The sequence below is a fragment of the Bufo gargarizans genome, chromosome 1, assembly GCF_014858855.1.
Source record: "Bufo gargarizans isolate SCDJY-AF-19 chromosome 1, ASM1485885v1, whole genome shotgun sequence".
NCBI lineage: Eukaryota > Metazoa > Chordata > Amphibia > Anura > Bufonidae > Bufo > Bufo gargarizans.
Window position 1 is genome coordinate 245365382 of NC_058080.1, and position 288358 is coordinate 245653739.

Below are 288358 nucleotides of genomic sequence, written 5' to 3' on the forward strand. Positions count from 1 at the left end.
CATCCTGATGCATCCTGAACGGATTGCTCTCCATTCAGAATGCATGGGGATATGCCTGATCAGTTCTTTTCCGGTATAGAGCCCCTGTGACGGAACTCTATGCCGGAAAAGAAAAACGCTAATGAGAAGAAAAAAAAAACGGATCCGTTTTGCCAGATGACACGGGAAAAACGGATCCGGTATTGCAATGCATTTTTCTGACTGATCAGGCATTTTTAAGACTGATCAAGATCCTGATCAGTCTGAAAAATGCCTGATCAGTCTGAAAAAATGACATCCGTTTGCATACAGTTTGCCTGATCAGGCAGTCAGTTCAGGCAACGGAACTGCCTGCCGGAATCAAACAACGCAAGTGTGAAAGTACCCTTAGGTATCGCCGCATCCGTAACAACTAGCTCTATAAAAATATCACATGACCTAACCCCTGAGGTGAACACCGTAAACAAAATAAAATAAAAACAGTGGAAAAAAAAACTTTTTGGTCACCTTACATCACAAAAAGGCATATGTTGAACAAAATTGTACCAATAAAACCATCACCTCATCCCACTAAAAATGAGACCCTACCTAAGACAATTAGTAAAAAATGGTATTGTGGTAAAGTGAAAAAAATAAAAAAAATAAACATATTACGTATTGCTGCATTTTTTTAAACGTGGCAAAAAAGCCTTTTGTCACCTTACATAAAAAAAATTGCAACACCAAGCGATCAAAAAGGAGTATGCCCCCAAAAATAGTACCAATCAAACCGTCCCCTTATCCCACAAAAAAATTAAAAAAGCTATGGCTCTCAGACTATGGAGACACTAAAACATCATTTTTTGGTTTGAAAAAAGCTTCTATTGTGTAAAACTTAAAGAAATTAGAAAAAGAATACATATTAGGTATTGCCAGGTCTGTAATGATCTGCTCTATAAAAATATCACATGACCTTACCACTCAGGTGAACGCTGTAAAAATAAATAAATAAGAAAAAACAGTGCCAAAATTAACAATTTTTTGGTCACCTTGTCCCATAAAGTATAATAATGAATGATCAAAAAATCATATGTACCATAAAATAGTACCAATAAAACTGGCACCTTTTTCCCTTGTTTCCAAAATGGGGTCACTTTTTGGGAGTTTCTACTGTAAGGGTGCATCAGGGGGGCTTCAAATGGGACATGGCATCTAAAAACCAGTTCAGCAAAATCTGCCTTCCAAAAACCATATGGCGTTCCTTTTCTGCTGCACCCTGCCGTGTACCCTTACATCAGTTTACGACCAAATGTGGGGCATTTCTGTAAACCGCAGAATCAGGGTAATAAATATTGAGTTCTGTTTGGCTGTTAACCCTTGATGTGTTAACGAAAGAAATGGATTAAAATGGAAAATCTGCTAAAAAAGTAAATTTCATCTCCATTTTCCTTTAATTCTTGTGGAACACCTAAAGGGTTAGCAAAGTTTCTAAAATAAGTTTTAAGTAACTTGAGGGGTGTAGTTTCTACAATGGGGTCTATTATGGGGGGGGGGGGGGGGTTCTACTATGTAAGCCCCACAAAGTGACTTCAGACCTGAATTGGTCCTTTTCTTAAAAATTTCAAGATTTGCTTCTAAACTTCTAAGCCTTCTAACGTCCTAAAAAAATAAATGACATTTACAAAATGATGCCAACATAAAGTAGACATATGGGGAATGTTAAGTAATAAATACTTTATGAGGTATCACTTTCTGTTTTAAAATTTAGAAAATTGTGAATTTTTAAAATTTTGGGGTAAATTTGGGATTTTTTCATAAATAGAGGTAACATATATTGACTCAAATGTATGACTATCATGAAGTACAATGTGTCACAAGAAAACAATCTCAGAATGGCTTGGCTAAGTAAAAGTGTTCCAAAGTTATTACCACATAAAGTGACACATGTCAGATTTGCAAAAGATGACCTGGGCAGAAGGGCGAAAACTGGCCCGGGAAAGAAGGGGTTAATATAAGGATATATTGTCTTATTTATAAATTTTAACACCAGTTTGAGGGTTTAGTCAGATTTGGTTGCTTGCATCCACAGTAGTGCACCTTTCTTATTAAAGAGGACCTTTCACCTGGAAAAACATGGTGAAATAAGTATCCCGACATATACAGCGGCGCCCAGGGATCTCACTGCACTTACTTACTTAATTATCCCTGGGCGCCGCTCCGTTCTCCCGTTATGTCCTCCGGTATGTTCGCTCAGTTATAGTAGGCGGAGACTGCCCTTGTTTTGCTGGGTATCTCCTCCTCCTAGGCTGTAGCGCTGGCCAATTGCAGTGCACAGCTCACAGCCTGGGAGTTTTGTTTCTCCCAGGCTGTGAGCTGTGCTCTGCGATTGGCCATATAGCGATTTAAATCCACACATTTTTATATTTGGATAGGATGTCTTTTTGTGGTACTTGTGGTTCGCTGCGGGCATCCTTCACAGTTTTTTTGCTGGGGATCGCCATTAGCAAGAGGCCATAAGTGCAGGATCTGCTCCCCTAGGTATAGATGCACAACTGCATATGGGGTTGAGCACTTCCTGCCTTTTAACACCACACCATTTTTGTACTTTGCATATAGATATGTTTGGAGGTATATAAACTCCAAGTTTAAATGTTCACAGTCTTCGGTAGGACTCACAGCCTCCTCCCTCCTCCCATTGCAAGCTTGAGGTAACTGCTCCTGTAATTCACCCACTCGCTCCTGGTATTGCCCATACGGCACAGGTAGGTTAGCATTAGGTCCCGAGCTACTTGAGATACCTTGGCGTGGTGCTCGGGCTCAGATATATCCTTAATATAAGTGTTACGGTAAGTGGGGAAAGGAAGAACACCAAATAAACTACAACAGTAACACAGACTAGGCCCCAAAGCTAGTGAAGAGGGGGATGGTAACCTCCTAGTTATTCCTGAGCCTCTCCCTGACTGCTGACAGTCTGAGAAAATCCTAATGGTGGAAGAATTCATACTCCGGAACCTAAGACCTGCTGAAACTGTTACAAACCCTAAATTAGGAAGTGGGGATGAGACTGCCAGGACCTTCCATCGTGAAGGGACCAGCATCTCTCTGAGACCTAGACACAACACACACACAAAGTAGAAACAGGAGGACTTAGCTTGAGATGAGTAAGAAGCAGGAGAACCTCTAACAACCAGCTTAGAACTTCAGAAGGAAATAACAACCACAAGGATTGCAGTGAGAGGCGGGCTTAAATATAGTTACTTATGTGCTGAAGTCTATCTGATCTTCTCAGACCTCTCACGGGGCAGGCAGTGACAATAAGGATATATTAGCTAAATTCTCAACTTTAACACCAGTTTGAGGGTTTAGTCAGATTTGGTTGTTTGAATTCACAGTAGTGCACCTTTCTTATTAATGTTTATTTCAACCAAAAAATTGGCTGACAGACGAACAATTGTATTTATGTGTCACGGGTGAAAATTAGGTGTTTTGCACCCCAAAAAATGGCTATAGGTCACCGACAGAATTAACAGACAGATTAACTATTGTATTTCCATGTTACGGATGAAAATAAGGGCTATCTCCCCACCAAAAATGGGTTTATGTCATTGACAGAAATAACTGACAGATTAGCTTTTGTATTTACATGTCACGGATGCAAATGAGCCGTATCTAGCCACCAAAAATGGGTTTATGTCACCGACAGAAATAACAGACAGATTAGCTTTTGTATTTTTGTGTCACGGGTGCAAATGAGGGGTCTTTTTCCCCCAAAAAAAGGGTTTACGTCACCGACAGAATTAAGAGAAAGATTAACTAGTGTATTTCTGTGTCACAGATGCAAATGAGGTGTATCTCGGCCCCAAAAATGGGTGTATGTCACTGACAGAATTACCAGACAGATTAACTATTGTATTTCTAGGTCTCAGATGCAAATGATGGGTATCACCCCAAAAATGGCTTTATGTCACCAACACAATTAACAAACTGATTAACTCTCCTATTACAGTAAGATGGATGCAAAGACGTTGTCATGAATCCCAAAAAATGGCTTTATGTCACGGACACAGTTAACAGACTGATTAACTCTCCTACTACAGTAAGTCAAATGCAAACGCAAAGTTTGAAACCCCTAAAAATGGCTTTATGTCACCAACACAGTTAGCAGACTGATTAAAGGGGTTATCCAATATCAAAAACAGCCCCCCCCTGGCCCCTCAGAGGGAATATACTTACCCCGCTCCCTGCGGTACTCCTGGTCCCTTCACTGCCGCTGCTGCTTCTCCCTGTACACGGATTAAAACATCCGGTGTCGGGGGGAGCAGTCAATGGCAGGTGGGGACGGGGACGAGCCTCTCTAGAGTCACCTGCGATGCTAGGGAGGCTCGTCCCTGTCCCCGCCTGCCCTTGGCTGCTCCCCCCGACACCGGATGTTTTCATCCGTGTACAGGAAGAATCAGCAGTGGTGGTTCAGAGACCAGGAGCGCTGCAGGGAGCTGGGAGCGGGGTAAGTATATTCCCTCTGAGGGGCCCGGCACATGGGGGTGCTGTTTATGATTTTGGTTAACCCCTTTCACTCTCCTATTACATTAAAACAGATGCAAAGGTGGTGTCACTGACACAATTAACAGACATTTAAGCGACTCATTAACTCTCCTATTACAGTAGGAAAGAAGGAAAGGCGATGTTAAGAACCCCAAAAAATGGCTTTATGTCACTTACACAAACAGACTGATTAACTCTTCTATTACAGTGAGATGGATGCATAGGCGGTGTTATGAACCCCAAAAAATCACTTTATGTCACCGACACAATTAACAGACTGATTAACTCTTATTAAAGTAAGTCGGATGCAAATGCAGAGTTTGGAACCCAAAGAAATGGCTTTATGTCACAGACACAATCAGGGGCGTTGATAGGGTCTCAAAAGATCTGGGGCCCAAGGCCCAATAAATATATGTCCCAGTTCTCTAAGTCCCCCCAAACACACACACACACACACATCACATTTTGCTGTACTTGCTATACAGCAGCACATACCTGTGACATCCAGTGCCTCCTGGTGACGTCTCCTCCGATGTAGATCTTCTCTGTTATCATCTTCTCCATTTAGTCCGGACAACTTCTTTCAGCTGTGCTCCTTAAAGTCCCCCCAATAGTAATTCCCTTCTAGAATACCCTCATTAGTAATACTGTCCCTTACAGTGCCCCCAATAGTAATAATGCTCCCCATTAGTAATACTGCCCCCCACAGTGCCCCCAACCGTGATAGAGCTCCCAAAGAGTGCCCCCATTAGTATTAATAATGCCCTCATAGAGCCCTCTGTAGACATAAGGTTGTTCCCCTAGTGGCAATAAAGCTCTTTACAGACCCCCAGTAGTAATAAAGCCCCCCATAGTGCTCTTAATAGAAATAAGGCACATCTATAAGTCACTCCTATAGAGCCTCAGCAGTAATAAGAACACCTAATGTCCCCTGGATTTATAATACCCCTACAGTGCCCCTAGTATTTATACTGCCCCCTACTGTTATAATGCTCACCCTGAAGTGCCTCCAGTATTTATAATGCCCCATGCAGTGCCCCCTTAAGTTATATTCCTCCCTCCACCATACAGTGTCATGTAAATAACATCACACCATCTTTCCTACCCCCTCCAATATACAGTCCCATGTAAATAACACCCCTATCTATCTGCGGCCCCCTCCAAAATACAGTTCCATGTAAATTTCATCACCTTCTCCCCAGCTGCCTTCAACATACAGTCCCAAGTAAATAATATCACCCCCTCCCCAGCTGCCTCCAACATGCAATCCCATGTAAACATCACTTCCTCAACATTGAGTGCATGTAAATAACATCATTCCTCCCCACCAGCAACCTTCAACATACAGTCCCATGTAAATAACATTGCCCCCCAACATTCACTCCCATGTAAATAACATTACTCCCTCCCACAGTCGCCATCAACATACAGTCCCATGTAAATAATATCACTGCCTCCTCAAGCCCCCTCCGACATATAGTCCCATGTAAATAACATAATCCTCTCTCACAGCCGCCTCCAACACACAGTTCCATGTAAATAACATCACTGCCTCCCCAAGCCCCCTCCGACATACAAGCTTTATTTAACCGCTACCCGACCGCCTAACGCAGGATTGTGTCCTGCGGGCGGCCGGGTTAATCCTCCTTGACACGCCGGCGCGTCATCTCGCGAGACGCAAGATTTCCTGTGAACGCGCACTCACAGGAGCACGCATTCATAGGATCCGAATGTAAACTAGTTGATCTACAGCCTGCCAGCAGCGATTATTCGCTGGCAGGCTGTAGATGCAATTTTTTTTAACCCTTGAGAGGTATATCAGACGCTGTTTTGTTAACAGCGTCTTATATACCTGCTACCTGGTCCTCTGGTGGTCCCTTTTGCTTGGATCGACCACCAGAGGACACAGGCAGCTCTGTAATAAGTAGCACCAAGCACCACACTACACTACACTACACCCTGTCACTTATTAACCCCTTATTAACCCCTGATCACCCCCCCTGTTATTGATCACCCCGCTGTGAGGCTCCATTCAGACGTCCGTATGTGTTTTGCGGATCCGTGGATCCACGGATCCGCGGATCTGCAAAACACGGACACCGCAGATCTGCAAAACACGGACACCAGCAATGTGCTTTCCGCATTTTGCGGATCCGCACATTGCCAGAACTATATAGAAAATGTCACGGAAGGTGTACAGAAAACTAGAAGACACAAAATGAAGATCCGACTGACTGGATCCAAAACTAAGGAACAAAAGGGAGAGCCCTGCAACAGACCTGGCTCTCTCCCTAACTGCTCAGCCTATGCGAAAATCTCAATGGTAGATGATCGCATATCCTCGTACCTCGACTGTACAACACCTGAACACCCTATAATAGTGAGGGGACACGACCACCGGCTCCCTACACTTGATACGGAGGGAGTCAGGGTCACCAGGGATCCAGCAAACAGGAAAACACAAATGAATGAACAAAACTTATCTGTAGAAGACTCAGTAGTAGCATCAGCATGCACACACTCCAGGAAGGAATATAAACCGCAAAGTGATGCAGTATGGGAAGGGATTTGAAGGGATGCAATCAGTGCAACTACATGACAGCTGAGAGAGGCTAACGAGATGAGAAAATGAAAGCAAAACAAAAGGAACCTCAAGGAGGAGGTTCTGAAGGATGTCTGTCAGAGCTTCTCAGATGTCTGGTGGTGACAAATAGGACATGTTCTTTAGGCTCTACAAATAATGCAGTGTTCGCCCGGTCAAGCCTGATTTTATGCGCACACTTGCATTCAGTCTGCCCCACTGCAGTGACAGAATTTTTTTTTTCTGATCACTGCAAAAAGACAGTAAAATCGCTGCGGCGCTATAAAGATCACTTTTGAGGGGTATGGCGAGTTCATAGAAGATTATATTTTTTTTGCACAAGTTAGCAGAATTTTTTATTTTTTATTTTTTTCTTACAAAGTCTCATATTCCACTAACTCGTGACAAAAAAGAAAATCTCACATAAACTCACCATACCCCTCACGGAATCCAAAAGCGTAAATTTTTTTTGACATTTATATTCCAGACTTCTTCTCATGCTTTAAGGCCCCTAAAATGCCAGGGCAGTATAAATACCCCAAAAGTGACCCCATTTTGGAAAGAAGATACCCCAAGGTATTCTGTGAGGGGCATGGTGAATGCCTAGAATTTTTATTTTTTTGGCACAAGTTAGCGGAAAATGTTTTTTCTTGTTGTTTTTCGTTTTTTTTCTCTTACAAAATAATTTTCCGCTAACTTGTGGCCAAAAAAAAATATTCTAGGAACTCACCATGCCCCTCACGAAATACCTTGGGGTGTCTTCTTTCCAAAATGGGGTCACATGTGTGGTATTTATACTGCCCTGGCATTTTAGGGGACCTAAAGCGCGAGAAGAAGTCTGGAATCCAAATGCCTAAAAATGCCCTCCTAAAAGGTACTAAGTGGAATTTGGGCCCCTTTGCGCACCTAAGCTGCAAAAAAGTGTCACACATGTGGTATCTCCGTACTCAGGAGAAGTAAGGCAATGTGTTTTGGGGTGTATTTTTACATATTACCCATACTGTGTGTGAGAAATATCTCTGCAAATGACAACTTTAAAAAAAAATATACAAAGTTGTCAATTTACAGAGATATTTCTCTCACCCAGCATAGGTATATGTAAAAATACACCCCAAAACACATTGCCCTACTTATCCTGAGTACGGCGATACCACATGTGTGACACTTTTTTGCAGCCTAGGTGGGTAAAGGGGTCGAAAGTCCAACGAGTACCTTTAGGCTTTACAGGGTTGCTCACAATTTAGTCCCGCCCAAAATGCCAGAACAGTAAACACACCCCACAAATTACCCTATTTCTGAAAGTAGACACCCCAAGGTATTCGCTGAGGGGCATGAAAGATTAAACTTTTTGTCACAAGTTAGCGGAAAAGGAGACTTTGTGAGAAAAAATAAAATAAAAAATTTCAGCTAACTTGTGCCAAAAAAAAAAACTTCTATGAACTCGCCATGCCCCTCACGGAATACCTTCGGGTGTCTTATTTCCAAAAAGCGCGAGAAGAAGTCTGGAATCCAAATGTCTAAAAATGCCCTCCTAAAAGATACTCATTGGAATTTGGGCCCCTTTGCGCACCTAGGCTGCAAAAAAGTGTCACACATGTGGTATCGCCGTACTCAGAAGAAGTAGGGCAATGTGTTTTGGGGTGTATTTTTACATATACCAATGCTGGGTGAGAGAAATATCTCTGTAAAATGACAACTTTGTATAAAAAAATGGGAAAAATTGTCTTTTACAGAGATATTTATCTCACCCAGCATGGGTATATGTAAAAATACACCCCAAAACACATTGCCCTACTTCTTCTGAAAAAAAAAAATAATAAAAAAAAAAATTTCCGCTAACTTGTGACAAAAAATAAAAACTTCCATGAACTCACTATGCCAATCAGCGAATACCTTAGGGTGTCTACTTTCCGAAATGGGGTCATTTGTGGTGTGTATCTACTGTCTGGGCATTGTAGAACCTCAGGAAACATGACAGGTGCTCAGAAAGTCAAAGTGCGTAAATTCAAATTTTTGCACCATAGTTTGTAAACGCTATAAGTTTTACAGAAACCAATAAATATACACTTATTGCATTTTATTTTTTTTTTAACAAATCTCTTTTTATTATTTCAGCATATCAAAGAGAAAGGTTTCACAATATGACAATCCATACCAGTTACAAGGCATTCGGTATCAGTATTACAAAATATGCAATATATGGAAAGGGCAGATCCCGACTATCTGACAACCTTAGAGTAATGTTGAACAAGGGGTACAACATAATGAGAGGGGAGGGGAAAGGAGACAGGGGGAGGGGGGGAAAAGGAAGGCGCTAGAAATTAAGCAAATAACCAACCCAAAAAGGTATTGGTATTTACAAGAGGTTAAAATGGCACTGATGGAAGGTATATAGAAGGCTAAATCATTTTACTGTTCCCAACAATGTGAAGTCTTGTTACCTCTGATGGGATGTATCAGACCCCAACTGGTTCAAAATCTCAGTATCCTTCTCCTCCACTGCTTTTTTCCAAGGCAACCAAACCTCCAGATACTTGTTTCTATTACCTCTAGCCCAACTCATCAATTCTTCCAACCTATGTAATTGGTGCATTCTATCATACCATAACTTAATATCAGGAGGGTTGGTGTCCTTCCATTTAGTGGGTATAAGTAATTTAGCTGTGGCAATCATATGTGTAGGGAGATTGTGCTTAGAAGGGCGTAGATCAGTAGTGGGGACCCACAGCAATACTAACTCAGGGGAGAGTGTTATAGAGGTGGCACAGATCCTATTAATAGAATTTTCAACCTCCTTCCAAAATTGTGTAATTAGGGGGCAAGACCACCAAATATGAACCATGGACCCGCAATCTGCATTACATCTCCAACACTTGTCACTAGGGGAGAGACCAATGGCGTACAAATAAGCTGGGGTTCTGTACCACCTTGTGACAGTTTTATAGGAGTTTTCTTGAAAGCGAGTGCATGTGGAGAAGCCATTGGCATGAGATAAAATATGGGAAGTTTCAGAATCCGTGAAACTTCTCCCTAAGTCTTTCTCCCATAGGCGAATGAAATATGGTTTAGTTCTGCTAGACAGTTTTAAAAGATTGTCATAAATGATGGACAAAGATCTCTTAAGAGGATTAGGTAATAAAGATAGGTTTTCCAACCATGTCGGGTCCGAGAGCAGAAAATCTGAATCCTTCTCCATTCTTTTACATGTATTTTTAAAATCCCAACTTTGAATTGGGGAAGGGAGCGTATTACCCAGCTTAGCGAATATGTTCTCTAACGGTAGCATGCGGTTAGATTCCCACACCTCCCCTATTTTAATACTTCCCAGTAAGTGCCACCAGCTCTTACTAGTTCCACCCATTTTACCGAAGACATATGGAAGGACATCTAGTGGGGTTAGTTTAGATAAATTGTTCCCTTTAGGGGGGGCCCAGGGAGAATTGCGATGACTTAAAATCATACTTTTAGTGAGCACACTCATCCTTGGACAAAGAGAGAGAGGGGCCTCTTGTGACCATAGGATAGCATTTCTGTGTATCCCAAGCAATGTTCTCTCAATATCAAGGAAGGGGTTGTTTATTTTATCATTAACCAGAAGCGCCCACCTAGCTAATTGGATGGCTCTGTGATACAGTGCCATATCCGGCAGTGATATACCTCCTCTATATCTCTTCTGGGAAAGGATGGAATAAGCTAGTCTGGGTCTCTTAGTGTTCCACAAAAAGGCAGAAAATAATCTTCTGATTTGGGCATAATAGGAAGCTGGTATATGTATCGGAAGGGCTTGAAACATATATAGAAATTGCGGAAGGACAAATGTGGAAAGGAGGTTCTTCCTTCCAAACCACGACATGTATGGTACTTTTAAAGAGGAAACAAAGGTCCTAATTTTAGCGAATAATGGGGTATAGTTAAGTTTAAAAAGTAGGTGTAAGTTGGCTGGGACATTTACTCCTAGGAACTTAATTGATGATGTGGGCCATTTGAACACAGAGGAGCGTTTAAGTGAGGATAGGGCGTTATTAGATATATTAATAGGTAGGGCCTCAGATTTAGTAAAATTTATCTTAAAATTGGACACTGCACTGTATTCATCAAACAAGGACATAATAGTAGGGAGAGCTTCTTCCGGGTTGGAGATAATCAGTAATAGGTCATCTGCGAATGCTGCAGACCTATGTTGAAATTGACCTAAAGATATGCCACGTATCTTGTCTGATTGTCTAAATTTAAGAAGGAGCATTTCTAGGCATAAAATAAATAGAGAGGGGGAGAGGGGGCAACCTTGTCTGGTCCCATTTTTAATGGGGAAGGCATCCGACAGGGTCCCATTAACCAGCACTTGTGCTGTAGGGCATGAGTAAAGTGAGAAAATAGCAGAGACAAAAATAGGCGGGAAACCAAATTTTTGCAAGGAGGCTCTCATGAAATCCCAGTTAACCCTGTCGAATGCCTTCTCCGCATCAGTACCCAATAATAACATGGGTGTTCTTGTGTACTGGGAATTGTGAATCAGGTGGATCAGTCTCCAAATATTATGTTTCCCCTCCCTCCCTGGGACAAACCCCACCTGTTCTGGGTCAATAAGTTTATTAAGAAGAGGGGAAATCCTGGATGCTAGCAATTTAGACCACCACTTCAAGTCGCAATTCAATAATGAGATAGGCCTATAGCTCCCACATTCCTCAGGGTCCTTCCCCTCTTTATGAAGGATAGTTATATGGGCCCTTAAGGCCTGAGGAGCCAGAGACGCACCCATTAACAGAGAGTTGCATAAGTTTGTAAAATGGGGGAGCAACCGATCCTTGAACTTCTTGTAGTAAATGATGGGGAGGCCATCAGGACCTGGGCTCTTCCCTATGGGGATAGAGCTAAGTACTCTATCCACCTCCTTTGCAGAAAAGGGTTCAAGGAGCGCCTGCTGTTCTTCTTCTGAAAGTGTGGGAACTCTAAGTGAGGACAAAAATTTTTCTATGAGGCTACTGTTTGGTCCTCCAGTGAGGTTCGTGTTTGGGTCAGAAAGGTTATAAAGATTGGAATAAAAAGTCTGGAAAGCTTTAGCTATGAGGGGAGTGGAAGAGACCTTTGAAGAGGAATCGCATCTAATCGATGAGATGAAGGTCTTATCCCTTCTCTTCTTGATTAGGCGGGCCATCATTTTATTCCCTTTATCTCCGTGTTCATAAATTTTGCTCTTTAAGCGTAGGAGGGACTTGGTCTCTTTAATATTGAGAAGGTCTTTAACTTTCCGTCTAAGGATCGTCAGAGCTTCTTTGTAAACTTCTAAGTTGGTCAATTTATGCAATTTTTCTTGCGTCTGTATCTGAGATAATAGGGATAATAGTTCCTTTGTCGATTTCCTTTTAACATATGAGCCTAATGCTATTAGTTCCCCCCTTATGTAGGCTTTATGGGCTTCCCACAATATTGTGGTGGAGATATCAGGAGTGGCGTTATATTTGAAGTAGTTCTCTAGTTTGACCCCTAAAGCATCAAGGTGGAGTTGAGATTCCAATAATGTGGTGTTTAGCCGCCACGACCGTATCTTATGTGGGAGGCACTGTAGGGACATAGTCATATGGGTAGGGGCATGGTCCGAGACCACTATATTCCCTATTTCAGAACTCTGAACACATTGAATGTAGGAGTCCGGCACGAAAAGATAATCTAACCTACTGTATGAGTTGTGGACGTGGGAGAAAAAAGTAAAATCTTTCTCTGTAGGATGCAAAGTCCTCCAGACATCAATCAGGTGCAACTCCGCTAGGGCAGTCATAAATTTCACTGCTTGCTTTCTATTGTAGTTGGAGGGTTTATTCGTGGGGGTGTCAAGCGAGATGTTAAAGTCTCCGCCCACTACCAGCATGCCTTCAGAGAAATCTTTGACTTTCTTAAAAGCTTTGATCAGCCATGGGATCTGGCGAGAATTGGGGGCATAGATGTTAACTATTGTGATCTTAAAATTGAAAATAGTACCTTGGATCATAAGTAGACGGCCTTCTGGGTCAGAGTAGGTTTTGACAGGGTGAAAAGGTATAGAAGAACTTATAGCTATGGAAACTCCTCTAGAGGCAGAAGAGTGAGAGGCATGGAACCATTGGGAGTATTTGGACTCTGGGAGATGGGGGATATGGTTATGACGGAAATGGGTTTCCTGCCACAAAACTATATCAGCCCTCTGTTTATAAAGCAAGTTGATGATCTGTCTTCTCTTTTGGGGAGCGTTAAGACCATTCACATTATGGGACCAAACTTTTAGGCTAGCCATTCTGCAACAATACCAATGACATTCTTAGCATTTTAAGCGCCACAAGGGTAAGAGTAACTAAGGTGAACCAATTTGTACAAAAAACATCAGCAATAAACCTAATGTAAGTGTGCCCAAGTAGTGTATTCTGAAGTTGAGGTGATAACGTTTCCTTGGGCCAAACCCCGCCATCCCCAGACAAAGTCCTCAGAGGACAGGGTCGCCCCGCAGAAACACCACACCCCGGCCGGAAGGGGGGGATAACCTCTGGCATCTAGACTGACTGCCTTACATCTGATTATCATTAAAGCACCTTAACTATAAACGGGTGGTGAAAACAAAAGACAAGTGTGGAGAAAAACTAAGGATCTGGAGGCATGCGAAAAGCCCTTATAAGTGACAAGACTATTGCAAATAATAAAACACTGGACATTGAGGGTGGAGTATGAAAACAAACTCAGATTCACTGACCACCTACATTGATGGAAAGTGTGTCTGAAGAAATCATATGCCTGGGAACATACCCCACCATCAGCGGTACTAGGTGAGTACAGAAAAAACCTGCTTACATAACCTTAAGACCTAAACATGGGTCTCTGAAACAGATATCATCATTATTATTAAAGGATCGCCAAATGACCCTTAGCGGTCAACAGAACTAAGTGACCATGGGTTTGAGGAGGATAAGCGAAAAAACGCCGCCCAAATCCTCATGTGACCCTCCTGTTCTTTGGAGATTTCGGCTTCTTCACCACCTGCCATGTAGGAATCTCCGGCAGGTCAGGAATACCCAGGTCTTCGGGTAAAGGCATCCAGGGTTGAACCTCCACAGGATCGATCTCCAGCTTTTCCCATGCATCCGCTAAGTCCTGCGGTGTTCTTATTATAATCTGTTGTCCCGCTTTAGAAGTGGCCAGGCCGAAAGGAAACAACCATCTCACTGGGAGCTTATGCGACCTAAGCGCTTCCGTAACAGGTTTAAGCGCTCTTCTTTTCGCCAACGTGCTGGAGGCCAAATCTTGATAAAACTGTATTCGGGCACCATTGTATAAAGTCTCCTTCGCTTCTCTTGCGGCCCGCAGTATAGCTGCAGTGTCCAAATAATTCAGCAGACCGCAAATTATATCTCTTGGGGGGCCAGTCTCCGGCGGCTTTGACCTCAGGGCCCTGTGGGCTCTCTCAATTATAATCTGAGAGGCTCTTTCCTCTCCCACTAGAGAAGTGAAAATGGCCGCAACCGCATTAGAGATCTCTCCAGGGAGAACAGTTTCAGGGACCCCCCTTATGCGGACATTCTTTCGCCTGCTTCTATTCTCCTGATCTTCTAACTGGAGAAGAGCAGAAGTAATGTAGGAGTTGTGGCCTTGAAGTACCTTCCGGACAGCTTCCCCGTGGGAAACGAACGTTGCCTGAGCCTCCTCTAATGCAAAGACGCGCCCCCCGATCTGTTTTACCTCAGTCTTAATGTCCGAGATGTCCTTATGCAGGGGTTGTAGCGCTTTATACAGTGTCTTCTTGAAGAAGGCTCTGGACAGCGGCAAATCCACATTCTCTGCCCCTTCCGACATGGCGCATGAGCTGTCTCCATCCGAGTCCTCGGTTTGCGCGGCAGCTCTGGCACCCTCCGGCGCCATCTTGGATCTGTGTGCCGGGGAGAAACTTCTCTTTTTAAGAAAACGATCCATCTCTGCTTGAGTGTGACTCGATTTCTGTATGCCTGAGGCAGAGTCGCTTCTGTCCTTGGTAGTTTTCACCATCTCAAAGTGCTTTGTCACCCGTTATGCTGTAAAGGCAGCGGCGTCAGTGAGGAGCTCTGAGACTAAGCGGCCATCTCAGCTCACGGCTAGCTCCGCCCCCCACTTATTGCATTTTTTTTAATCAAAGACATGTAGAACAATAAATTTAGAGAAAAATTTATACAGAAATGTAGTTTTAATTGAAAAGTTTTACAACAGAAAGTGAAAAATGTCGTTTTTTTGCTAAAATTTGGGTCAATTTTGATTAATATCAAAAAAGTTAAAATGTCAGTAGCAATGAAATACCACCAAATGAAAGCTCTTTTAGTGAGAAGAAAAGGAGGTAAAATTCATTTGGGTGGTAAGTTGTATAACCGAGCAATAAACCGTGAAAGTAGTGTAGTGCAGAATTGTAAAAAGTGGTCTGGTCATTAAGGGGGTTTAAGCTAGGGGAGCTGAGGTGGTTAAAATCCGAACACCGAACACGAACACAGACTTTCTTGCCAATATCCATGTTCACATTCCGGTCTGGGTTCGCTCATCCCTATTCACAAAACAAAATGGCTTCCAGGCTTCCTGAATTTTAAATCTAACTAGTTATTGTAAATCTAACTATGTCTTCCCTTCACTGAGAAACACACTCACTGACATTGAACTAGCTACATCTTGTGTTTTAAGATCTTTGTCTGCCAGACGTTTTATACTTTCTATGTTTAACCCCATAAAACACATTCAATTAGTGGTTGGGATTAGAGATGAGCGAATTTAATAAAAATTAGATTCGGCTGCTATGCCAAATTTTATTTAAAAAAACTCACTTTGTGACGAATTACTTATTACAAAAAAGTTTGCGTTCGGGACCCGAACTTGACCCGAACTTGACCCCGTACCCGAATCACATCGAAGTCAATAGGAAACAGAATTTTGAGCACTAAAATGGCTTTAAAAAAGACATGGACTCGGGGAGGTAGTGACGATAAATAACAATACAGGACTCTTAAGATGCCCTGTTATTGGAATGATTAATAAAAGATTGCAGAGAATGTCACTGCGGTATTTTGGATAAGGAAACATTAGACAGAAGAGGCCCTGCTGACGCTTTGTTGACTCTAGATAACTTTTGCCTGATCGCACGTCCCCGTGATGTCCATGATCCAACTGGATAACTTCCCTATCAACTTTCAATTATCTTTTATGCGCCTACCATGGTGATCACGGGTAACTTGGAATTAGGGTTCCATGCCGGAGAGGTGCGTGAGAATGGAATACCACATCCAAGGCTGAAATGTGATAGAGTGGAAATGTGGGACAAGTTATTAAAGCGAAAGTATCGAATGAAAGCAGGGGGTGCGCATCAATTAAAGATGAATTTTAGAAATTTAAGTCCCTGTCAACTATGCAGAGCAGGGGGTTTTCAACGCAAAAATGGGTTAATGTCACCCACCAATGGAACAGATGATTTTTAAAAATTTCGGTCCCTGTCAACTATGCAGAGCAGGGGTTTATTCACGGCAAAACTGGATTCATGTCACCCAGCAATTGAACAGACAATTTTACAAAAATTAGGTCCTTGTCACCTATGCAGAGCAGGGGTTTGTATACGGCAAAAATAGTAAAATGTCACCTGAGAAAGTAAGAGGCGATTTTTCGAAATTTAGGTCCCTGTCACCTATGCAGAGCAGGGGTTTATTCACGGCAAAAATGTTAAAATGTCACCCAGGTAAGTCAGGCCGGACGAGCAGCTCAGCGGTGGGGGAGGCCGTTCATGAAGAGGCGGCTGGCAGTGGAGGGACAGGCGAGGTAGGGGTTAAGTGGTTGAGGTAGGGAAAGCTGGGGCACGAGTTGCTAGGGGAGCGGGGGGTGTGGCCAGCAGACACGAGGGAGGGGGAGGCGGGAGCAGAAGCATTGCGGCCAGGGCAAGGAAACGGAGCGCTCAGGCTGTGCGATGGCGGCGCCGGTGATGTCTGTGGAGGAGATGTTGGAGTGTCTGAGGAGAGAGGCGGAGGTGCGGGGGCCTGGCTGGCTGCAGGAGCAGGTGGGTGCATGCAGAGTTTTTCCTGCTCCTGTGGTTACCCCTACTGAACGGGCGGCCCGGCCGCGGCGGGGTCATCCACCGGCGCGCCTAAGCCCTGAAAGCACCCCCCCGGGTCCGGCGCCGAGTAGGGAGCCCCTCTGCGGACCCTCTGCGGACCCTCCGCGGCGGAGAGTGGCCGCTCAGCCATCAGCGAGTCGCTCTCGCCGCGGGAGGAATCTCACTACACGGCGGGGCCCTGAGAGGAGTGGGACGCCCCTTTCCCCGCTCCCTGCGGCTGTCACGGTGGATGCGGGACCAGGAACGGTGGACCGGCCCAGTCCTTCCTACAGCGGGCGGTCCACTCGGCTTCTTGATGGGATCCGGGTGCCTCGGGCTGCATTGGATGGAGGGGAATACCAGTGCAGGCCCAGGGAAGATCAAGGCAGAGAGGAAGAGTGCCCCCCTGTCGTGGCGGATGCGCGTTTCCGGCCCGTGGGCCTTCCAGCGTGGTCCAGAGGGTCATGCAGGTGGTCCAGGAGGAGCAGCTGTCGACGTCCAGGAGCTACGCCGATGAAGTGTCCGTGCGACGGGAGTCAGGAACGGGGTGCCTGGTGAGATTGCATGGGGTCCCATTTTAGCGCAGGGCTGCCCGGTGGAGGGTGCTGGGGGTCGGGCGGCCATGGGCGAGTTAGGTAAGGGGTTGGGGCAGTTTTTGGGTGGACTGGCGGGATGGTTGTCTAGCTTGGGGTCGGTCGGGGGGTCGCTATTGCCGGTATGGGGAGTGTTGCTGGGGTCGGTGGCCGGGACGCCGGGAAGGGGGGGGCGGCTGGGTCGGTGTAGGTTAAGACTCAGGTGGGGGGGATGAGGAAGGGCAGAGGTTGGATGAGAGGGCGCGCGGCGAGGTGTACGTGTGCTTTGAGGGCCCCCTGGGGGCCCATTTGAAAAAGGAGGTGAGGGAGAGGATATGGAAGGGGGAGTATATGGAGATATTTTCGCTGCTCCCATTGGAAAGGTTTACCTTGGATAGGGGGAAGAAGGATGAGGGTAAGAAGGTGGAGGAGGAGGATAAGCGGCGGCATCAGTTGATCCCATGCACATTTGCTAATTGGCTGCAAGCGTTTGCCATATTAGCAAGTGTCATTGGGGAGAGGTCCCCGGAATGCTGTTCGGCCCTGTATTGCTATCAGGATGCCATAGGGAAATCGTATCGGGTCTACGGGGGGGGGGGGGGGTTTGCTGGCTCCGTTATGATGAGCAGTTCCGGCAGTGTAAGGCGGTGAGGCCTGATATCCGGTGGGACCATAAGGATATTGGGTTATGGCTGAGGGTGACGGCGCCGCCTAGGACTGGGCAGTCCTTTCTGGGGGAGCCCGGGGGGTCCTCTCCGGGGGCGTTGGCGGCTGCATCGGCAAAAGGGCTGTGTTTCCTCTTTAATGAGGGAAACTGCAGATTTGGGGCTAAGTGCATATTCAAGCACGAATGCATGGTGTGTGGGGGCTCCCATGGAGCTAGCCGTTGCTTTAAGGGGGGGAAGCAGCAGGGGGGGTAAGGGGGCTGGAAAAGGGAGTGACTCCGGTGCGGGTGGAAGAGATGCAGGAGTTTCTAGATAGGTATCCGGATCGGGAGGCGGCCAGGTTGTTGGGGGACGGGTTTAGGTTTGGGTTTCGCATTACTTCGGTGGTGGCGGCGGGGCCTATTGTCCATAAGAACCTTAGGTCTGCGCTTTAGCATGCCGGGGTAGTGGAGGAAAAATTGAGGAGGGAGGTGGAGTTGGGGCGGATGGCGGGCCCGTTCAGGGAGCCGCCGCTTCCGAATCTTAAAATGTCTCCTCTGGGGGTGGTGCCGAAGAAGGAGCCAAATGAGTTCCTCAATTAATTTTTCTTTTGTTGTTTGCAGGTTTGGCGGCGGCCTTGGTGTGGATCTTGGGTCACTCCTATGTGTTTTGGGGGGCGATCAGAGCGGATGTGCGGCCGTGTGGGCGCCAGTTGGGTTTTAGTTCGGAGTTAGCTACGGTCAGGTGGTTAGGGGTTAAAGGGATGTTGTGGGGGGGGAGTGTTGCGAGAGGTTCATCGCTTTGCGCGGTTGGATCGCCCTCCAGATGTGTTGGTGCTTCATGTGGGGGGCAACGATTTGGGGAGGCGGCCGTTTAGGGAGTTGATAAGGGATGTGAAGTTTGACCTGCTGAGGATTTGGGCGCTGTTTCCAGGTATGGTCACGGTTTGGTCGGACATTGTTCCGCGGAATGCTTGGAGGGGGGCAAGGTCGGTGGAGAGTCTTAACAAGGCCCGGATAAAGGTGAATAGGGCGGTGGGCCGTTTTATGGCAAAGAATGGGGCAGTGGTGGTGCGACATGAGGAGTTGGAGAAAGGTGTAGGTGCTTTTTGGAGAGCAGATGGAGTGCATCTGAATGTGGTGGGGACGGATTTGTGGTCTCTGGGGCTCCAGAGTGGTGTGGAGACAGCGTTACGGATGTGGAGGGACGCGCAGATTTGAGGATGTCAAGCTGCGCGTTCTTTGAGGCGGGGGAGATCCTTGAAGTGGAAGAATATGGTGGTACCTGAGGATGGGAGGGCCCCGCGGGAGGGGCTGGACTATCATTGAGGAGCAGGTATTAACAAACTATGCGTCCATCAGTTGCTGCCTCCGAGCTGGGTTCAACGGCTGGGGACAAGATGGAGACGCAGGTTTTATTGGTGTTTATGAGGTTATTGGGGCTTCTACGACCTCCCTCGTCATTGGTTAATTTATATGTTAATTATGTTATGTAGTTATTTAATAAACGGCTGCTGTGGCCGATTAAATCCGAGCAGTTGTGTCGTGTATTTATTTCTATGGGTTGGGGGGTGGGTTAGGTAAAGAATGTGGTGTGGGGACCGAATGTATTGCCAATGCCCTCTTCATGTAACAGACGATTTTGCACCCTGCTCTCTCTTTTGCTGTGTTGGTGCCTCTGTGCGACCACCGCCTCTTCCTCCATACTGCACACGTCACTCACATGACCTTGATTCCATGTGGGGTCTAGTACCTCATCATACTCCACATCATCTTCTACCCAAACTTTACCCCTGCAGACTGCAGAAAGCCGCAGCATTTGGCACCTATGTTTCGTCATCATCAGAGACGTGCTGCGGTGGTCTTCCCATGTCCTCATCCTGAAACATAAGTGGCTGGGCATCAGTGCACTCAATCTCTTCCACTTCTGGGGCAGGTCTATGTGGATGGCCCACGGAAACCCTGCCAGCCGAGTCATCAAAAAGCATAAGAGACTGCTACATGACTTGGGGCTCAGACTGCTTGCCTGATTTGCAAGTCAGTGAGTTGAAAAACAGATGGCCATGGGCTGTAGGTGCTAACTCTGATCTTTCAGCAAGCCTGTACTTGTTCTGGCCTCACCATTCGTAGAGCCGCATTCGTCCCTACCAAATAACGCTGAAGGTTCTGTCGACTACTCGTACCTGAGGAAGGTGTTTCACTTGTGCATGTAACTGGCACAGATCGACCACGTCTCCCTGCAACAGGAGTTCCACCAACACCAGCAGCACCACGACCAGGGCCACGTCCCTTGTTTGACGCTCTCCACATCCTTTGCGTTCACCCACCAAACTAACAGATGGTTTATGTCAGGCGACAATGTAACCGCCAATAGTCAACAATTAAGTTCACTGACAGTAAGGCTGTGCCAGTGTCATAAAGATAAAAAAGATTATTGAGGTCACACAATACAATTACTTCACGGTCACAAAAAATGTTAATTTGCCAACCAACAATTGGACTGTCAGAAATGCAGCAAAGGCCGCAAATGTAGTATCTAGCACAAAAAGGATGTTTTTTTTCAAACCACAATATAAGAGCAGTACTTAATAGTTTTATTGGACTGTCAGAAATGCAGCAAAGGCCGCAAATGTAGTATCTAGCACAAAATTTGTGTTTTTTTCAAACAAACATTTTACAGCAGTATTTAACGCTTGTATTGGACTGTCAGAAATGCAGCAAAGGCTGCAAATGTAGTATCTAGCACAAAAAGGGTGTTTTTTTCAAACAAAAATATAACAACAGTATTTAACGCTTGTATTGGACTGTCAGAAATGCAGCAAAGGCCGCAAATGTAGTATCTAGCACAAAAAGGATGTTTTTTTTCAAACCACAATATAAGAGCAGTACTTAATAGTTTTATTGGACTGTCAGAAATGCAGCAAAGGCCGCAAATGTAGTATCTAGCACAAAATTTGTGTTTTTTTCAAACAAACATTTTACAGCAGTATTTAACGCTTGTATTGGACTGTCAGAAATGCAGCAAAGGCTGCAAATGTAGTATCTAGCACAAAAAGGGTGTTTTTTTCAAACAAAAATATAACAACAGTATTTAACGCTTGTATTGGACTGTCAGAAATGCAGCAAAGGCCGCAAATGTAGTATCTAGCACAAAATTTGTGTTTTTTTCAAACAAACATTTTACAGCAGTATTTAACGCTTGTATTGGACTGTCAGAAATGCAGCAAAGGCTGCAAATGTAGTATCTAGCACAAAAAGGGTGTTTTTTTCAAACAAAAATATAACAACAGTATTTAACGCTTGTATTGGACTGTCAGAAATGCAGCAAAGGCCGCAAATGTAGTATCTAGCACAAAAAGGGTGTTTTTTTCAAACAAAAATATAACAGCAGTATTTAACTGTTGTATTGGACTGTCAGAAATGCAGTGCAGGCCGCAAAGGTACTTTATGGGGAAAAAAACATTATTTCTTCACCCACAGTGAAAGAGATGGATTTACTGATTCTATTTCAATATTAGATTTGCAATGTATGCCGCAAAGTTACTTTATGGAAAAAAATATATGATTTTTTCACCCACAATTAAACAGATGGATTTAACTGATTTTCTTTCCCTATCACAAATGCAGTGCAGGGCGCAAATGTACTTTTTAGTAAAAAAAATAATAATTTGTCCCCCCAGAATCTACCAGATGGATTTACTGAACTGATTACACTCACATATGCAGCACAGGGGTACTTTACAGAAAGAAATGTGAATATGTCACCCCCTGGGTCCCTGAACTCACAGACGGATTACCTATATTATTTTCCCTTCCCCTGGCACATATGCAGTTTAGGTGCACTTAAAAAAATGGTTATATGTTGCCCACTGAACTAAAAGAACAGGATTAAATTATTGTCCCTGGCACATATGCAGTGCTGGTGCACTGAACTTGCACAAAATGGCCGCTGACGCCCACCTAACTAATAGACGGATGAAACATATTTTTTTGTGTCTCTGGGCTCAGGGCAGGGTACAAAAATGTTGAATTGCACCCACAAAAAATACATTGCTGTAGATCGCAGAGTTAACAACAAGAAATAGCCGGACTGGGGGCGTAGCCTGGGGGGAGGCTACCATGACGGGGGGTTTGGTTCAGCGAGCCCCTGGGGGATTGGGGTTGGCTAGTTTAAGCTGGGGGGTGGATCTGGAGGGGATAAGTAGACAGGGCTGGAGGAGAACGGTGGCCATTTTGGGGACAAACTGAACTGACCTGACGCGTGCACCGAGATGGAGGTGGACGCTATGATCGCGGAGCTAAGGACGGCGGCGGCAAGTAGAGGACCGGGCTGGCTTCAGGAGCAGGTCCAGTAGCTGCTGAGAGGGGTGGCTGAGGCACCTGTTTCGCCTCAGCCTTCAGTGTCACGGCCTCGGCGGGCCCGGCCGCCGGAGCGCCTCAGTCCGCAGTTATCCTCCCCTCGGGCTCAGCGCCGCAGACGGAGCCCTGAGAAGGACCCTTCACGCCGGCAGGCCGCAGGTAAAGCATCTGCTTGTGGGCCACGGCGTGGGAGGAATCCGAACAGCAGGCGGAGCCCTCGAGCAGGCCTGGGAAGGTCTGTCCTGCAGTGTACCAGCGCCCCCCAGTGTTCAGGACCAGGTACGGCGGGCCCTGTCCAAGAGGCGATTGTGGATGAGGCCCCTCGGCTGGAGCAAGTGTCTGGGGACCACGGGGCGGCTGCGGACCAGAGCAGCCGGCTCTTGGCGAGGGTGCTGCAGGATCTTCCAGGCTCCGCCTTCTCCGGGGCGTCGAGTGAAGACCGTGGATGTCACGTCTCTGGTCCCGGCTGGGCCAGGGGACCGTCTGGGGATCGGCTGTCATCTGTCTCATCGCTGAGGGAGGAACGTCTGGAGCCAGGATCTTCGGCTGATGGGATCACAGCTCCCAGGCAGCCAGGTGAGGCGCTCTGGGGACCTTTAGTGCAGTCCATTGCTAGTTATTCTGGGGGGGCGGCAGGGGGGCCCCAAGGGGAGTTGGGTAGGGGGTTAGGGCAGTTGCTGGGGGGTTTGGCCGGGTTGCTGGCTGGGTGGGGGGCGGGAGGTTCGTCCCCGTTACCAGCCTGGGGCGTGGGGGGCAGTTTTGGGGGGTTGGGGGGGATAGGTCAGCCCGGGTTCAGTCCGCAAAGTGCCACGGCGTCAGTGCAGACGCAGGCGGGTGGTTCAGAGCAGGAGGATAGGGTGCGGCTGGATGATAAGGCGAGGGGGGAGGTATACGTCTGCTTTGAGGGGCCGTTGGGGGCCCATTTGAAGCAGGAGGTTAGGGAAAAAATTTGGCGAGGGGAGTATGTGGAGATTTTTTCCTTGCTCCCCTTGGAGAAATTTAACCTGGATAGGGCTAGGAAGGATGAGGGTAAAAAGGAGGAAGAGGAGAAGCGGCGGTACCGGTTGATACCGCGCACGTTCCCTAATTGGTTACAGGCTTTTGCGATATTCGCCAGCGTGGTAGGGGAAAAGGCGCCAGAGTGCTGCTCTGCGCTATTTTGCTATCTGGACTCCATCGGGGAAGCGTATCGGGTTTATGGGGGGCAGACGTGGCTGCGCTACGATGAGCAATTTAGGCAGCGTAAGGCAGTGCGCCCGAGTATTAGATGGGACCACAAAGATATAGCTTTGTGGTTGAAGGTGACAGCGCCGGTTCGGTCGACCCAGTCCTTTCGGGGGGAGTCGGGAGCTCAGTCGTTTCGGGGGGAGTCGGGAGCAGGAGGGCAGTCGGCCTTTGCAGCGGCGTCAGCTAAGGGACTGTGTTTCCTATTTAATGAAGGGGGGTGCAAGTTCGGGGCTAAGTGCAAGTTCAAGCACGAGTGCTCCAGCTGTGGGGGGTCCCATGGAGCCACGCGGTGCTTCAGAGGGGTTAGGCAGAGGGGAGGCGAGGGTACTAGCAAAGGGGGTGACGCCGGTTCGTCTGGAAAGGATGGAACCGTTCCTCGCTAGGTACCTGGACAAAAAGGCCGCGGAACTGTTGCGGGAGGGTTTCCTTTGGGGGTTTCGTATCCCTTTTGTTCCGGCGGGTCCGGTGTTGATTAAGAAAAATTTGCGGTCGGCTAGGGAGCACCCGGGAGTAGTGTCTGAGAAGCTGGAGAAGGAGGTGAGATTGGGTAGGATGGATGGGCCTTTTTCGGAGCCTCCGTTGGAGAATTTGCGCCTGTCGCCTCTGGGGGTGGTCCCGAAGAAGGAGGCGAATAAATTTCGCCTCATTCATCATTTATCCTTCCCTAAGGGATCGTCGGTCAACGATGGTATTGATCCAGCATTATGTTCGGTGGTATATACCTCGTTTGACGCGGCAGTGCAGTGGGTAAAACGGTTTGGAAGGGGGGCTTTGATGGCGAAGGCGGACATCGAGGCCGCGTTCAGGTTATTGCCGGTTCATCCGGATAGCCTACATTTGTTGGGGTGTTTTTGGGATGGGGGGTTCTTTGTTGATCGTTGTTTACCAATGGGTTGTTCGCTATCGTGTGCGTACTTTGAACAGTTTAGCTCGTTTTTAGAGTGGGCAGTTAAGGACTCGGCTGGATGTGAATCTATCATTCACTATTTAGACGAATTTCTGTGTATTGGCCCCGCGGGCTCAGGGGTGTGTTCGTTATTGCTGCATTCGCTGGAGGTGATGTTCGCTGCATTTGGTGTTCCCCTGGCGGTGGAAAAAACGGTGGGTCCCGCGACGGAGTTGAGCTTCCTGGGGATAGTGATCGATTCGGAGCGCATGGAGTGTAGACTGCCCCGGGACAAGCTTGAGGATTTGGAACGGGAGGTGGGGAGAGCGCAGCGACGGGCAAAACTTCAGCTGAGGGAGCTGCAGTCGCTCCTGGGTAAGCTCAATTTTGCTTGCCGTATAATGCCCATGGGGAGGATTTTTAGCAGGCGATTGGCGGCGGGGGTAACGTCACCTCTCCATTAAATAAGGTTGGGGAGGGAGTTGAGGGAGGATTTGGGGGTGTGGGCGTCTTTTCTGAGTCAGTATAATGGCCGGGATATGTTTATGGGGGATGTAGTGAAGGCATTTGACTTTGACCTTTTTTCCGACGCGGCTGGGGGGTGTGGCTATGGGGCGTATTGTTCGGGGCAGTGGTGTGCGGGGGCGTGGCCTGACGCTTGGGTGAGTAGAGGCTGCGTAAGGCTGAGTTCACACGAGCGTGACAGATTTGGTCCGGAGGCGTTCAGGGTGCGTTCAGTTAAACTCGCACCATTTTGCAAGCAAGTTCAGTCAGTTTTGGCTGCAATTGCGTTTAGTTGTTCAGTTTTTTCCGCGCGGGTGCAATGCGTTTTGATGCGTTTTTCACGCGCGTGATAAAAAACGGAAGGTTTACAAACAACATCTCCTAGCAACCATCAGTGAAAAACGCATTGCATCCGCACTTGCTTGCAGATGCAATGCGTTATTAACGCAGCCCCATTCACTTCTATGGGGCCAGGGCTGCGTGAAAAACGCAGAATATAGAACATGCTGCGATTTTAAAGCATTGCAGAAGTGATGCATGAAAAAAAATGCTCATGTGCACAGCCCCATTGAAATGAATGGGTCAGGATTCAGTGCAGGTGCAATGCGTTCACCTACTGCATTGCACCCGCGCGGAAATCTCGCCCGTGCGAACTCAGCCTAAGGCTGGTTTCACACGGGCGTTGCGGAAAAATGTGCGGGTGCGTTGCGGAAACACCCGCGATTTTTCCGCGCGAGTGCAAAACATTGTAATGCGTTTTGCACTCGCGTGAGAAAAATCGCGCATGTTTGGTACCCAAACCCGAACTTCTTCACAGAAGTTCGGGCTTGGGATTGATGTTCTGAAGATTGTATTATTTTCCCTTATAACATGGTTATAAGGGAAAATAATAGCATTCTGAATACAGAATGCTTAGTATAATAGCGCTGGAAGGGTTAAAAAAAATAAAAAAGTTAACTCACCTTATCCCCATGATCGTGTAGATCCCGGTCTGTTCTTTAGCTGTCGGCTGAATGACCTTTGGTGATGTCAGATCACATGCTCCAATCACATGGTCCATCACCATGGTGATGGAGCATGTGATCTGACATCACCACAGGTCCTTTAGCCACAGCTAAAGAACAGACCGACCGGGAACTAGGCGATCATGGGGATAAGGTGAGTTAACTTTTTTATTTTTTTTAACCCTCCCAGCACTATTATACTAAGCATTCTGTAGTCAGAATGCTATTATTTTCCCTTATAACCATGTTATAAGGGAAAATAATACAGTGAATAGACTGTCACCTAGAACCCATGCGTGGAAATCGCACCGCATCCGCACTTGCTTGCGGATGCTTGCGATTTTCACGCAACCCCATTCATTTCTATGGGGCCTGCGTTACGTGAAAAACGCAGAATATAGAACATGCTGCGATTTTCACGCAACGCATAAGTGATGCGTGAAAATCACCGCTCATGTGAACAGCCCCATAGAAATGAATGGGTCAGGATTCAGTGCGGGTGCAATGCGTTCAACTCACGCATTGCACCCGCGCGGAAATCTCGCCCGTGTGAAAGGGGCCTAAGGGATTTGGCGCTGCTGGAACTTTTCCCCATAGTGGCAGCGGTCCTACTGTGGAAGGAAAAAGTTAGGAACAAGAAGGTCCGTTTCCACTGTGATAACTTGGGAGTGGTGCAGGCAATTAACGGGTTGTCAGCCTCGTCACCTCGGGTGGTGCGGTTGTTACAGAGATTGGTTTTGGAGTGTTTGACCATTAATGCGTGGGTGGTGGCTGTGCATGTCCCGGGGGTTGACAACTGTATTGCTGATGCTCTTTCTCGTTTTCAGTGGGAGCGTTTTCGTCAGCTGGCTCCGGAAGCGGAGGAGGACGGGCTGGTTTGCCCGAGCTGCCTTTGGGAACTCCTGGAGAGAACGTAATAGGGCTTATCCAGTCTTCATTAGCTCCCGGTACGTGGGTGACATATCACAGGGCATGGCAGAGTTGGGAGGATTGGAAGGTTAGATTGGGGATGGGAGATGAGGAAGCGGAGATATCGTTGCTGTTATTTATAGGGCAGTGCAGGGAGGACGGGTGGTCGGTTTCAAAGCTGAATGGTTGTATGGCCGGGCTAGCTTTTGGTTTCAAGCTTCGGAAGTTGCCGGATGTCACTAAGTCCTTCCTGGTAGTGAGGGCACTCAAGGGTTGGCGGCGTTTGAGGTCGGTTGAGGACAGTCGTAGGCCGGTGTCGTTTTCCTTGCTCCTGCAGTTGGGGGAGCAACTGGAAATGGTTTGTGTTTCCTTATGGGAGTTGCGGTTGTTCAAGTTGGCTTTTGCGCTGGCGTTCTTTGGGGCTTTGAGGTTGGGGGAGCTGGTGAGTCCGTCGGTTAGTAGGGGAAGGGGGTTGCTGGGGGAGGATGTAGACCTTTATGAAGATAGGGTGGAGTTCGTCATTAGGAGATCGAAAACGGATGTGGAAGGCAGGGGTTGCAGGGTGGTTCTATTCGAGGTCTTGGGTTGTTTGATGTGTCCGGTTCGGTGTATGCGGGAGTATGGGGCGGTAGGGCGAGGATCAGTGTCCCCTCTTCTGGTGCACGCAGATGGGTCTTTCCTTTCGCGCTTTCAGTTTTCAGCGGTTTTTAGGAGGTGCCTGGGTCAGTTGGGCAGAGAGGTGGAGGGGTACTCGAGTCATTCGTTCAGAATTGGGGCAGCGACGGAGGCAGCTAGGTGGGGTTTGGGGCAGGAGGTGATTAAGCGCATAGGGAGGTGGGAATCGGTCCGGTTTCGTTCATATATCCGTCCAGAAAGATTGTAGCATGGAGGGCGTTAACTTTGAAGGCGGAATGTGTTTTTGCTATTGTTTTTCGTTTCTGTCGTTGCAGGTTCTGAGCCGGCTTTAGTGTGGATCTTAGGCCATTCATACGTTTTTTGGGGAGCCATCCGGGCAGCGGTTCGGCCGGATGGTCAACAGTTGGGGTTTGGACGGTCTACAGCTGTGGTAAGATGGTTGGGTCGGCGGGGGATGATGTGGGGAGGCGTAATGGCAGAGGTGCACAGGTTTGTGAAATTGGATAGGGCCCCAGATGTATTGGTCCTGCACGTGGGGGGCAATGATTTGGGGGCGCGGCCGTTGAGAGAGTTGGTAAAGGACATCAAGTTCGATCTCCTTAGGTTGTGGTCGCTGTTTCCGAGCCTTGTGACGGTGTGGTCGGACATAGTTCCCCGGAAGGTGTGGAGGGGTGCGCGTTCGGTAGAGGGAGTGAACAAGGCGAGAGTGAAGGTTAACCGGGCCATAGGCCGGTTCATGGCAAGGAATGGGGCAGTGGCTGTGAGGCATGTGGACCTGGAGCGGGGTGTTGGGGGGTTTTGGCGAGCAGATGGGGTACATTTAAACGTGGTAGGGTTGGATATGTGGTGCTTGGCCTTGCAGGAGGGGATTGAAACGGCGCTGCGTATGTGGAGGGACGCCCGGGGCTTAAGGAGTCAAGCCCGTGCGTTTGTGGCGGTGGGAGGTCCTTGAAGTTGGTGAGATTCTAAAGGATGAGGATGGGAGGGCTCCACGGTTGGGGCTGGACTCCCATAGTTGGTGGTCGGTTGTGGATAATTTTGGGGGCTGGGCCGTCAGGGGTGTCTCCGAGCTGGCGTTTTAACGGCTGGTGGCAAGGCGGCTCAACCCGGTAATAAACTTTGGCTGTTTGGGGCTTCCAGGTCCTCCCCCGTTGGGATTCAGGAATATGTTACAGGTTGGAATTAAATGGTTATTTATTATATGTATGTATGTAATAAAATGGCTGCTGTGGCCAATTTAATCCAAGCCAAGTGTCAGTATTTTATTTGGGTGAGGGCCGGGCCCGGGGTAAGGGCTGGGCCGGGGTGGGGTGGGAAGTGGCTTGGCATGGTAGCGGGTGAAAAGGGAGCGAGCGGGGTGTAATCAATACCCCCGTCAAGAAATAGCCGGACTGGGGGCGTAGCCTGGGGGGAGGCTACCATGACGGGGGGTTTGGTTCAGCGAGCCCCTGGGGGATTGGGGTTGGCTAGTTTAAGCTGGGGGGTGGATCTAGAGGGGATAAGTAGACAGGTCTGGAGGAGAACGGTGGCCATTTTGGGGACAAACTGAACTCCCGCCCGCCCTTCTTTTCTGTCCTTTTAGGTGGATCCGAGGCCGGGTATGGAATTGGAAGGAGCAGTGGGGGACGGCGGGGGTGGGGGGGGGTACAATTGTCACGGCGGCTGTGGCGGTGGGAGGTCCTTGAAGTTGGTGAGATTCTAAAGGATGAGGATGGGAGGGCTCCACGGTTGGGGCTGGACTCCCATAGTTGGTGGTCGGTTGTGGATAATTTTGGGGGCTGGGCCGTCAGGGGTGCCTCCGAGCTGGCGTTTTAACGGCTGGTGGCAAGGCGGCTCAACCCGGTAATAAACTTTGGCTGTTTGGGGCTTCCAGGACCTCCCCCATTGGGATTCAGGAATATGTTACAGGTTGGAATTAAATGGTTATTTATTATATGTATGTATGTAATAAAATGGCTGCTGTGGCCAATTTAATCCAAGCCAAGTGTCAGTATTTTATTTGGGTGAGGGCCGGGCCCGGGGTAAGGGCTGGGCCGGGGTGGGGTGGGAAGTGGCTTGGCATGGTAGCGGGTGAAAAGGGAGCGAGCGGGGTGTAACCAATACCCCCGTCAAGTTCTGATATCATATAATTTCCTATTCTCTCCCTCACAGCAACAGCATCCTATCCCTACCCTAGTAAGAGCAGAGTGACGTGTGACGCTACGTGACTCCAGCTTATATAGAGGCTGGGTCATATGCTGCACTGGCCAATCACAGCCATGCCATTAGTAGGCATGGCTGTGATGGCTTCTAAGGGCACACAAGTTAAACGCTTGTTGATTGACTGCCCTACAGCCTTTCAAAAAGCGCGATTAAATCGCTGAACACCAAACTCGAACCCAAACTTTTACAGAAATGTTCGTGTTCGGGGTAAAAAAATCCTAAAGTTCGGTATGAACCCGAACGTTACAGTTTGGGTACGCTAAACGCTACACTCTACCAAACCTATAGTCCCTCATGATTGACTGAGGCTGATTGCAAGGCATTATGGGCAAGCCTGCCGAGCTGGCGTGCCTCCTGTGATTGTGTGATCCTCGTTCTTCAACTTCCCTTCTGATCAGTAACATGTACCATCTGTAACATAGTGAAGGACATTTTGAGTGATTTGTTCAGGACAAATCCACAAAATGTTTAATCGCTAGAATTTGCTTTGAATTTGATTTCTGTAGAATAGAATCGATTATATCTAATCATTAAAGGGCTTCTGTCACCCCCATTGTGCAATTTCCATTAGCCAACATTAGCTACCGTATTTGCTAATGTCAGCTGAGTGCAATCATACATGTCCTACCTTTGTCTGTGGCTTATTTCTTGTAAAAATCATACTTTTATTATATGCAAACTTCTTCACTACCAGCAAATTGGGCGTGTACTTGCTGGTAGCCGCTGCATCTGCCGCTTCTAGACACGCCCCATCTCCTCCTGATAGACAGGGCCAGTGAGCGCTCTTCTCCTCCTGCTGGCCCCGTCTGCTGCTGAACTTCCGCGCCTGCGCCGTTACATTCCTCGATCAGCACAGACGTACTGAGTGAAGGACGCACGCTTGCCAGATCCTTCCTCAGTGTGCCGGCGCCGATTACGTCACACTACACCCAGAAGAGAAGACTGCCGGTATCAGCGATAATCGGCAGTCTTCTCTTCCGGGTGTAGTGTGACGTAATCGACGCAGACGCACTGAGGAAGGAGCTGGCAAGCGCGCCTCCTTCACTCAGGACGCCTGCGCCAATCGAGGAACATTACGGCACAGGCGCTGGAATTCAGCAGCAGACGGGGAGGAGTAGAGCACTCGCTGGCCTGTCTATCAAGAGGAGATGGGTGTGTCTAGAAGCGGCAGATGCGGCGGTAGTGAAGAAATTGCTGGTAGCGAAGAAATTTGCATATGATTAAAGTATGATTTTTACAAGAAATAAGCCACAGACTCAGCTGACATTAGCAAATAGCTAATGTTGGCTAATAAAAATTGCACAATGGGGATGACAGAAGCCCTTTAAGGAACAAATATAAATAATACTATGACCCTAATCCTATTTTCACACTCACTGCCAGATTTCTGTCACAAATTAGCCTTAAAAAACCCCAAAATTCCCTAAAAATAAGTTACTTAGTAATCATATTATTGGAATGATTTACAGGTAAGGGTGGGGTCATACATTTGCCTTGTATTTAACTGTGCTTATTTAGACCACTACATTACAAGAAGCTACAGTCCTACAGAAGCTACTGCATTCACAGAGTCGTAATGGATACAGCTGGGAAAGTAAGAAATACTGTGACATTCTGGGGCATACTGTATTAGCAAATGACTCTAGGGGTTAATAACAGTGTGAAAGGAGATTTTAGAAAGATAACTCATGGAGAAGTTTACACAGATAAAATCAATACAAACTGGGCAAGAGAATATGACATGCCGAAGCAGATAAAATGTCTATGACCATTTTATTGTTAGTTCAATAAGCCTTTTTATTACAGTGGTTAGGCTCAGGATAATCAATCAATGTCTGATCAGTGGGTTCTGACACCCCACAGCTCCATGACCTAATGTGAGAATAGATTTAGATTTTCCTGCTTGGGTTTGCAATCCTTTTTGTCCCATTTTGGAATCTGTAGCTTTTTATTTCAGCTCTTCTCTGTCAGCCATTCCCAGGTAATATATAATATCCATTTCTACTCCCCGTGATGCCAGATATAGACCTTCCTTCCAGATCTTCTAATCTGACCTCAGGTGGACAACTGTTACTCTAGAGCCATTGCAACTGGAGCTGTTGTATCTCCAGTTCACTCCTGTTGTTGTTGTCTCCCTTCGGGTATTGTTTGTAGTGTTTGTGTTGTTTGTCCTTTCCCTGTTGTTGCCCTAGGTGTCAGTGGTGAAGTGCTCCCACCGTCCTACTCACTACCTAGGGCTTATTTCAAGGTAAGCCAGGGATGAGGCACGTGATTGGCGTACGGGTTAGCAGCCCATCTAGGAACTTCAGGGTAGCCAGGTGCCAGTGCCAGGTGAGCTAAGGGTCACCACTCCTCCCTCTCTTTAGTGAAAGGTTACTCCTCTTCCCTCCGCTTTGCTCCACACGTCTGTTACCTCCCATCTCAGACGTGACACTAGGACTGGCCCACAGGGGATCAGGCGAATCCCCCGGTGGGCCCCTGAGAAAGGTGGGTCCCTAGTCCCCTCCCCCCTGCTCAAGTCGCACATGTCACAGTAGACTGACAAATAGATAGGCTGGCTGAGATGCAATACAGTACATTGTGTATGTCCATATAAAAAAATAAAACCTGGGTAGTATGGGCAGGTAGTATATGCATGTAGCTTTACAGTGGGCCCCCAGAATGAATTTTAGAGGTGGGCCCTGGGTACCCCAGTCCGACACTGCATGGTGTGGTGGATGGAGAAAATTACTGCACCACTGCACCTATTCAGCAGCCATACAGTAGCCAACTCTATCTGCAGGGGTGTCTTGTATTGGACACCACCTATCAGATACTTGATGGATTATTTTCAGGATTAAAGGAATTGATAACCCCATTAGTGATTTCTATTTAACCCCTTAGGGTCCCTTGCCATACAAGTACGTCACAACTGGATGTGACTTAAGGACCAGGGACGTACATGTACAGCAGGCTCCTGGCATGTACGGATCAGCGGCAAGGACCCGGCAGTCACTGATAGCCGGGTCCCTGCTGCGTACGCCGGCATTGGTGAAGACACCAATGCCGGCGTATTAACCCCTTTGTATGCCGCAGTCAAAGGTGACCGTGGCATGCAGGGGGTTTGAGAAGGGTACGGGTGCCCTCCGCATGGGTCACATGCTGCAAAGCAGCCAATCAACAAGCGTCATACTACTTGCCCCAAGAGGCCGTCACAGCCATGCCTACTATTGGCATGGCTGTGATTGGCCAGTGCAGCATGTGACCCAGCCTCTATTTAAGCTGGAGTCACATAGCGCCGCCCGTCACTCTGCTCTGCTCAGCATAGGGAGAGGTTGCAGCTGCGATGTTAGGGCAAGATTAGGCAGTGATTAACTCCTCCAAAAGACTTCATTCAGAGATCGATCTGCAGCTGTGGATGATTGAACTGCTGCTATTGAATTGCTCACTGTTTTTAGGCTGCCCAGAGCGTTTTTCAGTCACTTTTTTCTGGGGTGATCGGTGGACATTTTGTGTCTTGTGGTGCGCCAGCACAAGCTGCCACCAAGTGCATTTAACCCTCAATGGTGTGGTTGTTTTTTGGCTAAATCCTACATCAGGGTCAAGCTGTCACACCAAGTGCATTTAACCAGCAATAGTGTACGTTATTTTTTGGCCATATACTACATCAGGGGCAAGCTGAGCCTGTCACCAAGTGCATTTAACCCTCAATGGTGTGGTTGTTTTTTGGCTAAATCCTACATCAGGGTCAAGCTGTCACACCAAGTGCATTTAACCATCAATAGTCTGGTTATTTTTTGGCCATATACTACATCAGGGGCAAGCTGTCACAAGTGCATTTAACCCTCAATGGTGTGGTTGTTTTTTTGGCTAAATCCTACATCAGGGTCAAGCTGTCACACCAAGTGCATTTAACCATCAATAGTCTGGTTATTTTTTGGCCAAATACTACATCAGGGGCAAGCTGTCACCAAGTGCATTTAACCCTCAATTGTGTGGTTGTTTTTTTGGCTAAATCCTACATCAGGGTCAAGCTGTCACACCAAGTGCATTTAACCATCAATAGTCTGGTTATTTTTTGGCCATATACTACATCAGGGGCAAGCTGTCACCAAGTGCATTTAACCCTCAATGGTGTGGTTGTTTTTTGGCTAAATCCTACATCAGGGTCAAGCTGTCACACCAAGTGCATTTAACCATCAATAGTCTGGTTATTTTTTGGCCATATACTACATCAGGGGCAAGCTGATAACTTCACACACACGCTACTGTGCATTTCCAAGTCTAATTCTGTCCGTAAACCTATACTTGTCACCCAGCGCCTAAATACTAGGCCTCAAATTTATATCCAGCTAAATCTGTCGTTACTGCTGTGGCTGGTCAAGTTATTTAGTGTCCGTCAAAGCACAGTTTTTGTTCTGGGTTGAAATACAATTCCCAATTTAGCAATTTCCTAATTTAGTGGTTTCTGCTGTATCAGAGCTATTTTAAATCTATCCCTAAAAGGGTATATAAGATTCGAGGGGCACATAGGCTCATTTTTTAATAACTTCACACACACGCTACTGTGCATTTCCAAGTCTAATTCTGTCAGTAAACCTATACCTGTCACCCAGCGCCTAAATACTAGGCCTCAAATTTATATTGAGCTAAATCTGTCGTTACTGCTGTGGATGGTCAAGTTATTTAGTGTCCGTCAAAGCACAGTTTTTGTTCTGGGTTGAAATACAATTCCCAATTTAGCAATTTCCTAATTTAGTGGTTTCTGCTGTATCAGAGCTATTTTAAATCTATCCCAAAAAGGGTATATAAGATTCAAGGTGCACATAGGTAGAGAAAAGAGGTTCTGCGTCGGCGCGAAATCACTTAGTGGAAGCAGTCTTATAGATGTATTCTTCTTTTATTCAGAAACAACGCGTTTCGGGGATCAAAGGTTCCCCTTCATCAGGTTTCACAAACATAGGGTCATTCTGAATAACTTCACACACACGCTACTGTGCATTTCCAAGTCTAATTCTGTCAGTAAACCTATACCTGTCACCCAGCGCCTAAATACTAGGTGTCAAATTTCTATTCAGCTAAATCTGTCGTTACTGCTGTGGATGGTCAAGTTATTTAGTGTCCGTCAAAGCACAGTTTTTGTTCTGGGTTGAAATACAATTCCCAATTTATCAATTTCTTAATTTAGTGGTTTCTGCTGTATCAGAGCTATTTTAAATCTATCCCTAAAAGGGTATATAAGATTCAAGGTGCACATAGGGTCATTCTGAATAACTTCACACACACGCTACTGTGCATTTCCAAGTCTAATTCTGTCAGTAAACCTATACCTGTCACCCAGTGCCTAAATACTAGGCCTCAAATTTATATTCAGCTAAATCTGTCGTTACTGCTGTAGCTGGTCAAGTTATTTAGTGTCCGTCAAAGCACAGTTTTTGTTCTGGGTTGAAATACAATTCCCAATTTAGCAATTTCCTAATTTAGTGGTTTCTGCTGTATCAGAGCTATTTTAAATCTATCCCTAAAAGGGTATATAAGATTCAAGGTGCACATAGGGTCATTCTGAATAACTTCACACACACGCTACTGTGCATTTCCATGTCGAATTCTGTCAGTAAACCTATACCTGTCACCCAGCGCCTAAATACTAGGCCTCAAATTTATATTCAACTAAATCTGTCGTTACTGCTGTGCCTGTATTAGTGTAATACAGTACCTAAATAGATAGCCAGATAGTGTTAGGTATCTGTAAAAAAAAGGCCTGAATTTGAATACAATACATTGGGCCAAATAATATTTTTCTTATTGTGGTGAACGGTAACAATGAGGAAAACATCTAGTTAGGGACGCGGATGCGGACATGGTCGTGGTGGTGTTAGTGGACCCTCTGGTGCTGGGAGAGGACGTGGCCATTCTGCCACAGCCACACGTCCTAGTGTACCAACTACCTCAGGTCCCAGTAGCTGCCATAATTTACAGCGATATTTGGTGGGGCCCAATGCCGTTCTAAGGATGGTAAGGCCTGAGCAGGTACAGGCATTAGTCAATTAGGTGGCCGACAGTGGATCCAGCACGTTCACATTATCTCCCACCCAGTCTTCTGCAGAAAGCGCACAGATGGCGCCTGAAAACCAAGCCCATCAGTCTGTCACATCACCCCCATGCATACCAGGAAAACTGTCTGAGCCTCAAGTTATGCAGCAGTCTCTTATGCTGTTTGAAGACTCCGCTGGCAGGGTTTCCCAAGGGCATCCACCCAGCCCTTCCCCAACGGTGGAAGACATAGAATGCACTGACGCACAACCACTTATGTTTCCTGATGATGAGGACATGGGAATACCACCTCAGCATGTCTCTGATGATGACGAAACACAGGTGCCAACTGCTGCATCTTTCTGCAGTGTGCAGACTGAACAGGAGGTCAGGGATCAAGACTGGGTGGAAGATGATGCAGGGGACGATGAGGTCCTAGACCCCACATGGAATGAAGGTCATGCCACTGACTTTCACAGTTCGGAGGAAGAGGCAGTGGTGAGACCGAGCCAACAGCGTAGCAAAAGAGGGAGCAGTGGGCAAAAGCAGAACACCCGCCGCCAAGAGACTCCGCCTGCTACTGACCGCCGCCATCTGGGACCGAGCACCCCAAAGGCAGCTTCAAGGAGTTCCCTGGCATGGCACTTCTTCAAACAATGTGCTGACGACAAGACCCGAGTGGTTTGCACGCTGTGCCATCAGAGCCTGAAGCGAGGCATTAACGTTCTGAACCTTAGCACAACCTGCATGACCAGGCACCTGCATGCAAAGCATGAACTGCAGTGGAGTAAACACCTTAAAACCAAGGAAGTCACTCAGGCTCCCCCTGCTACCTCTTCTGCTGCTGCCGCCTCGGCCTCTTCTGCTGCTGCCGCCTCGGCCTCTTCCTCCGCCTCTGGAGGAACGTTGGCACCTGCCGCCCAGCAAACAGGGGATGTACCACCAACACCACCACCTCCGTCACCAAGCATCTCAACCATGTCACACGGCAGCGTTTAGCTCTCCATCTCACAAACATTTGAGAGAAAGCGTAAATTCCCACCTAGCCACCCTCGATCCCTGGCCCTGAATGCCAGCATTTCTAAACTACTGACCTATGAAATGCTGTCATTTAGGCTGGTGGACACAGACAGCTTCAAACAGCTCATGTCGCTTTCTGTCCCACAGTATGTTGTTCCTAGCCGGCACTACTTCTCCAAGAGAGCCGTGCCTTCCCTGCACAACCAAGTATCCGATAAAATCAAGTGTGCACTGCGCATAGCCATCTGTGGCAAGGTCCACCTAACCACAGATACGTGGACCAGTAAGCACGGCCAGGGACGCTATATTTCCCTAACTGCACACTGGGTAAATGTAGTGGCAGCTGGGCCCCAGGCGGAGAGCTGTTTGGCGCACGTCCTTCTGCCGCCAAGGATCGCAGGGCAACATTCTTTTCCTCCTGTTGCCACCTCCTCCTACTCAGCTTCCTCCTCCTCTTCTTCCACCTGCTCATCCAGTCAGCCACACACCTTCACCACCAACTTCAGCACAGCCCGGGGTAAACGTCAGCAGGCCATTCTGAAACTCATATGTTTGGGGGACAGGCCCCACACCGCACAGGAGTTGTGGCGGGGTATAGAACAACAGACCGACGAGTGGTTGCTGCTGGTGAGCCTCAAGCCCGGCCTGGTGGTGTGCGATAATGGGCGAAATCTCGTTGCAGCTCTGGGACTAGCCGGTTTGACGCACATCCCTTGCTTGGCGCATGTGCTGAATTTAGTGGTGCAGAAGTTCATTCACAACTACCCCGACATGTCAGAGCTGCTGCATAAAGTGCGGGCCGTCTGTTCGCGCTTCCGGCATTCACATCCTGCCGCTGCTCGCCTGTCTGCGCTACAGCGTAACTTAGGCCTTCCCGCTCACCGCCTCATATGCGACGTGCCCACCAGGTGGAACTCCACCTTGCACATGCTGGACAGACTGTGCGAGCAGCAGCAGGCCATAGTGGAGTTTCAGCTGCAGCACGCACGGGTCAGTCGCACTACGGAACAGCACCACTTCACCACCAATGACTGGGCCTCCATGCGAGACCTGTGTGCCCTGTTGCGCTGTTTCGAGTACTCCACCAACATGGCCAGTGGCGATGACGCCGTTATCAGCGTTACAATACCACTTCTATGTCTCCTTGAGAAAACACTTAGGGCGATGATGGAAGAGGAGGTGGCCCAGGAGGAGGAGGAGGAGGAGGAGGAGGAAGAGGGGTCATTTTTAGCACTTTCAGGCCAGTCTCTTCGAAGTGACTCAGAGGGAGGTTTTTTGCAACAGCAGAGGCCAGGTACAAATGTGGCCAGCCAGGACCCACTACTGGAGGACGAGGAGGACAAGGATGAGGAGGAGGTGGAGGAGGATGAGGATGAAGCATGGTCACAGCGGGGTGGCACCCAACGCAGCTCGGGTCCATCACTGGTGCGTGGCTGGGGGGAAAGGCAGGACGATGATGATACGCCTCCCACAGAGGACAGCTTGTCCTTACCTCTGGGCAGCCTGGCACACATGAGCGATTACATGCTGCAGTGCCAGCGCAACGACAGCAGAGTTGCCCACATTTTAACGTGTGCGGACTACTGGGTTGCCACCCTGTTGGATCCACGGTACAAAGATAATGTGCCCACCTTACTTCCTGCACTGGAGCGTGATAGGAAGATGCGTGAGTACAAGCGCATGTTGGTAGACGCGCTACTGAGAGCATTCCCAAATGTCACAGGGGAACAAGTGGAAGCCCAAGGCCAAGGCAGAGGAGGAGCAAGAGGTCGCCAAGGCAGCTGTGTCATGGCCAGCTCCTCTGAGGGCAGGGTTAGCATGGCAGAGATGTGGAAAAGTTTTGTCAACACGCCACAGCTAACTGCACCACCACCTGATACGCAACGTGTTAGCAGGAGGCAACATTTCACTAACATGGTGGAACAGTACGTGTGCACACCCCTCCACATACTGACTGATGGTTCGGCCCCATTCAACTTCTAGGTCTCTAAATTATCCACGTGGCCAGAGCTAGCCTTTTATGCCTTGGAGGTGCTGGCCTGCCCGGCAGCCAGCGTTTTGTCTGAACGTGTATTCAGCACGGCAGGGGGCGTCATTACAGACAAACGCAGCCGCCTGTCTACAGCCAATGTGGACAAGCTGATGTTCATAAAAATGAACCAGGCATGGATCCCACAGGACCTGTCCATCCCTTGTGCAGATTAGACATTAACTACCTCCCCTTAACCATATATTATTGTACTCCAGGGCACTTCCTCATTCAATCCTATTTTTATTTTCATTTTACCATTATATTGCGAGGCTACCCAAAGTTGAATGAACCTCTCCTCTGTCTGGGTGCCGGGGCCTAAATATATGCCAATGAACTGTTCCAATGTTGGGTGACGTGAAGCCTGATTCTCTGCTATGACATGCAGACTGAATCTCTGCTGACATGAAGCCAGATTCTCTGTTACGGGACCTCTCTCCTCTGCCTGGGTGCCTGGGCCTAAATATATGACAATGGAATGTTCCAATGTTGGGTGACGTGAAGCCTGATTCTCTTCTATGACATGCAGACTGATTCTCTGCTGACATGAAGCCAGATTCTCTGTTACGGGACCTCTCTCCTCTGCCTGGGTGCCTGGGCCTAAATATATGACAATGGACTGTTGCAGTGGTGGCTGACGTGAAGCCTGATTCTCTTCTATGACATGCAGACTGATTCTCTGCTCACATGAAGCCAGATTCTCTGTTACGGGACCTCTCTCCTCTGCCTGGGTGCCTGGGCCTAAATATATGACAATGGACTGTTGCAGTGGTGGCTGACGTGAAGCCTGATTCTCTTCTATGACATGCAGACTGATTCTCTGCTGACATGAAGCCAAATTCTCTGTTACGGGACCTCTCTCCTCTTCCTGGGTGCCTGGGCCTAAATATATGACAAGGGACTGTTACAGTGGTGGCTGACGTGAAGCCAGATTCTCTGCTATGGGACCTCTCTCCAATTGATATTGGTTAATTTGTATTTATTTTATTTTTATTTTTATTCATTTCCCTATCCACATTTGTTTGCAGGGGATTTACCTACATGTTGCTGCCTTTTGCAGCCTTCTATCTCTTTCCTGGGCTGTTTTACAGCCTTTTTAGTGCCGAAAAGTTCGGGTCCCCATTGACTTCAATGGGGTTCGGGTTCGGGACGAAGTTCGGATCAGGTTCGGATCCCGAACCCGAACATTTCCGGGTAGTTCGGCCGAACTTCTCAACCCGAACATCCAGGTGTCCGCTCAACTCTACTTACAAGCTAACAGCCAATACATTACAATACAGGTTGTACTGTAATGCATTGCAGAGGGGATCAGACCTCAAAAGTTGGAGTCCCATAGTGGGACAAAAATTAAAATAAAAAGTAAATAAAGTTTCAAGTAAAACAAAAATAAAAAAATCCCAAAATAAAATACATAAAATTGTGAAAAAAACAGACATATTTAATATTGCCGCATCCGTAATGACTGGTGCTATAAAAATATCACATGATCCACCCCCTCACCTGAACACCATAGAAAAAATTTAATAAGATTGCTCTCAGAAAATGAAGACACTAAAACATTATGTAAAACTGAAACAAACAACCCAAAAAAGTTGTTATATTTGGTATTGTTGTGTCTTTAACAGCCTGCTCTATAAAAATAGCACATGATCTAAACTGTCAGATGGACATTGTAAAAAAACTAAAATAAAAAAGGTGCTAAAACAGCTATTTTTTGTTACCTTGCCTCACAAAAAGTGTAATATAGAGCAACCCAAAATCACATGTACCCTAAAATAGTACCAACAAAACTGCCACATGAGGTCACTTTTTGGGAGTTTCTACTCTAGGGGTGCATCAGGGGGTCTTCAAATGTGACATGGCAACTTACAATTATCCCAGTGAAATCTGCCTTCCAAAAACCATATGGCGTTCCTTTCCTTCTGCATCCTGTTGTGCGCCCATACAGTAGTTTACCACCACATATAGGGTGTTTCTGTAAACTGCAGAATCAGGGTAATAAATATTGAGTTTTGTTTGGCTGTTAACCCTTGTTTTGTTAGTGGAAAAAAATGGATAAAAATCTGCCAAAAAAGTGAAATTCTAAGATGTTATCTACATTTTCCTTTATTTCTTGTGGAACACCTAAAGGGTAAACAAAGTTTGTAAAATCAGTTTTGAATACTATGAGGGGTGTAGTTTCTAAAATGGGGCCATTTATGGGTAGTTTTTATTATGTGAGCCCCACAAAGTGACTTCAGACCTGATCCTTAAAAATTGGGTTTTGGAAATTGTCTTAAAAATGTTAAGATTTGCGTCTAAACTTCTAAGCCTTCTAACGTCCCAAAAAAAGAAAATGTAATGTACAAAATGATCCAAACATTAAGTAAACATATGGGAAATCGAAAGTAATAACTATGAAATAGAAACAGACGGCACTCCTCTAAAGTAATAACTGTCATGAAGTACAATATGTGACAAGAAAACAATCTCAGAATGGTTTGGATAAGTAAAAGTGTTTTAAGGTTATCACCACATAAAGTGACACATGTCAGATTTGCAAAAATATGGCCTGGTCCTTAAGGTGAAAAATGGCAGGTTTCTGAAGGGGTTAATATACAGTATGTTATTATTTTTATTATTATAATAATAATAATAATTATTATTATTATATTTTACGGAGGTAGTGTAGGAGGTAGGAAGATCACTAGCTTCCTATTTCAGTGAGTGCTGTATGAGTCTTCTTTTAAAAGCACTGTCTCATCAGATTGCAGGCCATCAGTTGAATCAGTGAATAGAGAATGTGGATAGGAGTTGTCTTTCTGAGATAACCCCTTTCTGAGATAACTCCCCGCGCTGCTTCTCCTCGTGCGCGGATAAAAACATCCGGTGTCGGAGGGGCCGCCAATGTCGGGGGGGCGGGGGGTAAGCCATTGGCTGTCCCCCTGCCTCCGACACCGGATGTTTTAATCTGAGCACGGGGGGAAGCAGCGATGGCCTTGCGGGGACCAGGACCGGTGTGGGGAGCCAGGTAAGTAGAATCAGTGTGAGGGGCCCAGTCATATGGGGGGGCATTTCCAGGCTTGTATAACCCCTTTAAGTTGTTACCTTGATGAGGGGTCACCACTCACCAAGCAATCAGTCACTGATCAACTATTTGTAAGCAGTTTAGTTATTAATAAAGTGGAATTTGTAACTACTTTTTTGTGTGGAGCAGTCTCCTCAGATATATTTGCCAAAACATGCAGTTGTGCAACCTGAACAAGCAATGCAAACCTCAGATTTCAGATTGTAGATTCTAACCAATGGCTTAATGCAAATAGAGAAAAGTTTTCATGTAATAAAAAATGGAGGAGACATAGGGGAAAAAATGCTGCCTGAATCCTCAAGCTCACAACAATATTTTTTTGCAGTCTTTGTGACATTCGTATTGCATCCATTGACTTTAATAGGTTCGCGGACTGCATTTTGCAGGCAAGAATAGAACATGTTCTATCTTGTATTGGAATGATCATATGGATGAGGTCCACGGACCCACTTAAGTCAATAAGTCTAAAAAAAAGAAATGATGCAACACGGATGTCATGTGCATGAGGCCTTAAAGGGGTTGTCTCACTTTAGCAAATAGCATTTATCATGTAGACAAAGTTAATATAAGGCACTTACTAATATATTGTGATTGTCCATATTGCCTCCTTTGCTGGATTGAATCATTTTTTCCATCATATTATACACTGCTTGTTTCCAGGGGTTATGACCACCCTACAATCCAGTGCCAACATGACCACCATTGCTGAAATGCAGGGTGGTTGTAACCCCTGGATATGAGCAGTGTATAATGTGATGGACAATTAATCAAGCCAGCAAAGGAGACAATATGGACAATCCAAGTACATTAGTAAGTGCCTTGTATTAACTTTGTCTACATTATATATGCCATTTGCTAAAGTGACTTTACTCCTTTAAAGAAAAAAATCCAGCAATAATAAATAGGGCTTTTAAACAAGTGACTTTTTAATAAAAATTTTTACAATATACTTTCATGAGGGTAAAATTTCAACCAGTTACTTATTTTGCACTCTGAGCACATTCTGCAAACATTTATCATTAACAATATGTGCTAGCAACACAATGGCTAAGATGCCCCAGATTGACTTAGGCCTCTTCGGGCCCTCTCCACTGTGACTTACATTCATCTCTCCCCATAGTCCCTGTCACAAATATTGGTTGCCAGAGAGATGCTCCCTAGAGTGCCAGCCAAAGAAAATAGCCCTAAGAATATTTATCATAGATGTCCACATGATTTATGCCCATCGAATATTAGAAATATTTTGAACTTAATCACACAGTGAACTAGGAATCCCCTTTAATGAAGAAACATTCATAATTTTCCACAGACGTCATTAAGAATCCATCTTGCAAATAAACATGGAGAGGACATTTATCCTAGACTGGTGTTTTACGCAGGTCTATAATGTCCCCTGTGGTGGCAGAGGAGGTGCCCAATTTAGATGAGGCGCAGGTCTCCTCATTAGTGATGGGCGAACCCAGACCGCCACTTTCAAGCGATTAAGCTGTGGGCACTTGGAAAAACTATGTACTTTCCACCGTCACAGGGATATATAACAGTTATTCAGTTATTATGGCAGGCTGAAGGGGGGTGGGTGTTATGGTTAAAAAGTGAGGCAAGGGGGAGAGTGAGGTGCCATTTTGGGTATTGAAAGGGACAATCCCCTGCCCACCCTTCCCTTTTATGTTTTCAGTGCGTAGGAGGTTGGATTGTAGGAAAGTTTTTGTGTTGTTTTCGTCGCGGCAGCTGTGGCGGTGGGAGGTCCTCGGAGTTGCCTGGTTGCTGAGGAGGGGAGGGCTCCACTGTTGTGGCTGGACTCCCTTGGTTGGTGGCAGATTTGAGAGGTCCATCAGTTGGTGTCTCCGAGCTAGTGATCAACGGCTGGAGGCAAGATGGAGTTCCCTGCATGGGAATTTAGGTTAATTAACTATATAGGCTCCGAGGACCTTCCTTTGTCGGTTGTGTTATTTATATTTTTGTATGTTTGAATAAAACGGTTGCTGTGGCCGAAAAAATCCACTATAGTGTCTGAGTTTTATTTAAGAGTGGGTAGTGGAAGGTAACAATTGGTGTGGTAAGATGGCGGATTAGTAACCATTACCAACGTCATGTAGCAATGGCCTAAATCTCCAGGTTGCTATGCTGGAGTCCCTACTGCATAATTGCAAATTAATTTTTCTTTGTTTTCTGAGTTTTAATACATTAATGCATCTTTGTGTAAAGTCACACTATGGCCTCAGGAATCAATTTATCAATGCAACAGTGACAGGGAAAGGGATAGTAAAATGTACTGTACAATGCGATGTAATCACATCCACTTTAAAGCTGGCCATACACATTATCCCTTTTGTTGGTCAAATTAGGTGAGGGTGGCAGGTTCAGCTGACACACTAAAGTATGTGGGAGCATTCAATGATGTCGGGGGAGACAAGGATCGGGCGTATCAAATTTTTTCACCCTATTCATTTAAAGCTACTGCCAGAAGTGTCTGGTAGCACCATTCTCTGCTCTACCCAAAGAATACACATACACATTCAGATGGGCTGAAAAAATATGGGGAAACTGGGAGTGAGTTGGGAGAGATTGAATGTGTATGGGCAACTTAAATCACTGTTACACAATAGACTTCTAATAAGCCACGTCTTGCTGTCTTCCAGTTCTATGTGGCCGAATAACTGTAATATTTTGCAGGTTATTAAATGCAAAGCTGCAGTGTTGTGGGGGCCACGTCAGCCATTCAAGATTGAAGAGATTGAAGTCGCACCACCAAAGGCCCATGAAGTCCGCATAAAGGTAAACTACTGTTCGTTCACTGTGTGTAACCTTTTGAGCCAGTTTATAAAGGAGTAACACCCTCACCCATTCACAGCAGTGGGTACAGTAGTCTCAGCCAAACTCACTTTTCTGAATTCTATCTAATTAGGAGGCTGGTGGAAAATACCTGGTACAGTTTCTCCTGTTCTGATGTTGTATCGCTTGGTTATTGCATCATAAAGGCTTAAAACCATCTGCATACAAAAATCTCTTTGTGTTTGGCAATCAAAAGGGGTACAGGTGAATCCCCCACTGGGCACCTGAGCAACATGGGCCCCGAGTCCCCCATTCCCTGCACAAGTGACACATAGCACAGTAGAATGGCTGCAATACATACAGATAGGAAACATACAGCATTAAACCAGCCTATGTCCATATAAAAAACTGGGCTGATTATAAAAAAAACCAAAAAAAAAACCACTTAATTATTATAGAGACATCAGGTCTCTGAGTTGATTTCTGGACACAGTGGCAAGCCAGTCAGTATTGTCATTTCCTAGGGACCCCATAATCAATCATCTTGTAACGTCTTGCTGCTGTCTGCCATTGTGTGAGTAGGTATTCTGTATTTGAGCAGTGTGCTACTGGTATTTTTTTTATTGGTGGGCCCAAACAAGGATGGGCACCCGACATAACCGGACAAGTGTCGGGGCCCATAGCTCTTGCGGGGGCCCACAGCACAGCTGCCAGTCCAGAAGCAATTAGCACTTCCATCAATGCAGATGGAAGCCCTCATTGCTGGAACACTGTGAGCTAGGTCCTGTCACTCACCGCTCAGCTCCCCTCCTTCAGACCAGCCACGCTCTGAAAGGTGAAGCAGGAAGACTTCTTCCGGATCGTGCTGCCTGCATGTGTGGGCGGAGCCTGAAGACCAGTAATCTGCATACACTCCGCCCACACCGTGCTGCAGAGCGGTCTGTGCCTGCAGGGCAGAGAGGACTGTGAGTTTCAGGAGCGGGACAAGGTAAGTAGTTACTGTGTTTTTTTGCAGAGGGGTCATAGAGGACTTTATTACTATGGAGAGGGCACAGAGGACTTTATTACTAAGGAAGGGGCAAATAGGACTTTATTACTATGGAGGGGGTACAGAGGACTTTATTACTATGGAGGGGGCACAGAGATATGTATTACTATGGAGGGGGCACAGAGGGATTTTCTACTCTGGAGGGGCACAGAGGGCATTACTAATGTGAAGGGGGCACAATGGGCATTTCTACTATCGAGGGGGCACAGAGCCAGAGGGCATTACTACAATGAAGGGGGTACAATGGGTATTTCTACTGTGAAGTGGGCACAATGCGGATTTCTACTATGAAGGGGGCACAATGGGGATTATTACTATGAAGGGGGCACAATGGGACTTATTACTGTGAAAGGGACACAGAGAGGGCATAACTACTATGAGAGGGCACATTGTGGGCATAACTACTGTGAGGGGGCATACATCTGTACAAAAATACTGTGAAGGTTGTACAATGAAGGCAATATTATTGTGAGGGGGTACAATTTTTTTTTAAAGTATTGTGGGGAAGGGGGTGCCAGAGAAAGGACTCACCCCGGGCGGCAAACACCCTAGGCTTGCCACTGAAGCAGGGAACTTTTGCGATACAAAACACTACTCCTAAAGTCAAAGATATTGCAGCCTTCTCATTGGCCCACAAGCAAGAAGAAGTGAGGGATCATGGGTTTTGATGAAAAAAAAATCGAGTATATTTGTGATTACGAGGATATAGCACTATATTCTAGATATTTGCGAATTCTCGAAGTGCCAATATTCGCGATAAAAATTCACGATTAGAATATTCGCGATCAACACTAATGATAACCACTTGCTAACACAATGTTATACATTGGCTCCTTTACTTCGTTTCTACTGACATCCTCACCATTATCATGGGGAACCCACTCCATTCAGCTGCCTCCAAACTCCTATCTCTAACTTACTCTTTTGGCCTCTCACAATTGGTCCTCCACAGCCACCCATAAAGATAGACACTCACTTGATGTTATCTTTACCGACATGTGCTCTTTATCGGATCTTTAAAATTATCCTTCACTCCTCTCTGACCTCAATCTACTGACAGTACAATCTCACCTTTCTGACCTATTATCGCTTTAACCGCCCCACCAGACCATCACACCCTATCACACAAACTCAACACAACATCACTCTCCCTAGCACACAAACCAGACAAGCTTGTAGACAAGCTTGTAGAGCTGCAGAACGATGCTGGTAGTGAACACACTCCAAGCCAGACTTTATCACATATAAACAAGCAGGTCCCAATTTTAGGTCTGTACTAGTGCCGATCGAGCATGATCGGCCGAACACCAGTTCGGCTTGAGCATCTCGATGCTCGGCACATGGCGGTATTTGGCCATATACCACATGTGCTTCAGTGCAATGCTCGAATATCCTCCCTGCACGTTTGTTGGCTGCTACGCAGGTAAGTGCTGCCCTTCACTACAATGCTGTAGCCATGTTGGTTACTGGCATAACAGTGATTTGCTGGCCTGAACGCGTCATATCTAGAATATAGTGCTATATCTTCGTAATCGCAAATATACTAGATTTTTTTTAATCAGTACCCAATAATCCCTCACTGCCTCTTGCTTGTGGGCCAATGAGAAGGCTGCAATATCTTTGACTTTAGGAGTAGTGGTAATCGCGAATACTATATTGCAAATATTTATCGCAAATTTTCCGAATGCTGATTTTCGCAATCAGGAAAATAATGACTGGAGATCACAAATTCTCAAATATATGATGAATATTTGCCCAAATATTCGCGAAATATCGACGCCAAGGATTGCGGGCCCTAATTCCATCAGGGTTTCCTCCACCACCTACGTTAGTGGCTCCAACCTCCACTTCTCCTGCTTCGCCTCCTCCTCCACTTCAACCTCAGAATTATCCTCTTGCAGCATCAGTCAGCCATCAGTTGGTAGCTTGAAGCAGTGTAGCACTGCAGTGGGGAAGGGACAACAGGCCGTGCTTAAGCTGATCTGCTTAGGTAACTGGTTGTTCACCCTTCTCGAACCCCGCTACAAAGAGAACTTCTCATCTCTCATTCCTGTGGTGGAGAGCACAAGCAAAATGGTGCAATACCAGAAGGTCCTTGTTGAAAAATTGCTCCAAAAATTTCCAGCTGACAACGCTGAAGGCATAGTACGTGGTTCCTTGAGCAACCTAGAGGGGGAGACAAGGGGAACACACAGCAGTTCCAACAGAGCCTGCCTCCAAAGCCTGGGACAGTTTCATAACACCCCGCCAGCACCCTCACCCTGATGTGCAGCCTAGTGTCACACGGAGGGAAAATTTTTGGAAGATGGTGAAGGAGTACGTAGCAGACTGTGTCAGTGTCCTGAATGATCCCTCTTTGCCTTTCAACTACTGGGTGTCCAAGCTGGCCACATGGCATGAACTTACACCTTTGAGGTGCTGGCCTGCCCTGCCACCAGCGTTTTGTCAGAGCGGGTATTTAGTGCTGCTGGGGGCATAATAACTGTTAAGTGCATCTGCCTGTCAATTGAAAATGCTGACAGGTTGACATAATGGCAATTTAAATGTGTTTTTTTTATAATGTACTGAATACACTGTATTCCCATGCACCCCTTGCACCATAAAAAAGGTATATGCTTCAATCTTCCTTTTCTCATCCTCCTCCTCCATCATATCAACATGCTTCTTAGTCTTCCCTTGCTCCTAATGTTGTAGAGGGTCAGCTCACCTACAGGCTCTCACATATAATGTTTTAGAGGGTTATCTCACCAGCAGGCCCTCACCTACAATCTTTTAGAGGGCCAGCTCACCTGCAGGCCTTCGCATATAATGTTTTTAGAGGGTCAGCTCACCAGCAGGCTCTTACGTACAATCTTTTAGAGGGTCAGCTCACCTGCAGGCCCTCGTATATAATGTTTTAGAGGGTCAGCTCACCAGCAGGCCATCAACCATAATGTTTCATGGGGTCATCTCACCAACAGGCCCTCACCTACCTTTTTTTAGAGGTCAGCTCACCAGCAGGCCCTCGCATCTAATGTTTTACAGGTCAGCTCACCAGCAGGCCCTCACCTACAATCTTTTAGAGGGTCAGCTCACCAGCAGGCCCTCACCTACAATCTTTTAAAGGGGCAGCTCACCTGCAGGTCTTTGGATGTTATGTTTTACAGGGTCAGCTCACCAGCAGGCCCTCACCTACAATCTTTTAGAGGGTCAGCTCACCTGCAGGCCTTCGCATATAATGCTTTACAGGGTCAGCTCACCAGCAGGCCCTCACCTACAGTCTTTTAGAGGGCCAGCTCACATGCAGGCCCTCACACATAATGTTATAGAGGGTCAACTCACCACCAGGCCCTCAACCATAATGTTTTGCAGGGTCGGCTCACCAGCAGACCCTCAACTACAATCTTTTAGAGGGTAAGCTCACCTGCAGGCCCTTGCATATAATGTTTTACAGGGTCAGCTCACCAGTAGGCTGTCAGCCATAATGTTTTACAGGTTCAGCCCATCAGCAGGCCTTCATCTACAATATTTTAGAGGGTTAGATCACCTGCAGGCCCTCGCATATAATGTTTTAGAGGATCAGCTCACCAGCAGACCCTCAACCATAATTTTTTATAGGGTCAGCTCAGCAGCAGGCCCTCACCTAAATTTTTTGTGGGTCAGCTCACCTGCAGGCCCTCGCATATAATGTTTTACACGGTCAGCTCACCAGCAGGCTCCCAACCATAATGTTTTACAGGGTCAGCTTATCAGCAGGCACTCACCTTAAATCTTTTAGAGGGTCAGCTCACTAGCAGGCCCTTGCATATAATGTTTTAGAGGGTCAGCTCACCTGCAGGACCTTCCATATAATGTTTTACAGGGTCAGCTCACCAGCAGGCCCTCACCTACAAACTTTTAGAGGGTCAGCTCACCTGCAGGCCCTCGCATATAATGTCTTACAGGTTCAGCTCACCAGCAGGGCCTCACCTACATTCTTTTAGAGGGTCAGCTCACCAGCAGGCCCTCGCATATAATGTTTTTGAGGGTCAGCTCACCAGCAGGCCCTCAACCATAATGTTTTACAGGGTCAGCTCATCAGCAGGCCCTCACCCATAATTTTTTCAATGCTCAGATCAGCAGCAGGCACTCGCCCCTAATGTTTTAGAGAGTCAGCTCTGCAGCAGACCCTCACCCCTAATGTTTTAGAGGGTCACCAGCAGCCCATCAATCAACATTTTTCAAGGGTGTATGATACCCTCCTTTATGTGTACTAAAGGGTGTATTGGAGTGCCCGTTCCGTGTAAGTTTTGGAAGCCCTTTCACTTAGTTCATAGGCTTTATGAGTGTAGGAGTCCCACTACCTGAGCAATTGTACCACAATGTGAATGAGGCCCTCCTTTATGTGATATGTGGGCTGTATCTGAGTGCCGCTTCCTTGTAATTTTTGGCAACACTTGCACTTTATATACAAGTATATATACACAGGAAATAATGTTTCCTAACAATTTTTCCTCTAAAATCGATTTTTCTTCGGTTTTGTGCGTATTATTATCAGTCTGTAAAAGTGGCGTACGACTCCGACAACATAGTTCCCAGCAATGACCTGTGAGTCCAAGAAGCATCCAGACATCCTCCCCATGCTGTTTCCGAACCATTTTGGTGATGTTTCCATTCATTTTTGACCTTTTCTGATGAACCAGACACCCTCCCCTCTTCAGAGCAGGGGGTGCCTGGTTTAATGCTCGGGTGCTTGGTAGAGCACCTGAGCATCCCGAAGTGTTCGGCACGAGCACCTGAACACCAGAGGTATTTGATGCTTGATCACTACTTGTCTGTAAACGCCTCTTCAAAACAGAAATACATCATTACTCTAATTTCTTCTTTGTCACAAAACTCCAAACAATAATTTAATACTTTTTACTCCTTACTCCATCCTCTTTGCTTCATACTTTAAAGGGGTTGTCCGGGTTCAGAGCTGAACACGTACATACCCTTATTTTCACCCAGGCAACCCCCCTGAGGCTAGCATCAGATAGGGATTATTCCGATGACAGAAACCCTTTAACCTATCACTAACCATTGGTATCTTTCCTTCTTCTTTTAAACATGTCACAATCACAACCATACTTAAGAAGTTTTCCCTTGACCCCTCTTTATCTGGCTGTAGTAGTATCTTGCTACTCCATTCACATCAGAATTGTCACAAGGGTGTCAAGAACCACGCCTGACTCCGTTATACCCGGGGTCAGGAAGTCGCAGTGGTTGGCTGCGGGCTCTATGTAAGATAGGGCTGTTTCCTTATGGTAGCTTTCTGGGTTTGCTTTGCAACCCTTTTTGGCTCACTCAGGGATCCGTAGCTCCTTCTCATCAGCTGTTCCTTGTCCAGCACTCCCAACCTCCTTATATTCCCCTCTCACACTTCTCTGGTTGCCAGATATAGAGCTTCCTGCCTGGACTTCTATACTGACCCACTGGAGCTGTGTTGCTGCGTTCTCTGGTTGTTGGTCCAGAACGTTTCCCTCCGGATCCCTGTTGGACCTTTGTGGTCTGCTGTGGTCGCCCACCTGGGTCTATGTGTTTGTCTGTATTGTCTGTCCCTGGTGTTTCCCTCTTAGTGTCAGTGGTGCGGACTAGCGATCCCACCGGCCCGTTCACTATCTAGGGCTCATTTTAGGGAAAGCCAGGGTTTAGGCACGTGATCGCCGCACGGGTGAGGAACCCGTCTAGGGACATCAGGGCAGTCAGGTGCCAGCCGCAAGGTGAGTCTCCCTTGGGCAGGGCTTTCCCTTTTCCCTCCCTGTGCGTGACACCGGTCATTACATTATATCTGGCCCTTATTTTGTGTAGGTAAAAAAAATACCTACTTAGAATCCAGTATGGATCCAATTGCTGCTCTGTCCAAACAATTTCATGGCCTGTCTTTGAAGGTGGCAGGATTGAAGGAGTCGGTCCTCCAGCAACAGCAGCAATTAGAACTGACCGCAAGCCCAGCGGTTGCTACTGGTAACCAGGTTGTTGCGGAACACAAGGTCCCTCTCCCTGACAGATTTTCTGGGGGAAAGGACAAGTTTTTGACATTCCGTGAGGCCTGTAAATTATATTTTAAACTGCGCCCTTACTCCTCTGGTAATGAAGAACAGCGGGTGGGGGTTGTTATTTCCTTGCTGCAGGGGGACCTGCAGTCCTGGGCGTTCTCTTTACCCACTGATTTCCAGGCTCTTCGGTCAGTGGATGAGTTTTTCGGGGCCTTGGGTCTCTTATATGACGACCCTGACCGAGTCGCACTGGCTGAATCAAGATTACGGAGACTCCTACAAGGAGAGCGGCCGGTAGAGGAGTATTGCTCTGACTTACGTAGGTGGGCTAGGGATACCCAATGGAACGACCTTTCTGCTCTGGGTTATCCGAAAGGGCTAAGGATGCGCTTGCATTATATGAGACCCCCTTTTTCCTTGATGCGGTTATGTCCCTTTCTATCCAAATAGATAGACGCCTTAGGGACAGGTTGAAAAAACCGGAGCAATTGGTAACCCCTCCCAAGCAGCAGTTAGTCTGTACGGACTTAGACGAGCCTATGCAGCTAGGAGGAACCACTCGTCAGGTTCGTCCTCCTGAGGTTCGCCGTAGGCGTGGGTTTTTTTTTTTTGTGGGGAGAGGGGTCATTTCATTAATGTCTGTCCTTCTTTCCTCAGAAACAAAAGACCGTCGGAAAACTACTAACCCCAGGCTGTGTGGAGGATGTCAGGGGGGTATATGTTTCCTCCATACGTACATCGCAATTTGTGTTGCCAGCGGTTATTGTTTTTGGTGTTAAGACGGAGACTTTTTCTTTCTTTCTAGACAGTGGAGCAGAGGTAAATTTGATAGATGCCCATTTTGCCCGCACTATGGGTTTGTCTCTCTGTACGCTACAGAGACCTATTCCCATATTCGCTATTGATTCTGCTCCTCTGTCTCAGAGAAATCTCACCCACATTGTTCATAATTTACACCTTCGGGTAGGGGACCACCATAACGAGATGCTTTCATGTTATGTTCTGGAGGGGCTTCCCACTCCGGTAGTGCTGGGCCTTCCCTGGTTGGTAGCGCACAATCCAGTGGTGGATTTGCAGGCCAGGGAGATATCGGAGTGGAGTGAGCATTGCAGAGAAAATTGCTTAAATAGCAATTGCTTAGTCACCTCCATGAATACCCTACCTACATTTATTTCGGATTTTGAGGACGTTTTTTCCGAAAAGGGTTGTCAGAAGTTACCACCTCACCGTCCTTATGATTGCCCGGTTAACCTTATTCCCGGCGCAAAATTACCCAAGAACAGGTTATATAATCTTTCGGGTCCAGAGAGACAAGCCATGAAAGATTATATCTCCGAGAGCTTGGCTAAGGGACACATCAGACCCTCTTCTTCACCCGTGGCTGCAGGGTTTTTCTTTGTTAAAAAAAAAGATGGGAGTCTGCGTCCTTGCCTAGATTTTCGCGAATAAAATCGGATAACCGTCCGAGACCCATACCCTCTTCCTCTCATTCCTGACCTGTTTAACCAGATTGCGGGTGCTAGGTGGTTCTCCAAACTTGATCTTAGGGGGGCCTACAATCTGATTCGTATCAAGGAGGGGGATGAGTGGAAGACAGCGTTTAACACCCCTGAGGGGCATTATGAAAATCTAGTTATGCCTTTCGGTCTGACCAATGCTCCTGCCGTCTTTCAACATTTCGTTAATGACATTTTTAGTCATCTAATCGGCAGGTTTGTGGTAATATACCTAGATGATATTTTAATTTATTCGTCTGATCTGAGAACACATGAGGTGCATGTCAGACAAGTACTGCAGGTCCTACGGACGAATAAATTATATGCTAAAATTGAAAAATGTGTCTTCGCCGTTCAGGAGGTTATTTTTTTATCTGCTTTAGGTTTCCGTATGGATCCTAGGAAGGTCCAGGCAATTTTAGATTGGGATCTTCCTGAGAACCTCAAAGCACTGCAACGGTTCTTGGGCTTCGCGAATTTCTATAGGAAATTTATTAAAAATTATTCAGTTATTGTAAAACCCCTTACTGACATGACTAGGAAGGGGACTGATTTTTCTAAATGGTCTGACGCCGCTAAAGTTGCTTTTTCGTCTCTAAAAGAGAGGTTTACCTCGGCACCTGTACTAGTCCAACCTGATGTCTCTCAGCCTTTTATTGTTGAAGTCGATGCGTCAGAGGTGGGAGTGGGGGCGGTGCTGTCTCAGGGTCCGTCTCCTGGCAAATGGCGTCCTTGTGCTTTCTTTTCTAAAAAACTATCTGCAGCAGAAAAGAACTACAATATTGGCAATAGGGAACTATTAGCTATTAAACTAGCGTTTGAAGAATGGCGTCACTTTTTAGAGGGGGCAGTCCACCCCGTCACTGTGATTACGGACCACAAAAATCTTCTGTACCTCGAATCAGCTAAGCGTCTCACTCCTAGACAAGCTAGGTGGTCGCTATCTTTTTACCAGGTTTAACTTTGTTATTACCTATCGTCCTGGGGCAAAAAATACCAAGGCTGATGCACTATCTCGTTGTTTCCCTGGAGGGGGCAATGTGAGTGATCCGGTACCCATTCTTCAAAGAGGAGTGTTTGTTTCTGCGGTACACTCTGCTCTGGAGGGGAAGGTGTTAGAGGCCCAGGGAGACGCCCTGGTCTCTTGCCCCTCAGAGAAATTGTTTGTACCGTTGAACCTGCGTTTTGAATTATTAAAGGAACATCATAATTCGGCACTTGCTGGGCACCCGGGTAGTAAAGCAACCTTGGAGCTATTGTCTCGTCGTTTTTGGTGGCCAAGGTTGCGTCAGGATGTATTGTATTTTGTGTCTTCTTGTTCTACCTGTGCGCATACACGTCCAGCAGGGTCTCTATTACCACTCGTCATTCCCAATAGACCATGGACACATCTGTCAATGGATTTTATCACTGACTTACCTTTGTCTGCGGGTAAAACAGTTATTTTGGTAGTAGTAGACAGGTTTAGCAAAATGGTACACTTCATTGCGTTACCCGCACTACCTAATGCTAAGACTCTTGCTCAGGTATTTATCAGTGAAATCGTGAAGCTTCACGGAGTCCCTTCCAATGTTGTTTCGGATCGTGGTACCCAGTTTATTTCTAAATTTTGGAAAGCTTTTTGTTCCCGTTTGGGGGTACACTTGTCGTTTTCCTCAGCTTTCCATCCTCAGTCGAATGGACAGACTGACCGTACCAACCAAAACCTTGAGACATTGCTAAGATGTTTTGTGTCTGAAAACCAAGAGTTGTGGTCATCATATTTACCGTTAGCTGAGTTTGCCATAAATAATCGTCGTCAGGAATCCACTGGCAAGTCACCATTTCTTGGTGCATATGGTTTTCATCCCCAATTCTGTACTTTCAAAGAGGGGGGGGGTCTTCTGGGGTTCCCGAAGAGGAACGGTTTTCGTCATCTCTTTCATCGGTATGGCAGAAGGTGCAAGCTAACTTGAAAAATATGGGAGGTAAATACAAATGCATGGCTGATAAGAGACGGTCGCCAGGTCCGGACCTAGGAGTGAATGACTATGTGTGGTTGTCTACTAGGAATATTAAATTAAAGGTTCCCTCTTGGAAACTGGCTTCATTGGCCCTTACAAAATTGTAGCCATCATCAACCCCGTGGCTTTTCGCCTGGAGCTACCTCAGACTTTTAAAATCCATAACGTCTTTCATAAGTCGTTACTCAAAAAATATGTTCCACCTCTAGAACCGTCACCGCTGCCACCCCCTCCTGTTGTTGTGGATGGTAATCTAGAGTTTCAGATATCCAAAATTGTTAATTCTCGTCGGGTCCGCCGCTCTCTTCAATATCTGGTGCATTGGAGAGGTTATGGTCCCGAGGAAAGAATGTGGGTTCCTGCTTCTGAGGTAAATGCCGACAGGCTAGTTCGGGCTTTTCATGCCTCTCATCCTGAGAGACCTGGTCCTGAGTGTCCGGAGGCCCCTCGTAGAGAGGGGGGTACTGTCACGAGGGTGTCAAGAACCACGCCTGACTCCGTTATACCCGGGGTCAGGAAGTCGCAGCGGTTGGCTGCACGCTATATGTAAGATAGGGCTGTTTCCTTATGGTAGCTTTCTGGGTTTGCTTTGCAACCCTTTTTGGCTCACTCAGGGATCTGTAGCTCCTTCTCATCAGCTGTTCCTTGTCCAGCACTCCCAACCTCCTTATATTCCCCTCTCACACTTCTCTGGTTGCCAGATATAGAGCTTCCTGCCTGGACTTCTATACTGACCCACTGGAGCTGTGTTGCTGCGTTCTCTGGTTGTTGGTCCAGAACGTTTCCCTCCGGATCCCTGTTGGACCTTTGTGGTCTGCTGTGGTCACCCACCTGGGTCTATGTGTTTGTCTGTATTGTCTGTCCTCTCCCTGGTGTTTCCCTCTTAGTGTCAGTGGTGCGGACTAGCGATCCCACCGGTCCGTTCACTATCTAGGGCTCATTTTAGGGAAAGCCAGGGTTTAGGCACGTGATCGCCGCACGGGTGAGGAACCTGTCTAGGGATGTCAGGGCAGTCAGGTGCCAGCCGCAAGGTGAGTCAGGGGTCACCACCTTTCCCTCTCCCTTGGGCAGGGCTTTCCCTTTTCCCTTCCTGTGAGTGACGACGGTCATTACAAGAATATGTAGAACATATCCATCTTGAATGGTCCTCTCACCCCTCATCCTACTATTTGACCAGCTACAATCTGGCTTCCAGTCCCATAACTCCACTGAAACTTCCCTATGAAAACTCACCAATGACCTGCTGGCTGCCAAATCTAAATGTAATTACTCCTTCATGACCTGCCACCTATCTTTGTCACAGTTGACCACTACCTCCTGTTAAAACATCTTGCATCCCCTGTCATCAGAGACCTGGCCCTTTCCTGGATCTCCTTATACTTCATTAACCAAAAATTCACTTCCTCATGCCCTCTCTGTCAATGTCCAGCAAAGCTCTGTCCTGGGAGCCACTGTGCCACATGACTAACCTTCTCTAAAGGCATGGTCTAAGTGAACCCCTCTTTCTTCACACAAACCATGATGGTAGGGATAGACTTTCTGAGGGGAAAAACAGATTGCTATCTCTTCAGGAGTATTGGTAAACGAGGCAGCTGGTTCAGGCGGACCAGGGGATACCAAGTGCAAGGTACCAGAGGTACAGCTGTAGTCAGCAGGCTCTGGTTGTATCCAGGAGCGACAGTGCAGTGCCGAAGTATGAGTCAGAGACAAAGTCAAACAAGCAATGGGTCAGGGCAGGTGGCACAGCTACAGGTTAGGAAATCTGGGTCATTAACACGAGTCGAGACAGAGTAGGTAAGGATCAAACAGGTAGTGGAGTTTAGAAACACAAGCACGGGTCAGGTATACAGGAACACCAGCACAGACACCAGCAACCTTTGCAGGACACAAGAACCTTAGAAACCTAGGCACCTGGGAAGGGGGCTGGACCACTTATATATGTGCAGGAGGGCAAGAATTGGTCAGCACTGTCACATGGCTAAACCCATAAATCACAGGAAGTGACATGTGCCGACCCTTAAGGAAGTGCTACAGGGAACAGGCTGGAAAGCATGCTGTGCCCAGGGCTAGAAAGAAACTGTGGAGCAATTTCCTGGATGGATTATGCCTGCAAAGACCAAGCCCAGGACTGCGGTGGTGAATGGAGAAACACTTGTAGCTGATCACCGCCAAACACAGAGCCGGGAACATAGTAGGGGAACATTGGTGGTCAGCAACAACTGTTACATTACTTCTCCTGCCTAGATGTCAGTTCCCTGCTATCCAAACCCCAAGAGTGTTTATCCATTATAGATACGATAGGATAGACGGCTCTACTACTTGGGTAAATGCTAGGGGTGCAGGCTGCTTGAACTGACTCACCCAGTCAGGGGCATGTAATCATAGAAAGAAAAGGTAAGCAGGCACACTCTATTTGGGTTCTAATAAATATTTATTATGAATTAATAATCAGATGTTGGGTAATTAGTGTTTAGGTATATGTGGTTGTAGGAGTAGTATATGGGTATTATCACTCTATAGTGGGTACCCTAAAAACAAAGTAACATGAAAAGAATTTTTTCATACAATAATAAAGTTCAGATAAAAAGTCTAGAATAAAAAGGCTGCAATAAAAAACGGCTGCAATAAAAAGGTGCAATAAAAAACTGCAATAAAAAAGCTGGAATGAACGGTGAGTCTGTTAGGTCTTTCAAGTGCTATTTTCCTTATCACAGTGGCCGCTGTTCAAAGGATAAAACAAACTAAGTACAGTTGGTGGGGATATCTTGAATGCTGTGATATTCTTTTTGTGGAGATAGTTCATCAATAGGAAGTGATGCCGCTTAATCCAGGATAAATAATGCGCTGTATCAATATGTTTCTATGTAATTCACATGTATGTATGGTTGCGATACAAGCTGTAGGAGGAAGCGGAGCTCTGTGCCTGGGTGCGGCGTCCCGCACTGTCTCTGGCCACAGAGATCACTTACCCTTCCTAGCGCTGGTACTGTTTTCTTCTGCTCCTGGTCGGCACTTCCTGGGAGGCTGTGTGATCAGTAGCGTCCCTCGTGTTGCCTTGGATGCTGGGGGCGTGGTTTGCGCGTCTTGGTGAGTGACGTCAGCGGTCCCGCAGTAGCGATCCTGTTCAGGGCTTGTTCTTTCGTGGTCCTCCTACTCTGGTTCAGAGTCGCAATTAGTGCAATGATCCCCGGCTGCTTAAACGCGTTTCGGGACTTAGTCCCTTCATCAGTAAGTGGAGGATCATAGTCCATGTTGTGGTATTTATAGGGCGGCAGTGATTAACTCCTTTGTTGGCTAGTTCCCTAAATAAGGTTCATTTGTTCATTAATTGCTTTCATGCCCATCTTTTTCAGCGTATTTGGTTAAAGTTAGAGCGATGTAGTAAAATAGAGTGTGGGAGATGTTGATGTATATAGTCACATATATAAACATATATATATATATATAAGGGTGAAAATAAAATAAAATCATAATTAGGGGTGATTGATTGAGATCAATCACTCTTCCAATGTAGTAGTTAGTCTATTTACTAAGCGAATGAGAGATTTATTTTAATTTATAATGCATGGTCAGTCCTGTATATATGGTGGTCCTAATCTATCATACTGGTGAAACAATCAGTGATCTTGATGCTTCTTAGTTTTGGATACATATATGTTACTGGTCCATTAAGTAGAGGATCCTGCATATTTTTTTTTTATATGGTTTATCATCCCAACATGTACCCCAAGCAAAGGGGGACAATAAAATCTAGCGAAGTACAAAGTTTGTGTGCATGATTAATAGTTTTATGAGTTCTTTCTGTCTCATATGATCTTGAGATTTCCAAATATTTGTATTTATAGATATTGAACGTCATGGTGTTGCATATTAATTGAAGTGGACCCTGTGGAAATATAGTGGGAGGCATTCATTGCATCGCTGGTCCGTAATATGCTAGACCCAGAGATTGCTTGGATTTACCTCCCTGTATATTTCAAGGATAGAGGGAATGTATATTTCTAAGTGCGGTATCATGGAGTCCATGTTTCCTGATAGTTAAAATGAGCCCTGTGGGGATATAGTGGGAGGTATTCTTTGCATCGCTGGTCCGTATATTAGACCCAGAGATCACTTGGATTTACCTCCCTGTATATCACAACGGTAGGGTGGCGAGGAGAGGATATGTGTTTCTAAGTATAGCATCTTGGAGTGGGTCATGGTATTCCTCATAGTTGATACATAGTGAGGGCCACTCCAAGATGCTATACTTAGAAACACATATCCTCTCCTCGCCACCCTACCGTTGTGATATACAGGGAGGTAAATCCAAGTGATCTCTGGGTCTAATATACGGACCAGCGATGCAAAGAATACCTCCCACTATATCCCCACAGGGCTCATTTTAACTATCAGGAAACATGGACTCCATGATACCGCACTTAGAAATATACATTCCCTCTATCCTTGAAATATACAGGGAGGTAAATCCAAGCAATCTCTGGGTCTAGCATATTACGGACCAGCGATGCAATGAATGCCTCCCACTATATTTCCACAGGGTCCACTTCAATTAATATGCAACACCATGACGTTCAATATCTATAAATACAAATATTTGGAAATCTCAAGATCATATGAGACAGAAAGAACTCATAAAACTATTAATCATGCACACAAACTTTGTACTTCGCTAGATTTTATTGTCCCCCTTTGCTTGGGGTACATGTTGGGATGATAAACCATAAAAAAAAAAAATATGCAGGATCCTCTACTTAATGGACCAGTAACATATATGTATCCAAAACTAAGAAGCATCAAGATCACTGATTGTTTCACCAGTATGATAGATTAGGACCACCATATATACAGGACTGACCATGCATTATAAATTAAAATAAATCTCTCATTCACTTAGTAAATAGACTAACTACTACATTGGAAGAGTGATTGATCTCAATCAATCACCCCTAATTATGATTATGATTATTTTATTTTCACCCTTATATATATATATATGTTTATATATGTGACTATATACATCAACATCTCTCACACTCTATTTTACTACATCGCTCTAACTTTAACCAAATACGCTGAAAAAGATGGGCATGAAAGCAATTAATGAACAAATGAACCTTATTTAGGGAACTAGCCAACAAAGGAGTTAATCACTGCCGCCCTATAAATACCACAACATGGACTATGATCCTGTCATGGAACCATGAACCAGACGTACAACAGAGATGAGTGGAAATAAGAAGGCTTTATTGGAAATCAAGCCGTAGCAAAAGTCCAAACGGATGGCTAAACCGAAGCAGGGTCTTGCGTAGACAGAGGTCAGGAACCAGGAGGGTGGTCAGACGAAGCCAGGATCAGGAACCAACGGGGTAGTCAGACGAAGCCAGGATCAGGAACCAACGGGGTAGTCAGACGAAGCCAGGATCAGGAACCAGAAGCAGCAGCAGTCTTAGAAGCATGTGAACACAGGAGGACCAAGCAAGGAACTGAAGCCACAGACCTTCTATATACAGTACAGACCAAAAGTTTGGACACACCTTCTCATTCAAAGAGTTTTCTTTATTTTCATGACTAGGAAAATTGTAGATTCACACTGAAGGCATCAAAACTATGAATTAACACATGTGGAATTATATACATAACAAAAAAGTGTGAAACAACAGAAAATATGTCATATTCTAGGTTCTTCAAAGTAGCCACCTTTTGCTTTGATTACTGCTTTGCACACTCTTGGCATTCTCTTAATGAGCTTCAAGAGGTAGTCACCTGAAATGGTTTTCACTTCACAGGTGTGCCCTGTCAGGTTTAATAAGTGGGATTTCTTGCCTTATAAATGGGGTTGGGACCATCAGTTGCGTTGTGGAGAAGTCAGGTGGATACACAGCTGATAGTCCTACTGAATAGACTGTTAGAATTTGTATTATGGCAAGAAAAAAGCAGCTAAGTAAAGAAAAACGAGTGACCATCATTACTTTAAGAAATGAAGGTCAGTCAGTCCGAAAAATTGGGAAAACTTTGAAAGTGTCCCCAAGTGCAGTCACAAAAACCATCAAGCGCTACAAAGAAACTGGCTCACATGCGGACCGCCCCAGGAAAGGAAGACCAAGAGTCACCTCTGCTGCGGAGGATAAGTTCATCCGAGTCACCAGCCTCAGAAATCACAGGTTAACAGCAGCTCAGATTAGAGACCAGGTCAATGCCACACAGAGTTCTAGCAGCAGACACATCTCTAGAACAACTGTTAAGAGGAGACTGTGTGAATCAGGTCTTCATGGTAGAATATCTGCTAGGAAACCACTGCTAAGGACAGGCAACAAGCAGAAGAGACTTGTTTGGGCTAAAGAACACAAGGAAAGGACATTAGACCAGTGGAAATCTGTGCTTTGGTCTGATGAGTCCAAATTTAAGATCTTTGGTTCCAACCACCGTGTCTTTGTGCGATGCAGAAAAGGTGAACGGATGGACTCTACATGCCTGGTTCCCACCGTGAAGCATGGAGGAGGAGGTGTGATGGTGTGGGGGTGCTTTGCTGGTGACACTGTTGGGGATTTATTCAAAATTGAAGGCATACTGAACCAGCATGGCTACCACAGCATCTTGCAGCGGCATGCTATTCCATCCGGTTTGCGTTTTGTTGGACAATCATTTATTTTTCAACAAGACAATAACCCCAAACACACCTCCAGGCTGTGTAAGGGCTATTTGACCATGAAAGAGAGTGATGGGGTGCTGCGCCAGATGACCTGGCCTCCACAGTCACTGGACCTGAACCCAATCGAGATGGTTTGGGGTGAGCTGGACCGCAGAGTGAAGGCAAAAGGGCCAACAAGTGCTAAGCATCTCTGGGAACTCCTTCAAGACTGTTGGAAGACCATTTCAGGTGACTACCTCTTGAAGCTCATCAAGAGAATGCCAAGAGTGTGCAAAGCAGTAATCAAAGCAAAAGGTGGCTACTTTGAAGAACCTAGAATATAACATATTTTCAGTTGTTTCACACTTTTTTGTTATGTATATAATTCCACATGTGTTAATTCATAGTTTTGATGCCTTCAGTGTGAATCTACAATTTTCATAGTCATGAAAATGAAGAAAACTCTTTGAATGAGAAGGTGTGTCCAAACTTTTGGTCTGTACTGTATATGAGCTAGGCATCCAGCTCCTCCCAGTGGGAAGGAGAAGCCGCAGGGTGGGAGGCTACAAGAAACCCAGAAACCAAGATGGCCGCCAGCACATGTCAAACGAAGGTAAGACCATGACAGTACCTCCCCCTCAAGGGCCCCTCCTCCACGGAGTAAGGAACGGTTTCTGAGGGAAGCGTGCGTGGAAGGCTCGGAGCAAAGCAGGAGCATGGACATCTGCGGAGGGAACCCAGGAACGCTCCTCTGGACCATAACCATGCCAATGGACCAAAAACTGCAACCGACCGCGGACCAGGCGTGAGTCCAGGATATTGCTCCCCTTATATTCCTCACGATTGCCCACTTGGACCGGACGGGGCCGAGGAACCGAGGAAGTGAAACGATTACACACCAACGGCTTCAACAGGGAGACATGAAACACGTTGGAGATCCGCATGCCAGGAGGAAGCGCAAGGGCATAGGCTACCGGGTTTACCCTGCGAAGCACTCGGAAGGGACCAACAAAGCGAGGCGCCAGCTTGGGAGTGGGCACTCGAAGGTTGAGGTTGCGGGTGGACAACCATACACGGTCTCCGACCTGGTAGGAAGGAGCGGGCGCTCGTCTGCGATCAGCCTGGAGTCTCTGGCGCTGCGCAGAGACCTCAAGGGACCTCTGGATCTGTACCCAAGAAGCACGTAGGACGGAAAGGTGATCCTCCACAGCCGGAGTATCCTGGGGAGAGAATACCTCCGGTAACACGGCAGGTTGGAACCCATAATTGGCCATGAAGGGAGACGTCCCAGAGGAAGAGTTCACCGCCGTGTTCCTGGCAAACTCAGCCCAAGGCAGGAGGTCAACCCAATTGTCTTGGTGATCGGAGACATAGCAACGAAGGAATTGCTCCAAGGCCTGATTAGATCGTTCTGCGGCCCCATTGGACTGAGGGTGGTAGGCCGAGGAGAAAGAGAGATGAATCCCCAACTGGGAGCAAAAGGCGCGCCAGAACCTGGACACAAACTGACTCCCCCGATCCGACACAATCTCCTTGGGCAAACCGTGCAACCGGAAGACCTCCCTGGCGAAAATCGTGGCCAACTCTTGTGCAGAGGGTAACTTCTTGAGAGGAACACAGTGGCACATTTTGGAAAACCGGTCCACAATCATGAGAATGACCGTATGGCCTCGGGATGCAGGGAGGTCCACAATGAAATCTATCCCCAGGTGTGACCATGGGCGCTCCCCGGTGGCTATGGGTTGCAAAAGGCCCAACGGAAGGTGCCGAGGGGACTTACTCTGGGCACAAACGGAGCATGCCGCTACATATGCGGCGATGTCGGAACGTAGAGAAGGCCACCAGAACAGACGTGAAACAGCCCAGGACAGCTGGTTCTTTCCAGGATGCCCCGCGGCTTTACCTGGGATCGGTGAAATTCGCATTTCTCAAGCTTACCGAACAGCCTGTTCTCTCGTAACCGTTGCAACACTCGTCTGACATCCATAATGTGGGCCTCCATGGATTCAGAATATACCAAGATGTCATCCAAATAGACCACCACACACTGCTGCAACAGGTCACGGAAAACATCGTTGATGAATTCCTGGAAGACTGCGGGCGCATTGCACAACCCAAAGGGCATAACCAAGGATTCATAATGACCGGTCCTGGTGTTAAACGCGGTCTTCCACTCATCGCCCGCCTTGATCCTTACCAGGTTATATGCCGCCCTCAGGTCGAGTTTGGTAAAGACCGTGGCCCCTTTGATGCGATCGAACAGCTCGGAAATCAAGGGTATCGGGTAAGCGTTCTTGATCGTGATGCGATTGAGACCCCTGTAATCGATGCAAGGCCTCAACTCACTGCCCTTCTTTTTCACAAAGAAAAATCCAGCCCCTGCCGGGGACGAGGATTTGCGAATGTGTCCGCGTGAAAGCGCCTCCCTCACGTACTCCTCCATGGCCTCATTCTCCGCTACCGACAGTGGATAGACTTTGCCACGAGGAGGAACGGCACCGGATTGTAACTCTATGGCACAATCGTATGGGCGGTGCGGAGGTAGGGCAACCGCGCGCACCTTATCGAATACATCCCGGTACTCTTCGTATTCAGGAGGCAACAGCGAGTCCGAGGAAGTACACAGCAACTTGACAGGCCCATGGATGCAACTAACCCCACACTGCGGTGACCACGAGAGGATCTCGACCGATCTCCAATCGAAAGTCGGATTATGCTTCTGGAGCCAGGGGTACCCCAAGACCACCGAGTAGTGTGGAGACGAAATAACCTGGAGACAGACCGACTCTCTGTGAACGGCACCAATGGCTATCCCCACTGGAAGGGTCTCATGAGTCACGTGTGGCGGCAGAAGGGGTCTGCCGTCTATCGCCTCAAGAGCCAGTGGGGAACCTCGAGGCTGCAGAGGAATGGAATTGGCGGCAACGAACACTCTATCAATGAACAAACCACCAGCACCAGAGTCCACCAACGCCTGGGTCGTCACCGAGCCCCCGACCCAGGAGAGGACAACCGTGATCAGTGGTTTGTCAACACGGGAAACCGGGGACGAGGAGACTCCACCCAAGATCTGCCCCCGACAGGACCTCAGGTGCGAGCGTTCTCCCGGACGGTTCGGACATGCCAACCGAAAATGCCCACCGAGACCACAGTACATGCATCGGCCCTCGCGTCTCCGGAGTGCCCTCTCCCCCTCGGACAGGCGAGCAAACCCCCGCTGCATGGGTTCACCCCCAGACAAGTCATCCCCAGGAGGCGTGGGAGGAGAGGGAGGCACGGGTGGGACAGCAAACGTAGGCGCCAATCTGTTAGGAGACCTCCGCAGGCTCTCCTTAAAGGAAGGTCTCTCCCTGAGTCTGGTGTCAATCAAAATCAGGAAAGAAATAAGAGACTCGAGCTCCACTGGTAGGTCCTTAGCTGCAACCTCATCCTTCAAGGCATCCGAGAGACCATGAGAGAAAGCAGCGACCAGAGCCTCATTATTCCAGCCCACCTCTGCTGCCAGGGTACGAAAATCAATGGCGTATTCAGCTACGGATCGTGAACCCTGTCTGATGGACATAAGGAGCTTCGCAGCAGAGGCAGCACGAGCCGGCACATCGAATACCTTCCGAAGAGAAGCAACAAAACCGGAAAACTCGGCAACCACCGGATTGTTGTTCTCCCATAAAGGGCTGGCCCAGGCCAAGGCCTTGTCCGAGAGCAGCGAGATCAAGAAGCCCACCTTTGATCTCTCAGTAGGAAAGGCATGTGGCAGCAACTCGAAATAAATGCCCACCTGGTTAAGGAAACCTCGGCACTGAGTTGGCTCTCCCCCAAAGCGCTGTGGAAGGGGGGCAGAACCGGTCATACCCCGAGACACCGCAGGCGCAGCAACAGGTGTCGGGGTAGACTCTGGCGCAACAACCGGGGCGGCAGTAGGAGCGGGCCCAGGAGCGACAACCGACCCATCGGCAACGGAAGCGAAATGAGCCATGCGTTCAAGCAGGGTTTGCAACGCTACAGCGAACCGACCCAACAGGTGATCCTGCTGATCAAGTCTGGCAACCAGCGTAGGTAGCGAGGATGGCCCTGTACCGTCAGAATTCATGGCTTGGTCCTAATGTCATGGAACCATGAACCAGACGTACAACAGAGATGAGTGGAAATAAGAAGGCTTTATTGGAAATCAAGCCGTAGCAAAAGTCCAAACGGATAGCTAAACCGAAGCAGGGTCTTGCGTAGACAGAGGTCAGGAACCAGGAGGGTGGTCAGACGAAGCCAGGATCAGGAACCAACGGGGTAGTCAGACGAAGCCAGGATCAGGAACCAACGGGGTAGTCAGACGAAGCCAGGATCAGGAACCAGAAGCAGCAGCAGTCTTAGAAGCATGTGAACACAGGAGGACCAAGCAAGGAACTGAAGCCACAGACCTTCTATATATATGAGCTAGGCATCCAGCTCCTCCCAGTGGGAAGGAGAAGCCGCAGGGTGGGAGGCTACAAGAAACCCAGAAACCAAGATGGCCGCCAGCACATGTCAAACGAAGGTAAGACCATGACAGATCCTCCACTTACTGATGAAGGGACTAAGTCCCGAAACTAGGGATGAGCGAACTCGAACTGTATAGTTCGGGTTCGTACCGAATTTTGGGGTGTCCGTGACACGGACCCGAACCCGGACATTTTCGTAAAAGTCCGGGTTCGGGTTCGGTGTTCGTCGCTTTCTTGGCGCTTTTGTGACGCTTTCTTGGCGCTTTTTGAAAGGCTGCAAAGCAGCCAATCAACAAGCGTCATACTACTTGCCCCAAGAGGCCATCACAGCCATGCCTACTATTGGCATGGCTGTGATTGGCCAGAGCACCATGTGACCCAGCCTCTATTTAAGCTGGAGTCACATAGCGCCGCCCGTCACTCTGCTCTGATTAGCGTAGGGAGAGGTTGCGGCTGCGACAGTAGGGCGAGATTAGGCAGATTAACTCCTCCAAAGGACTTGATTAACTGATCGATCTGCAGCTGTGGATCATTGAGCTGCTGATCCTCAATTGCTCACTGTTTTTAGGCTGCACAGACCGTTTGTCAGTCACATTTTTCTGGGGTGATCGGCGGCCATTTTGTGTCTTGTGGTGCGCCAGCACAAGCTGCGACCAAGTGCATTTAACCCTCAATGGTGTGGTTGTTTTTTGGCTAAAGCCTACATCAGGGTGAAGCTGTCACACCAAGTGCATTTAACCAGCAATAGTCTGTTCATTTTTTGGCCATATACAAAATCAGGGGCAAGCTGCGCCTGTCACCAAGTGCATTTAACCCTCAATGGTGTGGTTGTTTTTTGGCTAAAGCCTACATCAGGGTGAAGCTGTCACACCAAGTGCATTTAACCAGCAATAGTCTGTTCATTTTTTGGCCATATACTAAATCAGGGGCAAGCTGCGCCTGTCACCAAGTGCATTTAACCCTCAATGGTGTGGTTGTTTTTTGGCTAAAGCCTACATCAGGGTGAAGCTGTCACACCAAGTGCATTTAACCAGCAATAGTCTGTTCATTTTTTGGCCATATACTAAATCAGGGGCAAGCTGCGCCTGTCACCAAGTGCATTTAACCCTCAATGGTGTGGTTGTTTTTTGGCTAAAGCCTACATCAGGGTGAAGCTGTCACACCAAGTGCATTTAACCAGCAATAGTCTGTTCATTTTTTGGCCATATACTAAATCAGGGGCAAGCTGCGCCTGTCACCAAGTGCATTTAACCCTCAATGGTGTGGTTGTTTTTTGGCTAAAGCCTACATCAGGGTGAAGCTGTCACACCAAGTGCATTTAACCAGCAATAGTCTGTTTATTTTTTGGCCATATCCCAGTCTAATTCTGTCACTAAATCCATACCGGTCACCCAGCGCCTAAATACTAGGCCTCAAATTTATATCCAGCTAAATCTGTCCCTAGTGCTGTAGCTGGGCGAGTTATTTAGTGTCCGTTCAAGCACATTTCTTGTTCTGGGTTGAAATACAATTCCCAATTTAGCAATTTCATAATTTAGTGGTTCCTGCTATATCAGAGCTATTTGAAATCTATCCCTAAAAGGGTATATAATATTCAAGGTGCACATTGGGTCATTCAGAATAACTTCACACACACCCGCTACTGTGTATTTCCAAGTCTAATTCTGGCACTAAACCCATACCTGTCACCCAGCGCCTAAATACTAGGCCTCAAATTTATATCCCGCTAAATCTGTCCTTAGTGCTGTAGCTGGGCGAGTTATTTAGTGTCCGTTCAAGCACATTTCTTGTTCTGGGTTGAAATACAATTCCCAATTTAGCAATTTCATAATTTAGTGGTTTCTGCTATATCAGAGCTATTTGAAATCTATCCCTAAAAGGTATATAATATTCAAGGTGCACATTGGGTCATTCAGAATAACTTCACACACACCCGCTACTGTGTATTTCCAAGTCTAATTCTGGCACTAAACCCATACCTGTCACCCAGCGCCTAAATACTAGGCCTCAAATTTATATCCTGCTAAATCTCTCGTTACCGCTGTCCTGTTGTAGCTGGGAAAGTTATTTAGTGTCCGTCAAAGCACATTTTTTGTTCTGGGTTGAAGTACAATTCCCAATTTAGCAATTTCATAATTTAGTGGTTCCTGCTATATCAGAGCTATTTGAAATCTATCCCAAAAAGGGTATATAATATTCAAGGTGCACATAGGGTCATTCAGAATAACTTCACACACACGCTTCTGTGCATTTCCAAGTCTAATTCTGTCACTAAATCCATACCGGTCACCCAGCGCCTAAATACTAGGCCTCAAATTTATATCCCGCTAAATCTCTCGTTACCGCTGTCCTGTTGTAGCTGGGAAAGTTATTTAGTGTCCGTCAAAGCACATTTTTTGTTCTGGGTTGAAGTACAATTCCCAATTTAGCAATTTCATAATTTAGTGGTTCCTGCTATATCAGAGCTATTTGAAATCTATCCCAAAAAGGGTATATAATATTCAAGGTGCACATAGGGTCATTCAGAATAACTTCACACACACGCTTCTGTGCATTTCCAAGTCTAATTCTGTCACTAAATCCATACCGGTCACCCAGCGCCTAAATACTAGGCCTCAAATTTATATCCCGCTAAATCTCTCGTTACCGCTGTCCTGTTGTAGCTGGGAAAGTTATTTAGTGTCCGTCAAAGCACATTTTTTGTTCTGGGTTGAAGTACAATTCCCAATTTAGCAATTTCATAATTTAGTGGTTTCTGCTATATCAGAGCTATTTGAAATCTATCCCTAAAAGGGTATATAATATTCAAGGTGCACATTGGGTCATTCAGAATAACTTCACACACACCCGCTACTGTGTATTTCCAAGTCTAATTCTGTCACTAAACCCATACCTGTCACCCAGCGCCTAAATACTAGGCCTCAAATTTATATCCCGCTAAATCTCTCGTTACCGCTGTCCTGTTGTAGCTGGGAAAGTTATTTAGTGTCCGTCAAAGCACATTTTTTGTTCTGGGTTGAAGTACAATTCCCAATTTAGCAATTTCATAATTTAGTGGTTTCTGCTATATCAGAGCTATTTGAAATCTATCCCTAAAAGGGTATATAATATTCAAGGTGCACATTGGGTCATTCAGAATAACTTCACACACACCCGCTACTGTGTATTTCCAAGTCTAATTCTGTCACTAAACCCATACCTGTCACCCAGCGCCTAAATACTAGGCCTCAAATTTATATCCCGCTAAATCTCTCGTTACCCACCGCTGTACTGTTGTTGCTGGGCAAGATATTTAGTGTCCGTCAAAGCACATTTTTTGTTCTGGGTTGAAGTACAATTCCCAATTTAGCAATTTCATAATTTAGTGGTTTCTGCTATATCAGAGCTATTTGAAATCTATCCCTAAAAGGGTAGATCATATTGAAGGTGCACATAGGGACATTCAGAATAACTTCACACACACCCGCTACTGTGTATTTCCAAGTCTAATTCTGTCACTAAACTCATACCTGTCACCCAGCGCCTAAATACTAGGCCTCAAATTTATATCCCGCTAAATCTCTCGTTACCGCTGTCCTGTTGTAGCTGGGAAAGTTATTTAGTGTCCGTCAAAGCACCTTTTTTGTTCTGGGTTGTAGTACAATTCCCAATTTAGCAATTTCATAATTTAGTGGTTTCTGCTATATCAGAGCTATTTGAAATCTATCCCTAAAAGGGTATATAATATTGAAGGTGCACATTGGGTCATTCAGAATAACTTCACACACACCCGCTACTGTGTATTTCCAAGTCTAATTCTGTCACTAAACCCATACCTGTCACCCAGCGCCTAAATACTAGGCCTCAAATTTATATCCCGCTAAATCTCTCGTTACCGCTGTCCTGTTGTAGCTGGGAAAGATATTTAGTGTCCGTCAAAGCACATTTTTTGTTCTGGGTTGAAGTACAATTCCCAATTTAGCAATTTCATAATTTAGTGGTTCCTGCTATATCAGAGCTATTTGAAATCTATCCCAAAAAGGGTATATAATATTCAAGGTGCACATAGGGTCATTCAGAATAACTTCACACACACGCTTCTGTGCATTTCCAAGTCTAATTCTGTCACTAAATCCATACCGGTCACCAAGCGCCTAAATACTAGGCCTCAAATTTATATCCCGCTAAATCTCTCGTTACCGCTGTCCTGTTGTAGCTGGGAAAGTTATTTAGTGTCCGTCAAAGCACATTTTTTGTTCTGGGTTGAAGTACAATTCCCAATTTAGCAATTTCATAATTTAGTGGTTTCTGCTATATCAGAGCTATTTGAAATCTATCCCTAAAAGGGTATATAATATTCAAGGTGCACATTGGGTCATTCAGAATAACTTCACACACACCCGCTACTGTGTATTTCCAAGCCTAATTCTGTCACTAAACCCATACCTGTCACCCAGCGCCTAAATACTAGGCCTCAAATTTATATCCCGCTAAATCTCTCGTTACCGCTGTACTGTTGTTGCTGGGCAAGATATTTAGTGTCCGTCAAAGCACATTTTTTGTTCTGGGTTGAAATACAATTCCCAATTTAGCAATTTCATAATTTAGTGGTTTCTGCTATATCAGAGCTATTTGAAATCTATCCCTAAAAGGGTATATAATATTCAAGGTGCACATAGGGTCATTCAGAATAACTTCACACACACGCTTCTGTGCATTTCCAAGTCTAATTCTGTCACTAAATCCATACCGGTCACCCAGCGCCTAAATACTAGGCCTCAAATTTATATCCCGCTGAATTTGAATACAATACATTGGGCCAAATAATATATTTGTTGTTGTGGTGAACCATAACAATGAGAAAAACATCTAGTAAGGGACGCGGACGTGGACATGGTCGTGGTGGTGTTAGTGGACCCTCTGGTGCTGGGAGAGGACGTGGCCGTTCTGCCACATCCACACGTCCTAGTGTACCAACTACCTCAGGTCCCAGTAGCCGCCAGAATTTACAGCGATATATGGTGGGGCCCAATGCCGTTCTAAGGATGGTAAGGCCTGAGCAGGTACAGGCATTAGTCAATTGGGTGGCCGACAGTGGATCCAGCACGTTCACATTATCTCCCACCCAGTCTTCTGCAGAAAGCGCACAGATGGCGCCTAAAAACCAACCCCATCAGTCTGTCACATCACCCCCATGCATACCAGGGAAACTGTCTCAGCCTCAAGTTATGCAGCAGTCTCTTATGCTGTTTGAAGACTCCGCTGGCAGGGTTTCCCAAGGGCATCCACCTAGCCCTTCCCCAGCGGTGAAAGACATAGAATGCACTGACGCACAACCACTTATGTTTCCTGATGATGAGGACATGGGAATACCACCTCAGCATGTCTCTGATGATGACGAAACACAGGTGCCAACTGCTGCGTCTTTCTGCAGTGTGCAGACTGAACAGGAGGTCAGGGATCAAGACTGGGTGGAAGACGATGCAGGGGACGATAAGGTCCTAGACCCCACATGGAATGAAGGTCGTGCCACTGACTTTCACAGTTCGGAGGAAGAGGCAGTGGTGAGACCGAGCCAACAGCGTAGCAAAAGAGGGAGCAGTGGGCAAAAGCAGAACACCCGCCGCCAAGAGACTCCGCCTGCTACTGACCGCCGCCATCTGGGACCGAGCACCCCAAAGGCAGCTTCAAGGAGTTCCCTGGCATGGCACTTCTTCAAACAATGTGCTGACGACAAGACCCGAGTGGTTTGCACGCTGTGCCATCAGAGCCTGAAGCGAGGCATTAACGTTCTGAACCTGAGCACAACCTGCATGACCAGGCACCTGCATGCAAAGCATGAACTGCAGTGGAGTAAACACCTTAAAACCAAGGAAGTCACTCAGGCTCCCCCTGCTACCTCTTCTGCTGCTGCCGCCTCGGCCTATTCTGCTGCTGCCGCCTCAGCCTCTTCCTCCGCCTCTGGAGGAACGTTGGCACCTGCCGCCCAGCAAACAGGGGATGTACCACCACCACCACCACCACCACCTCCGTCACCAAGCGTCTCAACCATGTCACACGCCAGCGTTCAGCTCTCCATCTCACAAACATTTGATAGAAAGCGTAAATTCCCACCTAGCCACCCTCGATCCCTGGCCCTGAATGCCAGCATTTCTAAACTACTGGCCTATGAAATGCTGTCATTTAGGCTGGTGGACACAGACAGCTTCAAACAGCTCATGTCGCTTGCTGTCCCACAGTATGTTGTTCCCAGCCGGCACTACTTCTCCAAGAGAGCCGTGCCTTCCCTGCACAACCAAGTATCCGATAAAATCAAGTGTGCACTGCGCAACGCCATCTGTAGCAAGGTCCACCTAACCACAGATACGTGGACCAGTAAGCACGGCCAGGGACGCTATATCTCCCTAACTGCACACTGGGTAAATGTAGTGGCAGCTGGGCCCCAGGCGGAGAGCTGTTTGGCGCACGTCCTTCCGCCGCCAAGGATCGCAGGGCAACATTCTTTGCCTCCTGTTGCCACCTCCTCCTTCTCGGCTTCCTCCTCCTCTTCTTCCACCTGCTCATCCAGTCAGCCACACACCTTCACCACCAACTTCAGCACAGCCCGGGGTAAACGTCAGCAGGCCATTCTGAAACTCATATGTTTGGGGGACAGGCCCCACACCGCACAGGAGTTGTGGCGGGGTATAGAACAACAGACCGACGAGTGGTTGCTGCCGGTGAGCCTCAAGCCCGGCCTGGTGGTGTGTGATAATGGGCGAAATCTCGTTGCAGCTCTGGGACTAGCCAATTTGACGCACATCCCTTGCTTGGCGCATGTGCTGAATTTGGTGGTGCAGAAGTTCATTCACAACTACCCCGACATGTCAGAGCTGCTGCATAAAGTGCGGGCCGTCTGTTCGCGCTTCCGGCGTTCACATCCTGCTGCTGCTCGCCTGTCTGCGCTACAGCGTAACTTCGGCCTTCCCGCTCACCGCCTCATATGCGACGTGCCCACCAGGTGGAACTCCACCTTGCACATGCTGGACAGACTGTGCGAGCAGCAGCAGGCCATAGTGGAGTTTCAGCTGCAGCACGCACGGGTCAGTCGCACTACAGAACAGCACCACTTCACCACCAATGACTGGGCCTCCATGCGAGACCTGTGTGCCCTGTTGCGCTGTTTCGAGTACTCCACCAACATGGCCAGTGGCGATGACACCGTTATCAGCGTTACAATACCACTTCTATGTCTCCTTGAGAAAACACTTAGGGCGATGATGGAAGAGGAGGTGGCCCAGGAGGAGGAGGAGGAGGAGGAGGAAGAGGGGTCATTTTTAGCACTTTCAGGCCAGTCTCTTCGAAGTGACTCAGAGGGAGGTTTTTGGCAACAGCAGAGGCCAGGTACAAATGTGGCCAGCCAGGGCCCACTACTGGAGGACGAGGAGGACGAGGATGAGGAGGAGGTGGAGGAGGATGAGGATGAAGCATGGTCACAGCGGGGTGGCACCCAACGCAGCTCGGGTCCATCACTGGTGCGTGGCTGGGGGGAAAGGCAGGACGATGACGATACGCCTCCCACAGAGGACAGCTTGTCCTTACCCCTGGGCAGCCTGGCACACATGAGCGACTACATGCTGCAGTGCCTGCGCAACGACAGCAGAGTTGCCCACATTTTAACCTGTGCGGACTACTGGGTTGCCACCCTGCTGGATCCACGCTACAAAGACAATGTGCCCACCTTACTTCCTGCACTGGAGCGTGATAGGAAGATGCGCGAGTACAAGCGCACGTTGGTAGACGCGCTACTGAGAGCATTCCCAAATGTCACAGGGGAACAAGTGGAAGCCCAAGGCCAAGGCAGAGGAGGAGCAAGAGGTCGCCAAGGCAGCTGTGTCACGGCCAGCTCCTCTGAGGGCAGGGTTAGCATGGCAGAGATGTGGAAAACTTTTGTCAACACGCCACAGCTAACTGCACCACCACCTGATACGCAACGTGTTAGCAGGAGGCAACATTTCACTAACATGGTGGAACAGTACGTGTGCACACCCCTCCACGTACTGACTGATGGTTCGGCCCCATTCAACTTCTGGGTCTCTAAATTGTCCACGTGGCCAGAGCTAGCCTTTTATGCCTTGGAGGTGCTGGCCTGCCCGGCAGCCAGCGTTTTGTCTGAACGTGTATTCAGCACGGCAGGGGGCGTCATTACAGACAAACGCAGCCGCCTGTCTACAGCCAATGTGGACAAGCTGACGTTCATAAAAATGAACCAGGCATGGATCCCACAGGACCTGTCCGTCCCTTGTCCAGATTAGACATTAACTACCTCCCCATAACCATATATTATTGGACTCCAGGGCACTTCCTCATTCAATCCTATTTTTATTTTCATTTTACCATTATATTGCGATGCTACCCAAAGTTGAATGAACCTCTCCTCTGCCTGTGTGCTAGGCCTAAATATATGCCAATGGACTGTTGCAGTGGTGGCTGACATGAAGCCTGATTCTCTGCTATGACATGCAGACTAATTCTCTGCTGACATGAAGCCAGATTGTCTGTTACGGGACCTCTCTCCTCTGCCTGGGTGCTGGGCCTAAATTTATGCCAATGGACTGTTGCAGTGGTGGCTGACGTGAAGCCTGATTCTCTGCTATGACATGCAGACTGATTCTCTGCTGTCATGAAGCCAGATTGTCTGTTACGGGACCTCTCTGCTCTGCCTGTGTGCTAGGCCTAAATATATGCCAATGGACTGTTGCAGTGGTGGGTGACGTGAAGCCTGATTCTCTGCTATGATATGAAGACTGATTCTCTGCTGACATGAAGCCAGATTGTCTGTTACGGGACCTTTCTCCTCTGCCTGGGTTCTGGGCCTAAATTTATGAAAATTGACTCTTACAGTGGTGGGTGACGTGAAGCCTGATTCTCTGCTATGATATGAAGACTGATTCTCTGCTGACATGAAGCCAGATTCTCTGTTACGGGACCTCCCTCCTCTGCCTGGGTGCTGGGCCTGAATATATGCCAATGGACTGTTGCAGTGGTGGGTGACGTGAAGCCTGATTCTCTGCTATGACATGCAGACTAATTCTCTGCTGACATGAAGACAGATTCTCTGTTACGGGACCTCTCTCCTCTGCCTGTGTGTGTGCTGGGCCTAAATATATGCCAATGGACTGTTGCAGTGGTGGCTGACGTGAAGCCTCATTCTCTGCTATGACATGCAGACTAATTCTCTGCTGACATGAAGACAGATTCTCTGTTACGGGACCTCTCTCCTCTGCCTGTGTGTGTGCTGGGCCTAAATATATGCCAATGGACTGTTGCAGTGGTGGCTGACGTGAAGCCTGATTCTCTGCTATGACATGCAGACTAATTCTCTGCTGACATGAAGACAGATTCTCTGTTACGGGACCTCCCTCCTCTGCCTGGGTGCTGGGCCTGAATATATGCCAATGGACTGTTGCAGTGGTGGGTGACGTGAAGCCTGATTCTCTGCTATGACATGCAGACTAATTCTCTGCTGACATGAAGACAGATTCTCTGTTACGGGACCTCCCTCCTCTGCCTGGGTGCTGGGCCTAAATATATGCCAATGGACTGTTGCAGTGGTGGCTGACGTGAAGCCTCATTCTCTGCTATGACATGCAGACTGATTCTCTGCTGACATGAAGCCAGATCGTCTGTTACGGGACCTCTCTGCTCTGCCTGTGTGCTAGGCCTAAATATATGCCAATGGACTGTTGCAGTGGTGGGTGACGTGAAGCCTCATTCTCTGCTATGACATGCAGACTGATTCTCTGCTGTCATGAAGACAGATTCTCTGTTACGGGACCTCCCTCCTCTGCCTGGGTGCTGGGCCTAAATATATGCCAATGGACTGTTGCAGTGGTGGCTGACGTGAAGCCTCATTCTCTGCTATGACATGCAGACTAATTCTCTGCTGACATGAAGACAGATTCTCTGTTACGGGACCTCTCTCCTCTGCCTGGGTGCCGGGGCCTAAATATCTGAGAATGGACTGTTCCAGTGGTGGGTGACGGGAAGCCAGATTCTCTGCTATGGAACCTCTCTCCAATTGATTTTGGTTAATTTTTATTTATTTAATTTTTATTTTAATTCATTTCCCTATCCACATTTGTTTGCAGGGGATTTACCTACATGTTGCTGCCTTTTGCAGCCCTCTAGCTCTTTCCTGGGCTGTTTTACAGCCTTTTTAGTGCCGAAAAGTTCGGGTCCCCATTGACTTCAATGGGGTTCGGGTTCGGGACGAAGTTCGGATCGGGTTCGGATCCCGAACCCGAACATTTCCGGGATGTTCGGCCGAACTTCTCGAACCCGAACATCCAGGTGTTCGCTCAACTCTACCCGAAACGCGTTTAAGCAGCCGGGGATCATTGCACTAATTGCGACTCTGAACCAGAGTAGGAGGAGCACGAAAGAACAAGCCCTAAACAGGATCGCTACTGCGGGACCGCTGACGTCACTCACCAAGATGCGCGAACCACGCCCCCAGCATCCAAGGCAACACGAGGGACACTACTGATCATACAGCCTCCCAGGAAGTGCCGACCAGGAGCAGAAGAAAACAGTACCAGCGCTAGGAAGGGTAAGTGATCTCTGTGGCCAGAGACAGTGCGGGACGCCACACCCAGGCACAGAGCTCCGCTTCCTCCTACAGCTTGTATCGCAACCATACATACATGTGAATTACATAGAAACATATTGATACAGCGCATTATTTATCCTGGATTAAGCGGCATCACTTCCTATTGATTAACTATCTCCACAAAAAGAATATCAAAGCATTCAAGATATCCCCACCAACTGTACTTAGTTTGTTTTATCCTTTGAACAGCGGCCACTGTGATAAGGAAAATAGCACTTGAAAGACCTAACAGACTCACCGTTCAATCCAGCTTTTTTATTGCAGTTTTTTTATTGCACCTTTTTATTGCAGCCGTTTTTTATTGCAGCCTTTTTATTCTAGACATTTTATCTGAACTTTATTATTGTATGAAAAAATTCTTTTCATGTTACTTTGTTTTTAGGGTACCCACTATAGAGTGATAATACCCATATACTACTCCTACAACCACATATACCTAAACACTAATTACCCAACATCTGATTATTAATTCATAATAAATATTTATTAGAACCCAAATAGAGTGTGCCTGCTTACCTTTTCTTTTTATCCATTATATATTCCTTTATCTCCTCTTGCTTTTGAAAATTCAGCATGTAGATAATAGAATTCCTCATCTTTCCCCATTTTACACAGTTCCTCTACCAGGAGTAAATTAAAATGCTAGTTTATGTCCTCCTCCTCTTCCACCTGGACTACTGCAACATTCTACTCTGTGGCCTCCCATCTAACACTCTTGAACCCCTACAATCCACTCTCAACTTTGTTGCCTGGTTAATCCACCTCTCCTGACATTTCTATTCCAACTCTTCCTTCCGCCAATCCTTTCACTGGCTCCCCATTGCCCAGTGATTTAAATTTAAATTACTAACAATAACATACAAGGCTGTCCACAATATGTACCCTGCTTACATTTCTGACCTACTCTCCTGAAAGATCCTCACCTGTAATTTGCCATCATCACAAAACCTCCTTCTTTGTTCTTTTCTTGTCTGTTCCTTACACAATCGTTTACAAGATTTCTCACATGTATCTCCCAAACTCTGAAACTCACTACCCTCTCTCCCCAACACCAAAAACTTCTAAAGCAACCTGAAAACTCACCTCTTCAGAAAAGCCTACAGCCTACAATAACCCTGCTCCCACTACACTACCATATGAGCAACTTTTACCCTCACCTACTCTCTCCCTCCCTTTTCCTTGTAGAATTATTGCCCTAAACTGCAAGGTCCTCTCCTCTTCTGTACCAGTCCGTTAATAAGTTAATGTTTATTGTACTTGTGTTTTTGTTATGCATTTATACTTTTTAGATGTACAGCAGGAATTAGTGGCACTTAAAAAAAATATATAATGCTAATTTTTTTATAGATAGTTGCAACTGGAATATGCCGATCAGATGACCATGTAAAGGAAGGATTAATGAAAAACAGAAAGTATCCAGTAATTTTGGGTCATGAAGGTGCCGGTATAGTAGAGAGTGTTGGGGATGGAGTAACCACTGTCAAACCGGGTAAGTCCCAGAAAATGAGGGTCGGGTCCCAACCAATCAAACATCAAAATGTAAGCCCTAGAAAACCCCTTAGAGTATTGATTATTTAAAAGGGGTTGGCCACTTTCTACACTACGTGCAGAATTATTAGGCAAATGAGTATTTTGACCACATCATCCTCTTTATGCATGTTGTCTTACTCCAAGCTGTATAGGCTCGAAAGCCTACTACCAATTAAGCATATTAGGTGATGTGCATCTCTGTAATGAGAAGGGGTGTGGTCTAATGACATCAACACCCTATATCAGGTGTGCATAATTATTAGGCAACTTCCTTTCCTTTGGCAAAATGGGTCAAAAGAAGGACTTGACAGGCTCAGAAAAGTCAGAAATAGTGAGATATCTTGCAGAGGGATGCAGCACTCTTAAAATTGCAAAGCTTCTGAAGCGTGATCATCGAACAATCAAGCGTTTCATTCAAAATAGTCAACAGGGTCGCAAGAAGCGTGTGGAAAAACCAAGGCGCAAAATAACTGCCCATGAACTGAGAAAAGTCAAGCGTGCAGCTGCCAAGATGCCACTTGCCACCAGTTTGGCCATATTTCAGAGCTGCAACATCACTGGAGTGCCCAAAAGCACAAGGTGTGCAATACTCAGAGACATGGCCAAGGTAAGAAAGGCTGAAAGACGGCCACCACTGAACAAGACACACAAGCTGAAACGTCAAGACTGGGCCAAGAAATATCTCAAGACTGATTTTTCTAAGGTTTTATGGACTGATGAAATGAGAGTGAGTCTTGATGGGCCAGATGGCTGGATTGGTAAAGGGCAGAGAGCTCCAGTCCGACTCAGACGCCAGCAAGGTGGAGGTGGAGTACTGGTTTGGGCTGGTATCATCAAAGATGAGCTTGTGGGGCCTTTTTGGGTTGAGGATGGAGTCAAGCTCAACTCCCAGTCCTACTGCCAGTTTCTGGAAGACACCTTCTTCAAGCAGTGGTACAGGAAGAAGTCTGCAAGGTAAGAAAAACATGATTTTCATGCAGGACAATGCTCCATCACACGCGTCCAAGTACTCCACAACGTGGCTGGCAAGAAAGGGTATAAAAGAAGAAAATCTAATGACATGGCCTCCTTGTTCACCTGATCTGAACCCCATTGAGAACCTGTGGTCCATCATCAAATGTGAGATTTACAAGGAGGGAAAACAGTACACCTCTCTGAACAGTGTCTGGGAGGCTGTGGTTGCTGCTGCACGCAATGTTGATGGTGAACAGATCAAAACACTGACAGAATCCATGGATGGCAGGCTTTTGAGTGTCCTTGCAAAGAAAGGTGGCTATATTGTTCACTGATTTGTTTTTGTTTTGTTTTTGAATGTCAGAAATGTATATTTGTGAATGTTGAGATGTTATATTGGTTTCACTGGTAAAAATAAATAATTGAAATGGGTATATATTTGTTTTTTGTTAAGTTGCCTAATAATTATGTACAGTAATAGTCACCTGCACACACAGATATCCCCCTAAAATAGCTAAAACTAAAAACAAACTAAAAACTACTTCCAAAAATATTCAGCTTTGATATTAAGGAGTTTTTTGGGTTCATTGAGAACATGGTTGTTGTTCAATAATAAAATTAATCCTCAAAAATACAACTTGCCTAATAATTCTGCACTCCCTGTAGTTACTTCTGACTGTTGTGTTTGTGAGATGATTATATGACACTAATATAGTCATTGTTGAAATTCTGCACCATTTTCTACATTTCATAAGGTATGCACGCTTGTTTACAAAGTCTTTTGTGCTGTCCACACAGAGGTCCTGAACATAAGATGGCTTATGATGGAAGGTAATGTGACCAGGCAAATCACCTCCATGTGATATCTCCTCAGAATTTAGTGTAGGTGCAATGTGTTTGAACAGAAAATACATCATATGGAGGTGATTTTCCTGGTCACATGACCCTCCATCAGCGGCCATCTTATGGACAGGATCCCTGTGTGGACAGCACAAAGACTTTGTAAACAAGTCGGCATACCTTATGAAATATAGAAAATGGCACAGAATTTCAACAAAAGCTATATTAGTAAGTGTCATATAATCATCTCACAAACACATTGGTCAACAGTACCCAGAAAGTGACCAACCCCTTTCAGTTTAAGTGGGACAATCACTGATATTTCTTTCACAATAAAAACTGATACTGTATTTATTAACTCTAACTACTGTAGCAGGCATATTGGTCAGGGGGATCCTACACAGTCTTTTAGGATCCATTGCAAAATGAAAATGTTATGCCCCCTGTACCAACAAAGGTCATAACACCAAAGTGAACAGAGTCTACATGGTTAGCCTATGTTCTTACATTCAGAATGAAGCCACATGTGCCACAGTTTGTTGCAGAAATCTCATTGAGTGTCCTATTCACCCGAATGAAGAATGCAGAAATTAATGGAATTGATTTTCAGTTTTAGAAATTTCTGCTACAAATCTGCATTCATCCTTATAATTCTTACCACAACCTGTGCCATTCTTATTAGAAATGTGTTGCTGCTCATAAAGGTTCAAATCCATTTCTTTCCTTTTTTAGGAGACAAAGTAATACCGTTGTTTCTTCCTTACTGTGGAAAATGCAGAGGCTGTGCTGAGCCTAAAAGTAACCTTTGTTGCACATCTGAGTACGTGTTTTTTCAATATTACTATAATTATCATGATAATTATTAGCAGTAATGTACCAGAAGCAAGTGGCTTCACTTATAACTCAAGATAAATATTGAGTAATGTTATGCCTTAGCTTTGATTTGGCCAAATTATACACAAAGAATATTACTAAATGATAATAATGTAAATAGTGAAACACACACCATTTTGGCAATAGAAAATATGCTACTGTGTATCTATGGGAACATTATTTTAATTCATTTCTGATTATTATTTGCTGAGTGCATTTCAATTTTTTTTTATATACAAGTGACCTCTTCTGCGCAATTGCAAATGTCGAAAGGGTCCACTTTCTATATATCCCCTAATCCTTGCTAAACTATATTGGCACTGTAGGTAAGAGAAGTATGGGACAGATGAAAGGGAGTATAATAAAAGGATAGGACTACAAGGGGTTTGTTTCTGATGCATAGATCCACAAAGAAGTTGTAGATATAAAAAATTAATGTGTTTAACGTGTAACTGTTGTTTCAGGTATAAACAGTTGTGTGTGTACATGAGGAATAGTACTGTTCCTGGACGTTATATAACTCGCCATGTTTACCCTATGCAATCTGTCTGTAAGTCTAAACTTTTTCAGAGCTAGTGGAGGAAGACTAGGCTACATTGCTGGTCTGAGAGCTGCACCCCCTTCAAACAGCTATTCAGTAGGGGTCCCAGGAATCAGACCCTCACTGATCAAGTATTCATAACCTATCCCGAGAATAGGTCATGAATTCTAAGTTCCCAGAAAAAAATAACTATAGGGGTTCATGCACACTACCAACATTGTAGAAAACAGTTTGCCCCTCCACCAATCCCAGTCTTTAGAGCTCTGCCTTGTTGATTAGGTCTTAGGACTTAGGAAAGGTATAGTAATCCTAAAATCTAACTTACCTAGTCAATGTTCAGATATAACAGTCATGTATTACTGGTTATTTGTCCTTTCAGTATTAGGAGATATTTTTAGAAAGTCTAGGAAAATGTCACCCCCATTATCGCCGGTCAGTTTATTTCACAAAAATAATTATATGGCATCCATTTGTAAATATTATTATTTATATTATATTATATTAGCAGCCATTTCATGAGCATATGTTAGTTTTAATTAATTAGTTTATTTCCTTTTACAGCATTGGCAAGCCTACTGGGCTGATGTCAGATAACACCAGCAGATTTACCTGTAAAGGGGAACTGCTTTATAATTACATCAATACCAGCACATTTACTGAATATACTGTAGTGGAAGAATCATCTGTGGTCAAAATACATGATGATGCACCCCTGGAAAAAGTATGCTTGATCGGATGTGGCTTTTCCACAGGATATGGATCTGCGGTTAATTTGGCTAAGGTAAGTCATGAAGCTAACTCTACATACATAAAAACACAAAGCAAAGAAAAACAATGCTGCCAACATTTTAATAACTACTTCATATTTGTGTATTACCTGCTTTTTAACCCCTCAGCCTGTTTTGAACACTAGTGACTAAACATTTTTTTTTTTCATTGTCACTTTCCAAGATAAGATTTTATCAATAGAGTTGCATAAAGGCTTGTTTTTTTTATTTTATTTGCATGACCAGTTTTAGTTTTCAGTGGTGTTTTTTGTAATACATACAGTATGAATTTCCCCTTGGTTTCTGGCAGTTTTTTTTTTATAACGTTCACCTTACAGGACATTGTTTTCTGGGTTAGGACAATTAAGCCAATATTTATATTTCAGTTTTAAAACTTTAAAGAAGAAAAAGTGTGTTTTTGCATCAACATATTCCAGGACTGATATTTTTTTTTTTGCTTTTGTTTTCTATTGATGGAGCTGTGTGAGGTTTTGCTTTTCTGCAAGCTTAGTTGTAGTTTTTATTGAAAGGAAATTAAAGACTCAGTCTCACAAAAAATGTTATTTTCTGACCTGTTAGGCCCCCTGCACACGATTAGGATTGCGTGCGGATTTTCCGCACGGATTTGCGTGCGGAAAATCCGCACCGTACGTCATGTACATTGTATTCTATGAGAATTTGAAATTCTCAATGCACACGATGCAGATTTTTTCCGCCCGGATTTTGACCTGCGGTGCGGATTTTAAAATCCGCGACATGTCAATTACCGTATATTCCGGCGTATAAGACGACTTTCTAACACCAGAAATCATTTTCTAAAGTCGGGGGTCGTCTTATACGCCGGGTATTAGGCAGCACAGGGGAGAAGGAAGCAGTCCCTCCCCCCTGTGCTGCCCGCTGCCACCAATGATGAGAGAGGGGCAGAGGAGGGGCCTGTTTGTTTATTGCAAAAAAAAAAAACGATTTTATAGATATACAAATTACCAGTAACGGTACCTTTGTGCCCAAGGGGCTGTTGCCGTTTTGTGCCCAGCCGCGCCCCGAATACTGGATCCCAGCGCTGCACCTCTCTTAATTTATTCACTGCACTTCCTGTTTTTCTCTTCTGAAGCTGCTCGTAATCTCGCGCATGCGCAGTTAGTTGGAGCACTCGCTCATTCTTGCTGTGAGGTCGGAGGGAATAGAGGAGACAGCGCCAACTAACTGCGCATGCGCTAGATTACGAGCGGCTTTAGAAGATAAAAAAAGCGAAGTGCAGTGAATAAATTAAGAGAGTGGCAGCGCTGGGATCCAGGATTCAGGGCGCGGCTGGGCACAAAACGGCGGAGGGAAAGCCCCTCGGGCACAAAGGTACTGGAAATTTGCATATCTATAAAATCGCTTTTTTTGCAATAAATACGGTAAACCACAGGTGGGGTTAACAAAAGTACAGTATGTTTTTTATTACAACAATGAGATTCTGGGTAACCCATTTAACCCAGTGTAATTGCTGGGCTCCGATCGGTTACCATGGCAGCCAGGATGCTACTGAAGCCCTGGCTGCCATGGTCAATTCCCTAGACTGGAGAAGATCCTTTTTGAGACAGGGAGGGCTGGGCATTTCAATTTAAATTACCATATTGAAATCAAAACGGGTGTTTTAAAATTTTTATTTAGTGTGCGTTGGAAGAGGGGTAGTCTTATACGGCGAGTATAGCCCAAACCCTGTATTTTAAATGGAAAAGTTTGGGGTCGTCTTATACGCCCAGTCGTCTTATACGCCGGCATATACGGTCATTTTTTTTTTTCCTGACCGGATTTTCTTAATTCACTTAGTGAAATCCGCATGCGGAAAATCCGCACCAAATCCGCATGCAAATCCGCACCAATTAATGCAGATTGACCGTTCAGGATTCTCCGCACATGAATCCTGAACGTGTGCATGTAGCCTTAGAAAGCTACATGATAAACTGTAGTGAAGGTCATCTTCTTACCAGTGACTTTATTTGTTAGTTATCCTCTCTTTTCTGATCCTCAGCTGTGTCATGTGACCAACACATGGATAGGAAGCCAGTTTCTCTGTGTATTCCTATGCGAGTCTCAATGTCAGTCTGATAGGAATGAATAGAGAAGTAACTGACTTCCTGTCCTGTGTCAGTTGGAGATCAGAGGACTGGTCAGATGACATAGCTCAGGATCAGAAGGGAGGTAAAAACAGACAGTCGCTGGTGAGAAGATTACCTTTAATACAAATTACATCATGTACCTTTCTAACAGGTGAATAAAACATGTTGTGGGAGTGCTACTTTAATATATAGAGAGGTAAGTATTTCAGGGGGTGGGGGGAAATTGCAACTAAATATATTGTATTTCCTTTCTTTGGGAGAGAGAATCCCCCCCACTGACAAATCAGCCCCCACTATTCTTTTATCTCATATTTCCTTTAAAATATATCCGAATCTCAACTGAAAAAGTGAATTAAAAATAGGGGTGTCATACTGTAAGTGTCACTGCATTGTCACTCTTATATCAGTCACGCCATTGTATTCATGTTTGTCCCACATTTCCTTATGATGCTGCTTTGTGCAGTGAGATATGTTGGGGGAACAAACGCATGATGTTTGAGACTTTTTAAACACGTGTCTGTTGTTAGCAATGGTTATCTGGTATGCGAGTCCATAACAGCGCTTATAAAACTGACAGCAGTCGGGGACTGATATAATAAAAAAAACAATGCATTGCCACCTATGACACTTCTTTGGTTGAGATCTAAATAAAGGAATAGTTTTAATTTCATTTCATAGTACCCACTAGTGGGGGGATGATTCGTCAATGGGGGAGTCTCTCTCCCACTGAAAGAAGATACAATATATGTTGTTTTCTTTGGTATCACTTCATTATGACTTTTTGATCATTTTTTGAGAGGCAGATTAACAAAAACACAGCAGTTTTGGAAATTATTTTTAGTTTATATTATGACACTTACCTTGTGTACAGTTTGATTTGGTATGAATGTAGTGTCAACTATTATGTGCACTTTTATTTATTTTTTTTACAAAAATTCTGGAAAAACGTAATTTTTACCTTGAAATTAAACAACCACTTATTTAATTTTTTTACAACATTTTATATCTGATCACTAACATTATACACCACAAAACGTATGTAATGTAGTGTATTATGCTTGTTGTTTATACAGTGAGAGTCCGCCTATGAGACCTTACCTATTTATTGTACCTTACCCTCACGTCCATTTGTGTATGCAAATTTTAGAATGAAAGCAAAGGGAGAACATTGGAACCAGTATATTTTTGTTATATTCATGTCTTACTATTTAATTAAATTTTTGATTTCAGGTTGAGCCTGGCTCTACATGTGCTGTATTTGGTTTGGGTGGCATCGGCCTTTCTGTAATTATAGGATGTAAAATAGCAGGAGCTTCCAGAATTATTGCAATAGATGTAAACAGCAAAAAATTTGAAAAGGCTAAAGAGCTTGGAGCCACTGAATGTGTCAACCCAAAGGACTATGAAAATCCCATTCACGAGGTGATAACGAATATGACTAATGGTGGAGTTCATTATTCTTTTGAATGCATTGGAAACACTGATATCATGGTAAGTATATTAAATCATTACAGATTTTACATTGACTTTTCAAGTGTCAAGTGGCTGAAAGGGGTTGTGTCACTTCAGCAAATGGCTTTTATCATGTAGATAAAGTTAATACAAGGCACTTACTAATGTATTGTGATTATCCATATTGCCTCCTTTGCTGGCTGGATTCAATTTTTCATCACATTATACACTGCTCATATCCAGGGGTTATGGCCGCCTCTGCAATCCAGTAGCAGTGGTGGTGCTTACACATTGTAATAAAAAGTGCCGGCCTATGCATACACGCATGGTCCTCGAAACAAGAGAGGTCGAAACTTTTTGCTATAGTGTGCAAGCACAACCACTGTTGTTGGATTACAGGGTGGTTGTAACCATTGATACGAGCAGTGCATAATGGAATGAAAAAAAATGATCAAACCAGCAATACATTACTTAGTATTGCTGGTTTGATAAGTGCCATGTATTAACCTTGTGTACATGATACATGCCATTTGCTGAAGAGAGACAACCCTTTTAAAGCAGTACGCAAGACTGGAACACAATTAGAGGTAACTATATTGCATTCAGGCAATAAATGAGTAACTAGCTGGGTTTAAACAGAACACTTAGATGAGCTCATCAGCAACTGCTGCATAGTAACAAGGCTCAGGACCAGAAAGAATTAAAAGGGTTTTCCGAGATCTTAATACCGATGAACTATCCTCTGGATAGGTCATCAGTATCTGATCGGTGGGGGTTCGACACCATGGACTGTTGCCGATCAGTTGCTTGGGAAGGCACCGCCGTTCCTGTGAGCGCCGCAGTTTTCTCCATGCTCACGAAGCACAGCACCATACATAGTATAGCGGCTGTGATTGGTATTGCAGTTCAGCCCCATTCACTTCGATGAGGCTCAGCTGCGCCTAGGCCAGGTGACCAATAAATGTGACATCACTGGCCAAGGGAATGCAGCAGCATTGCCAGCTGATCGTCAAGGGTCCTGGGTGTCAGACCCTCACCAATCAGATACTGATAACCTATCCAGAGGATAGTTACACAAAACAATTTGGAATTTATCCTGAATTCTCCAAAATATTTGGATTCTAAAAGTGCAATTCATTTCAGGCAAATCCAGAGAGAGATCCACAAGTGCCATTCAGCTTTCCTCCCAAAAGGATTTAAAAAAGCAGAGTGTTTTACAACTATAGAACTGCCTTCCAAACATTGCTCAGCTTTTTAAACGAGCTGACTAGCATAACTAGGATAATGTCTCTTGCAGGACAAAAATATTTATTGGAGCAAAGCAGACAGAATCAGCTTTACTAGCTAAGGCTACTTTCACACTAGCGCTTGATCGGATCCGTTCTGAACGGATCCGATCATATTAATGCAGACGGAGGCTCCGTTCAGTACGGATCCGTCTGCATTAATAACTTAGAAAATTTTCTAAGTGCGCAAGATGCCTGAGCGGATCCGTTCAGACTTTCAATGTAAAGTCAATGGGGGACGGATCCGCTTGAAGATTGAGCCATATGGTGACCTCTTCAAGCGGATCCGTTCCCATTGACTTACATTGTAAGTCTGAACGGATCCGCTCGCATTCGGACGGCCAGGCGGACAGCTGAACGCTGCAAGCAGCGTTCAGCTGTCCGCCTGTCCGTGCGGAGACGAGCGGAGCGGAGGCTGAACGCCGCCAGACTGATGCAGTCTGAGCGGATCCGCTCCATTCAGACTGCATCAGGGCTGGACGGAGGCGTTCGGGTCCGCTCGTGAGCTCCTTCAAACGGAGCTCACGAGCGGACAGCCGAACGCTAGTGTGAAACTAGCCTAAGAGGCCTTAGGGGGAAAGCCGGGTGCTATCTCTATTATGGAGACCACTTAGTAGACATGATGACTATTGTAGGTTAGACAATGCTTCTCTCAGTTTCTGTTGAAAACTACACTCACCTAAAGAATTATTAGGAACACCATACTAATACGGTGTTGGACACCTTTTTCCTTCAGAACTGCCTTAATTCTACGTGGCATTGATTCCACAAGGTGCTGATAGCATTCTTTAGAAATGTTGGCCCATATTGATAGGATAGCATCTTGCAGTTGACGGAGATTTGAGGGATGCACATCCAGGGCACAAAGCTCCCGTTCCACCACATCCCAAAGATGCTCTATTGGGTTGAGATCTGGTGACTGTGGGGGCCATTTTAGTACAGTGAACTCATTGTCATGTTCAAGAAACCAATTTGAAATGATTCAAGCTTTGTGACATGGTGCATTATCCTGCTGGAAGTAGCCATCAGAGGATGGGTACATGGTGGTCATGAAGGGATGGACATGGTCAGAAACAATGCTCAGGTAGCCAGTGGCATTTAAACGATGGCCAATTGGCACTAAGGGGCCTAAAGTGTGCCCAGAAAACATCCCCCACACCATTACACCACCACCACCAGCCTGCACAGTGGTAACAAGGCATGATGGATACATGTTCTCATTCTGTTCAAATCAAATTCGGACACTACTATTTGAATGTCGAGACTCATCAGACCAGGCAACATTTTTCCAGTCTTCAACAGTCCAATTTTGGTGAGCTCGTGCAAATTGTAGCCTCTTTTTCCTATTTGTAGTGGAGATGAGTGGTACCCGGTGGGGTCTTCTGCTGTTGTAGCCCATCCGCCTCAAGGTTGTGCGTGTTGTGGCTTCACAAATGCTTTGCTGCATACCTTGGTTATAACGAGTGGTTATTTCAGTCAACGTTGCCCTTCTATCAGCTTGAATCAGTCGGCCCATTCTCCTCTGACCTCTAGCATCAACAAGGCATTTTCGCCCACAGGACTGCCGCATACTGGATGTTTTTTCAGTTTTCACACCATTGTTTGTAAACCCTAGAAATGGTTGTGCGTGAAAATCCCAGTAACTGAGCAGATTGTGAAATACTCAGACCTGCCCGTCTGGCACCAACAACCATGCCACGCTCAAAATTGCTTAAATCACCTTTCTTTCCCATTCTGACATTCAGTTTGGAGTTCAGGAGATTGTCTTGACCAGGACCACAACCCTACATGCATTAAAGCAACTGCCATGTGATTGGTTGACTAGATAATCGCATTGAGAAATAGAACAGGTGTTCCTAATAATTCTTTAGGTGAGTGTATATGCCAATTAGTATGTCTAACATCAGAAGGCATCAGAAAGCATTACTTTATCTTTTTCAGAAAAGCAAATTTGCAAATCTTTGTGTTTTGGGGAAAATATTTAAATTAGTTTTTGTGACAAAAAGGATAAAAAAGGTAATTCTTTATGGCATCAGCTGTTAGGCATGCTAATTTTCATATATTTGTCCCAGAATCCAGGGTGATCTCTGCCTAGCCTACAATCAGGGCCGTCATAACCGGCATCCCCGGGCAAGTGCCGGGGCCCAATGCTCCTGGGGGGGCTCACTAAGCTGCTATGAGCACTTCCATCAATACAGATGGGAGCTCTCACTGCTCTCATTTCACTTATGCAGTACCCCCCTGGTGGGCCCTCTGAGCTGCAGAGACTCAGACCACACCACCTCTACACAGGACAGTAGGACACATGCTGCCTGAGGAGAGAGACTAGTGATGGGAAGTTCGGATCTTTCAGCTGAATCGGTTCATTTGAATCAGCTCATTCAAATGAACCGATTCATGAATCGGATCTTCGGTTCACTTCATGAGCCGGCAGAAGCAAGTGAACTGAAGATCAATGCGCATGCTCAGCTCATCGAATCTTCGGTTCACTTGCTGAGTCGGCTCTCAAGTGAACCGAAGGTCAGGAGGCTCCTGGCAAACACAGCTCTGCTGCAGTGAGCAGACTGTGATGTAGTGCTTATAGTTGTTGCAGGGACTCAGATAATTGTCTGAGAGTTTTAGTTAATAGAATCGTGTCACCGAGTCCCTACCAGACTTCCTGCTCTGCTACAGCATGTAGCAGAGCTGTGTGTGTACAGGGTGCATGCAGCAGTGTAGCATGATGCTACACTGCTGCATGCACCCTGTACACACACAGCTCTGCTACATGTGCTAAATGCTAGATCAATGCCCCCCCCCGGACGGACTTACTTACTTACAGGGAGCCGCAGAGCAGGGAGCCTGGCAGGGACTCGGTGACTCACAGTTCTTTTAACTCAAAAGAATCAAATGAGTCTCTGACTCATTCGATTCTTTTAACTAATAGACTCAGACGATTCTCTGAGTCCCTGCGACTCCCACTGTGCTGGGAGTCAGTGCTGCGGCCTCTGATTGGTTGGAGGGCGGGGAGGGGGCGGGGCTAGCGTCCACTGGCTGCCTCTGATTGGTTGGAGGGCGGGGCTATTACACTGCTACTGCTGCCTCTATGCTGATCTGACTGAGCCGTTTCATATCGGATCGGCTCAGTCAGAGGAACCGACTCTTCCGGATCAGTGAACTGAATCGGTTCAAAAGAACGATTCGTTCATGATCCGGACATCACTAAGAGAGACCGGAGGGCTGGAGCTGTGAGTGAGTCTGCACTCTGTCTGTCTCTTGTCTGTGGGACAGAAGGGGGGGGTCGGGACTCTTCGATCGGCTGCTTCATTCTATTTAGTTGTGTTACTGTTTCATTAAGCAGTTTGCCTCCATGATACCTGCCCCCCCCCACATCTGCCCCCCCCCCCCCATATCCTGTCCTATCTCATCCTCATGGGGCCCCTGCTGTCTCCTTTCCTCCCTCATGTATCCAGAGCTCCTGTTTCACCCTCCTATCTCCTGTTGCTGCCCTGCACAGACCTCCTTCCCCTACTTCTTGTATGAATTCCCCTCAGAGCCCCTTCCCCCTACTTGCTGTGTCCACCCCTCCTGTCCATCCAGGGCCCCTGTCTCACTCCTCTGCCTCTCATTGTGGTGGCATCTGAACAGCATTCACCATAAGGACCTTCTAACGTCACAGGATCATGTGACTGTGCCCCCCACCCCGTACTGTGCCCACTTATACCCTGCATTGTGCCCTCTTACCACACCCTGTGCAGTGCCCATAGTCATTCCGTGTACTGTGCCCTCTTATACCCTTTTATCCGGTCACTGTATGGTGGTTTTATCATTGTATGGCGGTGTTATCACTATATGGCGGTGGTATCCAATAACTGCATGGCCATAACTGTATCCCCTTCCCTGCCCACGCCATCCTTTTTTAGACCTGGCATGAGCGGGAAAAGATACAGATTGCTAAGGACCTTTGTGCCACAATCTGTGTCAGAAATACGCCTAAGGCTACTTTCACACCTGCGTTTAGGTGCGGATCCGTCTGGTATCTGCACAGACGGATCCGCACCTATAATGCAAACGCTTACATCCGTTCAGAACGGATACGTTTGCATGATAATGCAAACGGATCCGTTTAGACTTTACATTGAAAGTCAATGGGGGACGGATCCGTTTGAAAATTGAGCCATATTGTGTCAACTTCAAACGGATCCGTCCCTATTGACTTCCATTGTAAGTCTGGACGGATCCGTTTGCCTCCGCACGGCCAGGCGGACAAACGCTGCTAGACTGATGCATTCTGAGCGGATCCGCATCCACTCAGAATGCATTAGGGCTGGACGGATCCGTTCGGGGCCGCTTGTGAGCCCCTTCAAACGGAACTCACAAGCGGAGCCCCGAATGCAAGTGTGAAAGTAGCCTAACATAGACGTATTTCTATATAATAAATGACCCCCTAATTGTATTATTATTTGGGGGTAGGGCTAATATCTTTATATTATATAGATTCTAGTGTATTATACTGTGCCCTGTATTTCCCAGTAGAAAATGATCCTTGGGAAGCGCAGTCCTCATCCCTGACCACCAGGACCAGGTAGCGCTCTGTCAGTACATGGCGGCCTCCCCTCTCTCTGCCACGCTGCTCCGCTGTGTACTGGGGCTTATTCTGACACTAAGGCTGGGTTCACATCCCATTTGTGCCATCCATTTAATGTATACCAAAAATGTCTGCGTTACCAGATGCCTCAGACTGATGCCGTACAGTGGCGTCCGTTCACCATACAGTTCCATTGTAAAAAAACATATACGTTAACGTCTGCATTTTTTACTTGACTCTGCAGGATACAAAAACGTGGAGTGCTGCACATTTGTATACATCAAACCGATAGGAAAAACGTGATGTGAACACACATTGGGGGGGAGGGGGGCATACTAAAATTTGCTGTGGGGCCCAGTCAGTTCTAGCTACATCACTGCACATCTCCTTCTCTCCTCCAGGCCTGGCTCACTGCTGCAGCGGCCGCCTGAGAGAAGGAGCGCAGGGAGCTGCGGTTAGTGAATGACAGGACCGCCAGCTCCCCTGCAATGATAGGTATGTGAGGGGGCCACTGGGGGGTCATTCATCACACTGTGAGGGCCCCTTACACAGTATAATGACTCCCAGTGCCCCCCATTTAGTATAATGATCCCTATTGACCCTCTATTTAGCATAATGACCACCAGAGCCCCCATTAAATATAATAACCCCTCGTGCCCCCTCCATACAGTATAAACCCCAGTGTGGGGGCGACTGGGGGTCATTATTCTGAATGGAGGGTCACTGTGGGGTCATTATACTGTGAGGGCCCTTTACATAGTGTAATGACCCCCAGTGTCCCCCATTTAGTATAATGATCACCAATGACCCTCCATTCAGTATAATGACCCCCACAGCCCCCTCCATACAGTATTCCCCCAGTGTGGGGGCTACTGGGGGTCATTATTCTGAATGGGGGCGACTGGGGGTTATTATTCTGAATGCAGGGCCACAGGTGGTCATAATACAGTGGGGGGGGGATTGGGGGTTCATTATACTGTGTGAAGGGCCACTAGTAGTCATTATATTGTATAGAGGCCACTGGGGGTCATTATACCGTGTGGGAGCCACAGGGGGACATGTCAATGTAAAAAAATGCCTCATGGGGGCCCACTGGGATTTATTGCCCAAGGGCCCACATGAACCTGGAACCGGCCCTGCCTACAATAGTCATCGCAAATATTAAATGGTCTCCATAATAGAATTAGTACCCACCCAAAGGTCCCACCAAGGCCTCCAAACTAGAACAGCTGTATTTGCCTTGCCTTGATAAATAGATTTTGTATGGGAGGCTGGCTTAATGATTGTTCTAGTTATGCTGTTTAATCCTTTTAGAAGGCTGAGCAGTGAGCTATGCTATATACTGAAATTTTAGATTTTTAAATCATTGTGGGAAAAAAAACTGATTTGTACATGTTTTTCATATGTAGATGTCTCTTGATTTGCCCAAAATGAATTGAAAAATATTTGGGTTTAATTATTTATTTATTTTTTTATAGAATTGATTTGCTCATCTTTGGTATGTATGTTTATACATATGTCCTTGTGCTTCGTAAATCAATGTTCCTATTTTTTTTTAGTTATTTGGTAGTAGCCTCAAACTGTTCCATTTAAGCATTTATTATGTAAAATAAGAGGCACTTACTAATGTATTGTGATTGTCCATATTGTTTCCTTTGCTGGCTGGATTCATTTTTCCATCACACTATGCATTGCTTGTTTCCATGGTTATGACCACCCTGCAATCCATCAGTGGTTGTCGTGCACACTATAGGAAAAAGCAGTGTGCTGTACCATGGTCCCAGCCACCAGGGAGACGGGTGCTTTTTCCTATAGTGTCCAAGCACGACCACCACTGATGGATTGCAACGGTGGTTGTAACCATGGAAACGAGAAGTGCAGAATGTGATGAAAAAATGAATTGTCAAATTGGAAATTTAGACTATCACAATACATTAGTAAGTTGCTTTTTAGTGTTGAGTGAATCAAAGTCCACGAGGTGGACTTCGATCCGAATTTCAGGGAAAATTCGATTAGCTGCAAAGCCGAATTTCCTCATGCTTTGTGGTAGCAAATCGATTTTCCCTGAAATAGTGTAAAAACAAAAATCATACTTAGTTCATCCATTTACTCATGACCGGCCGGCCACCCCCATCTTTATTGAATCTCTTACACAAAATCCCGTGCACGGTGACATATATCTTTAATCAATATGGTGGCAGCCGGCCCGTCACAAGCAAATGGATGAGGTAAGTATGATTTCATTTATTTAATTTTTTATTTTACATCCAATTTTTTCTGTCAGGTGCCCTAATCATGTATGAACCTGGCATCTGAGGGGTAGAATAACGGAGAGCAGCGAAATGCTGCTCCCTGTCATTGCACCCACTACTTACAAAGAAATACGCTTCGTGACTAAGTAATTTGTCACAAAGCAAATTTTTTTGTAAAATTCGGCGAAGCCGCTAAATCGAATTTTTAAATACTTCTCTCATCTCTATTGCTTGTATTAACTTCCTCTACATAATAAATGCTATTTGCTGAAGTGAGACAACCCCTATGATGCTTTTTCATAATTTTTTCTCTGGCAGTAAGTGTTCAGTTAGTGCAAGGTTTTTTATCAATTGCTGTGTTTGTATCCCCACATAATACTCCACTGGAAAGAGACATGCAAGCTATTCTCTTTTCCAAAAGGAAAGGAAAACTTTTAAATACTAGGAACCCCGCTATTTCTTGGTAACTACCCTTTAACAGAGCTCAGTAAAAATTGTTGCTTGGCTGACTGAGAGGCCTTCATTTGGGTACTATTTCTTCTTATGGAGTGCGTCAAGTATGCATGAGGAGTTTTGTAAGCAAATAAACACTACTTCGGGTTTCGGCGGAAAAATATATGAAAATTAGCACATCGTAGATTTTCTGGCATTAGATAGGCTTAGGAAAACTAATTTGAATAACTTTCCCATAAAGCCAGAGGAGCATTGACTGGCCTTTAATACTCCATACATGTACCATGCGTACTAGATGCTTACCGTAATGAGAAATATTACCCCCCAGACAACGCATATACTGTATATTACCCAGATAACTCTTGGTCTCCCAGGTCCAAGAGTCTTTCCAGAAAAATATACATCCTAAAGAGGGCGTTATATACCTAGTTCCAGGGCAATTGGAGCCTATTTAATTTGGGTAGAATTGATTTGTGCCCAAACTGAACCAAATCGGACCAAAACTAATTTCAACAAATTTGCTCATCTCTGGTATCTATGTAAGAAGATGGGTGGGAGAAACAATAAGTGAGCTGGATGTTGTTAGGGTCAGTGCTGGAGCTGTGGCAAAGAAAGAAGACGTTCATCACGGGTTTGTTGGGATACAGGAACAGGAAGTGCTTCATATAGGATGTAAACAAACTGCTTCATATAGGATGTAAACAAACTAGAGTGGTTTGTTCATATGGTGAAAACAGGTCAGAGAGTATAATATTGAAAAAGAACAAACAAACATGGGATAGATGTACTGGAAAAATCCTTTAAGCGCTTTCTAGTGCTCCGTGCCCACAGCTGCTCCACTCTCCCTGGTGGGCGCAGGCAGGGCCGGCTCTAACATAAGGCAGCCCAAGCGGCTGTTTGAGAGTGCGGCAAACAATTAACTTTCTAACTTACACTTGCCCCGCTGAGCCTGTGTCCCACACAGCCCGGCCCTCACTGTCTCAGTCACAGAGCGAGTGACACACAGCTGACAGGCTGAGGCAGCAGCAGCAACACAACACACACACTCTGAGCTACGAGACCCTGGTGTATTTAAATCTCATTTAACATGTCTTTCAGAAAAGTTTCTCCTGGGATTCAAACTTGCGACCTTTCACATCAGAGGCAAGACACTTACCCACACATCTATGAGAGCTGTACAGCCAGTTAAAAAAATAATAAAAAAAATAAGACTTCTTCTCTAGGTAACTTTGATACCTAGTGTACATCCATAAACATGACAGCTGTCCCAACACACCCAGCTCTGCTACATCCATACACAGTGTACTGGGGCAGCTGTCATGTGTATGGATATACACTAGGTATCAAAGTTATCTACAGTAGAAGTCATATATTATTTGTTATTTTATTTTTAAGTATCTGGCTGTACAGCTCTCATAGCTGTGTGGGTAGGTGGCTTGCCTCTGATACAGATGGTCATGGGTTTGAATCCCAGCATAAACTTTTCTGAAAGACAGGCTAAATAAGAACACAAGCACCAAATCTTTAACACTAGATGCTGGTGAGAACACAGGTTGGAAGAGGCCTGCATCGCATCGCTGACATGGAGGTAAGTATAAAATATATATATATTTTTATTATTATACCGGACTGTTACTTTACTGCCATGGGGAGGGGGGCTATTGGCGCCATGATACTGGCACATGGAGGGGGGAAGAGAGAGGCACTTGATACTGGCACATTAGGGGGCAGGGGGATAGGATGGCACTATGATATAAGCACATCGGGAGGCAAGAAATGGACTTGAATCATGAGGGGCAGAAATGTGAACTGATGGGGGGAGCAAGAAATGGACATGAATCATGAGGGGTAGAAATGTGAAATGATGGGGGGTGCAAGAAATGGACATGAATCATGAGGGGCAGAAATGTGACATGATGGGGGGAGGCAAGAAATGGACATGAATCATGAGGGGCAGAAATGTGAAATGATGGGGGGGGGGCAAGAAATGGACATGAATCATGAGGGGCAGAAATGTAAAATGATGGGGGGGCAAGAAATGGACATGAATCATGAGGGGCAGAAATGTGACATGATGGGGGGGGGGGGGCCGCCAAAATGTAGATTCGCTTGTGTTGACAAAAATCCTTGCACTGGCCCTGGGCGCAGGCACTGCACTCCTCACATGCTTCTTCACTTCAGTTCTCCATCAGCTCGGACCCACCTGCCTTCCTCTACTCCTTACCACTGGTCCTGGCCGCTTAAGTAGCTTGGCTGATCCTGCAGCAAGCCCTGGAGGAGCCAGTGCAGAAGATGGGAGTGGTAGTGGCCCTGATAAAGTGTGTCACGGTGTACTCCTTCAGGCCATTGCTCACTGGGGATCAGTGCAGTGGAAATGAGTGGAAGAATGAGGACAGAATTAAATGTATAAAAGTCTCTTTTACTAAGTGCAACTTAGAACTTCAAATACATTCAATAGCAACTTATTTTAAGTGCAATTTTCTGGCACCAGTAAGGATTATGCAGTCAGGAAGTATGGATGCAATTTTAGTGCTTGAATTGTATTGGCCAAGTAGTATTCTGGGTGATAGGTGCCTTAACCGTGGTCTCTCTCCTCACAGCAGTGTCTTTAATGCTGGTGTAGCTGTTCAGCTGTCTGTCTTCTCAAGGACTGATTTGAAAGGCTCCCTCTGGAGAGTCCTCCTTATGAGCAGGAGCTCTGCAGTGGGCTTTCTTTCCTCTTCTACCAAGACAGGATAAACAGGGTGGTTAGGCATTTTCTTTGCAACCCTTACCATCAATCACTCACTGGTAATAATGGCCATATATACAAAATACTTAAATATATAATACAATAACTATGGACCAGGCATGCTCAACCTGCTGCCCTCCAGCTGTTGCAAAACTACAACTCCCATCATTCCCTGACAACCTACAGCTATCATTCTACAGAAGGGCATTGTGGGAGTTGTGGTTTTACAACAGCTGGAGGGCCGCATGTTGAGCATCCCTACTATAGACAATTGCAGTACCCCCACGTCTGGGGTACTACAATCCTCCTTGCAGACTGCAGGCTGCTTCTTGCTGCAAGTGTCAGTCACTAGTCAAAAGGAGTCAGAGCATGCACCTTGATTTTCCCCAACCTATAAGCGGCCACCCAGGGGTACTTAAGGCTTTTTTTCCTGTGGGAAGGTATCTTAGCAATAGGTTCTAGTCTTTTAATTTCCAGCAAAGGTGTACTGTTCTATGTTCCTCTACCCGTGTACTGACTTCTGTCTGTTTACCAGATTTGACCTTTCACTGCCTGACCTCTGCCTATTCTCTGTTCTGAACCTGGGTCTGCCACCCTGACCACGGGCTGTTTATTGGATGGCACAAACTCTGCCTGCCCTTACCCTGGCCTGTCTCTGACTATTGTTTTGTCTGATCCCTTTGTGCTGCACACCATCACTTGAATGGAGACTACTTTAAGAGGTAGCAACCTGTTGTTTCCCCTGCAGTGAAGTACAGATCACTGTACTTTACATGGAAAGCCCTGTGATAGAAGTGCCTATTCTTGTCCGCAATTGCAGACAAGAATAGGATATGCTCTATCTTTTTCGTGGGGTCATGTAATGGAAGTATGGATACAGACAGCACAAGCTTGCAAACAGAAAGAATGTGGAACGGATGTGGACACATAAATACGGTTATGTTAATGAGCCCCTATCTTCAGGCGCCATGGGGGATTGCCAATAGCCACTAGTCAAGTCCAACATAGAAAAATAGGCACCTGATTCCAGGGCTGTGAGGGACTCTTCAATGCATGGCAAGGGGTACGCATCCTTGTACGTGGCATAGTTTATCTTGCATCAGTCCATGCAGAAGTGGATGGTCTGATCTTTTTTCTTCACCGGGACTAAGGGTGCAACCCATGGGCTGTGATTATCTTTGATGACGTTTGCCTCCTTCACCTAATGTATCATCTTCACCTGCTGGTACATGGCAGCTGAAACTGATCTGTATTTCTCTTTGATGGGAGGATGAGTTCCTGTTGATATAGTGTGCTGTATAAGGCAGGCTTTATCATATTCCATGGGATGTTTGCTGAAAACTTGGTTACCTGAGGATACCGATGGCCAGCTTCTTAACGTCCAAGAATGGAGTATCTGAGTGTTGAGCTGTTTTTTTTTTGTGATATAATTATTTTGCGTTCAGAAATGACTAATTGAAACAAATGCGGGAAACCACCATGGGTTTGAATCTGGCACGACTTACGCTAATATTTTCATGTCATACTTGGAAGAAAGATTCATCAATATATCTCGCCACTTCAACAAAGTGCTTGGGTGGTAGAGATACATTTGGATGGGTTCAGAACCTGAACTCACTGATTTTCATTATTATCTTAACCACATTGATTCAGATGTGAAATTTACATTTTTTTTTTCTTTTTTTATTATAAATATTTTTATTTTCATTTCCAGTATATAAAAAAAATAGTCAATAAAAAAATATATATATACACAGACAATAAGTATTACATGATTATCGCTAATAACATCAGATTTCTATCCTTATCGTTTTTTTCATTTCACATAAAAAAGACAAAAATATATAAAAGAAGATATATCTTCATCCTTATTAATTAAGTTCAACCAGTGCGGGTTTAACCGAAACGCTCGACTTTTTGGCATAGAATTTTTTTTTAATGTAAGGCTAATAGGGGAGTAGTCTGAGATGCTATTAGCCTCATACCTCATACTTAATATCTGATCTATCAATTCAGGGCTAACAAGTGCCATGTCTATTCTTGACATTACTTTGCTTCCGCGGCTAAAACATGAGAACGCTCGCTTATTATCATAGAGGTACCTCCACACATCTATTAATAACAATTCCTGAGATATTCTTTTAAGAAGTGTTTGTTGACTTGTATCATATTTATCATTTGAAATCACTGAGAATCTATCTGACTTACAGTTCATAACATTATTAAAATCTCCCATTATTGGTATGGGGCATTTACCTCTGGAGTCTGCAAACTCAACCAGTCGATGGATAACATATAAGGAAAATGGCGTAGGTATATAAACAAAAGCCAGAATGCAAACTATACCATTCCACTGGCAATGAAGGAATACATATCTACCCCTATCATCTATCTTCTGATCAAGTGGGAGGTAGTCTACTTTATGATGGATATATACGCTGACTCCACATGAGTAGGTAGAAAGACATAAATGATACTGGTACTTAGCCCATTTCTTCATAAGTAAATTTATTTTGTCCTTTATATTATGTGTCTCCATTAATCCCACGATAGCCGGAATATATCTAGTAACAATATCAAAGACCATAACCCTCTTAACCTTATCTCCTAGTCCACGTACATTCCATGTCATAATCCTACTCATGTGGGCCTCCCACCTGCTTTTTCAAATGTTTCGTCCCTACTAGACCCACCAAGACAACCATCCCAACCGTTTCCTACCTTTCTCCCCCTCCCTTGCCCCCCAACTGGTCGGCGGAAATCGAACATCTCCCCCACCTCTTACACTCCGCCCATTCCCTCCCCCTCAACTCCCCTTCTCGTACATTCCAGTACATATCATAATCCTATTCCCTTGGCGTCCAACCACTCCACTGTTTCCTCTGGGGAGCCCAAAAAACTAACTTGGTCACGATATATTACACGCAGCTTAGTAGGGTATATCAGGGAATATTGTATCTGGGCAGCAGCAAGCCTCTTCTTCACTTCTCTAAACTCACGTCTTTTTAACTGTGTTGCTCTGGAGTAATCTGGATATATCTCTATATTATTTCCATTATACGCATTTTCCTTTTGGCTCTCATTATTGCATCTCTATCCTTAGAGCTTAATATTTTAGTTAGTATTGCCCTAGGCGGGCCCCCTTTTGGAGGAGGTCTCCCCGGAATCCTATGGGCCCTATCAACTAAGAACCATTGGGATAGAACCTATTTGTTAAAGCTATCCTGCAACCACTGCTGGATAAACCCCGTTATATCCTCTCCTTCCACTCCCTCTGGGAATCCCACTAGTCTTATATTTGATCTGCGGGACATATCCTCCATTGTGGTAATTCTCTCTAAAAGGATTTTTTTTCCCCGTCTATGTCTTCTACTCTTTTTTTTATTCCTTCCATATCCCTTTTCATTCCTCCAGAGGATATCTGCAGATCTTTAACCTTTTCCCTAACTTTATTCATCTCCTCCTTAATAAGAGAGAGATCCACCTGTGCTAATGCAATTTTCAAAGTCAGCTCCTCCAAGCTATGGTTAGACTGTTGTACTGCCCCCAAAATTTCAACCAATTTCTTATCCACTGACTTTATTCTTTCCTCCATACTTTCTCCACTACCTGTACCCCACCACATTCATCTGAGGCATATAATTCACCACCTTCCCTCTGGCTTTCCTTATTTCCCTGTAGTGCACTCAATCTTTGGAGGAGATTTAAAGTATTTGTCTAAGCCAGTTATTGTACTATTTCCCTTTCCTCCACCCGGCGAGGAGGTGCCAACAGATTTTCTACTATATGATTTTGGAGGTATATCTGCACCACAAAAAATGGAAAAAGGGTGCACACAACACAGGAGCAACACAATAAGGAGGGAAAGGCAGAGATCACCAGGGGCTAATAAGGAAAGAAGGATGCATTCAGGATGCATCAGGATGTCTTCAGTTCCGGAACGGAAAGTTTTTTGGCCGGAGAAAATACTGCAGCATACTGCGCTTTTTGCTCCGGCCAAAAATCCTGAAGACTTGCCGCAAGGCCGGATCCGGAATGAATGCCCATTGAAAGGCATTTATCCGGATCCGGCCTTAAGCTAAACGTCGTTTCGGCGCATTGCTGGATCCGACGTTTAGCTTTTTCTCAATGGTTACCATGGCTGCCGGGACGCTAAAGTCCTGGCAGCCATGGTAAAGTGTAGCGGGGAGCGGGGGAGCAGTATACTTACCATCCGTGCGGCTCTTGGGGCGCTCCAGAGTGACGTCAGGGTGCCCCAAGCGCATGGATCACGTGATCGCATGGCACGTCATCCATGCGCATGGGGCGCTCTGACGTCATTCTGGAGCGCCCCGGGAGCCGCGCGGACTGTAAGTATATCGCTCCCCCGCTCCTACTATGGCAACCAGGACTTTAATAGCTTCCTGGGTGCCATAGTAACACTGAAAGCATTTTGAAGACGGATCCGTCATCAAATACTTTCAGTACACTTGCGTTTTTCCGGATCCGGCGTGTAATTCCGGCAAGTGGAGTACACGCCGGATCCGGACAACGCAAGTGTGAAAGAGGCCTTACTCAGATGCCACAGCCCATAGTACACAAGGGGAGGAGGGGTGGGAGTGCGGCACGTCAACGTCTTCACTTCATGCCGCTCCGTCTGCCGATTCCACATTAATATCGTCCGGAGAACATATACAGTTTCTGGACACAATGGTAATTTAAAGAGGAGATTCATTTATAACTGATTTGTACACGAAACCAATGGATTGTAACAAATTAATGAGGTTTGATAGTTGCCACCCTCAGTCCACTGTTAAATCTCTCCCATATAGCCAGTTTTTAAGAGTTCAACGCATTGTAAAAAATCACAACAACACGTCCCACAAGGTTGGATAAGATGGCAAACAAATTTTTACAAAGAGGTTACCCGAAACGGGTAATACAAGCACATAAGGCCAAAATAGAGGCAAGGTCTGGTGGTAAAGCAAAAGAACTAATACCATCAAGAATTCCTTTTGTATCTACATACTCTGAACCAAGCTCCTTGATTAATGTCATTAGGAAGCACTGGACAATTCTGACCAGTAGCTTCCAAATTGTCTATCACACAGACGATCACCTAATCTGTGTGATAAACTGGTAAGAGCTGAAGTCCCTATTAAAAAAAACTAAACAATCATACATAGGTCAAAAAAGATGTGGTTGTTATCCCTGTTTCAGCTGCATGTATTGTACCTATATGCTGAAAGGGAACACATTTACGCACCCCACTCTAGGGTCACAATATGATATTCGACACCATCTCACATGCGATAGCACTTTTGTTATATACTTGCTTCAGTGCCCATGTGGTCTGCTCTATGTTGGAGAGAACACTTGGAACTTAAAAACAAGGCTGAATCAACACAGATATATGATTTGTCAAAAAAGGAAATATCTCTCTGTTTCAAAACATTTTGCTGAATCAGGGCAAAAAGAAAAAGATATGAATATGAAGAATATCCCCCCCCTTCAGAAGAGGTGGAAATGGAGAAATATTTTTTAAACAACAGGAATTACAATGGATTTACCGGTTACAAACACTTAAACCAAAGGGTTTAAATATTCAGTTTAGATGGGAATTATATGGATTATTATTATATGAATGTATTGTCACACTGCAGATGACTCAAACTAGAGGTCATTGGGGTAATTTTTCAGAATTTGTGACCTCTAAGTAGGGGAAAGAGGGGGGCAGCAGAAGGGCCACGAGCAATGAGCATTTTCATTGTGGAAACGCTCATCTCTACATATTCAACTGCATCACTGTTAGAGATGAGCGAATTTTTCAAAAATTCTATTAGCCAGATTTATTTTTTTATTCAGTTTGATATAAATTTGCGGTGAATTATGTAAAAAAAAAAAAAAAACTGATATTTCCTGGCTGCACAGAGTCTCTATAGTGGTGTAGAACACTGTGCCTTGCAGTAACATGCATAGGGAGTCAGCTTTGGTAGTGAAATAATACTGTGAGTCAGTATGACATGCAGATGACAGGCGTCGCAATTAGAATAACTGCACACTTCACTTATTTGGGCAGTCACAGGGCCAAAGCTGACCCCATAACTCAAGTATGAACTCAGCCTTACAGGTTGATGTTAGCGCCAAGAAGAAGCGCACCCCTTTTACACTGTCTCCAGCTGATTCCACATAGATGTCTACAGAACCTGTTCTATTAAATACTTATACAAGTAGAGCCCCGCGACAAAGAGGGTGTCAGCAGTAAGTTTGTGTGGACGTCACTAGGGATGAGCGAACTCGAACTGTATAGTTCGGGTTCGTACCGAATTTTGGGGTGTCCGTGACACGGACCCGAACCCGGACATTTTCGTAAAAGTCCGGGTTCGGGTTCGGTGTTCGTCGCTTTCTTGGCGCTTTTGTGACGCTTTCTTGGCGCTTTTTGAAAGGCTGCAAAGCAGCCAATCAACAAGCGTCATACTACTTGCCCCAAGAGGCCATCACAGCCATGCCTACTATTGGCATGGCTGTGATTGGCCAGAGCACCATGTGACCCAGCCTCTATTTAAGCTGGAGTCACATAGCGCCGCCCGTCACTCTGCTCTGATTAGCGTAGGGAGAGGTTGCGGCTGCGACAGTAGGGCGAGATTAGGCAGATTAACTCCTCCAAAGGACTTGATTAACTGATCGATCTGCAGCTGTGGATCATTGAGCTGCTGATCCTCAATTGCTCACTGTTTTTAGGCTGCCCAGACCGTTTGTCAGTCACATTTTTCTGGGGTGATCGGCGGCCATTTTGTGTCTTGTGGTGCGCCAGCACAAGCTGCGACCAAGTGCATTTAACCTCAATGGTGTGGTTGTTTTTTGGCTAAAGCCTACATCAGGGTGAAGCTGTCACACCAAGTGCATTTAACCAGCAATAGTCTGTTCATTTTTTGGCCATATACAAAATCAGGGGCAAGCTGCGCCTGTCACCAAGTGCATTTAACCCTCAATGGTGTGGTTGTTTTTTGGCTAAAGCCTACATCAGGGTGAAGCTGTCACACCAAGTGCATTTAACCAGCAATAGTCTGTTCATTTTTTGGCCATATACAAAATCAGGGGCAAGCTGCGCCTGTCACCAAGTGCATTTAACCCTCAATGGTGTGGTTGTTTTTTGGCTAAAGCCTACATCAGGGTGAAGCTGTCACACCAAGTGCATTTAACCAGCAATAGTCTGTTCATTTTTTGGCCATATACAAAATCAGGGGCAAGCTGCGCCTGTCACCAAGTGCATTTAACCCTCAATGGTGTGGTTGTTTTTTGGCTAAAGCCTACATCAGGGTGAAGCTGTCACACCAAGTGCATTTAACCAGCAATAGTCTGTTCATTTTTTGGCCATATACAAAATCAGGGGCAAGCTGCGCCTGTCACCAAGTGCATTTAACCCTCAATGGTGTGGTTGTTTTCTGGCTAAAGCCTACATCAGGGTGAAGCTGTCACACCAAGTGCATTTAACCAGCAATAGTCTGTTTATTTTTTGGCCATATACTACATCAGGGGCAAGCTGCGCCCGTCACCAAGTGCATTTAACCCTCAGTAGTGTGGTTGGTCAAGCTGTGACACCAAGTGCATTTAACCAGCAATAGTCTGTTCATTTTTTGGCCATATACTACATCAGGGGCAAGCTGCGCCCGTCACCAAGTGCATTTAACCAGCAATAGTGTGGTTATTTTTTGGCCATATCCCAGTCTAATTCTGTCACTAAATCCATACCGGTCACCCAGCGCCTAAATACTAGGCCTCAAATTTATATCCCGCTAAATCTCTCGTTACCGCTGTCCTGTTGTAGCTGGGAAAGTTATTTAGTGTCCGTCAAAGCACATTTTTTGTTCTGGGTTGAAGTACAATTCCCAATTTAGCAATTTCATAATTTAGTGGTTTCTGCTATATCAGAGCTATTTGAAATCTATCCCTAAAAGGGTATATAATATTCAAGGTGCACATTGGGTCATTCAGAATAACTTCACACACACCCGCTACTGTGTATTTTCAAGTCTAATTCTGTCACTAAACCCATACCTGTCACCCAGCGCCTAAATACTAGGCCTCAAATTTATATCCTGCTAAATCTCTCGTTACCGCTGTCCTGTTGTAGCTGGGAAAGTTATTTAGTGTCCGTCAAAGCACATTTTTTGTTCTGGGTTGAAGTACAATTCCCAATTTAGCAATTTCATAATTTAGTGGTTTCTGCTATATCAGAGCTATTTGAAATCTATCCCTAAAAGGGTATATAATATTCAAGGTGCACATTGGGTCATTCAGAATAACTTCACACACACCCGCTACTGTGTATTTTCAAGTCTAATTCTGTCACTAAACCCATACCTGTCACCCAGCGCCTAAATACTAGGCCTCAAATTTATATCCCGCTAAATCTCTCGTTACCGCTGTCCTGTTGTAGCTGGGAAAGTTATTTAGTGTCCGTCAAAGCACATTTTTTGTTCTGGGTTGAAGTACAATTCCCAATTTAGCAATTTCATAATTTAGTGGTTTCTGCTATATCAGAGCTATTTGAAATCTATCCCTAAAAGGGTATATAATATTCAAGGTGCACATTGGGTCATTCAGAATAACTTCACACACACCCGCTACTGTGTATTTCCAAGTCTAATTCTGTCACTAAACCCATACCTGTCACCCAGCGCCTAAATACTAGGCCTCAAATTTATATCCTGCTAAATCTCTCGTTACCGCTGTCCTGTTGTAGCTGGGAAAGTTATTTAGTGTCCGTCAAAGCACATTTTTTGTTCTGGGTTGAAATACAATTCCCAATTTAGCAATTTCATAATTTAGTGGTTTCTGCTATATCAGAGCTATTTGAAATCTATCCCTAAAAGGGTATATAATATTCAAGGTGCACATTGGGTCATTCAGAATAACTTCACACACACCCGCTACTGTGTATTTCCAAGTCTAATTCTGTCACTAAACCCATACCTGTCACCCAGCGCCTAAATACTAGGCCTCAAATTTATATCCTGCTAAATCTCTCGTTACCGCTGTACTGTTGTTGCTTGGAAAGATATTTAGTGTCCGTCAAAGCACATTTTTTGTTCTGGGTTGAAATACAATTCCCAATTTAGCAATTTCATAATTTAGTGGTTCCTGCTATATCAGAGCTATTTGAAATCTATCCCAAAAAGGGTATATAATATTCAAGGTGCACATAGGGTCATTCAGAATAACTTCACACACACCCTCTACTGTGTATTTCCAAGTCTAATTCTGTCACTAAACCCATACCTGTCACCCAGCGCCTAAATACTAGGCCTCAAATTTATATCCTGCTAAATCTCTCGTTACCGCTGTACTGTTGTTGCTGGGCAAGATATTTAGTGTCCGTCAAAGCACATTTTTTGTTCTGGGTTGAAATACAATTCCCAATTTAGCAATTTCATAATTTAGTGGTTTCTGCTATATCAGAGCTATTTGAAATCTATCCCTAAAAGGGTATATAATATTCAAGGTGCACATTGGGTCATTCAGAATAACTTCACACACACCCGCTACTGTGTATTTCCAAGTCTAATTCTGTCACTAAACCCATACCTGTCACCCAGCGCCTAAATACTAGGCCTCAAATTTATATCCTGCTAAATCTCTCGTTACCGCTGTACTGTTGTTGCTGGGCAAGATATTTAGTGTCCGTCAAAGCACATTTTTTGTTCTGGGTTGAAATACAATTCCCAATTTAGCAATTTCATAATTTAGTGGTTTCTGCTATATCAGAGCTATTTGAAATCTATCCCTAAAAGGGTATATAATATTCAAGGTGCACATTGGGTCATTCAGAATAACTTCACACACACCCGCTACTGTGTATTTCCAAGTCTAATTCTGTCACTAAACCCATACCTGTCACCCAGCGCCTAAATACTAGGCCTCAAATTTATATCCTGCTAAATCTCTAGTTACCGCTGTACTGTTGTTGCTGGGCAAGATATTTAGTGTCCGTCAAAGCACATTTTTTGTTCTGGGTTGAAATACAATTCCCAATTTAGCAATTTCATAATTTAGTGGTTCCTGCTATATCAGAGCTATTTGAAATCTATCCCAAAAAGGGTATATAATATTCAAGGTGCACATAGGGTCATTCAGAATAACTTCACACACACGCTTCTGTGCATTTCCAAGTCTAATTCTGTCACTAAATCCATACCGGTCACCCAGCGCCTAAATACTAGGCCTCAAATTTATATCCCGCTGAATTTGAATACAATACATTGGGCCAAATAATATATTTGTTGTTGTGGTGAACCATAACAATGAGAAAAACATCTAGTAAGGGACGCGGACGTGGACATGGTCGTGGTGGTGTTAGTGGACCCTCTGGTGCTGGGAGAGGACGTGGCCGTTCTGCCACATCCACACGTCCTAGTGTACCAACTACCTCAGGTCCCAGTAGCCGCCAGAATTTACAGCGATATATGGTGGGGCCCAATGCCGTTCTAAGGATGGTAAGGCCTGAGCAGGTACAGGCATTAGTCAATTGGGTGGCCGACAGTGGATCCAGCACGTTCACATTATCTCCCACCCAGTCTTCTGCAGAAAGCGCACAGATGGCGCCTGAAAACCAACCCCATCAGTCTGTCACATCACCCCCATGCATACCAGGGAAACTGTCTCAGCCTCAAGTTATGCAGCAGTCTCTTATGCTGTTTGAAGACTCCGCTGGCAGGGTTTCCCAAGGGCATCCACCTAGCCCTTCCCCAGCGGTGAAAGACATAGAATGCACTGACGCACAACCACTTATGTTTCCTGATGATGAGGACATGGGAATACCACCTCAGCATGTCTCTGATGATGACGAAACACAGGTGCCAACTGCTGCGTCTTTCTGCAGTGTGCAGACTGAACAGGAGGTCAGGGATCAAGACTGGGTGGAAGACGATGCAGGGGACGATGAGGTCCTAGACCCCACATGGAATGAAGGTCGTGCCACTGACTTTCACAGTTCGGAGGAAGAGGCAGTGGTGAGACCGAGCCAACAGCGTAGCAAAAGAGGGAGCAGTGGGCAAAAGCAGAACACCCGCCGCCAAGAGACTCCGCCTGCTACTGACAGCCGCCATCTGGGACCGAGCACCCCAAAGGCAGCTTCAAGGAGTTCCCTGGCATGGCACTTCTTCAAACAATGTGCTGACGACAAGACCCGAGTGGTTTGCACGCTGTGCCATCAGAGCCTGAAGCGAGGCATTAACGTTCTGAACCTGAGCACAACCTGCATGACCAGGCACCTGCATGCAAAGCATGAACTGCAGTGGAGTAAACACCTTAAAACCAAGGAAGTCACTCAGGCTCCCCCTGCTACCTCTTCTGCTGCTGCCGCCTCGGCCTATTCTGCTGCTGCCGCCTCGGCCTCTTCCTCCGCCTCTGGAGGAACGTTGGCACCTGCCGCCCAGCAAACAGGGGATGTACCACCAACACCACCACCACCACCTCCGTCACCAAGCGTCTCAACCATGTCACACGCCAGCGTTCAGCTCTCCATCTCACAAACATTTGATAGAAAGCGTAAATTCCCACCTAGCCACCCTCGATCCCTGGCCCTGAATGCCAGCATTTCTAAACTACTGGCCTATGAAATGCTGTCATTTAGGCTGGTGGACACAGACAGCTTCAAACAGCTCATGTCGCTTGCTGTCCCACAGTATGTTGTTCCCAGCCGGCACTACTTCTCCAAGAGAGCCGTGCCTTCCCTGCACAACCAAGTATCCGATAAAATCAAGTGTGCACTGCGCAACGCCATCTGTAGCAAGGTCCACCTAACCACAGATACGTGGACCAGTAAGCACGGCCAGGGACGCTATATCTCCCTAACTGCACACTGGGTAAATGTAGTGGCAGCTGGGCCCCAGGCGGAGAGCTGTTTGGCGCACGTCCTTCCGCCGCCAAGGATCGCAGGGCAACATTCTTTGCCTCCTGTTGCCACCTCCTCCTTCTCGGCTTCCTCCTCCTCTTCTTCCACCTGCTCATCCAGTCAGCCACACACCTTCACCACCAACTTCAGCACAGCCCGGGGTAAACGTCAGCAGGCCATTCTGAAACTCATATGTTTGGGGGACAGGCCCCACACCGCACAGGAGTTGTGGCGGGGTATTGAACAACAGACCGACGAGTGGTTGCTGCCGGTGAGCCTCAAGCCCGGCCTGGTGGTGTGTGATAATGGGCGAAATCTCGTTGCAGCTCTGGGACTAGCCAATTTGACGCACATCCCTTGCTTGGCGCATGTGCTGAATTTGGTGGTGCAGAAGTTCATTCACAACTACCCCGACATGTCAGAGCTGCTGCATAAAGTGCGGGCCGTCTGTTCGCGCTTCCGGCGTTCACATCCTGCCGCTGCTCGCCTGTCTGCGCTACAGCGTAACTTCGGCCTTCCCGCTCACCGCCTCATATGCGACGTGCCCACCAGGTGGAACTCCACCTTGCACATGCTGGACAGACTGTGCGAGCAGCAGCAGGCCATAGTGGAGTTTCAGCTGCAGCACGCACGGGTCAGTCGCACTACAGAACAGCACCACTTCACCACCAATGACTGGGCCTCCATGCGAGACCTGTGTGCCCTGTTGCGCTGTTTCGAGTACTCCACCAACATGGCCAGTGGCGATGACACCGTTATCAGCGTTACAATACCACTTCTATGTCTCCTTGAGAAAACACTTAGGGCGATGATGGAAGAGGAGGTGGCCCAGGAGGAGGAGGAGGAGGAGGAGGAAGAGGGGTCATTTTTAGCACTTTCAGGCCAGTCTCTTCGAAGTGACTCAGAGGGAGGTTTTTGGCAACAGCAGAGGCCAGGTACAAATGTGGCCAGCCAGGGCCCACTACTGGAGGACGAGGAGGACGAGGATGAGGAGGAGGTGGAGGAGGATGAGGATGAAGCATGGTCACAGCGGGGTGGCACCCAACGCAGCTCGGGTCCATCACTGGTGCGTGGCTGGGGGGAAAGGCAGGACGATGACGATACGCCTCCCACAGAGGACAGCTTGTCCTTACCCCTGGGCAGCCTGGCACACATGAGCGACTACATGCTGCAGTGCCTGCGCAACGACAGCAGAGTTGCCCACATTTTAACCTGTGCGGACTACTGGGTTGCCACCCTGCTGGATCCACGCTACAAAGACAATGTGCCCACCTTACTTCCTGCACTGGAGCGTGATAGGAAGATGCGCGAGTACAAGCGCACGTTGGTAGACGCGCTACTGAGAGCATTCCCAAATGTCACAGGGGAACAAGTGGAAGCCCAAGGCCAAGGCAGAGGAGGAGCAAGAGGTCGCCAAGGCAGCTGTGTCACGGCCAGCTCCTCTGAGGGCAGGGTTAGCATGGCAGAGATGTGGAAAACTTTTGTCAACACGCCACAGCTAACTGCACCACCACCTGATACGCAACGTGTTAGCAGGAGGCAACATTTCACTAACATGGTGGAACAGTACGTGTGCACACCCCTCCACGTACTGACTGATGGTTCGGCCCCATTCAACTTCTGGGTCTCTAAATTGTCCACGTGGCCAGAGCTAGCCTTTTATGCCTTGGAGGTGCTGGCCTGCCCGGCAGCCAGCGTTTTGTCTGAACGTGTATTCAGCACGGCAGGGGGCGTCATTACAGACAAACGCAGCCGCCTGTCTACAGCCAATGTGGACAAGCTGACGTTCATAAAAATGAACCAGGCATGGATCCCACAGGACCTGTCCGTCCCTTGTCCAGATTAGACATTAACTACCTCCCCATAACCATATATTATTGGACTCCAGGGCACTTCCTCATTCAATCCTATTTTTATTTTCATTTTACCATTATATTGCAAGGCTACCCAAAGTTGAATGAACCTCTCCTCTGCCTGTGTGCTAGGCCTAAATATATGCCAATGGATTGTTGCAGTGGTGGCTGACGTGAAGCCTCATTCTCTGCTATAACATGCAGACTGATTCTCTGGTGACATGAAGCCAGATTGTCTGTTACGGGACCTCTCTCCTCTGCCTGGGTGCTGGGCCTGAATTTATGACAATGGACTGTTGCAGTGGTGGCTGACGTGAAGCCTGATTCTCTGCTATGACATGCAGACTGATTCTCTGCTGACATGAAGCCAGATCCTCTGTTACGGGACCTCTCTCCTCTGCCTGGGTGCTGGGCCTAAATTTATGAAAATGGACTGTTGCAGTGGTGGGTGACGTGAAGCCTCATTCTCTGCTATGACATGCAGACTGATTCTCTGCTGACATGAAGCCAGATTGTCTGTTACGGGACCTCTCTCCTCTGCCTGGGTGCTGGGCCTGAATTTATGACAATGGACTGTTGCAGTGGTGGCTGACGTGAAGCCTGATTCTCTGCTATGACATGCAGACTAATTCTCTGCTGACATGAAGCCAGATTGTCTGTTACGGGACCTCTCTCCTCTGCCTGGGTGCTGGGCCTAAATTTATGAAAATGGACTCTTACAGTGGTGGGTGACGTGAAGCCTGATTCTCTGCTATGACATGAAGACTGATTCTCTGCTGACATGAAGCCAGATCCTCTGTTACGGGACCTCTCTCCTCTGCCTGGGTGCTGGGCCTAAATATCTGACAATGGACTGTTGCAGTGGTGGGTGACGTGAAGCCTCATTCTCTGCTATGACATGCAGACTGATTCTCTGCTGACATGAAGCCAGATCGTCTGTTACGGGACCTCTCTCCTCTGCCTGGGTGCTGGGCCTAAATTTATGAAAATGGACTCTTACAGTGGTGGGTGACGTGAAGCCTGATTCTCTGCTATGACATGAAGACTGATTCTCTGCTGACATGAAGCCAGATCCTCTGTTACGGGACCTCTCTCCTCTGCCTGGGTGCTGGGCCTAAATTTATGAAAATGGACTCTTACAGTGGTGGGTGACGTGAAGCCTGATTCTCTGCTATGACATGAAGACTGATTCTCTGCTGACATGAAGCCAGATCCTCTGTTACGGGACCTCTCTCCTCTGCCTGGGTGCTGGGCCTAAATATCTGACAATGGACTGTTGCATTGGTGGCTGACGTGAAGCCTGATTCTCTGCTATGATATGAAGACTGATTCTCTGCTGACATGAAGCCAGATTGTCTGTTACGGGACCTCTCTCCTCTGCCTGTGTGCTAGGCCTAAATATATGCCAATGGATTGTTGCAGTGGTGGCTGACGTGAAGCCTGATTCTCTGCTATGACATGCAGACTGATTCTCTGGTGACATGAAGCCAGATCCTCTGTTACGGGACCTCTCTCCTCTGCCTGGGTGCTGGGCCTAAATTTATGAAAATGGACTGTTGCAGTGGTGGGTGACGTGAAGCCTGATTCTCTGCTATGACATGCAGACTGATTCTCTGGTGACATGAAGCCAGATCCTCTGTTACGGGACCTCTCTCCTCTGCCTGGGTGCTGGGCCTAAATTTATGAAAATGGACTGTTGCAGTGGTGGGTGACGTGAAGCCTCATTCTCTGCTATGACATGCAGACTGATTCTCTGCTGACATGAAGCCAGATTGTCTGTTACGGGACCTCTCTCCTCTGCCTGGGTGCTGGGCCTGAATTTATGACAATGGACTGTTGCAGTGGTGGCTGACGTGAAGCCTGATTCTCTGCTATGATATGAAGACTGATTCTCTGCTGACATGAAGCCAGATTGTCTGTTACGGGACCTCTCTCCTCTGCCTGGGTGCCGGGGCCTAAATATCTGAGAATGGACTGTTCCAGTGGTGGGTAACGGGAAGCCAGATTCTCTGCTATGATATGAAGACTGATTCTCTGCTGACATGAAGCCAGATTGTCTGTTACGGGACCTCTCTCCTCTGCCTGGGTGCTGGGCCTAAATTTATGAAAATGGACTCTTACAGTGGTGGGTGACGTGAAGCCTGATTCTCTGCTATGACATGAAGACTGATTCTCTGCTGACATGAAGCCAGATTGTCTGTTACGGGACCTCTCTCCTCTGCCTGGGTGCCGGGGCCTAAATATCTGAGAATGGACTGTTCCAGTGGTGGGTGACGGGAAGCCAGATTCTCTGCTATGGAACCTCTCTCCAATTGATTTTGGTTAATTTTTATTTATTTAATTTTTATTTTAATTAATTTCCCTATCCACATTTGTTTGCAGGGGATTTACCTACATGTTGCTGCCTTTTGCAGCCCTCTAGCCCTTTCCTGGGCTGTTTTACAGCCGTTTTAGTGCCGAAAAGTTCGGGTCCCCATTGACTTCAATGGGGTTCGGGTTCGGGACAAAGTTCGGATCGGGTTCGGATCCCGAACCCGAACATTTCCGGGATGTTCGGCCGAACTTCTCGAACCCGAACATCCAGGTGTTCGCTCAACTCTAGACGTCACTCATTATTTTGGCCTTCCTCTGATCTGTCAGAACAATAACCCACAAAAAATGGATCCTGTCTGTGGAGCATCCGCCTTCACTCAGTCAGAATTTGGTCAGTAATCCATCAGTATTGCTAATGCCAAAAAATAGGAGTGTATCCAAAACATAGATGACACGAGAATGGAATATTTGCAAGTCTTCTGTGTTTTGTACCCACTCCTGCTTTTGGCTACCAAATCACAAGACAATTTTGATTGGGCCACACAGACCGTACAGCTGCTACACAGACAGGACCAGATGTGCGTCTCATTTTACCTTCCTTCTGACAGATCATAAGAAGGGTCAAATAAATGATGATGTCAGCCAAACAAAAAAGACAAGATAGTGGCCAAGAAAGGAAGTAGGGAGCGTGTGAACAGCATGAGAAGTCCGCAGAGTGGCCCTATGACATTGTGGTGAGGTGAAAGCAGCATGAGGTGATCACAAAGTGGCCCAATGACAGATTCTGGAGGTGGCGGCAGCTTTAGGAGGCCACATAGTGGCACAATGAAAGAGTGTGGAGGTGGCGGAAGCATCAGGAGGCCACAGAGTGGCTAGGTGACATAGAGTGGAGGTAGGAACAGCATTAGGAGGCCACAGAGTGGCACAATGACATAGTGTGGAGGTGGCGGCAGCATCAGGAGGCCACAGAGTATTACATTAGATTTTATGCTATCTTTCACATACAGGGCCACCCCTCCCCCTTTCTTGCCTTCCCTGTCCCAAGATGGACAATAACATCCACCTCCCTTTCCTGCTTTGCTTGCCTAACAATATTAAGGATACATCGTCTGTCCCTGCTAGCGTTAGTTCCAGGGAGACATCTCACAAAACCGTTTTCCTCAAACGTCAGATGTCTTATGATAGAATCGCCCACCAACAGCTGCTTACTATCAGTCCTCACCTTATCCTTTTTGTCTTTGGCTGCAGTCTTGCATACTTTAGGCATGGGTGATGATTGTTCCTCACCCACTGTGCTTGAGCCATCCTCCATGTTGCTCTTGCGCTCTGAAAGTGCTGCAAATGAATTATGGAGAGCCACAAACTGTGGGACATGTCTTCTATCCACAACTCTAAGTCTACCAGAACCTGAAGTAACCCATCTTCAATTTCGAAGGGGGCCTCTGTGGCAGTGGCATTGCAACGTTCCCAGCCTGAGTTTGTTTAACAGTTAATTTACAAATTTCAGATTTAAAAAATGAAATTTCCTGCTGCATTACGGAGAGCTGTCTACAGATCAGACAGCATCTAAACCTTCGAAGAGTGGAACCTGAAATTAAAGCACAACAATTCCTGCACAGAACCAGGTCTGCCATTTTAAAGATGGGAAAGATTTTAAACAAACAAATCTTACTTTTTTAGATTGTATCCACCTTCAGATTACCTCCTGAGTATTTACTGAAATTCTCCAATGCACTTATAAATGCTGCACTTTGAGAATGCTGCAAGCTATAATTAGGCAAGCTGATACTATGTTGCTATATATACACAAAAGCTTCTCCCCCAACAACAAATTTTACACCATAATCACCCTGTGCTCATTTGCAATCAGACAATAGCAAAAACCTGTCTAAAAAATTCCTTACCTGTTCGGAAGCAGAGTGTCTGAGTAGCCACCAAAAACACAGCTGAAGTTCTGCTACAGTGGAAAAGCTCTAAGTTAGTCTCCTGAATTTTTTTTTTTCGAATATTGGCTGTATTGCTATATATTCTTGTTTTAGAATATTACGAATATTCAAAAAAATGAATATATTCGATATAGAGCTATGACTCATTGGCCCACAAGCAAGAAGCAGGTAAGAATCATGATTTTGCTCGGCAATTGAAAAATTATCGATAAAAATTTCCATAACAAAGATTTGCGATCATTTCCATCTCGATTTTTCGAGTAAAAAAATCGTCGAATATAACGAATATTCAAATTCGCCGAATATTCTACAAAATAGTCGCAAAATATTGTGAATTCGAATATGACTACTGCCGCTCATCACTTATTACATGTAATACACTATATTCAACCTAAAAAATTATGTTATATATTAATTATGAAAGTTTTTTTCACAATTGATTTGTCATCTAACAATCATGTCACCAATTATCAGTTAATTATGTATAAGGGTATTTAAAGATACATGTGTCACTACTACATTGCTTGACAAAGGCTTCATTGTGTTGGGCTGAAATGTTGCCTTGGGAATAAACAGGTCTTCACCCTTTTCACCACATTTGCAGTGCTGTCTCAATTTTTGTTTTTTGGGTGGTGAGCTCAATGCATTTTTATTTGACTCTTTAGAGTCTCATTAGTGGCATCTTTTGCAAATTTGATATCATTAATAAGTGTATAAACACCCAATAAGAGACAGTTTTTTTAAATTAAATTTTTATTTATTTAAAAAACCATAATAAATCAGGCTGTTTGTTAAAGGGATTGTTCAGGTTCAGAGCTGAACCCGGACATACCCATAATTCCTCTCAGGCAGCCCTCCTGATGTTAGCATCGGAGTATCTTATGCTCCAATGCGCTCCTTTGCCCTGTGTTAGATCGCGCAGGACCAGGGCTCGTTTGTTTACAATACCACACTGCCAGGCGGAAGCTTCTGCCCAGCAGTGTGTTCGGTGACGTCAACGGCTCTGATGGGCATGCTTTAACGCTGCCCTAGCAGATTTACAGGCTAGGGCAGTGCTATACCCTGCCCATCAGTGCTGGTGACGTCACCTGGCAGACCAATGGAGAGCCCGTATGTCACCGGAACTCCGGAAAATGCCTTTGCCCTGCGTGATTTAGCGCAGGGCAAAGGAGAGCATCGGAGCATAAACTGCTCCGATGCTCAAGTCAGGGGGGCTTCCTGGGTGAAAATGGAGGTATATCTGGGTTCAGCTCTGAACCCGGACAACCCCTTTAACATATAGCATTACATGTCACTGTGACTTTATTTACTAATGCTATCTTTGCGTGAAAGAGCTTGAAAAGGCAGAAAGTGAAAAATATAAATAAAAATGATAAAAATATGAATCCTAGAAAACCTTAGAGTGTTATACACTGGTAACAAAAGTCGTCCGAGAAGATTGGAAATTAGCAAATGTTGTGCCTATTGACAAGAAAGGTAGTAGGGAGGAATTGGGCAACTATAGGCCAGTAAGCCTGACATCAATAGTGGGGAAATTACTGGAAACCATACTTAAGGAGAATATTGTGGAACATCTAAAATACCATGGATTGAAAGATGAAAAACAGCATGGGTTTACTTCAGGGAGATTATGTCAAACTAATCTTATAGATTTTTTTGATTGGGTGACTGAAAAAATAGATGGCGGAGGTGCAGTAGATATCGCTTATCTAGACTTTAGTGAGGCTTTTGATACTGTCCCACATAGAAGGCTTATCAATAAATTGCAGTCTTTGAGTTTGGACTCCCATATTGTTGAATGGATTAGGCAGTGGCTGAGGGACAGACAACAGAGGGTCGTAGTCAATGGAGTATATTTAGACCATGGTCTTGTTACCATTGGGGTACATCAGGGATCTGTTCTAGGACCTATATTGTTTAATATCTTTATCAGTGAAATTGAAGAAGGCCTCGATGGTAAGGTGTGTCTTTTTGCTGATGACACAAAGATTTGTAACAGGGTTGATGTTCCTGGAGGGATACACCAAATGAAAAAGGATTTAGGAAAATTAGAGGAATGGTCAAAAATCTGGCAACTAAAATTTTATGTTAAGTGCAAGATAATGCACCTGGGGCGTAAAAACCAGTATGGCATCCAGTATGGTTTTATGGCCTTGACCCTTACGCACAGAGATTGTTCCAGATTCTCTGAATCTTCGGATGATGTTATGCACAGTTGATGATGATAGATGCAAAGTCTTTGCAATCTTTCGCTGGGTAACACCTTTCTGATATTGCTCCACTATCTTTCTGCGCAACATTGTGGGAATTGGTGATCCTCTACCCATCTTGGCTTCTGAGAGACACTGCCACTCTGAGAAGCTCTTTTTATACCCAATCATGTTGCCAATTGACCTAATTGGTGTTAATTGGTCTTCCAGCTCTTCGTTATGCTGAAATTTACTTTTTCCAGCCTCTTATTGCTACTTGTCCCAACTTTTTGGGGATTTGTTGACACCGTGAAAATTTGAATCAACGTATTTTTCCTTTAAAATGATACATTTACTCGGATTAAACGTTTGATCTGTCATCTACGTTCTATTACAAATAAAATATTGACATTTGCCATGTCAACATCATTGCATTTAGTTTTTATTCACAATTTGTTTAGTGTCCCAACTTTTTGGGAATCTGGTTTGTAAAAGAGGAGAGAATATTTAAAAGAAGAAAAACTGCTACAAGAGGACATAGTTTTAAATTAGAGGGGCAAAGGTTTAAAAGTAATATCAGGAAGTATTACTTTACTGAGAGAGTAGTGGATGCATGGAATAGCCTTCCTGCAGAAGTGGTAGCTGCAAATACAGTGGAGGAGTTTAAGCATGCATGGGATAGGCATAAGGCGATCCTTCATATAAGATAGGGCCAGGGGCTATCCATAGTATTCAGTATATTGGGCAGACTAGATGGGCCAAAAGGTTCTTATCTGCCGACACATTCTATGTTTCTATACACAAATTTTCATCTAATTAGTATATTTTCGATATTAATATAGAAAATATTCATACCCAAATCAAATCTTCCGACCGACTGGATAGAGTCAGTCCTGAAATAAATTTCAAGAAATTTGCTTATCTCTACTTCATAATGTTTTAATTTGATATTCCCTGTTATGCACTCCAAATAGGAGACTCCAGCTACATACCACTCCTTTTCATGCTCCATTTCTAGTATTTTCTATTTTTCATTTAATGGATATTTTGTTTATTTAGGATTTTTGAGCATGTACAGGGAATGGGGAACAACTGGCTTAAGGAAGAAAAAGAAGATGCCACCTCCCTCTAATAAGATATACAGTAGTAATGCTTGCTTTTTGCAAAAACATTTAGAACAAAAGGTCAGCTTGTTGTGTACACATACAACATATTCCTATCAAAGGAAATTGCAGGTTTTCTCCCTGCTCTCTTTATAAAAACATAATAATAGTAACTGAAACATAATGCATAATTAACCCCCTATTTGCTATTTTATGTCAGGCGGTGCAGGGCTTAAGTCTGCAGTCTGCAGTGATGTATTTTGTGATCCCTGCAGTAGAGGAGGGTTGCAGACTCCCAGAGCCATCCTGCACTGCCAACAACTGGCAGTCACTAATAGCTCCGGTTCTTAGAGCAGGCTCCTGCTTCATAGCCGGGTTTGGCAGAATCTCCAATATAGACTAAGTGTTAACCCTTTGATTACCGCAGTTCACACTACAGTATGATCAAAGGGGACTAATCCCTACAATCAGGTCACCAAGTTTCCCAGTGACCCAATTTGAGACTGGAGGAGCCATCTGTAGTCGGACCTGAAGAACTACAAAGGGCCTCAGGGCTGTCTGTCTGGTTATACTGCTGTTAGGGCTCACTAGTGTTGCCCTAACAGGAGCCTGTGTCATAGTGACACAGAATATAATGTGCACTAATTGATAAAAAAATAAAAATAACACACCAAGAAGAATTTGTTGGAATCTAATGAAACTTGCAAGTGATTACAATATTAGAGCAAAAATGTGTTTATTAGGGAAAACTGTACAATTGAAAGGGGCGCTAGTACCCTGATACAAGATGGGCATGGGGGCATTTAGGTTCTATATGGTATACTGTGGCACAGTTGGGCCTGTAGATCCAGCACATTCATAGGATGCCGAAACTGGTGTCCCAATTGTTCCCATAAATGCTCAATTGGTGATAAATCGGGCAACTCGACAGTCCAAGGAAATTGCAATCTGGCAGAGAAATTCCTGGGAAACCTTTGCTCTGTGTAGGTGAAAATTATCCTGCTGAAAAATGCCAACTGGAAGCCCTACCATGAGAAGAAACATATGTGGCCAAAAGATGTCCTGCACATATCACTGAGCTGTAGGTGTTCCTCGTATTACTACAGGGGTGACTGTGTAGGTAAATCTATAGCACACCAGGATCTTTTATGTGGCATCCAGACAAGCCATACAGCCTTTGGTCACATTTCCCTTGATAAAGGTCACCAATCGACCGAAACTTTCAGACTTTGCTATGGCCTTTAAAGATTACTGTAAATTCTGGATATAAAAGAATGTACAAAATGATGTGAATATCTATTAAAGCATTATTCAAAAAGAATCCTGGTGTGCCATAGATTTACTTACACATTTGGATAGACTATTGTCCTCTTTAAGCACCCATCATTTAAGGGTGTGCAGATATCATCTTTTCCAATACTGGGGGTGACTGACTGTCATATGTGATGGCTCTCCAGATTATCACATGAGCACTTGGGGCAGTGTGGCACTCGACAGCAAAGGCAGGATTGAAGAGATTATCATCAGGCCTCCATACCCAAACCCGACTGTCGTGGGATGCCAGACAGAGCGTGGATTTGTTGCTAAAGATGATACGGTTCCAGCCAATAGCAGTCCAGGATTCTCCTTCACGACATCACTGCAAACAAAGGCAACTGATGTTAATGACAGGACTTGTAAAGGGCTCAAATTTACTTCTGCAAAGTGTCTGGAAATGGTCCAGGCAAAGAAATGGGGTGCATAATAAAGGTGCCATCTGTGTCTGTGTTAGCCCAGCACTCATTCCACGCGCTGCTGACCCTACACGCCAGCATGGTCGTCGGTTACCCTCACTCCACACCGGCTGCCATACACTGTGCTGAGAAGCGCAAGCAGCAGGTTGCTTAAAATGTTGTCTCTGTGCCCCGTGCTGGAGCTTCCTTCCTTGCTGGCACAAGTTCAGCTATCTGTATCTGTCATCCTCCTTTCTTTGAATCCTGTACTGTTTGTTAGGGCATGCACAGGCATGTCTCTCCTCCTTTTGTGAGGCAGCATGGACATGTCCTCTATCTCCTCAGTCTATGGATGGTTTGTAGGATGTTCCTGCCTTAGGAAGACACCTGAGCAATCTTGGTCACTAGCCAGTCTAGTTCCTTGTGTGAAGGTGTTTGGAAGTTTCTGCTTTACTGTGTACTGGACCCTGCTTCTTGATTTAATGGACTTTGCTTGATTTCTGCTGTCCCCTGATCTTTGACTTTGATTATGGACTTTGCTTGATAGCTGCCTGCCCTGACTCCAGACTTCCTGATCATGTCTTTCTCCTTGGTGCTGTGCACCGGTATCTTTGACCCCCAGGTCAGCTCCCACTGGCCCAGGGGTTATTCTGGAGTGGTACTTGGTGACTACCTTAACAGCCCAAGCCTATCCTCACTATAAAAGGCTCTAGTAAAGACCAGGTAGTTACTTAGTCATGCCCCTCTATGGTATATAATTCCTAAGTGAGAAGCCAGAACTGATGAGTGCCTGCGCTCTAGATTACCAGGGATCAAATTTTGCTATTCAAAAGGGTAATCCTAAAACATAACATTTATTGGTAACACAAATAAAATAAATTGTGTCGTGATGCTCAGCTATGCAGGATCCCTATTCAGGCCCTATGGCTATCTGACCACTCAGCCCTGATACTAGGTAATATGTAGCAGCCTGACCACAGGGCACTCGTCCTAATAAGGACGACCCCGTCCGGATCCTGTCCCTCGGTAATAAAATCTATATGTCCCTATATGTACATGAAACACTCCCTACACGTATGTTTCACTGCCAGGACAAAAGCAGTTCATCAGGGGAGATGGAAAAAATACTAGGGATCAATACATAGATAAACTATCGATCCCATACAGCAAGTTGACGATTATAAGTCTGCTGGTCAAGAGGGGTGCCAAGGTGGTGGGACCCTCCAGGGGCAACCTCAAAGTTGGGAGGTAAAGGTGGTGCAGGGTAAAGATAGATATCTGTATTTAGATATGTGACGCACCGGAATGGTGAAGCTTTGGAAAAGGTGCTCTCAGTAAAGAGGATTCGCCCTTCCTCTGAACAAGAATACAATCAAATAAGAATATACTGGGCACTCTAGTTCATGGACTACCATATGTTTATTATATAATTCTGGTAAAATACCTTAAATCACTAAAAAAATATAATTATTAAAAAAGATATGATTATTATAAAGCAGTACACAATTCTAAGATAAATGATCCAATACAATATTAAAACATCATGGTGTTATCTCAACTAAAATCGCTAAATCTCATATATAGTAAAAGTCTCTGGAAATCACATATAATGTAGAGAGTAAAATAGAGAGTAAAATAATAAAAAAGGCACTGGGTATCTGTCCGTTCCTATGAAGATAATTCCTGACTACAGGAACAGTTCAGTTAGTTCTTAGGTGAGCGTTATTTCGGCGTCCCGCTTTACTCACTTAAATCAGCGCTGTCTTGTTGGGTCCTTACGAGATCAGCTTGTTTGTAGCTGTTTTTCGGTGCCGTGTGTTGGTGCTGCTGCACAATCAAGGAAAAAAGGACTCTGCCGTTCAGAATGATCGCTCTGGACACCGCTCCGCTAGGTAATAGAGCCGGTATCCTACGAGCTCAGCGTACCCTCTTCCACGCTCCCACAGCCAGACGCTTGTCTGATCTCAGCTGTGTTCCTGTTCGTTAGTTAGGATCAGCGTGTCAGGTTGTGTGTCTCCGGCGTAATCGTTATTAGAGTCCTTTTCAATCAATAAGCTGGCATATCTTTAGGGGGGTCTTGAGCCAAACCAGACGCGTTTCGGGGGATAATATCGCCCCTTCCTCAGTGGTCACCGGCTACACCGGCTGTATTACCTAGCGGAGCGGTGTCCAGAGCGATCATTCTGAACGGCAGAGTCCTTTTTTCCTTGATTGTGCAGCAGCACCAACACACGGCACCGAAAAACAGCTACAAACAAGCTGATCTCGTAAGGACCCAACAAGACAGCGCTGATTTAAGTGAGTAAAGCGGGACGCCGCAATAACGCTCACCTAAGAACTAACTGAACTGTTCCTGTAGTCAGGAATTATCTTCATAGGAACGGACAGATACCCAGTGCCTTTTTTATTTTTTTACTCTCTATTTTACTCTCTACATTATATGTGATTTCCAGAGACTTTTACTATATATGAGATTTAGCGATTTTAGTGAGATAACACCATGATGTTTTAATATTGTATTGGATCGTCTTATCTTAGAATTGTGTACTGCTTTATAATAATCATATCTTTTTTAATAATTATATTTTTTTAGTGATTTAAGGTATTTTACCAGAATTATATAAAAAAACATATGGTAGTCCATGAACTAGAGTGCCCAGTATATTCTTATTTGATTAAAGATAGATATCCCTGCACATGGGACACCCTCCATGGTATAGCCAATGGTGCAGTGGCTCCACACCTGCTTGCATAACAGTCTGAATGGTGGACAATTAAACTGTAGGAGCTGTTTCTCTGTTCAATGATGCACCACTTTTCAAAGTCTGTCAACTGGGTAAAATGTCTTTAAGTGCATCATAAAGGCATGTCTAGCAGACAACTATCTCTCACCAAAAAGTACTGCAGCATCCCGCTCCAGAGTCACAGTACACTGAAAAGTGCAACAAAAAAATAAAGAGTTAAACATGTGTTTGCTTTAACATGCATATGCCTGTATTTAGACAAGGTATTAATGGACCATATTCACAGCCATCACTAATTGGGTCTGGTGTCGCCCTCTATGCATATAGAGGAGGAGAGAACATTCCAGTCAGTCTAGCCAGTTTAAACCAGAGAGTCTGAGTCTATCCAGCAACCAGAACACATCCAGAATGTAATGCTGACAGCTAAGCTCATCCTGGATCAGGTACTATCCAGGACAGGGACAGAACAACTACAAAAAGCAAGCCAGATGAAAGAAGAAATGTAGAGAAAATCCAATAGAGATAACTTGTCTGAAAAGGCCTTATAGACCGTATGGCACATGTGTCCAGTAGTTAGCCTTCAGTGCCTGGATTCTCATTTAAGCAGACGTGCATGAGAATCCAGATATCCCAATGTGCATTTTGTGGCAGTGTGCTGTAAGTACAGCAACCTGATAAAAAAAAAAAAAAAGGTGCAGAACAGTTTGCCTACCATCAAGGAGAATGCTCTTCAGTTGCATTGTATTTTCTAAAATATATATCCCACATCTGGATGTATATGTCAGAGTCAGCTAGCAAAGTGCAGAGTAAGGAAAACTACTTTAAATATACCTTATGGCCTATTAATCACCTGTGCATCTGTGAAACCTGTACCATCTGTGAAAAGCACATTTTGTGTATCAACTGCCAGTCTGTGAATGCTAAGAACTGTCCTGATGTTTTTGTATTTGAATTCTTCAGTAAATAACTGTTCTGCTGCTCATCATTTTTCCTGCACTACTATTACACTACAAAGTATCCGCATCACAAAAACAACAAGGGCATCTCAACTGTCATCATCAGGCAGGAGGACCCCAGTATCAGAGTGTGCCCTGAAGGGAAGAATAGTGATTTCAACTTAGCACTGGAATATAGCAGTGCTAAGTTAAAATCGCGATGCGATTACTTCGAGTTATATTAATCGCATTGCGATTTCAACTTGGACCTGGTTTACTATGGTTGGCTTGGTAGAATTAGCGAATATGACGAATGTATTCGTGATATTCCACAAAACGAAGATAACGAAGTATTCTGCATCTTTGTTTTAGCTACCTATTCATCAACTTCGCTAATTCTAGCAATCATATAGGAAAGTTTACTATAGAGACAGCTAAGTTTAATTCGCTATGCGATTATATTACTTTGCTTTTTAAAATAAATAAATAGAATAATTATAATACCTGATAATTATTATAATTATTCTATTTATTTAAAAAAAAAGCAAAGTAATATAATCGCATAGCGAATTAAACTTAGCTTTCTCTATAGTAAACTTTCCTATATGATTGCTAGAATTAGCGAAGTTGATGAATAGGTAGCTAAAACAAAGATGCAGAATACTTTGTTATCTTCGTTTTGTGGAATATGACGAATACATTTGTTATCTTCGTTTTGTGGAATATGACAAATACATTTGCCATATTCGCTAATTCTACCAAGCCAACCATAGTAAACCAGGTCCAAGTTGAAATCGCAATTTGACTATTATAACTTGAATTAATCGAATTTCGATTTCAACTTAGCACTGCTATATTCCATATTAGGCTAGAATAAACGAATATGGAATATAGCAGTGCTAAGTTGAAATCGAAATTCGATTATTATAACTTGAATTAATCGCATTGCTATTTCAATAGGAGAGTAGCCTTTAAGTTAAAATCGCAATACGAGATTATTTAAATTGCATATTAATCGCGATAACTAGAATAATGACGAATATTCGATTTCGACGAACATAAAACGAATATTCTATCGAATATTCGCGAATTTCGTCAAAATCGAATATGGCACCTGCCGCTCATCACTAGGGAAGAACAGGTGAAATAGTAACCCCATCATGGAATTTTTTTTTAAATGTAATAAATGATGCAGTAAAAAATAAAATGACAAAAACAATATAAAGAATATTAAAAGCTGCACAAAAAAAGATGAAGAACAAAACTACACATATTATGTATCCACACAACTGTAGTAAACTGAAAGATTAATTTATAACGTTATTTAGAGAAAACCAGAACCTTATTAAAAAATACAATGACAAAAGTCATATGATTTATGTCTTAATTTATATGTCCCCCAAACAATGCCACAAAAATAATAACATTTCTCCTGCTTAAAACAAGGCCTCAGACAAGATGTCAATGAAAAAATAAAAAAGTAGAGGCTGCTGAAATGTAGACATTCAAAAAGGGATTAAAAAGTCTGGATCATTAACACATTTTCCAGCCTGGTCATTGAAGGGTTAAACAAAAGCTTGTTTTGCATCCAGTGTTAAGTCACGTTCCAACAAAAATATACTGCTAGAGAGAATAATTGAAGATTGGCATGGCCACAAATGCTAAAATACAAAAGACAAAGTGGTTTGGAAAGAATTACTCCCAGCTGTGTTCACTTTAGATGCAAAGCAAGGGAAGTAAACTCCTCCAAAAAGATGATAGCCAGGATGTAGCCTCATGTTATTTTCAGGGATGGGAAATGACGGGGTCATTTGGGAACATTGACATTTTGTTACTTTTGTTACCAAAAGAGGGCGTACAATATTACATTTCCTATATAGAGTGCAGGGGGAGACTAGGAATTCAAAGTGGCCATGGAAAAAAACTAAAAGTGGGCCCATGTTGTAGGTAGGCCCAAACTAACAATAGATGGGGCCAACATTAGTAGGCGGGGTCAACTCAAGTAGGCAGGGGCAACACATAGGCGGAACCAGCAATACCATAGAGGGACAAAATATTGTGTTACAGTTTTGTACAATATACCGCCCCAGCAGAACCAAATACCACAATGCATTACAAAATACTACCCCAGCAGAACCAAATACAACAGTGTCGCACAAAATACTACCCCAGCAGAACCAAATACAACAGTGTCGCACACAATACTACCCCTGCAACACCAAATACCACAGTGCATCACACAATACTCCCCTAGCAGAACCAAATGCCACAGTGCATCACACAATACTACCCCAGCAGAACCAAATACCACAGTGCATCACACAATAGTACCCTAGCATAACCAAATACCACAGTGCAGAATAATATACTGCCCCAGTAGAACCAGATACCACAGTGCAGTATAATATATTGCACCAGCAAAACCAAATGCCACAGTGCAGCACAGAAAACTACCCCACCAGAATCAAATACCACAGTGCAGCACAATATGTTGCCCCAGTAGAACCAAATGCCACAGTGCAGCTCACAATACTACCCCAGTAAAACCAAATACAACAGTGTAGCACATTATACTGTCCCAGCATGACCAAATTCCAAAGTGCAGCACAAAATACTGCCCCAGCACAACCAAATACAGTACAACAGTTCAGCACAATATACTGTCCCATCACAACCAAATACCACAGTGCAGCACAACATACTGCCCCAGCAGATCCAAATACACATGTGCAGCACAATATACTGCCAAAGCAAAACAAAATACCACAGTGCAGCACAAAATACTACCCCAGCAGAACCAAATGTGGATTGGCAATAGACAGGGAATTCCCAGGGGGCCACCTGAGCCCTCCTAATGGCCGTCCAGTGGAAGTTTGTGGGGATGTATTTTGTGCTGCTGGTGGCAGTATTTTGTGATAAATTGTGGTATTGGGCTCTGGGATGGCATAATATGCCACAGTACATTATTGCTGGCCTTGCCTACTTGTGTTGGCCATGCCTTCCATTAATTTGGACCCAACTACAAAGCAGGGCCAATTTTAATATTTTTTCCAGGGCCACTTTAACTTCCAAAGTTGGGAGTTATGCTGCACTAACCACACCTAATGGTTTTCTGTCCCTGCCTACTTGGCTTGACCCTGCCTCCTACCATTTTGGCCCCGCCTACAACATGGGGCCAATTTTACACTTTTTTCCAGGGCCACTGAGTTCCCAATCTGTCCTTGGCTCCAGCAAAGCCAAATACCACAGTTAAGCACAAAATGCTGCCCTAGCAGAACCAAACACGAAAGTGCAGCACAATACATTGTCCTAGCAAAACTTCTGCTGCTCTGTGGTATTTGGTATTGCTGAAGTAGAATTTTGTTCTGCACTGTGGTAGTTGGTTCTGCTGAGGCAGTATACTGTGATGAATTTTGGTATTTATTTCTACTGCAGAACTAAATACCATAGTGCAACACAATATACTTCCCCAGAAGCACAAAATACCTTCCCAGAAGCTGCCCCCATGTTGTGGCCGGCACGAGCTGCCGCGTTTTGTCTTCCTCTGCCAGTTGCCTCCACTTGAAGGACATCTGTCAGCAGAATTGTAACCATGAAACTGGCTGACCTGTTGCAATTGTGCTTGGCAGCTGAAGGCATATGTGTTGGTCCCATGTTCATATGTGCCCACATTTCTGAGAACAATTAATTTTCAATATATGCAAAAGAACATTTAGGTGCTCTCCACTTTGATTAACAGGTCCAAATGTGATGATGCTTTCACTGCCTGACCCTGTCAATTAAAGTACAGAAGGCACAGCAATTGCAGAGAGAGCAGAGCCTCTAGGTGTAATGGCTACATCCCCATTGCTCCTGGAAGCTCATTTGTGTATTTAAAAAAAACTCAGTTTTTTCAGCAAGGCGGGCACATATGAACTGTGACACAGTGAGAGGTTTGGTCTGGGAAAACAGGTATTTTCCTTCCAGCATGTGCTGCTGGGCTGATTTACAGCCAGGTGAGGTCAAATACCGGACCGGAATTTAATTGCCGTTCCGGGCTTTGGCAGCACCTGGCTGTCCTTAAATAGGCAACTGGGCTCAGAAGTGAGGTCTCTGTGTTGGGATCTGGGAGCCTTGTGTCTGGATGAAGGCTTGCTACCTGTTTGGCCTAAAAACAGGTTGGTGCTGCTATGCTCAAGGACTCTTTGGAGGCAGAATTGCCGCATGGTGTGAATTACCACCAACACCGCAAAGTGACTTTTTGCTTGTTTATGACTGCTTGTTTTATCACTTGCCTAAAGTGTGAATAAGACACTGAACTGTTTGATCCAAAGAACTTGTTGTTGCCTCTATACTGCGCCCGCTAATCCTATCTACCAGAGTGAAACCCCACAGAACATAGGACCAACACAGATGCCTTCAGCTACCAAGCGCACATACAACAGGTCAGCCAGTTTCATAGTTCCAAATCTGCTGACAGATGTCCTTTAAGATATAGAGGAGGAGGCTGAGATGAGAGACGGAGGCCACAACAGCAAGCCAGCCCTTCTCTTTCAACCATTGATCTCTTCTCTGACATTCTGTTTTCTCATCTTCTCCATTCTATCATGGCTGCTATGATGACTTCTTTCAGTCATAGTTCATCTATAGACATTGCCACACAGCAGTGTTGACAACCGTAATTTTTCTTTTTTCTGGGCAATTTATCCAAAAAACATACACAGATATTTTTTTACAGACAAATTCGAAAATCGTAATAACTAATTAAGATGCTAGATTATTATACTGAAATCATTACCAGTATTTATTGGAAATTGTGATATAATAAGTACCACAAAAATAACCTGCTCAAGTACCACCACCACAAAAAAACCTGACATCTATTTTTTTAACAGATAAAGGAAAAATTTGATTATTTTTACAGACTGTCCAGGAATTTCTATACGGTTGGCAACCCTGCACACAGACATTTTTGATTCCTCACATTTCCTCCTCCCCATCCTGGTGCCCCAACAGTGTCCTCCTGCAGCTATTCCCATCACTGTGCCCACTGTGCTTCCCAATGCCCCCATATACTATGCTGACAAAGGAGGAAAAAATAGTGGACCTAGCAGTAATAATGCCCCCTATAATGTCTCCAGCAAGAATAATGTCCCTTATAGTGTCTATAGTAATAATAATGCTCCCTGTAGAGTCTATAGTAATAATTAGTGTTGAGTGAATCGAAACATCAAAAGCAAAATTCAATCCAAAGTTTAGGAAAAATTTCACATCCTCGTGCTTCGTGTTAACAAATCTATATTTTCCGAAATGGTGGCTGAAAATAAAAAAATATACTCACCTCATCCACTTGATCATGGAGAAGATGTTTGCTCCCATCTTGATTGAAGAAAACCCACCAAAGATCCTGTGGTGAGTGTTAAGACGTCACCACATGATCACGTTGGCCATACACGGTGATGTCATCAGTGGATGAGGTGAGTCAAGTAGATGAGGTGAATATATTTTTTTTTAACCCTGGATTAACTTCCTGAGCACCAGAATGTGAGTCTCAGATGCAAAATCACCAATCAATGAAAAACGATTCATGACAAAGTAATTTGTAACAAATCAAATTTCTTGAAGAAGTTTGATGAAGCTGCTGAATTTAATTTTTGAAAACTTCCCTGATCTCTAGTAATAATAATGCTCCCTATAGTGCCTCCAGTAAAAAAAAATGCCCCATGTAACAAAAATGGTCCTTAGTGCCTCCAGTACTAATAATATCCCGGAAAATGCCTCCAGCAATAATAATGCTCCCAACTGTGCTCCCAATAATAATAAGGCTTCCTATATTAAAAAATTGCCCTCCATAGTTCCCCAGCATTAAAATTTCCTCCACAGTGCCTCTAGTATTAAAAGTTCTCTATGGTGCCCCCAGTAAGTAATGTCTTCATATAGTACTCTAAGTGACTATTACCCAAGTAATACCTGCCTATAGCGTCCCCCCTAGGACAAATATTCTCTATAGTACTGCAATCGTCAGCGATTTTCATTGGTGATTGTGAGCCTAAACTAGGTACAGATCAAAACCAAAGAACAGATGCAAATCTTTCCATGGCTTATTTCTGTGTAGGCTCTACTCTTGGTTTTGGCTCAAATTGACTGATGGAAATCACTGACAAAACACACACTATGTGAAAGCAATCTTAGTAATGTCCCCTGTAGTGGACCTGTAATGCCCCCCTATAGTGTCATAGTAATTTCCTATGTAGTACTGTTAAGAATCTTCCCTATAGTGCCCCCGTAATGTCCCATATTACTAACAGTAGTACTGTTAGTAATATCCACTATAATGGCCCTGTAATGCTCCCCTATAATGCCGCAATAATGTACCATGTAGTACTATTTGTAATATCCCCTATAATGACCCTGTAATGTCCCAATAGCAAGTAAAAAATAAATCTAATGCTCATTTGTCCACCTTGTCATTGTTGCCTGTTGCTATCAGTGTTTTTTTTGTACTGTAGGGGCTAGTAGGGGTGGACAGATTCCTTGCTTTACTATATACAAAACACAGTTGTTGTGGGAGAAGACCCTCAATTACCTTGTCTTGATGTAAAATACTCCAATATGTTCTAACAATTCATTTGAAAATACCAATACCATGTATTGTGTAAAATTAGGTACTTTAATGCCTATATCTTTTATTTTCCTGTTCTCCAATGTTTGTTCTCTAGCTATTCTTTCAATCTCCCTGCTAACAGTTACTAATGTATTCTTCAATATGCAGGGCAATAATATCCATTAAAGTGCATAGAATCGTGATTGTGTAATACATACTCAGTCTACCCAGCACATAAACTACCTATATTCCTTTTTATTGCAATCTTAATATACCAAAGCGGCTCGCAGGCTTATATTCAAAATGAAGATACTGAGCTTTTCCTATCACGTCCTGCCCAATGTTTGGGGGGTCATGCTCCTTTACTTGTGCATGACTAAGGGGGCGTGACCACAGAAATTGATATTATTGCACAAGTATACTGAAGTCTATTGAAGTGGAGCAAAGTGAGGTTTCACTGCAGGCAAGTGGAAACTCCATGTGTGAACTAGAGATGTCGCGAACATAAAATCTTCCGTTCGCTAATGGCGAACGCGAATTTTCGCAAATGTTGGCGGATGGGCAAACCGCCATAGACTTCAATAGGCAGGCGAATTTTAAAACCCACAGGGACTCTTTCCAGCCACAGTAGTGATGGAAAAGTTGTTTCAAGGGGACTAACACCTGGACTGTGGCATGCCGGAGGGGGATCCATGGCAAAACTCCCATGGAAAATTACATAGTTGACGCAGAGTTGGATTTTAATCCATAAAGGGCATAAATCACCTAACAATCCCAATTTTTTTGGAACAACGTGGTTTAAAACATCCAGTGTGTGTTTACGATCAGGTATGATGTTGTATCGATCAGGTAGTGTAAGGGTTACGCCCGCTTCACAGACATTGACAAACCAAACTCCCCTTTTAATGCACCGCAAACAGTCCATTTGCCCAACTGCAAACTCCCCATTTGCACAAGGTTAGATACCAAGCTAGCCATGTCCCGTTGATGTCATTGAAGGTTTCTTCCTCCACCCAGCCACGTACAACACCAAAGGTCCCCGAAAGGTGAATTGAATTGATTTTTCGAACGGGGAGATGGTTAAAAAAAATGCTGGCTCCCTCCCCTTTGTTTGAATCCTTGGTCACTGCGTCTGCGCCGTGCAATTTACTGTCACACCCGATATGAGTTGGTATTTTCTGTAGTACTATTCTCATCAGTTTTATCCCTGTTACGTCCCCAATCTGGGGTCCATTTATTGAATTGATTTTTCTAACGGGGAGATGGTTAAAAAAAACGCTGGCTCCCTCCCCTTTGTTTGAATCCACGGTCACTGTGTCTGCGCCGTGCAATTTACACACCTGATATGAGTGGTATTTTATGTAGTTCTCTTCTCATCAGTTTAATCCCTGTTACGTCCCATATCGGGGATTGCCTTTTGTGAAAAAAAAATTTGGCCGGGTACCTTCGACTGCCTTCACAGTGACAGACCAAACTCTGATACACCAAACTGAATTGATTTTAGGATGGAGATGGAAAAAGCAGCTTGGTCGGTCCTCTTACTCCCAAGTTGGGGCACTTCGCGTGCACGGAGCAATGTGCTGTGACACCCTATATGAGTGGTGTCTTAACTAGTACTATTCCTATCAGTTTAATCCCTGTTACGTCCCCTATCCGGGGACGTGTGTCGAATTGATTAACCATTGTCGAATTAACGAACCATTACGACATCCTGAAATAATTTTGTTCTGAGCTCTGTACTTTCTTTGTATTGAAATTGATTGGGATTTTTTTAATTGTCTGCATTATTTCTAATAAACTATTAAGAGACTTTATTACGATTTTTTTATCCAGCCGATCACTTTTAGTCTGATCATAATGAAGCAACGGCCTTATCATCTGGGGTGTGGCAACATTGCCAACACACTCATAGAGGTGATGATTGATTCATTGTGATAGGCAAGCCCCTTCACCACAACAAGTTAACGATCACGAAGGGGAATTGACACTTGTATGTGCCTTTTTTTGTTTTTGTTTTGTTTTTGCATCCACAGTGCCTGAAAAACAATGGTATTGTTGCAGCCGCTGTTGTAGCAGCGGCCGGAAAAATTGATGATTTCCAGGCAGAAAGGTGACTAAAACATTGCGGCTTGAACCCTAGTTGGTGGCGGAGAATTCAGGAAAGTAATTCGGTATGCAGACATTAAATACAGCAGCGTGGGGAACATTTTGAGGCCAAGGCATGTCATCAGGCCTATTGTTAGTCAAACGTATCCCCCACTGTCAGTCCTTTCGGGATCCATGCCTCATTCATCTTAATGAAGGTGAGGTAATCAACACTTTTTTGACCGAGGCGACTTCTCTTGTCAGTGACAATGCCTCCTGCTGCACTGAAGGTCCATTCTGACAGGACAGTTGAAGCGGGGCAGGCCAGAAGTTCTATCGCAAACTGGCATAGCTCAGGCCACAGGTCAAGCCTGCACACCCAGTAGTAAAGGGGTTCATCGCTTCTCATAGTGTCGATATCTGCAGTTAAGGCGAGGTAGTCTGCTACCTGTCGGTCGAGTCGTTCTCTAAGGCTGGATCCCGAAGGGCTGTTGCGATGTGTAGGGCTGAAAAAGCTCCTTATGTCCTCTATCAACAACACATCTGTAAAGCGTCCTGTCCTTGCTGCCGTGGTCGTGGTAGGAGAAGGATTACTTTCACCTCTTCCCCAGCTACATTCCCGTTGTGCTGTGACATCCCCCTTATAAGCTGTGTAAAGCATATTTTTTTGTTTGGTTTTGAACTGCTGCATCCTTTCCGACTTTCGGTAATTTGGTAACATTTCCGCCACTTTCTGCTTATACCGGGGGTCTAGTAGCGTGGCCACCCAGTACAGGTCGTTCTCCTTCATCCTTTTTATACGAGGGTCCCTCAACAGACATGACAGCATGAAAGACCCCATTTGCACAAGGTTGGATGCTGAGCTACTCATTTCACGTTCCTCGTCCTCACTGATGTCATTGACGGTCTGTTCTTCCCCCCAGCCAAGTACAACACCACGGGTACCAGATAGGTGACAACAACGAGCACCCTGGGATGCCTGCTGTGGTTGGTCTTCCTCCTCCTCAAAGCCACATTCCTCATACTCCTCTTCCAGCGTTGCCGCAGGTCCGGCAAGCGATGATGACAAGGCTGTTTCTGGTGGTGATGGTGACCACAACTCTTCCTCTTCACACTCATCTACAGCCTGATCCAGTACTCTTCGCAGGGCACGCTCCAGGAAGGAAACAAATGGGATGAGGTCGCTGATGGTGCCTTCGGTGCGACTGGCTAGGTTTGTCACCTCCTCAAAAGGACGCATGAGCCTACAGGCATTGCGCATGATTGTCCAGTAACGTGGCAAAAAAATTCCCAGCTCCGCAGACACTGTCCTATCCGGTCATACAAATACTCGTTGACGGATTTTTCTTGTTGGAGCAGGCGGTCAAACATTAGGAGTGTTGAATTCCAACGTGTCGGGCTGTCGCAAATCAAGCGCCTCACTGGCATGTTGTTTCGCCGCTGAATATCGGAAAAGTGCGCCATGGCCGTGTAGGAACACCTTAAATGGCCACACACCTTTCTGGCCTGCTTCCTGGTCCTGTAAGCCTGGGTACCTAGACACAAAGCGTTGTACGATGAGATTTAACACATGTGCCATGCACGGCACATGTGTCAACTTGCCCAAATTCAATGCTGCCAACAAATTGCTTCCATTTCCACACACCACTTTGCCAATCTCCATTTGGTGCGGGGTCAGCCACTGATCCACCTGTGCGTTCAGGGCGGACAGGAGTGCTGGTCCGGTGTGGCTCTCTGCTTTCGGCAAGTCAACCCCAAGACAGCGTGACACTGTCGTATCCGGGATGTGGAATAGCCCTTGGGGCGCTGGGGGGATTCAGTTGATGTGCAGCCAGATGCCGCTGCAGAAGAGGACTCAGCCGAGGAGGTTATCGAAGAGGATGGAGTAGGAGGAGTAGAAGAGGTGGCAGTAGGCCTGCCTGTAAGTTATGGCAGTGTCACCAACTCCGCTGCAGAGCCACGCATTCCATGCTTGGCAGCCGTCAGCAGGTTGACCCAATGCGCAGTGTATGTGATATACCTGCCCTGACCGTACTTTGCAGACCAGGTATCAGTGGTCAGATGGACCCTTGCCCCAACACTGTATGCCAAAGATGCCATGACTTCCTTTTCAATAACAGAGTAGAGATTTGGGATTGCCTTTTAAAAAAAAATAAAAATTGTCCGGGAACCTTCCACTGTGGTGTCCCAATAGCGATTTTTTTTTTTTAAGGCCTCAGACTCCACCAGCTGGTATGTTAAATGCTGGCGGGCTAAAAGTTCCGTCAAGCCAGCTATCAGACGTCAGGCAAGGGGGTGGCTCAAACATTTCCTTGACAGACACCTGACTGTGGGCAGATGAGATGGAACTGCTGAAGGTGAGAGGCGGAGTGGCGGGTGGTTGAGAGGGGGCAAGGAGGACAGCAGTGGTTGACGTGGCTGAAGATGCTGGACCAGGAGGAGGATGGTGGTTTTCAGTTTGTTTGCTGCTTGTACTCATGTGTTGATCCCATTGGCGTTTGTGATGTGAGATCATGTGCCTTCGCAAAGCAGTTGTACCGAGATGGGTGTTGGACTTCCCTCGACTCAGTTTCTTTTGGCACGGGTTGAAAATGGCATTGCTGTTATCAGAGGCAGACACACAAAAAAAATGCCACACTGCTGAGCTTTGCAATTACGCATTCTGGTGGTGGCAACAGCATGCGTTGATTCGCGTGCTGTCTGGCTGACCCCGGGTGCCGATACATGCTGTTTGACTGTGCCACTAGCTCCTTGCGACGACCTCCCCCTGCTTCCAACTTGTCTCCTCCTTCTCTCTGTCTCCCCTTCTGAACTTTCCCCCTCTTCTTCTTCTCTTTGAGCAGGCACCCACGTCGCATCCACGGACACATCGTCATCATCAACCACTTCACTTGTATCTGACACCTCAGCAAAAGAAGCAGCAGCGGGTACAACATCATCATTATCATCATCATCACACTGTACGTCCATGTGTGTAATCCTGCCTGACTGAGACATATCCCTGTTATCTACATCCTCTGGCAATAATGGTTGTGCATCACTAATTTCATCCAAGTGATGTGTAAATAACTCCTCTGACGGATCAAGTGAAGCGGCTGTGGTGGCTGTGGTGGTAGTGGTGCTGGTGGCGGCGGGCGAGAGAGTGGTAAGTTGAGAGCAGGTGACCGAAGCTGAGCTGGAGGAGCATGGCGCGTAAAGGTTCTTGACAGCGGAAGCTGTTGAAGATTGGGTGTTCTGTGTAAGCCAGTCAACTATGTCCTCAGAATTTTTTGGGTTCAGGGTGCGTGGCCTCTGAACACTGGGCGTTATTACAGGGTTAGTGGAAATCACAGCACCACGAACACGACGGCCCCTGCGGGGTGGCCTGCCTCTGCCTGGATGCAAGGTACTGTGCCACCCTATATAAGTAGTGGGCAGTGGGCACAGTACAGTCTGGGAGCCTGACACACACTGGCTTGCAACTGCGATTATATTTATTACAGAGAAAAAATACATTGACTTTTTTTATCTGCAAGGTATTGTGACACCCTGTAACGGTATGAGTGGTGGCCTGGCCAATGACTTCAGCACAGTCTGTGGGCCTGACACACACTGGCTTGCAACTGCGATTATATCACAGAGAGAAAAAAATAATGACTTTTTTATTTGCAAGGTATTGTGACACTATTGTGACACCCTGTAACGGTATGAGTGGTGGCCTGGCCAGTGGCCACAGTACAGTCTGTGGGCCTTACACACACTGGCTTGCAACTGCGATTATATCACAGAGAAAAAATAAATTGCCTTTTTTTATCTGCAAGGTTTTGTGATACCCTGCAACGGTATGAGTGGTGGCCTGGCCAGTGACGACAGTACAGTCTGTGGACCTGACACACACTGGCTTGTAGCTGTGATTATATCACAGAGAAAAAATAAATTGACTTTTTTTTATTTGCAAGGTATTGGGACACCCTGTATGAATGGTGTGCACACAGTACAGTCTGTGGGCCTGCAGCCTCTCACACACGGGCAGTGAACTGCAATATATATATATATATATATATATATACAGGGAGTGCAGAATTATTAGGCAAGTTGTATTTTTGAGGATTAATTTTATTATTGAACAACAACCATGTTCTCAATTAACCCAAAAAACTCATTAATATCAAAGCTGAATATTTTTGGAAGTAGTTTTTAGTTTGTTTTTAGTTTTAGCTATTTTAGGGGGATATCTGTGTGTGCAGGTGACTATTACTGTGCATAATTATTAGGCAACTTAACAAAAAACAAATATATACCCATTTCAATTATTTATTTTTACCAGTGAAACTAATATATCATCTCTACATTCACAAATATACATTTCTGACATTCAAAAACAAAACAAAAACAAATCAGTTACCAATATAGCCACCTTTCTTTGCAAGGACACTCAAAAGCCTGCCATCCATGGATTCTGTCAGTGTTTTGATCTGTTCACCATCAACATTGCGTGCAGCAGCAACCACAGCCTCCCAGACACTGTTCAGAGAGGTGTACCGTTTTCCCTCCTTGTAAATCTCACATTTGATGATGGACCACAGGTTCTCAATGGGGTTCTGATCAGGTGAACAAGGAGGCCATGTCATTAGATTTTCTTCTTTTATACCCTTTCTTGCCAGCCACGCTGTGGAGTACTTGGACGCGTGTGATGGAGCATTGTCCTGCATGAAAATCATGTTTTTCTTGAAGGATGCAGACTTCTTCCTGTACCACTGCTTGAAGAAGGTGTCTTCCAGAAACTGGCAGTAGGACTGGGAGTTGAGCTTGACTCCATCCTCAACCCGAAAAGGCCCCACAAGCTCATCTTTGATGATACCAGCCCAAACCAGTACTCCACCTCCACCTTGCTTGCGTCTGAGTCGGACTGGAGCTCTCTGCCCTTTACCAATCCAGCCACGGGCCCATCCATCTGGCCCATCAAGACTCACTCTCATTTCATCAGTCCATAAAACCTTAGAAAAATCAGTCTTGAGATATTTCTTGGCCCAGTCTTGACGTTTCAGCTTGTGTGTCTTGTTCAGTGGTGGTCGTCTTTCAGCCTTTCTTACCTTGGCCATGTCTCTGAGTATTGCACACCTTGTGCTTTTGGGCACTCCAGTGATGTTGCAGCTCTGAAATATGGCCAAACTGGTGGCAAGTGGCATCTTGGCAGCTGCACGCTTGACTTTTCTCAGTTCATGGCCAGTTATTTTGCGCCTTGGTTTTTCCACACGCTTCTTGCGACCCTGTTGACTATTTTGAATGAAACGCTTGATTGTTCGATGATCACGCTTCAGAAGCTTTGCAATTTTAAGAGTGCTGCATCCCTCTGCAGGATATCTCACTATTTTTGACTTTTCTGAGCCTGTCAAGTCCTTCTTTTGACCCATTTTGCCAAAGGAAAGGAAGTTGCCAAATAATTATGCACACCTGATATAGGGTGTTGATGTCATTAGACCACACCCCTTCTCATTACAGAGATGCACATCACCTAATATGCTTAATTGGTAGTAGGCTTTCGAGCCTATACAGCTTGGAGTAAGACAACATGCATAAAGAGGATGATGTGGTCAAAATACTCATTTGCCTAATAATTCTGCACTCCCTGTATATATACAGTACAGATCAAAAGTTTGGACACACTTTCTCATTCAAAGAGTTTTCTTTTTTTTCATGACTATGAAAATTGTAGATTAACACTGAAGGCATCAAAACTATGAATTAACACATGTGGAATTATATACATAACAAAAAAAAGTGTGAAACAACTGAAAATATGTCATATTCTAGGTTCTTCAAAGTGGCCACCTTTTGCTTTGATTACTGCTTTGCACACTCTTGGCATTCTCTTGATGAGCTTCAAGAGGTAGTCACCTGAAATGGTTTTCACTTCACAGGTGTGCCCTGCCAGGTTTAATAAGTGGGATTTCTTTCCTTATAAATGGGGTTCGGACCATCACTTGCGTTGTGGAGAAGTCAGGTGGATACACAGCTGATAGTCCTACTGAATAGACTGTTAGAATTTGTATTATGGCAAGTAAAAAGCAGCTAAGTAAATAAAAACTAGTGGCCATCATTACTTTAAGAAATTAAGGTCAGTCAGTCCGAAAAATTGGGAAAACTTTGAAAGTGTCCCCAAGTGCAGTCACAAAAACCATCAAGCTCTACAAAGAAACTGTCTCACATGCGGACCGTCCCTGGAAAGGAAGACCAAGAGTCACCTCTGCTGCGGAGGATAAGTTCATCCGAGTCACCAGCCTCAGAAATCGCAAGTTAACAGCAGCTCAGATTAGAGACCAGGTAAATGCCACACAGAGTTCTAGCAGCAGACACATCTCTAGAACAACTGTTAAGAGGAAACTGTGTGAATCAGGCCTTCATGGTAGAATATCTGCTAGGAAACCACTGCTAAGGACAGGCAACAAGCAGAAGAGACTTACTTGGGCTAAAGAACACAAGGAATGGACATTAGACCAGTGGAAATCTGTGCTTTGGTCTGATGAGTCCAAATTTGAGATCTTTGGTTCCAACCACCGTGTCTTTGTGCGATGCAGAAAAGGTGAACGGATGGACTCTACATGACTGGTTCCCACCGTGAAGCATGGAGGAGGAGGTGTGATGGTGTGGGGGTGCTTTGCTGGTGACACTGTTGGGGATTTATTCAAAATTTAAGGCATACTGAACCAGCATGGCTACCACAGCATCTTGCAGTGGCATGCTATTCCATCCGGTTTGCGTTTAGTTGGACCATCATTTATTTTTCAACAGGACAATGACCCCAAACACACCTCCAGGCTGTGTAAGGGCTATTGGACCATGAAGGAGAGTGATGGGGTGCTGCACCAGATGTCCTGACCTCCACAGTCACCGGACCTGAACCAAATCGAGATGGTTTTGGGTAAGCTGGACCGCAGAGTGAAGGAAAAAGGGCCAACAAGTGCTAAGCATCTCTGGGAACTCCTTCAAGACTGTTGGAAGACCATTTCAGGTGACTACCTCTTGAAGCTCATCAAGAAAATGCCAAGAGTGTGCAAAGCAGTAATCAAAGCAAAAGGTGGCCACTTTGAAGAACCTAGAATATGACATATTTTCAGTTGTTTCACACTTTTTTGTTATGTATATAATCCACATGTGTTAATTCATAGTTTTGATGCCTTCAGTGTGAATCTACAATTTTCATAGTCATAAAAATAAAGAAAACTCTTTGAATGAGAAGGTGTGTCCAAACTTTTGGTCTGTACTGTATATATATGTATATATATATATATATATATATATATATAAAGCAGACTGATGTACCAGCCCTAAAAAGGGCTTTTTGGGGTGCTGTCAGGACGCTGTCCTTACAGCAGATGAGTCTGTGGACACAAAACACGGCCCTAGCTATCGATTTCCCTATTAAATCAGCAGCAGCTACACTGTCCCTCCTCTCACTAAGAATGCAGCTTCCGAATGAATCTAAAATGGATGCTGTCCAGGAGGTGGGAGTGTCTGGGAGGGAGGGTCTGCTGCTGATTGGCTGGAATGTGTCTGCTGACTTTGAGGTACAGGGTCAAAGTTTATTCAATGATGATGTATAGGGGGTGGACTGAACATCGCATATGTTCGCCCGCCGCGGCGAACGCAAACAAGCAATGTTCGCCGTGAACTGTTCGTCGGCGTATAGTTTGAGACATCTCTAGTGTGAACTTTGGAATGTATATGGATCTAATTTATTCTTATCATTGACCTTTTCCCAAAATATCCCCTGCAGTCTCATTGTCTCATCTTTATATTCTTCTACTCTGGTATACTTCCTCCTGAGTCTTATTAACTGACTTTTGGGTATATTTTCCAACCATGTAAGTAGATGACAACTAGAAGTCAGGATGTGATTGTTACTGTCTGTTGGTTTTATATACAGTATGTCTTGTCTACAATTGTGTTTTTCTCTATTGACATAGTTAAATCTAAAAAAATGTCGGTGTAAAATGTATATACAGCTTATTTGTATTCATTTGATTTATTAAATCCTTTAGTAAACTTTCTTCCCCAACCCAAATAAAAAATGTGATCTATAAATCATTTCCAGAGGACCAGGTTCACACACAGCCAGCCCATGGACTAGATGATAAGCTCCTTCCATCTACCAAAGTATAAATTTGCATAACACGGTGCGAACCTGGTCCCCATTGCGGTTCCCAATGTCTGTATGTAAAAATCATTATGATTTAATTATGAATTAAACTAAAAAGATGCAGTCCTTTATAAAATCTATTTGTTCTATTGCTAATTTGTTGCCTTACCTAAGGTTTCCAGGAGATAGAATTCAAAACCTGGAGGTTGTGCTTTATGTCCTATGCCTATCCTGGACTGGATGTAAGGAGTCCTATGCTGTATACAATAGGTCTGCCTGGTGCAGTAATTAACTAGTGTATCTTTGTTATGATTAAAGCATGTTATTCTAGGCGTTTTAATGGACTGGTAAGGGAAGTGAACAAGAAAAGTAAAATTTGCTGCAGTGTGCATCGTGTGTTTGGCGATTTGGAAGGTGGAGGCACATTATTGCATGGAGGCTGGGGTGTAGATTGTGCGCCAGGGATGATTTTCAGTCTCAGCCAGCCCTGCTCTTATTGGAATTCTACTACTCAGGATCATGGTGGAGCATGTAAACACAATACTTTACCACTAGAGGGCAACAAGTGACTTGCCATTTGCTAATAAATAAGTGTTCATGATGGTAATAGCCAATGTTTTCTGTGAGAGTCATTGTGAGGGAAGTAATTTCTCTGTGTAACTCACAACTGGCAAATTGACCACGGTGTAGACTTTATGTAAAGGTGCGGGTTTGTTTGTGAGACTGCATGTGAATAAGGTTGTTTCTTCAGCAAGTGCACGAATTCCTAGGAACCCTAACCAAATAAATGGGTCAAAATAGGGGGAGAAATTTCTGAAAAAAATCGGCCTCCTGTGAAAATAAATGTTTATGTTTTTTTGTCAACGCTCTCCATGTGTTTTTTTACACAGGTTTCTGCATTACTCTCAAGCCACGTAAGTTGTGGCACTGCTGTTATTGTTGGAGTGTCTCCTTCACTATCAACAATCTCATTTACACCAAGGTTGCTCCTCACTGGGCGAACATTGAAAGGAGGCCTATTTGGAGGTGTGTAAAAAACCCACACATTTAGTGTCCTCAAATCATATTTTATTAGGCCTCATTCACACAACCATATTTTCGGTCTGCGTCCGATTTATGTTCTGTCTGCATCCATGCCACAAATTACTGTATAGAGCATGTTCTATTCTTGTCCGTTTTGTGCACAAGATTAGACATTTTCACAATGGGGGCCACAAAAAATGTGGGATGCACAAGGCTGATATCCTCATTTTGTGGATCCATGATTTGCAGACCGCAAAACGGATACGGCTGTGTGAATGTAGTCTTATACTATGCAAAACTACTACAAATCCACTAAAATACTAATTAAATATAGCACAATACTAATTATTTTTATCATCCTTTATTTTTGTTTAGGATTTAAGAGCAAGGAAAGTGTTCCTCAACTAGTATCAGATCTGATGGCTGAGAAGTTCAAAGTGGATGGTTTATTATCTCACAAATTGCCATTTAATGAAATAAATAAAGGCTTTGAACTGTTGCATAAAGGCGAAAGGTATGTTAACCTACAAAATTAAAATAGACCTACTACAGTCTTAAAACCCACAACGACCTGCTATATTCATATAACACAAGATAAACTTATGTAAAACTGAACTTTTAAATAGAGTTGAGCGGACAACTGGATGTTCGGTCGAACTTCACAAAAAAGTTTGAGTTCGGGACCCGAACTTGACCCGAACTTGACCCCAAACCTGACCCCCATTGAAGATCAATGGGGACCCGAACTTTTGAGCACTAAAACGGCTGTAAAACGGCTGTATCATCTGCAGAGCAGGGAATAGGAAGGGGGCCAACAAGTTTGAGAAAAGTGGAGGGGAGGGTGAGGACTATATTGATGATTGTGTGTTGGACTGGATCTGGGAGCTAGATTGGGGTGCTGAGGACGGAGGAGGTGATATCATAGGTACTGTGACTTTATTACAATACTTTATGCGGCATCAACGATTTCTGTGGGAAAATAGAAGTAGCCAATAGCTAGCAAAACAAGAATGTCCTCCTTCTCCTGGTGTCCATTGTGGAAGCCGGGCTGCATCCACATACAGTACAGTGTACTTATCATTCTCTTCTTCACTTACTGCTTCTCCCGCTAACACTCCTCTTGCTCCTTCAGTTCCTTGTCATCCTCTGATAATGGAATGTGTGGCCAGAAAACAACTCTACATGTAGGGGTGCATCTAGCTTTTCTGCTGCCTGAGGCAAAAACTGAAATGGCGCCCCCCAATACCAATTTCTTAACCTAATCCCTTACCTCTAGCCCTACTGTTAAAGACATACTTGGAAAAAATTACATACAGAGCTACAAAACATACAGGGTAATACTGTGCCCACTGTGCTTCCCAATACTATACTGCAGAAACATACAATCCCCCTAAAAATACTATTATCACACAGATAGTTCACCTTCAATAATTATTGGCACAGTGCCCTAAAAAATAACTGTGCCAAGCAAATTCAGTGTCCCTGAACTTAAAGTGCCGTAAACATATTGTCCTCCAAAATTATTCCACCTTGCAATGTGTGCCAGTACAAAAATGCTCCCTTATAATGTGTGCCAATACAAGAAATGCACCCTTAGAACGTGTGCCAATACAAAAAATGCTCCCTTATAACTTGTGCCCATACAAATAAACTATTTTAGTGCTCCCTGCAGAACAATTTCCGCATAGTGGCCACCTTAGAATGTGTGCCAGTACAAAAATGCTCCCTTATAATGTGCGCTAAGTACAAAAATGTCCCCTTATGTAGCAGTACAAAAAATGTTCCCTTATAACATGTATCAGTACAAAAAATACCCCCTTTTAGTGCCCCCAGTAGAATGGATGTCTCCATACTGCTTTCTCCAGTTACAAAATAATGACCCCCCCACCCCATTGTGGCCTACAGCATGCTGACAAATAAGAATAATAAACTCAAATACTTACCTCCATTGATGCAGTGCAAGACACAGACCTCTTCTAGTCTGTGCCCTGAGCACTATGCATGTAGCCCGGCTCAGGCAGCGGATAATGATGACATCGGCCTCTGATAGGCTACAGGCACTAGGACAAAAGCCTATTAGAGGAGATGGTGGGCCAGGTAGACAAAAGCCTTCAATTGTATTGCTGTCTTGAGTACAGTGATTGCAGTTGAATATGTAGAGATGAGTGTTTCCACAATGGAAGCATTCATTGCCCATGGCCCTTCTGCTGTATCCCTCTTCCCCCTACCTGGTGCTGCCTGAGGCAATTGTCTCACCTCGCCTAATTGGTGGTGCACCCCTGTCTACATGCCCAATAATCCGCTGGGGCACAGGCTTAACTCCCACCAGCAGTGCAGACTACCTTGCGAATTAATAAAGTCTGCTGCCTTTAGGGAGCTGATGGAGTGAACAAAAGGTATCCCTGACTTCTACTGTCATATAGTAGAGAATGTGTGCTGCACAAGATGCACTCCAGGGTGGACACCTGAAGCAGCTGTTATGGGCAGGAAATGTACGAGTCTTTCATGACCCACTAGGTCAATATTGTTTTCACTGCATGGCATCAAAGCAACAACAAGGCCAGGACCTACTGACACCTCCACGCATGTGTCCATCTGGTTACCACATCAGCTACTTATCCACCTTCCCTTCCCCAACAGCAGCAGCGCAGAGTATCACTATCATTCCCCCTCCCTCCTCTCACATGTGTAAAGTGAAGCGTTGCCATGCCATGTTAGAGCTGATCGGCCTGGGCGATAGTAACCACGCCGCTGATCAGTTACTGAAGTGCATCAAGCAGCAAACATTCTGCTGGCTCCCTCCTTGTCAGTTCCAACGTGGTAAGATGGTCAGTGATAATAGCCACAACATCGTGGTTGTGCTAAACCAGACGAAAATAACACATGCTGGCTGCATGGTGTACATCATAAACCTTGTCATGCAATGCTTTTTAAACCAGTACACAGGAGTTATACTGCATGATCTGCGACATTCTAGTATGCTGGAATTCCACTTCGCAAATGCTGGAGCATCTGTACAAGCAGCATAAATCAGTGAATGATTTTGTGATGCACCAGACCACCTCATTTGAAGTGGCCACCAAATTGGTGAGCAGGAATTAGTTCTCACCCTCATATTTTTCTTAGAACAGACACTCACACTGATGCAACAAGCAGTAGAACAGCTTACACATCTTTCTGTACGTCCTATAGCTGTTTTGGACCCACATGGAGAAGGACCCATGGAAGAAGGAGGAGGAGTATAAATTAGGAGCTGCCACTGGAGGAGAAGATTGTGGTGGTGGAGCAGGGGGATGCTAATGACGATGATATCGACTACGAGACCTCCTCGTCTCAGTGGGGGGCGGAGACGTAAAGAACTGGCTTTGCAGGCACTTTGGTCAGAGCTGTAAGCTGTATGTTTCCTTTTATTCACATCAAACAACCGTTCACATCAAACAGTCTGGTGATTACTGAATAGCCATGCTTTTACTGTAGACACTGGCTATCAAATCAAAATGGGTGAATTTTTCCTCCTGCTGATAAGGAGGCCAAAATACTTTATTAACAGGAAGCACTCTGTATTTAGCTTGCCCGAGCTTTCTGCGAGCAGTTGCCTGATTTCCACATGTCTGACGCCCCTCTCCATCCCCCAAGAGTTACCTATAGATGCAGCCGAGCTATGCTTGATGGTTAATAGTGATGAGCGAGAGGTGCCATATTCGATTTCGCGATATATCGCGAATATTCGAGTGAATATTCGTGTTATATTCGTCGAAATCGAATATTTGTAATTATTTCAATATTTTCGCGAATAATATGCGATTATTTTAATCGCGTGTTGCGATTTTTCTAGTTTATTAGTATAAGGCAATGGTATTTTACGAAATTTCATACTATTGCTCTAACTTCGTCTTTTACAATATTACGAATATTCTAAAAGACGAAGTTAGAGCAATATTACGAAATTTCGTAAAATACACATATATATTGTAATTTAGCTAATATTGTGCTATAATCATTTTCTTTTTCTTTCATTTTTTTTCCCTCTTCTGAACTTAAGCTTTGTAAAATATGTACACTGTTAAAAAAGTTAATATAGCAGTATATTAGCTAAATTACAATATATATGTCTATTTTACGAAATTTCGTAATATTGCTCTAACTTCGTCTTTTAGAATATTCGTAATATTCTAAAAGACGAAGTTAGAGCAATAGTAGGAAATTTCGTAAAATACACATATATGGAATATAGCAGTGCGAAGCTGAAATTGCAATGTGATTAATATAACACGAAATAATCGCATGGTGATTTCTACTTAGTACTGCTATAGTCCATCAGTTGAAATCGCCATGCGATGAATATAACTCGAAGTATAGTACTGCTATATTCCATATTCGCCGAATATGGACTATAGCAGTACTAAGTAGAAATCACCATGCGATTATTTCGTGTTATATTAATCGCATCGCAATTTCAGCTTCGCACTGCTATATTCCATATATGTGTATTTTACGAAATTTCCTACTATTGCTCTAACTTCGTCTTTTAGAATATTACGAATATTCTAAAAGACGAAGTTAGAGCAATATTACGAAATTTCGTAAAATACACATATATATTGTAATTTAGCTAATATACTGCTATATTAACTTTTTTTTAACAGTGTACATATTTTACAAAGCTTAAGTTCAGAAGAGGGAAAAAAAATGAAAGAAAAAAAAGTGATTATAGCACTATATTAGCTAAATTACAATATATATGTGTATTTTACGAAATTTCGTACTATTGCTCTAACTTCGTCTTTTAGAATATTCGTAATATTCTAAAAGACGAAGTTAGAGCAATAGTACGAAATTTCGTAAAATACACATATATGGAATATAGCAGTGCGAAGCTGAAATTGCGATGCGATTAATATAACACGAAAAAAATCGCATGGTGATTTCAACGTAATTCTCTAATCCGACAGTACATTCTAGTATATGGAGCGTCCCCATGGTGATGGGGACGCTCCATGAGCACGGCAACGGGCACTGAATGGAGCATTAAAAAAAAGCAAAAAAAAAAAACAAATATTCGATTTCGCGAATATATAGCACTATATTCTAAATATTCGCGAAATCTCGAAATCGCGATATTCGAGAAAAATATTCGCAATTCGAATATTCACGCTCAACACTAATGGTTAATGTTTTAAGTAATAATTGTCAAGAAAAAGATAACTAACTTTTTAATATATTTCAGTGTCTTTTGTCACAAGATAACCAAGATAACACTGTGCCATGTGTTATCAGAGTCAATTTAGCTCTGCTACATCGGTACCTCCTGCCGTCTCCTCTACCACAAGCAGCTACAGCAGCAGCCAGTTCAGTATCATGAACATGATGGAGAAATGTCTTGATGTGCCACAGCAAGCTGAGGCAAATCTATCTTTATCTCCCTTTGTAATGATTGTGTGTTGTTGCCAGTGTCATCGTCATCATCATTCTCATGCTTCTCCAACACTGTCTCTTCCACCCCCCCCCCCCTCCTCTAGCTGAAGCTCCAAATCCTCATCCTCCTCCTGCTCCTCAATGGAACTTTCTCCTTGGGGCTCCCCAAAAGCAAGAGGGTGCACAGCAAGGCGTACCTTCTTCACCCATCATCCACTGCTGCATGAGCTTCAATGTTTTTTTTAAAACAAATATAATGGAGATTATGTTGTTCAGACCACAGCTTTCCCTGCTTATGAATTTTGTAGCCTCTTCCAAGGGATTCAGCATGTTACTTGCATCTCAGACCAGCTTTCAATGCTGGATCTCAAAATGACACATGCTCCTTATCCTTGACGATTCTGGCTGGTGCATGACAAAGTCAGTCACTGTTTTCCGCTGCTCATAGAGCCTTTCTAGCATGTGCATATGTGTTGAATTCCAGCGAGTGGGCACATTATGTGGTGTAATGGCAGACTGTTTTGATGCTGCAAGTCCAGGAAAGCGTTTTGTACCGCGTAGGAATGGCTGAAATGATTGCACAGCTTTCTTGACTTTGTCAGCACTGTGCACAGGCCAGTGAACTTTTTCAAGAAGCGCTGGACAACAAGGTTAATTATGTGCGCCATACAGGGAGCATGTGTCATTCGGCCCTGGTGTCATTTGGCCCAGGTTCAGCATGGCCACTATGTTGGTACTATTGTCGCTCATGAGTCATGACCTTGCCAACTTGGAGCTGGCGGGGAGACAGCCAGCGTGCTGTATGCTGCCTGATGTGCTTCAGCAACCGCTCACCGGTGTGGCTGCTCTTGCCAAGGCAGATCAAGTCCAACACTGCATGTCGGTGCTTAACCTGACACATATGATAGGAGGGGGGGCAACGCTGTGCCCTGCTGCTGTTGAAGACAAGAGGGTGTCCATGTAATAGTAGGTGGAGGAGGCGGATAAGTGCCTGGTTTGGAATCCAGGCTGATAAAGGTGTAGAAGTGCCAAAAGGACCTGGGCAGGTGTCACGGATGGTGTTGCAGAAAACTAGAAGATACAAATAAAGATCCGACTGACTTGATCCCAAACTAAGGAACATAAGGGTGAGCCCTATAAAAGCCCTAGAGCTCTCCCTGACTGCTCAGCCCATGCAAAGATCTTTATGATAGATAATTGCATGCCCTCGTACCTAGACTGTGTGACACCTGAAAACCCTATAATAGTGAGGGGACACGACCACCGGCTCCCTACACTTAATACGGAAGGAGTCAGGGTCACCTAGGATCAAGCCAACAGGAAAACACAAATAAAGGAACAGACTTATCTGGGTAAACAGCAGTTGCAGCATCTAGCAGTGAGCACAATCCAGGAAGTAGTATAAACTGCAAAGTGATGCAGTATGGGAAGGGATATAAAGGGTTGCAATCAGTGCAACTAGATGACAGCTAAGAGAGGGAAACGAGATGACAAAACGAAACCAAAACAAAAGAACCTCAAGCAAGAGGTACTGAAGAATGTCTGTCAGAGCTTCTGAGAGATCTGGCGGTGACAGTACCCTTCCTTCTACGAGTGGACTCCGGACTGGATTGGACCTATGGAAAGCCCTGATGAAACAAGTGGCCTTAATGTCAGCCACTGGGACCCACATCCTCTCCTCAGGACCATAACCCTCCCAATGAACGAGGTACTGGAGAGAACCGCGGATAATGCGAGAATCCACAATCCTAGAGACCTGAAATTCAAGATTACCATCAACCACAATCGGAGGAGGAGGCAAAAAGGAGGGTACAGTGGGTTGGACATTAGATTTTAACAGGGACTTGTGAAAAACATGATGGATCTTCCAAGTCTGAGGAAGATCAAGACGAAAGGCAACGGGATTGATGACGGACAGAATCTTGTAAGACCCAATAAACTTAGGACCCAACTTCCAGGAGGGAACATTCAATTTGATATTCTTAGTAGACAACCACACCAGATCACCCACATTCAGGTCCGGACCAGGCACACGTCTCTTATCCGCCACACGCTTATATCTCTCACTCATGCTCTTCAGATTATCCTGAATCTTTTGCCAAATAAATGACAAAGACGAGGAAAATCTCTCCTCATCAGGTAAACCAGAAGACCCCTCTCCAGAGAATGTCTCAAACTGCGGATGGAACCCATATGCACCAAAAAATGGTGACTTATCCGAGGACTCCTGGCGACAGTTATTTAAAGCAAACTCTGCAAGGGACAAATAAGAACACCAATCCTCCTGATTCTCAGTCACAAAACAGCGCAGATATGTCTCCAGATTCTGATTGACGCGCTCTGTCTGACCACTCGACTGCGGGTGAAAAGCAGAAGAGAACGACAACCGAACCCCCAAGCGAGAACAGAAGGCCTTCCAGAATCTGGAAGCAAACTGCGTGCCCCTATCCAAGACTATGTCTGAAGGAATGCCTTGCCGTTTGACAATGTGATCAACAAATGCCTGCGCCAGCGTTTTAGCATTGGGTAACCCAGGAAAAGGAATAAAATACGCCATTTTGCTAAAACGGTCTACCACTACCAAAATCACAGTCTTCCCTGAGGAACGAGGCAGGTCCATAATGAAGTCCATGAACAGATGCGTTCAAGGACAGGAAGGAATGGGTAACGGGAGGAGTGGACCCGATGGTCGTGAATGAGAGACCTTGGCGCGAGCGCAGGTCTCACAGGCTGCCACAAAACCCTCAACCGTCTTACGAAGAGCCGGCCACCAGAATCTCCGAGCAATGAGATCCACAGTGGCTCTGCTCCCCGGGTGCCCAGCAAGGACAGTATCATTATGCTCCTTAAAAACCTTGTGTCGTAAAGCGAGAGGCACAAACAACCTCCCAGGAGGACAAAGATCAGGAGTCTCTGCCTGGGCTGCCTGAACCTCTGCCTCCAAATCGGGGTAAAGAGCAGAGACTACCACCCCTTCAGCCAAAATTGGACCCGGGTCTTCAAAGTTCCCTCTTCCCGGAAAACAACGTGACAGGGCATCGGCCTTCACATTTTTAACCCCAGGGCAGAACGTGACAACAAAATTTAACCTGGAAAAGAATAAAGACCATCTGGCCTGTCTCGGGTTCAGACGCTTGTCTGACTCCAAGTAGGCCAGATTCTTATGGTCGGTAAACACGGTAATAGGGTGTTTGGCTCCCTCTAGCCAATGGCGCCATTCCTCAAAAGCTAATTTGATGGCCAACAACTCCCTATCTCCCACATCGTAATTTCTCTCTGCGGAGGAGAGTTTCTTTGAGAAAAAGGCACACGGTCGCCATTTGGCAGGAGAGGGACCCTGAGACAAGACCGCACCCACACCCACCTCAGAAGCGTCCACCTCAACAATCAAAGGTAGAGAGACATCAGGTTGTACCAAGATGGGAGCGGAAGCAAAACTCTCTTTGATACTAGAAAAGGCCTTACGCGCATCTACCTACCAAGAGGAAAAATCTACGCCCTTTTTAGTCATATCAGTGAGTGGCTTAACAACAGAGGAATAATTCAAAATGAACTTCCTGTAATAATTGGCAAAACCCAAAAAGCGCATCAGCGCCTTCTGACTCTCAGGAAGCTCCCAATCAAGCACCGCGTGGACCTTCTCAGGGTCCATGCGAAAACCAGAAGCGGAGAGAAGAAAACCCAGAAATTTAATTTCTGGGACCGCAAACACACATTTTTCCAGTTTAGCGTACAATTTATTCTCCTGCAAAATGAACTAGACCTGACATAGGTGGTCCCTATGAGTTTTGAAATCAGGAGAAAAAATCAAAATGTCATCTAGATACACTAGTACAAATTTCCCCATTACATGATAAAAAATGCTGTTCACAAAATGTTGGAAGACGGCTGGAGCATTCATCAAACCAAAGGGCATAACCAAATTCTCAAAATGGCCCTCAGGAGTATTGAAGGCCATCTTCCATTTATCCCCTTTCCTGACCCTGACCAGGTTGTATGCCCCTCTCAAATCTAACTTAGAAAAAACTTTAGCCCCAACAATCTGGTTAAACAGGTTCGGGATCAGAGGAAGCGGATAAGGGTCACGAATTGTGATAGTGTTCAGCAACCTGAAATCCAGACATGGTCTTAAAGAACTGTCTTTTTTCTTAACAAAAAAAAGCCCAGCGGCAACAGCTGACTTCGAGGGTCGGATGTGTCCCTTTCTCAGGCTCTCAGAGATATACGTACGCATTGCGACCCTTTCAAGTTGGGAGTAGAGTTGAGCGAACACCTGGATGTTCGGGTTTGAGAAGTTCGGCCGAACCCCATTGAAGTCAATGGGGACCCAAACTTTTCGGCACTAAAAAGGCTGTAAAACAGCCCAGGAAAGGGCTAGAGGGCTGCAAAAGGCAGCAACATGTAGGTAAATCCACTGCAAACAAATGTGGATAGGGAAATGAATAAAAATAAAAATAAAATAAATAAAAATTAACCAATATCAATTGGAGAGAGGTCCCATAGCAGAGAATCTGGCTTCACGTCACCCACCACTGTAACAGTCCATTGTCATATATTTAGGCCCCGGCACCCAGGCAGAGGAGAGAGGTCCCGTAACAGAGAATCTGGCTTCATGTCAGCAGAGAATCAGTCTTCATGTCATAGCAGAGAATCATGCTCACGTCACCCAACACTGGAACAGTCCATTGTCAGATATTTAGGCCCAGGCACCCAGGCAGAGGAGAGAGGTCCCGTAACAGAGAATCTGGCTTCATGTCAGCAGAGAATCAGTTTTCATGTCATAGCAGAGAATCATGCTTCACGTCACCCAACACTGGAACAGTCCTTTGTCAGATATTTAGGCCCCGGCATCCAGGCAGAGGAGAGAGATCCCGTAACAGAGAATATGGCTTCATGTGAGCAGAGAATCAGTCTTCATGTCATAGCAGAGAATCATGCTTCACGTCACCCAACACTGGAACAGTCCATTGTCAGATATTTAGGCCCAGGCACCCAGGCAGAGGAGAGAGGTGCCGTAACAGAGAATCTGGCTTCATGTCAGCAGAGAATCAGTCTTCATGTCATAGCAGAGAATCATGCTTCACGTCACCCAACATTGGAACAGTCCATTGTCATATATTTAGGCCCCGGCACCCAGACAGAGGAAAGGTTCATTCAACTTTGGGTTGCCCCGAAATATAATGGTAAAATGAAAATAAAAATAGGATTGAATGAGGAAGAGTTCATAAAAAAATTCTAATCCCTTTCTACAGAATACACTCAAGAAGACAATGCTTTTGAGAATTTACTTGGTGAATGAAGTTGGAAATTGGCACCTGTGACAGATTTTTGTCTAATCTAGCTAAGGCTAGTTTCACACTAGCGGCAGAGGACTCCGGCAGGCTGTTCCGGCGGGTGAACAGCCTGTCAGATCTGTCCTGCCGCTAGTTCATGTGTGCCACCAGATTGCTGCTCCGTCCCCATTGACGATAATGGGGGCGGGGACGGAGTACCGGCGGCGGCACGGATCCTGCATGCATGCAGTACTTTTAGTCTGGCTGCCTCTCGCCGTGCACTGCCATGCTGCCGCCAGAACTCCCCCCCGGCCCCCATTATAGTCAATAGGGATGGAGCGGCAGTCCGGGGGCACATGTGAACTAGCCGCAGGACCGATCCGACAGGCTGTTCACCTGCTGGAATCGCCTGCCGGAGTCCCCTGCCACTAATGTAAAAGAACCCTTATACAGTGGGGCAAAAAAGTATTTAGTCAGCCACCAATTGTGCAAGTTCTCCCGTTTAAAAAGATGAGAGAGGCCTTCATCATAGGTATACCTCAACTATAAGAGACATAATGAGAAAAAAAATATCCAAAATATCACATTGTCTGATTTTTTTAAGAAGTTATTTGCAAATTATGGTGGAAAAAAAGTATTTGGTCAATAACAAAAGTTAATCTCAATACTTTGTTATATACCCTTTGTTGGCAATGACAGAGGTCAAACGTTTTCTGTAAGTCTTCACAAGGTTTTCACAAACTGTTGCTGGTATTTTAGCCCATTCGCCCATGCAGATCTCCTCTAGAGCTGTGATGTTTTGGGGCTGTCGCTGGGCAACATGGACATTCAACTCCCTCCAAAGGTTTTCTATGCGGTTGAGATCTGGAGATTGGCTAGGCCACTCCAGGACCTTGAAATGCTTCTTACAAAGCCACTCCTTCGTTGCCCGGGCAGTGTGTTTGGGATCATTCTCATGCTGAAAGACCCAGCCACGTTTCATCTTCAATGCCCTTGCTGATGGAAGAAGGTTTTCACTCAAAATCTCACGATACATGGCCCCATTCATTCTTTCCTTTACACGGATCAGTCTTCCTGGTCCATTTGAAGAAAAACAGCCCCAAAGCATGATGCTTCACAGTAGATATGGTGTTCTTCTGATGCAACTCAGCATTCTTTCTCCTCCAAACATGACGAGTTGAGTTTTTACCAAAAAGTTCTACTTTGGTTTTATCTGACCATTTGACATTCTCCCAATCCTCTTCTGGATCATCTAAATGCTCCCCAGCAAACTTCAGATGGGCCCGTACATGTATTGGCTTAAGCAGGGGGACACGTCTGGCACTGCAGGATTTGAGTCACTGGCGGCATAGTGTGCTATTGATGGTAGCCTTTGTTACTTTGGTCCCAGCTCTTTTGCTCACTGTTCTTGTGATCATTTTGACCCCACGGGGTGAGATCTTGCGTGAAGCCCCAGATTGAGGGAGATTATCAGTGGTATTGTATGTCTTCCATTTTCTAATAACCCACAGTTGATTTCTTCACACCAAGCTGCTTGCCTATTGCAGATTCACTCTTCCCAGCCTGGTGCAGGTCTACAATTTTGTTTCTGGTGTCCTTTGACAGCTCTTTGGTCTTGGCCAAATACATAGCAATATATTCTAAATATTCGCAAATTCTCGAATTGGCGATATTCTCAATAAAAATTTGCTATTTGAATATTCGCACTCAACACTAGTCCCTAAGTTATCCCTGAACTTTCTCTCCCTGCTAAAATACCCACTACCCAATTCTCTTTACTACTACTACTAGCCGTAATCTCTCCCTAATCTATTCCCTAGCTCCACATTATGGCTCCCTAATTGATTGTTAATTGCCCTCCTGCAGACATGGTCCTCTCTGGTCAAAGACTAAGCACACAATGACGACCCTGCACCTACTAACAGGCACCTCTCTTCTTTAGTCCACACTGTTTGGCTCATATAGCCTGCCTGTCAGCTTCTGAGCCAATCAGGGTATGCCATCCCCCCAGTTCCTGCCTGAGTCATGCGTCTTCCTCCCTAGAGCTTTTGCCCACTGTCAATACCTTAGTAAAATGGCGCCAGGCGCCGTTTTACAAGATACATCCTAATCGAACCAGAAAAGATCCGGGTTCGATTTGGTGCCTAAAAAAAAAATCTGAGATTTGTAATGAATCTAGGAATCTGTGAATAGATTAGCCCATCTCTGAGTAGTACAGCTTACAGCTTTTTAACAAGCTTTTTTTCTTGTTTATACGCTCTTTAATTTTAATTATCAGTTATCCACAGCCAACTGCTTGTTATTCTGGACCAAAAATGACTCACTAGAAAAATATTCTAATTTAAACATTATCACAAAACTGAGTACCTTAAATGACTTCTTCCCAGCATAGAACATGGGAATGAAAACACATCCCTTTTTTAGTCATAATGTCTAATATTAACCCCCTCCTGCTCAGCACCATACTATTGTGTCACTTAATGTGAACTTGTCATGTTAAACATGGTGTCGGAGCTAAAGGTGGTGTGTTATAGACTAGGAGGAGCTGAATTCATTGAAATATATAATTTTAAAAAATAAAATAAAAACTGTGTCAAAAAAGCAATTTTTGTCACATTACATCACAAAAAGTGGAACACAAAGTGATCAAAAAGGCATATGTACCATAAAATGGTACCTATAAAACTGTCACCTCATCTTGCAAAAAATGAGCCCCTAAATAAGAAAATCACTAAAAATATATAAAAACTCTAGCTCTCAGAACATGGAGATATTAAAACATAATTTTTTTGTTTCAAACATTTTTTTGTTTACTAAAATGGCTGCTGCACATGTTAGGACACGGAGATATGAACTCTGGGAACGAAGGATCACCCACAATGCCATGCATGCAGCCAATCAGCAGCCAGCCAGCCCAGTCAAGATGAATCAGGCGTGGATAAGCCACTATGCCTGATGCATCAGATTAGATAATCCATGCTGCCTCACCTAAACCTTGACAAAAGAGACCAGTTTCTTCTGGCTACCTGCCTCAGCTACTATTCTGATGCTGCCACAGCAGAGCAGCATAGCGGAGAGGGGAGGAGGCCATGTACTGACAGAGCGCTACCTGGTCCTGGTGGTCAGGGATGAGGACTGTCTTTCCCAAGGATAATTTTCGACTGGGAAATACAGGGCACAGTGTAATACACTAGAATCTATAAAATATAAAGATATTAGCCCTACTCCCCAATTAATAATACAATTAGGCGGTCATTTATTATATAGAAATATGCCTATGTTAGGCTAATTTCACACTAGTGTCAGGACGGATCTGACAGGCTGTTCACCCTGTCGGATCCGTCCTGCTGCAATTTCGACGTGCCGCCGGACTGCCGCTCCGTCCCCATTGACTATAATGGGGACGGGGGCGGAGCTCCGACACAGCACGGCAGTGCACGGCGAGAGGCCACCAAACTAAAAGTACTGCATGTCTGAATTTTTGGTCCAGCGGCCTCTCACCGCGCACTGCCGTGGTGCACCGGAGCTCCGCCCCTGTCCCCATTATAGTCAATGGGGACTGAGCGGTGGTCCGGCGGCACGGCGAAATAGCGACAGGATGGATCTAAAGGGGTAAACAGCCTGTCGGATCTGTCCTGACACTAGTGTGAAAGTACCCTTAGGCGTATTTCGGACACAGATTGTGGCTCAAAGGTCCTTAGCACCGCAATTTGCATATTTTTCCCGCTCATGCCATCTGTCGGCCAGTACAGGCCCCAAAAATTAGGTAATAGGCATTCACCTGACAGCAAAGAACTTTGGATTCTGTGGCTGAAGGTACATTAGGCGGTCACAGGATAAATATGTAACTGTCGGCCAGTACAGGCCCAAAAAATTAGCAAATAGGAATTCACCGGACAGCACTGAACTTTGGATTCTGTGGCTGGACATACATTAGGCTGTCACAGAATAAATATGTAACTGACGGACAGTACAGGCCTAAAAATTAGCTAATAGGCATTCACCTGAAGGCACAGAACTTTGGATTCTATGGCTCGAGGTACATTAGGTGGTCACAGGATAAAAATGTAACTATAAGCTCGTGCAGTCCTCAAAAATTAGGCAATAGGCATTCACCTGACAGCAAAGAACTTTGGATTCTGTGGCTGGAGGTACATTAGGCATTCACAGGATAAATATGTAACTGTCGGCCAATACAGGCCCCAAAAATTAGGCATTCACCTGATATAAAAGGCCCTTTATGCCGCTGTATATACATAAGGCAAGGACCATTCTTTGTTCTGGGTGGTGGCGGATATGTGTGGGCTGGCATGAGGAAATTCAATTACACGTGGTCATCACAGGTGTTGAATTCCTCCGAAATCCATGCCTCATTATTTTTTTTGTGTTATTTGAACGAATATTCGAAAAGCAACATAAGCAGGGATGAATTATGACTTCAGATTGAAAAAAATTATGAATATTCTAAAAAACTAAAAAATATATAGCACTATATTCAATATAGTGCTATATATACAATTTTTAGAATATTCGTCATATAAATAAATAGACTTCAAAGAAGGTGAAGGACGGGGGCCTCTCATGGAGGCGGAATCGGGGCGCTGAAGTGTTCAGTTCAGATGGAAAAAAATGGCGAATATTCAAAAAAACAAATATATAGCACTATATTTAATATAGTGCTATATAGTCGATTTTTTTTAATATTCATCATTTTTGTTTTCATCTGAAGTCATGATTCCTCCCTGCTTAACTTGCCTGTGGGCCAATGACTCATTGGTCCACAAGCAAGAAGCAGGGCGGAATCATGTGTTCAGATTGAAGAAATGCTGAATATTCTAAAAACTAATATATACAGTAGCACTATATTCTATTGTGCTATATATGTTTTTGACTCACGCCTGTATTGAGCGCGCAATATTTGCATATTACGTGATCATTACCTTACCTTTTTGCGTAAAAAAGGTAGAATATAATGAATATATGAATTTGCTAATATATGACGAATATTCTACAAAATATTTGCAAAATATCACAAATTCGAATATGACCCCTGCCGCTCATCACTTCATTTTTAAAAATGTGAGGTAGTCCACACTGTCGTGAGCTAGGCGAGTGTGCTTATCGGTCACAATCCCCTCTGCTGCGCTGAACGTCCTTTTAGACAGGACACTCAAATTGTGCCAGCTCTGGCCACAGGTCAAGCCTGCACACCTAGTAGTCAAGGGGTTCCTCGCTTCTCAGAGCATCCGCATCGGCCGTTAACCCGATGTAGTCGGACACGTTAACCAGATGTAGTCGGACACCTGTCAGTCTAGGCGTTCCCTAAAGCTTGATCCGGAGGGCGGCTGTCGATGGGTTGGCTGCAAGAATGACCTCATATCTGAAGTGACCAACACATCTTCAAATCGCCCTCTTTTTGCAGGCGTGGTAGGTTTGGCATCCGCACCTATTTCGCTGTGGGTGGAAATTTCTCTGCCAGTGCCCGCAACAGCAGAATGCAGCATCTCTCGCAGCAAGGACTGGAAATGCTGCATTCTGTGATGCTGGTGACATGTCCACCATTTTATGTTTATACTGGGGGTCTAAGTGCGTTGCCACCCAGTACAGGTCATTGACCTTCATGCTTTTTATATGGGGGACCTCCTCCCTCCAGCCACGGACAACACCAGGGATCCCTGAAAAGTTTAAAGCCTGCTCTTCTTTCTCCTCCTCCTCCTCCTTCTTTTCCCCATCCACCATCTTCCTCTGACGCCTCTTCAGACTCCTGCTGACTTGTCTTAGATGGAGTAGCCCCCCTGGGAATCAATTTAGCATTGCGACTTACTCATCTTCCTGCTACTCGGCGGCTTGATTAATGACACAACACAATGCACGCTCTAGAAAGAAGGCGTAAGGTACAATGTCACTGATGGCTCCCCTTCTGCGACTGACGAGTTTGGTGATCTCATCAAATGGCCGCAGAAGTCAGCATGCGTCGCGCATGAGCAGCCACAGGCGCGGTGAAAAAAAAACAAGTTCCCCAGAACCTGTCCTTCTGCAAAGTTCGAACAGGTAGTTGTTAACTGCTGGAGCAGCCTAACAAGCATAAACAATGTGAAGTTCCAGCTCGTCGTGCAGTCACAAATCAGACGTCTTACTGGCGTGGTGTTGCCGCTGCACGTCAGCAAGGAGAGCTATGGCCCTGTAAGATCTTCTAAAATGGCCAGAGATATTCCTGGCCTGCCGCAGGACGTCCTGGACCCCGGGGTATTTGCCAAAGAATCGCTGCACGACTAAGTTCAGGACATGTGGCATGCACGGCACGTGTGTCATTTTGCCATTTTTAATTGCGCTCAGCAGATTGGCGCCGTTGTGGGACACTACTTTACCAACTGTCAAATTGAGCGGGGTTAGCCACTGATCGGCCTGTGACCGCAGAGCTGAAAGCAGTGCAGGACCGGTGTGGCTCTTGGATTCCAGGCACAACAGCCGCAGCACAGCATGGCAACATCTCACCTGGCACGTTGAATAGGTTTTGGGGAGCTTGGGGAGGCAATAGCAGTGGAAAAGGAGGAGTCAGCTGAGGAGGAGACAGAGGATGGAGTAGGAGGAGGAGAAGAAGAGGCCGGCCTGCATGCAATCCTTGGTGGTAACACCAAATCCCTACAGGTGCTACGGGTTACATGATTGATGGCCATCAGAAGGTTCACCCAGTGTGCAGCAAAAGTTATGTACCTTCCCTGCCCGTGTTTGCTAGACCACGTGTCTGTGGTCAGATGTATCTTAGCACCGACACTGTGTGCCAGAGATATATTAACTTGCCGCTGAACGTGGCCCTAAAAATCAGGGATGCCCTTCTGGGAGAAATATTTCCTTCCGGGGACTTTACATTGCGGTGTGCCAATGGCCACACATTTTCTAAAGGCCTCCGAGTCCAACAATTTATATGGCAGTAGTTGGCAGGCTACCAGTTCTGACAAGCCAGCGGTCAGCCGTCGGGCAAGAGGATTCTCAGGCGTCATTATTTTTTTTTTACGCTCAAACATTTGGGCCACGGAAGCCTGCCTTGTGCCAGATGAACGCAATGACGGCACAGTGGAAGGTGGAGTGGAAGACAAATGGGAGGAGAGAGGTGAAGGAGAAGAGGCAGGACGTGAAGCGCCGGGAGTGTGGCTTTGTGGGTTCTGGCGGCATTGCTCCCACTGGGCTCGGTGATGGGAGGCTAGGTGCCTTCTTAAGGCATTCATCCCTAGGTGAGTGTTTGGCTTACCGTGACTTATGCGTTGACAGCAGAGGCTGCAGATGGCAACACTATTGTCAGCAGCTGGCACAATAAAAAAATCCCACACTGCAGAGCTATGTGCCGGCGTCCTGGGAGCTCAAGATGTTACTGTGCCTGGTGGATGGCTCGCTCCAGATACATTTGCAGTCAGATATTTTCCTCCTGTGCACTGCGAGTTCAGACTGCTTCTCCTCCTTCTCCTCCCTATCTGCTGCACATTTTCCCTCTGAACTCCCCTCCTCTTCCTCTCTTGTGGGCACCCACGTGACGTCCATCAACACATCATCATCGTCACCTTCACCACCACTGACATTAGAGATCTCGGAGTAGGCAGCAACAGCGTGGACCACCCTCTTTGGTCTGATCTGGGTACTGTCGTCAGACTGCTTGGTGGCAGCCGTTGATACCTCCCATTCCTCATACGATGCCAAGAATGGCTGCACATCAGTAAGGTCTGGAAATGGATGGGAACATAATTCCTCTGACTCGAGTGGAGGGGCTATGGTGGTGGTGGTGTCTTTGTCGGTGCACACAGCAGGGAGTGAGGAGGGTGCAGATACAGATGATGAGGAGGGTGTAGGAGCAGAAGGCTGACTGAGCCACTAAACCAACTCTGGTGCATCCTTTGACATACAATCGCATGCACCTTCTCCAACTTCCCACTTAGGCTCCGGCCTGGTGCACCTGCCCGACCCCTTCCACCCCTGCAGAACAGCCTGCCTCTTCCTCTGCCTGTCATTTTCAAAATGACCCTGTACCAAAGTCCTTAGAGAAGAGCAGTATTTGTGGAAGCTAATATATAGCACGCCTCAATCAATTGTTAGTTAAAGCTGGTATATCACCTTTAAGCAGTAATTTTGTGGACGCAGGTATATGGAAAACCTCTATCACTATTTTGTGAAAGCTGATATATGGAAGGCCTCAATCAGTTGTTAGTTGAAGCTGGTATATCACCCTCAAGAAGTAATTTTGTGGACGCAGGTATATGGAAAACCTCTATCACTATTGTGGAAGCTGATAGACCGTAGCCCTCAATCAGTATTTTCTGGAAGCATAGAAATGCACTATAATATACTTTCTATGTTAGAAAGTATATTATAAGTATATCACACCCCTCTGTGTATCACACCAATTGATAGTATAACGTTACCAGTCCTTAAAAAAAACCTTTGTGGCCTTATTAGCTAGCTTTTAGTGTCCCTAAGTTCCTTACAGTTAACACTTTCTGACAATGTTTTGAGATATTGGTAAGTCCTTTTAATTAATGTATAATCACCCTAAACAGAATAGGACCCTTTAAATATAACTTTTATTATTTCATTAAAAATTATGCCCCATTTTGGTGGCTGATAATGATACTTACGTGGGAAGACCTTAGGCCGTCCACTTAGTACTACACATATAGCAACCACCACAATTGTGATAAATACACATAATGCAACACCAAACAAAAATAGATAAAGGGGAAGGTCATTCTATGTTGAGGTAAGGCGGCTAGTATTTTCCTATGCGGGGAACCTTTCCCTAATACAACCCTACTCTAGCTTTTGCCCAGGGACCACCCCTGATGGTGGGGTTTCCCTGTCCTTGTGCCGCCACTACTTTCCCTATATCACCCTAGCAGTGGAGGTGAATAAAAGGTTACATACATATAGCAATGATACTGCCTCAGCATAGATGTAAGTTGGCCAGAAATAAAGTGGTAACAAAATACCCCATAACAAAAATAACCCAACGCATTTCGCCCACTCAGGGGCTCCTCAGGGGGTCTAGATTCAGATGATAAATTCGGATGATAACACAACATACAGTGTTTACTTTAATATAGTCACCATAAGGTACATTCCATTAGTTATAACTGTTGTCCTGAATAATGATGCTGACATCACAATTAATGAGACAGACATTATCTGTTGGAATAAAGATACATCACTAGCTCCTGTTAGATGGCAGAGATGCTGCTAGTAGAAGATCCCCGTTCCTGTCATGACTGCCTCCTCCCAAGGGCTCGATGTGACAGTGCTAACAGCCTGTCCCTGCTCCAAAATGCAACCTCTCCCATCACTGGCAAAACACATAACATAAAATGGCTGCCAGATCAGGTTCTGTTATAGGGTTGGGGGTGTGTCCATGTGCTGAAACGTCTCAATTGGCTGTCCTGTCCCACCTGATGGATGTGTCATGGGTAGAGTTGAGCGAACACCTGGATGTTCGGGTTCGAGAAGTTCGGCCGAACATCCCGGAAATGTTCGGGTTCGGGATCCGAACCCGATCCGAACTTCGTCCCGAACCCGAACCCCATTGAAGTCAATGGGGACCCGAACTTTTCGGCACTAAAACGGCTGTAAAACAGCCCAGGAAAGGGCTAGAGGGCTGCAAAAGGCAGCAACATGTAGGTAAATCCCCTGCAAACAAATGTGGATAGGGAAATTAATTAAAATAAAAATTAAATAAATAAAAATTAACCAAAATCAATTGGAGAGAGGTTCCATAGCAGAGAATCTGGCTTCCCGTCACCCACCACTGGAACAGTCCATTCTCAGATATTTAGGCCCCGGCACCCAGGCAGAGGAGAGAGGTCCCGTAACAGACAATCTGGCTTCATGTCAGCAGAGAATCAGTCTTCATGTCATAGCAGAGAATCAGGCTTCACGTCACCCACCACTGTAAGAGTCCATTTTCATAAATTTAGGCCCAGCACCCAGGCAGAGGAGAGAGGTCCCGTAACAGACAATCTGGCTTCATGTCAGCAGAGAATCAGTCTTCATATCATAGCAGAGAATCTGGCTTCCCGTTACCCACCACTGGAACAGTCCATTCTCAGATATTTAGGCCCCGGCACCCAGGCAGAGGAGAGAGGTCCCGTAACAGACAATCTGGCTTCATGTCAGCAGAGAATCAGTCTTCATATCATAGCAGAGAATCAGGCTTCACGTCAGCCACCACTGCAACAGTCCATTGTCATAAATTCAGGCCCAGCACCCAGGCAGAGGAGAGAGGTCCCGTAACAGACAATCTGGCTTCATGTCAGCAGAGAATCAGTCTGCATGTCATAGCAGAGAATGAGGCTTCACGTCACCCACCACTGCAACAGTCCATTTTCATAAATTTAGGCCCAGCACCCAGGCAGAGGAGAGAGGTCCCGTAACAGAGGATCTGGCTTCATGTCACCAGAGAATCAGTCTGCATGTCATAGCAGAGAATCAGGCTTCACGTCACCCACCACTGCAACAGTCCATTTTCATAAATTTAGGCCCAGCACCCAGGCAGAGGAGAGAGGTCCCGTAACAGAGGATCTGGCTTCATGTCACCAGAGAATCAGTCTGCATGTCATAGCAGAGAATCAGGCTTCACGTCAGCCACCACTGCAACAATCCATTGGCATATATTTAGGCCTAGCACACAGGCAGAGGAGAGAGGTCCCGTAACAGACAATCTGGCTTCATGTCAGCAGAGAATCAGTCTTCATATCATAGCAGAGAATCAGGCTTCACGTCAGCCACCAATGCAACAGTCCATTGTCAGATATTTAGGCCCAGCACCCAGGCAGAGGAGAGAGGTCCCGTAACAGAGGATCTGGCTTCATGTCAGCAGAGAATCAGTCTTCATGTCATAGCAGAGAATCAGGCTTCACGTCACCCACCACTGTAAGAGTCCATTTTCATAAATTTAGGCCCAGCACCCAGGCAGAGGAGAGAGGTCCCGTAACAGAGGATCTGGCTTCATGTCAGCAGAGAATCAGTCTTCATGTCATAGCAGAGAATCAGGCTTCACGTCACCCACCACTGTAAGAGTCCATTTTCATAAATTTAGGCCCAGCACCCAGGCAGAGGAGAGAGGTCCCGTAACAGACGATCTGGCTTCATGTCAGCAGAGAATCAGTCTGCATGTCATAGCAGAGAATGAGGCTTCACGTCACCCACCACTGCAACAGTCCATTGTCAGATATTTAGGCCCAGCACCCAGGCAGAGGAGAGAGGTCCCGTAACAGAGGATCTGGCTTCATGTCAGCAGAGAATCAGTCTTCATGTCATAGCAGAGAATCAGGCTTCACGTCACCCACCACTGTAAGAGTCCATTTTCATAAATTTAGGCCCAGCACCCAGGCAGAGGAGAGAGGTCCCGTAACAGACAATCTGGCTTCATGTCAGCAGAGAATTAGTCTGCATGTCATAGCAGAGAATCAGGCTTCACGTCAGCCACCACTGCAACAGTCCATTGTCATAAATTCAGGCCCAGCACCCAGGCAGAGGAGAGAGGTCCCGTAACAGACAATCTGGCTTCATGTCAGCAGAGAATCAGTCTGCATGTCATAGCAGAGAATGAGGCTTCACGTCACCCACCACTGCAACAGTCCATTTTCATAAATTTAGGCCCAGCACCCAGGCAGAGGAGAGAGGTCCCGTAACAGAGGATCTGGCTTCATGTCAGCAGAGAATCAGTCTGCATGTCATAGCAGAGAATCAGGCTTCACGTCAGCCACCACTGCAACAGTCCATTGTCATAAATTCAGGCCCAGCACCCAGGCAGAGGAGAGAGGTCCCGTAACAGACAATCTGGCTTCATGTCACCAGAGAATCAGTCTGCATGTCATAGCAGAGAATGAGGCTTCACGTCAGCCACCACTGCAACAATCCATTGGCATATATTTAGGCCTAGCACACAGGCAGAGGAGAGGTTCATTCAACTTTGGGTAGCCTTGCAATATAATGGTAAAATGAAAATAAAAATAGGATTGAATGAGGAAGTGCCCTGGAGTCCAATAATATATGGTTATGGGGAGGTAGTTAATGTCTAATCTGGACAAGGGACGGACAGGTCCTGTGGGATCCATGCCTGGTTCATTTTTATGAACGTCAGCTTGTCCACATTGGCTGTAGACAGGCGGCTGCGTTTGTCTGTAATGACGCCCCCTGCCGTGCTGAATACACGTTCAGACAAAACGCTGGCTGCCGGGCAGGCCAGCACCTCCAAGGCATAAAAGGCTAGCTCTGGCCACGTGGACAATTTAGAGACCCAGAAGTTGAATGGGGCCGAACCATCAGTCAGTACGTGGAGGGGTGTGCACACGTACTGTTCCACCATGTTAGTGAAATGTTGCCTCCTGCTAACACGTTGCGTATCAGGTGGTGGTGCAGTTAGCTGTGGCGTGTTGACAAAAGTTTTCCACATCTCTGCCATGCTAACCCTGCCCTCAGAGGAGCTGGCCGTGACACAGCTGCCTTGGCGACCTCTTGCTCCTCCTCTGCCTTGGCCTTGGGCTTCCACTTGTTCCCCTGTGACATTTGGGAATGCTCTCAGTAGCGCGTCTACCAACGTGCGCTTGTACTCGCGCATCTTCCTATCACGCTCCAGTGCAGGAAGTAAGGTGGGCACATTGTCTTTGTAGCGTGGATCCAGCAGGGTGGCAACCCAGTAGTCCGCACAGGTTAAAATGTGGGCAACTCTGCTGTCGTTGCGCAGGCACTGCAGCATGTAGTCGCTCATGTGTGCCAGGCTGCCCAGGGGTAAGGACAAGCTGTCCTCTGTGGGAGGCGTATCGTCATCGTCCTGCCTTTCCCCCCAGCCACGCACCAGTGATGGACCCGAGCTGCGTTGGGTGCCACCCCGCTGTGACCATGCTTCATCCTCATCCTCCTCCACCTCCTCCTCATCCTCGTCCTCCTCGTCCTCCAGTAGTGGGCCCTGGCTGGCCACATTTGTACCTGGCCTCTGCTGTTGCCAAAAACCTCCCTCTGAGTCACTTCGAAGAGACTGGCCTGAAAGTGCTAAAAATGACCCCTCTTCCTCCTCCTCCTCCTCCTCCTCCTGGGCCACCTCCTCTTCCATCATCGCCCTAAGTGTTTTCTCAAGGAGACATAGAAGTGGTATTGTAACGCTGATAACGGTGTCATCGCCACTGGCCATGTTGGTGGAGTACTCGAAACAGCGCAACAGGGCACACAGGTCTCGCATGGAGGCCCAGTCATTGGTGGTGAAGTGGTGCTGTTCTGTAGTGCGACTGACCCGTGCGTGCTGCAGCTGAAACTCCACTATGGCCTGCTGCTGCTCGCACAGTCTGTCCAGCATGTGCAAGGTGGAGTTCCACCTGGTGGGCACGTCGCATATGAGGCGGTGAGCGGGAAGGCCGAAGTTACGCTGTAGCGCAGACAGGCGAGCAGCGGCAGGATGTGAACGCCGGAAGCGCGAACAGACGGCCCGCACTTTATGCAGCAGCTCTGACATGTCGGGGTAGTTGTGAATGAACTTCTGCACCACCAAATTCAGCACATGCGCCAAGCAAGGGATGTGCGTCAAATTGGCTAGTCCCAGAGCTGCAACGAGATTTCGCCCATTATCACACACCACCAGGCCGGGCTTGAGGCTCACCGGCAGCAACCACTCGTCGGTCTGTTGTTCAATACCCCGCCACAACTCCTGTGCGGTGTGGGGCCTGTCCCCCAAACATATGAGTTTCAGAATGGCCTGCTGACGTTTACCCCGGGCTGTGCTGAAGTTGGTGGTGAAGGTGTGTGGCTGACTGGATGAGCAGGTGGAAGAAGAGGAGGAGGAAGCCGAGAAGGAGGAGGTGGCAACAGGAGGCAAAGAATGTTGCCCTGCGATCCTTGGCGGCGGAAGGACGTGCGCCAAACAGCTCTCCGCCTGGGGCCCAGCTGCCACTACATTTACCCAGTGTGCAGTTAGGGAGATATAGCGTCCCTGGCCGTGCTTACTGGTCCACGTATCTGTGGTTAGGTGGACCTTGCTACAGATGGCGTTGCGCAGTGCACACTTGATTTTATCGGATACTTGGTTGTGCAGGGAAGGCACGGCTCTCTTGGAGAAGTAGTGCCGGCTGGGAACAACATACTGTGGGACAGCAAGCGACATGAGCTGTTTGAAGCTGTCTGTGTCCACCAGCCTAAATGACAGCATTTCATAGGCCAGTAGTTTAGAAATGCTGGCATTCAGGGCCAGGGATCGAGGGTGGCTAGGTGGGAATTTACGCTTTCTATCAAATGTTTGTGAGATGGAGAGCTGAACGCTGGCGTGTGACATGGTTGAGACGCTTGGTGACGGAGGTGGTGGTGGTGGTGTTGGTGGTACATCCCCTGTTTGCTGGGCGGCAGGTGCCAACGTTCCTCCAGAGGCGGAGGAAGAGGCCGAGGCGGCAGCAGCAGAATAGGCCGAGGCGGCAGCAGCAGAAGAGGTAGCAGGGGGAGCCTGAGTGACTTCCTTGGTTTTAAGGTGTTTACTCCACTGCAGTTCATGCTTTGCATGCAGGTGCCTGGTCATGCAGGTTGTGCTCAGGTTCAGAACGTTAATGCCTCGCTTCAGGCTCTGATGGCACAGCGTGCAAACCACTCGGGTCTTGTCGTCAGCACATTGTTTGAAGAAGTGCCATGCCAGGGAACTCCTTGAAGCTGCCTTTGGGGTGCTCGGTCCCAGATGGCGGCGGTCAGTAGCAGGCGGAGTCTCTTGGCGGCGGGTGTTCTGCTTTTGCCCACTGCTCCCTCTTTTGCTACGCTGTTGGCTCGGTCTCACCACTGCCTCTTCCTCCGAACTGTGAAAGTCAGTGGCACGACCTTCATTCCATGTGGGGTCTAGGACCTCATCGTCCCCTGCATCGTCTTCCACCCAGTCTTGATCCCTGACCTCCTGTTCAGTCTGCACACTGCAGAAAGACGCAGCAGTTGGCACCTGTGTTTCGTCATCATCAGAGACATGCTGAGGTGGTATTCCCATGTCCTCATCATCAGGAAACATAAGTGGTTGTGCGTCAGTGCATTCTATGTCTTTCACCGCTGGGGAAGGGCTAGGTGGATGCCCTTGGGAAACCCTGCCAGCGGAGTCTTCAAACAGCATAAGAGACTGCTGCATAACTTGAGGCTGAGACAGTTTCCCTGGTATGCATGGGGGTGATGTGACAGACTGATGGGGTTGGTTTTCAGGCGCCATCTGTGCGCTTTCTGCAGAAGACTGGGTGGGAGATAATGTGAACGTGCTGGATCCACTGTCGGCCACCCAATTGACTAATGCCTGTACCTGCTCAGGCCTTACCATCCTTAGAACGGCATTGGGCCCCACCATATATCGCTGTAAATTCTGGCGGCTACTGGGACCTGAGGTAGTTGGTACACTAGGACGTGTGGATGTGGCAGAACGGCCACGTCCTCTCCCAGCACCAGAGGGTCCACTAACACCACCACGACCATGTCCACGTCCGCGTCCCTTACTAGATGTTTTTCTCATTGTTATGGTTCACCACAACAACAAATATATTATTTGGCCCAATGTATTGTATTCAAATTCAGCGGGATATAAATTTGAGGCCTAGTATTTAGGCGCTGGGTGACCGGTATGGATTTAGTGACAGAATTAGACTTGGAAATGCACAGAAGCGTGTGTGTGAAGTTATTCTGAATGACCCTATGTGCACCTTGAATATTATATACCCTTTTTGGGATAGATTTCAAATAGCTCTGATATAGCAGGAACCACTAAATTATGAAATTGCTAAATTGGGAATTGTATTTCAACCCAGAACAAAAAATGTGCTTTGACGGACACTAAATATCTTGCCCAGCAACAACAGTACAGCGGTAACTAGAGATTTAGCAGGATATAAATTTGAGGCCTAGTATTTAGGCGCTGGGTGACAGGTATGGGTTTAGTGACAGAATTAGACTTGGAAATACACAGTAGCGGGTGTGTGTGAAGTTATTCTGAATGACCCAATGTGCACCTTGAATATTATATACCCTTTTAGGGATAGATTTCAAATAGCTCTGATATAGCAGAAACCACTAAATTATGAAATTGCTAAATTGGGAATTGTATTTCAACCCAGAACAAAAAATGTGCTTTGACGGACACTAAATATCTTGCCCAGCAACAACAGTACAGCGGTAACGAGAGATTTAGCAGGATATAAATTTGAGGCCTAGTATTTAGGCGCTGGGTGACAGGTATGGGTTTAGTGACAGAATTAGACTTGGAAATACACAGTAGCGGGTGTGTGTGAAGTTATTCTGAATGACCCAATGTGCACCTTGAATATTATATACCCTTTTAGGGATAGATTTCAAATAGCTCTGATATAGCAGAAACCACTAAATTATGAAATTGCTAAATTGGGAATTGTATTTCAACCCAGAACAAAAAATGTGCTTTGACGGACACTAAATATCTTGCCCAGCAACAACAGTACAGCGGTAACGAGAGATTTAGCAGGATATAAATTTGAGGCCTAGTATTTAGGCGCTGGGTGACAGGTATGGGTTTAGTGACAGAATTAGACTTGGAAATACACAGTAGAGGGTGTGTGTGAAGTTATTCTGAATGACCCTATGTGCACCTTGAATATTATATACCCTTTTTGGGATAGATTTCAAATAGCTCTGATATAGCAGGAACCACTAAATTATGAAATTGCTAAATTGGGAATTGTATTTCAACCCAGAACAAAAAATGTGCTTTAACGGACACTAAATATCTTTCCAAGCAACAACAGTACAGCGGTAACGAGAGATTTAGCAGGATATAAATTTGAGGCCTAGTATTTAGGCGCTGGGTGACAGGTATGGGTTTAGTGACAGAATTAGACTTGGAAATACACAGTAGCGGGTGTGTGTGAAGTTATTCTGAATGACCCAATGTGCACCTTGAATATTATATACCCTTTTAGGGATAGATTTCAAATAGCTCTGATATAGCAGAAACCACTAAATTATGAAATTGCTAAATTGGGAATTGTATTTCAACCCAGAACAAAAAATGTGCTTTGACGGACACTAAATAACTTTCCCAGCTACAACAGGACAGCGGTAACGAGAGATTTAGCAGGATATAAATTTGAGGCCTAGTATTTAGGCGCTGGGTGACAGGTATGGGTTTAGTGACAGAATTAGACTTGGAAATACACAGTAGCGGGTGTGTGTGAAGTTATTCTGAATGACCCAATGTGCACCTTGAATATTATATACCCTTTTAGGGATAGATTTCAAATAGCTCTGATATAGCAGAAACCACTAAATTATGAAATTGCTAAATTGGGAATTGTACTTCAACCCAGAACAAAAAATGTGCTTTGACGGACACTAAATAACTTTCCCAGCTACAACAGGACAGCGGTAACGAGAGATTTAGCGGGATATAAATTTGAGGCCTAGTATTTAGGCGCTGGGTGACAGGTATGGGTTTAGTGACAGAATTAGACTTGAAAATACACAGTAGCGGGTGTGTGTGAAGTTATTCTGAATGACCCAATGTGCACCTTGAATATTATATACCCTTTTAGGGATAGATTTCAAATAGCTCTGATATAGCAGAAACCACTAAATTATGAAATTGCTAAATTGGGAATTGTACTTCAACCCAGAACAAAAAATGTGCTTTGACGGACACTAAATAACTTTCCCAGCTACAACAGGACAGCGGTAACGAGAGATTTAGCAGGATATAAATTTGAGGCCTAGTATTTAGGCGCTGGGTGACAGGTATGGGTTTAGTGACAGAATTAGACTTGAAAATACACAGTAGCGGGTGTGTGTGAAGTTATTCTGAATGACCCAATGTGCACCTTGAATATTATATACCCTTTTAGGGATAGATTTCAAATAGCTCTGATATAGCAGAAACCACTAAATTATGAAATTGCTAAATTGGGAATTGTACTTCAACCCAGAACAAAAAATGTGCTTTGACGGACACTAAATAACTTTCCCAGCTACAACAGGACAGCGGTAACGAGAGATTTAGCGGGATATAAATTTGAGGCCTAGTATTTAGGCGCTGGGTGACCGGTATGGATTTAGTGACAGAATTAGACTGGGATATGGCCAAAAAATAACCACACTATTGCTGGTTAAATGCACTTGGTGACGGGCGCAGCTTGCCCCTGATGTAGTATATGGCCAAAAAATGAACAGACTATTGCTGGTTAAATGCACTTGGTGTCACAGCTTGACCAACCACACTACTGAGGGTTAAATGCACTTGGTGACGGGCGCAGCTTGCCCCTGATGTAGTATATGGCCAAAAAATAAACAGACTATTGCTGGTTAAATGCACTTGGTGTGACAGCTTCACCCTGATGTAGGCTTTAGCCAGAAAACAACCACACCATTGAGGGTTAAATGCACTTGGTGACAGGCGCAGCTTGCCCCTGATTTTGTATATGGCCAAAAAATGAACAGACTATTGCTGGTTAAATGCACTTGGTGTGACAGCTTCACCCTGATGTAGGCTTTAGCCAAAAAACAACCACACCATTGAGGGTTAAATGCACTTGGTGACAGGCGCAGCTTGCCCCTGATTTTGTATATGGCCAAAAAATGAACAGACTATTGCTGGTTAAATGCACTTGGTGTGACAGCTTCACCCTGATGTAGGCTTTAGCCAAAAAACAACCACACCATTGAGGGTTAAATGCACTTGGTGACAGGCGCAGCTTGCCCCTGATTTTGTATATGGCCAAAAAATGAACAGACTATTGCTGGTTAAATGCACTTGGTGTGACAGCTTCACCCTGATGTAGGCTTTAGCCAAAAAACAACCACACCATTGAGGGTTAAATGCACTTGGTGACAGGCGCAGCTTGCCCCTGATTTTGTATATGGCCAAAAAATGAACAGACTATTGCTGGTTAAATGCACTTGGTGTGACAGCTTCACCCTGATGTAGGCTTTAGCCAAAAAACAACCACACCATTGAGGGTTAAATGCACTTGGTCGCAGCTTGTGCTGGCGCACCACAAGACACAAAATGGCCGCCGATCACCCCAGAAAAATGTGACTGACAAACGGTCTGGGCAGCCTAAAAACAGTGAGCAATTGAGGATCAGCAGCTCAATGATCCACAGCTGCAGATCGATCAGTTAATCAAGTCCTTTGGAGGAGTTAATCTGCCTAATCTCGCCCTACTGTCGCAGCCGCAACCTCTCCCTACGCTAATCAGAGCAGAGTGACGGGCGGCGCTATGTGACTCCAGCTTAAATAGAGGCTGGGTCACATGGTGCTCTGGCCAATCACAGCCATGCCAATAGTAGGCATGGCTGTGATGGCCTCTTGGGGCAAGTAGTATGACGCTTGTTGATTGGCTGCTTTGCAGCCTTTCAAAAAGCGCCAAGAAAGCGTCACAAAAGCGCCAAGAAAGCGACGAACACCGAACCCGAACCCGGACTTTTACGAAAATGTCCGGGTTCGGGTCCGTGTCACGGACACCCCAAAATTCGGTACGAACCCGAACTATACAGTTCGAGTTCGCTCATCCCTAGTCATGGGTCAAAGTTCGGCGCAATGCAAAAGAATATGGAGCTTGCGAACATCGCCATATGTTCGCATGTTCGGCAGATCGCGAACGCGCAAAGTTCGCCGCAACCGACCACCGGGAACCAAAAGACCATCACTAACAACAACACAAACTTAAGGCTGACACCCTCTCCCCTCTGTCAGAGGGGCTCTGCTTGTATAAGCGTTTAATAGAACAGGTTCTGTAGACATCTATGTGAAATCAGCTGACAATGGTGTTAAAAAAGTGCACTCTTTCACGCTATAGTAGGATCTTGGGCCTCTGCACAGTTCTTTATACCTGACGTTAACATCGACCTGTAAGGCTGAGTTCACACTTGAGTTTTTTGGTCAGTTCTGGCCCTGTAACTGCCCAAATAAGTGAAGTGTGCAGTGATTCTAAGAGTGACACCTGTCATCTGCGTGTCATACTGACTTACAGTATTGTTTCACTACCACAGCAGACTGGTTATGCGTGTTGCTGCAAGGCACAGTGTTCTACACCACTATACAGGCTCTCTGCAGCCAGGAAATAGCAGTTTTTTTACCGCGTTTCGCCACAAATTAATTTGAATCAAATCTTTTCGGAAAATCTGTCGAACCGACCAAATCGAATTTTTAAGAAATTCGCTCATCTCTTGTTAACACTGAGGAGCTAAGCCTTCGCCATTGTTTGCTGTATCATTTTGTTGGCACCCTGCTCTCCCTGCTGAGATTGGAGAAAACCCTCTGATGCTGCAGTCAATAGTGACCGTGGCATCTTAGCAGTTCAACAGAGGGAGAGAGCTCCCTATGTCCTTCAATTTACACACCTCAAATGCAATTATCGAGGGCCAAGTAGTTTTCATGTCATCTGGAGGTTTGCTAAAAGCCATCAGGCCTGCCACGTTACAGCACCTATTACACCCTGCCTTTGGGAGGATATAAAAAATTTCTCAGTAAATATCCCTCCATATGCATTGTAATAGAGAAGTATTACATTATACAGTACAAGTGTTAAGGCTTCCTAAGGTGAATAGAATACAATAGTTCCAGCACTTAAAATAAAACTCAGTTGTACTTTATTTCTTCTTGTAGCATATAACTCATATAGACACAAACCTTCACCTCAGCATGGTTAACGCGTTTCAAACACAGGTGTGTTCTTAGTCGTAACCTAAGGTGAAAGTTATGGATACCAGAATCTGCCAACAAAAAGCAATGTTTTTAAATGTAGTACAACATACAGTAGCAAAATTATATAAATTTGGTATCTTAATACTCATACAGGCATAATGTTACCATGTCATTTTTACTGTAAAACAAGGCACTGTTTTTTTTTTCACACCTTGATTTTTTTTTTAAGTTATACAAGATAAGATAAGTTATATATATATATATATATATATATATATGGTGACATAAAAAAATCTAATGTAAGAATTGCTTGAAAAATTCTAAGCCTTCTAACGTCCTAACAAAATATAATGACATTTACAAAATGTTGCTATAAAAAAAATCTAACTAAAAAACAATTCCTCATGGCTATCACAACAGAAAAATAATAAAAAAAAAGTTATGGCTTTTGAAATGTGAAGTGTGAAAAAAAAAAAAATCACCGCATCTTAAAGTATCAAACATCCTTAAACACTGTTTTTACGCAGATTATAATAAAGCTATGAATAAGATATAGTTAAGGCGGACCTGTATCTCCTGCACACAAAACATTTAACATATTACATAACCCCTGTACCAGGTTGGCCTCACAAAGTCATACATCGTGCAAACCCAAACATGTGTGACTGCCTCTTCTCGACCAATCTCACCACTTTTTTTAAAAAAGTAGGGGGGATATGGGCAGAGGGAACAGGACCTAAGAGGTCTCACATTTACCATTACTTATGTCATTTTTCTGGCACAGGCAATGCCTGATACTTACACCAGCTCATAGCTGGGATAGCCTTCAGATTCAGATACACAGACGAGCCAAGATGCACTAGAATTATTACAAGATGTGCATCTTTATATAATTTGTTGCATTGCGCACCACCACACTACTAATACCAATACACAAATACTATTTATTGCAAATTCCAAATGGATGAAGATAATCTGAAGGCATCAAAAAAACTTTTGTGCTGATGGCTGAATGCTAACAAAGGACCTACTGTTGCTTGACTCAAATATCAATTTCATCTCTTTGTAGGATTTTGAAATCCACATCTGATTTTCATTATTTAATAGAATAAAAAGCTTTGATTGTGTTTAAACAAAATGCAAATAAGCAATACAAAGCAATATAACCAGAACACTTAATATAGAAACATTACTTGGTACCCTTAGGTCCTCACCTTTCCAGTGCTTGACATGCCCCTCATGGTCTAATGGAAGCCACCATTTTATAGATTCATTTTAATAAAAAGTTAAAGGGTCTGAAGACTTTCTGAATGCACTCTATCCTTGGTCCCAGACAGAGACAAAAGATAGACCTGATCATGAGGTGAAGTTGCCCCTGATCAATGGAGTAAGCATAGTTTAAGCATAAAAAGGGATAGTTTTTGAACAATTTTGTAAAAAAAATAATCCAGAAGTGGTGTGCTTTTAGAGATGATGTTTGTTATCACCAGCTACTATCCTTTTACCCATAGCCAATCATGTCACTTTGCTATTACTAATGCCGTCTTGGCACTGAAGATCTTGTTGTCAGTTGGACAATATTAATACTTCTTAGGCTCCATTCACACGTCCGTAGGATCCGCAAAACACGGACACCGGCAATGTGAGTTCCGCATTTTGCGGACTGCACATTGCCGGCACTAATAGAATATGTCTATTCTTGTCCTCAATTGCGGACAAGAATAGGATATGTTCTATTTTTTCGGGGAACGGAAATGTAGACCCAGAAGTTAAATGCGGAACAAAATTGCGGAGGTGTGAATAAGGCCTTAATCAAAGGGAAAATTGATGTAAAAATGAAAGGTTGTTAAATGCAAGGCCAACAACTGGTGCATTTTGTAACAGAACATAATGCTATTAAAATCAATATGATCTTATTTTGTTGAAATAAAGGCAATGGGGGCTGAAAAAACTGTCAAGGTGATCAAACCTTTAAAGCTGAATGATGCGGCGTCACACAGTAATGCCAGACTGTGGGTGATGTCTATAGAAGCACCAAACTGTAACGTGTTATATCTGCAGTTAGAGGGTTAGTTATAGTGGATGCAGAGGTTATAGTAGCACCTAGAACATTGAAGGAAGTGCCCCTCCATCATATTAGACACCAGTATTATAAGTAGCAAATGGTACAATTTTGCACTAGTTCATTGTTTTTTATTAAAGGGGTATTCCCATCACAGACAATGGGGGCATATCTCTTGGGGCTATTTTCAGCTGCCCCATAGAAATAAATGGAGCGCAGATGCACATGCACAGTGCGCCCTCCGCCACCTTACCTACTCTGTTCTCAAAGCTATCAGACATTGGAGCATATCCTAACGATATGCCCCCATTGTCTGTGATGGGAATACCCCTTTAAACTGTCACCGGTTAGAACAAATAATTTAACTTATCAATAGCTAACATTATACTGAGTAGTAATAATCATTAACCTCTTCCTGACCAATGACGCAATAGAACATCATAGTGGCAGGAGACTTCCCGCAATTTGACGTACTATTAAGTCATGCTGATCCTGTCAGATGAACATGTCTCACAAAAAGCGAATTAAAGAGCGAGCAAAAATCATATGTACCCCAAAATAGTATCAATAAAACTGTCACCTTATCCTGTAGCTTACAAAATGGGGTCACTTTTTGGGAGTTTCTACTGTAGGGTGCATCATTTCTTCTGCGCCGTCATGTGCCCTTACAGCAGTGTACCACCACATGTGGGGTGTTTCTGTAAACTGCAGAATCAGGGTAATAGATGTTGAGTTTTGTTTGGCTGTTAACCCTTGCTGTGTTACAGGCAAAAATTGATTAAAATAAAAAATCTGCCAAAAAGTGAAATTTTGAAATTTCACCTCCATTTTCCTTTAATTCTTGTGGAATACCTAAAGGGTTAACAAAGGTTGCAAAATCAGTTTTTAATAACTTGATGGGTGTAGTTTCTAAAATTCAATTATTCATGGACCGTTTCTTAAAAAATGTAAGAATTGCTTCTAAAATTCTAAGCCTTCTAACATCCTAAAAAAATAAAATGACGTTTACAAAATGATGCCACCATAAAGTAGACATATGGGGAATGTTAAGTAATAAATATTTTACGAGGTATCACTTTCTGTTTTAAAAGCAGACTTGTAAAAATTGTGAATTTTTCCAACTTTTTGGAACATTTTGGATTTTTTCATAGGGGAATATAGGTGAAATATATTGACTCAAATTTATGACTATCATGAGGTACAATGTGTCACGAGAACGCAATCCCAGAATGGCTTGGATAAGTAAGTGTTCCAAAGTTATTGCCACATAAATTGAAACATGTCAGATTTACAAAAAATGGCATGGGCAGGAAGGTGAGAATTGGCCTGGGGTAGAAGGGGTTAATACATTTTCCTGATTGTTTACCACTTTGACCACTGGCGGTAATCTTGTTTTGTATTGCTCTTTGTCTACAGCATTCGTACAGTGCTGAAGTTCTGAAACTCTGCAGTGTCCAGCAGAAAGGCTCGTTGTTGATCCAAGAAGAAAGCATTGATTCACAGGATTGCGAATCCCTTCCCCATCCCAAAAGAGTAAAATATGTGCAGCTGGATACTGGAACAGTAAACAAGACACACATGTATTCGATTTTTGTTTTAAATCTGGATTTTTAATTGGTGCACATGTCATAATAATTAATAATAAAGGTCTGACAAATGTAGCAAATACTGCAAACTGCCCGCAAGCAACATTTTCAAGGCACAGCCTATAGCAAGAGTTTACTTTTATGATGCAACCCATCCACTTTTGTTGTAACATTCTCAAAAAATAGTATATATATATAATTTCCCCTTGTTGTTGGCTGTAGAGACCACATCATGCTTCACACATGTTTGCCCATAGATACATCCATAGAAATCTATTCACTGTTGCATTTCTTTTACATTATAACATACACTCTGCTATAAGCACCATATTTGCAGTATATTGTGGGTAATTTACTATCAGATATACACCAGTTTTCTGACGTAGATCTGTCACTGATTGCAGCACAAAGATTATTTGCTCTACAATCTGTGACTTTTCCCCAATCAAATTAGGTGTAAAAGGGGGAGTGGCACCTGTGTTAGGCCTCTTTCACACTGGCGTGTGCGGCCCGTTGCCGTATTGCGGCCCGCAAAATGCGGGCCGCGATACACGAGCACAGTCCATGGGGCAACCGCAGCGGATCGCGGATCCATTCACTTGAATGGGTCCGCGATACGGCCGTTCCACAAAAAGATAGGACATGTCCTATCTTTTTGCGAAACAGAAGTACGGGACGAAACCCCACGGAAGCACTCCGTAGTGCTTCCTTAGGGTTCCGTTCCGCACCATTTTGCATCTTCGGATTTGCAGACCCATTCAAGTGAATGTGTCCGCATCCGTGATTCGGAATGCCCACGGAACGGCACCCGTGTATTGCGGATCTGCAAATGCGGTCCGCAATACGATAATGGGGCGCACACGCCAGTGTGAAAGAGGCCTTAGACGTAGAAAATGATCTAAAGTTAAGCCAGTAAGGAAGCTTGCTTACATTTATACTGGTGGTGGATGCGCTGAAGATATGGAGAGGCCAGCGCCTCTTCATTACTTCAGTGGGTCCACCGCCAGCGCTCAGGTTTATTAAGACCAGCGTCTAAAACGCCAGCCTTTATAAATGACCCCCATAATTTCCAACAAAACTGTTAGCTCAAATTCATAGATGTCAAAGATTTATTATTGTTTTCACAGGCATAATGGGAGATAAGCTGTCAATCTGCTCATTTTTATGTTACAATTACATGTGTAAACTCTTTATGGAAAAATATTCAATTGTATTCCTCAAATGATTTATGTGAAATGTTTTTCCATATCATGATGTGTTTGTTGAAAGAAATACAAAAGTAATAAAATAAAATAGCAAGCAAGATCATTGTATATTCAGCAAAATTTATAATGCGTCACATAGTTCAACTTTTGAAAGTTTACATTTTCAAAGCACACGTTTTATTGATTTACTGTAGAACATTTGCATTGTAATTGCCCAGGAGTCAGCCCCATTAATAGTGATCCTATCCTCATTGATATGTAATGTGTAGAAAATATACGGGGAGACTTATCTTTCCCCTATATCAGTTTTCTGGTCTAAAAAAGTTGCAAATCCTGAGCTGGTATAGCTTTCAATCAGGCTCACAGACTGCCATAGGATGCATTTAATTTAAGAGGAGGCACGCCCTTTATCCTAAATGAATTGCATCCTCTGACAGCTTAGCGGATATCAAGCGTAGCATATGGCAGTCTTGATAAATCAAGGCCATGGTGTCTACTGGGTTGTAGCGGTTGCAGTTGAGATCAGCACTGCAATTCGTGTGTTATGCCCTTCTACTTTGGGTTGGCACAGGGGCTGCTCCATTCACCCTGTGTCTGTTCCAGTTCCAGTGCTCCGGCAGCAGATTCGGGTACCTATGTATGTCCTGTCTGTCTATTCTTCATTGAACCTCACTTTATTCTACAGTATTGCAAGAGTTAAAGGCGTTATCCGAGACTAGAAATGCCCCCCCATATGCCCGTGGCCCCTCACCCTGATTCCACTTACCTGGCTGCCCGCTCCCCGCACCGCTCCTGGTCCCCATATAGCCTTCGCTGCTTCTCCCCGTGCACAGATGAAAACATCCAGTGTCGGGGGGGGAGCCAATGGCAGGCGGTGATGGGGGCGAGCCTCTCTAGCATTGCGGGTGACGCTAGGGTGGCTCGTCCCCATCACAGCCTGCCATTGGCTGCCCCTCCCCAGACACCGGATGTTTTTATCTGCGCATGGGGAGAAGCATCAGCAGCTGCACGGGGACCAGGAGCGGTGGAGGGAGCGGGGAGCCAGGTAAGTAGTATCAGTATGCTTTTAATGTTTTAATCAGTTCTGTTATATACAGTATGCTGTGCTGTTTGTCTCACTCACTACCTGAGCAATAGATTTACTAGCTTGCTAGATCCTGAAAAGGTGCAATAATCTGCTTGTCTGCTCATGTACCGACATCTCCCTGATTACTGGATTCTGACCACCTGACCTGACCCATTGTCACGGCTGTGAATGCGCAACAAGAGTGTACACAGAGAATAACAACTGACGGACCCACTCTAGGGAGGAATAAGGGTGACCCCTGCCAGACCCTAATAGCTCTCCCTAAGCTGCTATGCGCATGTCCGGATCCGAATGGTAGATCGAGACATGCCCGCGTACCTAAGGCTGAAGACCACTGAAACCCCTACAATAGTGGAAGGGGCACGGCCACCGGTGCCCTGCTCAGTGTATGGACGGAAGCGGGGTCGCCTCGGATCCAGTCAGCAAAGAACAGATAAACACAATGTCTGTACACTTAACTGAGGTGCTGCAGCCGCAGTGCAAACAGATCCGAAGTCAGCAGACGATATCTGAAGTACTCGCATCAGCAGGACACAGATCCAGTGAAGAGAAGTAACAAAGGTGAAGACACTCAAGCGAGAGATACAGCTCAAAATGAAGAGTATAATCCGCACCTCTACAAAGGAGGAGGGGTGATTTAAAGGCAGCGAAATCAAACACAGGAGGAACAGCTGGGAGGAAGGAAACCAAAAGTAAAGACCTCATCACAGAGGCGGAGAAACAGGGAAGAGAACTCCTCCTATCTCTAGTAGTGACATCATCACAGGGGTGTGGAAACAGAGCTATGAGAACGTCTCAAAGCTCTGGTAGTGACACCCATGCCTGATTACCATATTGACTCTGTGCTTCCTGCCTTGACCTTTGGACTTTTTTCTCAGATTTGAAAACACCAACATTGGCCCTCAAATTTGCAAACTCTGACAGCCCCAACTATGGCCTGTTACTGACTACAGGTTTCGCCTGATCCCTCAGTGTTTCGCACTGGTGTCTCTGACCCTAGGGTGTCAGCTGTCAACCACAATAGGACTACTCTAGGAATAAGCAGCTTGGTGGCTCTCCTAAAGCAAAGTCCAGATTCCTGAATAGGGGTTAAAGGATGAACACCAGGGGTCTGCCAGAATAATGCCCTTAGAATTAGTCCTAAGTCAAACTGGTTGGTTGACACAGTGGTTCCACACTCACTTATCTTTACATTTTGCTTTACAGTTTGCTTAGCCATTATTCGAGGTGAGCGAATCGAAGCGGACGAAGTGGAATTCGTTCAAAATTTCAAGAAGAATTTGATTCGCCACAAATACGCATTTCATTGCGCGTCATGGTAACAAATTGCATTTTTCCTAAAATGGCAGCTACACATGTGAGGACTGAGGACATGGGAGAAGGAACTCTGGGAAGGCGGGATCACCCAGATTGACATACATGCATGCAGCCAATCAGCAGCCAGCCAGCACTGTGATGTCACAGCCCTATAAATACAGCAGCCATTTTAGATTCTGCCATTTTTCAGAGTTCTGAGTGCAGGGGCAGACATGAGAAGGCGCTAGGGACAGCTGTTGGAAAAACCTTACTGTGGAAAAAAAAGACAGAAAAAATTATTTAAGTGCAGGGAAAGGATAGGGAGGAATCATTTCACAGCATCTTAGTGCAGGGAGAGACGTCAGAAGGCGCTAGGGACAGTGATAGGAAAGCGATTTGTAAGTGCAGAGAAAGATTATTTGGGGATCCAAATAGCCATTATACAGCTCTGTCATTCCAGCTATTTGTTGTAGGGGTGCAAGTGCTATGTTAAAAAGCCTTTAGTGGCCATTATCTGGCGAAAAACAAAAATATATACGCACTTCACGGCTGCAGGTTTTTCTTGTGAAAGCGTATAGGGGTGTATTTAATAAAAAAAAGAAAATATATGCGCACTGCACTTTTGCAATGATTTCTGTTGAAAGTGCAAAGGGGCTTATTTCAGTCCTACAAGACAAATATATACGCACTTCACTGTTTACGTTATTTCTGGTGAAAGCGTATAGAGGCGTATTTCAATAAAAATATGAAAAATATATACGATATATACGCACTGCACTGTTGCAGTGATTTCTGGTGAAAGCGCATAGGAGCGCATTTCAGTCCTACAAGAAAAATATATACTCGCTTTGCTGTTTACGTTTTTCCAGTTAAAGCGTATAGTGGCGTATTTAATTTAAAAAGAAAAATATATACGCACTGCACTGTTTTCTTTCAATAACAGAAAGAAAAATCTATACACACCTCACTGCTTAATTTTCACCTGTTGAAAGCTTTCTCTGGCTAATTTCAGTAACAGAAAGAAAAATCTAAACACACATTACTGCTTAATTTTTCCCCGTGAATGCTTATAAGGGCGTATTTCAGTAACAACAAGAAAAATATAATATCTATTCTCTTTTCAAATAATTTTTGGGTGAAATCGTATAGTGCCCTATTTCAGTACGACAAGAAAAATATATTTGTCGCTTTTAGGGTTGTTTTAATTTGCTTTTCATTTATTTAGTTCAGCTAAAAGTATGCCTGGCAAAGAAGTGCCAGGCCATGCACAGAGCAGTGGCAGCAGCGGCCTAAATGTTTCTGGTGCAAGCAGAGGTCGCAGCAGAGTAAGGGATTGTGGCAGCAGGAGTCGCAGCGAGCAGCCTGACATCCAGGTGTCATCTAGCGGGCGTGTCTTGACCAACAATCCAGCGGATTTTCATTGGTTAACTCAGTCATCCACATCACCCCAAGTGACCTCAGACACCCCCAGCCAAAAGTCAGTGCGTTCATCAAACAAAAACCCTTAGTTAGCCTGGCCCTGGAGCAAGCCCCAATGCCCTCACCTGTCCTCAACCTGCCTCTGTCCTTTGCTGTTCCCTCAGCCACAGAAGTATTGTATGCTGTGGGCTCAGCTCCACTATACAATGAGGACGAGCTAATAGAGGGTGGTCAGCAGCTACTGCTCAGCCAAGATCTGGAGGAGACATCCGCCTCTTCCTACGCTAGGTGGGAAAGTAGTTATGAGGAGAGTGGCGTGGGAGGTGGTGTTTTGAGCAGTCAGGCTCTTGACCCAGAGAAATATGTAAAGAAAGAAGGAAGTAAACAGCGAGAGTTAATCCAATCTTGTGGAACCAATTATCAAAAAGATAGGAGAACTTGCGGCGCCAGTGAAGTGGGAGTGTCTTGTGGTGAGTTAGTGGATTCAGATTAGGAGGAGAAATGGAAATTGGAAAAGAAGGTCACCAAAGGGTGCTGATGGAGGAGGCTGCTATTGGGGAATCAACGCAGAAGAGCAATCGGCATGTATACCAAATTTAATAAATCAATGGCCAGTGTCAGAGAGGGTTCATTAGAGGATAATGGACCCAAAAAGACTGGTCGATACAAAGCCCCAGATTTAAGTGCCAGGTCCCAGAAAATGAGTGAAATAATTTTATCAGTTAACTGTCAGGATAAGATGGTAGTGCTCCCTGGTGAGAGTACTCTCTGCTTGTGATTTTTAGAGAAGAAGCCAGTGGATACAGTTGGGGATATTTTACAGTGAAAAAGATGGCCGCAAATAGAAATATAACACAGTATGTGAAATTGCTACCAGTTTTTATATATAGAAGTAGCCCAAATTTCAATTAGTAAATAGTACTAAAAAGTGTTAAAGAATATTAAAAACTCAATGTTACTCAGCATACATATGATTATACTCACTTCACAGGGGACTGGCATGCTGGATAAGCTCAAGACATCAGCATGATCCGAAAAAAAACCTTGCCAGATTCACCTGCAGAGTATTAGATAATGATGGTTGCCCATTTGGAATAAGGCTTCAGTTCAGTTTCTTTAATGAAGAAATTGGCTCTTTATTAAAGGTATTCAGCTCAACGCGTTTCGGGGTATGCAAACCTCTTCATCAGGAGCATAAACATAAAATGTATAAAACATTTAAAATAATAGCTTCAATAAAGAGCTGAATTATTTATTAAAGAAACTGAACTGAAGCCTTATTCCAAATGGGCAACCATCAGTATCTAATACTCTACATGTGATTCTGGCTAGGGGGAGCGGTCTGTCATTCCCATCTTCTGCTGGTCCAGATACTCCTCCTCCTCCTACTCCTCGTCACACATTCGGAACACCGAAGCATTTGCCAAGAGACAGCAGTATGCATGCACGCATCCAACGGCGCAGAAGCTGAACGTACTCCTGTCCAAGTTGCTGGTGCTGCAGTCCCTCCCTTTCTAAGTGGTGAACTCTGCACCTTTCAGAGAACTAATGGCTTGTGCCGAGCCGAGGTGGAGAGTCCCAAGCCGTCACTTCTTTGCCAAAAAGGTAGTGCAAGCCCTGCACAAACATGTAGAACAGAAGATGGGCCAATCCTTGACCCTGTCGGTGTCTGCCAAAGTGCACGGTGGCGCCGACATGTGGAGCTGTAACTATGGTCAGGGACAGTACATGTCCTTTACAGCACACTGGGCGAATGTGGTTCCTTCACAGCCACACCAGCAACTTAGACCGGTCACGCCTGGTGTTGGTAGAGCACCAAAGTGCTTGGGTGCTCGAGTAGAACACCTTGAGATGCACAATGGAATTCAATGGGAGAGCCACAGCATTAAGCCAGATACCCCCTGCTCTAAAGAGGGGAGGGTGTCTGGTTCATAGGAAAAGGTCAGAACTTGATGGAAACACCACTGAAATGGTTCGGGAACAGCATGGGGAGGATGTCTGGATGCATCTTGGACTCCCAGGTCACTGCTGGGAACGATGTTGTCCAAGTAGTACGCCACTTTTACAGACTGACAATAATACGCACCAAACCGAAGATAAAATAGATTTTAGAGGATAAATTGTTAGAAAATATTCTTTCCTGTATATTTACTTGTATATAAAGTGCAAATGCTGCCAAAAATTACAAGGATAAGGAACTCCGATACAACCTGTATATCACATAAAGGAGGGCCTCATTCACATTGTGGTACAATTGTTCAGGTAGTGGGACTCCTACACTTATAAAGCCTATGCACTAAGGGAAAGGGCTGCCAAAAATTACAAGGAACCGGCACTCCAATACACCATTTATTACACATAAAGGAGGGCATCATACACAATTATGATTGATGGCCTGCTGGTGACCCTTAAAAACATTAGGAACAAGGGCCTGCTGCTGAGCTGACCATCTAAAAAAAAAATTGTGGGCGAGGGCATGCTGCCGAGCTGACCATATAAAAAAAATTGTGGGCGAGTGCCTGCTGCTGAGCTAAATATCTAAAAACAATTGTGGGCGAGGGCCTGCTGCTGAGCTGACCATCTAATAAATTTTGTGGGCGAGTGCCTGCTGCCGAGCTGACCATCGAAAAAAAATTGTGGGCGAGTGCCTGCTGCCGAGCTGATCATCTAAAAAAAATTGTGGCGAGTACCTGCTGCCGATCTGACCATCTAATAAATTTTGTGGGCGAGGGCATGCTGCCGAGCTGGCCATCTAAAGCATATTGTGGGCGAGGGCCTGCTGCCGAGCTGACCATCTAAAATATTTTGTGGGCGATGGCCTGCTGCTGAGCTGACCCTCTAAAACATTATGTTTGAGGGCCTGCTGGTGACCCTCAAAAACATTATGGATGAGGGCCCGCTGCTGATCTGACCCACCAGTAGCTCAGGCAAATTGGGGTAGGTTTTGAGAAACCACTGAACCACTAATTTGAACACGTGGGGTAGGCATGGTATGTGTGTGAGCTTGCCCAGCTCCAAAGCTGCCATCAAGTTACAGCCATTATCAGACACAACCATGCCTGGCTGTAGGTTGAGTGGCGAGAGCCACAGCTCACTCTCGTCCCTTATCCTCTGCCACAGCTCTGCGGCGGCGTGCTGTTTGTCACCTAAGCAGATCAGTTTAAGGTTGGCCTGTTGCCGCTTCCCCACTGCAGTGCTACACTGCTTCCAGCTACTGACTGATGTCTGGCTGATGCTGCAGGATGATAATTCAGAGGTGGAGGAGGAGAAGTGGGGGTTGCAGCCACTACGTAGATGGTGGCAGAAACCCTTATGGAAGTAGGGTCCGCAATCCTTGGCGCCAGTAGCACCTGTGCCATCCCAGGGTACGACTCGCTGCCAGCCTCCACAACGTTCACCCAGTGTGCCGTCAGGGAAATGTAGCGTCTCTGGCCACAAGCACTTGTCCATGTGTCAGTCGTTAAGTGGACCTTCCCAATAACTGCATTGGTCAGGCCACGGGTGATGTTATGGGACACATGCTGGTGTAAGGCTGAGACTGCACACTATGAAAAATATTGGCGGCTGGGGACAGAGTACCAGGGTACAGGCGCCACCATCAGGCTGCGGAAAGCCTCAGTGTCCACAAGCCTAATTTGGAAAGGTGCACATTTGTTGCTATGGTCTGTGGGTGGGTGGCTGGGTATTTGCAAATTACAATTCTTTTATCGTCCGCACCTTCCTCAAAAAAGCGCCAGACTGCGGAACACCTACCCCTTGGCAAGGGAGATTGCCACAAGGGAGTGCTCTATGGAAGAGTTGCGGGCCTGTTTGGTGTGCCCTGCCTTCTCCCTTTTGCCACCCCACTGCCTCTTCCAGCCTGTTGCGGTGCTGCGGATCCCTCCCCCTCTTTACTGCTGTCCTCGCTCAGCTTGCCATGTTGGGTCAGGGACTTCATCGTCCAGCACATCCTCTTCCACTTCCTCACTCTGGTCATCCTCCTGGCTTGTTGACCTAACAACAACCTCAGTTACTGACAACTGTGTCTCATCCTCATCATAAACCTCTTGAGACACTAATTGCGGTTGACTTATTGGCAACTGTGTCTCATTATCATCATCCGCCTTGTGAAATACTAATTACTGTTCCCCACCATCATGTTGATCTCTGGCTTTGGATGCTTCAGAGTTTGGGAATCAGGGCACAAGATCTCCTCATATCCCTCTTCAAGCGGGCTTGGCGAGAGGCCCAAATTAAGGAATGGTAAAAACAGCTCCTGGGAATATCCGAGTGTAGGATCACTTGTTTGCCAAGACTCTCCATGGTGGGTGGAAGGAGTATCAGGGTGAGGATTGTGTATACCAGACTCTTGGCTACTTAGACTGGACTTTGTGGAAAACAGGGTGGTGCTTAACTGACAGGAAGCATTATCTGCTACAATCCAACCGACCACCTGGTTGCACTGGTCTGACTTCGAGAGTGGTGTCCTGTGCCGCCCTGCAAACTGGGACATGAACCTATGTATCGTGGATGTGTTTCTTGTGCTCTGGCAGCAGGCACAGTTTCACCAGGCCCAGGGCCATGGCCTCTGCTTGCACCATCAGCAGCACGGCCACTTCCCCGTCCCTTACTGCTCGCCTTGCTCATATTAAATGGTATATATGCTTGCAATTATGTCACACGTACAGTAGCGCAGGTTTTGTAAGTGTATGCGCAAATAAAGTACACAGAATGTCACAGATATTTTTAGGATGCGCACACGTTAAACAGGAGGTATAGTGCAAGTAATGTCTCTGTCACCATTGCCTAATAAAAAATTACACTGTATTAATGTCACTGATATTAAGGATGCGCACACGTTATACAGGAGGAATAGCGCAAGTGATTTCGCTGTCACCACCGCCTAATAAAAAATTACACTGTATTAATGTCACTGATATTAAGGATGCGCACACGTTATACAGGAGGAATAGCGCAAGTGATTTCGCTGTCACCGCCGCCTAATAAAAAATTACTCTGAATGAATGTCACTGATATTTACGATGCACAAACGTTATACAGGAGATGCAGCGCAGGTAATGTCGCTGCCATCAGCAGCTAATAAAAAATTACACTGCCACCAGCAGCAAAATAATTAGACTTTATGTTACTGATATTTCAGATACGCAACGTTATGCAGGAGATGTAGCGCAGGTAATGTAACTGTACACAGCGAACACCATCTACAGAAAAAGTACACTGCATGTCACAGATATTTTTAGACTGTGCACACATTACACAGGAGATGTAGCACAGATAATGTCGCTGTCACCAGCAGCAAAAAAAAATTACACTGATTGTCACTGATATTTCGGATGTGCTAATGTTATACTGGAGATGTAGCGCAGGTAATATAACTGTCCCCAGCGGACACCATCTACAGAAAAAGTACACTGGATGTCACAGAGATTTTTAGGCTGTGCACACGTTAGACAGGAGAAGTAGCACAGATAATGTTGCTGTCTGCAGCGGCCAAACAATTGTAAGCTATTTAGCGCAGGTTGCGCTAAAAATATATATTGCTGCCAGATACAACTATAGTCCTTAAAAGGACTTTTGGGTTTCTAATCTCTAAAAAGTTTTAGCAATTCAGTGCCGGTTGCACTAAAAATATATATTGCTGTCACACACAATATTCCTTAAAAGGACTTTTAGGTCTCTAACAAGTTTTAGCAATTTAGCGCAGGTTGCACAAAAAATATATATTGCTGCGACACACTATAGTCCTTAAAAAGCGACTTTTGGGTCTATAACAAGTATAAAAACTAAAATATTGCTATTTCAATCCCTACACTATCTCTCCCTTCTGCTCTCCATCTCTCCCTGACTAATGCTGAGCCGAACACGTGTCATCGGGTGATATATAGCACCCAATGACGTGTTTCGGCCAGCCAATCACTGTAATGCCAGCAGAAAACATGGCTATGGCATTACAGTGAATTGTAGTACCTACTTGCACGTCAATTTGCTGGGTAGAGACTCGAGCATCGCGCTCGAGCATACGCGGTATTCGGCCTAACACCACGATGTGCCAAGCACCGTGATGCTCGAGCATGCTTGGCCAACATTACTCACGTCTGCCTCCATGTTCTCCTGCGACAATGTCCGCCTCTGCCTCCTCATCCTTCACCGTGTCCTCCACTGCCGGGACAAGTCACAGTGCCTGACCAGCATACCACATGTGCAGGGCACGGCGGTGTCATGCTGCTCTGCACCTGGCTTGCCTTGGCAAACGGAGTAACACAGGGGAGGAACTGCTCTGTGTGATTCATCAAGAAATCGAATCCTGGCTTTCTCCGCGACAATTGAAAATCGGAAAGGAAGTCCCTCTGAGTCCCACAAATGGCCTGATGCATGCTCACTTGCTTGAATAGTGACAGCCAAATTGTCACCATTCGGCAGAGGGATGACTTCTCCGCCTTGTTGGACCCTCGCTACCGGTCCAGAATGTTTGCTTTTTTTACACCCACTGAGAGGGAGGACAAACTAAACTACTACAGATACATCCTATGTAGTCAGTTGGCCGCTGCCTATCTGTGCCATTGTCCATCGTCTCGCAGGTCTGACCGGGGGATCCCTCTGCGCTCACGTTCCACTTCCATGGCTGCTGGGGACAGGTGGGGTGGCAGGAGCACTACCAGCTCCATCAGCAGCAGCCTCAGTCTACAGTCGCTGATGAGTAGCTTTCTTCACCCGCATAGTGAAGAAACTACTCACCAGCAGCAGCAGGTAGACCTGGAGCAGGATCTGAACCAGTAGCTGGTGACATATTTGGACAGTACCCTGCCAACACACTTTGAAGATCCGCTGGACTACTGGGCAGCCAAACTGGATTTGGGGCCACAACTGTCCTGCCTGGCTAGTAGTATGGCATCAGAGCGGGTGTTTACTGCGGCGGGGGCCATAGTTACCCCAAGGAGAACTCGCATGCCAAAATGTGGCGAGACTGACCTTTGTCAAGATAAATCAGGCATGGATCAGCCAGGATTTCCACCCACCAATTCCTGATGCATCAGACTAGATTATCCATGGTGCCACACCAACACTTTGACAAAATATACTGGTTTCTTCTTTCTACCTGACTCAGCTATTACTCTGATGCTGCCACCCGCCTGATGCCACACATCTGATGCCAAGTGCTCCTTCTTTCACCCACCTTCAGCAGCGGGTACTGGTAATGCCACCCACCGCCCCACTCTGTCACCGGGTCACTTTGTGGTCTCCTGATGCAGCTGCTGCTGCCATATCCACACTATGTCACCTTGCCACTCTGTGGTATCCTAATGCTGATGCTGCCGTATCCATACTGTGTCACCTTGCCACTCTGTTGTATCCTGATGCTGCTGTATCCGCACTATGTCACCTTGACATCGTTTGATATCCTGCTGCTGCTGCCTTATATACACCATGTCACCTTGCCACTCTGTGGTACCCGGATTCTGCTGCTACTGCCATCTCCACACTATGTCACCTTTCCACTCTGTGGTATCTTGATGATGATGCTGCTGCCGTATCCACACTATGTCACGTTGCCACTCTGTGGTATCCTGATGCTGCTGCTGCCGTATCCACACTATATCACCTTGTCACCGTTTACTATCCTGATGCTGCTACCTTATCCACACTATGTCACCTTGCCACTCTGTGGCCTCCTCCTGCTTCTGCTGCCGCCACCTCCACACTCTATCATTGTGTCACTCGTAGGCCTCCTCATACTGCAGCAAACTCCACACTCTTTCGTTGTGCCACTCGGTGTTCTCCTCATGCTGCTGTCAACTCCATACTCTGTCATTGTGCCACTCTGTGGCCTCCATCTGATGCTGCTGCCGCCACTTCCAGACTCGGTCATTTTGCCACTCTGTGTTCTCCTCATGCTGCTGCCAACTCAATACTCTGTCGTTGTGCCACGCTGTGGCCTCCTCTTGATGCTGCTGCTGCCACCTCGACACTCTGTCTTTGTGCCACTCGTAGGCCTCCTCATACTGTTGTCAACTCTATACTCTGTCGTTGTGCCACTCTTTGGCCTCCTACTGATGCTGCCACCACCTCCACATTCTGTCATTGTGCCGCTCATAGGCCTCCTAATACTGCTGCCAACTCCATACTCTGTCACTGTGCCACTCTTTGGCCTCCTACTGATGCTGCTGCTGCTAACTTCAGACTCGGTAATTGTGAAACTCTGTGTTCTCCTTATGCTGCTGACAACTCCATACTCTATCGCTATGCCACTCTGTGGCCTCCTTCTGCTGCTGCTGCTACTTCCAGACTCAGTAATTGTGAAACTCTGTGGTCTTATGATGCTGCTACCAACTCAATACTCTGTCATTGTGCCACTCTGTGGCCTCCTACTGATGCTACTGCTGCAGCCACCTCCACACTCTGTCATTGTGCCATTCGTAGGCCTCCTCATACTGCTGCGACCTCCAGAATCGGTCATTGTGCCACTCTGTTTTCTCCTCATGCTGCTGCCAACTTCATACTCTGTTGTTGTGCCACTCTGTGGCCTCCTACTGATGATGCTGCTGCTGCCACCTCCACACTGTCACTGTGCCACTCATAGGCCTCCTCATACTGCTGCCAAGTCAAGACTCTGCCAATGTGCCACTCTGATGCCTCCTACTGATGCTGCCAACTCCATACTCTGTCGTTGTCTCACTCTGTGGCCTCCTCCTGATGATGCTGCTGCTGCCGCCACCTCCAGACTCGGTCACTGTGCCACTCTCTGTCCTCCTCATACTGCTGCCAACTCCAGACTGTGTCATTTGGCCACTCTGTGACCTCCTCCTGATGCTTCCACGGTCCACTATGTGGACTTCTTCTGCTGTTCCCACCCTCCCCACTTCATGACTGGGCCACTATTTTGGCTTTCGGCCTGGCTGACATCATCATTTATTTAACTCTTTTTGTAATCTGTCAGAAGGAAGGAAAAATTAGACCCACAACAAATCCTGTCTGTGTAGCAGCTGTAAGGCCTGTATGGTCCCATTAGAATTGGTAGCTAAAAGCAGAAGTGGGTACAAAACATAGAAGACATGCAAATATTCCATTCACGTGTCATCTCTGTTTTAGATCCAGTCCTGTTTTTTGGGCATTAGCAATACTGATGGATTATTGAGCAAATGCTGACCGAATGAAGGTGTATGCTCCACAGACAGGATCCGTTTTTGGTGGGCTATTGTTCTGACGGATCAGAGGAAGGGAAAATTAATCCACTACGTAAACACAAACTTACTGCTGACACCCTCTCCACTCTACCACAGGGTTCTACTTGTATAAGCATTTAATAGAAGAGATTCTGTAGACATTGATGTGAAATCAGATGACGAGGGTGTAAAAGGAGTGCGCTTCCTCTTGACGATAACAGCTACCTGTAAGGCTCAATTGATACTTAATTTTTTGGGGTCAGTTTTGGCCCCGTGACTGCCCAAATAAGTGAAGTATGCAGTGATTCTAAGAGCGACCCCTGTCTTCTGCATGTCATACTGACTCACAGTATTATTTTCACTGCCACAGCATACTCCCTATGCGTGTTACATCAAGGCAGAGTGTTCTACACCCCTATAAAGGCTCTCTGCAACCCGGAAATAGAAGTTTTTTAACAAAATTTGCAGCAAATAGTAAGGCTGGTATCAGCCTGCATTTGTGGGAGGGGCGTCTGGCTACTTATTCCCCTACCTACCGCTCAGCCAGGCGCCCGAGCCTCACGCATTCCTGCGGTATCATGCTCCTTCCCCTCTGATCCGAGACCTTCCTTCCGGTTTCTGCGCACACGCATCGCCGGCGTCTGAACCATCGCCCTCCTCTCCAGCCTTCCAGGTAATCAAGGCGCAGCTGGCTCCGACATAGCTGTGCCTCACGTCTGGGCTCCTGCCCCCTGGTGGTACAAGTCAGGTGCCGCTCTCCCCCAGCCTAGTTCGGCTCGCTGGATTCCGGCAGCAGGGCCGGTGAGCTGCGTCCTGGTTCACTATTTTGCCGGTCACGTGCCGCGCAATTGGGGGTACTAAGCAAGTTTCTCTATGGGTAGACAGTGTGGTGCTCACATTTTGCCACCCATGCACTCTCCTTATTTTTTGTTTTCTACAAATTTTCAGCACAAGTAATTTTGGCATTGTTCTGGTTCTGTGATGCAGGCAGCACGCCCACTCCGGGGGGGGGAGTTCATTCACTCGTGACCTCTGCCAGCTTGCTCTGGGGCCCTGCAGAGCTATGGTTCCCTCGGTGGGCTCTCACCGGATTAGCTAGGGGTCACAGCACCCGTCCTTAAAATCATGTGCCCTTTTGATATGCGGTGCACAATCCAAAAAAAAAAAAAAGGGGGGGAAATAAAATTCCATCAATCAGGGAGGGGGAGGGGATCGATTCTCAACAGTCAGTCCGCCCTCGTCGCTGCCTCAGCATCACATTGACAGAATTTGCGCCGTGAAGTTGGTGATTCGTTACTGTTCATTTCAGCGTTTTTTTTCTATCTCACTCTGCTTCCGTCTCCGGATCCTCCCACATTGTCGGGGTCCTCTGGATCATCCGGGGTTTCAGTGCCTTGTGGTTCACCCAGGGCGTCATGTCCCTGGTTCGGCCAGGTTGTCAGTGTTCCTGGATCGCCCAGGTTGTCAGTGTTCCTGGATCGCCCAGGTTGTCAGTGTTCCTGGATCGCCCAGGTTGTCAGTGTTCCTGGATCGCCCAGGTTGTCAGTGTTCCTGGATCGCCCAGGTTGTCAGTGTTCCTGGATCGCCCAGGTTGTCAATGTTCCTGGATCGCCCAGGTTGTCAATGTTCCTGGATCGCCCAGGTTGTCAATGTTCCTGGATCGCCCAGGTTGTCAATGTTCCTGGTTCGCCCAGGTTGTCAATGTTCCTGGATCGCCCAGGTTGTCAATGTTCCTGGATCGCCCAGGTTGTCAATGTTCCTGGATCGCCCAGGTTGTCAGTGTTCCTGGATCGCCCAGGTTGTCAATGGTCCTGGACCGCCCAGGTTGTCAATGGTCCTGGACCGCCCAGGTTGTCAATGGTCCTGGATCGCCCAGGTTGTCAGTGTTCCTGGATCGCCCAGGTTGTCAATGTTCCTGGATCGCCCAGGTTGTCAATGTTCCTGGATCGCCCAGGTTGTCAATGTTCCTGGATCGCCCAGGTTGTCAGTGTTCCTGGATCGCCCAGGTTGTCAATGGTCCTGGACCGCCCAGGTTGTCAATGGTCCTGGACCGCCCAGGTTGTCAATGGTCCTGGATCGCCCAGGTTGTCAGTGTTCCTGGATCGCCCAGGTTGTCAATGTTCCTGGATCGCCCAGGTTGTCAATGTTCCTGGATCGCCCAGGTTGTCAGTGTTCCTGGATCGCCCAGGTTGTCAGTGTTCCTGGATCGCCCAGGTTGTCAATGGTCCTGGACCGCCCAGGTTGTCAATGGTCCTGGATCGCCCAGGTTGTCAGTGTTCCTGGATCGCCCAGGTTGTCAATGTTCCTGGATCGCCCAGGTTGTCAATGTTCCTGGATCGCCCAGGTTGTCACTGGGGCGGGGTTAACCGTCAGTTCGATACTCAAGTCCGTTCTTTTTCATTAGTTCCATTTAAACGATTGGTTTTTTTTTTGTTTTTTTTTTTGTTTTTTTTTGGAGACGTGTTTCCAAATCCATTCGTATCCCGTCAGGTAGGTTCGTACGTTGGTCACTTTCACACACCTTCATATAGTACCATCAGACTTTATTTAGCTGGACTTCAACATCACGCTATGCTGGCCACTCCTCATCAAAGGTCCTTTTTTTCCATTCAAGCTATTAAAGCCACCCTTCGGGGTATTCAAAAGGAGGGGAAGGGCTCTGCGAGCCATAAGCAACCAGTGTCCAGCAAATTGTTTAGGGATCTCTCCTCGTCATTGGATGGTAATCCTTTTGGGCCCTCCACTAGCCTGATTCTGAAAGCGGCCATGTATCTCACCTTTTATGGGTTCCTCCGGCCCGGAGAGGTTTTGGCTGGTCCAAATCGTCAAAACCATCCTTTGAAGCAACATCTGTCATGGGGCCAGGGCCATTACTCTCTCCTGCTACCCTCCACCAAAACCAATCAGATGAGTCCCCCCTCGGAGGTTAAATTCTACCCAACCTCGAACAATTGGTGCCCAGTTCAAGTGCTGCATCAACTGCTAGCGCTTATCCGAGGTACATCGCCAGATAGCCCTCTCCTGCCGCATGCAGGCAAGCCTCTCAGCACCTCTCAGTTTATATCTTATATCCGTGCCCTCGCCCAGGGTCTAGGTTATGACCCCAAGGTAATTTTGGGGCATTCATTCCGCATAGGGGCGGCCTCCGCTGCTTCTCGGCATCAGCTGCTTCTCGGCATCAGGTGCCAGCCCATGTCATTCGGTCCATGGGGCGGTGGCGGTCCTCCTGCTTTACCAGGTATATACCCAATCCTCAGTAAAGATATCTCGTGCCTTTCGTTCTCTGGCTTTGTAATTTTGTAATAAAGTGTTGCTCCTAACTGTTGTTTTTTGCCCCCTTTCTTCACTGGTGTACCTGCGCCCGTGGCTCCCTGTCACGGACGGTGTACAGGAAACAAGGCAAAGCAACATGCATAAATGACTCGCTGGATCCAAGAGCTAAGGAACCAAAGGGAGACCCCTGCAGAAGACCTGGCACTTTCCCTGGCTGCTCAGCCTATGCAAAGATCCGAATGGTGGAAGTTTGCATATCCACGTACCTTGACTATATAACCCCTGAGCACCCTACAATAGTGAGGGGACACGACCACCGGCTCCCTACACAAGATACGGAGGGAGTCAGGGTCACCTGGGATCCAGCAAACAGAAAATAACAGATAAATGTTCAAACCTTAACTTTGTAACAGACAGGAGAACAAGACCAGCATGCATACACACTCCAGGAAGAAGTATAAGCCGCCCAGAAAAGCATTCTGGGGAGGAATTTAAAGGGAAGCAATTAGTCCAACACATGACAGCTGAGGGAGGCTAACGAGATGAGTAACTGAATACCACAACAAAGAAACTCAAGGGGGAGGTTCTGAAAGGCCTCTGTCAGAGCTTCTCAGCTGCCTGGTTGTGACAGTACCCCTCCCTCTACGAGTGGACTCCGGACACTCAGAACCCACCTTCTCAGGATGAGACCTATGGAAAGCCCTGATGAGACGAGAGGCCTTAATGTCCGTCACTGGGACCCACATCCTCTCCTCAGTACCATACCCCTCCCAATGAACAAGGTACTGAAGAGAACCGCGGACAAGACGAGAATCCACAATCCTAGAGATCTGAAATTCAAGATTCCCATCAACCATAATCGGAGGAGGAGGCAAAGGCGAGGGTACAATGGGTTGAACATAAGGTTTCAATAAGGACTTATGAAAAACATTATGGATCTTCCAAGTCTGAGGAAGATCAAGACGGTATGCAACAGGATTGATGACAGACAGGATTTTGTAAGGCCCAATAAACCTAGGACCCAACTTCCAGGAGGGAACCTTCAATTTGATATTCTTGGTAGACAACCACACCAGATCACCAACATTCAGGTCCGGACCAAGCACACGTCTCTTATCTGCCACACGCTTATATCTCTCACTCATGCTCTTTAGATAATCTTGAATCTTTTGCCAAATAGATGACAAAGACGAGGAGAATCTGTCCTCATCAGGTAAACCAGAAGACCGCTCTCCCGAGAAAGTCCCAAACTGCGGATGAAACCCATATGCACCAAAAAATGGTGACTTATCAGAGGACTCCTGACGACGGTTATTTAAAGCAAACTCAGCAAGGGACAAAAAAGAACACCAATCCTCTTGATTCTCCGCCACAAAACAGCGCAGATATGTCTCCAGATTCTGATTGACGCGCTCTGTCTGGCCATTCGACTGCGGGTGGAAAGCAGAAGAGAATGACAACCGAACCCCCAAGCGAGAACAGAAAACCTTCCAGACTCTGGAAACAAACTGCGTGCCCCTATCAGAGACTATGTCTGAAGGAATACCGTGCAATTTGACAATGTGATCAATAAATGCCTGCGCCAGCATCTTAGCATTGGGCAAACCAGGAAAATGGATGAAATGCACCATTTTGCTAAAACGGTCCACCACCACCAGAATCACAGTCTTCCCCGAGGAACGAGGGAGGGCCGTTATGAAGTCCATGGACAGATGTGTCCAAGGACGGGAAGGAATGGGTAAGGGAAGGAGAGGACCTGATGGCCGTGAATGAGGGACTTTGGCACGAGCGCAAGTCTTGCAGGCTGCCACAAAACCCTCAACCGACTTACGAAGCGCAGGCCAACAGAATCTCCGAGCGATGAGATCCAGTGTGGCTCTTACCCCCAGGTGCCCAGCAAGGACCGTATCGTGGTGTTCTTTAAAAATCTTGTGTCTTAAAGCGAGAGGCACAAACAATCTCCCAGGAGGACAAAGATCAGGAGCCTCTGACTGGGCTGCCTGCACCCCTGCCTCCAATTCAGGAAAAAGAGCAGAGACCACCACACCTTCAGCCAAAATGGGACCCGGGTCTTCAAAATTCCCGCCTCCCGGAAAACAACGTGACAGGGCATCTGCCTTCACATTCTTAACTCCAGGGCGGAACGTGACAACAAAATTAAACCTAGAAAAGAACAAAGACCATCTGGCCTGTCTCGGGTTCAGACGCTTGGCTGACTCCAAGTAGTCCAGATTTTTATGGTCAGTAAATACGGTAATAGGGTGTCTGGCTCCCTCTAGCCAATGGCGCCATTCCTCAAAAGCCAACTTGATGGCCAACAATTCCCTATTTCCCACATCGTAATTTCTCTCTGCGGAGGAGAGTTTTCTTGAGAAAAAGGCACACGGTCGCCAATTGGCAGGAGAGGAACCCTGAGACAAGACCGCCCCCACACCCACCTCAGAAGCATCAACCTCAACTATGAAGGGTAAAGAAACATCAGGTTGCACCAAGATGGGAGCGGAAGCAAAACTCTCCTTGATATCAGAAAAAGCCTTACGCTCCTCTACTGACCAAGAAGAAAAATCTACCCCCTTTCTGGTCATATCAGTGAGTGGTTTAACAATAGAAGAATAATTCAAAATGAACTTCCTGTAATAATTGGCAAAGCCCAAAAAACGCATCAGCGCCTTCTGATTCTCAGGAAGCTCCCACTCAAGCACAGCGCGGACCTTCTCGGGGTCCATGCGAAAACCAGAAGCGGAGAGAAGAAACCCCAGAAATTGAATTTCTGGAACCGCAAACACACATTTTTCCAGTTTCGCATATAATTTATTCTCCCGCAGGATGAGCAAGACCTGACGTAAATGTTCCTTATGAGTTTTGAAATCGGGAGAAAAAATCAAAATGTCATCCAAATACACCAATACAAATTTTCCCATCAAATGATAAAAAATGCTGTTCATGAAATGCTGAAAAACGGCTGGGGCATTCATCAAACCAAAAGGCATAACCAAATTTTCAAAATGGCCCTCAGGTGTATTGAAGGCCGTCTTCCATTCGTCCCCTTCTCTGACCCTGACCAGGTTGTATGCCCCTCTTAGATCTAATTTGGAAAAGACTTTAGCCCCAACAACCTGGTTAAACAGGTCCGGGATCAGAGGAAGCGGATAGGGGTCACGAATTGTAATACTGTTCAGCTCCCTGAAATCCAGACAAGGTCTTAAAAGAACCATCTTTTTTCTTAACAAAGAAAAAAACAGCGGCAACAGGTGACTTCGAGGGTCGTATGTGTCCTTTTCTCAGACTCTCAGAGATATAAGCACGCATAGCGATCCTCTAAGGTTGGGAAAGATTGTATAAATGAGATTTAGGCAGCTTGGCGTCTGGGATGAGATTAATAGGGCAATCGTACTCCCTGTGCGGGGGCAAATCCTGAACTCCACTCTCAGAGAAGACATTCGAAAATTCAGAGAGAAAAGATGGTACAGTCTTAGTAGCAACCTCAGAAACAGATGTCATGAGGCAATTCTCTCTGCAAAAATCACTCCAACCATTTATTTGCCTCGCTTGCCAATCAATGGTGGGGTTATGTTTAGTGAGCCAGGGTAGCCCCAACACTAGAGGGGTAGGCAAACCGCTAAGGACGAAACATGACACATCCTCAACATGAGCATCACTCACAATTAAACGGATATTGTGAACTATGCCCTTTAATGATTTCTGAGAAAGTGGAGCGGAATCAATCGCAAAAACCGGAATATCCTTTCCCAAAGTGCACACCTGGAAACCATGAGCTATTGCGAATTGACTATCAATGAGATTGACCGCTGCTCCACTATCCACAAATATCTCACAAAAAATGATCTTGCTCTCTAGCGCCACCCTAGCAGGCAGGACAAAACGGGATCTACAAGCAAACGGAAAACCTTCAATTTCCGCCTCAACCCTGCCAATAGTAACAGACGGAACATTTTTAAAAGATTTTTTCCTCTTTGTTTCTTTATTATTCCCAGAGAACTGCCTGAATCTCCTAGAGGGACAAATATTTGCCAAATGATTAATACCTCCACAACAAAAACAAACCCTCCCATGCGGGCTGAATCTTCTATTGTCAGAAGCAATCAACCCCAGCTGCATGGGCTCCTGCTCAGAAGGGGCTGACAGCGACTGAGACCCCTGCGCACAGAATGGGACCGCTGCACAGTCCTGGGACCGAGTATGACAGGAAGGGGACATCTCTCCCCTCTCTCTAAGATGCCTGTCAATACGAACGGCCTGAGACATAGCAGAGTCCAAAGAAATAGGCCTTTCATGAAAGGCAAATGCATCTTTCAATCCCTCTGAAAGACCATGGCAAAATTGACTTCGGAGTGCAGCATCATTCCAACCAGTATCAGCTGCCCATCTCCGAAATTCTGAGCAGTATATTTCTGCGGATTGTTTACCCTGGCATAATAGACGTAGTCTAGACTCCGCCAGAGCAATACGATCCGGATCATCATATATCTGACCCAGGGCTAAAAAGAATTCATCCACTGAACGGAGGGGCCGTGCCCCCTCCGGCAGCGAAAAGGCCCAGGACTGAGCGTTACCCCTGAGCAGCGATATAATGATCCCCACCCTCCGTTCCTCATCACCAGAGGAATGGGGAAGAAGGCGAAAATGGAGTTTGCAAGCCTCTCTAAAACGCACAAAATTCTCACTACCCCCGGAAAACGTATCCGGGAGCGAGATCTTAGGCTCAGAACAAACTCCATGAACGCAAGCTGAACCGGTCACTTGAAGCTGAGAAAAAGTCTTACGGAGATCAGCTACCTCCAATGAAAGACCCTGGAAGCGTTCAGCCAAAAGTGAAACCGGATCCATGCTTGAGACGGTTCGGGCGGCTTATAATGTCACGGACGGTATACAGGAAACAAGGCAAAGCAACATGCATAAATGACTCGCTGGATCCAAGAGCTAAGGAACCAAAGGGAGACCCCTGCAGAAGACCTGGCACTTTCCCCGGCTGCTCAGCCTATGCAAAGATCCGAATGGTGGAAGTTTGCATATCCACGTACCTTGACTATATAACCCCTGAGCACCCTACAATAGTGAGGGGACATGACCACCGGCTCCCTACACAAGATACGGAGGGAGTCAGGGTCACCTGGGATCCAGCAAACAGAAAATAACAGATAAATGTTCAAACCTTAACTTTGTAGCAGACAGGAGAACAAGACCAGCATGCATACACACTCCAGGAAGAAGTATAAGCCGCCCAGAAAAGCATTCTGGGGAGGAATTTAAAGGGAAGCAATTAGTCCAACACATGACAGCTGAGGGAGGCTAACGAGATGAGTAACTGAATACCACAACAAAGAAACTCAAGGGAAAGGTTCTGAAAGGCCTCTGTCAGAGCTTCTCAGCTGTCTGGTTGTGACACTCCCGGCACAATTCAGCCACTATCAGGGCAGGTTTCTCTGCGTGCGCCGACGTTGTCCTAGCCCTGACCATAAATAGTAAGGCTGGTATCAGCCTGCATTTGTGGGAGGGGCGTCTGGCTACTTATTCCCCTACCTACCGCTCAGCCAGGCGCCCGAGCCTCACGCCCCTCCCTCCCGCCCTTTTTCTCAAGCTTCCATCAGGTATGCCCCCTTTCTTCACTGGTGTACCCGCGCCCGTGGCTCCCGGCACAATTCAGCCACTATGTTCAGGGCAGGTTTCTCTGCGTGCGCCGACGTTGTCCTAGCCCTGACCATAAATAAATTCAGATCGAAAAACATTCCCAAAGATTCTGCGAACCAGCCGAATTGAATTTTTGAAAAATTTGCTCATCTCTAGCCATTATATCTGCTGGCCCACTCCAGATGGGTCTGCCTAAGGTATTCAAGGAACTGAATACCAGCTTGGTTGCCAGGAGCAACAGCTGTAATACATGTACAATATGTCTGCCTGTCTGGAAACCTTGACCACTGCCCCATCAGTACTATAACATCTAGCTGCAGTTATCTGCACTTACACATTCAGCAGTCACACCTTCTATGTTTGGAAAGTCTTCAGACTCTTTCACTTTTTTCACATTTTGTTATGTTGAGGTCTTCTGCTGAAATAAAATAAAAAAAAATAACGTTTTTCCCTATTATTCTGCACTCCGTACCCCACAATGACAAAGTGAAAACAGAATGATCAAAAGTTTTGCTAATTTATTAAAAAGGAAAAACTAAAATATTGTGTTTGCATAAGTATTCAGATCCTTTACTCAGTGTTGAAGCACCTTTGGCAGTGATTACAGCCTTCAGTCTTTTTGGGCATGATGCCACAAGGTATGCACACCTGGATTTGGGGATTTTCTGCCATTCTTCTCTGCAGATCCTCTTGTCATATCTGTCAGATTAGATGGAGATCGTCAGGGGACAGCCATTTTCAAGTCTCTCCAGAGATGTTCCATTGGGTTCAAGTCAGGGCTCTGACTGGGCTACTTAAGGACACTGACAGGGCTGTCCTTAAGCCACTTCTGTGCTGTCATACAGTGTGCTTAGGTTCATTGTCTTGCTGGAAACAGGAAAATATGAGTTTTATTTTTATTTTTTCTCTGATCTGAGGTCTGCATTTAGGGGATAGAGAGGTGGAGCGCAGGTTATAGACACCCACATGAATTTGGGATCAGATCTGAGGTCTGTATTTAAGGGATAGAGAGGTGGGGTAGGGATTATAGGGGGCCACATAAATTTGCGGTCTGATCTGAGTTCTGGTAGAGTGGGAATCATAGGGAGACGAATTGGGGTCTGAATTATGGGGGTCTATGAATTTGGGGTCTGAATTATGGGGGTCTATGAATTTGGGGTCTGTATAAATTTGAGGTCTAATCTGAGGTTTGTATGAATTTGGGTCTAATCTAGGATCTATACATTTTTGGGTCTGTTAGGAGGATTTTACTAATTTTGAGGTCTGATTTGGGAGTCTGTATTATGAACTACAGTGTGTAATTTATTAATACTGGTGTCTTCTCATAAGACACAGGAGGTAGTAGACCCCTGGCCAAAGATGTCCACACATGGTGGACTGAACCAAATGAAGAAGAAAAGTGAACCACTCAAATCTATGGGCAAATCACCTGTGAGTAACAGGATTTCCATTGATATACAGGTACCTGGTGACTGTTTCTTTTAAAATGTAAAAGAGAAGACTGGGCACTCCTAAGATACTTGGTTAATAGTATTTATTATAGTTATTAAAGTGAAGGATATAAAAATAAAATACAATACAATGATAAACATTAAAATTTCTACCGTTATACTATCAGCAGCAATCAAGACAGAATCTCAGCATATTGTGGTTAATGTTTGGCGGAGAACAGTCACTCATGGACGGTGGTATGGGACATCTGTGACTCACCGCCTACACCTTAGACACAATAATCGTACAGATAAAGTGGGTCCGTAGTGTTAAAAATGAGTATTGCGTCAGCAACAGTTAAACATAATATAACAATTGAAATAACACAGTATTGTCAATGATCAGCTGATGAATGATAGATAAAAGTTCGCTGACCCTGATAGGTCAAGAATCTATGGTGTCAGGATGCAACAAAGTTCAAGCTAATCTGATACTTGTTCCCGATTAAAGTAGCGTTATACCGCTATAGATGGGAAGGTGAAATAGTCATAGGCAATGTCCTGCTCCATAACTGGCCCAGCGGCATCCCGCTTTAGGTCAAAAATAGATCCAGCAATAGATCGACTTTAAATTAAGGAACACTCTTACCGATGTTGGATCTAAGAGTGTTCCTTAATTTAAAGTCGACTTATTGCTGGATCTTTTTCTGACCTAAAGCGGGATGCCGCTGGGCCAGTTACGGAGCAGGACATTGCCTATGACTATTTCACCTTCCCATCTATAGCGGTATAACGCTACTTTAATCGGGAACAAGTATCAGATTAGCTTGAATCCTGACACCATAGATTCTTGACCTATGAGGGTCAGCGAACTTTTATCTATCATTCATCAGCTGATCATTGACAATACTGTGTTATTTCAATTGTTATATTATGTTTAACTGTTGCTGACGCAATACTCATTTTTAGGGATGAGCGAACTCGAACTGTATAGTTCGGGTTCGTACCGAATTTTGGGGTGTCCGTGACACGGACCCGAACCCGGACATTTTCGTAAAAGTCCGGGTTCGGGTTCGGTGTTCGTCGCTTTCTTGGCGCTTTTGTGACGCTTTCTTGGCGCTTTTTGAAAGGCTGCAAAGCAGCCAATCAACAAGCGTCATACTACTTGCCCCAAGAGGCCATCACAGCCATGCCTACTATTGGCATGGCTGTGATTGGCCAGAGCACCATGTGACCCAGCCTCTATTTAAGCTGGAGTCACATAGCGCCGCCCGTCACTCTGCTCTGATTAGCGTAGGGAGAGGTTGCGGCTGCGACAGTAGGGCGAGATTAGGCAGATTAACTCCTCCAAAGGACTTGATTAACTGATCGATCTGCAGCTGTGGATCATTGAGCTGCTGATCCTCAATTGCTCACTGTTTTTAGGCTGCACAGACCGTTTGTCAGTCTCATTTTTCTGGGGTGATCGGCGGCCATTTTGTGTCTTGTGGTGCGCCAGCACAAGCTGCGACCAAGTGCATTTAACCCTCAATGGTGTGGTTGTTTTTTGGCTAAAGCCTACATCAGGGTGAAGCTGTCACACCAAGTGCATTTAACCAGCAATAGTCTGTTCATTTTTTGGCCATATACAAAATCAGGGGCAAGCTGCGCCTGTCACCAAGTGCATTTAACCCTCAATGGTGTGGTTGTTTTTTGGCTAAAGCCTACATCAGGGTGAAGCTGTGACACCAAGTGCATTTAACCAGCAATAGTCTGTTCATTTTTTGGCCATATACAAAATCAGGGGCAAGCTGCGCCTGTCACCAAGTGCATTTAACCCTCAATGGTGTGGTTGTTTTTTGGCTAAAGCCTACATCAGGGTGAAGCTGTCACACCAAGTGCATTTAACCAGCAATAGTCTGTTCATTTTTTGGCCATATACAAAATCAGGGGCAAGCTGCGCCTGTCACCAAGTGCATTTAACCCTCAATGGTGTGGTTGTTTTTTGGCTAAAGCCTACATCAGGGTGAAGCTGTCACACCAAGTGCATTTAACCAGCAATAGTCTGTTTATTTTTTGGCCATATCCCAGTCTAATTCTGTCACTAAATCCATACCGGTCACCCAGCGCCTAAATACTAGGCCTCAAATTTATATCCAGCTAAATCTGTCCCTAGTGCTGTAGCTGGGCGAGTTATTTAGTGTCCGTTCAAGCACATTTCTTGTTCTGGGTTGAAATACAATTCCCAATTTAGCAATTTCATAATTTAGTGGTTCCTGCTATATCAGAGCTATTTGAAATCTATCCCAAAAAGGGTATATAATATTGAAGGTGCACATTGGGTCATTCAGAATAACTTCACACACACCCGCTACTGTGTATTTCCAAGTCTAATTCTGTCACTAAACCCATACCTGTCACCCAGCGCCTAAATACTAGGCCTCAAATTTAAATCCCTCTAAATCTCTCGTTACCGCTGTACTGTTGTTGCTGGGCAAGATATTTAGTGTCCGTCAAAGCACATTTTTTGTTCTGGGTTGAAGTACAATTCCCAATTTAGCAATTTCATAATTTAGTGGTTCCTGCTATATCAGAGCTATTTGGAATCTATCCCTAAAAGGGTATATAATATTGAAGGTGCACATTGGGTCATTCAGAATAACTTCACACACACCCGCTACTGTGTATTTCCAAGTCTAATTCTGTCACTAAACCCATACCTGTCACCCAGCGCCTAAATACTAGGCCTCAAATTTAAATCCCTCTAAATCTCTCGTTACCGCTGTACTGTTGTTGCTGGGCAAGATATTTAGTGTCCGTCAAAGCACATTTTTTGTTCTGGGTTGAAGTACAATTCCCAATTTAGCAATTTCATAATTTAGTGGTTTCTGCTATATCAGAGCTATTTGAAATCTATCCCTAAAAGGGTATATAATATTGAAGGTGCACATTGGGTCATTCAGAATAACTTCACACACACGCTTCTGTGCATTTCCAAGTCTAATTCTGTCACTAAATCCATACCGGTGACCCAGCGCCTAAATACTAGGCCTCAAATTTAAATCCCTCTAAATCTCTCGTTACCCACCGCTGTACTGTTGTTGCTGGGCAAGATATTTAGTGTCCGTCAAAGCACATTTTTTGTTCTGGGTTGAAGTACAATTCCCAATTTAGCAATTTCATAATTTAGTGGTTTCTGCTATATCAGAGCTATTTGAAATCTATCCCTAAAAGGGTATATAATATTGAAGGTGCACATAGGGTCATTCAGAATAACTTCACACACACGCTTCTGTGCATTTCCAAGTCTAATTCTGTCACTAAATCCATACCGGTGACCCAGCGCCTAAATACTAGGCCTCAAATTTAAATCCCTCTAAATCTCTCGTTACCCACCGCTGTACTGTTGTTGCTGGGCAAGATATTTAGTGTCCGTCAAAGCACATTTTTTGTTCTGGGTTGAAGTACAATTCCCAATTTAGCAATTTCATAATTTAGTGGTTTCTGCTATATCAGAGCTATTTGAAATCTATCCCTAAAAGGGTATATAATATTGAAGGTGCACATAGGGTCATTCAGAATAACTTCACACACACGCTTCTGTGCATTTCCAAGTCTAATTCTGTCACTAAATCCATACCGGTGACCCAGCGCCTAAATACTAGGCCTCAAATTTATATCCCGCTAAATCTCTCGTTACCGCTGTACTGTTGTTGCTGGGCAAGATATTTAGTGTCCGTCAAAGCACATTTTTTGTTCTGGGTTGAAGTACAATTCCCAATTTAGCAATTTCATAATTTAGTGGTTCCTGCTATATCAGAGCTATTTGAAATCTATCCCAAAAAGGGTATATAATATTGAAGGTGCACATTGGGTCATTCAGAATAACTTCACACACACCCGCTACTGTGTATTTTCAAGTCTAATTCTGTCACTAAACCCATACCTGTCACCCAGCGCCTAAATACTAGGCCTCAAATTTAAATCCCTCTAAATCTCTCGTTACCGCTGTACTGTTGTTGCTGGGCAAGATATTTAGTGTCCGTCAAAGCACATTTTTTGTTCTGGGTTGAAGTACAATTCCCAATTTAGCAATTTCATAATTTAGTGGTTTCTGCTATATCAGAGCTATTTGAAATCTATCCCTAAAAGGGTATATAATATTGAAGGTGCACATTGGGTCATTCAGAATAACTTCACACACACGCTTCTGTGCATTTCCAAGTCTAATTCTGTCACTAAACCCATACCTGTCACCCAGCGCCTAAATACTAGGCCTCAAATTTAAATCCCTCTAAATCTCTCGTTACCGCTGTACTGTTGTTGCTGGGCAAGATATTTAGTGTCCGTCAAAGCACATTTTTTGTTCTGGGTTGAAGTACAATTCCCAATTTAGCAATTTCATAATTTAGTGGTTTCTGCTATATCAGAGCTATTTGAAATCTATCCCTAAAAGGGTATATAATATTGAAGGTGCACATTGGGTCATTCAGAATAACTTCACACACACGCTTCTGTGCATTTCCAAGTCTAATTCTGTCACTAAATCCATACCGGTGACCCAGCGCCTAAATACTAGGCCTCAAATTTAAATCCCTCTAAATCTCTCGTTACCCACCGCTGTACTGTTGTTGCTGGGCAAGATATTTAGTGTCCGTCAAAGCACATTTTTTGTTCTGGGTTGAAGTACAATTCCCAATTTAGCAATTTCATAATTTAGTGGTTTCTGCTATATCAGAGCTATTTGAAATCTATCCCTAAAAGGGTATATAATATTGAAGGTGCACATTGGGTCATTCAGAATAACTTCACACACACGCTTCTGTGCATTTCCAAGTCTAATTCTGTCACTAAATCCATACCGGTGACCCAGCGCCTAAATACTAGGCCTCAAATTTAAATCCCTCTAAATCTCTCGTTACCCACCGCTGTACTGTTGTTGCTGGGCAAGATATTTAGTGTCCGTCAAAGCACATTTTTTGTTCTGGGTTGAAGTACAATTCCCAATTTAGCAATTTCATAATTTAGTGGTTTCTGCTATATCAGAGCTATTTGAAATCTATCCCTAAAAGGGTATATAATATTGAAGGTGCACATTGGGTCATTCAGAATAACTTCACACACACGCTTCTGTGCATTTCCAAGTCTAATTCTGTCACTAAACCCATACCTGTCACCCAGCGCCTAAATACTAGGCCTCAAATTTAAATCCCTCTAAATCTCTCGTTACCGCTGTACTGTTGTTGCTGGGCAAGATATTTAGTGTCCGTCAAAGCACATTTTTTGTTCTGGGTTGAAGTACAATTCCCAATTTAGCAATTTCATAATTTAGTGGTTTCTGCTATATCAGAGCTATTTGAAATCTATCCCTAAAAGGGTATATAATATTGAAGGTGCACATTGGGTCATTCAGAATAACTTCACACACACGCTTCTGTGCATTTCCAAGTCTAATTCTGTCACTAAATCCATACCGGTGACCCAGCGCCTAAATACTAGGCCTCAAATTTAAATCCCTCTAAATCTCTCGTTACCCACCGCTGTACTGTTGTTGCTGGGCAAGATATTTAGTGTCCGTCAAAGCACATTTTTTGTTCTGGGTTGAAGTACAATTCCCAATTTAGCAATTTCATAATTTAGTGGTTTCTGCTATATCAGAGCTATTTGAAATCTATCCCTAAAAGGGTATATAATATTGAAGGTGCACATAGGGTCATTCAGAATAACTTCACACACACGCTTCTGTGCATTTCCAAGTCTAATTCTGTCACTAAATCCATACCGGTGACCCAGCGCCTAAATACTAGGCCTCAAATTTAAATCCCTCTAAATCTCTCGTTACCGCTGTCCTGTTGTAGCTGGGAAAGTTATTTAGTGCCCGTCAAAGCACATTTTTTGTTCTGGGTTGAAGTACAATTCCCAATTTAGCAATTTCATAATTTAGTGGTTTCTGCTATATCAGAGCTATTTGAAATCTATCCCTAAAAGGGTATATAATATTGAAGGTGCACATAGGGTCATTCAGAATAACTTCACACACACGCTTCTGTGCATTTCCAAGTCTAATTCTGTCACTAAATCCATACCGGTGACCCAGCGCCTAAATACTAGGCCTCAAATTTAAATCCCTCTAAATCTCTCGTTACCGCTGTCCTGTTGTAGCTGGGAAAGTTATTTAGTGCCCGTCAAAGCACATTTTTTGTTCTGGGTTGAAGTACAATTCCCAATTTAGCAATTTCATAATTTAGTGGTTCCTGCTATATCAGAGCTATTTGAAATCTATCCCAAAAAGGGTATATAATATTCAAGGTGCACATTGGGTCATTCAGAATAACTTCACACACACGCTTCTGTGCATTTCCAAGTCTAATTCTGTCACTAAATCCATACCGGTCACCCAGCGCCTAAATACTAGGCCTCAAATTTATATCCCGCTGAATTTGAATACAATACATTGGGCCAAATAATATATTTGTTGTTGTGGTGAACCATAACAATGAGAAAAACATCTAGTAAGGGACGCGGACGTGGACATGGTCGTGGTGGTGTTAGTGGACCCTCTGGTGCTGGGAGAGGACGTGGCCGTTCTGCCACATCCACACGTCCTAGTGTACCAACTACCTCAGGTCCCAGTAGCCGCCAGAATTTACAGCGATATATGGTGGGGCCCAATGCCGTTCTAAGGATGGTAAGGCCTGAGCAGGTACAGGCATTAGTCAATTGGGTGGCCGACAGTGGATCCAGCACGTTCACATTATCTCCCACCCAGTCTTCTGCAGAAAGCGCACAGATGGCGCCTGAAAACCAACCCCATCAGTCTGTCACATCACCCCCATGCATACCAGGGAAACTGTCTCAGCCTCAAGTTATGCAGCAGTCTCTTATGCTGTTTGAAGACTCCGCTGGCAGGGTTTCCCAAGGGCATCCACCTAGCCCTTCCCCAGCGGTGAAAGACATAGAATGCACTGACGCACAACCACTTATGTTTCCTGATGATGAGGACATGGGAATACCACCTCAGCATGTCTCTGATGATGACGAAACACAGGTGCCAACTGCTGCGTCTTTCTGCAGTGTGCAGACTGAACAGGAGGTCAGGGATCAAGACTGGGTGGAAGACGATGCAGGGGACGATGAGGTCCTAGACCCCACATGGAATGAAGGTCGTGCCACTGACTTTCACAGTTCGGAGGAAGAGGCAGTGGTGAGACCGAGCCAACAGCGTAGCAAAAGAGGGAGCAGTGGGCAAAAGCAGAACACCCGCCGCCAAGAGACTCCGCCTGCTACTGACCGCCGCCATCTGGGACCGAGCACCCCAAAGGCAGCTTCAAGGAGTTCCCTGGCATGGCACTTCTTCAAACAATGTGCTGACGACAAGACCCGAGTGGTTTGCACGCTGTGCCATCAGAGCCTGAAGCGAGGCATTAACGTTCTGAACCTGAGCACAACCTGCATGACCAGGCACCTGCATGCAAAGCATGAACTGCAGTGGAGTAAACACCTTAAAACCAAGGAAGTCACTCAGGCTCCCCCTGCTACCTCTTCTGCTGCTGCCGCCTCGGCCTATTCTGCTGCTGCCGCCTCGGCCTCTTCCTCCGCCTCTGGAGGAACGTTGGCACCTGCCGCCCAGCAAACAGGGGATGTACCACCAACACCACCACCACCACCTCCGTCACCAAGCGTCTCAACCATGTCACACGCCAGCGTTCAGCTCTCCATCTCACAAACATTTGATAGAAAGCGTAAATTCCCACCTAGCCACCCTCGATCCCTGGCCCTGAATGCCAGCATTTCTAAACTACTGGCCTATGAAATGCTGTCATTTAGGCTGGTGGACACAGACAGCTTCAAACAGCTCATGTCGCTTGCTGTCCCACAGTATGTTGTTCCCAGCCGGCACTACTTCTCCAAGAGAGCCGTGCCTTCCCTGCACAACCAAGTATCCGATAAAATCAAGTGTGCACTGCGCAACGCCATCTGTAGCAAGGTCCACCTAACCACAGATACGTGGACCAGTAAGCACGGCCAGGGACGCTATATCTCCCTAACTGCACACTGGGTAAATGTAGTGGCAGCTGGGCCCCAGGCGGAGAGCTGTTTGGCGCACGTCCTGCCGCCGCCAAGGATCGCAGGGCAACATTCTTTGCCTCCTGTTGCCACCTCCTCCTTCTCGGCTTCCTCCTCCTCTTCTTCCACCTGCTCATCCAGTCAGCCACACACCTTCACCACCAACTTCAGCACAGCCCGGGGTAAACGTCAGCAGGCCATTCTGAAACTCATATGTTTGGGGGACAGGCCCCACACCGCACAGGAGTTGTGGCGGGGTATTGAACAACAGACCGACGAGTGGTTGCTGCCGGTGAGCCTCAAGCCCGGCCTGGTGGTGTGTGATAATGGGCGAAATCTCGTTGCAGCTCTGGGACTAGCCAATTTGACGCACATCCCTTGCTTGGCGCATGTGCTGAATTTGGTGGTGCAGAAGTTCATTCACAACTACCCCGACATGTCAGAGCTGCTGCATAAAGTGCGGGCCGTCTGTTCGCGCTTCCGGCGTTCACATCCTGCCGCTGCTCGCCTGTCTGCGCTACAGCGTAACTTCGGCCTTCCCGCTCACCGCCTCATATGCGACGTGCCCACCAGGTGGAACTCCACCTTGCACATGCTGGACAGACTGTGCGAGCAGCAGCAGGCCATAGTGGAGTTTCAGCTGCAGCACGCACGGGTCAGTCGCACTACAGAACAGCACCACTTCACCACCAATGACTGGGCCTCCATGCGAGACCTGTGTGCCCTGTTGCGCTGTTTCGAGTACTCCACCAACATGGCCAGTGGCGATGACACCGTTATCAGCGTTACAATACCACTTCTATGTCTCCTTGAGAAAACACTTAGGGCGATGATGGAACAGGAGGTGGCCCAGGAGGAGGAGGAGGAGGATGAGGAAGAGGGGTCATTTTTAGCACTTTCAGGCCAGTCTCTTCGAAGTGACTCAGAGGGAGGTTTTTTGCAACAGCAGAGGCCAGGTACAAATGTGGCCAGCCAGGGCCCACTACTGGAGGACGAGGAGGACGAGGATGAGGAGGAGGTGGAGGAGGATGAGGATGAAGCATGGTCACAGCGGGGTGGCACCCAACGCAGCTCGGGTCCATCACTGGTGCGTGGCTGGGGGGAAAGGCAGGACGATGACGATACGCCTCCCACAGAGGACAGCTTGTCCTTACCCCTGGGCAGCCTGGCACACATGAGCGACTACATGCTGCAGTGCCTGCGCAACGACAGCAGAGTTGCCCACATTTTAACCTGTGCGGACTACTGGGTTGCCACCCTGCTGGATCCACGCTACAAAGACAATGTGCCCACCTTACTTCCTGCACTGGAGCGTGATAGGAAGATGCGCGAGTACAAGCGCACGTTGGTAGACGCGCTACTGAGAGCATTCCCAAATGTCACAGGGGAACAAGTGGAAGCCCAAGGCCAAGGCAGAGGAGGAGCAAGAGGTCGCCAAGGCAGCTGTGTCACGGCCAGCTCCTCTGAGGGCAGGGTTAGCATGGCAGAGATGTGGAAAACTTTTGTCAACACGCCACAGCTAACTGCACCACCACCTGATACGCAACGTGTTAGCAGGAGGCAACATTTCACTAACATGGTGGAACAGTACGTGTGCACACCCCTCCACGTACTGACTGATGGTTCGGCCCCATTCAACTTCTGGGTCTCTAAATTGTCCACGTGGCCAGAGCTAGCCTTTTATGCCTTGGAGGTGCTGGCCTGCCCGGCAGCCAGCGTTTTGTCTGAACGTGTATTCAGCACGGCAGGGGGCGTCATTACAGACAAACGCAGCCGCCTGTCTACAGCCAATGTGGACAAGCTGACGTTCATAAAAATGAACCAGGCATGGATCCCACAGGACCTGTCCGTCCCTTGTCCAGATTAGACATTAACTACCTCCCCATAACCATATATTATTGGACTCCAGGGCACTTCCTCATTCAATCCTATTTTTATTTTCATTTTACCATTATATTGCGATGCTACCCAAAGTTGAATGAACCTCTCCTCTGCCTGTGTGCTAGGCCTAAATATATGCCAATGGACTGTTGCAGTGGTGGCTGACATGAAGCCTGATTCTCTGCTATGACATGCAGACTAATTCTCTGCTGACATGAAGCCAGATTGTCTGTTACGGGACCTCTCTCCTCTGCCTGGGTGCTGGGCCTAAATTTATGACAATGGACTGTTGCAGTGGTGGCTGACGTGAAGCCTGATTCTCTGCTATGACATGCAGACTGATTCTCTGCTGTCATGAAGCCAGATTGTCTGTTACGGGACCTTTCTCCTCTACCTGGGTTCTGGGCCTAAATTTATGAAAATTGACTCTTACAGTGGTGGGTGACGTGAAGCCTGATTCTCTGCTATGATATGAAGACTGATTCTCTGCTGACATGAAGCCAGATTGTCTGTTACGGGACCTTTCTCCTCTGCCTGGGTTCTGGGCCTAAATTTATGAAAATTGACTCTTACAGTGGTGGGTGACGTGAAGCCTGATTCTCTGCTATGATATGAAGACTGATTCTCTGCTGACATGAAGCCAGATTGTCTGTTACGGGACCTTTCTCCTCTGCCTGGGTTCTGGGCCTAAATTTATGAAAATTGACTCTTACAGTGGTGGGTGACGTGAAGCCTGATTCTCTGCTATGATATGAAGACTGATTCTCTGCTGACATGAAGCCAGATTGTCTGTTACGGGACCTTTCTCCTCTGCCTGGGTTCTGGGCCTAAATTTATGAAAATTGACTCTTACAGTGGTGGGTGACGTGAAGCCTGATTCTCTGCTATGATATGAAGACTGATTCTCTGCTGACATGAAGCCAGATTGTCTGTTACGGGACCTTTCTCCTCTGCCTGGGTTCTGGGCCTAGATTTATGAAAATTGACTCTTACAGTGGTGGGTGACGTGAAGCCTGATTCTCTGCTATGATATGAAGACTGATTCTCTGCTGACATGAAGCCAGATTGTCTGTTACGGGACCTTTCTCCTCTGCCTGGGTTCTGGGCCTAAATTTATGAAAATTGACTCTTACAGTGGTGGGTGACGTGAAGCCTGATTCTCTGCTATGATATGAAGACTGTTTCTCTGCTGACATGAAGCCAGATTGTCTGTTACGGGACCTTTCTCCTCTGCCTGGGTTCTGGGCCTAAATTTATGAAAATTGACTCTTACAGTGGTGGGTGACGTGAAGCCTGATTCTCTGCTATGATATGAAGACTGTTTCTCTGCTGACATGAAGCCAGATTCTCTGTTACGGGACCTCTCTCCTCTGCCTGGGTGCTGGGCCTAAATTTATGACAATGGACTGTTGCAGTGGTGGCTGACGTGAAGCCTGATTCTCTGCTATGACATGCAGACTGATTCTCTGCTGACATGAAGCCAGATTCTCTGTTACGGGACCTCTCTCCTCTGCCTGTGTGTGTGCTGGGCCTAAATATATGCCAATGGACTGTTGCAGTGGTGGCTGACGTGAAGCCTCATTCTCTGCTATGACATGCAGACTAATTCTCTGCTGACATGAAGACAGATTCTCTGTTACGGGACCTCTCTCCTCTGCCTGGGTGCCGGGGCCTAAATATCTGAGAATGGACTGTTCCAGTGGTGGGTGACGGGAAGCCAGATTCTCTGCTATGGAACCTCTCTCCAATTGATTTTGGTTAATTTTTATTTATTTAATTTTTATTTTAATTCATTTCCCTATCCACATTTGTTTGCAGGGGATTTACCTACATGTTGCTGCCTTTTGCAGCCCTCTAGCTCTTTCCTGGGCTGTTTTACAGCCTTTTTAGTGCCGAAAAGTTCGGGTCCCCATTGACTTCAATGGGGTTCGGGTTCGGGACGAAGTTCGGATCGGGTTCGGATCCCGAACCCGAACATTTCCGGGATGTTCGGCCGAACTTCTCGAACCCGAACATCCAGGTGTTCGCTCAACTCTACTCATTTTCAAACACTACGGACCCACTTTATCTGTACGACTATTGTGTCTAAGGTGTAGGCGGTGAGTCACAGATGTCCCATACCACCGTCCATGAGTGACTGTTCTCCGCCAAACATTAACCACAATATGCTGAGATTCTGTCTTGATTGCTGCTGATAGTATAACGGTAGAAATTTTAATGTGTATCATTGTATTGTATTTTATTGTATTATATCCTTCACTTGAATTACTATAATAAATACTAGTAACCAAGTATCTTAGGAGTGCCCAGTCTTCTCTTTTATATTTCTTACTCCTATTTAAGAAGCGGGGTGATGCTGCGGGACTGAGAGCACCCTTTTTGGTGTATCAACCACTTTGTGCATCCTACTATAATATATTATTCTTTTAAAATGTGTTTAAATCAAGTTGTCACAAACTCACCTGTCTGGGCTTCAGTCGCGTGATCTCCGGCTTCGGCTCAGCTATGCCGGGAGAGACTCGCTGCTAAGCCACGTTGCCTGGTGACAACCACAGCATCCTTAGCAACAGGATGCAAAGCTCTGTTTCTCCCCACAGTGGGCATGTGCTGGAAGACATTAGCAGTGGGCCGATTGCTCAGCTGCTCTCTCTTCATATTTGCTAGTGTTTCCAACTAATGCAGCGCCGAGCCATGATCTATCAGGTTCTGATCCTGGAACTCGGTGCTCTATTTAAACCCCTTCCTAGAAATACACCAGTGCCAGTAATAGTCTATGACTCCCTAGCATTGTTTGATTCCTGTGCTTATTGGATTGTTTGTTCCTCTTCTTTCTACTCTCTGTTGCTTGTTTGGTACTACATTGTCCATATGGTTATGATCTCAGGTTGTCTTCTGACCACTCTCTGTCTCACATTTAGTTCTGCAAAGCCTGTCTGGTTCTGACTCATTTGCATGTGACCCTGTTTTTGTGTTGTTTTGTCTCTTGGCGTTTGTCTGTCTCTGCACCTTAGTAGCATAGGAATTGTTGACCAGCTGCGGTCTTGCTACCTAGGACTTGTACTGCAAGTAGTTAGGGAAAGTAGGCTGGGTTCTAGGTCTCGGCTCACTCTCTATGTCTGTCCCTACCTACAGGCATTACAGTAGTCACTTGAAATTGCTTTGGGGTGGGGGAGAGCATTGCAATTTGCCTGCTCTGCTTAGGACACCAAAACATTTTGTCATGGCCTTGCGCCATGGCAACACATCAGGATGGACTTTATAACCAATCTTCCACCCTCCTCTGGATGCAAGGTCCTTTGGGTTGGTTCTCAAAAATGGCACATTTCATCTCCTTGCTTTGCCTGCCTTCTGCTGTACAATTGGCCCTTTTGTTTAGTAACCACATCTATCATCTACAAGATCTTCCTCTACATATTGTTTTGGACAGTACAATTTACATTGAAGTTCTGGAGATCCCTTTGTAGATTATTAGAGGTTAACCTGGACTTGTCCTCTGCTTACCATCTTTAATCCAATGAGCAAGTGGAGAGAGTCACCCAGATCCTAGAGAACGTGCTGTGTCTCTTTGTCCCCACAAAACAAGATGACTGGGCATCCCTGCTCACTTGGGCTGAGTTCTACCACAACAACCACTCCAGGGAGTGTACTAAAAAAATAAAAATAAAAAAAAAACACATTCATAAATGCAGATCATTCTTTAACCACTTACCGCTAAGCTAACGCCGAAAGGCGTCATCTCCGCGGCGCTCCCAGGCTACGCTAACGCCGATTGGCGTCATCTCGCGTGAGCCGAGATTTCCTGTGAACGCGCGCACACAGGCGCGCGCGCTCACAGGATCGGAAGGTAAGCGAGTGGATCTCTAGCCTGCCAGCGGCGATCGCTCGCTGGCAGGCTGGAGATCCGAATTTTTTAACCCCTAACAGGTATATTAGACGCTGTTTTGATAACAGCGTCTAATATACCTGCTACCTGGTCCTCTGGTGGTCCCTTTTGTTAGGATCGACCACCAGAGGACTCAGGTAGGTCAGTACAGTCGCACCAAACACCACACTACACTACACCCCCCCGTCACTTATTAACCCCTTATAAACCCCTGATCACCCATGATCACCCCATATAAACTCCCTGATCACCCCCCTGTCATTGATCACCGCCCTGTCATTGATCACCCCCCTGTCAGGCTCCGTTCAGACGTCCGTATGATTTTTACGGATCCACGGATACATGGATCGGATCCGCAAAAAGCATACGGACGTCTGAATGGAGCCTTGCAGGGGGGTGATCAATGACAGGCGGGTGATCACCCATATACACTCCCTGATCACCCCCCTGTCATTGATAACCCCCCTGTAAGGCTCCATTCAGACGTCAGCATTCGTTTTGTGGATCCGATCCATGTATCCATGGATCCGTAAAAAATCATGCGGATGTCTGAATGGAGCCTTACAGGGGGGGTGATCAGTGACAGGGGGGTGATCACCCTGATTACCCTGATCACCCCTGTCATTGATAACCCCCCTGTAAGGCTCCATTCAGACGTCCGCATGCGTTTTGTGGATCCGATCCATGTATCCATGGATCCGTAAAAAATCATGCGGATGTCTGAATGGAGCCTTACAGGGGGGGTGATCAGTGACAGGGGGGTGATCACCCTGATCACCCCCTGTCATTGATAACCCCCCTGTAAGGCTCCATTCAGACGTCCGCATGCGTTTTGTGGATCCGATCCATGTATCCATGGATCCGTAAAAAATCATACGGACGTCTGAATGGAGCCTTACAGGGGGGTGATCAATGACAGGCGGGTGATCACCCATATACACTCCCTGATCACCCCCTGTCATTGATCACCCCCCTGTAAGGCTCCATTCAGACGTCCGCATGATTTTTACGGATCCATGGATACATGGATCGGATCCGCAAAATACATGCGGACGTCTGAATGGAGCCTTACAGGGGGTGATCAATGACAGGCGGGTGATCACCCATATACACTCCCTGATCACCCCCCTGTCATTGATAACCCCCCTGTAAGGCTCCATTCAGACGTCAGCATGCGTTTTGTGGATCCGATCCATGTATCCATGGATCCGTAAAAAATCATGCGGATGTCTGAATGGAGCCTTACAGGGGGGGTGATCAGTGACAGGGGGGTGATCACCCTGATTACCCTGATCACCCCCTGTCATTGATAACCCCCCTGTAAGGCTCCATTCAGACGTCCGCATGCGTTTTGTGGATCCGATCCATGTATCCATGGATCCGTAAAAAATCATGCGGATGTCTGAATGGAGCCTTACAGGGGGGGTGATCAGTGACAGGGGGGTGATCACCCTGATTACCCCTGTCATTGATAACCCCCCTGTAAGGCTCCATTCAGACGTCCGCATGCGTTTTGTGGATCCGATCCATGTATCCATGGATCCGTAAAAAATCATGCGGATGTCTGAATGGAGCCTTACAGGGGGGGTGATCAGTGACAGGGGGGTGATTACCCTGATCACCCCCTGTCATTGATAACCCCCCTGTAAGGCTCCATTCAGACGTCCGCATGCGTTTTGTGGATCCGATCCATGGATCCGTAAAAAATCATGCGGATGTCTGAATGGAGCCTTACAGGGGGGGTGATCAGTGACAGGGGGGTGATCACCCTGATTACCCTGATCACCCCTGTCATTGATAACCCCCCTGTAAGGCTCCATTCAGACGTCCGCATGCGTTTTGTGGATCCGATCCATGTATCCATGTATCCGTAAAAAATCATGCGGATGTCTGAATGGAGCCTTACAGGGGGGGTGATCAGTGACAGGGGGGTGATCACCCTGAATACCCTGATCACCCCCTGTCATTGATAACCCCCCTGTAAGGCTCCATTCAGACGTCCGCATGCGTTCTGTGGATCCGATACATGTATCCATGGATCCGTAAAAAATCATGCGGATGTCTGAATGGAGCCTTACAGGGGGGGTGATCAGTGACAGGGGGGTGATCACCCTGATTACCCTGATCACCCCCTGTCATTGATAACCCCCCTGTAAGGCTCCATTCAGACGTCCGCATGCGTTCTGTGGATCCGATACATGTATCCATGGATCCGTAAAAAATCATGCGGATGTCTGAATGGAGCCTTACGGGGGGGGTGATCAATGACAGGGGGGTGATCAGGGAGTCTATATGGGTGATCACCCCCCTGTCATTGATCACCCCCCTGTCATTGATCACCCCCCCCCCCCCTGGTAAGGCTCCATTCAGACATTTTTTTTGGCACAAGTTAGCGGAAATTTTTTGTTTGTTTTTGTTTTTGTTTTTTCTTACAAAGTCTCATATTCCACTAACTTGTGTCAAAAAATAAAATCTCACATGGACGCGCCATACCCCTCACGGAATCCAAATGCGTAAACATTTTTAGACATTTATATTCCAGACTTCTTCTCACGCTTTAGGGCCCCTAAAAAGCCAGGGCAGTATAAATACCCCACATGTGACCCCATTTCGGAAAGAAGACACCCCAAGGTATTCCGTGAGGTGCGTATTGAGTCCATGAAAGATTGAAATTTTTGTCCTAAGTTAGCGGAAAGTGAGACTTTGTGAGAAAAAAACAAAAAAAAAAATCAATATCCGCTAACTTATGCAAAAAAATAAAAAATTCTAGGAACTCGCCATGCCCCTCATTGAATACCTTGGGGTGTCTTCTTTCCAAAGTGGGGTCACATGTGGGGTATTTATACTGCCCTGGCTTTTTAGGGGCCCGAAAGTGTGAGAAGAAGTCTGGGATCCAAATGTCTAAAAATGCCCTCCTAAAAGGAATTTGGGCCCCTTTGCGCATCTAGGCTGCAAAAAAGTGTCACACATGTGGTATCGCCGTACTCAGGAGAAGTTGGGCAATGTGTTTTGGGGTGTCATTTTACATATACCCATGCTGGGTGAGATAATATCTTGGTCAAATGCCAACTTTGTATAAAAAAATGGGAAAAGTTGTCTTTTGCCAAGATATTTCTCTCACCCAGCATGGGTATATGTAAAATGACACCCCAAAACACATTCCCCAACTTCTCCTGAGTACGGCGATACCAGATGTGTCACACTTTTTTGCAGCCAAGGTGGGCAAAGGGGCACATATTCCAAAGTGCACCTTTCGGATTTCACCGGCCATTTTTTACACATTTTGATTGCAAGGTACTTCTTACACATTTGGGCCCCTAAATTGCCAGGGCAGTAAAAAAGAGAAAAAAAAAAAAATCATCATTTTCCGCTAACTTGTGACAAAAAATAAAAAATTCTAGGAACTCGCCATGCCCCTCACGGAATACCTTGGGGTGTCTTCTTTCCAAAATGGGGTCACTTGTGGCGTAGTTATACTGCCCTGGCAATTTAGGGGCCCAAATGTGTGAGAAGTACCTTGCAATCAAAATGTGTAAAAAATGGCCTGCAAAATCTGAAAGGTGCACTTTGGAATATGTGCCCCTTTGCCCACCTTGGCAGCAAAAAAGTGTGACACATCTGGTATCGCCGTACTCAGGAGAAGTTGGGGAATGTGTTTTGGGGTGTCATTTTACATATACCCATGCTGGGTGAGAGAAATATCTTGGCAAAAGACAACTTTTCCCATTTTTTTATACAAAGTTGGCATTTGACCAAGATATTTTTCTTTGAAACCCCCATTGTACCAAATCCCCACACTTTGCTTGCTAGCATTCCTCCTGTGGCTGCTATCTTTACTGTCATTGATCTAGCAAATGCTTTTTTTTCTGTCCCATTACATGAAGACTCCCAATTTCTCTTTGCTTTTACACATGATGGAAAACAATACACCTGGACGGTGTTGCCTCAAGGAGCTCATAATAGTCCTTCCTGCTTTAGGAGAAGTTGGGGAATGTGTTTTGGGGTGTCATTTTACATATACCCATGCTGGGTGAGAGAAATATCTTGGCAAAAGACAACTTTTCCCATTTTTTTATACAAAGTTGGCATTTGACCAAGATATTTTTCTCACCCAGCATGGGTATATGTAAAATGACACCCCAAAACACATTCCCCAACTTCTCCTGAGTACGGCGATACCAGATGTGTCACACTTTTTTGCTGCCAAGGTGGGCAAAGGGGCACATATTCCAAAGTGCACCTTTTGGATTTCACCGGTCATTTTTTACACATTTTGATTGCAAAGTTCTTCTCACACATTTGGGCCCCTAAATTGCCAGGGCAGTATAACTACGCCACAAGTGACCCCATTTTGGAAAGAAGACACCCCAAGGTATTCCGTGAGGGGCATGGCAAGTTTTTAGAATTTTTTATTTTTTGTCGCAAGTTAGTGGAATATGAGACTTTGTAAGAAAAAATAAAAAAAATAAAATCATCATAATTTTCCGCTAACTTGTGACAAAAAATAAAAAGTTCTATGAACTCACTATGCCCATCAGCGAATACCTTAGGGTGTCTACTTTCCGAAATGGGGTCATTTGTGGGGGTTTTCTACTGTTTGGGCATTGTAGAACCTCAGGAATCATGACAGGTGCTCAGAAAGTCAGAGCTGTTTCAAAAAGCGGAAATTCACATTTTTGTACCATAGTTTGTAAATGCTATAACTTTTACCCAAACCATTTTTTTTTTGCCCAAACATTTTTTTTTTATCAAAGACATGTAGAACAATAAATTTGGCGAAAAATGTATATATGGATGTCGTTTTTTTTGCAAAATTTTACAGCTGAAAGTGAAAAATGTCATTTTTTTGCAAAAAAATCGTTAAATTTCGATTAATAACAAAAAAAGTAAAAATGTCAGCGGCAATGAAATACCACCAAATGAAAGCTCTATTAGTGAGAAGAAAAGGAGGTAAAATTCATTTGGGTGGTAAGTTGCATGACCGAGCAATAAACCGCTAAAGTTGTGGAGTGCCGATTTGTAAAAAAGGGCCTGGTCACTAGGGGGGTATAAACCTGTGGTCCTTAAGTGGTTAAATGTGGCAATAAACACAAACACAAATGCTGGGAACATACAAATACATTTACATACACCCAGCCTGAAGGCTGAGACCCTTGTGCTGCACAGCTCTGCGCCCTCTGATGTATGCAGGAAGAAAGTGCAGTAATTTACCTACTAAACTGCCACACCTTACCTTTTATTACCCAAAAAACAAGAACCACTGTATGAGTGTGTGGTATGGGCTAGCCTGCGGTGCAGCACAACAGCTTACAATCTTACCAAGCTCTACAGTATTCCCCCTCCCATAACTAGTCTTGTAGCACGTGCCTAAGTATTCCTCCTGAGCAAAAACGCCAGCCTGGCTTGAGTTTGTGAAAATTTTATCAGCTCTCCAATATGAAATGTCACTTTAAGTTATAGAGTCCTTGCAATGAACAGTAGTAACACTTGTGGCCTGACATAAACAGAAACCTTAACTAACTACAGGCCTGGTCTCAGTCTCTAGGCACCAACACTGTAATGAGGTGCGTGCACGATCTTACCAACCGGAGTCTGCTTTGCATCTGCTGGTGACTCTAATTTCTGTCTACATACACGTTCTCACAGTGTGCAGTCTGAAATTCAGCATAACCCTTTCCAGTCTTCAAAATAAGAGGACTGTTTTCTGTAGTATAGCTTGCTGAATTTTCCAAGTGCATTGGAGATATTCAGGAGATATTCCGGAGGTAATCTGGAGGTGGATACAATCTAAACAAGTAAGATTTGTTTGTTTAAAATCTTTCCCCTCTTTACAATGGCAGACCTGGTTCTGTGCAGGAATTGTTGTGCTTTTATTTCAGGTTCCACTCTTCGGAGGTTTGAATACTGTCTGATCTGTAGACAGCTCTCCATAATGCAGCAGGAAATTGCCATTTTGAAATATGAGATTTTTAAATTAACCTTTAAACTCTGGCTGAGAACGTTGCAATGCCACTGCCACAGAGGCCCCCTAGAAATGGAAGATGGGTTACTGCAGGTTCTGGTAGACTGAGAGTTGTGGATAGAAGATGTGACGAACTGCGACCGCCGCGGCCACAATACGTCACAAAACCGTCACAGCGCCCCTAGTGGTCAATCCGCAAACAGGCCTCCCGGCCACTTTCAGCACACCGACAGTCTAACTTGAGTCCATACAGTCGATAGGCTGAAAGCGCAGGGAGTGGACCGCCGATTGACCGCCAGTAAGCGTGCGAGCGACCAGACCGGAACCACACACAGGGTAGTTTAACTGCCACCACCTTGCAATTTATGGGAGCAAGGAACCCACTATCTAGATAACAGAACCGAGTATCTTTCTCTTCGGAGAGGCTAGGGTAAGTTTTTGCAGTGTTTGAAAACAGGCATATGGCTAGAGAAATGACTTGGAGGTCATTTATTATATATCTATATACAATACAAATTATCACGATGCACAGTAATTATTAACACAATAATTAAGGAAAGTATAGTCCAATAAACAAAAAGGGAGAAAAGAAAGAAAATACTTAGTTTCCGCAGAAAAGATGTCCGTTGATGAAATAGTCCGTTGCAGGGATAAAGTCCAAGAAGCCTTTGTCCAGTGTAATATGCCTACAGCCCACAGGTTCTCTGGCTGAGGCCCTCTTCAGGTGTTAAAAGTGGAGAACTCCTTTAGAAGAGTCTAGGCCTTTGTTATAAAGGGTCCCAGAATCAAGGCGGGGAATTGAGAGTCCATCTGCTGGGCAGGCTGTATTCCTGAGGTGAATGTCAGTTCTGAAATATGGCATGTGCCATATCGCGGGATGTCTCCGCTGTACACAAGTAACAAGCACATATTCACATTCCCCACAAAATATGGAGTTCAGGGATACCAAATATTACTATTATAACTGGTTCTATGATGGGGTAACGCCATAACTTAACCTGGGCACATCTTACAGTTATGTTTGTCCTATGTAAACGTCCAGTGAATTCTGAGTGACACGATGATGTAATTTTTACGTCCGTAAGATGCATGGTCTCTCTTAAAAAGGTAAAAATCATATCTCAGATTCATGTTGCAATCTGGAAACCTTGGTGCCGGCCTGTCTGCAGCAAGCTAGCTTACAGACCTCTTATGGCAGCAACACCAAATGGCTCCCCCCAGGTGCAGTCTTCACACCTAGCTGTGATATCTCTTCAGAAAGGGAAGTTCTTTTGTCAACCTGAGGAAGCCAGCTGTAATTGTGTTATCTGCTGGGCATCTATTGACTGACTTGAACAAAAGGGCTATTTTGTTCTCTGGGTACACGGAAGGAGACGCTCTGAGTAATCAAATTGTAGGTTGTGGGGCCTAGGGAAATAATTACTGTTTAATAGACCTACTGCTCAATAAGGGAGAGTAATATTGATAATATTGGGAGGACAGTTCAATATTTTTTGCGGATCATCCGTGACAGAAGACATGTCCCACAGTCTGTGGCTCTCCATAATTCATTTGCAGCACTTTTAGAGTGCAAGAGCAACATGGAGGATGGCTCAAGCACAGTGGGTGAGGAACAATCATGTCCCATGCCTAAAGTGTGCAAGACTGCAGCCAAAGACAAAAAGGAGAAGGTGAGGACTGATAGTAAGCAGCTGTTGGTGGCCAATTCCATCATAAGAGGTGTGAAGTTTGAGGAGAATGGTGTTGCGAGATGTCTCTCTGGTGCTACCGCTAGCAGGGATAGATGACGGATCCTTAATATTGTTAGGCAAGCAAAGCAGGAAAGGGAGGTGGATGTTATTGTCCATTTTGGGACAAATGATCTGTCTTGCAATGAGGTCTCAAAGGTGAAAGAAGCTTTTCACACACTTGGAAATGATATACAGGAGATTGCATCAACTGTTTCATTCTCTGCAGTTTTGCCTGTGCATAACATAAAGCATGACAGGAAGATGTGCATTAAAGAATTCAATGTATGGCTTGGTTAAAGGTGTCTGAACCAAGGGTTTGGCTTTGTGTCTCATGTTAGCTCTTGTTGGAATGGAAAAGAACTGTACAAGAAAGATGGTTTGCATCTTTCTCTCAAGGGAACAAATGTCCTCGGTGAACAGTTCCAAGTATTTGCTAAGGAGCATTTAAACTAGGAAAGGGGGGCAAAAGAGTGATAATCAGTCCAACTACCCCCCGGAACAATGTCAGAAGATGCCAGTAGCATAAAGGTTAAGAAATGACAAGCTCAGATTCTTGTCTACAAATGCTCGCAGTTTAGGGAATAAGATCAATGAACTTGAGGCTATAATGGCATCTGATAATATAGATGTAGTGGCTGTTACTGAGACGTGGTTCAATGGGAGTAATGAGAAATGTGAAAGATAGCATAAAATCTAATTTGATACAAGTTAGCGAGAACAATTTAGAGTCATCTAGACCACCTAGCCAAGTCAAAGAATTAGATGATCTACTAGTTGAGGAAATAGCTAAAATTACATTGAAGGGGAAAGTTATCATTATGGGAGACTTCAATCTTCCTTATATAAACTGGAAAACCAAAATAGCTAGTTCTGCCAGGAGTACAGATATTCTAAATTCCCAACTGGGATTATCTCCACAGCAAGTAGTTGAGGAGCCAACCTGGAAGGAGGACATTTTAGATTTAGTATTCACAATTGGGAATTTGGTATCTGATATTACTGTAGGGGAAAGCTTGGGATCTAGTGATCTCCAGTCAGTGTGGTTTACTATAAGTGCAGTGACTGAGTTACACCACACAAAAACTAAAGTTTTAGATTTTAGAAAAACTGACTATTCTAAAATTAGATTAGTGGTATATGAGTCCCTATCAGATTGGAACAGTTTCATTGGAGTCCAGGATAAATGGGACTACTTAAAAGTGGCACTATTAAAGGCAACAGAAAATTGCATTAGGCTTGTCAGTAAAAGCAACAAAAGAAAGAGACCACTGAGGTACTCAGCAGATGTGGCCTAAATCATTAAAAACAAAAAAATAGCATTTAGGAATTATAAAAACAAAACAAAACGAGGATGACAGGCAAAATTATAAGATTAGGCAGAGAGTGGCCAAACAATAAGCACAGGCAGAAGAGAAATTAGCTCAGTCAAGGAAAAAAGGCGATAAGGTATTCTTCAGATACATAAATGAAAAAAGGAAACTAAAACAAGGCATTACAAAATTAAAAACAAAAGAAAGAAGGTATATGGAAGAAGATAAAGAACTAGCTGACTGCCTCAATGAACACTTCTGTTCAGTTTTTACAAAGGAAAATTAAGGAAAAAGGACCTCAGTTAGGAAAGAAGATTAATGAATCTTTTGATGCATGTGTCTTTACAGAGGAAGAGGTTCTAAGTCAGCTGTCTAACATTAATACAAATAAGTCACAGGGGCCTGATGGGATACAACCAAAGCTATTAAAAGAGCTCAGCGGTGAACTAGCAAAACCATTAACAGATTAATTTAACCAATCACTGGCAACAGGAGTCGTCCCAGAAGATTGGAAATTAGCAAATGTTGTGCCCATTCACAAGAAAGGTAGTAGGGAGGAATCGGGGCAACTATAGGCCAGTAAGCCTGACATCAATAGTGGGGAAATTAATGGAAACCATACTTAAGGAGAGGATTGTGGAACATTTACAATCCCATGGATTGAAAGATGAAAAACAGCATAGGTTTACTCCAGGGAGATCATGTCAAACTAATCTTATTGATTTTTTTGATTGGGTGACTAAAATAATAGATGGCGGAGGTGCAGTAGACATTGCTTATCTAGACTTTAGTAAGGCTTTTGATACTGTCCCACATAGAAGGCTTATCAATAAATTGCAGTCTTTGGGCTTGGACTCCCATATTATTAAATGGATGAGGCAGTGGCTGAGGGACAGACAACAGAGGGTTGTGAATGGACTATATTCAGACCATGGTCTTGTTACCAGTGGGGTACCTCAGGGATCTGTTCTGGGACCCATATTGTTTAATATCTTTATCAGCGAAATTGCAGAAGGCCTCGATGGTAAGGTGTGTATTTTTGCTGATGACACAAATATTTGTAACAGGGTTGATGTTCCTGGAGGGATACACCAAAATGGAAAAGGATTTAGGAAAGCTAGAGGAATGGCCAAAAATCTGGCAACTAAAATTTCATGTTGATAAGTGCAAGATAACGCACCTGGGGCGTAAAAAACCAAGAGCAGAATAGAAAAATCAGCGATACAGTCCTAACCTCAGTATCTGAGGAAAGGGATTTAGGGGTCATTATTTCAGAAGACTTAAAGGTAGGCAGACAACGTCATAGAGCAGCAGGAAATGCTAGCAGAATGCTTGGGTGTATAGGGAGAGGCATTACCGGTAGAAAGAGGGAGGTGCTCATGCCGCTGTACAGAGCACTAGTGAGACCTCATTTGGAGTATTGTGCGCAGTACTGGAGACCATATCTCCAGAAGGAAATTGATACTTTGGAGAGAGTTCAGAGAAGAGCTACTAAACTGGTACATGGATTGCAGGATAAAACTTACCAGGAAAGGTTAAAGGACCTTAACATGTATAGCTTGGAAGAAAGACGAGACAGAGGGGATATGATAGAAACTTTTAAATACATAAAGGGAATCAACAAGGTAAAAGAGGAGAGAATATTTAAAAGAAGAAAAACTGCTACAAGAGGACATAGAAAATAACAGAAATAAGATAATAATGCACTTAGTAAAGTAGATGCAAGCATTATATATGGACAAAGTCCTCACTCTGATATGATAATATCTGAGACACTTAGCCAATATATTTTGATCAAAACACATCTGAGCCCGCCTACCAAGCGCCTACCAATATGGCCAGTGACATCCGCAGATTTGTATATCATACCGTGCAGGATGTTTTTATCCTGTTTTTTTCTGTGATTTTTTTTGTCTATGTAGTATTTGCTTGAGAGAGTGGCACCTTCAAGTGTGAATGCGCACCTATTTTATCTTGGGAGTAGCATTCCTCTGCACTTTTGCCCTTCCTATCCAATAAAGCGCCTTGATTAGGTGGTACATATAGGTGTGCGTGCTCCTCCTCTCATTGGTTACTTGATGCACATGGAGGTGACTAGAAGCAGCACACTATATGTGCCCCTGACTAAGCTTAAGGAGCGAAACCTGGGTCGGGCAAGAAAATAGACGCTGGGATTTTTAATGCGATTTTAAAGTGCATGTTTGTAAGTATGTACTAAATAAACTTTTTAAACTAGCTATCGGAGCTTCACTATGGTAGAAGCCACTTGTATCCACAGAAATGTTTAAATCAAAAGAAGTTGGGAATACTAGCAGACTCATCTGGTGTGTGCTGGAATTAAGTCCGTGGTTGAACTCTGTGCGCTGGCGTGTGAACGTGGACCTTCGCCGCGAAGAATCAAACAAGCCGCGGAGGATACCTTTGATACGCCTGCTGTGGGTGGAGTGCCGTGTAAGTACAATCTGCGCATTGCAGGGTAGCACAACCATACGGATTTACACTATTACAATTTTTACAAGTTGCAGGATATCCACAAATAGGACATCTGCAGACCTCTGTACCTTTCTAAAAGGAGGAGAAAAAAACTGTTTGTATACCGTCTATTTATGATACGCGCGGTCCGAACCCTATATGTAAATTGAAGCCCGATGGCTTAGGTAGGTTTAGCGTAGGACCCGCCTGACCTGAGACCACCTTGGCGCTTGGTAGGCGGGCTTAGATGTGTTTTGATCAAAATATATTGGCTAAGTGTCTCAGATATTATCATATCAGAGTGAGGACTTTGTCCATATATAATGCTTGCATCTACTTTACTAAGTGCAATATTATCTTATTTCTGTGATTTTCTTCAATAATATGGCCAGTGACATTCGCAGATTTGTATATCATACCATGCAGGATGTTTTTATCTTAGTTTTTTCTGTGATTTTTTTTTTTTTTACAAGAGGACATAGTTTTAAATTACAGGGGAAAAGGTTTAATAGTAATATCAGGAAGTATTACTTTACTGAGAGAGTAGTGGATACATGGAATAGCCTTCCTGCAGAAGTGGTAGCTCCAAATACAGTGAAGGAGTTTAAGCATGCATGGGATAGGCATAAGGCCATCCTTCATATAAGATAGGGCCAGGGGCTATTCATAGTATTCAGTATGTTGGGCAGACTAGATGGGCCAAATGGTTCTTATCTGCCGACACATTTTATGTTTCGATGTTGTTGGTCAACAGAATTGTGAATTGGTAAAACTACAAGAATACAAATGGCTTGTAAAATGCATCATAACATGTATCAGCAGAAAGCATGGAACAGCATGTATTATAACATTTGCATAATACTGAGCAAATGTCCAAAATGGCTGCCTATATATAGATTGCATGGCTAGCTAACAGAAACAACTCCCTGAGTAACACTACAACTACTTGAACAGCTCTGCATAACAAAATGTCTTATGCAGAGCTGTTCAAGTAGTTGTAGTGTTACTCAGGGAGTTGTTTATGTTAGCTAGCCATGCAATCTATGTATAGGCAGCCATTTTGGACATGTGCTCAGTGTTATGCAAATATAAATGCTGTTCTATGCTTTCTGCTGATACATGTTATGCCTTATACTTATAGAAGCCATTTGTATTATTTTAGTTTTACCAATTCACAATCCCGTTGACCAATAAACAAGTTATACTACAGAAAACAGTCCTCTTAGGCCTAATGCACACGACAGTATTTTTTAACGGTCCGCAAAACGGGGTTCTGTTGGTCCGTGATCCGTGACTTGTTGTTTTGGTGTCCGCCTGGCCGTGCGGAGCCAAACGGATCCATCCTGAATTACAATGCAAGTCAATGGGGACGGATCCATTTGACGTTGACACAATATGGTGCAATTGCAAATGGATCCGTCCCCATTGACTTTTAATGTAAAGTCAGGAGTCCCTTTTATACCATCGGATCGGAGTTTTCTCCAATCCGATGGTATATTTTAACTTGAAGCGTCCCCGTCACCATGGGAACGCCTCTATGTTAGAATATACCATCAGATTTGAGTTACATCGTGAAAACGCATATCCGACAGTATATTCTAACACAGAGGCGTTCCCATGGTGATGGGGACGCTTCTAGTTAGAATATACTACAAACTGTGTACATGACTGCCCCCTGCTGCCTGGCAGCACCCGATCTCTTACAGGGGGCTTTGATCAGCACAATTAACCCCTCAGGTGCCGCACCTGAAGGGGTTAATTTTGCGTATCATATACCCTTGTAAGAGATCAAGGGCTGCCAGGCAGCAGGGGGAAGACCCCCCTCCCTCCCCAGTTTGAATATCATTGGTGGCCAGTGTGCGGCCCCCCTCCCTCCCTCTATTGTATTTATAACATTGGTGGCACAGTGTGCGGCCCCCCGGCCCCCCTCCCTCCCTCTATTGTATTTATATCATTGGTGGCACAGTGTGCGGCCCCCCCCTCCCTCTATTGTATTTATATCATTGGTGGCACAGTGTGCGGCCCCCCGGCCCCCCCTCCCTCCCTCTATTGTATTTATAACATTGGTGGCCAGTGTGCGGCACCCCCGGCCCCCCCTTCCTCCCTCTATTGTATTTATAACATTGGTGGCCAGTGTGCGGCCCACCCTCCCTCCCTCTATTGTATTTATAACATTGGTGGCACAGTGTGCAGCCTCCCCTCTACCCCCCCCCCCCCGATCATTGGTGGCAGAGGAGTTCCGATTGGAGTCCCAGTTTAATCGCTGGGGCTCCGATCGGTAACCATGGCAACCAGGACGCTACTGCAGTCCTGGTTGCCATGGTTATTTAGCAATATTAGACGCATCATACTTACCTGCTGGCTGCTGCGCTGTCTGTGACCGGCCGGGAGCTCCTCCTACTGGTAAGTGACAGATCATTAAGCAATGCGCCGCACAGACCTGTCACTTACCAGTAGGAGGAGCTCCCGGCCGGTCACAGACAACGCAGCAGCCAGCAGGTAAGTATGATGCTTCTAATATTGCTAAGTAACCATGGCAACCAGGACTGCAGTAGCATCCTGGTTGCCATGGTTACCGATCGGAGCCCCAGTGAATAAACTGGGACTCCGATCAGAACTCCGCTGCCACCAATGATTGGGGGGGGGAGAGGGGAGGCCGCACACTGTGCCACCAATGTTATAAGTACAATAGAGGGAGGGAGGGGCTGCACACTGGCCACCAATAAAATTGAAACCGGGGAGGAAGGGGGGTCTGCCCCTTGCTGCCTAGCAGCCCCGGTTCTCTTACAGGGGGCTATGATACACACAATTAACCCCTTCAGGTGTGGCACCTGAGGGGTTAATTGTACGGATCACAGCCCCCGTAAGAGATCGGGTGCTGCCAGGCAGCAGGGGGCAGTCATGTACACAGTTTGCAGTATATTCTAACTAGAAGCGTCCCCATCACTATGGGAACGCCTCTGTGTTAGAATATACTGTCGGATCTGAGTTTTCACGAAGTGAAAGCTCAGCTCTGAAAAAGCTTTTATGCAGACGGATCTTCGGATCCGTCGGTATGAAAGTAACCTACGGACACGGATGCCAATCTTGTGTGCATCCGTGTTTTTTCACAGACCCTGTGACTTGAATGGGTCCGTGAACCGTTGTCCGTGAAAAAAATAGGACAGGTCATATTTTTGGGACGGACAGGATACATGGATCACGGAGGCGGATGACAAACGGTGCATTTTCCGAGTTTTCAACGGACCCATTGAAAGTCAATGGATCCACAGAAAATCACGGAAAACAGAACAACGGCCACGGGTGCAAACAACGGTCGTGTGCATGAGGCCTTATTTGGAAGACAGGAATAGTTTATGCTAAATGTCAGACTGCACACTGTGTGAACATGTATGAAGACAGAACAGTAAAACAGATGCTAGTCACCATCGATGGATCTGATTACAAGGAGCCGCCATCACACACGCGGTCCTGCGTATAAGATTGCAGCGGCTGCCATACAGTCACAAGAAGTGAGAGTGCAGGCCCCAGCAAGTGCAGCACGATCCAGACCACGCTGAAGTCCGTTTCTACCTAGACTAAGTCTGCATAGAGACATTAAGCAGCCAGCAGAAGGCACACAATGTCCGCTAGCCAGGCATCATCATACAGGACCAGGTCACAAGCAAGCTGCTCTAGCAACTCCTCAATAAAACAAAAGGCTGCTCTCGAATGTTATAGAAGCTGAGGATACAAAAGTAAGGTCTTCCTTTGCCACACATGGGATGCAACTAAGGCTACTTTCACACTAGCGTTCGATCGGATCCGTTCTGAACGGATCCGATCATAATAATGCAGACGGAGGCTCCGTTCAGAACGGATCCGTCTGCATTATATTGGCATATAAAAGCTAAGTGTGAAAATAGCCTCAGACGGATCCGTCCAGACTTTCAATGTAAAGTCAATGGGGGACGGATCCGCTTGAAGATTGAGCCATATGGTGTCATCTTCAAGCGGATCCGTTCCCATTGACTTACATTGTAAGTCTGGACGGATCCGCACGCCTCCGCACGGCCAGGCGGACAGCTGAACGCTGCAAGCAGCGTTCAGCTGTCCGCCTGGCCGTGCGGAGGCGAGCGGAGCGGAGGCGGAACGCCGCCAGACTGATGCAGTCTGAGCGGATCCGCATCCATTCAGACTGCATCAGGGCTGGACGGAAGCGTTCTGCTCCGCTCGTGAGCCCCTTCAAACGGAGCTCACGAGCGGACAGCAGAACGCTAGTGTGAAAGTAGCCTAAAGATAAGGCAAGAAGATCAAGAAACAGAAAGAGCATGCAAGCAAGCGTTGATGGAAAGGGAGAGAGTACGCCTGGAAGAAGAGAGAGTACGCCGTCAAGCGTTGATGGAAAGGGAGAGAGTACACCTGGAAGAAGAGAGAGTACGCCGTCAAGTATCAATGGAAAAGGAGAGAGTACTTCTGCAAGTGTTACTGGAAAAACTCGCTGAAGAGAAAGAAGCAGCAGCCACTTAGACTTAAAGGGACAACCTTCGCGTCAGAACGGTATTATACAGACTTCCCTAAGCCAGAAACCGCTAAAAGGTATGGTGATACACCACACTTATATCTATGCCCCTGTTACGCCAGAAATCAAACTTTTATAATATGCCAATTAGCCTCTAGGAGCAGGGGGAGCGTTACCCCTGCTCCTAGAAGCTCCGTTCTCCCACCTCTGGACGCGCCCCGCTGCACTTGATTGACAGGGCCAGGCAGCCTTGGTCTCCTCCTGCCGGCCCTGTCTGCCATGTATCTTGCGCCTGCGCCATCCCGTTTAGTATTCGGCGCAGGTGCAGTGAGTGACGTTCGATGAAGAAATGCCAAAAAAGCTACATTTATTAAACATTGATATATTTGTTTCATTATAATTTCTTAAATATTCAGCAATTTACACAGATTTCTTTATGATATATGAATTAATATTTAAATATTTATAATGTGATTACAAGAATAAATAAAGGTTGTGGCTGTATTATCCTTTGTAATCTGTTAGTTACCTTTGACCTCATTAGAATTTCAATTGATTGTTACTATTTATGCAGCAGGAATTTATCATGGTAAGATGAGTTGTAGAACACAGATATTATAGCCATCATGACATCTAAAATGCAATAAATTGTAAAGAACCAAACTGTTGACCCCTAATTCTAAATCGTAAGAGGATATCTGAAGTTGATGAATTTACAATACATGTATATGTACTACTTATACACAAAAGTAACCATTGTAATCTGACGTGAAACTGCTGTAGAGAAACTAAAGGCAGTATTTGCAAATAATATAATCTTTATATCATAACGTTTTGGGGTCAATTCCTTTCAGATAGCTGTTGAAGTCTAGTTGGCTCTGGCCACACATGCCAATGGGTGAGTTATGGTTATTATGTTATGTCCGTATATGCTTTTGATTACTGACTGGCTGTATTAATCCAAGTTTTGTTTTGGATTAGAGGTGGCATTTTTCCTGTCACCGATCTTTGTATCATGTAACTTTAATTTTTAAATCATGTGCTACAATAAAGACTATATTTATTATACTTTATGGGTATTTTGTTGGCTCGATTTTCTTTGTACATAGTTTATAGTTGGCTCTGAAGTTGTTTTTGCAGAAGCAAACTTGCCAGGCAATGTGCGTTTACAATGCATGTCATACTTGCACAATTGGGATCAGATGCGAGGAACAGAGCCATGAAAAAATATTTTCCACGTATCCACTTACTAAATGTAGAACAATCATTTTTTTTTTACTTTTTTTAGACTATTTTTTTGTACCTGTTTATTTGAATGATAATGTAAAAAGTTATCATGAAGAATCATTTTGCATCGATTCGAATGAATAGGATAAATTTGAAAATAAATGTGTAGCAAGCTGGCATTTTTTTTACAAATTTTAAAAAAATGATCTTGGTAACATAATGTCACCACTGCAGCCAATTACTGTTCTTGGAGGTAGAGGTTGAGGCTGATAATAGTGATTGGCTGCAGTGGTCACTGCTGTATTCCAGCATGTCACCACTGCTGTCCGTAAACTGACGGTGGGAGGAGAAGCGGACCATTGTCACAGGAAACAAAGCTGGATAAAGGAATATATCATTTATTTATTTATTGCTTTATGTGAAGTCCTTTTAGAGATTGTCCAATATTTTTAATCATCTCAGACAACCCCTTTCAGTATTAGTATATGATAGAATAAGAGCTCATATACTCACTATTCTTGATGATAAAAGCTCCACAAATGTTATGTTTGCACTGCTCTCCTCAGCCCTTACCTAGTGCTGTCAATAGTTTACCATTGTTGAAGCTGCTGACAGACCCTTTAAAGTACATCTTCATGGTATCTGCAGGGGATGTGTTGTAAGTAATGTCATGGCCTATACATAACATAAATACATAATATGAATAAATCATCCAACAGCATCAGGTAAATTAGGTACATACCAATCCATTGAAAGCTAAAACATTTAAACTTGTCCACAGATTTGTTGGACTGGACGTAGATCTACCCTAAAAAGATTTTCCAAAATTGGTTAAAATTTGCCCAAGGAGGAAATGGGATAAAACAAGATATGCTCACCTGCTAATTCCCCTTGTCATTCCAGTGTCATTGCTCTATTGCTTTGTTTACTTGGCTGCAGCAATGAAGCCACATCAACAACAGGTGACTGTTGCAGCCAACCAATGTCCTTAGCAGTGCTCTGCTAAGGCTGGTGATTGGCTGCAACTGTTGTACTGTAACTTTTATTATTTTCTCTCCCTTTTTCCCCTTGGGCAAACATTGCGCGATTCTGGAAAATCCTTTTAACCACTTAAGGACCACAGGTTTATACCCCCCTAGTGACCAGGCCCTTTTTTACAAATCGGCACTCCACAACTTTAGCGGTTTATTGCTCGGTCATGCAACTTACCACCCAAATGAATTTTACCTCCTTTTCTTCTCACTAATAGAGCTTTCATTTGGTGGTATTTCATTGCCGCTGACATTTTTACTTTTTTTGTTATTAATCGAAATTTAACGATTTTTTTGCAAAAAAATGACATTTTTCACTTTCAGCTGTAAAATTTTGCAAAAAAAAACGACATCCATATATACATTTTTCGCCAAATTTATTGTTCTACATGTCTTTGATAAAAAAAAAATGTTTGGGCAAAAAAAAAAATGGTTTGGGTAAAAGTTATAGCATTTACAAACTATGGTACAAAAATGTGAATTTCCGCTTTTTGAAACAGCTCTGACTTTCTGAGCACCTGTCATGATTCCTGAGGTTCTACAATGCCCAAACAGTAGAAAACCCCCACAAATGACCCCATTTCGGAAAGTAGACACCCTAAGGTATTCGCTGATGGGCATAGTGAGTTCATAGAACTTTTTATTTTTTGTCACAAGTTAGCGGAAAATTATGATGATTTTTTTATTTTATTTTTTTCTTACAAAGTCTCATATTCCACTAACTTGCGACAAAAAATAAAAAATTCTAAAAACTTGCCATGCCCCTCACGGAATACCTTGGGGTGTCTTCTTTCCAAAATGGGGTCACTTGTGGGGTAGTTATACTGCCCTGGCAATTTAGGGGCCCAAATGTGTGAGAAGAACTTTGCAATCAAAATGTGTAAAAAATGACCGGTGAAATCCAAAAGGTGCACTTTGGAATATGTGCCCCTTTGCCCACCTTGGCAGCAAAAAAGTGTGACACATCTGGTATTGCCGTACTCAGGAGAAGTTGGGGAATGTGTTTTGGGGTGTCATTTTACATATACCCATGCTGGGTGAGAAAAATATCTTGGTCAAATGCCAACTTTGTATAAAAAAATGGGAAAAGTTGTCTTTTGCCAAGATATTTCTCTCACCCAGCATGGGTATATGTAAAATGACACCCCAAAACACATTCCCCAACTTCTCCTGAGTACGGCGATACCAGATGTGTCACACTTTTTTGCTGCCAAGGTGGGCAAAGGGGCACATATTCCAAAGTGCACCTTTCAGATTTTGCAGGCCATTTTTTACACATTTTGATTGCAAGGTACTTCTCACACATTTGGGCCCCTAAATTGCCAGGGCAGTATAACTACGCCACAAGTGACCCCATTTTGGAAAGAAGACACCCCAAGGTATTCCGTGAGGGGCATGGCGAGTTCCTAGAATTTTTTATTTTTTGTCACAAGTTAGCGGAAAATGATGATTTTTTTTTTCTTCTCTTTTTTCCTTACAAAGTCTCATTTTCCACTAACTTGCGACAAAAAATAAAAAATTCTAGGAACTCGCCATGCCCCTCACGGAATACCTTAGGGTGTCTTCTTTCCAAAATGGGGTCACTTGTGGCGTAGTTATACTGCCCTGGCAATTTAGGGGCCCAAATGTGTGAGAAGTACTTTGCAATCAAAATCTGTAAAAAAATGACCGGTGAAATCCGAAAGGTGCACTTTGGAATATGTGCCCCTTTGCCCACCTTGGCATCAAAAAAGTGTCACACATCTGGTATCGCCGTACTCAGGATAAGTTGGGGAATGTGTTTTGGGGTGTCATTTTACATATACCCATGCTGGGTGAGAGAAATATCTTGGCAAAAGACAACTTTTCCCATTTTTTTATACAAAGTTGGCATTTGACCAAGATATTTTTCTCACCCAGCATGGGTATATGTAAAATGACACCCCAAAACACATTCCCCAACTTCTCCTGAGTACGGCGATACCAGATGTGTCACACTTTTTTGCTGCCAAGGTGGGCAAAGGGGCACATATTCCAAAGTGCACCTTTCGGATTTTGCAGGGCATTTTTTACACATTTTGATTGCAAAGTTCTTCTCACACATTTGGGCCCCTAAATTGCCAGGGCAGTATAACTACGCCACAAGTGACCCCATTTTGGAAAGAAGACACCCCAAGGTATTCCGTGAGGGGCATGGCGAGTTCCTAGAATTTTTTATTTTTTGTCGCAAGTTAGTGGAATATGAGACTTTGTAAGGAAAAAAGAAAAAAAAAGAAAAATCATCATTTTCCGCTAACTTGTGACAAAAAATAAAACATTCTAGGAACTCGCCATGCCCCTCACGGAATACCTTGGGGTGTCTTCTTTCCAAAATGGGGTCACTTGTGGCGTAGTTATACTGCCCTGGCAATTTAGGGGCCCAAATGTGTAAGAAGTACCTTGCAATCAAAATGTGTAAAAAATGGCCGGTGAAATCCGAAAGGTGCACTTTGGAATATGTGCCCCTTTGCCCACCTTGGCTGCAAAAAAGTGTGACACATCTGGTATCGCCGTACTCAGGAGAAGTTGGGGAATGTGTTTTGGGGTGTCATTTTACATATACCCATACTGGGTGAGAGAAATATCTTGGCAAAAGACAACTTTTCCCATTTTTTTATACAAAGTTGGCATTTGACCAAGATATTATCTCACCCAGCATGGGTATATGTAAAATGACACCCCAAAACACATTGCCCAACTTCTCCTGAGTACGGCGATACCACATGTGTGACACTTTTTTGCAGCCTAGATGCGCAAAGGGGCCCAAATTCCTTTTAGGAGGGCATTTTTAGACATTTGGATCCCAGACTTCTTCTCACACTTTCGGGCCCCTAAAAAGCCAGGGCATTATAAATACCCCACATGTGACCCCACTTTGGAAAGAAGACACCCCAAGGTATTCAATGAGGGGCATGGCGAGTTCCTAGAATTTTTTATTTTTTTGCATAAGTTAGCGGATATTGATTTTTTTTTTGTTTTTTTCTCACAAAGTCTCACTTTCCGCTAACTTAGGACAAAAATTTCAATCTTTCATGGACTCAATACGCCCCTCACGGAATACCTTGGGGTGTCTTCTTTCCGAAATGGGGTCACATGTGGGGTATTTATACTGCCCTGGCTTTTTAGGGGCCCTAAAGCGTGAGAAGAAGTCTGGAATATAAATGTCTAAAAATGTTTACGCATTTGGATTCCGTGAGGGGTATGGCGCGTCCATGTGAGATTTAATTTTTTGACACAAGTTAGTGGAATATGAGACTTTGTAAGAAAAAACAAAAACAAAAACAAACAAAAAATTTCCGCTAACTTGTGCCAAAAAAAATGTCTGAATGGAGCCTTACCAGGGGGGGTGATCAATGACAGGGGGGTGATCAATGACAGGGGGGTGATCACCCATATAGACTCCCTGATCACCCCCCTGTCATTGATCACCCCCCCCTGTAAGGCTCCATTCAGACATCCGCATGATTTTTTACGGATCCATGGATACATGTATCGGATCCACAGAACGCATGCGGACGTCTGAATGGAGCCTTACAGGGGGGTTATCAATGACAGGGGGTGATCAGGGTAATCAGGGTGATCACCCCCCTGTCACTGATCACCCCCCCTGTAAGGCTCCATTCAGACATCCGCATGATTTTTTACGGATCCATGGATACATGTATCGGATCCACAGAACGCATGCGGACGTCTGAATGGAGCCTTACAGGGGGGTTATCAATGACAGGGGGGTGATCAGGGTAATCAGGGTGATCACCCCCCTGTCACTGATCACCCCCCCTGTAAGGCTCCATTCAGACATCCGCATGATTTTTTACGGATCCATGGATCGGATCCACAAAACGCATGCGGACGTCTGAATGGAGCCTTACAGGGGGGTTATCAATGACAGGGGGTGATCAGGGTAATCACCCCCCTGTCACTGATCACCCCCCCTGTAAGGCTCCATTCAGACATCCGCATGATTTTTTACGGATCCATGGATACATGGATCGGATCCACAAAACGCATGCGGACGTCTGAATGGAGCCTTACAGGGGGGTTATCAATGACAGGGGTAATCAGGGTGATCACCCCCCTGTCACTGATCACCCCCCCTGTAAGGCTCCATTCAGACATCCGCATGATTTTTTACGGATCCATGGATACATGGATCGGATCCACAAAACGCATGCGGACGTCTGAATGGAGCCTTACAGGGGGGTTATCAATGACAGGGGGTGATCAGGGTAATCAGGGTGATCACCCCCCTGTCACTGATCACCCCCCCTGTAAGGCTCCATTCAGACATCCGCATGATTTTTTACGGATCCATGGATACATGGATCGGATCCACAAAACGCATGCTGACGTCTGAATGGAGCCTTACAGGGGGGTTATCAATGACAGGGGGGTGATCAGGGAGTGTATATGGGTGATCACCCGCCTGTCATTGATCACCCCCTGTAAGGCTCCATTCAGACGTCCGCATGTATTTTGCGGATCCGATCCATGTATCCATGGATCCGTAAAAATCATGCGGACGTCTGAATGGAGCCTTACAGGGGGGTGATCAATGACAGGGGGTGATCAGGGAGTGTATATGGGTGATCACCCGCCTGTCATTGATCACCCCCCTGTAAGGCTCCATTCAGACGTCCGTATGATTTTTTACGGATCCATGGATACATGGATCGGATCCACAAAACGCATGCGGACGTCTGAATGGAGCCTTACAGGGGGGTTATCAATAACAGGGGGTGATCAGGGTGATCACCCCCCTGTCACTGATCACCCCCCCTGTAAGGCTCCATTCAGACATCCGCATGATTTTTTACGGATCCATGGATACATGGATCGGATCCACAAAACGCATGCGGACGTCTGAATGGAGCCTTACAGGGGGGTTATCAATGACAGGGGTGATCAGGGTAATCAGGGTGATCACCCCCCTGTCACTGATCACCCCCCCTGTAAGGCTCCATTCAGACATCCGCATGATTTTTTACGGATCCATGGATACATGGATCGGATCCACAAAACGCATGCTGACGTCTGAATGGAGCCTTACAGGGGGGTTATCAATGACAGGGGGGTGATCAGGGAGTGTATATGGGTGATCACCCGCCTGTCATTGATCACCCCCCTGTAAGGCTCCATTCAGACGTCCGTATGCTTTTTGCGGATCCGATCCATGTATCCGTGGATCCGTAAAAATCATACGGACGTCTGAACGGAGCCTGACAGGGGGGTGATCAATGACAGGGCGGTGATCAATGACAGGGGGGTGATCAGGGAGTTTATATGGGGTGATCATGGGTGATCAGGGGTTTATAAGGGGTTAATAAGTGACGGGGGGGTGTAGTGTAGTGTAGTGTGGTGTTTGGTGCGACTGTACTGACCTACCTGAGTCCTCTGGTGGTCAATCCTAACAAAAGGGACCACCAGAGGACCAGGTAGCAGGTATATTAGACGCTGTTATCAAAACAGCGTCTAATATACCTGTTAGGGGTTAAAAAATTCGGATCTCCAGCCTGCCAGCGAGCGATCGCCGCTGGCAGGCTGGAGATCCACTCGCTTACCTTCCGATCCTGTGAGCGCGCGCGCCTGTGTGCGCGCGTTCACAGGAAATCTCGGCTCACGCGAGATGACGCCAATCGGCGTTAGCGTAGCCTGGGAGCGCCGCGGAGATGACGCCTTTCGGCGTTAGCTTAGCGGTAAGTGGTTAAGTAAAATTCTGTTTTGGCAAAAGCTGGTGTTGGGGTTGCTTTCCTCGTTTGTGACTTCACTGTATCCTGGGGAGCCCACCCAGGTACACGGCTTATATATCATCATTTGATTTATCTATATTCTTACTGTTTATTCCCCTCTGATGAGGGAGAAACAAGTCAGGTAACGTTTTATGTACAGAAACAGTACACTGTCTGTCTACCCCTCTTAGACCTTATTCTATTCACAATAGATTATGTAGGCCATATCAGATGTTGAAAGTGAAAAAAAAATTACATTTCATGAAAAAAATTAACTCATTTAGATCTTGATGGCAGAAACACATCCCAAAAAACATGGGCATGTCTACTATTGTGTAGCATCCCTTCTTCTTTTAACAACAGTCTGTAAACGTCTGGGGAGTGTTTTGGGAGATAACTGTTGTCTTATTCCTGCCTCAAGTAGGATTCTAACTGCTCAACAAGCCTGGTACTTCTTTACTAGATTTTTTGTTTCATTATGCGTAAATCCATGCTACATTGTCCTGACTGCATACAGTATCAGGACGTAGTGCGCAAACTACCTGCACGCTGTCAGGTCACAGTGCAGAGTGGGTTAAGATAAGACCAGGAAGTGTGACTGCAGCAGAGAACGCCAGACCTGCAAAATAGCAGCAGAGCAGGAGAGGTAAGTTAATAAATTTTAGCTCTGATGGGGGTCTGTTCTGAGATCTGATAGAGGTCTGACCTGACATCTGATACGGGCATCTATGAAGGTTTAAAGGGGTTCTGATCTGAGGTCTAATATGGGAGATCTACCATGGAGGTCTGATGGGAGTCTCTTCTGATGTTTGATATGTGGGTAAGATCTGAGGTTTAATATGGGGGTCTGATCTGTGGTCTGATTTGAGGTCTGATGGGGGTCTGAACTAAGGGTCTGACATGGGGGTCTGGTTTGAGGTCTGATATGGGGATCTGATCTGAGGATCTAATATGGGGGTTTGATCTGAGGACATGATATGGGGGTCTGATCTGAGGATCTGATATGGGGGCCTGATCTAATGACCTGATATGGGGGGGGGTCTGATCTGAGGATCTCATATGGAGGCTTAATTTGAGGTCTGATATGGGGGCCTGATTTGGGGTCTGATATGGGAGTCTGATTTCAGGTCTGATATGGGGAGTGTGATCTCAGGTCTGATATTTTTTCTTCTTTTACTCCTCTAAAACCTAGGTATGTCTTATCAGCAGGGGCATCTTATAAAGAGTAAAATATAGTAGGCTGTAAATATAAGTTGTAAACTTATATCTTGAAGAAAAGGAAGGTTTATAAGTACTTTTACTAAGCTTTATTATTCTTCAATGTATACATTTAGAATGGAACATACATTATTGACCAGTATACTGCAGGGTTATTCAAGTACTTTTTTTTAAAGGTCCACATACCTGAGTCTGCAGTAGGACAAAGGTATGAGCTGCAAAAAAAAAAAAAAAGTGAGGGACAACACCAGTGGTGTGCAGCACTGCATTTGTTTATTTTTTACAAAAAGCCACACCTCTAAGCTTACCTAATCTCCTTTCTGCCGACCAAATGCAGGGTGATCCCCTCACACAGAATGAGGCCCTCTTAAAAGCCCCTAGAACAAAGTGATGTTCTCTACGTGACCCCCTCACACAGTATGATGTACTCTTAAATGCTCCCCTCACAAAGGGAAGCCCCATACATGTCCCCCCACACAGTATTATGTTCCCTTAAGTAGACTTAAGTAGACTCCACACCGTATGATGCCCTGTTAAATGGCTCCCACACAGTACTATTACTACACTGAAATTTATTGCAAATGAGCCAGGAGCCAGGAGTCCAGCCGTACCCAGGTATGAGACACCTTGACACAACTAACATCAAGCTATAGAGACATTATAGGCCATTACACCACTATGGGATTCCTAATCTGGGACGTGCGTTATAACACCTTGGAAGGGCCCCGTGATAATACCCTGCACACTCTGCAATTGGCGTCATGACAAATACAGGATATGTTATCCACCTGACCCGGCCAGCGTACCTGTTCCTGGTCACTGCAGATGTCCCTCTAGGTGGCCATCAAACACAGTGATGCCCCACCTCATAAATTATGCCCCCCAACTAAGTTATGCTCCCTTTAGTGGCACTCTCACAGTTATGGCAACTTAGATGTCCCACACAAAGGGCCATGCCCCGTTAGATGGCCCCCCACACACAGTTATGTCCCCTTTACTGGCCCCTTACAGGGTTATGTGGTGCCTCCGGTATAAAAACTCACCTATTCCACGTTCCCCCCCGACAAACAGAGCCACTCCGCTCTGTGCTCTGCTGTCTGTGGCTAATAGCAGCAGATGTGATGAAGTCAGTTTGTGGTCAGGGCTACAACTAGAACAGGAATCCTAACTAAGTAATTACCTGAATAAGCGGTTTGATTTGTGCCGTAACCGCAACGTTGTAGGGATGACTGAAGGAGGCCATCCCCTGGTGTGACAATGGAATAGAGGGTGGGAAGGGTGGGTGTGCTGAAACCTACGTACTAAGTGGAGGGGGGAGAGTGAGCCTAAAATAAGGATGCAGAGCCCCTCCCACAAATACAGGCCACTAAATCAGCCTTATTACTTGTGGTCGGGGCTACAACTAGAACAGGAATCCTAACTAAGTAATTACCTGAATAAGTGGTTTGATTTGTGCCGTAACCGCAACGTTGTAGGGATGACTGAAGGAGGCCAAAAGAGACAACATATAACCAGAAAACTTATTACAATTCGCATTTACAACACCAAGTTCTGAAAGGCAAGAGACATCTCAACGTTCGGATGAGGTACATATTTGTAACAGGAGGACTGTCACCGCCCTAGTTTCCTGATAGTTATTCAAGAAATCAATGACCGCTGCGTTGTCGGAAACGAATAATACCGTATGACCAGTCCATTCGTTACCCCAAACACGAGCAGCTGCAACTATGGAATAAACCTCAAAGGAAGCTGAAGACTGTAGAAACCCCGGCAGTGTCTTGACCTCGTTAAGCAACTAGTTCGCTAGCCAGTGTGTGCCAAAAAAAGGCTGCGAACTCAGAACTGGGAGCGTCATCGGCCTCAAGAGAGAATGAAAAAACATACTTAAATGGATAAGGAAACGGCGATAAGTGACTTGAAATGCGAAAGAGATTGATGAGTATACGAGCATGCCATGCGTAGTCTGTTGCGGTATGAAGCGAACTAATGTGAAAATTGCGTACCTGAAAATGACAGAACACGATCTAGTGAGATGGGAATGGCGAACCTAGCTATAGCCATTGTACGTGTATATATATATATGTATATATATATATATATATATATATAAATTTTCATAAATACATATATATATTTTTTTTTATATATATATACATATAAAATGAGTATGTATACCTTTTTTTTTTTAACATAAAAATGCAAACACATGAATGAGTGTATATATATATATATATATATATATATATATATATATTTATTTATTTATTGTTTTATGCAATAGCAGGAATAAAACACCAGAGGGCGCCAGTATCCTAGCCTGGAATAATGCTGGCTTGCGAACCCTCGGCCTGCATACCCAGCTGTGGCCACCAGGGGCGCAAGAACCCGGACAGGATAGATGCCAAAGACACCGTGCGGAAGACCGGGAGCGAGCAAGCCAGCTGAACCAGGAGACGGGACAAAAAAAGTGAGTAAAAGAAAAACCCTTCCTCACTAATGGCACGGCGGCCCATGCCGAACATTAACTGAGCGACAAACTCAGGATCACGCTGACCCCTGCATCCTACCTACACTGCCGCGTGGGAGCCGGTGCTGCCAGGCAGATCGCTCTGGTGCAGTGTGACTCCCCCTTACCTGGGGAGCCGGCGCCGCTGACCGGACTGAAGCAACGGGGCCGCTGACTGAGGCAGCTACTTACCTGGCTTGTAGGGGCGCCGTCCGGAGACGCATGAGAGGCAGTGTGAATGTTGTAGCGCTGTAGTCTGCTGTAGCCACGTTCACCTGGTAACGTGTGCTGAAACCGACGTACAAAGTGGAGGGGGGAGAGTGAGCCTAAAATAGCGGGGCAGAGCCCCTCCCACAAATACAGGCCAATAAATCGGCCTTATTACATATCGCACCTGCATGTTCTGGACTGTAGCAGCTTGGGAATGGTGAATCAGGGACGGCTCCCTGCTTCACCATTCTATTCAACTGGATCTGCGTCCTCAGGATGTAGATTGACTTGAATACGGGACATGCAGGGGTCCAGACAGCTGGCAACTGAAGTCCGGATATGAACTACGGTCCGACAGTTGAGTACCCCTGCTATACTGTCTATACTGACTCTAATTGTCAAATTGTCTCAGTGATAAAAACATATGCAATCTACAGAAAATAGAAAGAACCAATGGCTCCAGATATATGGTTATATAGCTTTTTTTACTGCTATCCTGTATACTGAAAACATGGTAAGTTTAGAAATTGCACAAGATGCAAGCCTTATCACCATTGTTCCATTATGACTGCAGTAACAGTGAACCCTTAACACTTTTGTTAAGGGCAAAATGGATCCCTTGAAACATCTGCTCCCTGGCTAGGAAACACCATAATGAAATACCATAATAAACAATATAAAATATATTTATTAATAGTGATCGGCCGGGGGGAAGTTTCGCGAACGCGCGTTCGCGATCAAATGTTTGCGATTCGTGCGTTCGTGCTAGGCCTCATTGACTTTAAAGGCAGGCGAACCTTCAGGTCATATTTGCAGCCACCAAATACTTACTTGAACTGCACAAATAGTCCCACAACATGGACAGTGACATACCAGAGGTGGATCATTGGCAAAAATTCCCGCAAAAGATATGTATTTTAATCAGGGGCCATTTTTATGCGTCTTAAAGGGAAGCTCTCAAAAATGTGCCCTGCTGGAACCTAGAAAAAAAATATTTTAGGCCACGGGAGTACAGGCCCCAAAAATTAGGCATTCACCTGACATAAAAGAACTTGTGATGATGTGGCTGGAGGTACATTAGGCAGTCACTGGATACAAATTTTACTGTAGGCCAGTACAGGCCCCAAAAATTAGGCATTCACCTGACAGAAAATAACCTGTGATTATGTGGCTGGAGGTACATTAGGGGGTCACTGGATAAAATTTTTACTGTAGGCCACTGGAGTACAAGCCCCAAAAATTAGGCATTCATCTGAAATAAAAGAACTTGTGATTATGTGGCTGGAGGTACATTAGGCGGTCACTGGCTTAGGGCTCTTTCACACTTTTCTTCCGGTATAGAGTTCCGTCGTCGGGGCTCTATGCCGGAAGAATCCTGATCAGTTTTATCCTAATGCATTCTGAATGGAGTGAAATCCGTTCAGGATGCATCAGGATGTCTTCAGTTCCGGAACGGAACGTTTTTTGGCCAGAGAAAATACTGCAGCATGCTGCGCTTTTTGCTCCGGCCAAAAATCCTGAAGACTTGCCGCAAGGCCGGATCCGGAATGAATGCCCATTGAAAGGCATTGATCCGGATCCGGCCTTAAGCTAAACGTCGTTTCGGCGCATTGCCAGATGCGACGTTTAGCTTTTTCTCAATGGTTACCATGGCTGCCGGGACGCTAAAGTCCTGGCAGCCATGGTAAAGTGTAGTGGGGAGCGGGGGAGCAGCATACTTACCATCCGTGCGGCTCCCGGGGCGCTCCCGAGTGACGTCAGGGCGCCCCAAGCGCATGGATCACGTGATCGCATGGCACGTCATCCATGCGCATGGAGCGCTCTGACGTCATTCTGGAGCGCCCCGGGAGCCGCGCGGACTGTAAGTATACCGCTCCCCCGCTCCCCGCTCCTACTATGGCAACCAGGACTTTAATAACGTCCTGGGTGCCATAGTAACACTGAAAGCATTTTGAAGACGGATCCGTCTTCAAATGCTTTCAGTACACTTGCGTTTTTCCGGATCCGGCGTGTAATTCCGGCAAGTGGAATACACGCCGGATCCGGACAACGCAAGTGTGAAAGAGGCCTAAAAATGTTACGGTAGTACATTACAGGCTCCAAAAATTAGGCATTCACCCGACATAAAGGACTTGTGATGATGTGGCTGGAGGTACTTTAGGCGGTCACTGGATTCAAATTTTACTGTACACCAGTAAAGGCCCCAAAAATTTGTCATTCACCTGACAGAAAAGGTCTATTATTCCGCTGTATATACATAAGACAAGGACTATTCTTTTTTCTGGGTAGTGACGGATATGTGTGGGCTGGCATGAGGATATGTGTGGGCTGGCATGAGGATATTCAATTACACGTGGTCGTCACAGGTGTTAAATTCCTCAGAGATCCATGCCTTATTCATTTTTAGAAATGTGAGGTAGTCCACACTGTCGTGTGGAGCGCCGGGAGTGTGGCTTTGTGGGTTCTGATGGCATTGCTCCCATTGGCTCTGTGATGGGAGGCCAGGTGATTTCTTAAGGTGGTCGTCCCTAGGTGAGTGTTGAGCTTACCGCGACTTATGCATTGACAGCACAGGCTGCAGATGACAACATTATTGTCAGCAGCTGACACGTTAAAAAAAGCCCACACTGCGGAGCCATGTGCCGGCGCCTTGGGAGCACCAGAAGTAACCGTGCATGGTAGACGGCTCACTCCAGATACATTTTCAGTCTGCTTTTTGGCTCCTGTGCCCTGTGAGCTCCGCCTGCATCTTCTCCCTCTCTGCTGCTCCATCTCTCCCTCTGTACTCCCCTCCTCTTCCTCTCTTGTGGGCACCCACGTGACGTCCATCGACACGTCATCATCGCCACCTTTACCACCACTGACATTTAAGATCTCGGAGTAGGCAGCAACAGTGGGGACCTCCCTCCTTGGGCTGATCTGGATACTGTCATCAGACCGCTGGGTGGCGGCCGTTGCTACCTCCTCATTCGATGCCAAGAATGGCTGCGCATCGGTAAGGTCTGGGAATGGATGGGAAAATAAAGTAGAGGGGCTATGGTGGTGATGGTGGTCGTGTCTTTGCGGGTGCACACAGCAGAGTGAGGAGGGTGCAGATACAGAGGATTAGGAGGGTGCAGAAGCAGAACTCAACTAAACTCTGGTGCGTCCTTTGAAGCAATCGCCCGCGCCTTTTCCAACTTCCCACTTAGACTCCGGCCTGGTGCACCTGCCCAACCCCTACCACCCCTTTGGAACAACTTGCCTCTACCTCTGCCTGTCATTTTCAAAATGACATTGTGTCTAAGTCCCTAGAGAAGAGCAGTATTTGAGGAAGCAGGTATATCGCAGGCCTCAATCAATATTTAGTGGAAACAGGTATATCAATCCCCTTAATCAGTATTTTGTTGAAGCAGGTATATCGCAGCCCTCAATCAGTATTTTGTGGAAGCAGGTATCTCGTAGGCCTCAATCAATATTTGGTGGAAGCAGGTATATCAATCCCCTTAATCGGTATTTTGTGGAAGCAGGTAAATCGTAGCCCTCAATCAGTATTTTGTGGAAGTAGGTATATCAATCTCCTTAATCAGTATTTTGTGGAACCAGGTATATCGCAGGCCTCAATCAATTTTTGGTGGAAGCAGGTATAGCAAACACCTCAATCAATATTTGGTGGAAGCAGGTATATCGAACCCCTTAATTAGTATTTTGTGGAAGTAGGTATATCAAACCCCTTAATCAATTTTTTTTTTTGCCACAACAGCTTTATCACACCACCCTGTTTATTTGGGGCAACAGGTTTATCGCAGCCTTCAATCAGTATTTTTTGGAAGCAGGTACATCACACCCCTCAATCAGTTTTTTTGGGGGCAAAAGGTATATCACACCTGTTGCAAATAGTTGTTCCAATAGTGCTTGTCCCTCTATATAGCTGCGGTATCGCAGCAGAACTGCACACAACTACTGCACAATACAAATGCACTATAATATACTTTCTATGTTAAAAAGTATATTATAAGTATATCACACTCCTCAGTATATCACACCTATCGATAGCACATCTAGACCAATCCTTAAAAGGACTTTTGTGGCCCTATTAGCTAATGTTTGGTGTCCCTAACAGCCTATCCCTGCTTCACAAAGCAACCTCTCCCTACACTGGCAAAACACAGAATGTAAAATGGCTGTCAGAACGGGTTCTGTTAAAGGGTGGGGGTGTGTTCATGTGCTGAAACGTCTCAATTGGCTGTCCTGTCTCACCTGACAGATGTGTCATGGGTCACAGTTCGGCGCAATGCAAAAGAATATGGCCCCGGCGGACATCACCATATGTCCACATGTTCGTCAAATCGCGAACGCGCAAAGTTCGCCGCGAAACAACCGCTGGGCGAACCACAAGGCCATCTCTATTTATTAAATGTATAGTACTACGAAATAGAACAGGCAGGTATATAAGCAGCGATATGCATAAAGAAGACAAAGGTTTAGATTTGCACATTTATAATAACATTGACTTAAGTTACAGTACAATACTTTTATGGGTGTTTTCTTATTTACAGTAATCCTGAAAGACAACATCCATTAGGCTTAGAAGAAGGCTGTGGCTACAAAAGAGAAGAATGTTGTAATGCTATCCTGTGAATTTATGCTGAGGAACAATCACTTTAGCTTAGGCATAATGAACATGCAGTTTTTCATATACTGTGTGCTCATAATGAGATCTTACTTATAAAGAGTAGGTTCACACGTAGGTTTTTATAGCAGTTTTTTAGTCCAAGCCTGGAGTGGATCCAGCAGATAGGATAAGTATCAACCTTTCCTTTATATTTTCCATTCCCTTCCAAACCACTTCTTGCTTTGACTTAAAAAACTGCCACAAAAAACAGTTTGAAACCATCCTAAAGGTTTTTTCCAGTTTTTTTTTTATCTGCCCGGACAACATGCCATATTTTGCCCCATATACCTGTTTTGTTTTTCATGTCAGCATGTTCCTTACCCAGTTCTCTTCATCTCCTCATCATGCCATGCAGAATTTCCTGTTTTCATCAGTGTCCTCAGGGGTAGCCTTTTTGCTGTCTGAGGCGAAAACTGAAACGGCGCCCTCCCATGCCAATTTCTTAACCTAACCTCTTTGTCACAATGAAAGCGCTCATTGCCCATGGCACTGCTGCTGCCCCCTATTGCCCCTTAATGGTACTGCCTGAGGCGATCGCCTCACCTGGCCTCATTGGTGGTGCACCCCTGATGGCCTGTTGGGTTTTCTAACTAATCTCAGCATGCTTTGCTCTGTAATGTTTCTATGGGTTTGCTCCACCTGCCACAATGTTCCCTCTGCAGTAATCACACCCCTGCACCTTCCCTCTTCATGTTAGGTGGACTAAGCCCTATCATATACAGGGAGTGCAGAATTATTAGGCATGTTGTATTTTTGAGGATTAATTTTATTATTGAACAACAACCATGTTCTCAATGAACCCAAAAAACTCATTAATATCAAAGCTGAATATTTTTGGAAGTAGTTTTTAGTTTGTTTTTAGTTTTAGCTATTTTAGGGGGATATCTGTGTGTGCAGGTGACTATTACTGTACATAATTATTAGGCAACTTAACAAAAAACAAATATATACCCATTTCAATTATTTATTTTTACCAGTGAAACCAATATAACATCTCAACATTCACAAATATACATTTCTGACATTCAAAAACAAAACAAAAACAAATCAGTGACCAATATAGCCACCTTTCTTTGCAAGGACACTCAAAAGCCTGCCATCCATGGATTCTGTCAGTGTTTTGATCTGTTCACCATCAACATTGCGTGCAGCAGCAACCACAGCCTCCCAGACACTGTTCAGAGAGGTGTACTGTTTTCCCTCCTTGTAAATCTCACATTTGATGATGGACCACAGGTTCTCAATGGGGTTCAGATCAGGTGAACAAGGAGGCCATGTCATTAGATTTTCTTCTTTTATACCCTTTCTTGCCAGCCACGTTGTGGAGTACTTGGACGCGTGTGATGGAGCATTGTCCTGCATGAAAATCATGTTTTTCTTACCTTGCAGACTTCTTCCTGTACCACTGCTTGAAGAAGGTGTCTTCCAGAAACTGGCAGTAGGACTGGGAGTTGAGCTTGACTCCATCCTCAACCCAAAAAGGCCCCACAAGCTCATCTTTGATGATACCAGCCCAAACCAGTACTCCACCTCCACCTTGCTGGCGTCTGAGTCGGACTGGAGCTCTCTGCCCTTTACCAATCCAGCCATCTGGCCCATCAAGACTCACTCTCATTTCATCAGTCCATAAAACCTTAGAAAAATCAGTCTTGAGATATTTCTTGGCCCAGTCTTGACGTTTCAGCTTGTGTGTCTTGTTCAGTGGTGGTCGTCTTTCAGCCTTTCTTACCTTGGCCATGTCTCTGAGTATTGCACACCTTGTGCTTTTGGGCACTCCAGTGATGTTACAGCTCTGAAATATGGCCAAACTGGTGGCAAGTGGCATCTTGGCAACTGCACGCTTGACTTTTCTCAGTTCATGGGCAGTTATTTTGCACCTTGGTTTTTCCACACGCTTCTTGCGACCCTGTTGACTATTTTGAATGAAACGCTTGATTGTTCGATGATCACGCTTCAGAAGCTTTGCAATTTTAAGAGTGCTGCATCCCTCTGCAAGATATCTCACTATTTTTGACTTTTCTGAGCCTGTCAAGTCCTTCTTTTGACCCATTTTGCCAAAGGAAAGGAAGTTGCCTAATAATTATGCACACCTGATATAGGGTGTTGATGTCATTAGACCACACCCCTTCTCATTACAGAGATGCACATCACCTAATATGCTTAATTGGTAGTAGGCTTTCGAGCCTATACAGCTTGGAGTAAGACAACATGCATAAAGAGGATGATGTGGTCAAAATACTCATTTGCCTAATAATTCTGCACATAGTGTATTACAGAGCCAAGTATGTTGGGATAAGTTAGACAACCCGGCAAGAAGTTTAAGAAAACAGGTTCTACATGTAATTATCTTGTCAGGATGCGGAGAAATTGAGAAAAGGGGAAGGAAGGTGCTGGTATGAAAGACAGGTATATGGGTCAAAAATATTCAGTGTTTGGGGTATTTTAGTAATTAAAAATATCATTATGAAACACTTTCCCTAATTATGAATATGTGTCTAAATCCAAATAAAATCCACTTAAATTCTGTAGCTAATGCAAGCACCATAATTGGGGTGTTCTATACCTCATGCACATGCATTAAAAAAATCTACACAAAATTATGAACATTTTAAAATTCACACTAAATTCATTCATTGCACTGAATCTGCACAGAGATGCCACTGATTAGTGATATTCAGTGACAGTGGGACTAATCCGTGTGCAGATCCACTGGCACATCCAATGCAGTAATAATAAAGGAGGGTTTACACAGGCAGAGGAGAAGACGATTGTCGGGAAGGAAACGTTCCTTCCCGACAGTCGGCTCCTTGTTCAGTGATCAGCAATCAGTGATACAGCAATCTCCTTCACAGAATGAGGATAAGGGATCGCTAATATGATCGCTTATCCTCTTACAGCTGCATTGTTTCTGGGTAGCAGCTCGCTGTTTAGACTGCACTATCTGTTGCCCAAAAACAATAATTGGTGTGCCTGCATGAACGTCAGGATCACCTGAGCATTTTGTTCGTTCATCGGGTGATCAGCAGTACATTAAGGCTAGGTCTACACGACGACATTTGTCGCACGACATTTTGTTGCACTAATGTTGCGCGACAATTTTTATAATGGCAGTCTATGGTGTCGCACTGCAACATGCAACATGCTGCGACTGCGACGCGACAGTCGCAGAAAATCCATTCAAGATGGATTTTTCTGCGACTGTCGCTTCGCAGTCGCAACATGTCGCATGTTGCAGTGCGACACCATAGACTGCCATTATAAAAATTGTCGCGCAACATTAGTGCAACAAATTTTTGCGCGACGACTGTTGCACCCTATCTGTCGCGCGACAAATGTCGTCGTGTAGACCTAGCCTTAGACAGGCAGATTGTCAGGAACGAGCATTTGCAGAAATGTTCGTTCCTGATAATCTGCTGGAATATCGGTCTATGTAAATCCACCTTAAGCTTCAGTTTCTGCTGTTGAGTCTTTGAAAATGTATTGGATCAATTGTTTCAGGGAATCGTAAACGTTGTATTGTATCAAACTGAACGTTAAGAATACTGTAAAACACAGTTGACCTTTATTAGATATTATCCTCAATGGGGTTGTACACCTTCGGGGGGCCTTTTGGCCAGACACCCCCCACCTGTGTGGACCTGCGGAGGGAAGCATACTGACCTGCTCCCACCATTGGTATCCAGCTTCTTTGGTCTCCCACTTCCATCTCCATGCTTTGGTCCTGCTAGTTTACATCCAATTAGATGGGGGGCAAATATACTGCTGCTGCCAATGACTGGCATGTCAGTGGTTCATGTGATGCATGGGTGCCATGTAATCACTGTGGCCAGTTATTGGCTGCAGTAGAACACATGACCCTCATCATACCCAGATGTTGACGAACGGGACCAGAGCGCAGCAGAGGCAGTGATGGACCAAAGGAGTCAGAATGGTGTTAAGCCGAAAGGTGTCTGAAGATGTACCACCCCTGGTGTAAAGCAGTAGGGGTGTTTATGTCAGCATCCCTGGTGGTCTAGAGACATCAAGGGGTTAATGTCAGTATATCTATTGATCTACGCCAGTGAAAGAGCTAATGTAAATATACCTGGTGGTTTAATACAGTGAGAGTTAATTCCAGTATCCATTATGTGCTTGAGCAGTGAAGGGGAGAATCACTTGTGGTATAAGGCAATGACAGGGTTAATATCAGTATATCTGATGGTCTATAGTAATGAAGGAGTTAATGCATGTATATACAGTGCTAGAATACCTTGTGGTTTAGGATAGTGAGGGAATAAATTCCAGTATCCATGGTTGTGTTTAGCAGTGAAGGGGCTAATATGAAGATTCCTGTTGGTCTAGAGAACTGAAGGGGTCAATGGTTTACTTGAAATTTCTTGCCAGGGGACACTGACAGCTAATGTGAGTAAACCAAGGGGCTCAAGACAGTAAGTGGATTAATATCAGAACCCTTGGTGGTCAAGAACAGTGAGAGGGCTGAAGTTAATATTTTTCTGGAGAGCAGTGAGAGTTAATGCTGTATACCTGGGGTCCAGTGGTTGCTTATGTCTCCAGGCTGTAGCTTGTAAATTCCTCCTTGCACTGATCATAGAGATGAGTACAGGAAGGCATTACTTCTGCAATTGCATGTATTTAATAATGTATTATAGCTACTAAGTAATTTAATGTAATTATCTGTTGTTTGCTCTTTTTTCTACTTTCTCTGTCTTGCTCACAGAGACGGAAGCACATGCTTAGTTTCATCCTCCAATTGCCACTAACTGCAGCAGAAAGGACACACCCGTGAGAAAGGACACACCCCTAAACTGACAGCTTGTAATAAATCTAGCAGAGCAATTGGAGCAGTGAATGTGGAGATCTCTGGATCCATGTGAGGTACAGGGCTGGTTCTAGCTTTGTTAGAAAGAGGTTGTCATGTACTAGATTATGCATTTTCATTTTTTCTACATTATTTGTGAGATAATCCCGTTAAACTGACATGTTTTAGTGTTGGAATCATGTTTTTTGATGTGGTATAGAATCTAAATACCTACTACTTTTAACCTAATTGTAAGTATGATTTATATACAGAATACAACCATGCATGCCTAAAGTATTCAGAACATTATTGACCTTGCAAGACATGCTGGCACTTGATACAATGTACGTTAGTGAGCAGCATATTCAGATGTTGATGTAACATAATCCTGCTTTACCGCCATGTTCCATGCTGTAGGCCAATCTAAACATTTTTGTAGCTCGCACAGCACAGAGCACTGCGAAAGCTCTTTTAGCTCTCCTTTCCACATCCACGTTTTAAAAGAATGGAGTGCATTCATCAACAATTTACATGAATTTAAAGTAGACCAGTATTCAAAATAAATAGGAACGTATGTGTCTCCTGGTACTTTTGTAGTGTCCCACTAGGTAAAGGTGGGCACTACACAAGAAGGGGTTAATGTGTTTTATTGCATTGAATGTCATGTGCATGTTTTTCCCTGTGTTAACTGGGTGTCAGGCCTGTCAGGGTGCAGTTTAGCCTTCCAGACGTTAGAGGGAGCTAGAGAGCCCTAAATATATATAGGAAGGCCCAGACAGGGGAGGGTTAGTGTATTCCAGGGGACTAGAGGAGTTACCTCGTCAGCCTGAAGCTCCTGAGGCTAAGGATAAGCTCAGTTGAGATACCCCAGTAGTAGGAGAGGACCTCCTGGGAGCAACCTGCAGTTTCCCTTCCAAGAGAGGAGAATACAACCAAGTACAGATAAGTAACCTGATGGGCAGAAACACTATAAAGTGAAGAGCAAGGGTCTATACTGGAGGAAGGAATTTATACCAAGGATTTAAGCCAGCAATTAGGCATCCGGGCCTTGGGATCCAGCCAGCTAGCATAGCTGTGGGGATAGAGCAGCATTGCACTGCAAAGCATTAACTGTTTGCCCTCCAAGTATCTTGCATGATTAATACCTGCCATCATTGTGAAGTAAGCCTGCTTGGGAGGTATTGTTCAAGGGACTGCATCATCATTGATCATTGTAATTGACTGTACAAAGTTGGACTGTTTTCAAGTAAAACAACGTTTGGTTCACCATACATTCTGTGTACCTCAATTACTATTCCCACCAACCGGTGTGCCACCGTTACAGGCAATGGCGTCACGATCCTTAAAGGGACCTTGCCTCAGGCACTCTAAACACCTGCAACAACCAGGGCACCTCACCCAACATCAGGCCAGGTCTCTACACCCAGAGTGTGCCCCAGAGGAACTAGTGTCTGCCTCTCATTCACTGCTGCATGCCTGCCCAGGGTCCTCCAAAAAGTGAGTAACCCTCGATTGCCCATACCATGACCTAACTGTCGCTATACCCTGCAGGTCTGGCGTGTTGCATAAATTGGCGTCACGAACAGGATACGATCATTCCTGCGCCATTGCGGATACAAAAACTGTGTGCTGTTAATTGCCTTAAAGTGACAAGCCCTAATTGTTTTATTGAAAATTGCTGGGCAAAAGTGAACTGTGATAATTGCGGTGTGAAGATTATATTGTATGGACTGTTTGCTGCCGATTTAAGCCACCGCTTGCTGTCAGTGAATAGACAGCGATTTTGCCCACTTAGACTGATTGGATTACAAGTGCGCCTTGTGGAACTGTTTGGCGCGAAAAAGAGGACTTTGGCGCGAAAAGAACCAGGCGGAGCCATCGCCCAGCCAACAAGGAGAAAGAACGCCGCCCTGTCTGGAAGAAAAGACGCCGCCTACCTGAGTCCCGGAGCTACGAGAGGCCGCGCCCACCTGCTGACGCTGTACGCAGGACGCTCAACGCCCGTAGCCACGCATCTCGAGACTTGGAGCGAGCACCACCGGAGTAAGTACCAACTTTAAACTTTTGCCGGCTCCTCCGATTACCTTACCGAAACCTTCCCGACCCCTGCCAGGGCACCGGAGGGACCCCGTTAGTAACCAAAGACTTTTCTGTGAAAAAAAAAAAAGGGTGTTATTACCATTGCCGCTCCGGTCCGCTCCGCTACATTTAAAGGGCCATACCCACCTAGCAACGCCATGTCCGCACCTGAAGAAATCGGACAGGCGGCCCCAGTCGTACCTGCTGAAGTACCCACAGCCGACTCTAGGGCCCCTGTCGCCGCGGCACCGCCAAGCCGGATGCCGCTAACCATGCCGTACTATTTTGGGGCCCCCTGGTTCCCACGTTATTCAGGGGAAGCCCACAAGTTAAAGGACTTTAGGGAGCAGATACTGGCCCTGTTCCGGCTTTATCCCATAACTGCTGAACAACAAATGGAGATCCTCCTAGCTCAGTTAGAAGGGGCCGCCCGCAGGGAAGTCATGTCATGGCCCCGTTCTGAGAAGAGTAGCCTGGAACAGATCTTTGATTGCTTGGGCACCACATTTGAGGCCAGAACGGTGTCAGAAGTTAAAATGCGTTTCTTCAGCAGAAAGCAGCAGCCTGGAGAGTCGCTCCACGATTTTGCCCTGTCCTTACAAGAGACACTGAGAGCAGTAGTCCTAGTGGATCCTAAAGAAGCTGAGGACCAGGACCGGACTCTTAGAGAGCAATTCATTGCGGGCATAGGTACTGAGCACTTAAAGGGCCAGCTACGCATGTTGTCAGCTCAACACCCCCACTGTACATTTTTGGACTTCAAGGAATTGGCCATCAGTATATTAGGCCAGAGCCCTGCTCCAGGGCCAGCAGCCTCCCCTGAACCTCAGGCTTGTCAGCCAAAGACTGTTAATGTGGGGTCTGCAGGAGTCGGTCAGGCCACCCAAGCTCCAGTCACGGATGTAGTGGCAGCACTAATGGAGCAAGTGAACTATCTTACTCTAAGTCTAGAGAAGGTGTGCAAGAAAATAGAGGAGTGGGAGAGACCATTGTTACTAGAAGATGAAGGTCCTTTTCCTCCAAGGCTCCCACCTGCATATGGAGATCTATATCCAAAAGAGCCTGATGGGCGACCGAGGTACTGGCCCAAAAGTAGAAAGCAGCCTGTCTGCCACTACTGCAAGAAATATGGACATACTGAATCAATGTGTTGGCAGTTGAACGGGCAACCCCTTAGGCAGAGGACCGCCCCTCGGGAGGTAGAACAGTAGGTCCAAAAGATCCAAGCTGAATGCCTAAGTATGTAGGATCCCGTCCGAAAATTAATATAAGTATCAACGGGATACCCTTTGAAGCCCTGTTGGACACTGGGTCACAGGTCACCACCATTCAACGGCCTGCCTTTGACAAATTCTGGGATCCAAGTCTCCTCACCTAGCCACCAGAGTCCTGGCTGGATATCATCGCCAGCAATGGTAAGCCAGTGAAAGTGCATGGGTATTGGGAACCTACCCTTCAGGTGGGAGAAGCCACCCTGCCACAGCAAGGCGTAATTGTGGTACAAGCAGGAGATAAAGGAGGACACCCTGTGATCTTAGAGACTAACGTTCTAAAAAATTGTTACTCCGCAGTGCTTGAAGCATTTAATCAAACCATATCTTCAGCCTCACCTGCTTCCAGAAGAGTTATTCAAAAGACTATTAGTGTGCTGTGTGCTCAACAAAGGTTCGCCAACAAGAAAGGAGAAATTTGTACTGTCCGGATCCGGGATAACCGGCCGGTAATTCTGCCTCCAAATTCCCAGATCATCCTGTGGTGCCGTGCTGTATTAGGGATCCAGGGCCAGGACTATCAAGCCCTAGTGGAACCTATTCCCATTGAAGATCATCCCTTCATACGGACAGCCAAGAGCCTGGTGACCGTGTCTCAAGGTAAAGTGCCTGTCCGTTTAATCAACTTTGGTGATCATCCCGTTATTCTCCTTAAACACTGCCCCGTTGCTCAGCTTTTCCAGGTGTCTTTCCAGGATGTGATCCGTCTGCCTGCCACGGAGGCGTTCCAGACCACACAGAGCAGCAGCACCCCAACGGCATCCTGGTGGGAAGAACTACATGTGGGGAACGAATCCACCCCAAAGGAGCAAATAGAGGGAGTCCTGAAGCTGGTGAAGGAGCACCACCAGGCTTTCAGCAAACACTCCACGGACTACGGAGAGGTCAGTGTAATCAAACACACCATACCCACTGGCTCTCATCCTCCTATTAAGGAGAGGCACAGACCCATACCACCTACTACCTATCAGTCTGTGAAAGAGATGATACAAGAGATGAAAGACTCTAATATAATCCGGGACAGTCATAGTCCCTGGGCTGCGCCCCTAGTACTTGTCCGAAAAAAAGATGGCAGCATAAGGTTCTGCGTGGATTACAGGAAAATTTATCAAATCACCCACAAAGATGCATATCCCTTGCCACGCATTGAAGAGTCCTTGACTGCCCTGGGGTCATCAGCCTATTTCTCCACCTTGGACTTAACCAGTGGGTACTGGCAGGTACCCATGGCCCCAGAAGATCGAGAAAAGACTGCTTTCACTACACCTATGGGCCTGTTTGAATTCAATTATATGCCGTTTGGACTGTGTAACGCTCCAGGAACGTTCCAGAGGCTGATGGAACGTTGTTTAGGCCATAGGAATTTTGAGACTGTACTATTATACCTGGATGACGTCATTATATACTCCAAGACATATGAGGACCATTTAAAGCACCTGGGTGAGGTGTTTCAAGTCCTTACCAAATATGGCCTCAAAATCAAGCCATCCAAGTGCCACCTGCTGAAACCAGCGGTCACATATCTCGGGCACGTTGTCAGCGCCGAAGGAGTACAGCCTGATCCTGATAAACTCGCTGTTGTTCGCAACTGACCTACTCCTACGACCGTGAAAGAGGTGAGAAGCTTTCTCAGTTTTGCAGGGTATTACAGGCGTTTCATCCCGCATTTCGCACAAATTGCGGATCCCATCCAGGAACTCTTGAGGGGGCATCCAAAGAAGAGCCAAAAAACTCCTATTCCTGTTGAATAGAATGAAGAACGGGAAATTGCCTTCCAACTCCTAAAGAAGAAGTTGACTGAACCCCCTGTTCTGGGTTACCCAGATTATCAGAAGCCATTCCACCTCTACACAGATGCCAGTAAAAGAGGCCTGGGGGCCGTGTTGGCTCAAGTGCAAGATAACAAAGAAAGGGTAATTGCCTACGCCAGCAGATCCCTGAAGGGAGCTGAAAAGAACGACCAGAATTACAGTTCTTTCAAGCTGGAGTTCCTTGCCCTAGTGTGGGCTGTGACCGAAAAGTTTAAGGACTATCTCGCTGCCACACCATTTGTTGCCTTCACGGACAATAACCCCTTGGCGCATCTGAATACCGCTAAATTAGGGGCACTGGAGCAAAGATGGGCCTCCCGTCTTGCCAACTATGACTTTACTGTGAAATACCGGGCAGGCCGCTCCAATGATAATGCTGATGCTCTGTCGCGGCTTCCCACTACAGAGGCCCCAGATGAACTAAAAGATGCCTGGGAAGAAGTGGAAATGCCAGCGTTCTACAATAAATTTACCCAGCAGGATAATATTCGTACTGAAGATTTCCCTGCTGCTGATCCTTCCTCATCAGATGGTCCTGAGTCCAGAGGCGAACAAGAAAGATGGATTAAGCTCCAGTCCGAAAGTAGAGTCCTAGGTGAACTGCTCGACTTCCTTACCAGTGGGAAAATTCCTGAGAGAATCCGCAGGAAGAGTGCAGACCCAGAACTAGCGAGACTGTGGAGACATCGCCACCAACTATTCCTTCAAGGAGGCCTGTTGCTCAGAAGGAGTCTGGATCCAGTGTCCTGTGATAGAGTGTACCAAATTCTCCTGCCACGTCGGGATGCCAGCCTGGTGCTGGATATGTATCACAACCAGTCCGGACACTTCGGTTTGCAAAAGACTGAGGCTACCATTCGCAGAAGATTCTATTGGATTGGGATGAGAGAAGATATTGAGAAATGGTGCCGAGAATGCACTGCCTGTGCTGTGGGGCGAACTGAACACCATGGCCAGAGGGCGCCTCTCCATCCTATCGTAAGTAAGACTCCTTTAGAACTTGTTGCTATTGATCACATAAAGTTGGAGCCGAGTCGCTCAGGGTATACGTATGCCATGACAATAATTGATCACTTCACCAAGTTTGTCGTAGCAGTGCCGGTGAAAGACCTGACAGCTAAGACTACAGTGGAGGTGTTCTGGAAGCATTTCCTGCTGCCCTACGGCTGCCCGGAAAGGATCCTCACCGACCAAGGGTCTGCGTTTGAGTCGCAGCTGTTCCATGAGATGTGCCTGCTGCACAACTGCCAGAAAGTCCGTACCACCGCCTATCATCCGCAAGGTAACGGACTCTGTGAAAAAATGAATAAGACTCTCATTGAAATGCTGAGAGCAGTACCCCCTGAGACGAGGGGTGATTGGCCTACTCTGTTGCCGCAGCTCATGTACACCTATAACAACACCATCCATTGTTCCACCGGTTACACCCCGTTCTATCTGATGTTTGGGCGACAAGGGAGATTACCTGCGAATCACTCCCTGGGGGTACAAGTGCCGGATGTGATCAACCCACTGCCCAGGACTGATTGGGTAGTGGAACACCAAAGGCGTCTCCTCAATGCTAAGTAGATCGTCCAGGGACGAATGGAGATTGTTCGGGAGAGGCAGCAAAAAGATTATGATCAGGCTGCCCATGCGGAACCCCTGGCCCTCGGAGACAAGGTGTGGTTAAAAAACAACCACCGGACCAGCAAGTTGGACAGCAAATGGGAAAGGATTCCCTATATCATTACTGCTATCCCCAATCCTGCAGCCCACATTTACCAAGTCTCCAGGGAAGGAAAAGGGTTCCAAGTCGTCCACAGGAACCGCCTCAAACCCTGTATAGAAGGAGAACCAGCGGCAGAGGATATGGAACCTGAGCCTTCTGAAGAGGAGTTGCCGGCTCCACCTATGGACCCTATGCAGGCTGTGGAGAACTTGATCCATGATAAAGAGCCACTCCACTGGGCCCTCACGCCTTGGTTGAATTTACTAGTTCCTGCTTCTGTTCCTGTTAGCCCTCAACCTCAGGACACCTTACCCCAGAGAGCTCCTGAAGAAGCTCCAGAGGCGGTGGGCTCCTCTGACCTTCCTGAGTCCCGGCAGGAAGAACCCCTGCCAGTAAGGAGGTCCACCCATTCTACCAGGGGGCACCCACCTGTGAGGTTTGGAGACTACATTATGGGCCCAGGTAGCCCCTCACGGGAAACCCCTGTTTAACCCTGTTTGCCAGCCGGGGTACGGACTCATGATATCCTTTGAGCCTCCCAGGACTTTTGTTTGTTTACATTTGTTATGGACAATTTGCTTATAATGGACTATCCTGGTATTTACTGATCCGCTGCACCAGGTCAGCGCCCCTGTTCCCTTATGTTATCCTGAGAGAAGAGAACGACGCCCCTTGTCACCACTCCTTTCAGTGACACTATTTGTCAAATGTCATATTGTTAATGTGGTGATTGCTGTATATGCATGTTCTCATCTGTCTTTCAGGTTGCCGCTTCCCGATGGGCGGACCCTCCATGTTGAGCCGAGGACGGGCAACGTCATAGCGTGGGGGTATGTAGTGTCCCACTAGGTAAAGGTGGGCACTACACAAGAAGGGGTTAATGTGTTTTATTGCATTGAATGTCATGTGCATGTTTTTCCCTGTGTTAACTGGGTGTCAGGCCTGTCAGGGTGCAGTTTAGCCTCCCAGACGTTAGAGGGAGCTAGAGAGCCCTAGTTATATATAGGACGGCCCAGACAGGGGAGGGTTATTGTATTCCAGGGGACTAGAGGAGTTACCTCGTCAGCCTGAAGCTCCTGAGGCTAAGCTTAGCTCAGTTGAGATACCCCAGTAGTAGGAGAGCACCTCCTGGGAGCAACCTGCAGTTTCCCTACCAAGAGAGGAGAATACAACCAAGTACAGATAAGTAACCTGATGGGCAGAACACTATAAAGTGAAGAGCAAGGGTCTATACTGGAGGAAGGAATTTATACCAAGGATTTAAGCCAGCACTTAGGCATCCGGGCCTTGGGATCCAGCCAGCTAGAATAGCTGAGGGGATAGAGCAGCATTGCACTGCAAAGCATTAACTGTTTGCCCTCCAAGTATCTTGCATGATTAATACCTGCCATCATTGTGAAGTAAGCCTGCTTGGGACGTATTGTTCAAGGGACTGCATCATCATCATTGATCATTGTAATTGACTATACAAAGTTGGACTGTTTTCAAGTAAAGCTACGTTTGGTTTACCATACATTCTGTGTACCTCAATTACTATTCCCACCAACCGGTGTGCCACCGTTACAGGCACTGGCGTCACGATCCTTAAAGGGACCTTGCCTCAGGCACTCTAAACACCTGCAACAACCAGGGCACCTCACCCAACATCAGGCCAGGTCTCTACACCCAGAGTGTGCCCCAGAGGAACTAGTGTCTGCCTCTCATTCACTGCTGCATGCCTGCCCAGGGTCCTCAGAAAAGTGAGTAACCCTCGATTGCCCATACCGTGACCTCACTGTCGCTATACCCTGCAGGTCTGGCGTGTTGCACTTTTGGCTGTTAAATATTCTGGAAGTTAGGAAACTCACCACACAAACCATAGCATGCTACACAAAGGAGCCATGGCACTAGACAGAAAATGCAGAATACAGTACAGTATAGCACTCAATGTGACTAGGAAATGTATTTCCTTGCTGTGTAGTTGATGATCACATCTCTGTACAGTGCACTTATTAACTGGCTACACTACAAAAGAAGAACCAACCCTACTAGGGAACAGTTGGGTAATAAATAGAATATATGTCCAAGAGCAGCAAATCATAAAATTAATTTATCCGGAGCACATGTCTATGATCACACATTGTGCTGCTGCACCTATTAAAAAGACAGAATGAGCACACCTGGGACTAATGTATACGTTCAACGATAACGTCCATCGTACACATTTAGCCCCTGAAATGCCGAGGTCAAATGTGACCACAGCATCTGGGAGCTTAAAAATCCGACATCGTGATCGTGAGCACTGCATTGGAGTCTATGAGAGGAGCAACCTAATGATTGCTTGTTCAAGTCATCTAAGGGAACTATGAAAAAAAGTGTAAAAAAAAGTTTAAAAAATAAAAAAAAATCACCATACTGTAGGTATCACTGCAGGTGGAAAACCTATACAATTAAAATACAAAAACTATTTATCCCATACAATGAATGCTTTTTTTCAAAGTTTTTTTATTTTTTTCAGTATTAAAATGGAAGAAAACTATATCAATGTGGTATCACTGTTATTGTTCTGATCCAGAAAATGAAGGTAACATATCAGCTTTACCGCATAGGAAATGCTGTACAAAAAAAACCCCTTAAAGCTGTGGCAGCATTGTGTTTTTTTTATATTTCCATCCCATTCTAAATCTTTTACAGCTTCCCACTACATTGTATGCAACAGTAAATGGTGCTATTATAAAGTACCACTTGTCCCACAAACAACAATCCCTCATATGGCTGTGTGAATGGAAAAAAAAAGTAATGGCTCTGGGAAAGCTGGGAGTAAAAAAATTTAAGCAAGAAGAAAATAACGGAAAATGGTTCATTCCGGAAAGGGTTTAAAATTTGAATTAAGCCTCAGTCACACGTAAGTGTTTCACGGACATGTGCTGGACGTGTTCTCCATTCATTTTAATGTGTGTATTTAGACATCAGTGTTTTAGCACGGTCTGTGGGTCCGTGTTTTTAGCACGGATGCATGCTCTATTTTGTCCATGTTCACAAATCCATCACATCCATTATAGTCTATGGGTCCATGAAAACCACAGATGCAACACGGATGCCATCTGTGTTGCATCCGTGTTTCACGGATCGTTAGGAAGAGATGCTTTGAAAATTGTTTTTCAGCTGTTCAGTGTCAATGAAACACAGATGACACACTGACAGCAAAAAACAGACAATCGGACCCAACACGTATCCTTCACGGATGCATCACTGACCACCTGCTCACGGATTCAAGCACGGATACGGACGTGTGAATGAGGCTTTAAGCTTTATTCACACGTCAGTGTTTTGGTCGGTGATTTCCATCAGTGATTGTCAGTCAAAACCAGGTTTGCAGCCTCCACAGAGATAATGTACAAGGGTAAAATCTGCACCTGGTTTTGCACTGATGTAAATCACTGACCGAACACTGACGTGTGAATGAGTTATTAATCAGGGAAATTTGCTTATCTCTGTTATATATACTGTTTATGAGAGTGCACATTTTTAAGATAGCAAAAAAAGAGACCAGGAACAGTGGGCTTGGCGGGCATTTTTAAATGTGTGTATAGTACCTTTTGTTATTTTAGGCTATTCAGGGCATACATCTGAGGACAAACAACTCCTTTAGTTGCCGGTTGAATTAATTTTATTATGTTCTTAGGTAAAAAAAACATGAGTTTACAGTGTTGATCGAGCACCAAAGTGCTCGGGTACAACACCTCGGGATGCTCACGTGCTCTACAGAAAACCACAATGGAAATCAATGGGAGAACCCGAGCATTAAACCAGACACCCCCTGCTCTGAAGAGGGGACGGTGTCCGTTTCATAGGAAAAGGTAAGAACTTGATGGAAACACCACCGAAACGGTTCGGGAACAGCATGGGGAGGATGTCTAGATGCATCTTGGACTCCCAGGTCGCTGGGAATGATGTTGTCCGAATAGTATGCCACTTTTACAGACTGACAATAATACGCACAAAACCAAAGATAACATTGATTTTAGAATAAAAATTGTTAGGAAACATTCTTTCCTGTATATTTACTTGTATATAAAGAACAAGTGCTGCCAAAAATTACAAGGAAGAGGCACTCCGATACAACCTGTATATCACATAAAGGAGGGCCTCATTCACATTGTGGTACAATAGTTCAGGTAGTGGGACTCATACACTCATAAAGCCTATGCACTAAAGGAATGGGCTGCCAAAAATTACAAGGAACCGGCACTCCAATACACCCTTTATTACACATAAAGGAGGGCATCATACACAGCCTAGAAAAATTATGATTGATGGCCTGCTGGTGACCCTCAAAAACATTAGGAGTAAGGGCCTGCTGGTGACCCTCTAAAACATTATGGGCGAGGGCCTGCTGCTGAGCTGACCATCTAAAAAATTACGGGTGAGGGTCTGCTGCTGAGCTGACCCTCTAAGGCTACTTTCACACTGGCGTTTCTGGGTCTGCTTGTGAGATCCGTTTCAGGGCTCTCACAAGCGGCCCAAAATGGATCAGTTCAGCCCCAATGCATTCTGAATGGCTAAGGAGCCGTACAGAATGCATCAGTTTGGCTCCTTTGCGCCTCCAATCCGCTCTGGAGGGGGACACCAAAACGCAGCATTTTGGTGTCCGCCTGACAATGCGGAGCCAAAATGATCCGTCCTTGGGGACAGATCAGTTTTCACTGACACAATATGGTGCAATTGAAAACTGATCCGTCCCCCATTGACTTTCAATGTAAGTCAATACAGATCTGTTTTGGCTTAGACTATTTTTTTGAAAGAATAATGCAAACGGATCCGTACTAAACAGATACAAGAATTAGAATTATCAGTGCGAATCCGTCTGTGCAGATACAAGACAGATCTGCCCCGAACGCAGGCGTGAAAGTAGCCTAAAACATTAGAGGCGAGGGTCTGCTGTTGATCTGACCATTTAAAAAATAGGAGACTTCTGCTTTTATAGGAATACTTACTAGTAAGTATTCCTATATAGCAGAAGTCTCATATATTTATTTATTTATATTTTTTTTTTGTTTCCCACATATTATGCATTCACATATATCAGAAGTCTGAATATATATATATATATATATATATATATATATATATATAATTTTAGTAATTACAATTTTTTTTACAATTACTAATTAAATTATACAAGTTTAATTTAGCTTCTATTTCTGAAAGTTTCTGACGTGATTTAAACTCACAACCTTCTACATTACAGCCCAGAATTTTAACCACTACATTATAGAGCTGCATGGCCAGTTACTTAAAAAAAATAAATATATATATATATATATATATATATATATATATAGAAAAAGAAAGTCCAGCGGGAGCACCAGCCTGAAGAGTGGGTGCAAAATCCAAGGGGGATGACGGCAGTCCCCAATAGTATAATCAAAGAAATAGGACTGCACTCCGGATATTGATGAAAAAATCAAGTGGTTTTATTCACCCATATTATGGCAAATCTTGCGACGTTTCAGCTCTTGCGAGCCTTTCTCAAGCTTGAGAAAGGCTCGCAAGAGCTGAAACGTCGCAAGATTTGCCATAATATGGGTGAATAAAACCACTTGATTTTTTCATCAATATCCGGAGTGCAGTCCTATTTCTTCGATTATATATATATATATATATATATATATATCAGACTTCTGCTGTATAGGAATACTTACTAGTAGTAAGTATTCCTATACAGCAGAAGTCTCATGTTTTCTTTTCTTTTTTTTTAAGTAAATGGCCATGCAACTCTATAGTGTGGTGGTTAACATTCTTTGCTGTAATGTAGAAGGTTATGAGTTCAAATCTCACCTGAAACTTTTCAGAAATAGAGGCTAAATTAGATTTAAATCAACTGACTCGAGCACACGCGATATTCGGCCGAACACCGTGATTTGCTGAGCATGCTCGCCCAACACTAGTAAATAAATGTTTGCTGTTAATATGGCCTAGTTATTTCCTGTACCAGAACACTTCACAATCTTCTGCAGCTGCCAATGGACCCTGTCTTGCACCTCACAATTCCATAACAACAAGGGTACCCTGATCCACCATCAGGCAGGAGAACCCCAGAACCAAGGTGTGCCCCGAAGGGAGGAAAAGGTCCACCCTTCCCATCACTGCAGGACACATTGGAGCATTAGAGTCAATAACTACACCTTCCATTATTGCTACTATCGCTCTTTCAGTCCTCTCCTGGGCTCACTGCACCAGGCTTCATCCATTGTGTAGTGGCCAGCTCAGCACTCATTAAACTGAATTGGAGCTGAGTTGCAGTACACAGCAATAGGGACTACACAGTTGACAAAGGTTTCCATCCACTGTTTATTTTCCAGCATGGGCAACGCTCTGAAACATCTGGTCAGTGGTGGTTCCAGGTGTCAGACTCTCCTCGATCTGATTTCAATGTCCTATCCTGATTATAAGTTCTCAAGATCCAAGTACCAGAAAACCCCTTTAGGTGGTAGTGGTTCTATTATGTACTTGACCCTTGTGCAGCTGCGTCTACTCCTCCCACATATAAAGCATGCTGCAAATTTGCAAATCCACAATATGCCCTAAAATAGAGGTTGATTTTTATTTCCGCAGTCATTATGTGAGTCTAACTCCTGTCTATGAACTACTGAAATGCAAAAATCTGGATATGTTCATTCTCAAAATAGTAGATTTGTATCTTCTTTTAAAATGTATTGGCTCTGTCAGTGCAAGAATAGTCAGATTCACAATGACTGTACTGAAATTACATAACCATAATACAATATTGTGTGCGTATGTGGGTGTAGTTCCTCATGCACATATTTGCTTTATTCAGCAAGATTAGGTGTCAGACAAGATGCCAATCATCAAGCAGACACTGCCAACATTTTCACAGGATAAACATGTGGGAAAGTGGGATTAAGTTTTCTCACTTAACCACTTCAACCCCGCTAGCTGAAACCCCCTTAATGACCAGGCCACTTTTTACACTTCTGCACTACACTACTTTCACCGTTTATCGCTCGGTCATGCAACTTACCACCCAAATGAATTTTACCTCCTTTTCTTCTCACTAATAGAGCTTTCATTTGGTGGTATTTCATTGCTGCTGAGATTTTTACTTTTTTTGTTATTAATCGAAATTTAACTATTTTTTTGCAAAAAAATGACATTTTTCACTTTCAGCTGTAAAATTTTGCAAAAAAAAACGACATCCATATATAAATTTTTCGCTAAATTTATTGTTCTACATGTCTTTGATAAAAAAAAAAATGTTTGGGCAAATAAAAAAAAATCTTCTCACACATTTGGGCCCCTAAATTGCCAGGGCAGTATAACTACCCCACAAGTGACCCCATTTTGGAAAGAAGACACCCCAAGGTATTCCGTGAGGGGCATGGCGAGTTCCTAGAATTTTTTATTTTTTGTCGCAAGTTAGTGGAATATGAGACTTTGTAAGGAAAAAAGAAAAAAAAAGGAAAAATCATCATTTTCCGCTAACTTGTGACAAAAAATAAAAAATTCTAGGAACTCGCCGTACCCCTCACGGAATACCTTGGGGTGTCTTCTTTCCAAAATGGGGTCACTTGTGGCGTAGTTATACTGCCCTGGCAATTTAGGGGCCCATATGTGTGAGAAGTAGTTTGCAATCAAAATGTGTAAAAAATGGCCTGCGAAATCCGAAAGGTGCACTTTGGAATGTGTGCCCCTTTGCCCACCTTGGCTGCAAAAAAGTGTCACACATCTGGTATCGCCGTACTCAGGAGAAGTTGGGGAATGTGTTTTGGGGTGTCATTTTACATATACCCATGCTGGGTGAGAGAAATATCTTGGCAAAAGACAACTTTTCCCATTTTTTTATACAAAGTTGGCATTTGACCAAGATATTTTTCTCACCCAGCATGGGTATATGTAAAATGACACCCCAAAACACATTCCCCAACTTCTCCTGAGTACGGCGATACCAGATGTGTGACACTTTTTTGCAGCCTAGATGCGCAAAGGTGCCCAAATTCCTTTTAGGAGGGCATTTTTAGACATTTGGATCCCAGACTTCTCACACTTTCGGGCCCCTAAAAAGCCAGGGCAGTATAAATACCCCACATGTGACCCCACTTTGGAAAGAAGACACCCCAAGGTATTCAATGAGGGGCCTGGCGAGTTCATAGAATTTTTTTTTTTGCATAAGTTAGCGGAAATTGATTTTTTTTTTGTTTTTTTTCTCACAAAGTCTCACTTTCCGCTAACTTAGGACAAAAATTTCAATCTTTCATGGACTCAATATGCCCCTCACGGAATACCTTGGGGTGTCTTCTTTCCGAAATGGGGTCACATGTGGGGTATTTATACTGCCCTGGCTTTTTAGGGGCCCTAAAGCGTGAGAAGAAGTCTGGAATATAAATGTCTAAAAATGTTTACGCATTTGGATTCCGTGAGGGGTATGGTGAGTTCATGTGAGATTTTATTTTTTGACACAAGTTAGTGGAATATGAGACTTTGTAAGAAAAAACAAACAAAAAAAATATATATTTTCGCTAACTTGGGCCAAAAAAATGTCTGAATGGAGCCTTACGGGGGGGTGATCAATGACAGGGGGGTGATCAATGACAGGGGGGTGATCACCCATATAGACCTGATCACACCCTGTCATTGATCACCCCCCTGTCATTGATCACCCCCCTGTAAGGCTTCATTCAGACGTCCGTATGATTTTTACGGATCCATGGATACATGGATCGGATCCGCAAAACACATGCGGACGTCTGAATGGAGCCTTACAGGGGGGTGATCAATGACAGGCGGGTGATCACCCATATACACTCCCTGATCACCCCCTGTCATTGATCACCCCCCTGTCATTGATAACCCCCCTGTAAGGCTCCATTCAGACGTCCGCATGTGTTTTGCGGATCCGATCCATGTATCCATGGATCCGTAAAAATCATACGGACGTCTGAATGGAGCCTTACAGGGGGGTGATCAATGACAGGGGGGGGTGATCACCCATATACACTCCCTGATCACCCCCTGTCATTGATCACCCCCCTGTAAGGCTCCATTCAGAGGTCCGCATGTGTTTTGCGGATCCGATCCATGTATCCATGGATCCGTAAAAATCATACGGACGTCTGAATGGAGCCTTACAGGGGGGTGATCAATGACAGGGGGGTGATCACCCATATACACTCCCTGATTACCCCCCTGTCATTGATCACCCCCCTGGTAAGGCTCCATTCAGACGTCTGTATGATTTTTACGGATCCATGTATACATGGATCGGATCCGCAAAACACATGCGGACCTCTGAATGGAGCCTTACAGGGGGGTGATCAATGACAGGGGGTGATCAGGGAGTGTATATGGGTGATCACCCCCCTGTCATTGATCACCCCCCTGTAAGGCTCCATTCAGACGTCCGTATGATTTTTACGGATCCATGGATACATGGATCGGATCCGCAAAACACATGCGGACCTCTGAATGGAGCCTTACAGGGGGGTGATCAATGACAGGGGGTGATCAGGGAGTGTATATGGGTGATCACCCCCCCCTGTCATTGATCACCCCCCTGTAAGGCTCCATTCAGACGTCCGTATGATTTTTACGGATCCATGGATACATGGATCGGATCCGCAAAACACATGCGGACGTCTGAATGGAGCCTTACAGGGGGGTTATCAATGACAGGGGGGTGATCAATGACAGGGGGTGATCAGGGAGTGTATATGGGTGATCACCCGCCTGTCATTGATCACCCCCCTGTAAGGCTCCATTCAGACGTCCGCATGTGTTTTGCGGATCCGATCCATGTATCCATGGATCCGTAAAAATCATACGGACGTCTGAATGAAGCCTTACAGGGGGGTGATCAATGACAGGGGGGTGATCAATGACAGGGTGTGATCAGGGAATCTATATGGGTGATCACCCGCCTGTCATTGATCACCTCCCTGTACGGCTCCATTCAGACGTCCGTATGTGTTTTGCGGATCCGATCCATGTATCCGTGGATCCGTAAAAATCATACGGACGTCTGAACGGAGCCTGACATGGGGGTGATCAATGACAGGGGGGTGATCAGGGAGTTTATATGGGGTGATCATGGGTGATCAGGGGTTCATAAGGGGTTAATAAGTGACGGGGGGGGGGGTGTAGTGTAGTGTGGTGTTTGGTGCGACTTTACTGAGCTACCTGTGTCCTCTGGTGGTCGATCCAAACAAAAGGGACCACCAGAGGACCAGGTAGCAGGTATATTAGACGCTGTTATCAAAACAGCGTCTAATATACCTGTTAGGGGTTAAAAAAAATCACATCTCCAGGAAATCTCGGGTATCGCAAGATGACGCGCCGATGCGTCCAGGAGGAGTAAATCAACCACCCCCCGGATGCATCGGTGCGTTAGGCAGTCGGGAGGTGGTTAAAGGGGTTGTCCAAGTTATTTTTATTGATGACCTATCCTCAGGATAGGTCATCAATATCAGATTGCCAAAGGTCCGATTCCCGGCATACCTGTTCAGCTGTTTGAAAAAAAGGTGCACGCCATGCCAGTGCTGCCTTGTCATCCACGGCGGAGGGGATGGCTCTGTAGTATACACTTGGGATGGCTCTGTAGTATACACTTGTATAGGAACAAACCATCTTGTTGAAATGAATGGGACAACTTAGGTGTAATTGCTCATATAGAGGACAGTGTGCCCAGCAGCCTAGCCGGCGATGTGGGGGACAGCCAATAGCAGGCCGCAATGATAATGAGCCTCCCTAGCATCGCGGGTGACCCTAGGGGGGCCTGTTCCCATCACGGCCTGCTATTGGCTGCCACCCCACCCCCACTCCAAAAAACTACTTGAACTTCTTTAAGTCAGGGGTGTCCAAACTTCAGCCCTCCAGCTGGTGCAAAACTAACTTGCAAAACAATTGCATGCCCTGTCTTGTAGTTGCAATAGATGAAAGGCCGCTGGTTGGACATTCCTGCTTTAATTAGGATACTGGAGATTTTTTTCGTTTTTACGTTTTCATTTTTCTTCCCCATCTTCCTTGAGCTATAAATGGGTGTGTGGCAAGGGCAGGTGGTGGGATGGGCCAGGGATGAGTTGTGGGTAGAGTTAGGGGACCCAATTCAGAATCTTGCTATGGGGCCCAATGATTTCTATGTACGCCCCTGGCCAGCACGATTACTTTGAATAGGATTTGTTGTAGTCAGTCAAGAGCATTTTGGCTACATATGTATATGTCCACAAAATATAAAAAATATTTTAATTTATTCAGTATTGCGTAAGAGCACCACATGCATAGTCATGCTATCAATGAGGTTCTTAATGGTTGTCTGAGAAATGTCCCGCGACGCCTAGGGATAAGGGTCGCATGGTCAGCATTGGACGGGCGACTAGACCACAATCCCCTAAAAGACACCGGTGTGGTAACAGCCAGGAGGCTGATTGACATTAGGCTGGGAAATCCGCACGGGTTCACGTGTGTGTGAACGGTGACTTAGGTGAGTCAGGGATATAATGTATTAGTTAGAGCCTGGACGGGCGAGTGTTTATTATTTTTGTTGTTTTACTTGTGCTGGTGTGCCACAATAAATGCACTATTTGGACCTGAAACCGGGTGTCCTGAAGCCGTATCTGTATCCCCTGAAAGATACTGTAGCTACCCCTCACAATTGGTGGAGGATGCGGGCAAGAGAGCACCAGGGCACCTGCGGCGACCAGCAATGGCCATGTCCGTGCAAAAGGGCATGAAAACAGGTTGCTAAGGGCACCAGCAAGCATTGTCCGTGCAGAGTGCTGTGAAAATAGCTGAACAGTAAAGGCAAAGTGTTGCTGGTAGCAACGACAAGGCAGAACGAGCAGGGACTGCTGCTGTAAGGCTGGGTGAAGCTTAAAGGGTCAGTAGCCCTATTTTACATTGACTGACCTGTGGAAAATTTTGGGTCAAAATGGCGACCTGGGTGAAAGATGGTCCGGTGTGGCGGAAAGTTCTCATACCAGAGGTGATGTCCTCTGGGGGATGTCGCCCGGTTTGGCGGAAAAACCAAGGCCACAGAGAAAGTAATGAAGCAGCTGGTGCAGGAAACAAATTCCTTGTTGAGGAAACCAAGTACTGCACTTGGAGAGGCTGCTCTGAACTTCGCTGAGAGTGGAGTGCCAGAGGAAAAGATGTATGCTGTTGCCAAAGGCAACTGATGAGAAGAGAGTGAGATGGAAAGCGGTTCAGCTCTCAAGAGTTCTGGTATTCCCTGCCAGTGGGTACAGAATCCTAAAGTGTGCGGCTGGAGTGACCATCCGGAAGGAGTCGGGAGTCGAGGTGTTTCCGATGGCAACAACTGCACTGAGGAGCCTGTGTGTGTTCGAGTGACCAGGAACCAAGGGCTGGAGGTTCCCAACATCCCGGAGTAGAAAGATGACTGCTGTGGAGACGTGCGTACAGCACTTGGGAGCGCTAAACCAGTGACGGCTGTGGGTAAGAGCGTTTCTTATACAGCAGTTAAAGTGACAGGGAGCAAGGCTCTGGAGGTTGGGCATGTTGCTGACTAGTGCCCTAATGCCTCAGAAGCCCTGTGTTTTGGTATGAGCCGGAAGCAGTTGCTATGTGCCGAGCCAGTCGGTGCAAAAACACCAGGACTAGAGACTGCTACACAAATGTGTGACCTTATGGAGAAGTGCAGTCCAGTCCAGACGTTGTTGGACGCAGAGAGCCAGGGGAGCCTGGTTCATGCCAGCCTGGAAGCTGGTAATTATGTGCAGGACATTCATGGGGATAGCATGAACTGTCCGGTGGCTCTCACTGAGTGTGAGACTCCAGTAGAAATTGGGACTTATGAACGTGGTGATGCTAAAGTGCTCAAACATAAGGTGAAGTGGGGCCGTGGTTTCCTTTTGGTATGGGGACTGTGGGGAAATAGAGACACTTCTGCAGCCAGTGGCGAAACTCCTGCAGAACTTGTACCTATACCTTTAAGGGAAGTGACCATTGCAAACAATGTTGCCGACAAGGTGCAAAGCAAATGTGCCAGGTTATCTGCAATGCTTAGTGAAAATGTGGGGCCATGTAATGATGATGACACCCCTTTTTCTTTGCAGGCTGTGATTGGGGAAGGGGAAGAAGCTTCCCCTGCTGGTAAAAATGTATATGACTTGAAAATGCGGATTGATGAGGTTGAGAGCACACCACTGTGGGAACCTACTGTGATAAACATGCAGAAAAGTGAGGCAGTGCTAGAGGGTGTACCACACGTCCCCAGGGTGGATAACCAGTCTCCACAGGGTTCTATGGTTAGTGAGCTCAGGTGCAAGGTAGATGCATGTAGCATGACTTACAATGTTAACCAAGCACATGAAAAAAGGCCTGAGCAGGTTCAGGACGTGAACCTGATCAAACGGGGAGAAGTCAGTATGGTGTCTTAAAGCTGTGCCCAGGCAATGGAAGATTTCCTGGCAGGCCTCAGACTTAAGAGGAAATCCTCCAGTAAAGAAAAGATGGAGGAGTCATTTAGACACAGTCTACTGGGTACAAAATTGTTTTTTCAGATAAATCGAGCTTTGTTGGCCTGGGTATAGCAAAACAAAGGGAAGACTGTAGGTAAGGCAAATGCCCTCTCACAGACATCCTGTGGTTGCGCAGGTGTTCATCCCCACAGGTTTTAACAGATGAGAGGGGTATGTGAGGCAGTAACAGGGCTCATGGTTGTTAGGGGAGATATATGGCAGGATTTGCTGTGTCTTCCCCACAATCACAAGGTCTGAAGCAAGACCAGGTGCAGTAATCACCTGGGCATAAAGTAATCCTCAGAGTGAGAGGGAGTGGTGTCTTGTGTTGTACAGAAGCCTAGAGTGGTTCTGTGTGGTCTGAGCTGGGAGCGCTGAGAGACCACAAGGCTGGGATTAGCCTGAGGTTTGGGGGGTCCCGCTGTAGTGTCTCACTAGGTAAAGGTGGGCACTACACAAGGATTAATGTGTTTATTGCATTTACTGTCATGTGTTGTATTTCCCTGTGTTATCTGGGTGTCAGGCCTGTCAGGGTGCAGTTTAGCCTCCCAGACGTTAGGGGGAGCTAGAGAGCCCTAGATATATATAGGAAGGCCCAGACAGGGGAGGGTTAGTGTATTCCAGGGGACTAGAGGAGTTACCTCGTCAGCCTGAAGCTCCTGAGGCTAAGCATAGCTCAGTTGAGATACCCCAGTAGTAGGAGAGCACCTCCTGGGAGCAACCTGCAGTTTCCCTTCCAAGAGAGGATAATACAACCAAGTACAGATAAGTAACCTGATGGGCAGAAGTACTATAAAGTGAAGAGCAAGGGTCTATACTGGAGGAAGGAATTTATACCAAGGATTTAAGCCAGCACTTAGGCATCCGGGCCTTGGGATCCAGCCAGCTAGAATAGCTGAGGGGATAGAGCAGCATTGCACTGCAAAGCATTAACTGTTTGCCCTCCAAGTATCTTGCATGATTAATACCTGCCATCATTGAAAGTAAGCCTGCTTGTGACGTATTGTTCAAGGGACTGCATCATCATCATTAACCACTGTAATTGACTGTACAAAGTTGGACTGTTTTCCAAGTAAAGCTACGTTTGGTTCACCATACAATCTGTGTACCTCAATTACTATTCCTATCAACCGGTGTGCCACCGTTACAGGCACTGGCGTCACGATCCTTAAAGGGACCTTGCCTCAGGCACTCTAAACACCTGCAACAACCAGGGCACCTCACCCAATATCAGGCCAGGTCTCTACACCCAGTGTGCGCCCCAGAGGAACTAGTGTCTGCCTCTCATTCACTGCTGCATGCCTGCCCAGGGTCCTCCAAAAAGTGAGTAACCCTCGATTGCCCATACCGTGACCTCACTGTCGCTATACCCTGCAGGTCTGGCGTGCTGCACCGCGACATCTAGCAATAAGGGTCGCATGGTCAGCGTCAGGTGGACAACTAGACCACAATCCCCCAAAAGCCAGGAGGCTGATGGACATTTGGCTGGGAAAGCCGCACGGGTTCACGTGTGTGTGAACGGTGACTTAGGCGAGTCAGGGATATAATGTATTAGTTAGACCCTGGACGGGAGAGTGTTTATTTTTGTTGTTTTGCTTGTGCTGGTGTGCCACAATAAATGCACTGTTTGGACCTGAAACTTAGTGTCCTGAAGCCGTATCTGTGAGGATGATCCCCTGAAAGATAGCTACCCTTCACAATGTATATTGTAGGAAGGAGCAAGGGGTTGTCATTGAAGGGCAGTATGTGTCACTGAGGTTCTTGGCCTCGGTGAGGTAAGAGCAGTTTTTTCCCCTGAAATGTCATTACTGCAGTCTGACACTTCAGCTGGTTAGTATGGCTGTAAAGCTGATCCGGGCTGGCTCTTACTGGGAGTAGCCAAAGTGCTGGGTGGGTGGCTGCTTCCCAAGTTCCAGGCCAGGTCTTGGGAGGCTTATAAAAAGCAGTCAGCACTGAAAGGTGGTGTGGATTATCCTCTATCTCACAGTGAAGCTGTGGAGTCTCTGTATTTTGGGATCTGAAGATGTGTGCCGTGCAAAAGAGCTGAGAACCGCATGCTGGAAATCAGGCCCCTAAAGCCTGCTGGGGACCGCTGATGAAAAACTGCTAACAAGATGAATGTTTGTGATCTGTGGACTTTCCATGGTGTGAATGAACACCAAGACTGAACTGTCATTTGTTTTGCCTTCTGTGTGAATAAACACTGAACTGTTTAAGTTAAAGACTTTGTGATTGCATCTATACTGCGTCCACTAACCTGCCTACCAGAGCGAATCCCCACAAAAAAAATTATAGGGTTCTTATGAATCATGTACTTTTTATATAGTGGTGTTTGTGCCCTTAGTGAATTGTCAGACTCTTGGTTTGAACTGTTAGAAGGTAAATGGTTTCCCTACTAGCCAGAGATATCAGGGTCCATTCGGTTGGAAGTTTTATTTCCTTGTACTAATCTGACTATTCCATAACTATGCCAGCCTTTTCAATGTTTGTAACTTTTTGCATAATGATAGCTAAATTTTCCCCTTCAAAAATTTTAACTAAAATATGAACAATTGTTAATGTTTATATTTTTAACCACATACAGTATACCCATAGAGTAAATTGGTTCAACTATACTAATATGTATGAATAAAAGTCAGTTATAAATAGTCAATTCATTACATGGATCTAAGTATAATAAGCTCTCTCCTAGAACCATTGACAGCCCTGAAGAGCTAGGAGCCCAGCACAACACATCTTCTGAAGAAGAAGCTGTCCCACATCAAGGATCCACACAGCAACTGTGGCCTGATATTGGGGCAACAAGCCAGGAGCCAGAGGAAAGTCTACATTTGGGAGATGAAGAGTCGGGCATGGAGGCAGCTGGGGGCCAACTAAGTAACCCCCAACCCCAAAGACGAGAGGCACGTCGGAGAAGGGGGCTAGAGTCACTTCTGTCTCTGGCTCAGATAGTAGAGCAAGGCTAGATGAAGAAATTTTGCAATATCTAAGCCAGATTAGGAGTGAAAGTCCCGAGGAGAGGATGTTGCGGGTCCTAGCTCCCCTTATCCAAAATTGGCCAGTGCAAAAATTGTGCCTGTATGTCAGCGCTATGGCCACTGTTGCTGCAATAATGGACTCCCTCTTGGACCAAGTGGAATTACATAGATTCCTTGACTACATAAAGCAGCATGCAGTGACCATGACAATGGATCCTCAGCCAGGGCCAAGTATTCAAACACAACATCCCTGCCCAGACCCTTCTTCACAGCCCCTGTATTCGCAGGACCGTGAGCATATGTTGCCACATCAATATTCCAGGCCACCCTAAGAATACCACCCACAAGGTCCTGTGGGTGGCCAACCAGGCCCTGTACCTGGTCCTTTCACCAGGGAATTTTTTGAGTTTTAATTTTTAAGTTCAGACGTTTATTTTTTATTTAAGTGCTAAAAATGAAGCCATATTTTATTTATATTTGTGTAACATAAAAAAAAAATGTATGACTTAAAACATTTATCAAGTAGACATAACTTCCATTACAAGTTTATTCTTCAAACACATTTATAGATGAAAATACTTTTTAACAAATTAGGTTTACAACATTTCTTTAGAAGTTAGGCCATGTATTGAAAGCAAAAGTGGATTTTTCAATCAGATTTGTATGTTAACTCTTATGGTACCTTGGGCAGTGCCTTCAAGTGTCAGTCAGTAGCGGGTTTTTCCAGGATGGCCAACCTGCAGCACCACATCTGACAAAATACTACTCTAAACAGGCCCTGGTGGAGAATAATAGCTGTAGGCTGTAAGGCCATGATGGGATTTGTACTTTGTCAAAAGCTTGAGAGGTGCAGTTTACGCATCCATTGAGTATTGGCTAGCACAAATCAACTAAATTTGGCGACATTTACACATAACACACATCACAATACATGTTAATGTGGTTGTTATTACAACCAAAAAGAGGTATTTGAGGATTACAGCAGGCCAAAAGCAGTCGGCGTAAACAATCCCAGCCCGCAAGCCCACATCAATGGTCCTCTTTGTCTTGCCAGTCCCTACACTATCTTAGAAAAATAAAATAAAAGCTGTCTGCAATTTTTTTTAAAAACTAGACCGAGTCCAGATGTAATTATTGTCTGCCCTGAACTGCGTCCATCTGCCATGGTAATGCATCCTCAGGGCTAGAGAAGTACTCGGCATAGAGGTCTCGAACTGCAAGTCCTGCAGTTCCAGGGTGGGCATGATGAGTCAGGTCCAATCTGCCAGATGAGGAAGAATGTGTTCCTGATTCCTCCAAACTAGCATCTAAGGGAGCATCATACATCCTGACGAAGTTGTGCAGGATCACACATGCTTGAATAACTAAAGTGGTATTGTCCAGTGCAATCTGTAAGGATGACAGGAATACTCTCCACTTGTTGGAAAGTATTCCAAACGCACACTCTACATACCGTCGGGCTCTGGTCAGCCATAGTTGAATATAAGTCGTTTGTCACCCAGGTTGCGTCTGGAGAAGGGTCGCATGACATGTGGTGTCAAAGCAAACCCATCATCAGCCACCATTTGCATCGCTGCATTTTGAACCGGGCAGCCTTCTGGCCTCTGGGAGGGCAAGTTGGTTTGCATGAAGTCTCTCACTCCATCTAGAAGAACTGAAAATGCGCGCATCTGCAGTGCTCCCATAGGCCCCAATATCAACAGATATAGACTTATAAGCAGTGTCTGCCAAAGCCAAAAGCACTACTGAAATGTATTGCTTATAATTGTAGAACCGGGACCCAGAGTGAGGCGGCTTCTTAACACGTATGTGTTTGCCATCCATTGCCCCTAAGTAGTTTGGAAACTGCGCATCTAGATGAAATCCCTCAGCAATTCAGATCCAATCCTCAGCCTTGGGCTCTGGCATCACTGTGTCCTGGAGTCGCTGCCAAATCACTTGACATGTTTGATGAGCAATTCCAGAAATCGTTGATACGCCCAGCAGGAACTCAAAATGCAGCGATGCAAATGGTTTCCCAGTTGCCAGAAATCTAAAAAATATAAACAATAAAAAATACAATTACTTTAACAAGCTTTGCACTGCTACATGTCATTAATTGTATCTATACACACTAATTTATATATATATATATATATATATATATATATATATATATATATATATATATATATATATATATATATATTAAAATCAGGGCAGCAGATCCAATAGAAAAATAAAAACACAGAGTTCCCGCAGGTCAGATGTACCCAAACATCAACCATCACTTAAAAGACAAAATAGACTAAGGCCCTTTCATAAGGTGTCAAAATTTGTAGTTCTTTTAGTCACCCATGCAACGTTTTACTTCACTTACTGGGACCGTTTTCAAGATAGCAAACAGTCCAAGTAAGTGGACTGATTTATAGCATGTGTGAATTAAAGGAATACACATTTTGACACCTTATGAAAGGACCTTGGTCTCTTTGGTCTTTTTACATATACATGTCTATATATACAATGGATATAAAAAGTCTACACACCCCTGTTAAAATGTCAGGTTTCTGTGCTGTAAAAAAGGAGACAAAGATAAATCATTTCAAAACTTTTTCCACCTTTAACCACTTAAGGACCACAGGTTTATACCCCCCTAGTGACCAGGCCCTTTTTTACAAATCGGCACTTCATAACTTTAACGGTTTATTGCTCGGTCATGCAACTTGGTACCCAAATAAATTGTACCTTCTTTTCTTCTCACAAATACAGCTTTCTTTTGGTGGTATTTGATTGCTGCTGAGATTTTTAGTTTTTCTGATATTAATCAAAAAAGACCGCAATTTTCTCCAAATAAGTGTATTTTTAACTTTTTCTGGTAAAATTGTTCAAATATAACTACATTTCTATACAAGTTTGTGTCAGAATTTATTGTGCTACATGTCTGATAAAAAAAAATCCAATAATTGTATATTTATTGGTTTGCGCAAAAGTTATAGCGTTTACAAACTATGGTACAAAAATGTGAATTTCTGCATTTTGAAGCAGCTCTGACTTTCTGAGCACCTGTCATGTTTCTTGAGGTGCTAGATTGCCAGGATAGTATAAATACCCCCCAAATGACACCCCAAAGTATTTGCATGGTGAGTTCATGTATGATTTCATTTTTTTTCACAAGTTAGCGGAAAATGACACTTTCGGAGAAAAAAAAAAAAAAAAAAAGTTTCCATTTCTGCTAACTTCTGGCAAAAAAATAAAAAAATCTCCCACGGACTCACTATGCCCCTCAGTAAAATACCTTGGGGTGTCTACTTTCCGAAATGGGGTCATTTGTGGGGTGTGTTTACTGTACTGGCATTTTGGGCTAAATTGTGAGCAACCCTGTAAAGCCTAAAGGTACTCGTTTGACTTTCGGCCCCTTTACACACCTAGGCTGCAAAAAAGTGTCACACATGTGGTATCGCTGTACTCAGAAGAAGTAGGGCAATGTGTTTTGGGGTGTATTTTACATATACCCATGCTGGGTGAGAGAAATATCTCTGTAAATTGACCACTTTGTATAAAAAAAAATAAAAAAAAAAAATTGTCATTTACAGAGATATTTCTCACACACAGTATGGGTATATGTAAAAATACACCCCAAAACACATTGCCCTACTTCTTCTGAGTACGGCGATACCACATGTGTGACACTTTTTTGCAGCCTTGGTGCACAAAGGGGCCCAAATTCCAATGAGTACCTTTAGGATTTCACAGGGCATATTTACGCATGTAAGATTTTATTTTTTGTCACAAGTTAGTGGAATATGAGACTTTGTAAGAAAAAAAAAAAAAATCCGCTAACTTGTGCCCAAAAAAAAAAATCTTCTATGAACTCACCATGCCCCTCAAAAGTGATCTTTATAGCGCCGCAGCGATTTTATGGTGTTTTTGCAGTGGTCAGAAAAAAATTATTCTGTCACTGCGGTTGGGCGGACTGAACACAAGTGTGGGCACAAGATCAGGCCTGATCGGGCGAACACTGCGTTTTTTGTAGAGCCTAAGGTGACCCTAATGTACTAATATAGATCTGATTGTGATCAGTCTTGATCACTTACAGATACTGTATAGTACTAGTGCTGATTAGCGACAGTGATTACGCTAATCATCGACTAATCAGTGACTGCGGTGCGGTGGGCTGGGCGCTGACTACCTAACAAGTAGCTAACTAACTAGCGGTGATAAGGGACCCTTACAGGGGGGTGATCAATTTCAGGGGGGTGATCAGGGAGTCTATATGGGGTGATCAGGGGTTAATAAGGGGTTAATAAGTGACAGGGGGGGGGTGTAATGTGTGTGTGGTGCTTGGTGCTACTTACAGAGCTGCCTGTGTCCTCTGGTGGTCGATCCAAGCAAAAGGGACCACCAGAGGACCAGGTAGCAGGTATATCAGACGCTATTTACAAAATAGCATCTGATATACAGTACAGACCAAAAGTCTGGACACCCCTTCTCATTCAAAGAGTTTTCTTTATTTTCATGACTATGAAAATTGTAGATTCACACTGAAGGCATCAAAACTATGAATTAACACATGTGGAAATATATACATAACAAAAAAGTGTGAAACAACTGAAAATATGTCCTATTCTAGGTTCTTCAAAGTAGCCACCTTTTGCTTTGATTACTGATTTGCACACTCTTGGCATTCTCTTGATGAGCTTCAAGAGGTAGTCACCTGAAATGGTCTTCCAACAGTCTTGAAGGAGTTCCCAGAGATGCTTGGCACTTGTTGGCCCTTTTGCCTTCACTCTGCGGTCCAGCTCACCCAAAACCATCTCGATTGGGTTCAGGTCCGGTGACTGTGGAGGCCAGGTCATCTGGCGCAGCACCCCATCACTCTCCTTCATGGTCAAATAGCCCTTACACAGCCTGGAGGTGTGTTTGGGGTCATTGTCCTGTTGAAAAATAAATGATGGTCCAACTAAACGCAAACCGGATGGAATAGCATGCCGCTGCAAGATGCTGTGGTAGCCATGCTGGTTCAGTATGCCTTAAATTTTGAATAAATCCCCAACAGTGTCACCAGCAAAGCACCCCCACACCATCACACCTCCTCCTCCATGCTTCACGGTGGGAACCAGGCATGTAGAGTCCATCCGTTCACCTTTTCTGTGTCGCTCAAAGACACGGTGGTTGGAACCAAAGATCTCAAATTTGGACTCATCAGACCAAAGCACAAATTTCCACTGGTCTAATGTCCATTCCTTGTGTTCTTTAGCTCAAACAAGTCTCTTCTGCTTGTGGCCTGTCCTTAGCAGTGGTTTCCTAGCAGATATTCTACCATGAAGGCCTGATTCACACAGTCTCCTCTTAACAGTTGTTCTAGAGATGTGTCTGCTGCTAGAGCTCTGTGTGGCATTGACCTGGTCTCTAATCTGAGCTGCTGTTAACCTGCGATTTCTGAGGCTGGTGACTCGGATGAACTTATCCTCCGCAGCAGAGGTGACTCTTGGTCTTCCTTTCCTGGGGGGGTCCGCATGTGAGCCAGTTTCTTTGTAGCGCTTGATGGTTTTTGTGACTGCACTTGGGGACACTTTCAAAGTTTTCCCAATATTTCGGACTGACTGACCTTCATTTCTTAAAGTAATGATGGCCACTCGTTTTTCTTTACTTAGAATTTGTATTATGGCAAGAAAAAAGCAGCTAACAGTCTATTCAGTAGGACTATCAGCTGTGTATCCACCTGACTTCTCCACAACGCAACTGATGGCCCCAACCCCATTTATAAGGCAAGAAATCCCACTTATTAAACCTGCAAGAAAACAAGACACGTCCCACGGCGCGAATTACCGTCAACCAGTCACCAGGGTCAAGAAGGAATCTTTTATTGCAGCGATACAATGCGTTTCGGGGAATCACTCCCCTTCATCAGGTACAAAAAAGCTGCACCATGGTGCAGCTTTTTTGTACCTGATGAAGGGGAGTGATTCCCCGAAACGCATTGTATCGCTGCAATCAAAGATTCCTTCTTGACCCTGGTGACTGGTTGACGGTAATTCGCGCCGTGGGGCGTGTCTTGTTTTTTATGCACTACTATCTTCTTGGGGGCTCCAGGCTTCTCCTTTTGAAGATCCCTCGTGGTCCCGAGGCTGCAGACCGCCATATCCAGACGTCCAGGCTTGTTTGAAAATACCTACAATAGTGTTGTGCCTACATTTGCACAACCATACAAGGTGAGCCTTGCCAATTCTCTCTGTTTACAACTGTACACCCACAGAATTACCCTATGGTGCGCCAATCTGTTTTCTTACATATTAAAAACCAGCCTGTTACATCACACTTATTAAACCTGACAGGGCACACCTGTGAAGTGAAAACCATTTCAGGTGACTACCTCTTGAAGCTCATCAAGAGAATGCCAAGCGTGTGCAAAGCAGTAATCAAAGCAAAAGGTGGCTACTTTGAACAACCTAGAATATGACATATATTTTTTTGTTGTTTCACACTTTTTTGTTATGTATATAATTCCACATGTGTTAATTCATAGTTTTGATGCCTTCACTGTGAATCTACAATTTTCATAGTCATGAAAATAAAGAAAACTCTTTGAATGAGAAGGTGTGTCCAAACTTTTGGTCTGTACTGTACCTATTTGATTGGTTCTTTTAAAAATCTACAGCCTGCCAGCCAATGATCAGCGCTGGCAGGCTGTAGTTAAACTTGAATACTGCGCAATCCTGTGAACGCGCACTCCTGTGAGCGCGCGTTCACAGGAAATCTCAGGTCTAACGAGATGATGCCAATAGGCGTCACTGAGACCTGACAGCGCTGCCATCCAGACGCCTATCGGCGTTACCGTGACGGCAAGCGGTTAAGGTGACCTATAAACTGTACCACTCAATTGAAAAACAAACTGAAATCTTTTAGGTGGAGGGAAAAAAAAACTAAAAATAATAATAATGTGGTTGCATATAACTGGGGATGTAGCGGTGTTCAGAATTAAGCAATCACATTCAAAATCATGTTAAATAGGAGTCAGCATACACCTGCCATCATTTAAAGTGCCTCTGATTAACTCCAAATAAAGTTCAGCTGCTCTAGTTGGTCTTTCCTGAAATGATCTTAGTCGCATCCCACAGCAAAAGCCATGGTCCACAGAGAGCTTCCAAAGCATCAGAGGGATCTCATTGTTAAAAGGTATCAGTCAGGAGAAGGGTACAAAAGAATTTCCAAGGCATTAGATATACCATGGAACACAATGAAGACAGTCATCATCACGTGGAGATAATATGGCACAACAGTGACATTACCAAGAACTGGATGTCCCTCCAAAATTTATTGAAAGACAAGAAGAAAACTGGTCTGGGAGGCTACCAAGAGGCCTTCAGCAACATTAAAGGAGCTGCAGGAATATCTGGCAAGTACTGGCTGTGTGGTACATGTGAAAACAATCTCACGTATTTTTCATATGTCTGGGCTATGGGGTAGAGTGACAAGACGAAAGCCTTTTCTTACGAAGAAAAAACATCCAAGCCAGGCTACATTTTGCAACACATCTGAAGTCTCCCAAAAGCATGTGGGAAAAGATGTTATGGTCTGATGAAACCAAGGTTGAACTTTTTGGCCATAATTCCAAAAGATATGTTTGGTGCAAAACAACTCTGCACATCACCAAAAGAACACCATATATACAGGGCTTATATTCTTCTATTAATAAAACACCCTTTTTGGGGCAAAATGCACAATTTTTCAGGCCTTGCAGCATCAAGACGTTTGAAATTCCAGGGTTATATACTGCTATAATATTCAGTTATTAAACTAACTAAAAAAAAATAGTTTATTTTGCAGCCTTTTCTGCATATGTCATTGTGAGATACAGCCTTTACATAGTGTGGTTCTATTCAGGTAATTGAAATACCGCCATTTTGTGCACAAATCTTTAATTGAGGCCTAGTGTGGGTCAGGCCATGTGAGACACACCCTGTATATACAGGGCTTATAGTCTTCTATTAATAAAACACCCTTTTTGGGGCAAAATACACAATTTTTCAGGCCTTGCAGCATCAAGACGTTTGAAATTCCAGGGTTATATACTGCTGCCATATTCAGTTATTAAACAAACACCCGTTTGGGAAAAAAAAAGTTTATTTGGCAGCCCTTGCTGCATATGTCATTGTGAGATACACCCTTTACACTACACTGTATATATTTGGGTTATATTCAGATATTTGAAATACCGCCATTTAGCGCACAAATCTTTAATTGAGGTCTAGTCTGGTTCAGGCCATGTGAGATACACCCTTTAAATACAGGGCTTCTATTCAGGTATTTGAAACAAAATTAAAAGAAGGCCTAGTCTGGTTCAGGGCATGTGAGATACACCCTGTACATACTGTCGATCTATTCTGCTATTAATTAAATACCCATTTAGGGTAAGATCCTAAATTCGAGAAATATGAGGAGAGCGTCAAATAAGGGACGTGGCCCAGGTCGTGGTGCTGCTAGTGGAGCTCCTATTGCAGGGAGAGGACGTGGTCGATCTGTGCCAGCTACACGCACAAGTGAAAACCCTTCCTCAGGTGCGAGTAGGCGATAGAACCTGCAGCGATATTTGGTCGGGCCTAATGCGGCTCTACGAATGGTGAGGCCAGAACAAGTACAGGCGATAGAAGATTGGGTTGCTGACAGTGGATCCAGTTCCATCAAATTGTCTCCCACCCAGTCTTCTGCTGAAAGACCACAGTTGGCACCTGCAGCCGATGTCCATCAGTCTTTCACCTCACCCCCTTGCAAATCAGCCATGCAGTCTGATCCCCAAGTCATGCAGCAGTCTCTTCTGCTTTTTGATGACTCTGTTAGCAGGGTTTCCCAGGGCCATCCACCTAGCCCTGCCCCAGAAGTGGAAGAGATTGAGTGCACCGATGCCAAACCACTTATGTTTCAAGATGAGTACATGGGAGGACCATTGCAGCACGTCTCGGATGATGACGAAACACAGGTGCCAACTGCTGGGGTTTTCGAAAGTGTGCAGATTAACAAGGAAGACAGGGGTGAAGACTGGGTGGAAGATGATGTGGAGGATGATGAGGTCCTCGACCCCACATGGAATCAAGGTCATGCTAGTGACCTATGTAGTTCGGAGGAAGTGGCGGTGGTCACACAGAGCCACCAGCACAGCAGAAGAGGGAGCAGGGTGCAAAAGCGGAGCGGCCGTCCCTAGACAGTATGCCTGCTACTGCCCACCACAGCAAGGGACCGAGCACACCAAAGCCAGCTCCAAGGAGTTCCCTGACGTGGCAGTTTGTCAGACAATGTGCTGACTACAAGACACAAGTGGTTTGCACGCTGTGCAATCAGAGCCTGAAGCGAGGCATAAACGTTCTCAACCTGAGCACAACCTGCATGACCAGGCATTTAAGTGCAAAGCACGAGCTGCAGTGGAGTAGACACCTCCAAAACCAAGAAAGGTCTCTGGCTCCTCCTGCTTCCTCTTCTGCTGCAGTCTCAGCCTCTTCATCTACCTCTGGAGTGACAGTGCCAACTGCCACCCTGCAAACAGAGGATCTGCCAGCAACACCACCATCTAGGTCACCAAGCATCTCCACAATGTCCTACGGAAGCGTTCAGCTCTCCATCTCCCAAACGCTGGAGAGGAAGAGGAAGTACCCCCCTACCCACCTGCGATCCCTAGCCTTTAATGCCAGCATTTCTAAATTACTGGCCTTTGAAATGCTGTCATTCCGTCTGGTGGAGACAGATAGTTTTAAAGGCCTTATGGCGGTGGCTGTCCCACAGTACGTCGTGCCCAGCCGCCACTACTTTTCCAGGAAACCCATCCCTTCCCTGCACAACCAAGTAGGGGACAAAATCAGGTGTGCACTGTGCAACGCCATCTGTGGCAAGGTGCACCTCACTACGGATACGTGGACCAGTAAGCACGGTCAGGGACGTTATATCTCCATAACATCACATTGGGTAAATGCAGTGGCGGCTGGGCCTCTAGCAGTTTGGTGCATGTCGGATAGCAGTTTGGTGCATGTCCTTCCACCACCGAGGATTGCAGGGCGCTTCAGTTTGCCTCCTGTTGCTTCCTCCTCCTACTCTGCTTCCTCATCCTCTATCGGCTCCTCATCCGGTCAGCGTAACACCTTCACCACCAACTTCAGCACAGCCAGGGGTAAACGACAGCAGGTAGTTTTAAAACTTATCTTTTTGGGGGACAAACCCCACACCGCGCAGGAGCTGTGGACGGGCCTTGAACAACAGACCGATGAGTGGTTAGTGCCAGTGAGCCTCAAGCCCGGCCTGGTGGTGTGCGATAATGGGCAAAATCTCGTAGCAGCTCTGGGACTAGCCGGTTTGACGCACATCCCTTGCCTGGCGCATGTGCTGAATTTGGTGGTGCAGATATTCCTTAAAAATGACTCCGATATGTCAGAGCTGCTGCATAAAGTGCGGACCGTCTGTGCGCGCTTTCGGCGTTCTCACCCTGCTGCTGCTCGCCTGTCAGCGCTGCAGCGTAACTTCGGCCTTCCCGCTCACCGCCTCATATGCGATGTGCCCACAAGGTGGAACTCCTCCTTGCACATGCTGGCCAGACTGTGCGAGCAGCAGCAGGCGATAGTGGAGTTTCAGCTGCAGCACGCACAGTTGAGTCGCTCAGCAGAACAGCACCACTTCACCACCAATGACTGGGCCTCCATGCGAGACCTGTGTTCCTTGTTACGCTGTTTTGAGTACTCCACCAACATGGCCAGTGCCGATAACGCCGTTCTCAGTGTTACTATCCCACTTCTATGCCTCCTGGTGATAATGGAAGAAGATGTGGCATAGGAGGAGGAGGAGGAGAAAGAGGGATCATTTCGTAGGGTTTCCGGCCAGTCATTCACAAGTGGCTCCGAGGGTGGGTTCCTGCACCCACAAACACCAGGTACACAATTGTCCAGCCAGGGCACAGTTCTGGAGGATGACAAGGTGGAGGATGAGGAGGAGGATACCTAGTAGACAGGTTAAAAAAAAAAAAAATTTATTGTCATTTACATTTTCAGCTGAAATTCACCAATTTTTAGGTGGGATGTACCACTGCTATACCTAGTAGACTGGTAAAAAAAAATATATAATTGTCATTTACATTTTAGGGTCAAATTCACCAATCTTTGGGTGTAATATACCCCTTCTCTACCTAGTTGACAGCTTAATAAATTTCAATAATTTTTATGTGACAAAAAACTATTTTTTTTTGTCATAGACCTCTGCTCTACCCAGTAAACAGGTTAATACATTTCTGTAATTTTTCTGTTACATTCTTGGGTTGACATTATACAATTTTAGACGTGAATAAAACCCTGCTCTGCATAGATGACAGGGAATAACATTTCTGAAATGCTTATTTAATTAATGCACGCCACCTCCTTTGATTCAATGCTTAAACTTAAACGTAAAGTTGTACCACATTTGCACTTTAATAATTTGTCTCACATTTCCGCTGTACTCTTTTGGCCAACATTTGCGCTTCAATAGCTTTTCCCACATTTCCGCTTGTCTCTTTTGGCCCACATTTGGGCTTCTGTAATTTGTACATTTGCACCTTAATAGCTTTTTCCACATTTCTGCTTGACTCTTTTGGCCCACATTTGGGCTTCTGTAATTTGTCCCACATTTGCGCCTTAATAGCTTTTCCCACATTTCTGCTTGACTCTTTTGACCCACATTTGGGCTTCTGTAACTTGTACAACCTTTGCGCCTTAATAGCTTTTCCCATATTTCCGCTTGACTCTTTTGGCCCACATTGGGGCTTCTGTAATTTGTCCCACATTTGCGCCTTAATAGCTTTTCCCACATTTCTGCTCGATCCCCAAAAAATGTATAAATTTAGCTCCCTTAAATTTGGTCTCTTTTTCTCACGCTCCCTCTCCGATATGGAACCCTGATTCGCTGATAACCATGATCAACATGGTAGGCTCAGAAAAGAACATCGAAAGTTGATAGAAAAGATATCAAAATGGATGGTGGATGTCACTGGGGCACCTCTACATAGGTGACAGGAACATAAATAAATAAAAATCGTCAATTACATTGTCAGGTGACATTTTTAAAATGTTGCCGGATAGAAACCCCTTGCTCTGCATAGTTGACAAGGAATAAAATGTAATAAATTCTTCAGTAATTAATGCGTGCCACATTTTTTCATTCAATGCTTAAACTTTAAGAAGTTGTCACACTTTTATGCTTTGATAATTTGTCCCATAATTCAACTCTATAATTTGAAATTTGAAAAAATTCATCCTCCCTTGGATATGGTCTCTCTTTCTTATGC

The 288358-nt window shown here is 45.3% G+C and overlaps 1 protein-coding gene across 1 annotated transcript; it reads left to right on the forward strand.

Annotated features, from left to right (window-relative positions):
* The first annotated feature begins 31615 nt into the window (after nt 1-31615).
* On the forward strand, nt 31616-177762 carry LOC122924684 (alcohol dehydrogenase 1-like). Its single transcript, XM_044276025.1, has 9 exons — nt 31616-31671; nt 44879-44980; nt 78601-78742; nt 81310-81397; nt 82553-82772; nt 86094-86354; nt 141952-142087; nt 142460-142598; nt 176897-177762. Exons 1-9 carry the CDS (start codon nt 31654-31656, stop codon nt 176919-176921), a joined length of 1131 nt encoding a protein of 376 aa, XP_044131960.1. The 5' UTR covers nt 31616-31653; the 3' UTR covers nt 176922-177762.
* The last annotated feature ends 110596 nt before the right edge of the window (nt 177763-288358 follow it).

What these genes read in the sequence shown, in the direction of transcription:
- LOC122924684 (XM_044276025.1), top strand. An exon ending in CCCATGAAGTCCGCATAAAG is followed by an intron (nt 44,981 to 78,600) that starts GTAAACTACTGT and finishes ATTTTTTTATAG; the next exon opens with ATAGTTGCAACTGGAATATG. An exon ending in CTGCGGTTAATTTGGCTAAG is followed by an intron (nt 82,773 to 86,093) that starts GTAAGTCATGAA and finishes TTTTGATTTCAG; the next exon opens with GTTGAGCCTGGCTCTACATG.